Below are 223,795 nucleotides of genomic sequence, written 5' to 3' on the forward strand. Positions count from 1 at the left end.
CCCGGATCAAGATGGGCTCAACGGCCTCTATACTTTATCGAGTCTAGACCTGTCTGCCCTATGCACTGCCAAGGACGACATTAATCAATAATCGCGATACGTCACTGGCGTACTTACGTGATGGTGCTGCATATCTTCATGCCATGCGGCGACAAGATGACGCCCCATCCTTGGAGACAGGCGCAATATGGTCGTTCATTGGTTGCTCGGGTTCTCGCCTACTATTGCCTTCCGATTATGTTACATCTGCGGACGTACTTTGCCCCATTGCTGACCGGCTGGGACTTTGGAGATGGTTGAGTTATCTCGGCTGGGCTGACTTGGCATGGGGTTAGGGACGAAAGAGAATGCGGCTCTGGAGAAGCGAAGAGATAAAAATGCACGACATGGCCTTCGATCTGTGTTTACAATCAAAGACCGACAGGCTCTCGCCTAGAACCCGTTTGTGCAACCATCCTCTACCATACTTTTTCGGTTGCCCATCCCCCAAATCCCAATTGCGATACTAACGCCACCCTTTCTGTGACCATTCACCGTCATCATGACTGGCCTCCGACTGCTGAGTGAGGTCAAGCCTGCTCATCTAGGCCTGGCCCTGATGGTCGCATCAGCATTCACTGGACTCCTGTATATCATCGTGCTCAGGCCTGTATACAACCTCCTTTTCCACCCCCTGAGAAAGTACCCCGGCCCCAAACTCTGGGCCGCGACCCAGCTGCCCTACCTCCGAAACTGGATCGGAGGCTATGCCCCCCAGAAGATCCTGGAGCTTCACCACCAGTACGGCGACGTCATCCGCGTGGCCCCGAACGAGCTCTCGTACCTGCGCCCGGACGCCTGGCGCGAGATCATGGGCTACATCCCGCGGGGCGTGCTGGAGAACGAGAAGGACCCGCTCATCTTCCGCGGCCTCAACGTCGAGGACAGCCTGATCGGCGCCCCGCGCGAGCACCACCGCGCCCTGCGCAGCGTGCTGTCCCACGGCTTCTCGGCCTCGCGCCTGCTGGACCAGCAGCCCATCATCATGCGCTACGTCGACCTGCTGGTCGAGCGGCTGCGCGAGAAGACCATGACGGACAAGGAGATACCCGTCAACATGGTGCTCTGGTACAACTATGCCACCTTCGACATCATCGGCGACCTGGCCTTCGGCGAGTCCTTCGGCTGCCTCGAGAGCAGCGCCCTGCACCCCTGGGTCGCCGTCGTCTTCAAGTGGCTCAAGTTCAACGCGCACGTCGTGCAGTGCCGGCGCGTGATCCCCTGGGCCTTTGAGATCGTCGACGCCGTGCTCGGCCGCATGGCCACCAGCCAGGTGCAGGAGCACATCGGCTACATCAACGCCAAGCTCGACAAGCGGCTCGGCACGGTGACGGACCGCCCCGACTTCGTCGACTCCATGCTGCGCACCGACAAGGCCGGGCTGGCCCTCACGCGCAACCAGCTCATGGAGAACGCCAACTTGTTCATCGTCGCGGGGTCCGAGACCACGGCTACTACGCTTTGCTTCACGACGTGGCTCTTGCTCACACACGCCGAGGTGATGCGCAAGGTCACCGACGAGCTTCTCGCGGCGTTCACGCGGGAAGAGGAGATTACCTTCCACAGCGTGCTGTCGCTCAAGTACTTGATCGCCGTCTTCGACGAGGCCCTTCGCCTGTATCCACCTGTTCCGGTTACCGTGCCTCGTCAGGTACCGCCGGGAGGACGGCAGATTTGCGGTGACCACATCCCCGAAAATGTAAAGTGTTCCCCTTACTCGTTGATTTTCTATCCAGCCTCTCTCCCGCATCTCATTACCACTTGTTCTTCTCGTAACCACGTTAACTGCGAATAATTACTGACTCTGGCGCTTGAAGACCAAGGTCGGGATCTGGCACTACCCAATGTCCCACCACGCCGGCCACTTCGCTCTCCCCGATGAGTTCCACCCAGAGCGCTGGCTTGGCGAGGATCCGCGCTTCGCCCACGACCGCAAGGAGGCGTTCGAGCCCTTCTCGCACGGCAGCAGGAACTGCCTAGGAAAGAAGTAAGCCTCCCCCATCCCAGATGTTGTCAATAGCTTGGGGGCCATACCGTGACTAATAACATTCCTCGCAACACAGTTTGGCTTACGCAGAGATGCGCACCATCATGGCGCGCATGCTGTTCAACTTTGACATGCGACTGGCCAACGGCTACGAGAAATGGGCCGATCGCTGTCCGATCCACAACCTGTGGGAGAAGCCGCCGTTGCTGATTCATTTCAAGCCGCGTGACGACCAGGACCGTGAGATCCTCCGCTCTAGAATCTGAATACGACATGCATTAGTCTCTTGCTAGTTTAATCTGTTCTTAGTTTCGGGACACGGGGGAGACGGTAACTCTGGCAATGTTATTATGGGCATACTCTTGACGTACTAGATCATGTACAATGTAATTACAACCCAGCAACCCTGATCAATCTCTGTTTCGCCTTTTCCAAAGCCGCCATATCGACTCCTGAACCATGTTCCCCATCCAATCGATCATCCACTCGCCGCCGCTTCCGCGGTCTCTCGTCTGGCATATATACACTCTCACCCGCATTCTCACTTTCACTTTCACTTCCGGTCTCGCTCTCACTCCCGCTCAAGCACAAACACTCGTCCCCATCGCATTCGCACTCGTCCAGCCCCGCGAGCTCCTCCTGCGCCATGGCCGCGAGCAGAAGCCCCACCTGGCCGACAGCCTGCCGGATCATCTCAGACCGAGTCACCGCCTGCCTGTTCCCGGCGGCCATGTGCTTCTTGATCGGCTGGTCCAGACGCTCATTGATCATCTTCGGCCCCTCCTCCGCCTGGTCGCGGATCTGCTCTCGCAGGGCGTAGAACCGGTCGATCTTGGCCTGACGATGCTCCTGCTCGTAGAAGCGCCGGCGTCGCTCCTGGGCTACCTCCCGGGTTGCGAATATGGATTCATACTGCGGGACCTGTTCCTTTTGGGTCAGTTGCAGCTCCAATGAAGACATGCCATCCATCATATGGGAATGAGCAGCGGACTTACCATGAGAAGGTAGCCCCCGAATGCAATGAGCTTCTGATCCTCCACCCACGCTTTCATCCGGTTCCAGGCTTCCTCCTCCAAGTCCACTGTGGAGTCTTCAATAGCCTTCAACCTGACATCAAACCATGACTTGGGTGCAGCGGCGGATCTTCTGCCTGTGGTCGTGAACGGGTCGGACGCGGCCCGGGCCTGGACGGAAATGGCGCGACCGTCATTTGCCTTGACGCGCTTCATTCTGGGTTTTGCACGGTCATCAAATGGAACCACGAAGAGTAAGTGTTCGAGCAGGGCAGCTGGCTGTTAACAATGATATGATACGACAAATCAACCCCCTTTTTCGTGGTGTGTGGTCAACACGGCTCAAAAGTATCGAGTAAAACGCGTCCTCGAAACGGGCACGTGCGACTGCAGAGCGCTGACTAAGATGGGGAATTGTTTAGAGCTGGGGTCTAGCTCGGGCTAGCTTGAGCCAATTACGACGTCGGACTAAGTACGCTATGAATGTGGATTTAGGCATCGAAGTCCCTGTCGCCCCTGTGAGTATAAACCGGTCACGTTTGTTCAAAATGTGAAAGGTAGCAGGGTAACACAGTTTATTTGAATCCAACTCCATCGCTTTCGCACCCATACTCTCCACCAAGCTGCCCTGCCGCCAGAGCCCTGAGAAAAAGCACCATGTGATCAAGACACCGGCAGATCTCTCCTCGCTTGTCCACAGCCTCCTCCCCAATATCAACTACGGTCCTGAATGGACACCTTCCGAGCTTCTCTGATCAATCCTCCCTGTCCCGCGCCTGGTCGTGCAGGGCCTACACCCAAGCGGCCACGGTCCGGTGGCGAGTCTGCTCGTAGGTGCGCCGTCTCCGGTCTTGTGCTGTCACTCGGAAGGCCTGGGCTCTCGATACTGTTGTGATGGACCAGTTCCTCGTCAAAGAAAGTAGGTGCCGACCTGTCGAAGTCATTGAAGTTGGCGCCGAAGAATGGGTCGTCGGGTTCACTGAAATCGCTTGGATCATAGACCGTTGATGACGAGATGGATTCAGCCCGCGTGTTGGAGGTCCCGTTGGGAGAGAACAAATTGCCGTGTAGGTGAGATGAGGAAGACATCTGAGGCTCACCGGGCGTAGTAGTGATTTGGTCGAGCGTGGAAGGGCCGGGACTGCGCATGTCGTTTTCCACCTCCCCAAACACCCCCTCAAGCTCACGCCTGACCCCAGAATCTGCAAATCGGCGTTCATCGGAATGGCTATTAGGGTCAGTGTTCGATAAAGTCTGAAATGTATTACTTATCCTCTCTGCAATCGTTTCTTCGATTCTCTGTTGTTCAAGGGGTAATTGTTTAAATCTGCTTTCGCTAACTGACGATGCGGAGGATGATGACTCGTTTGCATCGTCAGGTAATGGAGCAACGAATAGAGCGAGTTGCTCTTGGTGCATGGCAATGTGTCTTTTCAGCTCAGCACGACTGACTGTCTCGACTTGGGGAGGCTGATCGTCCTCTCGCTTGTTCCTCCTTCGGCAACGCTCACGAGCCCAGTCGCAGAACGGGCAGTCGGTGGTTTTGAAGTGATTGGGAACAACCCGTCCGGAGTCTGCCAGCATCGAAAGCTGACCGGGGAGATTTAATCCATGAGAATGCTTGATGTGTGACATTGTGGCATCTTTATCTTGGCATGGCTTGTTGCACAACGTGCACACAAACTGAGACCGGTGCTGCGTGATCTCGTGATCAAACCAGCTTTTCCGATCTCCGAACATACTGGACGCACAATCCTTGCCCCCAATCGTACAGATATACGCCTTCAGATCCTGGTAGGCATGTGCTTTCCAAGCTTTCTCTCGATTAAATTGTCTGATGGTGAAGCATATGGGGCACTGAAATGCTTCACCCTCAGGCGATAGACTGCTCAGAAGCGGCAGCCTCAGCTTTTTGTCAGTGTCAAAAGTGGTGGATGCCGTCATGAGAGACTCCAAATCGTCGTCGACCTCCTGGACGGAAAGCGTGCTCAGGTTCATTGCTGGGGGTAGTGTAGTGGCCTTGCTAGAAACGCGCTCTGTAGCTCTATCATTCGTCACAGATGGTCTCGCATCCGAGCTGAGATTCGCAGTGTGGTCGCGAGAATACTGAATGAACTGACGCCGCCGAATGCTAGCTTGTGCAATTCGTCTAGCCAACTTCTTTCCGTCGTTGTCGGTTTCTAGATATGAATACTTGGCTATAGCGTGGTTGTAGTCGAAGTCATCAGGAAATGGATCCGTCCGTTGCAGAGCTCGATTCCAACGATTATCGGATCCAGGCGCCTTTACCAGAACCGCAAGACGGAACAAGAAGGCTAATGACTGAGACATTACCTCAATCAAGACCGCAAACTCATCGACAGGTGAGGCCCGACCAATCTGGTCATGATGGACCTCTTCTGATGGAATCGCTTCGCATAATGTTCTTACTAAAAGAAGCCGGCGTTAATAAAAACTTATCCGAAGTTCGAATGAGAAAGTATAAGAAAATAAACGGCTGAATTCTGTTTATGGCAGGTTTAAGTCCGTTTTATACTCGAATATGCTTACATTCAAAAGAGGCCTGCTCAATCTCTTGGAGATGGCGCAATATTTCGTCTCGGATCTCTGGGGACTGAGCCACGCGGGCGTCCAACGATAATTTTTGGCTTGGGTGATGAAAAGCTCCCAGATTGCCCGCCCACAGCTGGAACCGAGCAGTCAAATCAGCTACTCTCTCCCGTGCATCGCTGGTTTGCCCTCCGTAATCAATCAAGGACTGTTGTATCGCATGACAACGGTCCGAAATGGACAGCGGCATCATCGTATGTTCTCAGGGTGTAGGGAAGGAACATGGGCACACCAAACCCTTTGAAAATGAGGAGAAGGCTCAATCGCTGGGAAACGACTGCATTCGGGCTTATGTGATGCCGGCATGACTTCCACCAATGATGATTGGGTCGGAATCCCTGTCAGCTGAAAACAACCCCGCATCAGATACGTTTGGCACTCACTTCTGTTTTGCCTAGAATGCGGCTTAATTGAGTAGATTCCAAGTGTCTTCTTTCCCGTCTTTAGTGATATACATTGCCATGTCAGGTTTTGAAGTTGCTGGGTTGGTGCTTGGCGCCATTCCTCTTGCGCTTGAGCTTTTGAAGCACTACGAAGATGCTGCCCACCGGCTGAATTACTGGAGAAAAATCCAGGTGGAGTATCTGCACTGCAAGGGGGAACTCGAACTCCAGGTACTGCTGTTCAAGAAGAACCTGCGCCGGTTACTATTGCCACTGGACATGGGCGACACAGAGATCGATACGCTGCTGGCAAACCCCAATGATCCGGCATGGAAAGATCCTTCTGTCGAAAGTCGGCTTGAAGCTCGATTGCAGGATACATACCGGCATTACCTCGAGTACGTAAAGAGACTTGAGCAGACGATGAAACAGCTGAAGGATCTACTGGCCGTGGATTCGGTCGAGGTGCAAGGTCATCTGGCAAAACCCCGAGACTCCTGGACCTTTAAGGGGCTCAAGACCAAAGTCCTGGACTCGGAATGGTGGGGCTACGAGAAATACAGAATCCGCTTTGCCAACAGCGCCAAAGACCGGCATCGACTGCTTGAGGAGCTGGACAAGTACAATACCAAACTAGAAAAGATTCTGAGGACCAGCGACGAGGATACGCGCCTGGTCACTGACAGGGAACACGCCATCGTCGACGACAAGCTCTGTTCTTTCTGGATCCAGGCGACACGGATATACAGTGCATTATCAAATCATTGGGATTGTGGGTGCGAATCCCAAGCAGATCATTCCGTCCGCGTAGCTTTGGCTCACCGAATCCAAAGCACTCAAGGCTTCGAGCTGGCCTGGACACGGACGCGGCCACTACTATGCGACACTTGTTATCTCCAAATAGACAAAGCAGATAGTCTTATCTACGCCCTCGAGAAGATGTCTGTTCACCGGTCCGGCGCACCACAGAAGCCCCAGCCAAAGAAGTCCTCAATGAAAGGTAAAGGCGCGGCGTCTGGGAAAAGCCTCAGGTATGTTTGATCCTTCTAATATGAGTGACCAGGAATCATAGCGCTAATACCTTTCAGGGCCGCAATACCATCTGTCAAGATATCAACGCCACTTGTACCAGCAGCTGGTGATATGGAGATTGACAAGATATCAACCATATGCGCATCTCTTCATGTCTTTGGAAAAGGCTGTGTTGGTTATATACAGGACGAGAATAGCATATACTATGTGCACCAAGATCCCAAGCCAAGGAAGTTTGCCATCGCTTTGGACGACCTCGTCCGAAGCCAGTTGGGACAGCCCCCAAGCCGCCGACAGCGTTGCCAAATATCCTTGGCCGTAGCATCCTCCTTCATGCAGCTGTTGGATACGCCGTGGATGCCACCAAATACGCACCCCGAAATCGTCTTCACACCAGACGACAAGTACTACAACCCGGAGCTTGTACTCGAGTACGCCTCACTACCACGGCAAAACGCGCCGACGGTTGTGCCAAAGCCGAGCAACAGCCCTCCTCCCACGAGCGACTTCTTTGGGCCGATGGAATTCTTGGGGGTTCTGCTCCTGGAGTTCTGCTTTTGGTCCCTGTTGGAGGCGCATCCCCTACGGGCTTCCTTCCCTAAAGCCAAAACAGAGATGGAGAAGCTGGCCTTTGACCTTGCCGCGGCGCAGAGCTGGAGGACGAAGGTTTTAGAACATAGCGGGCTGGACTACAAGAAGGCGGTGGATTGGTGCTTTCAGGGCCACAAAGACATCTCGTCCGCGTCCTGGAGGAAGGACATGTTCCGGAACGTTATCCAGCCTCTGGAGCAATGTCATAAGTATTTGTCCGGCCACCCATTCTGAGCACGTGGGGAATAAATTGTACTTTGGCTATATATCACTTTAGAGCTTTGAATGCTAGAGGTAATTGCCAAATCACTGTTTGAAATAATACATTTGTTTATGAACTGCTGTCTCCTCTGCTGTTCTATGGGCTTTGGGGCTGACCAATGCCTGAGTTAACTCTTGTGCGTGCTCATAGTTTTCCTGGTACGCCTTCACATAACCATCACTTGACAATCACTATCGGGTACGCCGTGTATGCCCTGTCAACACTACTGGTGCCTATTGATGTGGAAGCCAACCTTCGTACTCCCACAGCGGCTCCCAAGCCTGCATATCCAAGTCGAAGTTTTGACTGGCCCTCGAAAGAGAACACATCCTTCACCGAACCGCTCAACATTCAACCATTTTCGCCAGTATCAATATTGGCCGCCACAATATCATTTATTCCGGTAAGAAGATCCATACAATCCAACAATGAAATCACTCGTACACTGTACCTGCCTAATCATTCTACATCCGTTCTTCCCCCCAACACCAATCTCAAGCATCTACCGACCAACAAGGCTTGCAATACTTATTTCTGCGTCACTAATATCAATCCCACAAACATAGGGTCCAACCCAAAGAGCAGACGCAAACTCATCACCGACTTCTCTCACTGTAAACAGTAAGTTCTTCCTTCTTTTTCTCTTTGCGTATTCTACGTTGTGGTGTTCCCTATCACAGACTCGCAGCTCGCTAACATACTTGTCCGGTCCACCAGTCATGGAGAACACCAACGAAGCCACCAAGATGCCCGAGTCCAAGGACGAGACCAAGACCAACGGACCCTGCATCGTCTGCGGCAAGAAGACAGAGCGAACCTGCTTCACCTGCGGCGAGGACTTTGTCTGTAGCTGGCCCTGCAACGAGGCCGACAACCTGCTGGCCGTCCACAACCCCGCCTGCGACAAGCACAAGGAAACCTCGGCCGACGACATCCTGTCCTGCATCGGCGGCGACCGCCTGCCCGTCCGTCCCCAGACCGTCAAGGACTTCGGCTTCGACCGCTGCCTGGTCATCGAGGACAAGTCCCAGCTGATGGGCACCTACCGCACCCTCGTCACCACCTTCGGCGTCCGGGCCCCGAAGCTCCACGAGTGGCGCGTGGCCCAGGAGCTGCACCCCAACATCGCCAAGATCTTCGGCACCGAACGGGCCAAGAATAATGTCCCCGTCGTGTATCTCGACTGGTTCAAGAAGCACGCCTACGTCTTCGACGGCGGTCTTCACGGCTCATTCACCGGTACTCAGGCGAAGGAGACCGGAGACTTCTGGCCCAACTTGCGGGGTCGTCTGGATCGCGCCTTCTCTTGATTTGGTTCGTGGCGATAGTCCGGGAAACGTGACGACCCGGAATGGGCGGGCATGATCATGGCAGAACACCAAGCAAATGGCATATTCTGAGGAAGTACGGGGCATTACACGTAGTCAGACACGCAGAGCCCGCAATCTCAATTTGATCAATGGGATGTGACATCGTCATATCTACTTCATGCTGATCTACGTGCAATGAAATTGTAATGTGCCTGTGTACAGCCTTCTTAAGTAGGACAACGCTTATATCATTCCATGAATACCGCCACTCCTTTCTTTTGAATAGTAGCGATATATGCAGTGTGTAGGTGAGAGATGATCATCAGGGCGGCATAATGTTGGCTTGGTGCTTCACGTCGTCAATTTCTTCCAAAGGGTCAATCCAGGTAGCAGACGCCTTTGGCAGTGTGGGGTAGGACCAACTGTCCGGGAGATCTTACTCCAACGTTCTAACGGCAGCTAGAGCCTACGCAAAGGCTTTTCACGTACGTTGGACATTTCGAAACAAATCACATAAAGCATGAAAAAACAGATATTGTACGGCAGTTTCAAAATCATCAATTAGTCAGTCCCCAAGAGCACTGCGCATCTTCGTTTTCACTTCCGCTATTTGAGCCGTAACTTGTTGGGTGATGTACTCTTGTATGGATTCTGACATGTTCTCCTTCAGCCAGTCCGCCATGATATCCTTTGCAAGGTTTCCCATATTGCACTTCATCCAGTCCTCCACCTCGTCACCAATATCTGGCACCTGCTTCCCGAGCCTCTCGCACTCCTCGTCGAGCTCGCCAGTGTGAACCAATATTGACTCGACGGCCTCCTCGGTTTCGACTTGTCGGTTTTCCAGCACGCCATGGCTTTCCTCCAGCTCGTTATGCCGTCCTTCTAATTCCTTGTTTCGCTTCTGGAGGGCTTTGATATCGTCCTGTAACCGTTCGATTTGCTGACGCTGTCGCTCAAGCTGGAATTGCAACCGACTCTCGAAGGAACAATCCAGACCTGAAGACCGACTTTGCAATATCATTTCGATTGGTTTCGCCGTTCTTGCAAATCTCCTCTTTGCCGCGGGGTGCAAATCAATCTCTTCGCTCCCGCAATTCAGCACGCGTTTACCAACCATTGGATGCCTGAACCGCGGTTCGTCGTTATCTTCGTACGCCGGCGGCGCGCAATCGCCAACAGGACTGGCGGCAGAACTGTTGGCAACAGCGGGCCGATCCGCAGAGACGGTTGTAGCATCCGGCTGGTCCTTTGACTTGTGCCCTTCACTCGGACATTCCTCATACCGTGGAGGAGAATCTCGGTAGCAGGAGGGAGTGTCGAAAGCGACGGTAGCGGCGTCTGACTCGGTTGCAGCATCCGATGCGGTTGTGGCTGGTGCTTCCGCATGATCTTGGTCCTCCCGAGAGAATACAACACCGCCTTTGCCATGGTAGAGGCTGCGCAAATCCACCATGCGCTCGTATGCGTGGCGTTGGGCCGCGGTCAGAGCTGGAAATTGCCGAACAGCCTCTGCCAGGTTCTGGAACTTCTTGATCGGCAAGATATTGTGAGGCATGTAGAGCGAAAACAATGAAGCGGCGGCGAGCGAGGAGACAGACTTGAACTTTTGTTGTGATGGGCTGTCGGGAGCGCCCTGAAGGTAGAAGTCGGTAGGCACAACGAGCTGAGCATGGCTATCCATGTGTAGCTGAAACTGGAGACGCGTGACAAAGCGAGCGCCGCCCAGTCGCTCACGGACGCGATCGAGGCAAGACGGTACTCGCTCGCTTGTGTCGGTCGCATCGCACGTCGTGTTCCGTAGCGAGAGAATGCGATCGGGGGTGATCTGCAGATAGACGGTGGTTTTGGTGGAGGTGCTGTCGGTGATGGGAATGCTGAGACGGAAGAGGACCGATGTGGACGGCTTGTACACGGCATCAAGTCTCATGGGGTGGTCAACGAATTCGGGGCTGTGGCGGCCATCATGATCTTCATGGACGACGAAAACTGAGTGCGCAAAACGCGTCTCCTCGGTGGGCATCATGTCGCGTTCGCTCTTGTCAAACCTACTAAATGGGCAGCAGACGGGCTACGATGGGCAAATACTCACCAGATCACGGTCATGGGTTTGCGCTGCTTCTAGTTCTTCGACAGCAGGTTCAACAGCCGACAAGATGAGTTCCGACAGGGGCCTGACCCTACTCGAGGGGCGTTGGGAACTCGTGCGCGAGCAGTAGAATGACTGGGGCGGCAGGTGACCGGTCCATGCATGAAGCCGCCGCGAAAGCAGGCAACAAGGTGGACGAGTTCCGACCGGATCCGGGTCCTACTCGCGCAGAGTCGGCCAAGCCAGCAGGAGCAGTAGAATGGCCGGGGCGCCGGGTGACCGATCTGTGAGATGTTTTACGCGCGCGCAAAGAACTAGAGCAGAGGGAGTCGATGGAAGTAGATGGTGGCGTTGGTTGCTGAAGTTGTGGTTGATGACTGGATTGATGGTATGGAGAAGGAATTGATGGAGGAAAGATGGAGTGATCGGGCGCAAGGCAGGAGATGAGTAATAATGAGGGTGGCTGGTAGGCTCCACCCGGTGCTGAGTGCCCCACCACGGCAATCAAGCAAAAAGGATTTAGTGGGACATTGTCAGATTGTTTCCAGGCACAGCAAGCAACAGCTGACATTTTAATTGAGTGGGGAACAGGGCAGCTCTTACAGCGGACAGCCAGCTACCTACTGACTTGCAGGCCCTGATTACAGGCAGTCCCAGTCGGCTATCTCCAAGCTGCTTGGACTCACCTTGCTGTTGCTGCAATTCCATGTGCCCGCCTAGCTGTTCAACGCATTCAGCAGGGACTTACTTACTACGGAATTTTATAACTACAACTGTTCCATTATCATAGGATGGTATTTAACCAGTGTAACGATGGTGACTATTACAGAGCGCGAGTTCGCGTCGGGTCGTTATGACCTACCTTTTTTTGTACAAGGCAATTGTTAGGCAATACTGGGCTGCGTGTCTCCCGCCAGGCCATTACTCCAAAATCGACCTGCTGTTTACATACGCACTTCCGCAGTACAGCTCACCCATGACGCGGTGAACTAGACTCTGGGGAGACACAATGCAGCGACAGAGAAGATGCGAGTTGTAATTCAAATGCGAATATCTTCCTTCAAACTTCGCCATTTGATAAACTACAGTGTCTATCATTTCAAGGACGTGTGAGTCGGCAAATGAAGGGAACAAGAAGCAGCAATCCATGGAAAGCTCTCTAGATTTCTCGCACGAAGACCTGAGTTGCCGAGAACTGCATGCCGCGCCCCAAATGAAAGCGATTTCCGGGCTACTCTTCTCAAGATCCCAGACATGTCAACAAAAGGGATGACCCAATGTCGCAGCGCAGAAAGCCTCCCCAGCTTTAGTCTCAACACTTGAGAACTTCCCGTCGGCCATCTCCCCCAACGCAAGAGTAATACTTCCCCTGCGGCTCCCGCTTGCGCAACTCCTGGAGGTAATGATCATCGTCTAAACAGTGATGGCCATCGGAAAAACAGCTGGGGCAGATGTCGTAATAAACAGCGATAAGGCAGCGGCCACAGTGGTAGTAGTGATCCGCCGTGGGCGCCTGGCAGCGACGGCAGCGTATGTTGATCGGCCAAGCCACCATGTCGTCCTCCGCCGGAGTCTCCTCGTCATCGACACTGAGTTCTCTTATCCTAGGCATATCGGCGACCTCCGCTGGTGCAGGGAACTCCTGGAGAAGTTCCCAGGCCGGGCGCCGTTCCTCCGGCTTATCACCTCTGCACAAGGCGATCACTTTGTTCATGAAGGGTGGGGCCTTACTAGGATCCAGCGAAGGCAGGTGGCTGTCGGAACCAATGTCCACTTCGTCCTCTGGTGCCTCGATATCAGCATGTTCGCATACCGTCGATCGGTAGACCGCCTCTTCATTGGCCGCTATGCACCACAGGATCAGCCCGAGCTGGTAAAGATCCGTCGCCGGATGCACAGGTATCGCCGAAACTGGATCGCCGGAATCATCCCTCATGTCTTGGCATTCAGGAGGGATCGACAGGTCTTGCAGGTCGTCCGCGTAGGTGAAGGAATCCCGGAAGCTGTTGAGGAAGACGACGTTGTCGTGCTCGTCAATGTAGAGACCGTTGCGGAGAAGGCGGCCAAGCGAGCCGTGCCGTAAGCCTTCGCCGTGAAGCTCCGAGATGCCTTGGATGATCTGTCTGCACCATCGTTCGCGGCGGACCCAGTCGACGAGTGTCCCGTGCTGTTTCGCCCGGGAGATGACATCCAGCAGTGGACCCAGCGACGGGTTCCGGCAGAGAAACCCACTTATTCTCCCGTCGTCGTCCTCGACCAGGCCTACCAGGGATCCGAAGCCGTTGCTCCTGCGTAAGCGATACAGGACCTTCAGGGCATACAACTCCTCATCCATGTGGTCATCCCTCGAATTGAAACGAACCTCGATCACCCAGCCCGACTTCAGCTTGGCTTGCAGTCGAACAGCCTCATACTTCCACGAAACGGGGCAGTGAATCAGCTCCCTCTCCTTGTACCTGGGATAGCTCATGTGGACGGCCTCGGCTGATACCTGTTGTAGGTACTGCTGCGTCTTGCGTTTCTGGCGTGGATTTTTGTCCACTTGGAAGTTGCCCTGTCGATGCCCCAAGAATAGGTCAATCTGTGCATCTTGCGGCAGAGCCTTGCGACCCTGTAGAAACTTATGAAGGGCGTCCGTCAGGGTGGCAGGGGGCTCATAAGCTTTCCTATACCCAATGCTCGCCGGCTTGGCCCTCAAGGCCGGCCAGTAGGTGGAGTCCCGGTTGATTTCCACGTGCAGAGTGACGCATGTGAATTGCCGTCTTCTCAGAAGGAGCAAGGTGTAGGTTACATCCCGGTGGTTCATGGACTGTGAGACCTCTTGGGAGTCGTAGAATATCAGCGGGTCCTTCGCCGTTGTATATGCCTCTGGTATGAAGTTTGGCGAGCGTTCCAGCGAGGTAGCTGTGACGAGTCGCTGAGTAGACTTGCTGTAGGTCTCCAACCTCGTGGATAGTTCCTCTGCATCCGGGTTGGTTTGGGTCCCATCTCCGTCGGGCTTCACTACTTCCGAGGACTGATTGGAAAGAGTAGCTTGCCCCAGTCCGACTGACTCAACCAAAGTTCTCATTTCCGTATTTGAATCGGATAGACTGTGAACATCAGATCTAGAAAGCCCAGTCGGAGGCGAGCCCTCCAGTCGGTCAAAACGGAGCTTGGACGACCTGAGATGAACGTATCTTAACGGATGCTATCTTGCATCTGACATAATCGCATCATGATGGTAACTTACGCTTGAAGTGCGAAGATTAGTTGTCCTTGTGCTTCGCTAAGGCTATCCTTCATCCGACTGACTTTATTGTGGTGCAAAAGCCAGGCTCTCTTGATTGCTCGACTTGATTCATCTTTTCCCCCGGCTAATATATCAGTATCCAAGACCTTGTGTAGCTCTTTTGCACTTTTCACGTTTCGATCTAAGGCCAATGATACCAAATGGTTAGCCTGTCCATGGGAGTCCCTATCGATGGCTGCCAGGAGTGATTGTATGGCTTGCAGGTAATCCTATATGAATGGTGATTAGATGACCTCACATGGTCAGATAACGGGTAGGAAAACCCAGCCTCCTTACCGTAAGGTGCTTGATCTCCTCAGGTGCGTCTTTCCATTGTCGATGCGGCGAGCACCTTCGACAGACTTATCGACGACTTTCACCAGAGCCACGACGCTGGCAGCGAGGCCTACAGGCTCCATCGTGGGCCAAGGTTTTGTGGCAATCACTTCATCATCTTTCGATCGATCACATACGGGCGGGGTAGGGGGTCAAAATCTCGGAAAGAAGGCACCCAAGAACCTGGATGCGGGCAGGCAGACAGGCAAGCTTATGGCCGATTTCAAGATGCCAGTGGCAAACCGGCACGCCAACAAGGTGTCCCTGTCTGTTGCCGGTCCATCGAAAACGCCCGGCTCGAGGATGATTATATCATAGCCACTCACACAGCCCCAATGCTTAGACGAGGATCATATCGGACGTCAACCGTTACACAACATTGGAGACACCACACATCTCGCCGCTCTCCCCTAAACTTAGAAGCGGTGAATGCGGAAATCGTTGGATGTAGGGTTGCACATGCCTGGACTTTTGCAACCAAGCGCTCATGCAGTTAGTAAGCTGTGGAATGAATAGGCTATCAGGTACACATCACAGAACCAGCAGCCATTATCACATGTGTGTTACTTTTCCACCCAACCAACCGTGTGGTATATCTTGTGTTTGAGCTGCAAGGGTCACTACCAACTCAGGAGTAACTACAGAAGGCAGCTCACATCCAGACTTGCTGGGCCCTCTGATGGTCTAGTGTAACGTCCCAATGTAATACCCGGAAAGATGCATGTACACAGCCGGAGGGTACTCCGGGCAGTATGAGTTGGTACAATCTCATTGAGTGTCAGAGAGTTCGGCTTACCCTTTTTGCTACCAGACAACCTGGCATTATGACACATCGCCCATCTATACAGGTGTCTATCCGAATTAGCGGCAGTGCACGTTGTTATCTTGCATTGCCATCGAAATGTACCTATCGAACAAGCATCCCAATAATAGAGCCATACTTTCAGACTCATTGACAGCAGGTGGTTGCATGTCCAAGAAAGTGCGTGGTGATTAGATACGCTGGGTCACTCTTCAAGCACATCAGGATCGGGCGCCGGTAGATTGTCATGGGTAGCGAGGCTGCTGCGGATCGTGGACAACGCATATGTCTCGGATAATAAAGCATTGCATTTGTGTTACGAAGACAGGCAGATTACTGATCTTCAATGATATGCCATGGACCCAGCATCCTTCCTTCAATTTCAAAGAGAATGATACCGGGTGTGCGGGGTGCGCGAAGTTGTCATTTGGCTATGATTCAAACCAGTTGTCGACTAGATAGGCAACCCGGGACTTTTGTTTTGTGACTTCGAGCTCCGTGGCTTTTGGGATCAAAAAGATCAGGAAACAACAAGATCTTATGATTGGCTAGTGCTATGTCGATCGGCTTGTGTTGCCAAAGACTGTTTGTTAGAGAACGGGGGCGGGGTACTGAAGGGGCATGTGATGCCTCCTCGTCCCCTCACCGAAACTGCCTTTAAGCGCCGAGAACGTGTCCACGGGAACAACCGGAGAGACTTCATTGACGGTCACCAGAGTCACTATTGCGATCTGTAGCAAACCGCATAATGGTGTGGCAGCACGGTGTGGTTCGGTCGCAGGATACGGTCACATCATCCGAGGTGTCGCTAGCTAGAAATCCGCCTTGTTGCCTGCCCGGATAGAGCTGTCAGCCTGACGGCTGCCTGCCTGCCTGGGAGGGGAGTGCAACCCCGCCCGGCAGTCTTGATAATGCAGAAAGGTCCTAGGGCATGGCATGGGTATAAACATTGTGTTTGTTATCGGGATGCTCTGATTGGCGGCCCAATGAATTTGACAGTAGCTAATCCCGGGCTTAGCTGCCATATCTACCATTTTCTTTTCTCTTCCTCTCTACCATGTGGGTTGCAAACATATCTTGACATACCCAAGCATGCATCTAGAAAGGTTGTCATATCCTTCGTATATTGCTTAGATAGATCAGGCATGGGCGCGACATTGAGTCATCCCTTGTAAGGGTCTCCACCCTCGTGCCCAACGGGTGTTACCTGGTAGTCCTAGATGTGTTGTAGTTGTGCTTTTTCCGGGATAAAGGCATCGCCATTTATGGCATGTGTCTCATCTCCGCTGGGTTAGGTGACTTGCAGTTCAAATTGGGTTTCTGCATGGGCTTTGGGATGCACCACCATTCGTCCCTGAATCCACATGTTCTATATCAATCTAAAAATTCCTCGTCTGGCCGTCCTCCATACTACCACTGGAACTTCGCGTTCCTATCACTGAGCTATTGCAGGACAGCTTCTTGAAATGCCCTCTACTCAACATACTAATTACCACTGCGAGTCTGTTGTACCCAGCCAAACCATTTTCAATAATATTTTTGGGCGCCCCAATGCATAAGGCCACTTAAGTCTTCTTCTTCTTCTTCTTTTTTTTTTTTTTTTTTTTTTTTTTTTTTTTTTTTTTTTTCGATTCATACCAAGGCTTCCCGGTAGAAACAAAGGGACTGACAAAGTTCTACGACTACTATACGCTGTGGCGCCTTTTCCAGGTCAATTGGTCGGAGACCCCGTGATATGAAGATCACCTGACAGATGTACTGAACATGCGTCTTCCTAGGGCAGTGACTCAGAGGTTGCAGCATACTCTTTTGTGGCTTCGGGTGCTCCAGGATATCCCGTCCTTGTGATTCCAATGCCGAGGAAAGGCTCAGCGCCCAGTATGACGAGAAAAGCCTGCAGCTGCATTAGCTGGCCTCGAAAGTTCAAACAATCGGGCTGGAATGTGCCCTGCAGCCAACGTCGCAGTCTGCAAACAATATTAATTGTTGCCAATGAACTTGAACACAATTGATATAAGTTGCCGTGCGCTGCAATGCGCGTCGGTACCTTTGTCTCTGTTGGGTGCTGTGTCTCTCGGCTGGTGAGATTGCATCATCGCGATGCATGTCAGCTCGGTTGGGTGAGTGGGTTCCTCCGGCCTGGGGATGAGACCAAATGGGAGAGCCGACCGCAAACCGCCCATCTGCACCCGAGCCCTTCGATCCTTACCGAATCGTCGTCTTGTCGGCATTTCGCTATGGACTTCAAGAGGGATTGCCGACATCATTAGGCTGCCCAACTGCAAGAACTCGTCATCCAACGCTTCGGGGTGCCATTGGGAGTCTCATTTGCTCGCAATTCGACCCATCGCGTGCCGACTCGACCGCCGTTCGCACCCCCCTGCAGCGCTAGCCCACGGGCGTTTTTTCAGCTGCGGACAATTCCCTTGTTCCCACTAACGTAGGGCTGACTGCTCTCGAGACCAATCACCCACGATGCCGAGCGCAGTCCGCTTTGCTTCTGCGCTGCTTACCGAACATAGTGCACTGTTGGCGACCCAATCGAAGACCAATTGGCCATCAATTGGCCCTCAATTGCACTGCGGACCCTCTCGTATTACGCCCCCAAGAGCGCCGCAACGAGAGACGATAGGCGCGGCCCCCTGTCCGGCCGGGCTTGGATGCAGCAGAAAAAAGCAAGCACTGCGCCTGCACGGCATCGCAGCAATTCGGCAAACGCCTTGAGCGCAACCTGTGGAGGCTGACGTTGGGCTTGGCCTCAGACCACCTTCGGCATGCACCGCGGGCGGGTTTTGTTGGAGTCCCCCTGGGACACAATGGCCCCTTTGTCTCTTATATCATATGCCGCCCCTGACCAGTCTCTCGTAGCGAGCTCTCCAAATCATTCTCCATAGATACACCCCAGAGTTGTAATAACTGGGTGGTCTGTTATATAATTCAAATTCTTATGTTTTTCCGGTGAATGCTATCATTGCCAGGAGGGAGCATTCCACCATGAGATCTACCACCACTTTGGCGGCGCTGGCGGCCTGCCTCTCAGCGGCAGACGCTCACCAATGGCCCTATCATAGGGTCCACTCTTCTAAACCTTTCTTCCAACCCAACAAATCAGACCCATCTGTAGCGGCCCACGACCACTTCATGCCATGGCTCCGCGGGATAGTCAACAAGGACCAAAGTGGACGTCTACCGAGTCTTTTCAAGAATGGTAGCATTCCGGATGAGAAGCTCACTTTCGACAGCCTGGTAGACTTTGTCCAGCTTCCGGGGTCCGCCCCCGAAGCCCGGACCGGGCCGTTGGGTGACACCAGGCCGCCGAACCTCACATCGAGCGAGGAGGCGGCCTATGTGTTCAGGCACCTCAACTACTCCATCGACTCCAGCTGCACCGACAACAAGTCCTGGTGGTGGTACCGGACCTACGACGGCTCCTGCAACTGGCTGAAGCAGGACCAGTGGAACGAGGGCGCCATCGGGACCAAGCGGGAACGCGACTACAACCAGTACACGTACGCCGACGGCATCTCGAAGCCCCGGGAGGGGCCCGATGCGAGGGCCATCAGCAACGCCTTCTTCAAGCGCAAGAAGGCCATCTACTACGAGCACACGCCGTTTTTGCTGGGCCTGATCGAGTTCATCATCCACGATGTCACGTACTCGCTGGACTCGACTTCGGAGTACGTCGAGGTCCCCATGCCGGAAGATGAAGACACCTACCCCCTAAACACCACGTTTAAGGTCTGGAGGACCGCCCCCATGCCGAACACCGGCACCTCCAAGGACAACCCCCGTGAAAATGTCAACATGGCCACCACCTGGCTCGACATGTCGGCGCTCTACGGCAGCACGCCGGACGTCGCCCACGCTCTCCGCTCCCACAAAGGCGGCAAACTGCTGACCCAAGAAGTCCAAGCCCGCGGCACCAGCGGCAAGGCCTCGTACCTCCCGTACAACAAGATGAACGTCTCCACCCGCACCCGCCCCGGCGTGGACCCCACCCAGCTCTTCGCGGGCGGCGACCCGCGCACCAACGAGGACTGGATGATGCTGGGCGTGCACACGCTCTTCCTGCGGGACCACAACCGCATCTGCGACTTGCTGGCCAAGCAGCACCCGGACTACGACGACGAGCAGCTCTACCAGACGGTGCGGATGGTCATGTCGGCCAAGTACATGATGATCGCCAACTCGTACCAGATGGCGTACTGGACCGACGAGATGCCCTGGCCCAACGACGACGGCTTCCCGCTGTACCGGCAGATGTACGACGAGGACCCCCTCGACATCAACCCGGCCACCACCTACCCCTGGCCGCTCGTCACGAAAGGCGGCAAGCCGATGACGGCCTCGGTCGAGATGGCCGTCGTGTACCGGTTCCACGAGTTCATCATCCCCAGCTTCCCCATCAAGGACGGCAACAACGAGACGCTGTGGGAGCAGGACCTGTTCGCGACGGGCTTCAACTCCACCGGCTTCGTCGACGCGGGGCTCGAGAACATCGTCCGCGGCATGCTGGCCACCCACATCCCAAACTTCAAGTCGGGCGTCGACGAGGCCTTCCGGAGCGCCGGGCAGTACCGCGGCAAGCCCTTCGACCTCGTGACCTGGAGCATCATCCACGAGCGCGAGCAAGGGCTGCCCACGTTCAACCAGTACTTCCGGGCCTACAACGGCCAGGACCCCGCCATCGAGGTGCCGATCCGCGACAGCTTCGAGAAGTTCTCGACGGACCCCGAGACCGTGGCGAACCTCAAAAAACTGTACAAGCACCCCGACGAGGTGGACCTGGTCGTCGGCTGCCAGCTCGACGAGGAGAACTTCCCAGGTACGACGGTCCCCAAGTCCTCGCTCATCATCAGCCTTTTTAGTCTGTTCGGCATGGGCAACTCGGACCGCTTCTCCGTCGGCTACGCCATGATGCGCTGTCTCCTCGTCGACAAGCCGTGGGACTGCCACCCGAGCAACGCCCTCGAGGACCTGCTCTGGGAGCGGCGCGACGTGCCCGGCTTCCCCGATTTTCGGTTCTACAGCACCTTCTGGCTCCGGGAGATGGACATCCAGGCCCACGGCGCCAACCTGCTCTGGCGCCTCATCACCGAGAACTCCGAGATCAGGTGCATCCAGCAGAAGCCCCTCTTCCCCATGGACCCCGAGACCAACCCTGTGCTGTGCCACCTGCCCGAGGAGCACTTCGATCTGCCCGGCGTCCTGGTCACGGCGCTGGCGAGCGCCAAGTTTCTATGGCGGCGGGATAAGCTTGAGATCCTCGTCTCCGTGCTGGCCGGCCTGCTGATGGGCCGGGTCTTGTACCGCTACCTCCGCCACCGGAAAGAGGCCGATCAGCCCCCGCAGCTGCACGGGATTCCCGTCGTCGGCATGGGTCTCGCCTGGCGACGGAACCCGCTTCACGTCCTCGAGAAGGGCTTCTCGAAATTCGGCAGCTCCGTCTCGCGCTGCTTTGGCGTGAAGCTGGGCGGCCGGACCCATTTCGTCATCACCAACCCGCGCGACCTGGAGATGATGCGGGACGACGCTGCATACGAGGTCAAGTTCAGCCTGGCCGAGTTCTTCAAGACGATCAACATGCCACTCATTACCAAACAGGAAAACTTCGACTCGGACCTGCACAACAAGCTGGTGCGGACCCATTTGAGCAAGCCAGAGACCGTGTCCGCGTTTGGGTCCGTCATGGAAGAGGCGAGCCAGGAGTTTCTGGGGCGCCGACCGTTGGCGTCCAAGAACAGCTGCCGCAAGCACGCGAGTCTCAACGACTGGACCCTGGACTACGTGGCGTTTGTGGTTTCGCGTTGCATTATCGGACCTGAGGGCTACGACGATGGTGATCTGCTCAAGACTTTCCTGGACTTCAACGACCACGCAACCCAAGCCATGGCCGTCGCCTCGTTCCTTCCGGGGCCGCTGAAGTCATTGGCCGCCATCAAGATCAACCGGGACTTCAAGAGATCCTCGAAAGTACTGTTGCCCATCATTGCTCAAAGGAGGCAACTCCGAAGAAACGCCAACGGCAATGGTGTAAACGGCAGTTTTTCATCTCCGGTGTTCCTGGACTTCATCATAGAAGCCGTCGAGGACGACAAGAGAGTTTCAGGTGGGTATCACTCCTTACGATAAGATCTGTAGCAACCGATACTAACAGAACCCCCCAGACCTCGCCACCCTCATCGTCTGGGTCGGCATCACCAACCTCCAAACCCCCTTCGCCGCCACCCTCCTCGACATCATCAACAACCCCCAAGACCCCCACCAGAACTCCCTCGTCGCGGGCCTCCGCGACGCAATCGCGGCCAACCTCGACCCCTTCCAGGAAGGCTTCCCGGCGTCCCCGGCCACGTCCCCCCTGTGGACCCACCTGCGGGCCGCCGTGCTCGAGTCCGTTCGCCTCAGCGGCCCCATTGACGGCCCCGCCCGCCTCGTCGTCGGAAAAGAAAAGCACTGGCACGACAAGGGCGGCGTGCGTCTTGCCAGTGACCCGTCTGTGCGTCTTCCGAGGGGTGCGGTTGCGGCCTTGAGCCCGTACGCGACGCACCGGAATCAGGCGCAGTGGGGTGAGAATGCGGCTGAGTACAAGCCCGAGCGCTGGTTCCAAACCGTTAGCACCAACGGCACCAACGGATTCAACGGATTCAGCAGTAACGGAAACGGAAACGGGCACACCAAACACAGCAGTGATGCTTCCTGTTGGTCCCACGCCATTGGCAGCCCGGCCTTTATCGCGTGGGGGCTCGCGGGCCCGCACCTGTGTCCCGGCCGCTGGTTCGCGCAGGCGGCGATCTGCATTATGACGAAGGCCGCGCTTAGGGCGTACCAGTTCGAGCTTCCAGAGGGGCCGCTGGCGGAGGCGGACAAGTATGTGTACACGGCAACGGGGGCGCGGCGGAGGCCGGTGCCGGTCGTGGTTCATGTTCGTTGAGATTTCGTTTTATTTCCTTTCCATGGTTTACGAGGTGTATTGGGTGAGCGGGAAGGGTGTCATGATATGGGTGTATTACTGGGGTACGGATTTGGTGTATTGCTTATGGGTTTTGTAGGCCTTTTGCTGGTTCATTTGGTTACGTTCATTTGTTTCGGAGTTTCTATGGGGGCGTGGCGTTTCTTAGGCCTGGCCCCTTTGCTCTTTCAGTCCTTACTAAATAGACGACCGTGTGTGACGCGATACTGAAATACTCATTCTTGAGACTTTTTTACGCATCCAGATTTATCTCATGAGATCTGTAGCCTGTGGAAACTATTGTGTGCGATCTGTCTGGACTTCTGGGCCAATAACTGACGAATTGCCCAGCCGTCCCAGGCCCCTAATGCAACCCAGATTGACCAACCAACCAACCAACCAACTTAAGGCGGAAACCAGCAGACTCCCCTCACTTCCCCCCTGTCGCGATCTGTTATCTGGAATATCTCAATAGTATGAAGGCGATGCAAGGGGGTCGGCTAGCTACTTCGCACTCTGAGCAGTGCCAACATCGGTAGATGGCAGATGTTTTGGCTCCCCCGGCTACAGGCACGCTCGTCTATGCTGCTAGTACCTAGCTGCCCCCCGCACATTACCCAGAACCCCAACTTGGCTTTCATCAATCGTCCTCTGCTCAGGCTTAATCAAGTCGTGGTATTGCCTCCTCGCAAGCGGCCGCCATGTCGTCCACAGACCATCCCTCTAGCTTCGACTGCATAGTTGTAGGCGCAGGTTCGTCGCCCGTTCCAATTTTGAGCCAGAGGACAAAAAGTGCTGACAGTTGTCTTGCTTCCCAAGGCCTTACAGGCATTATAGCAGCGCAGCGTCTGCTGCAGGCCCACCCAGAGACACGACTTGCCATACTGGAGCGCGACTACTGTGTCGGTGGAGTATGGAGTGAACGTACGCGATAATACCTAAAGGCTGTTTCCTTCTCCTTCTTACTATTCTTCTTTTCTTCCTTCTATGTTGCCCTAACCCCCAATTCAGGTCGCATCTACCCCAGCTTCTGGTCGCAATGGACGCACGGCATTGCCGAGTTCTCCGACATGCCCATGGAGCGGCCGCCGGCCGAGGACTGCATGCATGACCTGTTCCGGGCCAAGTACACAACCAAGTATCTGGAGGGCTATGTCGACAAGATGAGCCACTCTGGGAAGACCTTGCGAGACAGAATACAGTTCAACACACTGGTCCAGTCAATCAAGAAGGTCAATGGCCAATGGCAAGTTGATTGCATCGACGTGAACACCAAGTCCCACTGGTCCATGCGCTCCCTCAGGCTCATGATGGCGAATGGCCAGTCCTCGGTCCCCAATGTGCCCCATCTTGCCGGCCAAGACCATTTTGATGGCACAATCATTCACTCCATTGACTTTGGCAAGTCGGACATCATCCAAAACCAGTCCATTAAACATGTGTCCGTCTTTGGCGGGGGCAAGTCCGCCGCCGACATGGTATACGAGGCCGCCAAAGCGGGCAAGACCGTCTCCTGGATCATCCGCAAGGCCGGCAACGGCTCCCTCGGTACCGCCGCTCTCGCGCCCATTGACTTGCCCACGCCGTACCGAAACGGGGTCGAGGCGTCGCAGGCGCGGATCATGGCCTCGCTGCAGCCAAGCTACCTGATACCCAACCGGTCTTGGTGGACGTGGTTTCTTCATAGTACCCGTCTGGGCGCGACGCTGGTTGGCAAGATCTTCGCTGCTCTGGATGGGGCTGTCCGCAAATCCGCTGGGTATCGAGAAAGGAAGAGTGATAAGGGGTTTGCGAAGCTGGAATACGACAGCGAGTAAGTTTCAATTGCGGGCATTTAGGTCAACGGTCATAACCAGCGGCAAAAACACTGACATTCGTCCCCCATGAAGTATCATTTGGCAGAACGGAACTGCAGGTGGCTGTCACTTCGCCGACTTCTGGCCCCTGGTCGCGGAAAAAGTGTACGTCCATCGAGCCAGCGTCAAGCTCCTGAGTGGAAGAGAACTGTATCTCGACGACGAAGATGGCACGCATTTTCCATGTGATGCCGTCTTGCTTGGAACCGGATACAAACGCGTCGGACTTGACATGTTCGACGAGAGCACGCGCATGCAACTGGGTCTGCCATACCCCAAATCCTCGGAGCCGGCGCAGGAGACGGCCAAGTGGCAGAAGCTCGTCGGCGAGGCGGACGAGGAAGTGCTCCGACGTTTCATCATGCTACGACATCCGCCAGACCACTATCACATCCACGAGACACGGACCCCCTACCGACTGTACCACACCATGGCCCCCCTGCACGACGACTCCATCCTCTTCCTGAACCACCTCGTCGCCGGCGCCAAGCTGTTCGCGGCCGAGGCCCAGGCCATCTGGGCCGTGGCCTACCGGGACCGGGCGTTCCCGCTCCCCCCGCTCGCCGCGCGGGAGGCCGACGTGGCGCGCATGAACGCCTGGAACAGGCGGCGCTACCTCTCGAACGGGGAGCTGGGCAACTTTGCGGCGTTTGATAGTGTGCCGTACGTCGATGGGCTGTTTGACGAGATGGGCGCGATGGCGCATCGAGATAAGGGGTGGCTGGGGAATATGTTTGCGCCTATTATGCCGGCTGATCTCGGGAGGGTGTGGCAGGAGTATCTCGCGAAGCGGCGAACTGGGCAATGAGTACCAGGATGTTCATTCTCCAGGTTTCCGATTACTCCTTATTATGACAGGGAAGTAAACGAGATACGCTCAATGTTGGCTCTGCTTAGATTGTGTTGCTGCATGTGCAGCGATTGGCTGGTATACTATGCATGTGGGGAGCGACAGGGGGGCGAGATATTGCTGCCGGACCCCTTGCTTCCCTGAGTTGCGTTGGGGGTCAGGTCGTGCGGAGATTCTGGCCCTGACAAGTCATACGTAATAACTGCCATGGGTTAAGGAGTACATAATTCAGAATATGCGTCAGAATATGCGTTAAAAGCCTCTTTTTCTTCTTTCTTTCCTTCCCTCCGCTTAGACAAAGCCTGCCATGGCCGCGGATGCAGCTGTGGAGGAGGGCGATGCCAGCCCACTCGACGCCATCGAAGAGCACGAGTACCCAGACGGTCTCCGCCTCACAGCAATCGTCGTCGCTCTGGTTCTCAGCATTTTCCTAGCGTCCCTGGACACGGTGCGTTATGACCTCTGAGTACGACGAACCACCCAGCATGCTCGTTTTGCGATCACCTTTCCCACCTAATTAATCCAGCTGATGTCATTGCTTGCTAATCGCGATGCGTCCCAGACCATCATCACCACCGCCATCCCCTCCATCACCAACGACTTCCACAGCCTTGAAGATGTAGGTTGGTACGGCTCGGCCATGTTCTTCCCCATGGCTGCCACCCAGTCTGTCTGGGGGAAGGCGTACAAGTACTTTCCCGTGAAGGTCGTGTTTCTCCTTGGCATCCTGATCTTCGAGATCGGCAGTCTGATCTGCGGTAAGCATCATCTATCCCGATCAGTATTTCCGCCGCAACACGGAGCGCTAAGGATAGGAAAACATAGCACTTGCTCCAAACAGTGATGCCTTCATTGCTGGGCGTGCTGTCACGGGCACAGGTTGCGCCAGCGTCTTCGCAGGCTGCTTCATCATCATATCTCTGTCCTCTAGACCGAAGATCAGGCCAGCAATGACAAGTTCCCTCTCCGCCACGTTTGCCGTCGCCTCGGTGGTAGGGCCGTTGATTGGAGGCGCGTTTACGCAGAATGTGACCTGGCGATGGTGGTAAGAGTCTACCCTCATCGCGTCGCGACCTTTACTCTACATACACTCGGAGAGAGAGAGGCAATTAAGCTAACTTTCAAATAGCTTCTACATCAACCTGCCTTGTGGAGGTGTCGCGGCCATAGCCACGCTGCTTGCGTTTCGAGCTCCCAAGGCAGCATCGCCAGCCCTCGCGACGCGCACGGAAAAGCTACTACAGATGGATCTTCCTGGTGCTGTTCTCATTTGTGCCGCCATTGTCTGCTTCACCCTTGCTCTGCGATGGGGTGGTGTAGAGAAAGCATGGAATGACTCAAACGTTGTGGGCACTTTGGTTGCCAGCGTGGTATTTCTAATACTCTTTGGTCTCGACCAGAGATTACAAGGAGAAAGGGCTCTTATCATGCCAAGCTTCTTACGGAATCGGGTCTTGGTCGTCGGAGCCATTTTTGAGTTCTTGTGAGCCATTCTGACTGCTGCCTAGAGCACAACGCCATTGACTGATTCATCTCACACTTCTTTAGCATCGCTGGCTGTTTCAACCTCGCTCTATTCTATCTTCCCATATATTTCCAGGCCGTACGCGGCGTCTGGCTCATACCGGTAATCCTGAGCTTGACCATCACCCAGATTGTCGTCGGTGGTCTCATCACAGCCACGGGCATCCACAATCCATTTCTGATCGTGGGCCCGGCGTTGGCGGCTGTAGGGTCTGGCTTGTTCATGCTCCTGGCCCACCAATCTAGTGCAGGCCGATGGATTGGCTTCCAAATTGTCCTCGGGATTGGAGTGGGCTTTTGCCTTACCATCCCGCTCATGCTATCGCAGGTCGCAGTCAAAACAAGCGATGTTTCCACAGCCACCTCTATCGTCATTTGTATGCCCACCCTTTTGCCTTCCGGGCTTTTCTACAACCAACTAATGCTTTCTTCAGTCTCACAGTCTATGGGGAGCGCTTTCCTGCTCCCTACCGCCCAGTCAGTCTTCCAGAACCAGCTCCTCAAGGCTCTTCGCCTATCTGCCCCTGACATCGACCCATCCGTCGTTTTGTCGGCAGGTGCGAGTAGTGAAGCAATATCTAGTCTCCCTTCCGCCAGCTTGGGCGGTATCATTCAAAGCTATACGAACGCCTTGCGGTTCGCATTTGCAATTGGAATACCCTTTGCTGGTATAGCGTGTTTTGTTAGTTTCTTTATGCCGTGGTTCAGATACCAGGATGCATCAAAGGCATCGAAGACAGGTACCACGGCATCGATCGACCCAGAGAAAAAGAATGGTGTGAAGCCCGAGGATGGCAAAGAGTAATAACTGCAATGAATAACAATCCGTTCTACATGAATGATCAACTAGACCATGGTAGATACGCAGGTGCACAATTCGTCTTCTTACGTCAAGCCTAATGGGACTGTTGTATTTGCTACGTACTTACATATAACCCCATCAGTACGTACCAATATGAACCCAGTAACACGAGTACCTATATTTACCTGCGTTCTTCCCCGCTATTCGAAAACCCCGACCTTCCACCAACACTCACCTCGTCATTCTTCCGCACATCGACGTATTCGTTTCTCTCACTCAAAATGGCATCCGACTCCCATCAACAGCGCCTCGAATTCCTACGAGGCCACGCCGAAGGCCAGAGGGACCCAGAACTAGATGAGGTAGGGCCAATCCACTCCCGTCTCCTTTTCTGTTTCTCGTGTGGAAAACGCTGTCTCACATATCGTGCAGCTCCTTTCGAGTAACGGGCCATGGCCCGACCCTCCCTTCACCGACAAAGCACAGTGCCGCAGCCTTTCGGACTATGCCGACGGCCTTCTCATCAAAGCACTGGGTCCGTGTCCGGCTGGACTACATGAGGAGGTCTGCGAGATCCCGACGAGCGACTCGTACATTTCTACTGCCCTCTTGACGCGACCCGCGCCCAGTTCCCACCATAGCCCGGGGCCGCTCATCGTTCTATTCCATCCAGGGGGCTTCTTCCTCGGCAGCCCCGCGAAGCTGTCCATGTACGCCCGCCCCCTGGCGAAGTTCTTCGGCGCCTCCGTCCTCTGCCCCTCGTACCGGTTCGCGCGCCGCGCGGCGGAAAAAACCGGACTCCGGCCTCCGCTCACGGGCGTCTGGGCGCCGCTCTTCATGGGCCTGAACGAGGCGGCGGCGGTGCCGGAGGCGTACCGGTCGCTCTGGGCGAGCCACGGGCAGCACGGCCGGGACGCGCTCGTCATCGACGGGGCCAAGGCGGCCACCATGTGGGACTACTACCGGCCGGGCGTCGGGTCGCCCTTGTTCAACCCCCTCGCGTCGCCCTTGGAGGGGCTCGTCGGGATGCCCAGGGTGTTTCTGCAGGTGGCGGGCCACGACATGTTCCGCGACGACGGGCTGGTGCTTGCGTACGCGCTGCGGGACCGGGGCGGGGAGGTCAGGTTGGAGGTCTATCCTGGGGTGTGCCATTCGTTTTGGGTGTTTGCGCCGGGTTTGACGGTCTCGAAGAGGTTTTTCAGGGATATCGTGGTGGGGTTTGCTTGGCTCCTGGGTGTCGGTGTGGAAGACTTGGGCCCTGAGTGGGAGACGGCCATGGCGATGCCAGACATTAAAGTGGCGCATAATGATGGATGTGAAGCTTAGTCCTACCTAACCTACTTGTAACTGAGTAAAGACTTGAATCGTAAAATGAAAGAGGGCTTCCTAATAATACTAATACTGTCGTTTGCGTAGTGACCTTGATCCCCCTAATAGTACGTGCGTATGCTGACTACAGCATCCATACGTTGCAGACTCTCAGCCTTTTGCCTGTGAGGGACTACTCCACCCGAAGTCCTTTTCTATGTATACTCAAAGTGGCATCCTTTGAATATCGCCAGAACGGACGGGTCCGGTTCCGTCGAACGCACTTTCCTCTTCCGCCTCCAACAAAACCCGCCGTCCCCGATCAAAGTGGTCCCCGTTCGAATTGCCGAGCTTCGTCAAGCCCGGGGCCGTGATAATGGGCAACGACGCCGTGAAGGAGATCAGACGACCCTTGTCACCGAAAAAGTCCCAATGGACCCCGGCGCCCTGCTTGCTGATCTCCAAGTCGAGCTTGACGGCCTGCTCGAGGATGTGGTACGCGTGACGCCGGTACCGGTCCTGGTCCTGCAGTCCGTACCCGGCGAATAGGCGGCGCATGAAGGCGACGCCGCACAGGCGACAGATCTCGTGGTGGATCTGGCGCGCGGCGTCGTCGTTGCCCGTCATCTCGTTCTGGGAAGGGGCCGGGCCCAGGAGCAGGGAGGCGGTCGTGGCCTTCCAGATCTTCATTTTGCGAATGGCCTGTGCGTCGCAAGTCCTACGGTTCTCTGCGACTCGTACGGCAGGGTGTGAGTCGGGGTCGTTCCAAGATGAGTCAAGCAGGTTGCGGGCGGTTCAAGGTCTTACTTACCGTCAAATCGGCTCAACATATGTTGCAGGCCCTTAGCCTCCAGCCCGGCCCACAGGAAGCAGCCAAACACCCTCTCCACGATGAGGTGCCAGATGTAGGCCTGCATGGAAACCGGCGTGACCGGCATCTTTTCTCCGAGGAGGGGGTGGCCGCCGCGCAGATTGATCTGCTTCGTCTCGTGGGCCGACCAGCGCAAGATCTCGACCCGATTCCCGTCATAGACAGACTGGGCCGGGAACAGCTGCGCGAAGGCTTTGATGCTCTGGCGGAGGATGAGGACCTTCTGCGTCAGGCGCTCGTCGGTCAGGTCCTGGAAGATGCCCTGCGTTTGCGACTGGGCCGCGGCGAGCTGCCTTCCCGCCTCTCTGTACTTCTGCACCAGCCCCCCGAACTGCGCGTCGTGCTCAGCCTTGGTTTGTTGCAGTCGACGTTCGTACTCTCGCGTCAAATCATTGAACTTGTCGTGGATGAATGTGTGGGCCTTTAGCAAGTCCTGTTTCAGCTTCGCGACCTCATTCGCGTGTGTTGTGGACTGGGCGCTAAGGAGCTCGCGGAGCGTGTCTATCTGCGCGCTTTGCTCCTCTGGCAGGGGTACGCAGGGTCCATTGTCTTCTATTTGACCTGCCGTTAGTAAGTGCGATTAGGAGGTAGACGGGCAAGGGGGCGTACCATTAGAGTCGATGGATTCGCCGTCGAAGCTGGTTACGTCGTAGAGACTCCCGTTGCCGGACTCGCATAGGTCTGCCGAGTCTTCGAAGCGCAAGTCGCTACCACTCATCGTGGTGTCCATTCTCGTGTCTGCTTCCTGGTTCGACATGGTATCGTCTTTCGGAATCCGAGGGAGTCAATTGTTCTTTGGGGAGGATGGTGGGTGGAAACGAAAAATAACGAAAGACACTACACGCATACGCGAAATATTAGATTGGCAGATGATTGACTGGACCGAGCAGGATAAGAGCATGTACCGGTTCGAGTGAAACCCATAAGCAAATATTATGGGGGCTCAGGTGGTTTAACTTTCAAAACTTTTGGTTCTGCACGAAAGTCATTCACTCTTCGCACTGTCGGGGTGGAACACACATGGCAAGTCCCTGTGAGAATAAACCGGTCAAGTCTCCTCAGGAACAGGCGGTCCTACAGAATTCTATTATCACAGTAGTATTAGTTCCTTGAGATGTTTTTACCTGGGGTAAGTGGAGTAAGCAAGAAGGGGTAATCCTGCGACCGCTTGATGAATGTATTTTACGATCATGTGCTACATTACATCTGCTACCATGGAACAACGGTGCTTATATCTAAACCATCTCCACATCTCGTCATACTTGCTCTCATTACCACTCCGGCTGATCTCGCCTTCAAAGTTTGATGCTGTAATATGTTCTCTGGGCCGTGTATATAAAGTCTTACATCAGTTCCACATGTTCTAGAATCCTTCCAATAATACCAGTGACATTCCCCCCTTTCTAAAACTGAAATCCGATAAAAGTCGTCCAAGATGGGTCTATCAGACGTCCTCGGACGCTTCGCCTCAAAACTGAGGAGCGGTAACGCCGGCGCAGATGGAGACGACGATGAGCCACTGGTCATCGGCATCGACTTCGGCACCACCTCATCCGGGGTTGGCTGGGCCACCGCTGCCGACATTACTAGCGACCAGATCAACATCATCACCAGCTGGCCCGGAAGCGGCCGCGAGGAAGGCAAGGTGCCAACCGAACTCTTCTATGAGCGTCGCAAGACGACATGGGGCTTCGAGGTTGGGAATGACTGCGATCCCGTCCGCTGGTTCAAGCTCCTCCTCCTGAAGGAGGAAGATCTGGCCCCCGATCTGCGATCATCCGAGTTCTTGCTCCGGGCGCGGCAGCACATGCGCGACGAGGGCAAGACGGCTGTCCAGCTGGTGGCTGACTACCTGCGAGCCCTCTGGGCGCACATCCTGGAGTCCATCACCAAGTCCCGAGGAGAGGTCGTGGTGGATATCTCTCGCTTCCGCGTCGTCATCACGATCCCGGCTATCTGGAAGCCGTATGCGCGCCAGGCTATGCGGGATGCGGTAGAGAAGGCCGGGATCCTGAAAAAGAGGATGCTTGCCGGTCCCACGAGTCTCAGCTTCGTGTCCGAGCCGGAGGCGGCAGCGCTTTCTACTTTGTCCGAGACCGGCCGGTATCCTAAGAAAGACGACGTCTATCTCATTTGCGATGGCGGAGGCGGCACGGTGGTAAGTGCAAATAGATCGAGTGATAGCCGAATCCTGGAAAGCTGACATATGACCCAGGACCTGATCACCTACAAAATCTTGGAAACCGGCCCACTCGCCCTCGAGGAAGCCGTGGAAGGCTCTGGTATAGTTTGATCCCAGCCGTCTACTGACTATTTCCGCTGACTTCTGCCCAACTTTGACTCACCAGGAGGACTTTGTGGTGCCATCTTCATCGATCAAGCCTTCCAAAGGAAGGTCAAGAAAGCCCTGGGGCGCAAATGGGACCGACTCTCCAAAGTGGACATGAACGAACTGATGAACAACAGCTGGGAGTATGGGCCTAAGCACCAGTTCTCGCTTAGCCATGATATGAACTATGTCATCAGCATCCCGTCTGCCGCCTTTGTCAGGGAGTCGGACAGGAATGACGATCAATGCGATCCGCCTATCAAAGACGGTCGGATGGTTCTCAAGAAGTTGGTGTCGCCTTTTCGGATTACCCCTTCCCCTGCTTTTGCTGTTATGCCAATCTGACCGATTCCTTCTCTAATTTAGAAAACACGTGAAGGCCATTTTCGACGAGGTCATGACCGAAATAGATGTTTTGGTCGATAGCCAAATCGCAGCTGCTAAGCGCAAGGATTCACGGGTTACTGTATGCACGCCCAAAGCCCATCCTGTCTACCATAACAGTATTACTGACGGTGCCACCATAGAGCATTATTCTAGTGGGAGGCCTAGGGTCCAGCCCCTACCTGTACGAACACCTGAGAGACAGACACAAAAAATCCAAGATCAGTGTACTGCAGTCCGGTGGTGAGAGACCGTAAGAAATCGCCCAAGAACACCTGCCCGGTCCCTCCCCATTTTTGTTTTCTTTTTGGCTCGACTCAGCCATCCTCTTGTATCAGAGGCTAACACCATTCCTCTATGACCCTAGTCGAATTGCTATCTGTCGGGGTGCGGTACTCAGTGGCTTTTTGCAAGAGCAAGCCGACAAGCCCCCGTCGTATGTAGAGGCGGTACCCATTCCCGTGAAAGTGGTGTCGACCATCGCGAGAGCTAGCTACGGCTCCGTTTTCATGCGACCCTATGATCCCGCGCTTGACAGACAAGAGGACGTGGTGTGGAAAGACAGAGAAGAGGCTTGGTACCGCGAGAGCCTCATGCATTGGTATATCAATAGGGTGAGTCGGCGGCCCCAACTCTGCTTGAACCCGTTTTAGAACATCGGGATCGTATCCGGCTAACGAACCTTGCCATGTGCAACCTGCATAATAGGGCGACAATGTGACCAAGGTACAGCCTGTCAAAAGAGGCTTCTCTCGACTGGTTGACCCGGCCTATTTCTCCGGCTCCTTTAACGTCGACCTGCTCCAATGCGAGGCGCCGGCTCCACCTGGCGTGAGGGACAGTCGCGTCAAGACCCTCTGCACCATCAAATGTAAGATAGCCACGCCGGTCTCAAGTCTCCCGGATTTCGTCAACAGCAAGGGCCAAAAATTCAAGAAGGTGGAATACGTTATTCATATGGTGCCTTCGGGTGCCAGTGTCGAGTTTGCAGTGTGGGCTGGTGGAAAGAAGCTGGGCTCGTCAGAGGCGCAGATCCGGTTTGAATAGATTCGGTGGAGAGTCATCAACAATTTTCTTTTGTAGTATAGAAAGCAGTATTCCCACCGGCCTGTGTCGTCATTACCGTATATCAGGCGTCCCTCGGTGCTGTTGGCAGAATGTTGGCTCCGCGCTGCAATCATAATAAGTCGTGATTGGCGTTCTTGCAAAGGAAAGGGAGATCCACCTCACTCGGCATCCACTGCCAATTGAATCAACAATAAATCAACAAACAACACGGTATTCATTACTCCATCGTTCACGCCGTAACGTTTTGCTTTTTATACCCCGTGGTTCAGGTGCCTCAAGCCAGGTGGGACAGGCGTAGCCGTCGTCGTCCTATCGGAGCCCCCCAGTCCCCGCCGATGCTTCCTTATTTACAGGGATGGCCAATAACTGGGTACCGACGCACCGGTCAGCAACGCCTGATCGATGTTCTGGAATTGGAGCAACAGCCCACTTGCACCTGCATGTCTGCTTGCTTATGCGAATGCACTCGTCAGCGCCATCCCCAAACCAGGAGGCAGAGATGCGGGCTGAACCTGCCAAGATGTCAGCTTTGGCGCCACGCGTCAGCCGTTAGGAGCCGGAGTGATGTTACCTTGGTCGCGTCATCCCCCGCACACTTGTGCACGATGATATCCGAGAAACATTCCCTCCTTGGTGTCCTTATTCGAATATTCTCACCCGCACTATCTTGTCTCTTGGGGGGCTTGAGATGAACCAATACAAGTGACATTGGCTGAGCACTTTCAACAAGGATGGGCGAGAAGCGCGAAACACACCTTATTGCGACTTGCGCAAGCCTGGTCAGATGGGCCGAGTCCGGATCCAGGGAGGTTGACGGGTTGCTAGCGGAGGGAGGATACGCAGAATTCTCGCAGCTACGACCTCTTGCGAGTAGTCTGCATCAATTACGCGATGAGGCGCATCGCCTCAAATGTGGCCTAGAGGGGCCACCGGCCATGTCGTCGAGGCTTCGAGCCATCTTGTCCGCGCACCTGGTCGAATGCGACGAGGCAGGGACCTTCATGTCAAAACAGCTGATGCGGCTTGCGCCGAATGCGCCGACGGAGTCCATCAACATGGCCACCGTTCTCCAGTACGAGTCGTTTCTCAATGCGACCGCCAGGTTGCTCGCGCTTTTGTCGCGGAACCTACACCAGTAAGAGAACCGCGATGGGGATGACCCTTGCTTTGACAGACGAGGTCCATATTGACAGCTTGGGTGTTAGGGATTTCATCATCAAACAAGACGACGAGATTGATGATGAGGACGCGAAACTGCTGATGATACGGGTTGCGACGTCGTGCCGTGCGATTGGGAGGTCCGGGAGGTCGGGAAGCATTCTGCTAGAGAGCCCGCAAGGCCGAGCATCTTCGTCCTCCTTCTCCAAAGACACCTACGACACACTGCCCCCAGCATATGAGGCACCCCCGCCCTTTCAGCCAACACCCAGTTACAGTCACGCCCGCAGTGGCTTAATAACACCACCCAGGTCAAGCAGCAGCAGCGGCAGTAAGGATCGGACGTCCGCCGGCTTCAAAGGATTCTTCTCGAAACCCTTCCGAGCCGCGTCGGACGCCCTGCGACCAAGGCCGGAGCCCTTGGTAACACCCCTCTGCCAGGCCGCCTCCATCGGCAGCGTGGCCCAATTGAAGTTCCTGCTGGGGCAGGGCGCCAACATCAACGGCCAGGACGAAGAAGGGCACACGGCCCTCATCCGCGCCATCGCCGCGAACCAGCTGGGCGTCGTCGAGCACCTCCTCAAGGCCGGCGCCGACCACCGCGTCTGCGACAACAGCTTCGCGGGCGGCAAGAAGCCGCCCCTGTTCCACGCCGTCGACGCCGAGAACGGGGGCGCCATCGACCTGCTACTCGAGCACGGCGCCTCGCCCAACCAGCGCTACGATAGCTGGGGCGGCGAGCCCTACTTCGCCGCCCTGGTCCGGGGCGCGACGCCGCCCGAGTGGATCGAGCTGCTGCTCTCGCGGGGCGCCGACGCCAACATGCTCGACAACTGGCTGCAGCCGCTCGTGGTGGTGGCGCTCAAGAAGCGCGAGGACGAGGACGAGCGGGAGGAGGTGGTGCGGCTGCTGCTCCGCTACGGCGCCAAGGCCGACACGCGCGACTCGAGCGGGACGCCGCTGGTTCACCACTGCGTGGCGCAGAGGCGAGAGGGGTTGGTTCGGCACCTGCTCAAACTCGGCGCGGACGCCAATTCGACGGATATCAACGGCACGCCGTTACTAGTAGCTGCGGCCAAACTGCATGACCTGGTCCTGGTGCAGATTCTGCTCGAGCACGGCGCCGACGCGAACGCGGTCGACATCTACCTCGCGCACATCCTGCTGGTGGTCTTGGAGGATGGGAAGCTGGCGCATTCGAATAAGGCAGCGATAATGGGGCTGCTTCTGATGCACGGCGCGAAACCCGGGAAAGCGAATGACTCGTGGGACACCACGTTGCTGGAGAAGGCCCTGGATCCTTACTTCGCGGCGCTAAACAACAATGGCGAGAGTGGTGGGTCGGCGGCGGCCCTGTTAGATATCCCAGAGCTTCTGCTCAAGTATGGGGCGGATCCCAACCAGCGGCTGAGAGGCAGGAGAAGCAAGGACTCGACGCAGAAACAGCTGCCGACAATACTGACGTATGCCGTGGAGCAGGCGCGGGACCGGGACTTAGCGGGGCTGGTGCTGAGGTATGGCGCCGACGTGAACTTGGCGGACGATGACGAGGGAGCTCGCACGCCGTTGGCGCTGGCGGTGCGGAGCGGGGACAAGCGGTTAGTGGAGATGTTGATGGAGAAGGGGGCCAGGGATCGGTAGCCCCCAAGAGCCCAGGTTCGGCAATTCAAGAAGGAGATGATTGATGTATTGTACGGCGTACGGACAGATTCGCGAGGGAAGACGATGTTGATTTCATGACGATGTACAGCAGCGGATACTGCAGTGTCTTATTTATACAAATGTACGATAAAGCACATAGCTTTTGGTCAATCAGAAGCACGCCGGTCGTCTTTCGCAAAATTCCCTGGGATTCATGGTCTTTCTCGAGTATTAACTGATTTGGCTTCGGCGCGGCTCGTTGGGGCTAAGTTCAACATGTCCATGTCAAATTGACTTGGAAGAAATAGGACATTTGGGCGACTACAAACCAGTGCATACACGTGGGGTTTTAAGCAAGGTGAAAAGAAGGTCCGTAGACGTCAAAGGAAGGTTTGCGGCAGCAACCGCACTTACACATGGCTCAGATGCTGATGCAGAGTCTATCTGGCACCTGTCCCGATTGACTTCAGAGTTCTTCTGAAATATGCCTATTAGTGTATACAGGAAAAGGGGCGTTAGTAGATAGTTTTTATGATTATAAACGTTTATAGACTAAGCTTACTTTTATTAATCTTATAACCTAGTCTTTATATTTCTAACTTTAATAGTAATTAATATAAAATCGTGTTTATTAAACATTTAAAATTAATTATTTTATCCGTTTTTTATTTATTTTTTTCTATTAGTAATATTTATCGTTAATTTTTTAATTAAAATACATCGTTATATATTTAAAGACGTTTAAGAACATTTAAATATATATTTAAAGTCGACGCTCGATTACTTAATTAACATTATTACTTATATATTATTAATTATATCTTTATACTTCTTTTTTTCTCTTATATTATCTAGTTTTATTTATAAATATTATATTCCATTTAAAGGAATTATTTATATTATTAAAACGATTAGAATTATTTAAAGGTATTCTATTATTATTACCCCTTTATTTAGATTAGAATTTAAAAGTTAAGGTATGGGGTTTTAATTTAAAGTATATTACGCTTTTCTTAAACCTTTAAAGTTAAAATATATTATTAATATTATTTAAAAAGGAAGGAATAGCTTTAACTTTATTATTTTACAATATTTTTAATCTTTAATTTTTTATATTTAGAAATTATTTTTCCTTTATTAAAGAATATATTAAGAATTTTATTTAAGAAATTTAATATAAGTTTAAAAAGATTAATTATATTTAGAGATAAATAAATTTCTTTATTAAGTAATTTTTTATAATTATCCGGGGAAATCCTTACTCTTTAAGATTTAATTTTTATTAAGAAATTTAACTTTTCGGAGATTATAAGAAGCTTTTTTTAAATATTAAGAAATATTACCTTTAAAATATTAAAGATTATTCCTAATTTATTTATTTATAAATAATTTAATGGATTAAAAGTTATCTTTAAATGAATTAATTAATTATATTAATAATTTAAAGAAGTTAGATAAGAATTAAATAATTTATTAATATTTAAGGTTATTTAAGTTATTAATATATTATTTTAAAGAGATATAATTATTTATTTAGATTTAAATAATAAATTAAAAGAAATATTTAAAAGAGTTAATAGAAATAAAGCGTTTTAAAAAGATTTATAAATAATCGAGTAATATTTAAAAGTTAAATATTTATTAAAGTTAATAAATAATTCCCTTTTAAAAATTAATAATTTAATTAGGATTTATTAAAAAATAAATAAATCCCTTTCTTAATATTATAATTATATTTAATTCACTTTTAAATAAATTAAAGGCAGAAATAAGTTTTATAGGAGAAATAACGATTTAATTCCTATTAAGGCGATTTTTTTTAAGAACGTTATTAATTAATTTATAAATAACTTCGGAAATTTCTAATTAAAATAAAAAGTTTTAATAAATAAAATTAAATCTATAAACGCTTTATAACGTTATTATAAAATTATTTAAAATTATTAATAAATTATTAAAAATAAAGAATATATATTTTAAAAGGAAATTAATTATATTTATATTAAAATTATTTATAAAATATTAATAGAAAAGAAAGGTTTTATAATTAAATAGGTAATTAATTAATATTATCTTTAAATATTATTAATTAATATAAATAAATTCTATTATATTTTAGGATAATTTTTTAAATAATTCCCGTTTAAATAGGGAAAAAAAATTTTAATTTAAAATTATTAAACGAATATAAAGTATTATTTATTTCCTTTACTTTTCTTAAATTATTAAGAAAATAATATTTATATTTAATTTTAAACGTTTAAAGATATTAATAAATAAAGTTAAATTATTTATTATAATTATAAGTTTTTAAATTATATTACTTATAATTACTTTAACTTATTAAGAAATTCTAGGAATAGAAGAGGAAGAAATTCTCGCGGACGAGGAAATAGAAAAAGAGGTATTAAATTTAATTCTAAAAGACCGTTTAATATACCTTTTTAATTATTAAGAAAGGATACCTTTAAATATCCTATTATTAATAATATATAGAAATTAAATATAAATAAATATATATATTTTTAATATAATAATTTAAGGTATATTTAATTATAATATAATAAATTTAAGGATAAATAATTTGTTTAATAGGAATAGGTTTATTTTAAAGTTATTATTTATTTAATTAAAAAATATTATAATTTTTTAAATAATAATAAAATTTAAGTTCGATTGGTATAATTTTATTATAAATAATTTTTAAAAAATATATTTATAAATAAAGTCGTTATATTTCTTATTATTATAGGTTAAATAAAGGAAGTTTATTTTTTATTTATTTCGATTTTATTTTTATTTATAGGAATTAAAAATAATTTAGAATTATTAAAAGATTTAGAAATAAAGGTAACTTTTTTAATATTTTTATTAACGTTTATAATCGTAATATTTATTATTTTTATATTATTTAAAAAGAGGAAAATTAAGGATATTAATATTTTCGTTACGTTAATTTTAAATAATAATAATTAGGAAGATTTATTTATAAAAGGTAAGGATTCGAAATTTAAGAAGTTTAAAAAGAAGATTTATAAACTTAAGAATTAAAAGGAACTTTTAAAATCGTTAATAAATATTTAAGGAAGAAAGGGAAAGGATTTATATAATTATAAGAATTTTTTAAATTAAATTAAAGTGGAATTATCGTTTTTAAATGCTTTATAAATTAATTTAAATTTATATTAAAATATTCGTTATTAATTTATTAAAGCGGTAAATAAGGTTAATTAAAAAGTTTATTAATATATTAAAATAAAGATAATTATCGAATCTTCGTTTATTATTTTATAAGTTATAAAGGCGTATCGTATCTTTATTATTATAAAATTTTATAATAAATATAAAAAAACGGTTTTATACGTTTTATTAAAAGGTAGAGTTTAAGTAAATTAAAGAAGTAATATTAATTTAATTTATTGAAATCTTATTAATCGTTTATAATTAAAGAGATATTTATTATTAGATTTAAGTGTTTATTAATTAATTTTCCTTAATTTATTTAAAAAGATAGATTTTATTCTAAAATTTATAGTAATAAATATAAGTATTAAGGATATTTAGAAATTTATTTAAGTTTTTATTTAGCTATTTAATAAAAAAGAGTTAATATTAATAATCTTAGGATTTCCTTAATTATAAGATATTATAGATATATTTAATATTTAATAGAACTCTTTAGAAATTAACGATTTAAAAGTAGGTAAAAAGATTATAATTATTTAAAGATTATCTTTTTATTTAAGTTAATATTATAAACTCGCTTTAATACTTTATTTATAAGCGTTTAAAAATAATAATTTTAATAATTTTTCTTTATAAATAAATAAAGATTCCTTAAATAATAAATTAATAAATTAAATCGTCTATTTTAATTTAATATTATTATTAAACTTATTTAAATAATATCTATAGATATAGTTATTTATTTAAATATAGAATCTTTATTTATAAACGAATAAAATGTAACGCTTAAATCTATCTTTATTATATAATATTAAATATATATATACGTTTTTTACTTAATATTTATAAATTAAAATAAATTAATTTATCGTACTTTTTATAATTATTTTAAAATATTATTTTTAGAAATTCTTTTTCTTAAATAAATAATAATTTTTAAAGAAATCGATTTATAATTCCTAATATTTATAGGTATAAATTAAGAAATAATATAAACTTTAAAACCTTTTTTAATAAATAAATAAATTATTTATAAATATATTATTAATAAATAAAAAGTTTTAAATAAAGAAATTTCTTTTTAATTTAAAAAAAATAGCTTTAAATTAAGTCTTTTTATTTTTAATTATTTAAATATAAAATATATAAAAGTATAATATATATATAAGGATTATAGAATAATTTTAATCTCGAATATAACGGAATCGATAGATTTATATATTTATTATATATATTTAATATTAGGAATAAAACTTTAAAACCGTTTAAAAAAAAGAATTAAAATTTAAACGAGCTTTATTAATTAATTATAATTATTTAATAATATCTAAATTATAGATTATATAAATTTATAATAATTATAAATAAAAAATTATTAAATTAAATAATAATTTTAATATTAATTTTAAAAAATAAGGATATAAAGGTTTTAAATTTTATTAAGAAACTTTATTTAATAATTAATTATTATAAAATAATTAAATAATTTCTTAAAATAAACCTTTTATTTTTTATAAATATTTATAAACGTATTTTAAATTTAAAAATAAAATTTTATTATTAATTCGATTTTAAATATAATTATTAAACTATTTAAATATATCTTAAAAATAAATATATCTTAATGTTTATAATTCTTAAATTTATTTAATTATAATTTATTAAAATCCTTTAAAAAATATAAAGTATTAATTATTTAATATTTAAATTTATCTATATTATATTAAGATTAATTCTAACCTTTTATTTTAAACATTTCTTAATTACTTTAAAATATTTAAAAGTAATAATTAATTATATAAAATATATTAATAATATCTTTATATAATATAAAATAATTAAGGGATAGCTTTTTTAAATTAAATATTATTTCTTACCCTATATTTTTTAAATTAAAATAAAGTTATCCTTTTAAAAATATAATATTAAATTAAAAGAGATAACTACCTTTAAAACAATTTATTATATTAATAAATAAGTTTTTATAAAATTTAAATGTAAATAAAAATTAAAAATTTAATTAATCCTAATAAATTAAATTGATATTAAATTTTTTTTAAACGTTTTTAAACTTATTTAAAAATAAATTAAAAATTATTTAGAAATCGTTAAACCTTTAAATAAATTAATCGGGGATATTCCTTAATAATAATTAAATATAGAAATAACCTTTTTTTTTTTTTTTTAAATAAAAAGTAAAAGATAATATAAAAATATATAAATATATATTTAATATATTAATCGATTTATTTTTAAATATATTTAAATATAATTATGAATATTATATTATTTAAATATAAAATAAAGTAATTTATTTTATTTTATAAGATTTATTCTTATTTATAAAAATTTAAAGGAATTACGGGATATATAAATATAAACTTTTTAAAATAATTAAATTTTATCGGAAATATAAATATTATTTAAAGATATTTATTTTATTTATTATTTATATAAATTATTAACCTTTAACGTTTTTTTTAATATTTTAAAATATAGAAAGTATTTATATTTATTAAATAAAAGAGTTTTAAATTTTAAATATTTAAATCGTATATATATAAAGGAAAAGGAATTAAATTATTAATACCTTTTTTAAAATTTTATTTTTTAAATTTAATTATTAAGAAAACCTTTTTAATTTCGATTATATAATTAAAAACGGTTTATAAATATAAAAAGATAGTTAAAGAGGTTATAAAGAAATATTAATAAACTTTAAATAAAATAAAAAATAGAAATTTATTAATAATATTATTATTAATTATTTAAGAATTATTTAAAATTAATTAAATAATAAAGATATTAAATATATTTCTTAAATAAAGAAAATATTTTTATTAAATATATTATTTACGAACGAATAAGAAATATAGGAAAATTTAGGAAAGTTTTTTAAAATTAAAATTAAATTGAAATTAAATTTAATTTATCCTTAAAACTTTATTAAAATATATCGGGAATCTATTTAATATTTTAATATTTAAAAGATTTTAATATTCGAATAAATATTTAATTACGAAAAGTTTAATAAAAAAGTTTTTTAAAATAAATATAAACGTTTCTAGATTTATAAAGACGTTTTAAAATACTTACGTTTAAACGTTTAAAGAAAATATTTTTTAAAATATAAAGTTTTAAATATTTTTAGAAAAGTTTATAATAAAATAAAATATTTTAATTAAAGATATTTTAAAATATTATAATATATTATTTCGAATATTTATAATATATTAAGTTTAATTTAATAAAATTAAAAGCTTTTAATCTTTTTATAATAATTTATATATCTTTATAAATAATTATTAAAGATTTTATTAAATTATTTCCTATTTTAATATAAAATAATAAATATAATAATAAATAATAAATATTAAACTCCTTTTCTATTATAATCCTTAATTATAACTATTTATTATCCCTTATAATATAAAATTTAAAATAAATTTAAAATTTATAATAATATTATATTTAATTATTAAAAAAGGAATTATTTATTTATATTATATAAATTTAAAATCTATTAAAAATTATTTATATCGAATAATAAAGTTTTTAAAATTAATATATATAAATATTAATTTTATATAAATTTTTAAAAAAAGCTTTTAAAAATAGATATAAATTTTTATAATATATATTCTTTAAAATTTATAATTTATTTCTCTTTTTTATCGTATATATATATATATATATTATTATTTTTTATTTTAATCCTTTTTATATTATTATATATTTATAATATTATTTATATTTTAATATTTATTTATATATATTATAATAATTATTAATAATAATAATAACGTTATATTATACGTATTTATAAAAAGCGTTTTTAATAATTCTAATAAAATTAATATCGTTATATTAATAATTAAACTTTAACTTTTTAAAAAATTTAATTTCTATAATTATTATATCGTTTTAAATAAATTCGATTTTAAAATATTTAAAATCGTATTTAATAATATACCTTTTAAATTATTATAATATATAACTTTTTATATATACGATTTATATATTATATATAAAATATATAACGATAAAAATCGTTATTAAAATTATTAAACGATAAAAAATATATTTATATATATATAAAACGGAAATAAAATTTTAAAAACTATAGAATTTAATAAATTCGACAAAAGTCGATATAATAAAATCGTAGATTAATTTAATTAATTAAAAAGAAAAGGCCGTCGTCGATAAACGGGAAATAAATTAAAATTAATAAATAATCCTTTAATAAATATATTATTATCGATTTATTATTAATCGATTATTATATAATTAATTAATTTATATATTTATTTAATTTAATTTATTATATAAAAAGTAATAGGTTTTATATAAATTTTCTTTTTAATATAAATAATAAATTAACGTCTTCCGTAAGATAAAAAATATATTTATTAATTATAATATTTTTTAAAAATTATATATTAACTTTATAAAAACGTTTGATTAAAATATTAAAAAATTTATAATAATAAATAACGTCCTTTATTATTTAAAGATTATATAATATTATTTTAAAAAGGAAAAAAATTTAAATTAAGTAAAAACTAATACGGACCGTTTATTTTAAATAAATCGATTAATAAATCTTCTTTTACCTTAATAAATTTAAATAGATTTAAGGTATTTTAAAGTATATATTATTACGAAAATTCTTTATAGCTATTTATCCTAAAAGGACTACGCTTACGGATAAATAGAGATTTAATTTTACTATTCTAATAGATTATAAAACGACCTTAAATAATTAAATAATATCGGATACGAATTTAAAGAAAAATTAAGAAAAAATAAATTCATTTTAAAAAAAGGTAATTTTATTTCTTAAAAAATAAAATCGGTTTTAAAAGAAGGATATTATATATATTAATTAAGCTCGTTTTTTAAATTAATTTCTTAATAAATTAAATTTATTTCTAAAAGGTTTTTAAATAATTTTAATAGAATTATATATATTATTAAGTGGATATAAGTATTTTTAAATAGATATAAACGAAAGGAAAATAGTAAAGTTATAATAGATTTATATATAAAAAGCGAGGATATTTTTTTCTTTCCATTGGATATATTAGTATATATAAGAAAAGGGACGTTAATAGATAATTTTTATAACTATAGACATTTATAGATTAGGTTTACCCCTATTAATTTTATAACCCGGTCTTTGCACTTCTGGCCTTGATATGCCCTTCGTGCCGCTGTGACGCTCTGACGGTGGGGGATAGACACCTGGGCGGGTCGGTCTACAGGATCGCTCAGGGTACAACTGGGATTCGGGCCCAGGCTTTATGGCCTTGACTGGTAAGTATACAGCATCATTTCTTCAGAAGCGCAGGTCCTGAACGCATCGGCGCTACTCGAGTTCGTCCCAAAGACTTCCTTGAGGGTGGAGGATCTGCTATTAATAGTTTTTCGATGGGGGTCCCCAAATTGCTAGCGTTGCCGCTAACTCAGGTACGGGGTTTGAGGTAAACTGGCCCGCAGCTCTAGGCCCTGGGGCTAAAATCGAGGTGCAGTAAGCCTGGTTGGAAAACCCAAGGCCAGAACCAAGGCGACCGCCACCTAAGAAGTAGGATGCCAGAATGCATCCTTCGTCAGGAAAGAAATTACGAGGGCAGATATGCAATTTGACTCAATACTTTGGATCCATGATCGGTGAGAAGGCTCAGCTCCAAGTCCGCAAAGCTCAGTTACCGGTTCTTACTGATAGCTGGCACTTGGATTAGTTCTTGCGATTTCACACTAAATGCACGTCCATTACCAATTAAGCCTCTGAAAGTAGGACTTCCACCGCTTTACAATTTCGAAAAATTTCCATATGGCTCAAATCGATGTCTACTCGATGACATTATCTGCAAAGATCGTCTACCGGTGGAGGCTATGCTTGGTGGGAGGGGCAGAGGTGGACACGCTTCATTGGGACCTCAGTAAGCAGCCTGAGACATGGGTCCAAATCCGTAAAATGAGATGGGGAGATCGCATCTTATGTAGCAGCTAGATCAGCCGTTCGGTCAGTCGGCTGCATAACGAGCTGAGCTCACCCCTGCCCTGTAGGGAAGTGACGTGACGTAGCATCGGGTAGCGCATTACTATAATTACCCAACGCGGTGCCCGAAAAGTGCCTCTCTTTGCAAGCTAGCGACCAGAATGGGGAATTGATCTGCTTGACGAGGGATCGACCAATCGCCGGCCACGTCAGTTAGCCCCGATCGACGCCCGTATATATCAACTTACTAAGGGCAACGGTGTATTTGCGGCTGACTTGCCGTTGGCCTAGCTCATGGGGAGAGGGTCTCCTTTTCAGCCCAAAAGGCAGGGCTCCTGTGCGACAGACTGTTGCCTACATATACTACTTGATACGGAAGCCTGCTAGACAAGATGTTCCAATTCTCCCACCACACTCCTTCATCGCTCCTGCTTGTTCCTTGAGTTGCATCGCCATTCTTTATAGACTGTCGCTGAAAACCAAAATGCTGGGCTCCCTCCCCCTCGCCTTCCTGGCCGCCACGGCCAGCGCCGCCAGCATCTCGGCCCGCGCCGACCCGCTGCGGCCGCGGTGGCAGCCCGGCAGCACGCCGATCCGCGGCGTCAACCTGGGCTCGCAGTTCATCGTCGAGCCGTGGATGGCGGCGGACGCGTGGCGCGACATGGGCTGCGGCGACGCGCCCGACGAGTGGACTTGCGTTCAGTCCCTGGGCCAGGACAAGGCCGACGCCGCCTTCAAGAAGCACTGGGCGTCTTGGGTCACCAAGGACGATATCTCCAAGATTGCCAGCCTGAAGCTCAACACCATCCGCATCCCCGTCGGGTTTTGGATCAAGGAGGATCTTGTTGATCGCGGCAGCGAGCACTACCCCAAGGGTGGTCTTGCTTACCTCGACAAGATCGTCGGGTGGGCTAGCGATGCTGGGTTGCAGGTTATCATTGACTTGCACGGAGGGCCCGGCTCGCAGAGCAAGGATCAGTCTTTCACCGGACACGTGAGTTGAATCTTCCATCCATCGGGACCTATGCCTGCCCCCATGCACCCGCTGACATGAATGCCTTCGGGCACACAGAGCATATCGAATCCCGGCTTCTACACGCCGGCCAATTTCGAGCGCGCCAACAAGTTCCTCGAGTGGATGGCCGAGCGCATCCACAAGAACACGGCCTACCGCAACGTCTACGCCCTGCAGGTCATGAACGAGCCCGTCCACGCCGACAACGAGTTCGGCAGCCAAGCCGCCGCCATGGTCAAGGACTTCTACCCGGCCGCCTGGACGCGCATCCGCAACCGGGAGAAAAGCCTCGGGGTCGCGGCCAAGGACCAGCTCAACATCATGTTCATGGGCCAGTCGTGGGGCTCGGGCGACCCGGCCAGCCACCTACCGTCGGACCACTCCCTCATGTCGACCGACGACCACAAGTACTACAAGTGGGACCCCAAGTTCGGCAAGCAGTCGACGCGCCAGGACTACCTGTCCGCGGCGTGCAGCGACAACGACCACGGCAGCAGCGTGGTGGGCGAGTGGTCGCTGCAGGTGGCGACGGACGACGGCGACGACAAGAACTGGTCGCCCAAGAACAACGAGAACAACCAGGATCTCAAGAAGTTCTACAAGCAGTTCTGGGCGGCGCAGGCGCAGGCCTACGAGAAGGCCGGCGGTTGGGTGTTTTGGTCTTGGAAGTGCAACTGGATCGGCGGGTTCAGCGAGTACCGCTGGTGCTACGAGGCCGCCGTCGACGCGGGGGTTATCCCCAAGGATGCTACGAGCGCCAAGTCGGTGTCGCCCTGCAAGTAAGCATCTTCGCTGTGCCTAACTACTTTCAACAAATATACTTTTACTTCTTCACCTGCACTGTGCCTTGTCTCTTTCGTTGGAGTTGGGTATCGGTGACTTAACATCAGGTGTTCAATCGCGAATACTTTTGCCTATTCTGATATGATGTACAGTATATTACCTCACTCAGCATCCAGATGAATCTCATGGAGGAAGGTGACCCGTCGGTATTACCAAAGATACTCTAGCATAGACCTCGCTGGATGGTTCATCGGTTATCGGTCGCCGCAACCACCTCATCATAGTCTTGTAGCTAGGGGGAAATACCCAACATCAGCTTGCCTAGTTGTTCCTTGTTAAATCCCCCTCAATCGATCAATCTTCTGACCTTCAGGAGAAGTTGAATGTGTTGATCTTACTTACTTAATATCGTATGCCCTGCCCCTCGCCGTAAAATCTCCTGAGAAGTTGGCTGTGCTCATCCTGGGCAATCCTCATATATCTGATCGCCTCGCTGTGCGAGCCTCCTCCGCCCTCGCCACTACGCTGGTTGGCCGTATTGCCGCCGGAAGAATTGTAATTGATGTTAATCCACCCGGTCTGGGTAAATTCACTCTGGCCTGGCTGCGGACGGTTGACCGAGATGGTCTCCCCACCGCTGAGGGTGCCACTGCGCTGTTGGGTGCCACTGGTGACACTGTCTGGAAATCGGCGAGCAACCGCGAGGGGACTTAATAGATAGTTGGAGCTCGGACCCCGTGCTTGGTACCCTTGAGCGATATAGTTCGGGGTGGATTCGGCAAATGTACTGGTATTTCCGCTGGGCCCTGCAGAGCGGTACTGGCCACACCCGCACTGGTGAAAACCACCACAGCTGCTGGGATACGGGATTACTTGCCAGGATATTCCGTACGGGGTCCCACAGGTGAAGTTGGGCGTTTGGTTCCCGTAGCTGTTGGCGAAGCCGGGTGCCAGGGTGTGTGGGTGGCCGTCATTGGTTCTGTCCATCGAGAAGGCGTCGGAACTACCGCCGCCTGATATGGCAGAGAAGCCAGAGCCAGTGGTACTAGAGGCGATTGAGCTTCTACGAGAGCCCGTGTTTGAAGTTGCTCTTCCGGTCATATTGAATACTGGTAAACCTTGGCTACCTCTTTAAGTGAGTTTCTTTGCGTTTGCTGTTTGGTTTCAGATGCTTGGCTATGTCGTGATTGTTCGTTATCATGCTTTGTAGACATGGAGGAAGCATATTAATGGGAATAGCTCTCCATTAAGTAGTTAATTATGTTCATATCAATGAGCTAGTTGTCTACACCTTTTGGTTGATAGGTGGCTTCAAAAAAGGAATGGATTCTGCTAGTAGGAAACAGAGTCAACCCCCCTTTGTGCATGTCTCTGGTGTCTTTGCGTGAATAATCGTTCCCGAGACAGCGCTTCTCGAGGACGTTCGCCACATGTCCAGTGGGTGCTACGAGCGCCGAGTCGGCGTCGTCGTATATTGGAGTATGAGAAGGTATCGGGCCTCCTGGCACATAGGGAGCATGGTAGTACTGCCTGTCGATTATATCGCTCCCGTCCTTCCGTACTAAGGGCTTTTCTCCCTTTGGCCTTTCTTGGATATGCGCAGACTTTGATCTAATAAGCTTATGGCCAGCTATTCCTCTTGGATAAACAGTATACCCCAAGAGGGAAAAATGAAAGTTTCTCTAATAAGCGATTACTTAATCCCTTGCATTCAAGACAATAGGATAGCATGAGATAAATATTGAAACAGAAAGGAATAAACACCGAATGTCGCTTAGTATACTATGTCTAAATGTTGGCATAATCATCACGAAATTGGTACTTCTGGACTCCTAACTATAGCTTGCCCATCGCAAGTCACAACGAGTCGTCACATTCAACGCGAAATGCAATGCTACCTGAAGTTACCAAAGCCTCTCCTCCTTAATTAAATTTCATGGTCCCGTTCGGATGAATGTTGACCACGAACTGGCTGTAAAACGGCCATGATGCCTGGCCGGGTATCGGCGGTCACTCCGGATCCCGAAGGGGCCTGTGAGCCGTCACCGAGGCGGGGTCTGTTGTTGCTAAAATTGTTGAAGATATCGACGGCAAGGGCCCGTGGACTGTAGCCCGAGGCGCTGGACGGGCCGCTACCGACGCTGCTGCCGCCGTAGCTATTCCAGTCGATGGGTGCAAACAGCGTATCGGCCGCATCAAGGTCGAACGGATTGCGCGCGGGTTCGGTGAATGGTCCAAACCCAGCGTTGGTGCTGCTGCGTCTGCTGCTAGCGAAACTGTCGCTGGCGTTGGATACAGTGATAGTCCTAGCTCTTGCGCTAGATGTATCGTTGTTGACAGAGCCGCCATCCTGGGAGATGGTCGATGAAGATTCCATGGTGCTAGGGGCCTTGGAGTTGTTGGGAGATCCCAGCTCGGACCGTATATTTCTGTAAAGTTTTGAGTTGTTCATAGTCTGACCGGCTCTTCGGGTAGGTTACTGCTGCCTCCTTTTATTGTAGTGTTCCTGAGTATTCAGACGCTTTTAATTGAGGTAGGATGGATAGGCAAATAACCCACCCGAGAAGGATGGACCTGGGTTAAGTAGTAGCTTGTTTGCTCTTTGGGGAAGTTGCTGCCAAATGGTAATTACTAGCTTGTGGTCTAGACAGACCAATCGAAATCACTACAGGGCCACCAGAGACATCATTCTTTGAGTACATCCCTGGACCGTTGCTCAGCGATTCGGGCCATCTTTATTCCCAGAGACATCGTCTCATCGAAGGACTTGCTCGACCCGTCTAGCAGTAGTGTGGGAGACTGTCGATCCTTTTCTCTACAGTCAATATACACATGACCAGTCTGCAAGACCAGAGCGTACGACTAAGGAAACACCCATGATACGACAACGTTATCGAGCAGTCAAAATTTCATACCCAAGTCCTCTGAAACCGAGTCTATGGGGGACCTTTGACAGTATTGGCTCTCGATTGTCATTCTCAAAATTAAAGTTTATCTCGGTCCTGGTATTCATCTTGGTTAAGGTGGCCCGATGGGAAGCTAAATAAATATAATACCATTGGATGAATACTATTAACTTTGAAAAAACCTATCTCCGAATGCTGGCCCTTCCAAGGGACCCGACATATTAAAGCATTTAATCGACATTGTAGAATTTCATACATCCTGTCAAACACACCAACCCTTTAAACACTTCCAGTCCTGAGTACCAAGACACAAGCAAAGCCATCAACCATCATTATTGCACGCCGCGTATACCTCGAGTAGTGGTGTTCATCTGACAACTCTCACTTACCACCACCACCAACAAAAACATTCGCCCAATCCTTCCAATGGCTTCATCCAAGAACATCTCGGGCGTCGCTGCTACAGCGAGCCCATACGATAATGACTGCATGATGATATCGACTCATCCAGCAGAAAAAAGAGTACGGAAGACACAGAGCATCATCGACTCTTGGAAAACTGCGAGCTCGGCTGCGGGCTCCATGAAGGCCCAGAAGAAGGTCACCACACACCCCACACATGCCACCAACGCAGAAAGGCAGACCGACAATCCGGTATCCAGCTCATGCAGTCTCTGCGAGGAATCAGGCACGAAGTGCTTCCTCTGCGATGGTTTGCCCAACATATGCAGCGTCTGTGACACATCCTGCACAGCAGTCAACCTACGTGCCATCACAGAGCTGCCCGGGGACATTCAATCAAACCCCGATCAAATACCAGAATTCTGCGAGGCCTGTTTCAAGACGTTGAGCCCGGCAGACTTGGACTCGCGACTCCAGCCCGCCCTGGACGTCAATGATCGCCAGACTGGAGAGAGCACAGTTCGCCAGACCGCAAAGAGCACAGTTCACCAGACCAGAGAGGGCACAGTCGCGGTGGACTTCCCGGGTATGGGATACGTCCTCGACAACAGCTATCTGCAGATCATCCACCCCGGCGAGACGCTGACGGTAGCGGATCATTCAGAGGTGTTGAGCCGGGAGATCGTGGGCAAGGATGATGGTCCCCAGGAGAGGAGGAAAAAGGCGAAACTCGGTGTGAGGCAGAGGATCGCCTTGATGGGGGATCTCGCTGGTAAATTGGCATCGGCAAAGCGAGGCAAGAGGCAGGAGAGGCGGCAGAAGAAGTCCACACGCCGATTGAGGGCTTTGCAACAACCAATTCAGTAGGATATTTGCCAAGACCTCCTGTTTTAGAGGCATGGGTTGATATCATAGTCGTGGTCGGATATTTGGAGATCTACAATACCTGCGATACATTGATCCAATAATTGAGCAGCATTTTCAACCAAAACAATGGCCGTTGAGCTGGAGAATGTGACATTGACGGGAAAATCAGTTGACAGATTCTGATTGGGGCGATCAACCCCACTGGAGCAGCTACCCCGGATTTCGTTACAGGGCTGAGCACGCTGAAAACTGGGTGGGCAGGTAAGGCGGACCGCTGAGTTTTAGGGGACAATGCTAGCCTGCAGATCGGTGAAGCTCAGACCCGAGCAAGCAACCCGCTTTAGCCCGAATCCATCAAAAATTTACGCTTGGCAAAATCCATCAAGCTCAATTGGCATATGACGCGAGGCTGTCCCTCTGTACACCTGTCGCAGCCAGCACCGAGGTTTCCAAGAAAACATGTTCTCAGCACCATGGGTATGCCGGCGCTGCGCAACAGCTCTGGCAAAGCCTCTGCGGCGCCAATTCCTTCGTTATGCTAGCACAGGTACGTTTCCAGCTCCCATTCCCCTCCAATGACCCATCCAAACGAGATCCTGCAAGCTGAGCTGTAGACGTTGGGATCCTGAATGACCTCTGACCCTTCCCTGCGACATCAGACGCACCCTCCGCAAACCTGCCCCCAGTCCTGCTCCAGCGCGCCCGCAATCTTGCCGCCGAACATGCCACCCTAGCCACGACCCTCGAGCAGGGCTTCGACGCCAAAGCCGCCAAGCGCCTCGGCGAGCTCTCGCGGGTCGCCACCGCCCTGCAGTCCTACGACGCCGCGCGCTCCTCCCTGACGGAGCTGAACCAGATGTCCGAGTCGAGCGACGCCGAGCTGCGGCAATTGGCGCAAGACGAGCTCGCCAGCACGCATGAGCAGATCACGACGCTGGCCACGGCGCTCTCGGCCTCCCTCACGCCCCGCGACCCCTACGCCCAGCTGCCCTGCCTGGTCGAGATCCGGCCCGGGCCCGGCGGGCAGGAGGGCCGCTACTTCGCCGACGCCGTCTACAAGATGTACCGCGCCTACTGCCTGCGGGTAGGCCTGCGCGCCAACACGGTCAAGTACGAAGTCGTCGACGGCGCCGAGACGGCGGGCGGCGGCGCGGCCAACGAGTCGCCCCTCGCCGAGGCCGTGCTCGAGGTCCTGGACGAGGGCGCCTACGACCACTTCCGCTCCGAGGCCGGCATGCACCGGGTCCAGCGCGTGCCCGCGACGGAGAAGCAGGGGCGCACGCACACGAGCGCCGTGGCCGTCTGGGTGCTGCCCTCGTTCCCCGCGGGCGACTCGGCCGGGTCGGCGGCCATGGAGGCCGACTTCGACAACCCGGAGTCGGACTTCTACATCGACCCCAAGGACGTGCGCTCCGAGAAGATGCGCGCGGGCGGCGCGGGCGGGCAGCACGTGAATAAGACCGAGTCGGCGATCCGGTTGACGCATATCCCGACGGGGACGGTGGTCTCGATGCAGGACTCGCGGTCGCAGCACCGGAACCGCGAGGACGCGTGGCGACTGCTGCGGTCGCGCGTGGCGGCGCAGCGGCGCGAGGAGCAGGAGAAGGTGGCCAACTCGCTGCGCAACAGCGTGCTGGCCAAGAACCAGATCACGCGCGGCGACAAGATCCGGACCTACAACTACCAGCAGGACCGCTGCACCGACCACCGGTCCGGCATGGACGTGCACAACTTGCCCAACGTGCTGCTGGGCGGGGAGCACCTGGGGCAGCTCATGGAGTCGGCGCGGTCGTGGCTCGTGGGGCGGGACATCCAGGCCCTCATCGCGGAGGAGGAGATTAAGGCGGCGGAGGCGGAGAAGGGGAGTGGGAATGGGAAGAATAAGAAGAAATGATGCGCCCAAGATGTGTAATCTATAAAAGGTGGATTCACTCACCATTACCTTGGGTTTGGGGTGTCTCACTTCCAGGGAACTGTTAGAACATAGACGATTGGGGCTATGGTGTAGACACACCTGCTCGAAGCTGTGACATACGGAAAAGGCGAGGGTACGTCTTGACTCATACAAAAATCTATATATTTATGTATATATACCAAACCACTTCAAATACACCTGACCAACAATAGTTGTGCGGGCTCTTGCGGTTCAAGTTCTGGTTATATTTGTTGGCTAGGAAATACGAGTATCCATATGGTATCAGTCTGACGGTGTACTGTCCTTGAATACCTGTCATTATTTACTATGGTACCAATATACACAGTTCATGTCCCCAGTCGGGTTCATTCGGCTAAAACCACCTTTCAATCTGTATCTGTCACAGCACAATCAAGACGATCGCGCTCCAACCCCCGATCACGACCCACCAGCCCACGGTCAGCGCCGCATTCTTCGCGGCCTCCGCGTCAGAAGAAGACGAAAAAGAATGAGAAGAAGGAAGAGGCGGCGGGGGACTCTCGGCACCCTTGCCCTGCAACCCGCTTATGTCCCCCTCCATCCCGGGCCCTGTCCGGTGGCCGAGCGACTCGGCGCCGACCTGGGGGTAGTCGGGCTCTGTGGTGAAGGCCTGGACGGAGCTCAGCGACGAGCCCCGCCCGAGCAGGACCTCGAGGTGGCGGAACGTCGCGCTGGGCGCGTACTGCGGCACCATGTGGCCCGCCAGGTCGACGGTGACGAAGGTCAGCCCCCGCTCCGTGTGCGTCGTGCCCATGACCCCCGCCGCGGCCAGGGTGGCGAGGCGGGTCGGGTCCAGGTTGGGGTCCGGGAGCACGTCGGGGGCTTTGATGTCGGCGTCGGCGACGGATAGGGTGCGGTAGGGCACGTAGAAGGGATCCATGGGAGGGAACTGGAAGCCTAGTTGGCCGCCCCAGGTCATGTTTTGGATGGCTAGGAGGGTGCCGTTGGCGATCAGTATCATATCGAGCAGGCCGTGGCCGATGATGACGTTGTGCGTCGCGTCGATGACCTGTGGCACTTTGCGAAAACTGCTGGGCTCCGACCGGTCTGCGTCGTTGAAGCCGCTCGGCTCCATCTTGCCGCCGTCGTCGACGAAGACGGGGCGGTCGGTGCAGGCGGTCCAGTCCGTATCCAGGGGCGCGTGGATGGTCTTCTTGACGTCGGTGCGGTTGAAGTACGGCATCGTGCCCGTGGGCTGGTATTCGAAGGAGCCCGGGAAGCCGAGGGGGTCGTACAGCAGCGGGCAGGTGGTAGCGACCTGGTAGATGTCGAAGCAGGGGTTGACGGACAGCTGCGCCTCGAAGACCTAGTTGAACAGGTCGTCGCACTTGTCGCTGGCGTTGTATACGGGCTGGGGGCCCGGGGGCGGGTACCGCATGTACTTGGCGGTGTACTCGGCGAAGCCGCACGACTGGTGCTTCTCATGGATGTGGGCCGAGAAGGAGTCGTTGAAGGGCATCAGGCTGTTGTAGTGGTCCGCGAAGGGCACGATGACAATGCTCGTCTGCACCTGGTCGACGCCGATGCAGGGGTCGTAGATGAGCATGCCCGACAGGTTGTAGTAGGTCGCGTCCTGGGCGTCCAGCATGGCGCCGGCGTAGGACTCGCCCGTGATGTAGACCTTGTACCCCTGCGTGGCGAACAGGTTCATGAAGTTCATCCAGAAGCCGAGGAACTGCGCCGCCAGCTCCTCCTCGTTGGTGATGATGACGTGGCCCGTCGAGAAACCGGTGCCGACGGGCTGCTCGATGTAGACCACGTTGGTGAGGCGGTTCCAGCTCGAGGGGTTGGGCACCGGCTTGTGGGTGGCGTATTGCCATAGAAAGGGGCCATTCTCTTGCATGAGACCTTCGAGCGAAGGGTAGCCGGGCTATTGATGTTCTATGTCAGCCATGGCGCGCCATTACCTCCGAGGAGACACAACATACACCACCATTGAGAAAGATGACAGTTTCTTTCTCGGCCGCGTTGTTGGTAGAAGGGAGAAACCAGAAGAACAGCTTCTCCGCAGCATTAATGTCTTCCGTAATCGACAGCAGTCCGGCGTAAGACTCGCCGATATCGAAATCCACATCAGGGAGTCCAGTGCCATTGACGGCGTAAGCTAGAGGAGTGCAAGTCAGATGGATTAGACCTCTGAGGTAGCCAGCCGCCAGGACTCGCCAGTGGTGTTGGAATTGGCGAATCTGCTGGGCATAGAGCTGTTACTAGAGGCGACATGATGGTCCATAGAGATTTTGGGGTTTTGGGACAGGACTGGCGACTTCTTTCCTACATGCTGCCAGCTCCGCCGGGCCTCTGTCAAGCTTCCAGCTGAAAGCAGTGCTGACGAAGCTACGGTGCACCACTTCATATTGCGAGTATGTCAATAGTAATAGTTCGTTCCGGAAAGCCCTCGCTCTGGCGAATGATAAAGAAGTGGATTCGAGTTGGAACGGCTGTAGCTTTAGGAAGAGGGGATGGGAGGCTGTATACTCCGTACAAGCTGGTAGATGATGGCCGATAAGGGAGATCGAAGTGAGGACCTTGGGATGTCTCCGGCGATCCGCAATATTTTACCTAGTTGCTGGAGGCCATACATGATTCATATGCAAATAGTCTTGGTGGTGGAGGTTGCTGCTTCATGCGGCGACGTGACTGCTACCACTCGCTGAAAATGGCAGACCCGTGCATGCTGACATGGTTGCCCACGATGCCATTAACCAACGGGTTCTTAGTACTACATTCTGCTGCAGTGGCTGAGAGGCCGATTCGTCTGGTCTTTTGTCTGGACAAGGAAAGGCCATGACTAAATCTAGGAGCAGGAGAAATCGCTCATTCCTACGAGTTGTTATTTAGTACGAAAGATGAATGTTTGCGGATGAAATTCCCTGTTCGGAGAGAACCTTCGCTACTTCTTCAGGGGCCAGTGTGAGTGGAAGCTTGCCCTGACTGGTGGTACGGCGGGGCGTGGAGATGTTTGATTGGTGAGCCAGCTTCCCCAAAGCAGTTCATCCGGACTCATCAAGCCTGGCAGATCCGAGCGTTCCCTCCCCTCTCTGGTGCGAGAACATTTGTCGGCACGTCAACTGTAAGAAAATCATTTACCTACGAGATTCTCCGCGCTATTTGTCCAAAGGACCAGAAAACATTGCTATTTGATACTTGCAGCTCTATCTCCATGCCAGTGGTCCATGCCTAAAATATTATTTCTGGTTATCGAATGGTTCTTGGTATGTGAAAGGATCAACCGGGAACCGTGAATTGGATGTTTGGAAATGGCAAATGGCCGGCTGGGGCATCCTTGGGCCTGCAGAGAGAGGGTCGCTGCAACTGGCCCCGCCCGTCGGCTTTAGTGGTAGATGGTAGCGTGATCGCTAACTGCTGAACTGCTCAATGCCCAACGATACTGTACATTTTATTACTCATTTCCCGTCTTATATAATAGCAATGAATTGAACTTGACATCAAAATTATGAAAATAGGCACATAGATATTAGTGTCAAGATACCCAGCTTCGTCAAAGCCAAATTTTCGAAACTATTCGCTATGAGACGTTGCAGGCAGATCGGAGCTCGAGATTCTGCTGCTGTCCACATGAAGTGGGCGGAGCTGAGCGTACCCCACAAGGGGCCCAGGTTAATTGACCCACAGAACGACCTCCACCGAATTTAGTACGTAAACGACTGCGACACCAGCTGTTCGCCCGTCTTCCAGAGTCTCTCCGCATCAATCGGATCTCGGCCCCAGGGCAGCATTTCTTCCCATTTGACAGGATTGCAGTCCTGCAGATATGATCCATTCCATTCTGCGAGCGTGAATCCGTCAGTTCTTGGACCTCTGATTTTTTTTTTTTTTGGAAGTGGTCTTGTTTTCGAGCAGCTTACCAGGCGCATCCAGGCTCGGATGGAAGGCGGCGACGACATGCGTCGCAACTCCGCTCTCCATTGTTTTTGTCTTGAGCTGTTGTGCCAGAATGTTCCTATGCCCATGGACTCGATCGAGCTCGCCTACACCGGACTAGTCAGCTGAGAGCTCCAATGATGACATGGTGTTGACACCGAGGCAAATGTTCAACCGGTTGGACTTACTGATCTCGACAAACTCATCCTGCTTCACATCTCTTCCCAGGTTGGTCCAGATGACTCCCGGGTGCAGGCTGACAGAGACCAGGTTTTTCTTGCCCAGCTTCTGGGCCAGCGAGAGGGAGAAGAGCATGTTGGCTGTCTTGGACTGGCCGTAGGCAGTCCATCGATCATAGACTTTGCCGTCCTGATTTCCCACGTCATTGATCAGCTTCCAAGTTCCGATGAGTATATACGGGGCTTCGTTTTATCTTACATCAAAGTCCAGGTCTTCAAAACGAACGTGCGAGAAACGATGGCCGTCGCTACTGACGTTAACCACGCGCACCGGCGAGCCCCGGGCCAGCATCTTGGGGAGCAGCAGGTTGGTGAACAGGAAATGCCCGACGTAGTTGGTGCCGAACTGCCGCTCGATGCCGTCGACGGTCTTGGCGTAGGGGCAGGCCATGACGCCCGCGTTGTTGACGAGCACGTCGACGGTCTCCTCGAAAGCGTTGACCTCGGCGGCGGCCTTGCGGATCTGGGCCAGGGAGCCCAGGTCCAGCGCGACGCACCGGACCTTGACCGTGGCCTCGACGGCGCGGATCTGGCCGGCCGTCTGCTCGGCGGCGGCGAGGCTCCGCGTCGCTAGGATGATGCAGGCCGGTCGGTACTTGGCGATGGTCAGGGCAAAGGCGGCGCCCAGGCCGCCCGGGGTCGCGCCGGTTACGAGGACGGTCTTTCCGGCGATCTGGGCTTGGCAGTCGGCTGCGACCTCGTCGCCGGTGGTGTCAGCGGTATAGGGGCTCATTTTTGCTGTTGCAAAGTTGGACAGGAAAGGTGAAAGGGTATCAAGGGTCGAGAGAGACGTCTTGCGTTGTCTTTGCTACAATGGTTGTCGAGGAAGATGGAGAGGGAGATGGTACGGGCACTGATCCTTGGTGGGAAGGTGCGTATTTATAATCCATCCTATCACGGAGCATACAGAGGCAGCGTCTGCATCGAGCCTCAGTTGTGAGCATTGTAGGCTAACCTGTTATGGCCGAATTTCAACATTGCCTCTTTTGGGATAAAGGCAGCACTCTGGCAGTGAGTAGCGCAAGCGGGTGCCGGTTGGAGTGCTTCAGGGGCCTAGCTACTCCGTAGCGTACACAATCTGCGCCTTTCCTTTTTTGGACGAATTTCTGATGCCCATTGCAGCTTAGTAGCCCCGCCACCGATGCACGCCCTTGGAGAGCAACCGGAGTTAGCCTCACACTCCGGGTCTTAATGCCGATTAATAAGCGTTGAGAATAAGGCGCACTAGGTCTGAAGTGGCCGAATTGTTTCAACGTCAACCCCCGATCAAGACCAGGTCGACAACATCACTAAGCGACATTGTTACGTCGACATGCATCCCGGCCAGTCCGGTCCAGTCGAGGCTGTGTTCTCCATTGGCTCAGGGGTCTTTCCGGATGGAGCCTCAGGATCGAAGACCACTCTTTTCCACTACGCAGAAGGGCCCGTGAAAGTTCCGGGGCCATGGAAACGAGGACGTCCAAGAGGCGGTAGGTCTCCCATTCGCCGGAAGCCGGTATTGATCTATGTAGGCCATAGTGAGGCTGTGGGGTGTGCTGACGAGGTACAGGCGGGAAGAAAGCGACGCGGAAAGCCCCCGCGGGCTTCCAATTCGTTAACCTGGCCCCAGGCAAAACCTCGGCTGTAGTTCGCAAAGAACTGAACCAGCCGTCTCCGAAGACGGGAAAGAAGTCTCAGAACCCCCCGGGCCCTTCGGGCTTCCAAGCGCCCCAAGAGGGCACGCCGGATTTTCAACGGCTAGTGGGCCACCTCAACCTTTACCAAATTCAAGGGGTGGACCCCTTCGGCCAGGCTCCTATACCTTTAGAGCCATATATGCTTGACTTTCTGAGATACTGTGAGTGTCACCCAGTTAGTCACTCCTATCGATTATCCACTGGACTAACGTACGCCCCAATGAGATGTTGATACGGTATGGAGAAACTTCTATACCCTCGAAGATCTTGCCGGGTCCAACCCGGTCTCTGAGTTCTGGATTCCCAGGGCGTTGCAGGATTCGGCGCTTATCCATACTTTTGTCGGCTGCTCCGTTGCGTACGCGTACGGCTACCATGCCATAGCTTTCCAACACCGGGGTCTTCGACATCTGCAGGACGCCATCTCCGTCGTCAAAAGGCGGCTTAGCATTCCCGATGCTACGTTCTCGAGTACCACTCTCGCCGTCATTGCGGGGATCGCGATGCTTGAGGTATGCACTGGCTCTACTTGGCCATCCCTTCTCAATGTCTCTGGTACAGCTTGGACTGACCTACCGACAGAAAGGTGCTGGGAACCATGAAAATTGGGCAATTCATATGCAGGGCTTGAGAGACCTAGTAGACCATCGCGGCGGAAGGCAGGCTCTTGCTTCCGAACCACTTGTTCTTCACAAGATTTATCGGTATTTACCCCTGAATCGTTTCGCTCACACAGGCAGTACTAATGCCGCGTTCTATTCCCACAGTGCTGATCTATTTGGTTGTCTTGATACTGGTCAGAGGGCCTGGTTCAGCGGGCCTTCTCTCCTCTCTTTCCGTGTGCAGCCAACAGCGCCAGTCCGCAGTGAAGGCTTCACGGCCCTCTTCGAGACGATAGACATATGCCCGCCCTTACGCAACTGTGTACGAGAGTTGGAATCCTCCGTGGCCTTCTGGTTTGCACCTGGTACTTGTCAAGGGGACAATGGCCTGCCAGACAGCAGCAATGCTATATTAAAGCCAGTCACGAAGCCAACACCGGCTCAAGCCAAGCATGTGCGGGATCTGCTGACCGAGGTGCAATACGCCCTGGTCTCTGACGAAGTTTTGCAACACTGTAATCAGGACACAGACTACGGTCGCATCAACAACTTCTGCCGGATCGTGATTATCATTTACTCCCTGACCATCTTGCACGAACCTACCCCAACGTACACGCTGGGTCGTCAGATCGGGGTCGCCTTTAGTCGGGCTTATAGCAACGTCATTTACGAATGGACTGTTTCATGCCCGCCGTCTCCCTCACGTCATCAGCAGATTCCTGTAGACTTTCGCCTTTGGGCACTTTTCCTCGCGGCTACTGCCATGGAGGGCACCGAGTGCGATACGAGCCGTCACTTCCGGGCCATGTTCTCACAGCTCGCTATTGATGAGTATGGGAAGAGCTTATTTGAAGATGGACATGCCGCCCTGAAAGCCCGGCTTGAACAATATCTCTGGATTCCATATATTCACAATGCTGCTTTTGAGAGGACGTGGGAGAAGTCATTTCGTGCAGCCGACTTCGGCGCTATATAGATGATAGCTTACGTATACTAATAAAATAGGAAAGCCCTAGTAATCGAAAACACTTACAGCATGTTTTCCCCTTATTTCATATCACTCAGATGCGTCGCCCCTTTCAGAAGCCGACCGGGCCTTCCCTGGGCAAACCGTGATCCGTCAACCCGCTCCCTCCAGTGTGTAGCTTTACCCAGAGCTCTGGAATTTCCGTTCGTCGTTAGGAGAACCTTGAACACCTTGCCATCGCCACCCGCCTTCTTTAGCAGCTCTATCAACCTGACCAGATGAGGGACCTCCGTTGCCTTGTTGATCAGCTCCAGTCCGTCAAGAATGAATGTCACCGTCGGCGGTGTGTGTGGAAGCAGTTTCTCAATTATATTCAGCGCAGTCGATGCTGCCGATGACGATGTGCTTCCTTCCGTTGCACTGGTATTGAGTATCCCTAGACTGAGCATGGGGGCCGACTCAAAACTCGGGGGTAAGATATTGATAATCTGATCTAGAACCGTGTACAGTAGCGCCACGAGGGTCGCTTCCGACGTCGTGGTGGTCGCCGACATAAAGCGGTACTTGCGCCTGCAGAAGAAGGACACGCATGGAAGCTCAGCTTGCATGGTAAGATCGTAGATTCTCAGGGCCGTAAGTGACAAGCCTGACCCGGCGTCGGTCACATAGGGACCCTCGACCCAGAGAAGCTGCGAGGACTTATTTTGGATCCACGACTGGATAGGTATCGATACCTCTTGGGGTATCATGGGCGACACGGCTCCTCTAAGGATATTCTTGAAATCCTCTCGTCCGTCATCGGTGAACTTGGCTAGTACAAGGTCGGCTTGTCGACGAAGATCAGTACGTGACATCCAGTTGCTCTTACTCGACTCAGCCTCGCCCTCGTCTGCTTTGGTGGTCAGTCATATTATTCATCCATCCCATCACGTAATAAACCTACCTTTGAAAGGCTGATCTTCTAGCTGCTCGTTGTCTGACTCTACTCGTCTGGTGTTCAGTAGGGCTTCCTGCTCTTGATCTGTAATTATTCAGGATGCCGAACCTTGATGGGGTAGTGCCAGGTTTGATACTTACCATGAAGAAACTGTTCTCCTACTGCACAGAGAGTATCTGTTGAGTCCTTGCCAATCCTCTTAAACCCTTCCAGCAGCAGCTGATTTCTTGTCTCAATCACGGCTGGGGCTTGATATCGCATGTCGTCTGCTGCATTTCTGAGAATCTGATTACGGTCAATCCTGTCGACCATGTAGTCCACTTTCTGTTGAGTAATCAGTTCAGCACCATGGCGTATACTAACGATGGCCTTGCGGATATTGGTAGTCAGTGGCTGAAAACTCCTAGCGTGGTAATTCTCGTTGAGGTAAGCCTTGAACCGCCTGCTCTTTGATTGATACCAGCACATGGCCTCGTACAAGAACTCGAAGACGCGGATATACAATTTGACGACGCGAGGCAACATCTCAGTAGGGTTCCCAACATGGCATATCTTAGGCACATCAACAAGCTCCTCTTTGATCTCTTCCAGCTCTGTTGCGAATGCTTCGGTGATTGTTTTGCGATTCATGGAAACCTAAAACATGCATAAGCCCCCATCATCGCGTCAAGACTGTTGCAAAGGAAGTAGAGACCTTTGCAATAGAAGTCAGGATGCCAGTCACAAGACTGAGGTATTTGTCCTTATCAGGGACAATGGAGAACAGATATGAGTGATCATTCAAAGTTCCAACGAAGCTCTGGAACCCATTGATGAGCTTGCCACGAGCTCCGGTCTTCTTCTGACCAAAATCGGCGGCAGCCATATCCACAGCTTCAAATAATGCACCGATAGAAGGCAGGGAGTTTCCCCTTGAGGTACCGTGGAACCGATGGTCAAAGTGAGACCAGAGCTCAGCAACCTTCTTGCATTGGTCTTGCAAACCGTTGACGTCGTGGTCGCTTGCATCGAAAGGTTAGTTTTGATAATAATAGTATATGTAACGTAGAAGATTTCTGTATGGGGGTGGTACCTGCAAGGGTATTTGAACTGCAACCATTCTTCGAAATTACGTGCCTCGGAGAGTTTTCTCCCTTCCTTTGCTGCATCCTCGTTGGCGACTTGATTAAGAGCTTGGCCAACAATTGTGCCAGTCTTGCTATCATCGAGACCAAGACTGAAATTGCGGACTAGCGTTGTGACTTGTGGATGGAATGTGCCTTCATTCATTGTATTTTTTTGTGAAACGGGCTCTCGCGGAATGGTATTATTCGACTTATGGCTGCTATCAACGCACAATTGCTGAAACTCGATATTGTTGTTCAAGCAAAAGCGTGATATATGAATCGTCATGTCAAAGAAAGTCAGCAGCCCCTCCACATTCTTGCTGCCTAAACATGAACTACCCCTCCATCACCCTCCTTCACTACCCACCGGAAATGCAACCGCCGTGGTGTCACAAGCTGAGCTGGCGAATCGGCATCTAGCAGGAGTTAATGATGGTGGCTACGCTTATGTGTAGTTGCCTGACGTGATAAGGCAGCCAGGAGAAGGCTCTCAGGCACTCATGTTCACTCATAAGTACTTAGGAAAATAGGTAATGTAGCAATCTCTTTGAACTGCGGTAACAAATTACCCCTCATTTAATCTTTTCTGAAGTCAGCTTTGACTGATCAAGATAACGAGCAAATCTTGGCAAACTCAAACCTCACTGACGATCATGTCACAATGCGAGAGTACGAGCAATGAACCTGCGGTAGAGGATAACGCCAAAAGTCCACACAATAGTCTGGAGACGGCTTCTGTCCGTGCCGAACCGGAGGGGAGTGTCACTGCGACCATTCAATCATCTTGTGGCGTTGATGATGTCGGCAAGACAGAGGTCGAATCGGTCCCTCAGATTGATCCAAACTCCAAGTTGAAATACACCGCATCATTGTGGTGCCCAGTCAGCCAGAGATTGCATTCGAATTTGATGGACTTCAATCTGTCGAGTTGTCCTACTTGCGGCCAGCACTTCCATCACAGAGAGCTCGAGAGAACTGGATCCAGTTCTCCATCACTAAGCGAAAGCGGATCCGAATCCGACGAGGATAGTAACAAAGATGAACAAGACACTGAGTTGGTCACCACTAAGGCTTTGGTCATTAACAAAGTCGACTTCCGCGACACCGAAGATCTATGCGTCGAATTTGTCTCTTGGCCTGTTACTTTTGAGCTAGAAGAAGAACGGAAGAACTTGGTGTTGGACGATAACCTCGCATTCGAGGTTGTTACCATTCTCAACACTTCAATGCAACCAACAGTCGCCGGCTATCCCAGAAATCCGATCATGGATATGCCCTCACCCCCACCAACGCCAATGCCAATGGGAAGCCATCCAAGAGGACCTCCCAACGCTGCTCGATCACAGACTAGAAGATCTCGCATGGACATTATGAGATCAAGAATCCTGAACGATCCTAAATTGGATGTTTCGGTTCGCCGGACTGATATCATAATTCATTCAAAGGCACTGATCGAAATGATCAAATCAGTTGTTTTCTACTATCCAGGTGTCAACTTGGACGGGAAAACAGTTCAGCTCTCCGAGCCCTTCGCTCTCATCGCGCATTACTATCCACAACTAGAAAGCCTTCTTGTGGAGACTGAAGGTTTGATAAATCAGCAACTGGAATCACTACTCAGATTTGTGAAACAGCCGAAATATATCTCTCCAATCGAGGAGGAGATTTCACGTAACGCAAGGGGCTACTGTACCTTCCGGATGCTGTGGTATCTGTTACGACCTGGAAGCACGGTATATCTGTCACGTGACGGTAACCTCAGTGCCCAGGTAATTGCTAAGGTCGATGTGGATGAAAAGATTCTCCGCCCTGAGGCAAAATCGGTCGAACCATATGAGATCTCCATGTGGTACCTCGACTTTGATGGTCGCCATGTAGGGAGGTGTGAGGAGTCCGCAAGCATACCTGCATTCGAAGGAGAGAGAACGATCGCTTCATTAAGAGTATTTCCTGTTCAGTACCGGGATGATGCGGACGGGGGAAGAACGAAAACAGAGCTAGAGGAGCTGGGCAAGCGGTGGTTTGGATATTTGATGGGCACTCAAGCTCATTACAAAGGGGAGTTCATGGGCCCACTGGGTCGCCAGGTGCGCTGATGGCGATGTTCTCAAATAATGTGGTAATTTGCTAACAAGTACAGTTTGATGGCCGAGTCTTCATTGATAATGCGGCCTATATTCAAGAAGCTTCGGGTAGGCTACCACCTCAGCCGCCACCCTCAAGACCACCACCTATGAGACCTGGTCCTGGTAGACCTCCAGGAAGGCGAGGTTCACCGCCAGGTCCACCTCCGCCTCCAAAGCCTTACGTGGTCCGCAAGTCATACAGTGATTTGCCCACGGTTGGGGATATGGACGATATGGGAGAGGGCGGTTCCATCTGTTCGTGCGACGATTGTCGTGGGAAGCGTGTACATCCCCCACCAGGATTCCAATGGGTCGCTTATGACCTGATAGACCCGAAGACGACGAGAACTCTCGACTTGGCAGGCTCACCTCATGGTAGAGACCACCGGTATCTGCTCTGCTCGCACCGTGTATTCGGTTTTGTTTTCAAGTCAAGAAGATGGGGTGGGTGTTCGTTTCCTGAAGGATATCTTGCAGGTTGAGACATCAGTCTAATACTGATGACTGATACAGAGATCCTGGATGTCAAGTTTTGCTCACCCGCACGAGTGCAGCCGAAGGCAATCAATTCACTTGTCATGCCCGAAGATAGGAAGATCATGATTCAGGCTCTAGTGGAGCAATACAATACGGCAAACACACAAGGCGGTGATGTGAAGCGCAAACAATGGGGGGCGGACTTCATTGAGAGCAAAGGGGAAGGCCAAATCTTTCTTCTCCATGGAGGCCCCGGCGTTGGCAAATCCTTGTAAGCTCTCAACACGCGGCGCTAGCCTGAACGAATCGAGCTAAACTGACCACTCGAGCAGCACAGCAGGCAAGCTATATATTCCCGTCAAAAGTCAACTACTCATCATACCAAGGCTAACAACAGGCCGAAACAGAATGTATTGCTGAATTCACGGGTAGACCTCTGCTGTCACTCAATGTTGGTGACATAGGGACATTTGAGGAGAAGGTTGAACAAAGACTGTCCTACTGGTTCAACCTGGCAGAGAAATGGGGGGCTGTCATGCTAATCGACGAGGCCGATGTTTACCTTGAAAGACGGTCCGTCTCAGATTTGAGACGCAATGGTATTGTGTCCGGTAAGCCGCTGGACTCTCGCCCTACTGTTTCCATTGGTCTTGCCTGACAGCTTTTAGTTTTCCTTCGCTGCATGGAGTATTACAGAGGCATATTATTCCTTACGACCAACCGAGTGGGTCAGTTCGATGATGCCTTTGTGTCCCGAATACACCTCGTCATCCACTACGAGCCTCTCGGAGACCGTGAGCGGCGTAAGATCTGGACGCAGTTCTTCGAGAAGCTCGAGGCTGAGCGAAAGGACATCTCGATCACAAGCCGCGCCAGGAACTACGTCTTCGGCGACCCTGAGATTAATGATGTTGAATGGAACGGAAGGGAGATTCGGAACGGTAAGAATTCCCCAACCGGGCCTCGACGATGTCCAACTCAAGTATGTCGTCCGGTTGCAGCACTGACCATTGTATACAGCGTTCCCAACCGCTGTTGCACTTGCTGACTACCAGTTCTCTGCCAAAGAGAACAAGTCAGAATATGAGACAGCCGAGTTGGACCAGAAACACTTCCAGCAAATATGCGGCATGGCTTTGCAGTTCAAAGGATATTTGACGAACCTTCATGGCATGGATGAGCATGAACGAGCGTTTGTGGCGAAGGCAAGGGATGATGGGACTTAGGAGCAAAGGTAGCTGTAGCATCACATTCTTTACTCGAGTAAAGTGACGGCCGCATGGGGGGAGGGGATGGCTGTAAGTTTCTTATTGGTTAATATCGCACCTGTCCCTACCATGCTCTAATACCATACCATTTTTTTTCTCCCCTTTGTAGCTTTGCGAGCAAAATGACTGCTAAGAAGTCAATGCAACTTCATCGGATGTAACACAACCAGCCGCCTTATCGCTTAAGTTCCCACTGACACTAGTAATATCTCCGCGCACCCCGGTCGTCAAGTGGGAAGGGAACCGCTAGCATCTTGATATTGCAAAAGACGAACTTTTTGCTAAAGCACTTAGTGGTTGCCTAGGTAGCAAGTAGTTGATGTGGTACTGATTTGTGTCGCCGCAAGCATAGTCCTTGCGGGTGTAGCGCTCCCCGCTCGTTAACTACCGCACGCGTGGGCGACCCCTTGAATGCACCGTGCAGACGGACGCGCGGTTCCACGTTCCCCTGGTGGCAAGTAGTAGAAAGCAACGTTGTCGTTTGAAACAATCCTATTACAGGTGGTAGATAATGTACGTCTCATGACGTTGCGAGAGCTTCGCATTTGACTCATCAAATAGGGGTAGGGATCCATCCCAATGGCATAGTGCACGATTGGGGCATGTCGCAAACCGGCGCAGCGAGCTGGATATGTTTGGATGCAATGTCGCGTTAAGGCATTGATTGTTGTTGAGATGGCGCCAGCCGCGGCGCCCGGGTCTAGCGCCACCACGTGGGACGTGCTGACTCCCTGCGACTGGGGGTGGGGGTTCTGCCACTTTTGGCCGCCCCTACAGATCGGGAAGCCGTTTCATGCCTTGAAGGGCGAAGGACCAGCGATGAATGGATCTCGTTCCCGGCCACTCCATTAGGGCCGTTTTTTCCAGGCGTCTCTCATTTCGCATGTCGATTTCTGGCCAGAATCCGACCCCCTGAGAGGCGTATGATCAGGGGTCGGGATAACAGAATGGAGTCGCGGTGGCCAAATGCCAATCACGTACACCCAACGCCACCAGGATGCCACCCCACAAGCGGTCCTCAATTAGCAGACAACAATGCACTTTGCAACGAAATGCATCGAGCCATGAATCACCAAAAGGCCACCAGCGCCGCGCCAAAAGACAGGATGGACATCCTTCAGCCTTCAGATACACGGAGCCAAGCCAATGGATAGTAGAGGCAACCCCAGCACCAAGCATGCGCGGCTTGGGAGCAAAGCCAGCGAAACCAGCAGATCCAGCAATGCCACAATCACAACCCACGACTCGAGCGCTACCGTGACCCAGCGCGACCAGGACCATTACTTGCGCGAGCTCACCGCTGCCTGCGCGCGGGGAAATGAGGAGCGAGTGCGCCGCGTCTTGACGGAAAACCAACCATGGACCAGCGACAAAGCCAAGGCCGCATTGCGCAAAGCGCTGCAGAAGGCGTCGGCGCGACACCACATCAACATCATTCGCCTGCTGCTCCATTACGGCGCCGAGGTCAACGCCGGTGCCGACGATGAGTTCCCACCGCTTTACCGAGCCGCCCAGGCGGGCCAGCGCGCCGTCGTTGAGGAGCTGCTCAAGCACCGCCCGAACCTGGAGGCGCGCGAGACGCGCACTTTGCAGACGCCGCTGTTCGCCGCCAGCGTGAGAGGCTTTCACTCCATCGTCACGCTGCTCCTCAACGCAGGCGCCCACGTCGATGCCCAGGATAAAGACGAGCGCACCCCCTTGTTGGCCATGGCCACCAACTCCAACTTCAAGTCCATGGAGACGGCGTCGCTCCTCGCGGACCACCGCGCCAACCTCGAGGCCAAAGACCAGATCGGCCGAACACCCCTCCTCTGGGCTGCCACCAACTGGAACTACGACTTCGCCAAGACACTCCTGCAGAAGGGCGCTAGCGTGGCGGCCATCAACAACCGTGGCCGTACGGCTTTGCACCTGACTGTCGACAGCAGCAACAGTGGCAAAGGCGGTGACATGTCGCCCGAGGCCCAGAGGCCGCGCGAGGAGATGCTGAAGCTCCTGCTGCAGCACGGCGCCAACGCCAACGCAGCCAGTGATGGAGGCTGGAGGCCCCTGCACAACGCTGCTCAGAAGGGTCTGACGTCCATCGTGGAGATTCTGCTCCAGGCCGGTGCTGATGTCAACGCCACCGTGTCCAACGGCATGACCGCACTGCACTGGGCTGCCTTTAATGGTTTCGAGCAAGTGGCCCAGGTATTATGGGCCTGCCCCGAGACCGATCTGGGCAAGAAAGATACCTTCGGCCGTGCCGCATGGCTGTATGCCGCAGAGCGTGGCCACGACGAAATTGTCGAGCTCTTGTCTCCCGGCCACAATAGCCACCGCCTGCCAAAGGAAATGCTGGACGCCACACAGGCCTTCAACGCTACCGTCGTCGAGTTCAAAGACTACGGTGAGAAGCAGCGCATTTCCAAACCTTCTGTATTCGACCTGCTGTACAAGTGGGACGAGAAGAACGGTCGACCCTCGATTCCGCTTTGGACGGATGGACCCCCCGGACACGCCAAGAGCGAGTTCAAGTGGATCCATCTGCCTGCCAACAATGTAAGTTCAAGTCTCATGTCCACTCAGTTCTTTGAACAGCCCTCTGACTACTCATCTAGCTTGCCTGGGTTGAAACGCTCATGATAAACTGGTTCATCGAATCAGGATGTCGCGACCTCGAGGGCTTCAAGGCCCTCATCAAAACCTTGGAACAGGAGCACTGTGGCCCATTGCCACATGCCAATTATATGAGACCCTTCTGTCAGCGCATTTCCTCTCAACACCCTGGCGATGAAGATGCAGGGCCTCCTCCCGGAGAAGACACACTCAGCCCCTGGAAGGGCATCCGCCGCAGCACCAGCAACTTGTCGCAGATGACCCTCAGCCAGGGCATACCCGGCGGAGATGGCAAAATTGCCATGTTCATGCCGTACCTTCACTATGAGACGGATGAGAGCCGACAGAAGATGATGGACGCCATCAAGATCGTGTCTTCGGCCAGCAATGCGAGCTCCCAAGACAAGACGCCGGACACGATGCTTCTGGAGGCCTACCTGAACAAGAAGCCGTCTCTACACCCTAGGAGGACGCTCGACCAGTTCTTCTACCGCGGTATCGACACGTCGGCCCGCGATCGCGACCAGGTCGTGTACCGTTACTGTGAAGACCATGGCCACGAGCGCAAAGTGTTCATGGTGGACCAGCTCTGGGTTTTCGTTTTGAACAAGGACCTTATCATTACCTGCTTTCCCGAGCGCTGGGACATTGGGAAAAAGAAGGATCCTCTGGGAGTACTGGACGGTATTGTGGCCGAAATGAACGCCAAAACTCGACCGCCCGTTCGAAGTGTCTACCATATGGCCATCCTGGTTTCTGGCCGCTGCTCCGGCATGTTCTCGCGACACCGGGCGGATGACCAAGACTACCAGTTCCTCGACATGTTCGAGAGCTCCGTCGGTCGAGTGACCGAAGATCTGACGCACTTGTTCCACCGATTCGAGCAGGCGTCATCGCAGAGTCGGCAGTGGGCTCGACCGTCTCGACGATCCAAGCTACGCAGCAGCAAGAAGAAGACGAAGAAGGCGCCCACAGAGGAGTCCACCTCGTTCGACCGTCTGCTCGATATCGGAGCAGAGACTTCGCTGCTGACTGAGGTGCGGGATATCCGCGACGAGCTCAACATCCTGACCATGATCCTCAACTCCCAGCTGTGGACCCTGGGCGACCTGAAGAACTGCCTGGTCGAGGAGCTGAGTCTCAGCGCCGCGTCGAGCCGGCTGATGCGCAACAATGTCAACAACTGGCATGCCGCCGACATCCGCAAGCGCACCCTCGAGCAGGAGCGCCACCTCAAGGTCCACAAGCGCGATATCCAGTCCATGGACGAGCAGGCCGAGCGACTTTATCAGTCGCTGACCGACTTGCTCGACTTGAAGCAGAAGCACAGCAACGCGCTCGAGGCCCGCTTCGCCAGTGAGCAGGCCCTGGCCGCCGCGAGGTCGGGCCAGACCGTCATGGTCTTCACCATCGTTACCATTATCTTCTTGCCCATGTCCTTTATCTCCTCCTACTTCGGTGTCAACATCGACTCCTTCGACAGCCTCTCGGGCGAATACGTGGCGGCGTGGACGTTTGGCGTCGGCTCGGCTATCTCGGTCGTCTTCGTGATGATGGCCTACACCGTCGTCGACATCACCAAGGCCCTCACCCGGTTCGGCGCCCTGCTGAAGCGCATCACGGCGCGGCGCGGCGACGACGACGACAAGAACGCCGACGACGAGCACCACGACAGCGACTACGAGCCCGTGGCCGTCATCTCCAACCCGCCGACGCCGCTGCCGTTCCAGCAGCCGACCTTCGGCAACGCCTCGCGGCAGAACCAGCACCAATCCGGGCCGCTGTCCAAGATCGGGACCAACAACACGAACCGGTCGGACGCCATGGAGATGGGCTTGTTGAAATCGACGCAGCTCGACCTGGTCAAGACCAAGACGGCCATCAGCATCCTGTCCAAGACGGCGGTCCGCCAGCATCCGGAGCCGGCGGGGGTTCGGGGACGACGACTTGGAGTGGGGGCGGGCGGATCGGGAGATGAGCGCGGCGACTAACTAATTTCCAAAACTAAACTAAAACTTATTTGCTAATAATGATATTTGGGCATGATATGATAGAGATTTTTGTTAGAGCTACAGTTAGATACCACTCCAGTCTTTACTTTAGATAATATTTTGAAAACTTCAATGTTTCAACTCTCAGCGACCCATTTGATGATTCATTCTCGGGCTCAAAGCAATATTGATATGCAAATCACCGGATCAATTGCATGTGGGCAATGAGTTATGCAGGCCTGTCATTTTATATATGGTCTCGAAGACGAGTATGGAGGAATTGAGCCATGGTCTCACTGAGAGCATGGCTAGAAAGAGCCCGATTTCTCGACAGAGGTGCTGGCATCTTCACTCCCAGCACTTGTCTGTTCTGCCGTAAAGACCTGGTCTCTTCTCTCTGCCACGCGTTTTAGGTTTACCCACTCCATGGCGCATGAAAGCGGGACGACCATACACATAGCCGCCAGTCCCAGGATGATTGTACGACGAACAGCTTCGACATACGCCATGCGCAGGGCCTCAAGAACCACAGATGAGTTGGCTACAGTCTGCAGCCCGGTAGCGCCTGCTTGGACTACTTGGTCCGGAGAAACGGCACTCGTGTACATGGGCACTGATGTCTTGAGTCCATCTATCAGGAGCGCCTGGCCAATTGCGGTACCGACGGCGCTTTGCAAGGTCAGCCGAGGGGTATGAAGCAGTAACCGAGATGAGAGCAAATACAGAAAAGTATGACGACGATATGTTGAGAGTTTGATAAAAGACCAGGACACTTACCCTGCGAGGTGGAACGAAAACACATTAATCGCTGTTTTGGTGTGTAAGCCGATGAATTCATGTTATGACGGGACTATGTCGACGTACCATTGCCTGTTGCGACATCTGCCGGGCTAAAGGCAGTTAGCTGCGGCGTTCTGTAAGTGCGGAATCATGAAGCAACATACTCAAGCACAGCCTGGACAGCCGTGTACGGAAGTTGACCTGCCATACCGAGGCCAAGCCCAGTGATCACCAAATAGGCAGCCCACTGCACTGTTGGGGTGGAGAGATTGACCGTTGTCAATAGTCCAGCACCAACGCTGCAGATGATGCTCCCACCTATCATGTATGGAACCTGGTAGAGTTCCCGTTAGCAATGGTCTGGCAACTTTCAGCCGTGGTGTCGGGTTCACTGACATAGTATCCCCATTTTGAGACCATCCCTCCAACTATCACCAGCGCCACTATCTGGGGCCCGACCAGTGCAATGTATCGAAGTCCGCTCTCCGTTGTAGACACACCTTGTGCAGACTGGAACAATATTGGGAGGTAGTACCCGTACTGAACGATGTGTTAGCCACTGAACTCACATACCAAGAAAGTTGCATCCGAGACACATCAGCAGAACATCACTTACTACGACGGAAAGAACGCCGAAGCCAATGAGGGCCATTGCTCCCACATATACCGACCGCCTTTTCAGGACGCGGACCGGAATGAGGGCGAGCTCCCCGCGCCTGACCAGCCAGTAGCAGAAGGATGGCGTCAAGACCCCGAACACAACAAACAGGGCGATGATCCTTGCGTCACTCCACGGATATGTTTGGCCGCCCCACGTCAAGGCAAGAAGCACGGAGCAGATGGCGCCGAGAAACATGACAAGTCCCAGGATGTCCATGTGTTGGAACTTCTGGCGAAGTGACAAACCCTGATGAGCCGTGCTCGGCTTCCCCAGCGGCACGAAGAGGAAGACGGCGGCGATAACAACCACGCCGGCCGGGACGTTACTGCAGTTTGTGATTAGTCAAAGTTACCTTGTCATCTTTGGCCAGGACGTGCTTGGGGTCTCACATCCAAAAACACCAATCTGCCCAGCAAGGTTAGCGACAGACGCACCATGGTAACTGGCTTGGATCGAAGGATGCGTACGCCAGCTCACATATTCAGTAAGAGCACCGCCTATGACGGGTCCGCAGCAAACACTTACGGCCATGGAGCTGACCACGATGCCCTGAAACAGCGGCACCTTGTCGACGGTGACAGCCTCCCCGATAATGGCAAGAGCCCCTTGCAGGAGACCTGCGCCTCCAAGACCAAGCCAAGCACGCCCAAATATGAGGACTGCTGATGTGGGCGCAGCAGCACAAATCACAGAGCCCACTGCGTAATACGGCATGTCAGCCTTGAAGCAAGGAAAAGAAAGGACAAGAGGCTAGCGTGTTTGCAGGATTGTATGTGTGCGTACCTTCGAAAACACTGAGAGACGCCAGGTAGACCACCTTGGCATTGAAGAATTTGTAAAGGTTCCCGAAAAGAGGTTGAAACGCTGTCAGAGTCAGCATGTAGGCGGATCCGTACCAGGACACATCGGCCAGCGATTGAAACTGCGTCGTGATTTGCGGTATGGCGACTGCAATGATGCTCACGTCCAGACCGAACAGAAACACGCCGAGGCAAAGGCTCCCTATGACGGTCACAAGGCGCCAGGAGTGTAATTTGCCATCGCTTTCAGAGGTTCTAGGATCAAAGGTCATTGTCGCGCTGCGTGGCTGCTTGAAGCCTTGTGAACAGTTCTTGTGTGGAAAGTGGGGGCTCTGTATGAAAACGCTGTGTTTATGATGCAAGAAGGTGATTGTAGGATGACCACTAGCAGAGAGGACTGGAAACAGGAAATGGAAAATTGAGGTCGGCGATTCGTAATGAGGTATGAAGTGAAATGAACACCGAAGTGAAGATGGCGTAATTAGAGCAGAGGGAAACAGTGCGACGGGGATGGTAACCCAATTCATCCTGCCCTCTTGGCAAAGTTGTTGTGTTGCAATTGCATCTGAAGGTTGCAATGCAAAATCCATGACCTTTATCGAATGCTCAATGTAACATTTGAGGGGAGTTGGTGATACTTGCATGGTACATGTAGGTGCCACCCTGCTGGGCGACAAGGGAAAAGGGCGCTTAGATCATGCAGAGCTTTCCCTTTTCGGAGTAACGCATGCATTCAGGCAACAATAATACTTGGCAACATTGGGGGATATGCATACGGATAAAATGCATCAGAGTTTCATTTCTTATGCGGTTGGTGGGATACTGCGTTGTGACCCAGTACCACATCAACCCTAGATGTCTGAATCAACCATTCTTGGAGAATCATTACTCAATCTAGGGTACCTGGAACAGCCAACCAGACTTAAGACACATTTTTGGAGGCGTCGCAGGGTATCAGAGCAAAGCATGATCATAGTACTCAGTATACATGTGGAAACTTGTGCGGAATTCACTTGGTTGTCATGAGGTAATACAGACAGTACAGATGGCATATCGAAGATTCAAAATACGATTCCCTCCTATGACATAAGAAAGACTAAGTATAAATAATGTAAAAAGGTATCCTTGCTCAGCGCTCAGTAGACTCGGAGACTTGGCCCATACTACTTCCTCTCAGCGATGTGGATGATAACATCCATACCTGGGACCGGGCCGTTGATGCCGAAGGACGGTGTAATTGAATTCAGACGCGGAAAAGGCGGCCTTTTCCCGGACTTATCAGTCGCCAAACTCAAGTGAAAGCGTCGGAGGAGTACAGAAAGAAACCCAAAGACCTCGTGTCTGACCAGTGTCCGACCGGGGCATAAACTCGACCCCCCTCCAAAGGGCCTAAATGAAGGAGAGCGCGCCAAGCTCTTTCTCTCAAGAAACCTGGACGGTCGAAACTCTGACACATCGGCGCCCCAAGCGTCTTCAGCCAGGTGAAGCTGCCGGAACGGCATCACTACAGTCGAGCCTGGCCGCAACTCTTTGCCACCCAGGATAACCGTTTGCGACACCACTCTGGCAGCAGCAGCAGTATTGTTGAGTCGAAGGACTTCGTTGAAAATAGAGTCGAGATTAGGGCAATTGGCGCAGAGGGTTTTGATGTCAAGCTGCCCCGTCTTCCATGCAGACTCCGTCTCACTCTGTGCCAGCCTCATGAGCGAGTCATCGTACAACAAATTGGTCAGCAGCCAAAAGCAACTATTGTGCTCGTTGGAAACCGCACTTGTGGGTATTGGATTGTCAGTTCCGAGGTCAATTTGGCGAGCATTCGGAATTTATGAAGAGTACTTACGCCCAAAATATCATAAGAATCATAGAAGCCCTAGATTCCATGTCCATTCCGACGTTTTCCATCCCGTCAAGGACACTAGTCATAGCCCAAGATGCCTGGCTTCGTTGTTCTTTGTGAAGCCGAACAAACTTCCTCGTAGTATTCATAAGCTTGTCCCGGTGCTTTCCGACTGGCAAGGAAAGGATACTGGGGCACCGAAAAACAATCATCCAGACATGTTCATTGAAAGAAAGCATGTCATGAACAATACGGGGATTGATCTCATGGAGATGGGGACCAAACATGGCATGAGCAGTTGCCTGCACACTGAAAAAGGAAACAAGTGAGTAGAGGGATACCGCCCTTAGCTGGTCGTCCTGAGTCATTCCACAATCTTCAGACTTCAGGGTACAAAAGTCCAAACTTCGAATTCCGTATAATGACGATTGTACAGAATCCAAGAACCTTCGACTCCATATATCCATCTGGTCGCCAGGGAGAAGCTGAGTTCTATAAACATCCTCGACATGATGAATCAAGGACTTCTGCTTTGGGTTGACAGGGTTGTTCGGAATATAGCACCAGTCTCCTTGCTTTGGTCGGTGCCAGGCCAAATCAAGTGCCTCTCTTGAGATTCCGAAACTTGTCAGAAGATGTGTTAGGTAATTGTCGAAGTTAAATGCTTCAGTATTGTCGAACACGGTTGACACATCAGAAGGAGATGTGCAGATGTATATTTGCTTCCCCAGGAGCTGTATGGCGAAAGGTTCGCCAGTACGTCCAACACAGTTGCTAGAATAATCCCGTCAGCATCCATTTCCCGAGAAAATGTGTATTAATAAGACTGACTATCCGTTCTCGATTGTTGCCGAGTAGTCTCGAAAGAAACTGATAGTGTGACCTAGAAAGTCTTAGACTTTAGTGTATCCGGGTAACACGGTAGGACAAAAAACCATACCAAGAACTGGAGTCGAGTTAGCAACACTGACAACTCCAATCTATCTCCAATAGAGGATACTCACATGGTATCCAGTAAGGGACCTCCTTTGGCTCCCGAGGCCAGATCCAGGGTTTCAAGGTGAACGTCCATAGACGCCAACCTACGAACAGCCACAACAAGACAATAAGTCCAGTGATGCCAGTTGGCCATTGGTAGATGATCTCATGTAGCATATTGACTGAGCATAAGCACAGAATATAACATGAGGCACCTGGGAAGGAATACACGAATAGAGAGAAGTCTAAGTCTTTCTCTGAAGACTTGCAGGATTGCTTATAATAAAAGGAAACCCCGATGTCTACATTATTGTAAATGGCATGGGCTATTCCATCACATCTAATTCACATCATAGCATCGCCTAAACATCAAATTTAGATCCAGCTGCGGCAGAGGATGCTGGCAGTTGAATGCAGGAGAATTATGTGTAGGTACCATTACGGAATCCCGTATTAATGATTGGATATTAAGGTCTCCCGAGATATACGATGTACAACATAGGCCGCATCTGCACGTCAATTGTTCCAAATGCGGCATGCTGAGCTGTCCATTGGTATCACTTATTTTCGAGCACGGAAACACAGGTGGGGGCCAAATGCCGATCTTGAAATGCACCTTGGATAAGTTGTTGGTGATAAGTCAGTGAGACTCGGCGAAAAACCCGTATCGGGAAGGTCAGAAGGCTCTCGGGTCTATCCGCGCGTTAAACTTCCAACACAAGCGTCCGAGTGGCTGAACGAGAGAAACGAGGTGGTGTGTGTGGCAATCAAGTCATGGGAGAAGCAGTGAGAGTTTGGGGAAGTATCCACCGGCGGAAACTACTGCATGTCGGTTCCTCTGCTGCACTGCAGCTCCGCGGCACAGCATTACATGACTTAACAAGAATGGAGATACACGCCATCACAGTCTGGGACAGGGAACGTATGGGCCAATACTCTATGAAACTGTACTTCGCTGATTGAAGCTCTCTGTAAGCATCAGAAGACAACTTCTTCGCACTTAACTGTCTCTCTTCCTACTTTTGAGTTCACAGTTCGCCACACTACCATTTTCCCTAACGAATCGATTCTCATACTCATCACATCATACTCTACTGGATCACTCATTGTTATACGGAGCCGAAGTTTATCAACATGAACGTTGTTCCACGTCAGAGCCTTGAGGGTGTCACGCCCCCGGGGGTCCCTTATGCTGGGTTCATCGTAAGATTCCATACATCTTCCAGGCTTTGACTGTGCCTCCACATACTGACCTGTATAAAGGCGTGTGCATGGACTGGGACGGCTGTATCGGGGTTTGTGCTCGCATGTCGTCTTTTTGCCCGTTTCAAAGGGCCCCGTCGACTCTACTGGGACGACGCTTTCGCCGCCTTTGCATTCACTCTGGTTTTGATCACTGCAGCAGTATGGCAGTGGGGGGCCGGGAAGATGTATCATGTCCTCAATGTCCAAGCAGGAGTTGAGACATACGACCCAGAGAACTTCCTCCCTTGGATGAGACAGTGGTTACTCGCATCGTTGATTGCCGAGCTCTTCTTCTACACGTCTCTTGTCAGCATCAAGCTCGCTTTCCTATTTTTCTTCAGACGACTTGGTGCCAGCATACAATACTTTCGTTGGATCTGGTGGCCGGTGCTTGGCATCACTTTGGGCAGCTACTTCGGAGCCGTCGGTAATGTCCATTACAAATGCCTTGTTGGACCGATTGAAACAGTGCTACAAGAGTGCAATACTGCTCCGTCTGTGAGCTTCATTATCAAAACTCTCAAGGCGAACTGCGCACTGGACGTTCTGACCGACTTCATGAGCATGTACCCCCAAGATACGTTTCGCAAAAGCTTTTACGATTCCATGGTTGCTGACTTTCCGCGCCAGTTATGTCACTTCCGGCGATCTTGCTCTGGAAGGCTCAGATCCGATGGGCCAAGAAGTTCGCAATTCTAGGTCTCTTCTCCCTTTCTATCATCACAATGGTCATTGCCATCGTAAGAGTTGCCGATATTGGCTCAACAAGGAGGCCGGATGGAAATATCGACAACTCTTATCTTTGGCTTTGGAGTTTCATCGAGCCGTGTGTTGGTATGTATTGCGCATTATTTCAACTTCCGTTCCATATTTGGACTTGTGCTAAGACAATCCACACAGCTATTGTGGTATCTTGCCTATCCGCATTTCCACAACTTTTCAAACCGTCAGTAACCAAAAAGCCGGTCTTCACACCATCCGAGTCATTCCTAAGGAGGATGTCACGAATCCGTGCGAAGAGGAACCGGCCACAGGGAAGAGATATGGCCGATCTGGGTTCTATGTCTCAATCCACTGTCTTGGACAACTCTCGAATCGGCCCCGAGCATATCACCCGAAGGAGTCAAGACAGTCGACAGCCTGTCCTTGTGCCAAACGGTCATGACCCTGTGGTCTATGCTTGCAAAGGAACTCCCCGGATTGGATCACAAGACGAGGATCAAATCACACATCAGATCGAAGTTACCGTCACTAATCAGTCATGGCCCACCCGCGGCTAGTGACATCAACCCCCCTGCATGCCTTTTTTGACAAAGGTTTTCCGAGTATGGAAGCTTTGTCATATGGAACACCAAGAGCCGATGGACCCTTGGGATTCCCTACCCCTCATCTGCGCTGGGCTCACAAGGCTATCGCTTGAACCGCATCATTTATGGAAGGGGTTTTGAGATGGTAGTGACCCCCAATACCTGTAGGCATGCCTAGTCGCGTATCATATGTACTCTCCATAGGTCTCTTCAGTTCCTCTTTAATCGACTTATTACTTACATCATTTCTATCGTCTGAAAAATGTGATCCCGGGGAGCTGCTGAGTCATGTTCTTCTTTACATTTACTTTCTGAGCCAGGTAATCTGATATGATCTTGTGAGAAACCGAGCAGCGCAAATTTCAAAGTGCCTGATCACGTGATAGCGCATCCCTGATTAGTTCCCCGCTTAGCTACTGTGGGTCGGCTTGAGGTTACCGGCGAGCCGGCAAACAACCGCACACTGGAGGGTTAGCGTCTGCTCTGCAAAATATCCAAACATTCAACCACTAGGGGGAGAGAACAAACAAACAGTGTGGGGTTTCTGGTCCGAGACAGGATGTGGTAGGCGCCCGTAGCGACGCTGTTCTACAGTGGCGGTCCGATTGTCATGCCACTTTGCATTGAACCCGTCGTGTTGGGTGGGGGGATCCCAGTCTGCCGATTGGCAGCAAGCACCATTAGACCAATAGGGATCTTTGGCGGAAAGACGAAATGATAGTGAGGTTACAACCCGTCTTGCCGTGGAGGGGATCTTAGTGTCATCGACAAGGTAGGCGACGCACACGCCTGGACGAAAGAGTTGGTAGACCTTCTGGGTAGACATCTACTTGTGCATACATTTCTCGGCACTTTGCACAGCCCTGAAGAATACGAGGCTTCTGCACGGGGGGTTCTTTCCCGTCGTACCGTAATGGACCACATAAACACAAGTCATAAACCCAACTAAGCGCCGTGCATCCTGCAAGCCTGACTAGGAGCTGTTACAATGCAGCCTGCTACAATCCACCACCGCGACTGAGGCCAATATGTGAGTGGGCCCGGAGGAGATTCCATTCACGGTAAGGTTGACGCGGTTCATTTTTAACCTTCCAATGCCATCTCGTTGTTGTAAATGCCGACTACATCACCGCAACACAGCCTGGACATGAACGCCTTGGGTGTAGCATTCTATTTACATTACGACACAGACCTGCACTCATCACACCTCTGCCACTCCTGCACGGTCACGATCTGCCTGATGCAGAGGCAGAAGATCAATTTAGATTGATCTCAAGTAAGAACCAACAAAGGTTTGCCCAACTCTGACGGAAGCCCCCGATGCACCCGGAGCCGTTTAGGCGCTCAGAATTATCCGTCCCCATATCACCAACAAGAACGGCAGGCAGGTAAGGCCTTGTCAATGGGTGTCCAAAATGGGGGGAGTGAATGTATGAAGCACAAGGACAAAGAGCAAGGTCCGAAACCAACAACCACCCATCTCAAGGCCGTCTCGTCTGTTGGGTGGTAAATACAGCTGGAAGAATGCTCCGGCATTCTGTGCCACCAATATATGAAAGGGAAGTATGTCATCATGGGAAATATGTTCATGGCACTTCCTCACGATAAACATGGCGCACTTTCAGCAGATACCCGAAGAGATACGCAGACTTGGACTCAGGCTTGGGGACAAACCGCACCCTGACCAACACCGCCTTCCGCCTCGATTTTCACCGATCACTCTCATATTGGTCGCTCTACTAGCTCTTCCATGCTTGCAGGCCTTTGGAGAGTCGTGTGGCTTGCGTCCAGTGTCAGCTACCTGTAAGTATATGTTTTCTTATCTGACTTCCTGTTTCATAGCAAGCTACAATGGGCGTCCTTCTCGCCTTGACCCTGTCCAGAAACCTCTTCTAACTAATCCTATCCACTAGGTCTTTCCATTGCTACGGTAATTCCTTGCTTGGTTGTTTGTACTCCCTTCCTCTTCAGTGTGCTCGTGTCGCTTAGCAGGCTAACAGTCCTGAAGATGGCGTTACACCTTTCATATGAGACTGTTTATGTGGTTATCTGAGATATCCATCGGATACGCAAATCCTGGCTTCTACGTCACCCAGATTGCTATCGTCCCGGAATAAATATTAGCGAGGGTATTTCATAGCCAATAAAGACAATCTTAAACTCAGAGAAGACAGTTGGGGCATAACAGGATTAACGTGGTCTTTGAACCTGAAGCATAGGCGACCGAGAGATACTTGATGTAGATTAGTTTTGACTTGACGCTGCTCCTTCTGTTTGAGTTGAAAGTATGCAGTAAGCTTCTGATGACAGAGAGATTGGCGATAATGAGTCGGAAACGAAAAGTAAGGTGTTCGGTATTGCTTATGTTCATGGAGTTATTATATCTTGAACATCACATTTCATTCAAGGGCGATTAGTTCAAAAAGAATGTATAGGTATATTGGGCGATTCTTATGTCTGTCAGATGCAAAACGAAAGAGAGATATAGAAAAACAACATAGCCTCTCCGCTGCTGCAAGACATCAAACAACGAGTTAATAAATATAAAATAAGAGCGATGATGAAATAAGAGCGATGAATAATAATCAAGAAAACATCTAGCCGCACGGTTTGCCGCCTTCCCTTCCTCCTTTTACAAAGTCGCTTTCCTCCGAATTCGGAATGGGACCTTACAGTTTGGAGGCAGACCACCAAACGGTGCATAACTCATATTAGGCTGGACGCTTGAAACGCCAGAGCCCGTGAGTTCAAAGTCGAATTTTGCAACCAGCATTGCAAAGGTCAAAATCATCTGATGCTTTGCGTAATGCCGCCCTGGGCATATATGGTCTCCACCACCGTAAGGGGTCCAAAGCCCAAGTAGGCCCTCGACAGTAAACCTCCTGTTGGCGCATGCTGAAGCCGAGCCGCCTGTCAATTCTTCGATGGGTTGATTGCGCACTCGTGCCAGCGTAGGGCGCACCCAGTCAGCATCAACCAAGAAGCGCTCAGCATCAAATTCCTCCAGAGGCTTCCTGAGGGTTCTTCCTGCCTGTTCCCATGCCTTGTGATCAAGCGCAGAGCTTCGACTGTACATAACCACGTAGCTATCACGAGGGATGGTATAACCCGCAATGTTGATGCTCTCATACTCAGCGACTCGGCTGTGCATAACTGCGACATAAAGACGCAAGACCTCTGCATATGTAGACTGCAATAAAGGTTGCGTTGCCAGTTTCTTGAACTGACCATCGATGTTGCCATTGGTAATACACTCATCAACTTCGGCCTTTAGTTGCCGTAACAGGACAGGGTTTTTGAGGGCCTCAAAAACAAACCAAAACATGGAAATCGCAACATTTGTTGTGGCACTGATACAATCATTAGTACGTTTCCAATAGAAGATCCTGGGTCAAGATGTTGAAATCAGAAAGGAATGAAATGACTCACGCGAAGATTAGGCCAAGATCTTCTGTGGCTCGAGCATCAGGGGTCATTGACGCGTCCAGGGTGTAGTGTCCCCTGGCTCTCATAAGTATAAACCCAAAGAAAGGTTCCCATTTAGGATCCTCTGAATCTAGCCTAGAGCAGTCATAACTCCCATGGGCATGCTCATGCCATACCTTGATGGCTTCTAGAAGTCGTTTTCGGGCTCGGTACGCTCTCGGGATGAGCCAACGTGGCACAAGACGGAGGAAGCTAGGAACAGACTGTTGGAATGTCATGAGATCGTCAATGAAGCTGGGGCAGAGTTTCAAGAGCTCTGAACCAACCAAAGCTTCAATTGCTGGCCTCATGATCACAAGCTGAATGAAAGCATGAAGATCTGGGAAATCGATCCAATCATCGGCGACCTCAAAGGTATTAAGATGGCGAAGTAGCATCTTCATGTTGGTGTGGTCCAGAGCATCCAGGTAGTCAGACGATAGGTACTTCTTGACGTTGAAGTTGATCAGGTAGTTGATGCGATTTTCTGGAGCTGTGCGACTTTCGCTCCGTGGCTTGAGGCTCAACCCGGAGTCATCATCCTGGAAGAACTGTTTTGCCTCTTTCGGAAGACCGAAGAGGTTATGAAGGGCGAAGAGCGTGGTAGACTTGTTGGTTGTTCTTTTCGAGGCTCTGAACACGGCTTTGATATGTTCAACGCTTCTGAAAACGAAGAATCGGAAAGGACCGGCTCTCAGCTGAAGGGGAGAGTCCGAAGCGAACGATTTTCTGATCATTCATCAGTTAACTATAAAACGCAGGTATTAAGGCTGATGAAGACTCATGGGCTTCCTTACTGCAGTTTCAAAATATATCCAGCTGGGTTTAGAAACCCAAAAGCATGAAATACCAAGGGAATCCAATAAGGCACAACTGGTACCTCTCGTACTCTCTTGCATTTCGCATCAACCATGGCCTGCCTGAACTGGACTGTGGTAGCCACGTAGGTAAGAAACATCATCAGAAGCCCAATGGCTGTCAGGGACAGCCAGAAATAGACGTTCATCCAAGTAATGAATGCGTGTCCAAGCCCTAAGGGAACCGGGCAGCCAGGTGCTTGGATCTAGTCATTTGTTCAGTTCATGGAATTTGATGCTTATGATATCCTCGATATGAACCCATGGAGTTCGACTCACCGAAGGTTTCCGAGATTTGAAATGGCCAGAGACGATGGGTAAGCCACCGGCGCTCGTGGCGTTGCTGCTGTGGGTTGCAAAGCATAGAGCATCCATGGTTGACAGAAGAACCATATGTCCATGAATTCGACACTACTAACACATAGAGCATCGTTATATGTTCAGAGGCCATACTGTGATGCCTGTATATTTGGATTGGGCATGCAATGCTAGTGGTGAGTCTGGTATGTCGCATGCCACCCCCCCGTGGGTGTAGTGTATGGGCTGCAGGCTTCGCTAAGACAACCCTACGCAGACAAGGGTAGCTCATCATGCGGTTGGCGGTTGGCAATTTTGTCAGCTATTCGTCAGATAGCCCAAGCTCCAAGATACGCGCCCGATGGAGGCTGGGCTAATTTCGTTGGTGATTGGGGTCCAAATGAAACCCACTATGCTGCATTTGCCTTGTAGGGTTGCATCTAACTGCATTTGGGGGCAATTCACCGGCCCGATCCCCAATGCAACGGTAAGTTCGAAGCACCTAATAGAGACTAGATGGGTACTGCAACAGTACTCATGAGTACCTGAACTGCGCCGTAACCGAGCGCATGTTTTCACGAATCGGGCTCAAGTTGTTCTTCCTTACAACTTTAATTTGCCGAGAATCCTCCCGACTCCCGCCCATCTTTCCCCGCCTGTGCCACATTCTACTGCGTGATCTTTCCTTTCTTCAACCTTCCCCTTACTTCACCTGGACGCTGATTCACTCTTCGTGTTAAGACTTTTACCAACACACATACATCCATGAAATATTGAGTTTGATCGGCATATTACACCCATCACCCATCATTGACCAGCGACGCGCGCTACCCAATCCAATTGTCTGTCTCTTTGTTGATCACGTCGACGGTTCAACCCAGTCATCTCGATGGCCGGGCTAACAATGTTGTTAGCTGCTGTTGTGCTGTTGGCAGGTGCTGCAGCAATGAACAATGCCATTTGCCTTTTAAAGAACTATCGGCTGGCGAAAACCATTGGTGCTCCCATACGTATCATCCCCATCAGCCCTCTAAACCCATTCTGGGTCCTCCTAGATCGGAAGGTTCTCCCGTTCTTCCGCCGTTTGCCGTTTGGCGACAACAGCTTCACCAGGTACAACTGGCGGGGCTGGGAAGTTGAAGACAGATGGCGCTCCCATTATGAGATGGGTGATATCTGGGTCCTGGTGACGCCCCTCAAGAACTGGGTTTATCTCAATGACCCCGATGCTTTGATGTCGGTATTTCGGAGAGGCAATGAGTTCACCCGGCCCGTCTTTGTCACAGGTTGGTTGTATAGCTACCCCCAACCGCATGATGCAAAGATTGGCTAACAACACGGTGACATGACAGAGATACTGAATGTCTTTGGCCCAAACATATCCACCGTAAGTGCCAAACATCAAGTTCCGTGACCAACATCGGGGAGCTAATCCTTGCATTGCTCAGGCCGAAGGACAACGTTGGAAAACACAGCGGCGAATAGCGACCCATTGCTTCAATGAGGCGAATAATAGGATTGTATGGTCTGAAGCAATCACTTTAGCGAGTGATATGCTCCAATACTGGACCTCTAAGACTTCGATCAGGTCCTCTGACCAAGACTTGAGAACCTTGTCCCTTCATGTACTTTCGCGCGCTGCGTTCGGGAAGTCATTCAAGTTTGAAGGTGCCGATGAGAGAGACCCTTCCAGCAGCCCGTCCGGCAACTACAAGCAGTCCCTCAATACAATACTGGAAAACTGCGTCCTGATCCTCGGACTGGGGACCAAGGTACTATCGTTTCCATGGCTTCCCCGCAAGGTCCGCGACGTATACCAAGCTTGGCTCTCTTTCCATGAATACATGACCAACATGTACGAGGAGGGGAAGCGAGCAGCCGCAGAAGGGAAGGCTACCGAAGACAACAACCTCATGACGCTCATGGTCCGTGCCTCCCAAGAAGACCCCGAGTCACTGACCGAGAGTGAAATCTACGGCAATATGTTCGCCATCAATTTCGCGGGCCATGACACCACCGCCAACACCTTCACGTTTGCCCTGTACTTTCTGGCGGCGCACCCCGAAGTACAAGACTGGATCTCGGAAGAGATACAGAGCGTGTTGGGAGACCGTGAACCCCAAGAATGGGACTACCGCACCGACTTCCCGCGTTTGAAGCGCTGCTTGTCCGTCATGTACGAGACGATGCGCCTTTACACTCCGGTGCCGGGACTGAAGTGGAACGCCGACAAAGCTCAACCGGTCACCGTCCACGACAAGACATACGTTCTCCCTCCGCAAAGCATGTTGGCCCCCAGCTACGGCGCCATCCACACGGACCCTCGCTTCTGGGGCAAGGACTCGCTGATTTGGCGGCCCTCGCGCTGGATCAGGCCCGCCGTTATCCAGGGCGGCGACCCGGAAGAGTTCAATATGCCCCCTCGCGGTGCCTTCATTGGCTGGTCCGAGGGCACCCGCGACTGCGTGGGCCGCAAGTTCTCACAGGTCGAGTTTGTGGCTACCATGGCGGTGCTGTTCCGCCATTGGCGGGTCGATCCGGTCGTCTTCCCGGGGGAGACGCCGGAGGCGGCGCGGAAGCGGGTGGTGCGTCTCATCGAGACGGACTCGTACGCGGTGCTGCTTTTGCAGATGCTGCATCCCGAGAGGGCGCCGCTGGTCTGGAGGAAGACGTAGCAGCTCGTTTCGTGATCAGTATGACGATCGAATGTCACTGAGGGATTAGGGAAAAGACATGGTTTCGTTGGCCAAGATGTGTGGCTACATCTTAACGCTTGGTGTACCGACGAATAGGGGTCCAAATGTAATGATGATCTCCTTAATCGTTGCCCAGTGTAAAGCCAGCTGCGCACGTCTGCCTGACAAGCCTCATCTGCAATGCAATACTACGTGAAATGTTCGTTTGATTGGACATGTGTGCATGAGATTCAGGCTGTTAAGAAAAAGCCCCGCACTAGAGGTGTCTCCTTTTATCAGCAGCCCCAATCACCCGTACTGTCAGGCCTGTTTGCCCACAATTGATTCTTTTTTCCTTCTTTCTTTTCCAACTCATACCAATCCTCTCTGGTACGAACAAAAGGCCCACCAAGACCGATTAATTTCGAGCAGTAGGATACAACCGCGATGTGGCTCCTTAACTCTGCTTCCAGCCAATTGAAGTGTTTCATCTCTGACGAGGATAAACCCCAATATGCCATTTTGTCGCACACGTGGGGCGATGGGGAAGTGTCCTTCCAACATTGGCAAGCTGCCTACTCGTCCGACTCCCTCTTCGGCGCTTTCCCCGAGGATTGGAGACATCGGAATCGATATAATCTCCACAGGATGCGCGGCTACGAGAAGATTGCGAGATGCCAAAAGAAGGCCTTGAAGAACGGAATCGAATGGGTTTGGGTAGACACGTAAGCCGTACCAATCGTTATATAGGATCTCTGCGTCAGTATACGGCTTACTGACATTCAATTCTTGGGGGCAGATGTTGTATTGACAAACAGAGTAGCTCTGAGCTCTCTGAGGCCATAAACTCAATGTATCGGTGGTATAAACAGGCGTTAGTATGTTATGCGTACCTCCAGGATGTCCGATATTTCGAGTACATCAGGACGTCTAGGTGGTTTCAACGTGGATGGACGCTACAAGAGCTTATAGCACCCAAGAGAGTCATTTTCGTCAACCAGGACTGGCGGTTTCTTGGGAGAAAGGAGGACCTCGGCAACGAGCTGGAAACCATTACCGGTATAGATGCCGTCGTATTGCGAGAGGGCTCCTTTGAGGAAACTAGTGTCGCGAAGAGAATGTCCTGGGCTGCTCGAAGGACTACTTCGAGAACAGAGGATATGGCTTACTCCCTTCTGGGCATCTTTGGCATCAACATGCCACTGATATATGGAAAAGGTGACAACGCCTTCAAACGTCTTCAAGAGGAGATAGCTAGGCGGTATCCGAACGATCACACAATCTTTGCTTGGGGGGAGCACGTACACCTGGACCTGTCAGAAGGCAGAGACTTGGTGGAGCGGGTCCAGGCACTCACAAGATCAGCATGCGATTTCCCGAAGGCAACGGAGCTGCACGGGCTTCTAGCAAGGTCGCCAAAAGACTTCCTCCACTCAAAGGACATCATTAGTTCACAAGACTCGGATACATTTCGAAACCCCCTGGCTAAAGTCGATCCTAGTCTTCTAGCTCCAATCATTTCCGGTCAAGCTATCCGTATAGGCTTTACCGAGGTGAGAACTATGTCGTATCCATGCCGGCTCCGACACTCCCCATCATCCAACAACGGCCAGCAACACTGATGTGGATCTTTTGCGAGAATGAGGTTTTCCAATTGCCCCTGGGCGAAGATCTTCTAGGGAGACGACTGTATTGCCTGTTGACCTTTCCATACGGGCCTCCTCAGAGATATGCGCCTAGTCCAATGGCAAGGACGCCTCATCTACTTGAGGTGAAAGTCCCAGCGGCGGCACTATCAGAGCTATTTATGCCCTCGAGTCCAAACGAGCAGCCTAGTCAAAGCGTTCTTCAGACATTCGACATTGCGCCGGTCACTCAGTCTCTTTACCCAAATTCTGTGGTAATAACCACGTTTTCGTACCACGGCGTGTCGGATTACAAAACGGGCCTCAGATTTGATCCACACCGCGCCCATGAAATGGACTACCGGACATTCTCGGATGACTGCAAGCGTGACCTGACCATTCATATATTTGAGTCGGGACCGAGGGGGGAGATAACCCTTCATATGAGCCATGATATACTCGATTTGGAAGGCATCCCCTGGCAACGAGAGACAACGAAACCGAATGCAGCCGGGCAACAAATTAAGCGGCTTACTACCGAGTTCCAGTCCGAATGGGCTCTTGAGGACGGAACTCTTGCCAAGGCGAGGATCCTGACCAGAGGCTTTGAGTTTGGCGAGGGCTATATATGGGCTGTAGAGATTTTGCTACGGGGCCCATGAGATCCTTTGATGCCTGGTTTGATAATAATCATTATAGATGGTGGCACAATGCCCTTCACTAGCCTGGAAGCTTTCCACGGAACTGTCGAGTGTTAAGGTGATGATAACAGGCTAGGGCTATGTTGAAAATAATATCCATATGCCAGACGACGGCTTTGAGTGCGCCCTATTCTCCTAGCCAGCTATGGCCCAAGCTACCGAACCGCAGGACTGCATTTTCGGAACAAATTTCCCCTTCAAGATCCCGCGACAACACGTCTGGCATTGGGCCGCTTCAAATGGCGACCCGCAGGCCGAGCAGTTGGAATCGTCACATGCATCCGTCAACGTCAATGCGCATCGCGCGCCCTCAAACTTATACAAGAGACATCCGACCTGGAACGTCCCACCAACACCGCCATTGTTACCTAAACAGAGGCAAAAGAATGAGCAAGTACGCCGTGATCTGACTGGGTGACCCCAGCCGGAACCCAAGGCTCTGTTGCGCCACCGTGGTCTTGCAGCCGGGCACCCAGATGCAGGAGAAGTCGTATGACGCCGTAACTATCCGTTTTCCGCAGCGTGATGGGCGCCGCGCCGGGTCCCATCATGTCGCGGTCCCGCAGGCCGCTGAGTTCGGTGGCATACGAGTTCTGGGAGCCCGACTGGATGTCGGCGTGCCCAGGAACATCGACCTCGTCAAAGCAGCGGATGGGCCTCCGATCCAGCGGCTTCGTGGGCGTCTCCTCGGGCGGCGGGTTCGGATTGGAGGTTGTTGTCGTCTCGTGGCCGATGGTCCTGGGAGCGGCCGAGAACCCGTCCCGGACATGCCGTTCCAGATGAGTTTGACCTTAAGCTTGGGTGGAACAGATACTCGTGCGTTTATGTTGCGCAGCAAGGCGAGGATCATCGCTTTCACGGCCTTGGGCCCGTTCAAGTTTGCTTGGTTCACCAGAGTCAGGTAGATAAACGTCAGTAGGTATGACACAAGTAGGAGGGTATCTCTTGTGTTGACCCGTAAGGAAAGACTTATACTGGACTTGCCAGCTGGATGGCAGACCCTTGAGATACCTCGCCAGCGCCGCGACCTGTGGCGATCAGACCCCTGGATACTGCTGTCGTGAGGCTCATGGCCAGGAGCCGCAGGACATGACGGGAGAAAAAGCTTTGCCCTATCTGAAGGGGGTCGATAGGGGTGATCGTTGAGATGTTAAGGCGTAGGCATCACTCATATCTGCTCGAATATTATAATGGCCGACTGGAGCCATGGTGAATGCTGTTGTTGCAGTTTAGTCGGATGATCATAAGACAATTATCACCCATCTCCAACAGAAAAGTAGCCCCACCTTACGTATCGGAGGAGCTATTAGAAACGTACGAGCAATGACATAAGCAATGTTGTTGCCTGATTCCACCTCTCCCCTCACCCATTTACCGGACATTCAAATCCTAAATTTTGTTTTGACAGACCACAGGCTCATTCCCGCTCGATACAGTCAGTCTAGCAAAACAGAGCCTACGAAGGGAGGAATGCCATATATCATCGAAAAGAGGTTGGTCACGTTGCTTTACAATCCCACCCATGGCAGATACGGATTTCCAACCTTATTGGCAGCCCCTGGAGCACGGGCGTGGCCCGAACTCATGGATCTTTTATGTACTGGCCAAGATTGATGGTCGCCACCGGCCCTTAGCTGCCGTGTCCAGCACCGGCTCCCCGGCCGAAGAAGAGTCGCTACATGCGGATCATCTGGTTGCCTGTCTTGGGCGCGTCGTCACCGTCCTCTCCGACCCAGCAAATCGGACGGCCACCGGTAGCGAGATGGCCTTTGCGTCAAGCTACTTTGTCGCCGGTCATGATGAGGGAATGCTCAACCTTCGTCGTCCCGAGCCGGTGCAGCTGCCAGAGCTCAACCGGAACAAATCCTACCAGGACCCTTACCAGGCCCAGCGCTATCGGCCGTGGGACCGAGAGAACGTCCCGCCGTTCCCTTTCATCACTGCCGCGCTTCTCTTAGGTGTTAGCTCCGACCTGCCGCCCGGTTATGCCGGGTTCAACCGCCCGGAACCGCTGGCGACCGTCTACCGCGACCCCGACATCGAATGGGGCATGGTCGTCGTGGACGTCACAGACCTTCTTCTCAGCGGGGTCCTACGCTACGGCATCGTCGGCTTCAAGGTTGGCATGGCCAAATGGATTGGCTCGCGGCGCGCCTTGGCGGAGCTTCGCCGAGAATATGGAGGGTTCGACCTCCCCAGCGGTCCCTTGACAGTTCTAGAGGCTGTACGACCGCGGAGGGCTATGTCTGCTGTGGACTACATGGCAAAGTTCGACTGGGGGGGCGATGCTGTCGGTGAAGCCTACATTCCCGACATGGAGGCTCACAATCGCAATAAGGAGCTTTTGGCCTCACTCCCCTTGGTAGAGGATGCAGCCTTGGATATAGTATGGCCAAAGAATGATGTCGATAGCCATCCGCCGGTACCGGTCACGTCTGTCAGAGCTGAGGGCCAGAGAGACCTGAAGTACCAAGCCATACGACGGCTTATCCAGGCAACCCAGGATATGGATGATCTAGATGTCACCGTTTTGAACGAAGTACGTGGCCTTCCTGGTTTCACCGATTCGCTCCGACACACTCTGCTACAAACCTCGGATAGGCTTGGCAACACTATCGCAGCAGGCCGGCTTCTTCGATTCGCTTTCGCCAAGAACGGCCACCTCGGCTTGGAAGAATTGAAGCACGTCCCCGCCGAAGGGATCTCAGCAGCGTTGGAAGACGGGCCCAAGACAGGCGTGCCCCAAGTAGATGGGCCCGTCACGTCGCTCAGCCTATGCCTTGACTGTGTTCGAGGCACAGCTACCCAGTTTGCCAACTCCCTCTTCCAGGCCCCCGAAACTCTGCGAGAAGTGTGCCTGCTTCAGAGCCCTTCCCACGACACCGCCGCACTCGGCGCTCAAGTTCTCATAGAGCTGGCCGCACGGCCGCCAATTCTGTCGCGCATCAAGGTCACCTTTGCCGGTGCCTACTCGGCTGCTTTGCGCAAAAGGTTCTGGCTACCGACAAGCTCCAATCATACCCCCTTCGATGTCTTCCCCGTTCAACAAATCTTGGTCCGGCACTACCAGACCCCCATTTCGAAGTACGATACCCTCTACATGGGTGAGGGGCTTCTGAAGCCCGAAAAATTCGCCGCCGGCTTTCTCGCGTGGCTGCCCGGACTGGAATGGGGAAGAGAGGGCAACTATGAATCCGAGGGCAATCACGCGTCCTTCGACTTCTCTAGCGCCCCGGCGTCATTAATCGCCGATCCAGTGTCGTCGGCCCCGGTGAGCCCCATCTTGTGTGAAAACCTGTGTCTGCCCCGAAGCTTTCCGTCTGGGCATGCGGATTGGTGCTCCCCACGAGCTCGCGATCTGGATCCGATGGGGTGGACGGTCCTCGTATCTCAAGGGGGAAATCCACCAACCCCAGCCGGTCAGCGACACCCTCAGCATTACGCCTTCGTGCGTGCACGCGGGCAGCCCATTCCGGTGGAGGACCCGCCACCGGCTTCTCTCTTAGGGCCGGAAAGACTCGAGGTCGTCGGTCTGGAGGGCTTCCTGGCGGCTACGGTGCCCGATGTCGACCTGGGAGCTGTAGATGCTCGTGCTGATGGCATACGCTCTACGCCCGTCATGGGTCAGGTGGAGGCAGCTACTGCCCTTTTAGAATGCTTGGACGCAGCTAGGTACTTACTCTCCAATCTTCTTCTGTTGCCCTTTCTAAGTCACCGTGAAGACTAACTAGAGACTAGAGCGCTGAATTGCAAGTTTCGGGAGGCCATGAAGGAATCCCCAGAAGGTGAGTCAGCAACGTTCCCAGACCACACTGTGAATTGCGATTAGGACCATCACTGACACCAAGAATTTTATTTCTCTCAGACTGGAGCTGGTACCCGGAACTGGGTGTTGACTCTGCTCGATAAGTTGGGCGGTGCCAGCGTCGGTCATGAACGAACAGTCATCTGTTGTACAGAGATCACCACTGAGTAGTGCCACTGTGTCATACCACAACTTTGAGACTCACCAGTCGTGACGCATGTAATAGGGAAAGCTTTATTGTACCTAGTCACACCGCCGTACCCTTGCCCGGCTAGTGTCACAAGCCTGGGCATAATCTTGGATCAATTGGTGACGCTTGGCGGGCGCCACGGCAGTTTAGCCGGAACAGGGGCACGTGGATTTACCCGTACCATGGCGCCGGGATTATAGCCGATATCCCTAGCTCTCTAGACGTTCTCCTCGTGACCACATATCTTTATTCTTGGAAGGCTAGGCAAGTCCACAGCGAGAACGTGCCGGTGTTTGATTGGCCAATCACGCCAGGCACCTATAGCTCCCACCGGAGTCGTGCTGGCGTACAACCATGGCGAACCCGAGGTTCCGCGTTCCCCAGACCCGAATTGCGGGGAAGCACTCGGTGGGACGCTGGCGTATAAGTATGTCGAATGCATTGTTCTTGCTCCCCTGTCTCGCCAACGGGGATTGCTTGCGAAGTCTACGAAGCTATCGCGACAATGCACGGCCCTTTGACTGTTCTGACAGCGCTGCTGCCCTTCACCTCGGCGCAGCTCCACACCTACGCCAAGAAGGCCGGCCTCAAATACTTTGGTGCGGCAACCGACTCTCCCGGGCAACGCGAGAGAGCGGGCTTGGAGGCATCTTATGCGCAGTACGATGCCATCCTAAGAGACGGCAACGAGTTCGGGTCTACCACCCCGACGAATGGACAGAAGGTTGGTTAAACCAAGCGGCCCCGAAGTAACTCAATCTATCACCAAGTACTGACATCCCCCAGTGGCTCTTCACCGAGCCCGAGCAAGGCGTCTTCAACTTCACCGAGGGCGACATCGTCACCTCCATCGCCCAAGAGCAAGGCCTGATCCAGCGCTGCCACGCCCTCGTCTGGCACAGCCAGCTGGCCCCCTGGGTCGACAACGCGACCGCCGAATGGACCCCCGAGACCCTGAGCGCCGTTATCGTGGAGCACGTGACGCGCGTCATGGAGCACTACCGCGGCCGCTGCTACGCGTGGGATGTGGTCAACGAGGCGCTCGACGAGGACGGCACCTGGCGCGACTCGGTCTTCTCCCGCGTGCTGGGCGGCGAGGGCTTCGTCAAGCTGGCGTTCCGGACCGCGGCCGCGGTCGAGCCCGGCGTCAAGCTTTACTACAACGACTACAACACCGAGAAGCCGTCGCCCAAGAGCGACGCGGTCGTGCGCATTGTTCGCATGCTCCAGGAGGACGGCATCAAGATCGACGGCGTCGGGCTGCAGGGACATTTCGTCGCGTCGCGGCCGCCGACTCTGGATGAGCAGATTGCGACGATCAATGCGTATGGTGCGCTTGGCGTCGAGGTTGCTTACACGGAGCTCGATGTTAGGCAGACCACACCGGTCAACGCGACGAGCTTGGAGTGGCAAGCCAATGCCTACCGAGACGTGAGTTTCTCCCCAGGTATCATCATGCCACTGGATGTCCACAAAGGAGAAGTTGAACTAATTATGGGCCCTAACCCACATTACAGGCCGTCGGCGCTTGCGTCCAAGCAGAGGCCTGCATCGGCATCACCATCTGGGACTTTTACGACCCCTTCAGCTGGGTGCCTTACACCTTCCCCGGCGAGGGGGCCGCGCTGTTATGGTTCGAGGACTTTACCAAGCACCCCGCGTACTATGCCAGCATCGAGGCCATGAAGAACGGAACGGTGTCGCCCTGCAAGCGAAAGGCGCGTGGCCGGGCGCAGATAGCTGCCAGAGGAGCCGTGCTGTAATTATCTGGCTGAGGGATGGGTGTACGGCATCGAATGGCATATACCAGCTAAGGTGTGGTTCCGCTTACTGGTCTTACGACTGGTTCATGCATACAGATAGGCCCTTCAGGTTACACAATGTCACGTGCAGCATGGCATGGCTTTGAACGTTTGACTGCCGTGGTATCTGTTGGATACCCCGCACGTTGACCCTCCGTATCTACAAAGGGAAAGAAAATGTTACCATTCTCCAGCAAGCTTGTTGGCGTAACGCGATGACCATGGGCGGCCTAAACCTCCTCGAGCTCCCCGGCGAGCTTCAGGATAGCATACTCCTACAGCATTGCGACGGCGTTGACCGCCTCTTCCTTCGTCGTACATGCCGCCGCCTACGCGAGATCATTACTCCGCCACTAGCACTCGATATCGCCATCGTCGAACGAGGCGACCTGTTAATGCACGTGCCGAGGACAATGTATGTCTGTTTCTTATGTGCCAAGCTTCAGCATCGGTCGAGATTCGCCGACGACATGGTGGAAGGGGCAAGAGCCATATGCGGTCAGGATGCGGCAACACGGTTCTGCTTGGACTGCGGCCTCTTCCAGAAGTACACCCGTTTTGATACGTACAGGGGCCAGATGGAGACAGTGACCAGATATGGCCTGGGGCAGATCATCACCATTGGGGGGTCTCGTTACATTGTATGCCTCGCATGCGGAGATTCTGCCGGAGCCGACGTTACCAGCCCACGCCATCCGATGTACAAGTTCCTTTCGGCGATGAAGTCGCATAGAAAACCGGAGCACGAGCGGTTCTGTCTCCAGCCGGTGCGGGCCTTGGGTTTGTGACCAATGAGCTGGGTTATCCCTCAATTCTGCAACCGATAGATACATCTCACCACTACCGAACCCACCCCTCCCTCTTCATCATTTCTGCAGTCCACTCCTCCAGCCTCTCCGCCAGCTTCGCATCCTTCGCCGCCCCGCTCTGCCAGCACGGCTCCCCGAACCGCCCGTGGATCTCGAAATACCCGGCGCTCTGCCCCGCCTCCATCTCCCGGCCCGCGACGCAGAACAAGCTCGTCCACGCCCCCTTGTCGGCGGGGTACGTCATCCCGAGCAGGCGGAACAGGGGCAGCGTCGTCGCGAGGCCCGTCCCGGATTGCACCGCCGTCGCGAGGTTCGTCTCCACGATGCCCGGGTGCACGGACGCCGTCCAGATCTCGCCGCCCCCCTGCGCGCCGCCGGCGGACGACCCGGGGCCGTACTTTTTGTGCAGCGTCTTGGCGTGCAGGATGTTGGCGAGCTTGCTCTGGCCGTACCGCGCCCAGGGGCTGCCGTCCGGGAGCGAGGGGTCGTCGAAGCAGATGCCGCCCTTGGGCGCCATCAGGTGGCCCGACGACGTGATGTTGACGATGCGCACGCTTCCGGGAGTTGGGTGTGCCTTGGCGGTCAGGCGCAGCAGGGGCAAAAGGTGCTCCGTCAGGACCCAGTGGGCGAGATAGTTGGTCTGCCACTGGGCCTCGTGGCCGTCCCTTGTCGTCTCGAAGGGCGTCGCCATGATGCCCGCGTTGTTGACCAGGCCGTGCAGGGCCGTCTCGAGGGCGAGGAAGCGCTGGGCGGCTGCGACGACGCTGGCGAGGTCCGTGAGGTCCATTTGCAGGAGGTCGATGTGGGCGGCGGGGTGCGTCTGCTTGATGTTGGTGATGGCGGCTGTGGCTTTCTCGGGAGAGCGGGCGCCCATGTAGACGTGGGCGCCGTGCTGGGCGAGGTGGGCTACAGTGTGATAACCGCTGTGGGCGGGTGGTGTTAGGAAGCCGAACCTTGCTGTGAGAGAGGGAAAGAAGTGTTGACTTACATCCCGGAGTTGCCACCGGTGACTATGAAGACTTTACCGTCAAGATTCGGGAGAGTGTCGGGATGGAACGTCATGGTGTAATTGAGGCCAAGGGTGATTGAGAGTTTGAAGGAGAGGTAATAGCTATGAGTGGATAATATTGAAGATGTTGATCTGATGAGCAGGAGTGGAAATCCATCAAAGTTGAGCTGTTGCTACAGCTTTATACTATCCAAAGTGTCGAAGGTCCGATAAACTTGCGGCTTAGACGTTATCCCGAGCATCAGATATCGTGAGCATGTTGCATTGTCGCTAAACCAATCGCGTCGGGTCTAGGTTGGAGTTAGCCGGAGATAGCGAAGGTGCGGGCCAATAGGAGAACTCGGGCTTTGCTTGTGAGCCAGCTGCATTAGCGTCTGATCTAAGAGAGCTGAAGACTTTCGTCCCATGTGCATGGGATGTGAGCAGGCTGCATGACGCTAGACCTACTCAAGTTACTACGACGCTCTAATAACAGCCAGTAGCGTCCAGCTGCGCCCCCAAGCGCGGGTCCTTCTGCGCCTCATAGGCATTCCATTCCCCCGACTCCGAGTGTCAGCTTCGTCCATTTCAGTGAGCAGGTTGCATGAACCACCATCTTGAATCAAGGAAAGTTGCGTCGTCATAGTCCATCTCTCGGGTCACTTCATTTCGAATAGAAGCCGCCAGCATCATGATAGGCGTTCAACAATCTGCAGATGCAACAGATCTGCGCATCGAGCTGGCGCCCATGCCGCAATTGGCCGAAGTGCGTATCACACCATCCCCCATTATCGAACACGTTGGCGAGATAGGAACCAATTTACTCACCCGAAAATAGGCAAAAAGCAGGAATGATGACTGGACGGGGACCAAGGATGCCGCGTTGCGCAGACGGGCACAGACTCGGTTGAACACAAGGGCATACCGTAAGTAATGCGTATATCGTTCACTCTGAAGGCGGAAAAGCAGGACAACCATGGCCCTTTAAGAAACCCCAGACCATTATACTAACAGTATAGTAGGGAAACGCAAGGCTCTAGAAAAGCAGTCTCAAAGTACCACAACCAAAACCCCCATCAAATCAGAAGAGTTGGTGGAATGCTGGGACATAGAGCAACAGTGTGTCTCCTTGGTCCCGGTGTCCCGTACCAAACAGCTCTACAACGCGAAAGACCCGTTGCTGTTGCTAGACAACAAGAACGAGCCACGAAACTTGAAGGTCCTCTTCCCCCTCTGTCCGGACCAACTCATCACCCTGCTCCAGTTCAACGTCCTCCGCGCCCTGTCCGTCAACCGCACCCTCATCTCGGGCATCCTCGCCACCCCGCTCGACTGCAGCGAGGAGACCATCCACGTCCTCTCCTGCCCCGCCACCACGACTCTGCTGCCCCCGTCCCTCCTGCCCACCACCCTGCAGCAGACGGTGCTGCACGGCGAGTGGATCGACATCTTCCCCTGCCCCGCGGCGCGGGACCGCATGATCCTGGCCGCGGCCGCGGGCGCCTTCGACGAGGACGAGCTGTGGGCCGACACCGTCGGCGGGCTGTACGAGGGCTTCCCCGACGACGAGGTCGAGCGGCGGGGCGTCGTCGCCTGGTCGCCTCCCTGGGACATCGCCGGGTGGGAGATGTCGGAGGGGTTCCTGCGGAAGTGGGGGTGGTTGTGTGCCGGGGCCGTCTCGGACGCGCTGGAGGCGACGAATCGGTGGCGGACGGCGAGGGGGGAGGAGCCGTTGGGGCGGGAGATTATTGGGGCGGCGCCGGTTGCGGTGTGAGCTACTGTGCTTTCGAAAGAGTGGGGTTGATACATACTGGCTGAAAATCCTTATCTCACGTTCTTTTCATCTCACACGTCATATTCTGGACTTTCGCCAGTGTGAAATGCCCCTTTGCACCTCTACTTTAAACTAGTTGGCTCGAAGTTCCGCCCAGTAATCTGCATGGAAGCGTACAACACAGTAGCCTCCGTCCAAACATCGTCCACCGAGGTCCCGGAGACGGGACGATGCCGATTCAAGTCGCGCAGCGCCCGAAGGACAAAGGCGCGCTCGACATCGTCGCCTGCCTCGTACGACAGGATAATTTGGGCCAACGTCTGGGTGCTGCCCAGGGGCCAGTGCCGCATGGCGTGCTCGTGGCTCAGCCAGATGCGGCGGCTCATGAAGCGCGCCTCCTCCTCGTTAACCTGGCAATGGCTCGATGCCGGGTCCTGGCCGAGCAGGCGGTAGACGTCGTGTAGCATGCGGTTCATGGCGATGAGGCACCAGGCGTGGAGGCGGAAGAAGATGGAGAGATCCCAGTCGCGAAACTCGTAATGTTCTTGGAAGGGCAACGAATGTGCTTCGCCTGTTCCAGTAGGTGGGGATGGGACGAGACTAATGTTGCCGTCCCTCATCGCAGGCAAGATCATCTCTGCGTCCAAGAGGCGGAGCTCGGCCATGGCCGCTTCAAGGCGGTTTAGTATATCACTCGCAATCTCGGTGCTCTTCTGGGTGATGTGATCCCCGATCGTCTGTCGCAGGCGGCCTTTAAGGCTTACTACGCAAGGCCATTGGGCCGCCTGACACAGGAGGCGGATCAAGAAGCCTCCCATCGGGTCGTCGCCCATGAATTTGGCGCATTGCCTCAGTGCTTCCGTCCATCTGTGGATCTCGGCAAGGCCGTTCCCCTTTCCAGCGAGGCCCATCGCCTTCGGGCCGTGTCAGTCCAAGTCCCATTCCTAAGCGACTTCAGCAAGAGGAAGGAATACGCACCAGTGCCAGGAAGTTCTGCATTCCGAGCATGAGATCAACCGAATCATGGCTCTTTGGTGGGCCGCGCATTGTCATGATCGTAGCGAGTCCCGCGGCATGTTTGGCGGAGTTTGTGACCGAGTGGAGGTCATAATCGAACTAGATACCATCATGTTGTGTCAGGCCCTGACACTCCTGCTCCTCAAGATTGGCTGTAGAAAGAATTGGAGTGGAACCAACCTCAACCCTCGTAAGTATGCCTACAGCAGCGTAGGTCTCCAAGCTTATCTTGCCGTCGATTGATTCTTTGCTTATTGCCTCATTGATACTACTTATTGACTTCAAGTAGCTTGGAGCGTCTAAAACATGTTCGTGCCGTAGTCCTCGGCGTAGGTTTGTCCTACCGTCGTTTGGGGTCAGTGCTATGTTTCGGGAAAAGGTTATCCCAGCAAAGTGTTACCAGCTTGCCACCATGGCTCCGACTGCATCTTGTAGCACAACACTGTGGCTCATGCATTGAGTCATCATGTGCAGATAGTCCATGCCCCAGCCGAGACACACATCAAACCCCGTATTGGGACAAGCCCGGCTTATCGATATCAACTGCGCGGCGGCGCGGTCACCATTACCGAGCCGGACTAGCCTGGGAGGCGGAAGGGGGGCTGGTTTCAGACGCAAGCGACGGAACGACCGGCCATCGTCGGCTTTGGTCAATTTGGTTTCTACGAGGCTACCGAGCGACTGGATATCGGTCCTCGCATTGGCGGCTCCGTCGTTGCCCACTTGCTTCGTCTTATTCGCGGTTGCATCCCCCTCGCCGTTGTCGTAAGCTGTAACCGTGTGGTGCCCATTGTGGACAAACTTCAACTTGCTGCTAGGCGGGCCAGGGCAAACCTTCTTGGACCGTTTACAGGCGCCACATGTAGGCCATGTCTCGTCACACTTTGGGAGTTAAGTTAGTGCGTCATGACTACGAGAAATTCGGAGGTGGCTCTTACCTTGACTTTTCGCTTGGCGCAGGTCAAGCATCTGTCGCTTCTGGGAACACCAACCATGGAGGGAATCTGGAAGTCAGAATTAGGTCAAACTTTAAATGGACACGAGAAAGATGAACGGTTGGTACGGGTTTCATTTCCAGCCACGATTGACTCCTGAACGGAATGCCAAGGAGGTCAGTTTGGTTTCTCAACGCTTGCATTTATGTATCGAAGAAGTCAACCTTATTGAGTCAGCTCGCTGACTGTAAAGCACTAGCTTGTATCACCTCGGCGTTAATTGGTAGAAACCCGACATACTTATGTAGTAAGGGGTAACTTACAAGGCGTTCTTGATTACCTAAGGCATCTTTGCATCAAATGCCCGAGCTTATCCCGCTTACGTGGCTGAGCTCCGTTAATGTGGCGGTGAACTAGATTCAACACCATACGAATATGATTGGCACAAAAGTGTCATCATAACCCCGAAGTCCAGCGTGTTATCCAAAGTTCAACCATGAACCGTACAAGCCATTGAACAGGCCAATGCGAATCTTCCAACCGGGGAAATCCGACATGGAGATACTCAAACTCCCAGGCGAGCTCATCCACGAGATTCTGTGCTGGGCAGCACTTTGTCGCGATGTGAGGCACAGCGTCAAGAGGACACTGAGATTGCGACTGGTGTGCAAAGCCTTTGCCGAAGCCGTCTACCCTGCTTTGTTCCAGTCGCATCGATTGGACGACGCGATATTCGACTGTTGCTTCGGCGACGTCCAGTACTTGGAGAGCATGCATGGCACCCGGGACCTGTGGCACCGGTATCTTGTCTACCGCGTCACGGGCGAGACGGATCCGAACGTGGGCCGCTTCGTCGAGACCAGGGAGCTAGCCCATGCCCTCTGCGAGAAAGACTCATCCCTGGACTACCAACACGTCGTCGAAACCCTCTGCTGGCTCGCCCTGGACAACATACAGCGGGGGCCGTGCACTTTCCGGGAGTGGGGGGCTCCGACGTGCAACAAGCTCCGGCCCAACACGAATATCCTTCGGCGGCTCCAGGACGACACGGTCCACGACGAGGGCCTGAATCTGCTGGCTGCCGCCGTGCGCCTCGGCCTGCCATCGCTGGTCAAGCAGTTGGTGGCCGAGGGCCATAACCCCACCAAGCCCAACTTCCTGTTCCCGCCGGCCACGCAGGTGGCGGCCGAATGCGGGAGCGAGAGCATGATGCGGCTACTCCTCGAGCGGAAACCCAAGCCGCGACGCCCCGAGCCTTACTCCGTCTTCGGCGCCGCCGTGGGCGGCCATTTGGACATGATGCGGCTCGTCATGCCTCCTCCCCGCCCTCCTTCCACAGCGAGGGGCACACAATCTACTAGGTTCACGCCCCAGCTGGTCGGCCGCGCGCTGATCGCCACCGCGAGCCCCGCAGTATACGAGTACCTGACGGCAGCCTGGGGGATGGGCAAGACCGCCCCCGTGCCCCCGCCCCGCTACGAGCACCTCATGTCGCACGCGGAGCGCGGCAACCTGGCCATGGTGCGGTACCTGCTCGACCAGGGCGTCGAGATCAACGGGGCCGACGACTACTACCGGGGCTCCGCCCTCAGCCGCGCCTGCCGCCGCGGGCACGCGGAGGTGGTCGGCCTGCTGCTGGCGCGGGGCGCCAACCCCAACTTCGCCGAGGACGCGCAGAAGATCGGGCTGGCGACCCACGCGGCGGCCGCGGGCGGCTGCTTGTCCATCGTGCGGACGCTGCTGGCCCGCGGCGCCCGGGTCGACGGGCCGCACCGGGGGCACGAGAAGGCGCTCGTGGCGGCGTTCGAGACGGAGCACACGGGGCTGGTGCGCCTGCTGGTCGGGCGGGGGGCGCCGCTGGAGAGGGTGGCGCCGTGGTTGGTGTCGTCGATGCTGCATCTGGGCTACGAGTCGATGCTCGATCTTCTCCGGGGGTACGGGTTTGAACCGGAGAAGGATGCGAATGGGGAGGTGGTGAGGCATCGGTGGGGGACGACGCGTACCAACAAGGTTGCCTGAGAGGTAGATGCTTTGACGAGGTCAGGTTTTTGTGGCCTGGGTGAAGGAAAACCGATGCCTGGTTGCGTCACTGCTGATTTGGCGCAATGGCAGCCTCAGCGCCTAGATCAATCAATCCAATCTCAGGCCTCGCCCTCGTTGCCATACTGTCGATTCCAGGATTCAACTCAGGACAAATGATGTTGCCTTCGGATATCTCTCCCACCAAACCCAGACAATGAATATCTAAAACACGCAGGGTTTACACTTTTCAGCTACTCAATGGTCAACAGAGGGATTCACACCAATCCACCCAAACTGAAACTCTGAATTGAGCTCACGTCAATATGGCCCCTACAGAGTTCCATCGTTTCGGCAATCTACCGCCGGAGCTTCGTCGACAGATAGTGAGTGTCTTCATTTCTTCTGTCGATATAAATTCTTCTAGTTCTCAGTTCGCAGATCACGCCGTGATCAAGCTGCGAGCCACGATACTAACAGCGCTCTCCTCTAGTGGTTGGACGCACTTGGCGAACCAGCATGCCTCCATATATTCCATCTTGGAATGGGTCGTTACAGACTCCAACAGCACATGTACTGCCAACCGGCAATGAATCACATCTCATCGGTACGCCGTCTAATCCCGGAGATCAATTTGCGACTAGTCAACAAAGAAGCCTTGGAAGTCGTTGGCCGCCCCTCCAACGGGTTGGAGAAATTCAGGCGTGTTCGTCAACGCTTCGAGTCCGACGATTGCCCAGTTCTTCTGAATACCAAGGAAGACGTGGTATTCCTGCTGAATGAATCGATGCGCCCACATTACCTTAGTTTCCCAGCCCCGCTGACCCGAATTGGAGTCGGATTGCAGTGTGGGTATCTTGATGCTCTCCGCCATCTTGCATTGCGTGTGTTCGATTTTGCCAGATGGCCGGATCTGTCACTTTACCCTCCGGGCCGCTTTCCGTCTGATGCTTCGCTCTGGTTCAAGTCCGGGCTCACAGAACTACTGCGATGCACCCCTAAGCTCGAGACCCTCCGGATTGTTATCGACCGCATTTTCAGCAGCCCCTTTGCCTCAGAAAACCGCGCCATTACCCCACGGTCCCCGTCTTTGGCACACTCTCCATCCCAATTCAGAGATCTAGTGGCGTCCATGCCCCGAGACAAGTATGGGTTTAGCGACTACGACGCCTTTGCCGCCGCGACCAAACGGGGCATCATATTCCCTTCCTGGTGTCAGCCGCCCTCGTCCCCTGCAAGTGATTGTAAAGAAGTGCCGTTTGAGGAGTATGATCCGTTCTTCCAGAAGGTGCTAGAAGTCGTACGCAAATACGCGGCTGATTATAGGATGTCAAAGAACAGCACAGACTTTGACCTGCGTCTGGTGGTCGACTTGGACTCTAACCTGAACGGACACAGCACGGGACAGGTCCCCCGTAGAAAGCACAAGAAGGCCCCATGTGATGGACGGAATGCCAATGGGGAAAACCAACAGCAGGAAGAAGACATGATCGATGGCTACAACCGCTACTTTGCACGCCCCGCGACTCCAGATTGGTATACCGATGTTTCAGGATATGAACTGACAGAAGAGGAGTTCGATATCAAGGGCGGCAGCTCAGAGGAAGGTGACCCCAGCCATTAACCAGATCAGTCGATGGCTCAGATGTATCTATAGATGATGATATGGATCTTGGACTCGGATATGGTGATGACAAAGAAGGGAATTTGGCTGATGGGCTGCGGAGAATGGTTGATGAAGTTGAAGTCAGTGTGATTCCCAAGTCGATGATAGTGTTCTTTGCGAATGACGCATAGGGAGGTGGCTTTTTCAGCGAACCAGTCACGTACACTGGGTCATACAACTATATTGGGAGCAAAGCCCAGATGAAATGCACTGAAACATGAACAGGCAATAAGACAAAGATCGTCAACACAAATGACACCAGCCTTTCCCATCAGGCTCGCTTGGTAAAAAGTTAAGATATTGTGGCTATCAACTACCACTTACTAGACGGACCATGCATAGTTGAAGGTCGATAGTGACGACGGGTATGAATGTAGGCATGCGAGTAAATTACAGGACACTGTTAATCATCATTGAGATACAAAGCAACAAAAGCAGAGATGGAAGGTACATTTACTTCGGGCATCATGGGTTGCTGAGTCCGCAGATATAAATTGGCAGGGCTGCCCTGCGCTGCAGTGGGTGCTTGTTGACTTTGGCAGTTAGTGCCTTAGGGTTGTATCTAAAGTTACATTTATTTTTTCTTTTTGACTTCAACTCGGTATCAATGAGTCCTGGGTAACTTCTCATTCTTGTTTATCAGTATTGAGCTCAGGCATATACAGAAAACCTAAGGTATGTGCGACTTTGTTCGCTGCCAACTCGACCAAACAGATACATAGACCACACACAACTATCTGTCGTACACTTTTCTTCGGTCATTTACTGAGCTGGGAATACCATCGCCAACGAAACATTTTCGGAAGCTCATCACGCAATCATCAACATACAGCCCTGATCAATATGTCGCCAAGCGAGTTCCATTATTTTGCCAAACTACCACCCGAGATTCGCAACCTAATTGTAAGTCCCGTTCTAATGCTATGCTCAAGCCCACCACAAGCTCAAGTCGCCCTTTGTCCATTAGTTCCCACCGATACATGCAGAAAGAGATTTCAAGGTTATCATCCAGTGCGAGGGATACTGACTACCCCGTTCATTATAGTGGCTTGACGCACTTGGAGATTCAGCATGCCTACATGTGCTCTACGGGCCCCGAAGGTTCTACAACAACTGGAGGAGGCGCTCGCACCGGTTTAGAATTGACGTTATCGATGCCGTTTTCGATGAACACACCTACTGTCAGCCAGGACAGGGCAAATACATATCGACGAAGCACAGAATCTTCCCAGAGCATAACTTGCGCCTAGTGAACAAGGAAGCTTCATGCGTTGTGCGAGACTCCTTCAAAGGTCTGGAAGCCAGGCCGCGTGGCGGTGTGGCACTGGCGCTCAATCGGAATCAAATTGCGGTGGACTATCGCAAAGACATGGTGTTCCTGATAGGTGGCGATATCGAGGTGCGGAACCGTGATCTCTATACCATACCACAACTGGACCCAAGAAACAATATTGATATCCTTCACAATTTGCGCCACCTTGCCTTGCGTCTTTTCGACATTGCCCAGTGGCCGGACAGCGGTATATCGTCCTGGTATAGACGGGGTCTCGAGGGGTTGCTACAAAGTGCATCCCAGCTGGAAACATTTTACATCGTCGTGGATCGCGTGTTTAGCGGTGCTGACTTCGATCCTGACTATGACACCACTGCCACTGCCACCGCCGCCAACAACGCCCAGCGGTCCCAGCAGCTCGTCCGCTCCCCCTCTGAACTGCTTGACGTGCTGAAGGCTTTGCCCCGGAACCGATACGGCTTCAGCGACTACGACGCCTTTGCTGCCAAAACCAAGTTGGACATCCTAACCCCTAAGCTCTGCAGCCCTGCCCCGCACTACAGGTCTGTCGTCAGGGACTTTGAGGAGTACGACGCATTGATAAAAAGGGTACAGAACCAGGTGCGCCCATACGTGAACCCGCCAGCACGGCAAGGACGCAAGGTCGACTTTGGCGTCGTTGTCGACCTGGACTCCAATATGAACGGGGGCGGTATAGGACTGGTCCCGAGAATGGTGAAAATGACACTTGGCAATGATGCCGCCGGCGTCGAGAGGTTGGTCCAAGGCTACGACCGCTATTTCGCACGACCGGCGGCTTGGGACTGGTGGGCAGATGTCTCGGGGTACGAGCCCCCGAAGGAAAAGAAAGAGGAGGAGAGTGAGTCCGACTACTTGCCCGACAGCGGCTCTGACGATGAATCGGACGAAGACATCTAGGGTGGAATGGGATATGATCCGCGTTCGGACCAAGAAGATCTGAGCAGCTTACCTGCGTATTGCAGAATTGTTGCTAGGACGTCATCCTAGATAAGGCGCAAACAATACTTTCAGAGATTCATGAATAAAGAGTTGATGATCCATAACCTATTACTTGCACCGCTTATGGACGGTAGAGCATTGCCTGGGACCCCTTAACCTATGACTGCATCTCATGGCTTGGCGAACATTAATAGATGATGACGACAAGGTCAAGGTATTATAGGTGGCAAAAACATTTTCCAGTATTCGACATCGGCAACTCTCCGACAAGGCGTCAGTACAGTCGCGGTGACGTAGCTGCAGATGCTATTTTTAGCCGTGCTGTCGGCGATTTATGCAACCCCATCTCGTTTGCGGAGGTGGAGCATATACTTATGCCAACCAGGGGAAGCGAAAGTTTAAAAAGTTGACCACGCCTCAAATACGCAGGGTCCCATGGCGGAGAGCACTGTAAACGAAACAAAAACAAACGCCAAGACCCGCGCATTGGAAGTCTAACGTGTATATATTCCAGCCAAAACTATGGGCCAAGATCTTGATGGCCGAAATCGTCCTCGATTTGCGCAATGTTTCGTCGATGATAGGGTGTTCATCTGACTGCGGAGTTGCTCTACGGCTTACGATGGAATGATCTTCACGAAGCGGTCAGGAGACTACGGGGCGCCCCGAAGGTGCTGGCATTGGCATTCTACCATGTATTGTCAATGGAGTGAGGGTGCGCTTGAATGCTACCACTCCATTGTCTATAAATATTGAGCTCTCTTGCCTTCCTCGACATCCATATCCCATCACTAACATCCCAATCGATCTTACTCATTCACTGAAAACCTATTCTGTTTGCTTCCACTCAATCGTTACAACTGAAACCCGCTCTTTCATCAGACACACATACCAACAACCATCAACAGTGAGTGGCCTACCTCGGCAAGCGCCACCAGTCTGCCAACAACGAGCTAACCAAGACCAGTGTATACCACCACCGCCCTCCTCGCCACCCTCGCCCTCTTCGCCGGCAGCGCCGTTGCGACCCCCAGCCCCGCCACGCCCGCCAGCCTCCTGAAGCGGCAGGGCATGCAGTGGAACAAAGACGGTACCGACTGCGCGGTGACGACGTCGCGGGCCTGCATCACGCGGGGCGGGGACCCGACCCTCCAGGAAGGGGTCAAGGCCTTCAGCGACGGGCAGCAGTGCGAGGGCGAGACGGCCAAGTACACGGCCAAGATCGCCAAGGGCATCAACGACGCCGGCGAGACGGGCTACTGCACCATCACCATGAAGACGGACGAGCGCTGCTGCGTCAACAAGCTCTGCTCCGCCCAGGAGATCGGCAAGAGCCGCCAGGTCGTCAAGACCACCGACGCCTACACCGAGGAGACCATCGGGGACGTCTCCTTCTCCAAGGCCTGTCCCAAGGGGACGTACATCCAGAGCGAGCAGCGGCTCATTTAGGGCCTGGCGTCGGCGACGAGTGGGCTTGGAACGGATATTTCACGACGGGCATGAAGTAGACGATGGTTTGAATTGCGGCTGCGTGTTTCTTGATCTCTTTTCTTCTCTTCTCTTCAGACTTTCCAATTCCTTCTCGTTTCCTTGATTTTCGTGTTAGTTTTAGCCATCCTTTCTTCCTGTTTTCTTTTCATTATTTGGTGCTTGTTCCTGTTTCCCTTGATTGTATACTTAGCAACTAGCGTTTCTCGCATTTGTATATGACGTCGATGCCATTTGAGCAAACTCCCCTAATCTCACTTCAGCTTGGGCTTGAAGCGGACATACTTGTAAAGGCTTGGTTTCGTTACCAGCAACAAATGCGCCGCGAAAATCCATTTGGAAGTTCCTGCTCGCCATGCGTACAACTTTGGACGAAATAAACATGCGATGACGAAAGCCTAAAGGGTTGCTAATCTGAGCCGGTGGCCCGGTCTTGTGGGCACACTTACCAGCCGGGCGCTCGTGGTGCACCCCGCTAAGTTTGGCCTCTGAGTCTAAATGGTCCGCTGTACTTTATTTCGACGACGGCTGCACCGGCCAAACACGCCTACATGAGAATATCAGTGCGGTTTGATGGAAATGCCGACTCACCACTGGCATCGCTTGCCTTGAAGATGGGTTTACAGTGGCGCCCGAAGGTCGCCCGACCCCCTGAACTTTTCGTGTGTGCCGGGCTGATCTGGTGCAGCGAGGAAGATGGTGGTTCTGAATGAGCCAAGGTCCGTTCCAGAAGGTCCCCGCAGCTCATGTGATCAAAGTAGGTGATCCTTCAATAGTGTAAATGAAACATGCTGCTAGGTAAAGGTGAACATTCCCGTGGTCCGTATCTGGTCTGTATGTATACGCTGTCACCATACAGAAGACTCCGGAACCCGGCACGTTTTCGTTCAGTGATTGCTTTTGTGGTGCCCGTTGTTGACGTTATTGATGCTGCCTGGGGTGGGTGGTGGCCCGAGCGCCAAGACCCCCCAGCGCCTGCATGTGATCCGAAAATAAGCGTTGCCTCAAGATTGTATCACCTAAGACCGATTGATTCCCCCCTCCAACTGCCAAACTGGTTGCCCAAATCAATCAGTCTTCACCACAGAGGAATGCAAACAGGAGACAAACAAGATGAATGAGGCTTCAGCTGACGAAAATGCTGTCGAGGCCCACCAGGAACGTGATGGCGACGAGCCGGTGGTGAGTCAGGAGGAAGAAGCCGATAACCCACCAGCCGCGCCCACTCCCACGTGGGCGCGACGGAGGAGACGAGCCCAAAACCAGTGGCGCGGCAACTGCCTTTTCCGCCTCCTCATCGTCTTACTCTTCATCTTACTCCTCGTCATCATCCTCGCCGACATGATGCATTCGCAAGACCCCAACTCTGGCGACGGCCGCAGCGCTAAAATCGCCCACATCGCGTCGCTAGGGTCCTCGTTCGCGGCGGGTCCGGGAATTCCGCCCCAGCGCAACGAGGCCGCCGGGCGCTCCGGCAACAACTACGCCGCCCTTTTGCAGCGCCGGCTCAGCGCCATGGCCAGCAACAACAACAACAAAGTTGCGCTGACGGATCTCTCGGTCTCGGGCGCGACGCTGCTCAATCTCATCTCGGAACCACAGGATACCGGCCTCGAGGTCTTCGCGCCCCAGGTCAACGACGTCCCCGCCTCGGCCGACCTCGTCCTCGTCCTGGGCGGCGGCAACGACATCGACTACATCGGCGGCCTGATGCGGGACGCCATGGAGCTGCCCGCCGACCTCTTCGAGGGCATGTCCCTGATGGCGGACCAGCTCGACTCGGCCGACGCCCTGGCGCGCCGCTACGGGCGCGTCCTGGACGCGGTGCACGCCGCCGCCCCGCGCGCCGTCGTGCTCGTCGTCGAGTACCTGACGCTGCTGGGGACCGACTTCGTTCCCGGCACGCACGCGCCCTTCGGCGAGGCGCGCGCGCGCTACCACCGCCAGCGCGCCGAGATGCTGAACAACGGCACGCGGGCCGCCGCGCGCGAGGGCCGGGAGGCCTGGTGCCACGTCGTGCGGGTCTACGACCAGACGGCGGGGCACGGCATCGGGGCCGCGGAGCCGTGGGTCACGGACTACCTGGGCGTCTCGGACGGGACGCACGTGCCGTACCACCCCAACGCGGCGGGCATGAAGGGGGTCGAGGCCATCATCTACAAGAAGCTGGTGGAGTTGGAGTTGGTGGATGACGACGATGGTGAGCTGTGATGGTTACGTAGGCAGCTCTGTTTATTTGGACACGCAGCGAGGATTTAATCAATTTACGATTTCCTTTTGCACTCTAGCTCCGAGACTTCGGGATCCGGCGGGTTCCCTGCTGCTGGATGATTCCAGTTGCACGTGATTTGGCAGTGAAACCACCCACTCCTCCATGATCTGCCTACTTGGCTATCGAAACCAGAAGGACCTCGGTGATTTCTTCCCTGATGAGGTCGTCGTCCAGGATGAATGCGAGAAGGTCTTTGTGGGCAGCAAGCGACTTGTCGTCCGTCTTGGACACTCTGTTCAAGTTGTCTTCGACCGCAGCCACCAAGAAGACGGGGAAGTCAACCTAAAAGTGTCCAGATGATATCGTTAGTTTGAAGTCTTATGTGGATCGACGAAAGAGCAATTGGTGACTGACCTTCTTGGAGATGCATCCCTCAAAGTACTTCAACTCGTCGTCGGTAGCCGACAGCCCCCGATGCTGGAAGTACGCCTTGAGATGGTGGCCCCAGGGGACGTCGAGCTCCAAAGTATGATCCGGGTACTTGCTCAGGTCCGGCCCCGCGGCGATCCCCTTCTCCACGTCGAGCTGGTAGTGGTACGCCAGCAGCGCCAGGGTCAAAAAGTTCCCGATGTCCTGGCGGGCCGCCTTCCACTCGTCGCGGCCGACGGGGCTCCCCTCGGGCACCTCGTGGTAGTCGCGCAGCTTCTTGGGCATCTGCTTCTGGTACTGGCGCTGCAGGTTGACCTCGGCCAGGTAGCGGTCCATGATGGGCCGGACCTTGGCGTTGTCCGAGAGGTTCCGCTGGCGGCGCTCCTCGCGCATCTTGGCCTCGAGGGCCTCGCGCTGCTTGCGCGCGGCCGCCACCCGGCGCTGCCACTCCTCCTCGCTCATGACGTCGATCTTGCGCCCCGGGCGCTTGATCTCGGCGTTCTGCGCGTCGATCCGGGACTGGGCGATCTCGCTTGCCGTCTGGCCGCTGAAGGCGCCGTCCCAGGTTCCGTAGCGGTAGGCGCTCGACATGATGGTTATTGATGCGCCGTGTAGGTGTATGTGGAAGAATAACGGAGATGCAGATGGACGAATTGTCGACAAGTAGCAACAGATGCTGGCCATCACCCCACAGGTTCGGGGCATGATCCTGCTCATATACGTGAAGCAATCACACGCCTCGCCCGACACGGCCCTCTCTTGGCTTTCTGCACTCGTCATCATTTAAAACTCAAACAGGGTTTCTCTCTCATCATTGCTGCAAGTCTTACACGATAGTGATGTTTCAACCATTTCCTTCGAAGGCCGTTACGTGCCGGTCGTTATTCCAGCCATCTTCCGCGACCGGCATAGCCAAGCACGCATAAGGTTTTAAAGAACCCAGAAGCCCGGTTACCACGAAGACGTTCATCAGCCAAAATATGTTGAGCAAACCGTCGACAAGCGGTTCCTTGCGTTAGGGAGCCAGTCACGCTTCTGCACAAATGAACCCAAAGATCTGGGTATGGTTTAGGGAAAGGTTTTCGCGTCGTCGTCATTGATAGCGAAACCAAGATGCCGAGATATCGATTTGCTCGCTATTTGGTGATCTCACTTCGATTGACTTTCAACACCAGGTGTGGGCCGAGCCGTCCCGTGTCATTTTCACCCAAATAGGCGCGGCGCTTGCGTTGCAAAGTTCCTCCCGCAACTCAATGCACAACACAAGACTTCCCAAGGTTAGGGCTTCCACCATGTAATGCGCCATTACAGTTTGTCTCAGCGTTCTAGGCCCTGAACCAGCTACAGTTGCAAGCGAGGATAGTATCACCGTCACAGACGATGCAACATGATCGTATCATTGCTGCAGCATGAATGGGAGGTTGAGGAGGCAAATCACGACGCTTGCTACTTGAGCAGAGCGGGCTTAAAAGACCAGAGAAATCCACTAGGCAATAATGGTGGCTGAGACCGATTTCACTCATCACGCCCCCAAGCCCCTTTGACAAGTACTTTTCTCCAGTACCTTTCTACAATTTCATCTGATACATCAATTCCAACCACCGCTGCCATGGCTGCCGTCAACTACGATAGGTGGCTCAAGGACGCAGCCACCTGGGCCCAGGAAGACGACTGGGACCCAGAGGAGTACTTCAAGTGGGTGAAGCGGCTCGGCGAGGCCAAGGCCCAGCTCGACGACACGTATCTCTCCGTCGACAAGAGCCTCCTCGAAGCCGCCACCAGCATGGCCGCCGTCCAGAAGGCCAATCTCCAGAAGGCTGGGGGGAACCCCCAGATCACCGAGTCGACGGTCGCCAAGCTGATTGTGCGCTACATCATCGCGTACCACTTCTTCATGCGCGCCAACTTCGAGGAGATCCCGGAAAAGGCCTTGGTGGGCCGGGTCCAACAGCACTTCGCCATGCTCGAGATCGGCATCCTGGATGTGGATATAGCCCACATGCTGCAATGTGCGGCCGACAAGGTGCGTTTCCGACAGTTGTATATACCATCCATTCCCTCGCCATCCATCGCCGGAACCTGCGCGAGCTAAGCTAATAAGTGCGGGTGCGCCAGAAAACTCTGGAGACGGCCGTCAAGGAGAAACTTGCCCAATTCGCGAAAGAGTTCAAGGCCGCCGCCCCCACCGTCAACGCGTGCATCAAGTCCTACGTCACCCCGGACGCCCAGGCCCTGGTGATCAAGCGGCTCCGCGTCATGGCCAAGACACAGAAGCCGCCGAACAAGACGACCCTCCACCAGATGTGGAGCGAGTGCCGCGACGAGTTCGCGCGGCTGCACCCGGAGCGCTACAACCAGTTCCAGGACCCGACCAAGGACGACAACCTCGCACGCCTCGTCCTGGCCCTCGACACCCGGGACAAGCTCGACATGTTCCTCGCCCGCCGCGCCGAGCCCCAGCTCGAGGCCCAGGACCGCGACAACGACGAGTTCCGGGCCCTCGAGCTCATGGTGGCGGCCGGCGACCTCGACAAGCTCCTCGCCACCGCCGAGGTCTGGGAGAAGGAGCGCTGCTCCTGGGACGCCACCATCGGGCCCGCCGTCAAGGCCCTGCGCCGCCTCGGCCGCACCGCGAGCGGCAAGGACTACAACAAGCTGGCCGAGTATGCACAGGCTCACGCGAAGCCCATCTCTGTCTGAGATGGTCAGCGAGAGTAGATGCGGTCTGCTTGTGTAGGGCGTTGGGAGATCATCGCCAAATCTAGTGGGAATCCAAGCAGTGGACTGGCGCTTAACGTGATTGTTTACATGGTAATTGAACTCCGGTGCTGCCGTATAATAATTGACAGAACGGAGAAGGCTGTCCCGTCCGGTGAAGCGAAAAGCGGACGGTACATAGATAATGCGTAGGCTGGAAAACAAATCAACTGTTTCCTTGATCATTATACGAAATGCGAATGATGCTTGTGCTTAGCGCTTAAAGTACCTAATGGTTCCTTGTGTTCGGGGCTGGGGTGGATTCCTTCGGCCGCCACTTGGATTGGGTGGATACTTGCTCAAACCGCCTCAACCGCAACGGCTTGTGGGCTTCAGCTCCACTATCCCATGCGTCTTGGCTCAGCTGAGCCGTCGCACCGGTGAAGGCGCAAGAGTAGAGGAGGGGGGTGTGCAGGTTTCCGTGGCGCAACGGAAAACCGTTGCACTGAATCATTGGACTGGCATCAGAGAGAAAAAGAGCAGGTTCTTATTGGACAGCCTGGGCCACCTTGCATGCGACAGCACCCGGTGAACACACAAACAGACTACTGATGATGACCCTTTCACGAGTCAAAGCTGGAGCTATCACCACCACCAGTCTTCTCCCCCAGTAGCCAGTTCATCCCTCCCGTCCTCCCTTGATCCACGTGCCCTCACCCTCATTCCTGCAAGCAATGCCTCTCTGATTCCCCTGACAGACAAGTCCCGTCGTGCAGTTACCGCGCCAGTAGCCCTTGAGCCAGGACGGCTCGTACCACAACCCGTCGGCGACGGTCGCGTCGTCGTCGCCCTCCCCCGCGCCGGGGCATTTGTCGTCGATGCTGCTCCACGCCGTCTCCATCTCGTCGCCGCGGCAGGGGTTCCAGAGCCCCCAGTTGCAGACGGCGATGCGCACGTCGGCGTAGTCGATGAAGTAGTTGTCGAAGGGCCGGGCCTCGCCCTCGTCGCTGTCGCACCACTGCTTGAAGTACGCGAAGGCCTCGTCGAACGCTTCCTTGTTGATCTGCTGCTTCTGCCTGCCGCATGTGACTTCGTAGGCGGGGACGGGGTGGACGAGCTGGGTCTCGTTCTTGTCCCTGGGCAGAATGTTATGGGGATCACGATGAGCATCCGCTTCGGAGCTTTCATTGGCGCTCCCATCGGCGCCGTTGTCAATGTGACGGAAACCTGGTAGGTCGGAGTGGGGCCGGGGGAAACCGAAAACGAAGGGAATGAGGGTCCAAACCGCTGTCAGGAGGGTTGTAGTCTTCATCGTGACGTAATCTTTGACAATGTATTGAATGCAAGTTTATATCGAGAGTGCTGCCGCGGCTCCAGTAGTCAGACTATCAAGCAGCACGTGGCTATTGGTCTTCCTCGATGTTCCCAAGGAGATGTTTACAAGTTCCCTTGAAAATTCTAGCATTTTTATATTCAATGCCCCGGTACCGATCCGCGGTGCGTCATCTTGACAGTAGAATTTTCACCCTCTACTACCTTCATGCATTGTTTGAATTTGCAGCAAGCAAAAGATATATGTTGCATGGCACTGAGTCGTTGCCATGGTATATAGGCCATGATGGCTCATTGAGCGTAATACGCTGAAGAGTCGCATGACACTAGAAAGCAATTACATCTACTCAGTTGGCATCACGAATGCAATATATATGCGCCGAAGAATCAAAGCTTCTTCCGCGAGACGACCCGTGCAAGTGGGTCACTAAGGATGGGTTCATGGGCCTATCAGCGCTGACTGGTCCCACGAAGTAATAGTGGGCCATGCCAGATGCGGCAAAGTCCAGACGTGCGTTATTATGCTCATACTCACTCACACCACCTGTTTCATAGATGATCATGGCGTGGTATACGATAGCTGCTGGTACGATGCAACTAATGCACACTAATGCAGCCCCAGCTTCTGAGCAGATTCTCTATCCTGTTTCGAGATGTCGTCGTACCGTCCATGGCAACCTGATTCAGGTGGAGATGGTGGCCAGACCACGGTGCTGGCTATGATAAACAAGAGTGATTGGAACATGCCAGTTCGACTTCGTTTCCCATTTCATTCTGACTTGTTTTGCCCTTAATCGTCTTCAAGTCGGTCGCATCAACTGCACATGCTCGGCGCGATACTCTGTGTTGTTACTGTTGCTACTCAGATCAGCGGCTTACTATCAACTCCAATAACCATGGCTCGCATTACACCCATTCGAGCGTCACTGATGGGACTCGAGCTCCTGTTTTCCATTGTCACGTTTGTCCTGTTCTGCATCGCCTACCCCGACAATTACCGGACTCGGCTGTGGTCTATCGGCGGAGAAAGGGGCTGGAATTCGAACCCACACCTCCGCATTTACTATTACGCCAACCACGAAGATCCTCCCGAGATCCCGTTGATTTGGAGCCAGAGGTAGGCGGGCAACCCCACCCAGGTCTATCGTTCGAAATCTGCTTACACATGTGTGTCGCAGCCTGACCGACTCAGCCTTGGCCATCGCAACCTTGTCTCTGATATTGTGCGTATCTCGGATGGTCCTGAGTTTCTACAGCTTCATGATGCCAGCCTTTGGCATCCTATACGATGCAGTGTTGGCTATGTGCTGGTACTACAGCGCAAATGCGCAGTCCTCGGCCGATCTCAGTGACTCTGAGCACATCAGTACTCGACCATGGTACCTGGAAAGAGCCTGTAGCGCTGTTGCCGCATCGGATAATGACGCCTGCTTCATTGGAAAGATGTGCTTCTACGTTGCTCTTGTTTCACTGTGAGTTGTGCCTCTTCAACATTCGTCCTGCGTCATTGCGCTGGTCGAAATCGAACGGGACTCTGACACATCGGGCGTATAGTGTTTTGCATCTAGCCCGACTGTTTCTTTCTGTGCTCAACATCGCATATTGGTGCGGAGAGAACAAGGCACTGGATGGGTTTACGGAAAAGGTATCATTCGGAATGCTTCGCCGGCCTGACACTCAGTTGTATCAACCACTGGCAGTGGACGTGGATGTGTGGGATGACGTCGAGTCCACAGGGATGTATATGGGCATGGACTAGCTGGAATTTTATGTACTTTATCATTTGACCCATCACACCTGAGGAATAACATTGCGCGGTTAGGGTCGTTAATATGAATCTCGTCTCTTGATCAGGCATGGCCACGAATGAGGCACCACGGTAAAATAAGCCTTCCATTTCCATGTCTGGTCTTTTCGGGCTTGGCATATGTCGTAGTCTCTGACGATTGTGGCAGCGACTTTGGACATCTCGATTTTGGTAACATGTTGTCCAGGACAGGAATTGTACCCTGCTCCGAACTGGATTGAAGACGAGTTAGTCCAAGCAAAGGCGTAGTTCGCGATGAGGAGCATGACGTACCGGCATCCAGTATCGCTCCATCTCGGCGACGTTCCCCGTGATCCAGCGATCTGGATTGAACTGGGATGCGTCTGGGCCCCACAGTTCTCGCGAGTGGTGGATGACCCAGGGGTTTACCGAAAGAATGGTACCCGACGGGAATGTTTCGTGGCCAATCGTAACGCCTTCTTTGGGCGCAAGGCGCGGCAGGCCCATGGGTACTGGCGAGAAGACGCGTGTCGCTTCTTTGATGCATGCTTGGAGAAACGGAAGCTCTTTGGCGTCTTTGAAAGAAATGACCCGGTCCTGGCAGCGACCTGCTCGTGATGCGGCATCGATCTCCCCGCGCACTCGGTTCCAAGCTGTGGGATGACGGATCATGTGGTACACAAACGACTGAAGGGCGCTTGAGACCGTGCCACTTCCAGCACCTACAAGACTAGTGGCCTAACATATGGCAGTTAGATTCAATCTAGAAAACGCGAGAGGCTTGATGAGATGTATTTATACCTGTGTGTGGATGATATTCATGTCCATGTGGTCGGGGTATTGACGCATCTGCTGAAGCCAAGAGGCGAGAATGTCCCAGCGGGCATCTGCGCTCTGTTGTCGTTCGTCGACAGCCCTTCTGGTGGTGTTGAAAAGGTGGCCCATGGGCAGGATGGCTAGCCAGGTCACGAGGGGGTTGGCCAGCAGGGCGACATGCAGCCATCGGAGGTATGCGGCTACGGTGATGTATGCGTTCAGGGACATAGAGTTTTTGATGGAATTGCCAACATCTATGCCCTGTTCCAGGAATCCGAATTTGCGCGAAAATGTAACTTCACCAACCACCTGGTCGACAGGTTAGCATGCAACCCCATGTCGCTCCGAGGTAACATGGCTCAGCCGAATTCAAAAGGGTTGACGTACATCAAAGCTCAGCTAAGAGAAGAATCTTCCCAGGTCCATTGGACGTTTTGACGACGCATACACGTTTAACCAATCAAGGAACATCGATACTGTCTCATCAATGGCAGTTTCTGATTTGATCACGTTGGACAAAGCGTAGCCGGGGGCCAGACGTTTAGACCGCTCCATCTTTTGTTTGGGTTCCGTGATGGACATGGCGCTCTGGAACCGATAGTCCGGTATTGCCAAGGCTTTGTACCAGGGGGCCTAGGATACTGATATGCGATAAGACCCAAATGGGATATGGCCCGACGTTCGGCAAAGAGGGGTAAAACGGACCTTTTCCAAAGGTGCAAGCAGGGCCTTCTTGATGGCGTCGGGATGGCTGACACTGACTTCGTCGTACGAGATTCTGACGAAGTGGCCTGTTGATTCAAGTCAGAAGTGTTTGGGTTTCATGGTTGATGAATCAAGAATCGCTACCGTGTTTCTCGTGTAGTCGGATGAGCTCCGTGTTTTGGTCGCCCTTCAATATGCGGTGCATGTGCCAGAGCCGAGTGAACGATGCGGCAAGGTGACCAGGGATGTGGCTAATTGGGGACCAATAACGACGCCAAGTCCCAAGAACCAACAAAAGGGTTACCCCGCCGATCAGCAAGTGATACGCAGATATAACAAGTGAAAGCTCCATGTTCCAGCAATTTCAAGATGGAAATGACTTCGCAAGCTTGTTGATATGTTCCTTTCGCCGAGGCGTTTCCTTCTCAACAACCTTGAGAACAAGGGCAGATTCAGAGTGAACAGAGTGGTGCAGAGATGGGGGGTGATGGATTTTCTCGTTACCAACTGTACTAAAGGTGCTTACTGAGCCTATTGGTACCGATTGGTGGAAATTCAGGGCTGCAGTGCTGAGAGGTGCTGCCGGTTTGCTCCACCAAAGTCTGCATATGCAGTTTCAAACTTTCGTTGAACACATCTCAGGCCTTAAAAATGTAAAAACACGTCGATGATGGCCGAAATTCCAGCTGGAGAACAGTGTAACCTAATCGGCAGTATTATCAACCATTGGTCGTGGTCCCTTTTGATGTCGAGTCGTTAGAGAAGAAACAGAAAGGCTGTGTGTGATGGTTGGTACCCTAATGCGGGGGCAAACCTCTTGCGGTCAAAGTCTTGTCTTGTCAGATTACAGGCGCACTGATCTGATCTGGGAGTCGATGTGGGTACCCTCATTTATGCTTCCGATGCTGCGCATGATGAAACTGCAGATGCCATTGCAGTGCAAGGTTGTATTGCAGTCTATCCTTGCTCTTGGTACCTTGTATGACAATCCACATGTGGCACCAAACCAGGCAGAAGTAAAGGTGATGTCTTTGAAAGACTTCAGCGAGAATATAGCCAAGTGCAGCTACAAGCGATGGATACGAAAAGCAGAGCGCGGCCTACAGAAGTACGGGACCAATCAGGTCGATCAAACGATAAGTAGGGCTGAAATCAGAACCAATGGCCGTAGTTGTCTAGCTATCTCGTCCAACAATTTACACTCCGATCCCCATGAGCCTACACTACTCGATTGAACCAGTACCATCTAGCAGGAGCAACAACCGTAAGACTCAGCTGGGTGCGGTGTTGTTTTACGACAGTCGATATCGAGAGCCCAAACCTCCGCCGGCGCGTGACGGTCTCTTTGCTCCATGTCTGGGACCCGCTGGACGGAAACCGAAATATCGAAGCGAGACCCGTTGTACGCCATATCGAGACCCTGTTCAAAACTACCAGTGGCAAGGCGGCAATCGTAAGCATCGTCCGGGATCCCCGGCAGTGCCTGGCCCGCAGGCCTCATCCAGTTCTCGTCGAAGATGGGATGGTCCCACCTCTCAACCGAGCGGGGCGGAGTCTGCAGCAGGTCCACCGAGTGCGTCCGCATGTAGTGAATAGCAGAGTCGTAGCGTGACGTCGTGGGCCGGATTATGCCGCACACAGGCTCGAAGTTGGGTCCGAAGCCCGCCTTGATCCAGGCCACGCCCAGGGGACCATCCAGCTGGATGATGCCGACAGTGCCGTCCCTGTCGTCCGGCAACCTCATACGGTCATGCTCAACCGTCCAGGCTCTCTCAAGCCTGTCGACACGGTAAGCGCTTTGGTCGTAGCTGAGCTTGCGCAGCCAAAACCCGGGGTAGATTTGGACAAGCGGCGCCGTCACTACCAGAGGAACCTTGAAGTCAACGAACTCTCGCGATTCGTATTGGGTCGTGACAGAGCTTTCCCCATTGCGGCTGCTGACCCGGGCGTACTCGGTTTCTCCGTATCTGTGGAGAAATAGGGCGTATTTCCCAAGGACTCCAGGGCTGCCCACTCTGAGGGGAGCGCAGTACTTTCCCAGAGGCGGAGGCACCGGTATCGCGGGCAGCGATATGTTCAATCCGAATTGGTCGATGTGGAAGCCACGCGAGCCTCCGAGACTTACCATGTCGCCACACCCCGCGAAGGATGCTGGGGATGGGGCCAGCATGCCATGACACACGCTATCAAGTTCCCTGGTTTTGTCCTTAAGCAGGGTCAGGTCCCATGCAAATATCGACTCGTCGGGGGACTTGGCGATAATTTGCTGCTGCAGTCGTAGAAAAGCCTGTTCCCGTTCGCCGTATATCATGGGCATGTTGATGTCGAACAAACCCATTAAGCTATAAGCACGGTCCTCCAGACGGCCTGTCGTGCGCCCGGCCGCCCAAGACATCCGCTGCGCTACCGAACAGGCTCGCGGCTCCTTTTTGTTTCCCAAAACATCCCCAGGTATTCCGGTGCTGCGAACGAGCACGTCGCGGAGACTGGACTTGTCGCCTAAGAGATTCCACTTGGCGTCATAAAACTGAACCCTCCTGGGCGCGATCAACTCCTGCAGCGTCCAGCCCCTCGAAAACCATTCGCTCTGCTCGATATCGGTCGCAGAAGGGACGTCTTCCAGGAAGGCGATGCACAGATCAGACTCGGCGTACCACCTGTACATTGAATTGATGGCCTCGCCCAGCTCGACCGAGTCGATTTTATTGATGCAACATGTGTCGTCCCAGATGAGCTCATAACCTAGCGTCCTCGCCAATTCGCAAGCGCCGGCAAACTTGGAATAGCCGCCTTTGGCTTTCACATTGGCGTCCTGGGTGAGGATATCGTGGTACGTGATTTCGTCGGCTCCCCACGTCCAGCGATGCGACAGGATGGAGTACCCATTCTCCAGATTTTGCACCTCCGAGTCGGAGAGTTCGTGAAACTTGAAGGTGGTTGTGTTGATGAATCGCATATCGTGAGACCAGCCATGGTGGGGTAAGGATGAGGAAAGGCGGAAAGCAAGGTAATCGCTTCGGACAGATCTATTAACCCGAGGAGATAAGAGAGCTGGCACGAATTGGCTGGTCAGCGGGGCTTTGTCAGGGCACTGCTTACTACCACCCTGCCAATAATCGTCTAGGACTTTGGCTCGCCCGACGCCACTGTCGTCATAGTAAATACATTTCGATCATGGCTGCGCGAGAACGATATTGTGTAATACGAAACATATCTCTACCCGATTCATTGCTATGGTCAATCAATAAACCGCATTTGTACCAGCTGCGCGTGCAATGACAATCATCAAAGCTTCTCCCGAACATGGTTTACCTTTTGTCAATGAAGTGAAATTATTCAATGTGCCCCCAGCAAACGACCTTCACTTGGAGAAGCAAACGCTGTTTAGTCAGCCATCCACCGAACATCGATGAGAGATAGAGCTGATCCTTTTGGCTGGATGATCTCCTGAAGCACGAATCTTGAATCCGCAGCCTGAAACAGAGATTTCCAATCTTTGGCTGTTCTTTCCAAACCGTTAAATGTGGCGGTCATGTTCAGGTCCATCGCCCTGTTATAAAGACAGCAAATTAGCAAACTGGCTCAAGTAAAGCAGCTCTTCTTCATAGAGGGTCAGGAACCTACCGCGCGTCTTTTTCTTTCCAGAGTGCCACCTCGCCGGGCTTGGGCATGTAGAAGTCCTGGATCAGGATCCGGGATCCCTTTTTCAAGACCGGGATCAAAGACTCGATGATCACCTTGCAGTGCTTGTCGGACCAGTTGTGCAGGATCCACCTCATGTAGTAGACGTCGGCCACGACAGTCTGAGGCTGGAACATGTTGTGGGCCATGAAGCTCACCTTGCCCTGCAAGTCTGGCGGCAGCTTGCCGGCGGCATGGGCAACAACCTGTTCCATGTCTTGAACCACCATGGTGAGGTTGGGGAACCGTTTCGCCAACGCGACGGACACGTGGCCAGTGTTGTCAATCAATCAACCAACCAACCAAACCAGCTACCGCTGGTTGGTTGGTCATACCCCTGCAGCAAATTCGGCACTGGTTGGTTGGTTAAATGGTTGATATAATCGGCTCTGGTTGGTTGGTTGATGGTTGGTTGATATCTCGTGATGTTTTTTTGGTGTTGTGGTCCGTGCTGAGGCGTCATTTTCGAGGGTGACGCCGGCGAGGCTTTGTTTTAAGGGTGATGCCGGCGAAGCCGGCGAAGCCAAATTTGACCATACTAATCGATGGTGATGGATGGTGATGTGTGGTGATGGGTGATGTGGTGATGTAATGTGGTGGTGTTGAGCCGGAGTATGGCTCGAAGGATGGCTCGAGGGATGGAGCTATTAGGCTAGTCCTGAATAGGCTAGACCGGCCTACAGTATAAGGTTATCGATAAGGCTATCGATAAGGGTCATGGAACAACAATATTCCATCACTTGGCCCGGAGCCGGCCCTCAACACCATGGAAATATCGTGGGATCGGTGATAATTCGGCTTAAATCAACCAAAAACCAACCATATCAACCGGTTGGCAACCAATATGAGATTTCAGTTGGTTGGCAGTATTTCTCTGCAAGCCGATATTGGTTGGTCAACCAGAGGGTATTTATTGGTTGGTTGATATCTGGTTGAAAATGGTTGGTTGATTGACAACACTGCACGTGGCCCTCGGAGCCGCCGATGTCGACGACTCGGGCAGCTCCCAATGAAGCCCAGTCGTAGTGATCCAGGACGTAGGTCAAGTCGTACTCCTCCGACGCGCTCAAAGCGCCCACTGCCGTGTTTGATGTCAGCTGGCCACAAATAAACATGGAACGTATCATTGGACAGATGCTTACTAGATCCTGAGAAGCGCTTGGCGAGCTCTGGTGTCTCCCCCGATGAGTTCGTATATCGATTTGGTTGTGTTCTTTGCGAGAGCGAAGCCCTGTCGTGAATAAAATCACGTCCGTATTAGATCAGAATGGAAATGGTGAATGCACTGCATCTTTACAATTCCAAGGTAGGAAAAAGATTACTCGACAAAGCGGGGGTGGGGTACACATACCGTTTCGTTGGATTCTTCAGTATCCCCCCATTTCTCTATGGCGTCAACCATCTGTTAAGGGTTTAGCTGGATATAACTATATCGAAGGATAAATTCTCTGGCTCTATGAACGTACCTTTGTTGCTGCGGGCCACATATCCTCCGTCCCGCTGGCCAGCCAGTGGGCCATATCTGGCTTGACGAGGGCCTTGGATGCTTGGGTGTGAGCCACGAATCCTTCCCGTGGTTCGCGGAAAACACGCATGGTGATGGCTTGTCGAAGAAGGCGCTGCATCAGCCGTTCCGGCACGCCGATCTGCTTGGCGAGGTCCGCAAACGAGATTTGGCCCCCATCCGTCGGGGCCTTTTCGGCAATCTTGAAGCGACTGATGGCATGCAGGCTGACCATGTTGTTGTACTGTGAGTCTGTGTCAGCAAACTTCCTTCACGGTACACTGACAGGGATTTTAGAGAGATTAACCGAGCCTTGCTTGATAATCAGGGTAAGAGGGTCGAGTAGCAGGTCGTAGAGCTCTGCAGGCGCATCGAGCACCACATCGCGGGCATCGAATGCTTCCAGAGGCATTTTGTGCGGAGTATCCTCTTCGAACGAGGGGAAAGGGAGATTCTTTCATTGAAGACAGTTTCCATCTGGGCAACGCCGTCGATGATACTTTGTGCCAGCTCCACAATCCTCGGCCTGCTGCCCCCTTTGGGCGGCGCCGTGTTGCTCGCGTTCGAGGCCATCATGAGAAGTGAGATCAACTTGTGGGCATTGATAAACAAAACACTGTGATATCTGAGCTTCACAGTATTTACTTTGGACAGTAATGGGGAGGGGTTTTATTTTACTGTCACCCCCATGGGTTTGGCGGATGTGACATCATGGGACCAACTGACTTGAACCAACTGCAGGTATTGTGGGTCCCAATCGTATGTCCAACCGTAGGGATGAGCCAACTGCTGCTATTAAGGGTGGTAGCACTGCACTCATGTAAGGGGTACTAAGCCAAGCGGAAGACTGGCACAGGAGGATTGCCGGGATGGGTGCGTAACTGCACCGTGCCTCGACTGCAGTTCCAAGAGCCCAACTTCAACGTGGCATGCATATCGTGACAACCCACTATACAAGGGCTGCACCACTTCCACCACGACTGATATCCTGGGATTCAGCTTTCCGCCTGTGCGACTCCACTTTATTCCTTCCCTTTGAGTTTAATGTCAGTCAACCCCATCGGTAGATCGCGAAGGAGTCACGTAGACACCACCTAAGGAGGTGGGGTTTTCGGCATAGCTAATTCGTTGCTGCCGATTCAGCCGTTCCTCGCTCTCATTGCCAGACGAAGACGGGAGCGGGTTAATGCTTCTCGGCCCGTGGCTCCATTTCCGCTTTCCGTTTTCCAGCTCCACATCACCGAACCCTGGCCCAGCAGCGGCGGATTTATCGACCGACTTGCGTACCGAGTGGATGACCAGCGTCAGCCAGATGCGGAAGATGGGGAAAAGGATGGGGACGTTGGTCGTTATGACGGCAACAAAGGTCTCGCGAATGGCCCAGGACCCCGCCTGTTGTGCCCCGGTCACGGGGTTCTAACGACGCATACAAGTTAGTAAGTTGACCACACGCAGCTGAAAGACTTTCGCCATCTGGTGATAACCAGAAACTGACCACAACAATCAATACCGCACGTAGCGTCCCCGCGATTGTCACGAAAGTGCCACCAGAAAACACGACTATCAGGGCGGCCTTCTTGAGACGTTTTATGCTCGACTTCCACAATACTGGGATCGGGATGGTCAACAGGTAGATGTCGGTCGCGACGTTGAGCGCAAACACGACAAAGACGTTGGTCCTCGAGATCGCCGGCTGGCATGAAACTGAAAAATCATGACTCAGTAAATCTTTCAGCTGATAGAAAGGGGGGATCGAGGGACATACTGCCTGGATCCGGGTAGATCTGCCAGTTCTTCCTGAGGGGCCGGCAACCGAGGAGAATGGAGAGGTGGGCAGCGATCCAGGTTGACAGGATGAGGGCGAAGCCGGCAGTTATTCATTTTCTGTAGTTAAGTCCGTCCTTGTCATTGATTAGCGGAGAGACGGCAAGGTGGATCGTACTATCTTACCATCAGACGAATGTAGTACGTACACATGGCAGACTTCAAGGTCCACAGCAGAAATGTGTACGTATTCCATCCAGCTACCTGAGTCTTGGAGCCATTGATACTGCGTTTATACATTAGCCAACATACTCTGTTCAACTTTGGACTTGAGAATTACCGCAACCTGTATTCCTCGCTCGAGGGTTTGAGCAGCCGCCTTTCCTCGTCGGTCATTCCGTTGTTGGCGAGCCAGTGCCACTTCTCGCCCACCGAGTACGCTAGGTACGTCTCGCAGGAGTATACGCACTGCAGGTCTATCGTGAGCCAAAAGCGAGGAGGTGGTTCAGGGGTGATTTAGAAAACATACCGCTGCCACCATCATAAGGTAGTCGTCAACTTGAAAGCCCTTGATGCCCACAGCCCGAAGCCTCCAGCATGTCCGGGAGAAGATGACTGCCAAGGCAATACCCAAAAGCGTGAACTGTTCAGTTATATAAGAGTCCATGGCGCGGGGTTTGATTGGAGTGCATTGCCCAAGCATAAGCCTTTGCAATGCTGATCCAAGGCTGGGTGCCTGTGATGGTGATGAACGCGAAACTGAGATAAGAGTGGGGAACCATATCCGGTAAACTCTCGCGACAGTCGGTTGAGAGAGAGGCTGACACCGTAAACGGCAACTTCAAACGGAGCTAATATGTGATTACAAGTAGGAGGAGAGGGAAGAACCCCAATTCCGTCTGGCTAAGGTCCGAAAGAGGAGGAAATCCTCCTTGAGAGAAACAATGCTTAAAGTTTAAAATGACGTACAGATGAAGACAGAACACTCTCACAACAACGTAAGCACCGACGAAAACGTCGCCGAACGCCCTTCGACGGCTACGAGCATCGGTTTACTTACGTGCTCGCAGTTCAGAATCGCATCCATCATCGTAAAGATGTTTGTAAATCACCATGGCAATCGCTGGTTCTGTTGGTGTTTTCCATCACCCTGCCGACATTCATTCTCAAGAGCGATGAAAAACTATACTGCACAATGCTACCGTGAAAGCGCGAAGAGCACCAGCAGGCCTTTTTCATGGCTAGCCTGCTTGCTCTTCGCACTCCACCCAAGTGTGTGGTCACCATCAACCTGTTCCTGTTGCGACTTTGCCCTTCCCTCGTTTCTGCGAGTAGCGCCTCCTCCAGTAACACTCCCTATCCTCCGCCGGTAACGGTTCGAAATGAGGAAGAGGATGACGAGACCGACCAGCACCGTACCCAATCCAGCCCCTGCGCCGATCCCAGCAGAGGCGCCGGCAGTCAAATGGGTTTCGGGCGGCGTGCAGATATTGCTCGTCAAGCTCACAAACGTCGAAGGAGATGACGAAGGCGTCGGTGTTGGGATGGACTGGGTGTATCCAGACGTAGGAATCGAGAAGTAGGAAGCCAGTTTCTCGGGGGCGGGGGCTTGGAAGCTTTCACCGGGCGGGTTTCCACAGTCAGTGCCGGTCGACGTCGCGTTTGACGGCGCGCAGCACATCCAGAGACTTGTGTCGTAATGGTAGATAACGTCCCAATTACGGTTTTCTAGCAAGGTCAAAGAACCCGAAAGAATTATTAGCCCAAGCCCTCCGAGATCTACCCAGGATCCAAATAATAACAAAGAACTAAGTAGGGATAGTTGGGTCAGGGGAAATGCTTACGGCAAGAACTCCGGCAGGCATTCGGGAAATGCCAATCCGTGCATCCAGCTCTGTAGTAACCGCTTTTACCGGGGCCGCTGTAGGCGGAGAAGCAGAACCCGTTGCTGAGGCAGGTGTCTTGAGAAAGGCAGCATGGCACGGCGCGAGCGGTGTCGTTAACGGGCCCACATGGATAGAGGTCCGGCCGGACTGCTGTGGAGGTCTCTCCTAAGCAACCGAGCACAAAGTTGTAACAAGTCGTGTCCATCTTGGTGCGCGTTCTCGGAATTGTCGCAGTCATGCATCTATCGGCTACAATGTGATTAAATGCCTGGACCGGAGAAAAAAAAGAGGTGGGGAGATTGCGAGAACATAGGGTTGGCGTCGAGCCCAGATTGAGAGGGAACGGTCGCGCAAGGCTTTGACACAACATAGGGAAGCACGAATATGTCTTGAATCCTTGATCCTAAATGTAGCGTAGGACTTGTGACATCCTTTGAGCAATCGCATCGGAATCACGAATGACATTTGAACATTTCTCGATTGGGGCTCAGGGTGACGCAGAGGATGACAATGGTAATTCACCTGTTGCCATTTTCTGGCTTCGTTTTTTGGCTTGCGGCTTAGCTGGGCTGCCCTGTCTTTTCTTAGAAATGAGAAAAACTGTCTTTTTGACAGCTGAGACTTCACATCATCAGCTTGCGCTTGTCAATCCCTAGTACTTCTGGGATGTGTAGTTTTCTCATGTGCAGCGCAGCTGAAATGAGGCAGTAGGACGAGCTTAGTAGGCAAAGGGGGACTCGGAGTGGATGTTAGCCCAATGGCGTGTTCGCCACCTGAGACTCGGCTGAGGTCCCTGTGCCACGTGAACTGCTCCGTGGTGCAGGCTCACGGTAGGGTTGCCTGGACACTCATCGATATGGAACAATATTAGCTCTGATCATATCAGGACTTTCCTAGACAGTACAACCGCAAATGAGTGTCTTGGCACAGTTGTTGCCTGCTGATGACGGTGGACAATCCTGGCTAAAATTATCAGATACCAGTAATAATCTGCTTCATGCTACTCCTATCTACAGATGACCGGGGACCACTGTCACCCTTCGTACGAGGGGCTGACGATCCGTGCGTTCCACACATGTGATGCCCCTTTTGAACAGTGCCAGTAGCCCCTGGACTAGCTGTGCCAACAACGATAGCAAATATAAAGATCTTTCCTCTTTCCACCCTAAGTACCATTAAGATATATCTGTATAATCTGTATACATCGACGCCTCCAGAGGTCGATCGTGAAGATCTGAAGTGCCTTTTCTGTAATTCTATCACAATATTAGAAGATAACATCCCATAACCTAGCTTGACATGGAAAAATCACCTATGATAACCCGCTTTCTATTTGAATTTGAACATACGAACATGCTGATGTTCCATTCCCTCGGTGATAACAGCACTGCGAACCCGCATCAGCCTGACGCGATAGTAAGATCGCCCCTTTTCTTGACGACCAGCAAGAACCCCAGCTCGCCGATTGTCCCCAGCCGTAGAGCTTTGAGGTGACCGTTTCGGATTAGGTGAACTAGGCGCGCCTCCTCCGGGCCCGGCTCCCCCTGAGGCCAGAATTGGTCCTCCCCAGACCCTGGTCGTCCTGGGCGCGGAATGGCGTTGGCGGGTACGGCCGACGTTTGTAGGAGCAGGGACTTGGGGTACTGGTCCATTATTGGACGCCTGTCAGCGCCAGGCTGCGGGCTGAGGCGAAGGTTGGGTATAGAACGCGTGGTGCCGTCCTCAAAGGAGAGCTGAATGCTGGCGAGACCGATGTCGGGGTCCCGCGCGCGCACCTCGTACGTCTCCTCCACGTGTGGCCACGTGACAGCGCCTTCCCAGCCTGTCCAGGACCATGAGGGGAACCTCTTGCGGCGACGTGGTGGGGACAACGGCGGCGTTGGCTGCTTTGTGTTGGACCGAGACGATGTCGTCGCCACGTGCTGCCAGCATAATCCGGCGAGGGAAGAACCCTGCGTAATCAACTATGTCTCCGGGGGAACTGTCGTCATGTTGGTCAAAGAACGGCACCCCCCATAGATGTCGCAAATTCCCTCGCTCCAGCGACTCAAAACGCTTGATCATGCCCCCAAACGCGTTGAGAGAGTCGCTGTCGAAGCTCAACTTCCGTTGCGAGAACTTTGCGGCGCAGTATGTGTACGCATTGAAAGTAATGGCTTTCTCGGGTGCGGGTTCTGCAACTAGACGCGGGCCAACGGCCAGGCGACGCGATGGCGCGGACGGCGCAGGTTCGTTAGTGTCCAAAGGGGCTATCCCGAATATCCTGGGGAGCCGGATGGTATCATGGCCACTTGGCTGCTCTGCCTCTTGGTTTGGGGTAGAGGGCGGAGTGAACAAGCTCTCGCAGCACGCCATAGAGCGACATTCGAAGTAGACCTGGTGGTCAGTGAAGACCAGGCGGCGCCTCGATAGGATGCCCTCTTGGTATGTCCAACCTCGTTTTGACCAGGGTGAGTCGCGGATCTCGACATATGGGGATGGCGGCAGCCAGGCTACCGAGAAGTTTGCGTGCCGATATGGGTCTTCCTTTGTTTCACGATCACTCGATACGCCTGGAAGCCCCCGCCTCCCGTCCTGCCCTGTGGCGGCGATGATTGTTAGGGTCGCGTTCTCGTATATCGAGTCCATATTCATTATCTGCTCGTGCTTCATGTACGAGTCATCTTGCTCCACGCAGTACCTATTCACCCATATGTACCGAAACCCTAAGCTTTTGGTGACAGAGATGGCGTCTGTTACCACTTGAGGCATTACGCTTTGGCTCTTGGTACTCTTTCCCGTGGTGGCGCTGGTTGCTGCCCAAACGTAGCTCAGTGCAACATACTCTGGCGCGGTGTCTAAAGTGGAAATCTGGACCACACGTCCCTTGTGGCAGTCGATCAGTTTCGTGACCCACATTAGTTGTCCCCGAGGAATACAAGCTGTATGGTTCTTTTGGCATTCGCTCAACCAACTCTGCGCAATATATGATTTGAAACGCGCGTGGGCCTCGTCTGCTCCCACCGAAGAGGCCGACCTGCTTGTCTTGGCTTGTCACCAAAAGAGAGGGGTCTTCAAGTCCAACGACCCGACTGAAGTGACGAGATCTTGTCCCTTGATAAGCCTCTTAGGTATACAGGCCAGCACGTACCGGTCAGACAACGGATGATTAAGAGCGGCCCTGGGCGGACCTTCTATCGCCCGTTGGCTCAGTCGCATGAAGACGGGGAGTAAAGGGATAGCCACCAGCTGGGTGGTAGCAGCTACCCCCTTAAAGTATTTACAAAGCCGGCACCGCGGATCCATGAAGTCGGGCGATTGCTCGGCAATGCGAAAACCATTGAATTGGACATATTGTGGTTCCGAATCATTCCGTGTTACTGTCTCGTAGGCCTTCTGAGGATCTAGCTGTTGGCATTGTTGACAGAGCCCGTCGGCGCTTAACTGGTGCCGTGACCTAGCCGAGATAGAGCGACGAAGAGAGCTGCGAAGAGACGAGAAGGAGTGAAGCGAAGTAGAGTCCGAAACTTTTGCATCTGGCAGGTCTTTCTCACCATGTGAAGATGGCCTTAAACTGCCGACGAAGAGGCTGAGTCTCTCCATCCGGGATGACCATTGGTGAGGTGGAATATCTTGACAATGCAGTCTTTTGGACTAAGAGAATAGCGATAAAACAAGACAGAGTATCAAATTGTAGATAACTCTATGTCAGCTGCTTAACATGGAGGCCTCACCTGGGCATTGGATTACTCTGCTTATGTCGCACAAATCATATCTGCGCTTATCGATAGATAACTACATGTTACACAATCTACATTTTGAACTTGAGCACTACGGCCGTAATCAAAATGTTATGTCCTTGACAGATTGCTTCTATCAGGCCAATCATTGACGAACGATCTTCTCTACCTGGTCAAGCCCCGTCAACTTCTTCACCGTCCCGTCGAACAGGCCATGCGGCATAACAGAAGAAAGACGCGACAGCCAGGCCGACTCGCCCTTCCAGATGACGGCGGAGGGGTTGTTCTTGGACAGCTCCTGCACGGTTTCGCGCGCCCACTGCTCGGCCGGCATCCCCTGGCCCTCGAAGCCGTCCTGGCGCATCGCCTTCTCCACAATGTCCTTGGCGGGCTCGTAAATGGACCCCTTGGGAAGCGCGACGGGGCCGGCCTCGGACGATTTGATGTTGGCGATCAGGTTGGTGCGGACGACGCCCGTGCGCAGGTCCACAACCTTGATGCCGAAGGGCTGCAGCTCGAGGCGAAGAGAGTCGGAGAGCATGGCCATGGCGGCCTTGGAGGCGTTGTAGATTGCCTGGAAGGGCAGGGTCACCACGGCGCCGACCGAGGTCTGGTTGGCGATGACGGCGTTGGGGGACTTGAGCAAGAGGGGCAGGAATGCTTTGGTGACCGCAATGTGCGACCAGACGTTCAGATCAAAGCGCCTCTTGGCCTCTTCGATGTCCGTGTCCACCACGGGCATCAAGAACTGGTGGCCGGCGTTGTTGACAAGGATGTCGAGCTGGGGGATCTCTCCGGCGCAGGCTGCAATTGAGTCCGCTGATTGGATATCCAGTTGCATCAGTTGGATGCCGAGCGATGCCAGGTGTTGCATCTTGGACGGGTTCCTCGCCGTGGCATAGACGTGGAATCCGGCCTTGCGGAACTCGGCGGCGAGCGCCGCGCCCATACCGCCATCGGAGCAGCCTGTGATGAGCACATAGCGTTTGCCCTTGGCCATGGTGGGAGATGGGAGTTATGAAAGGGCTTAGATATGAGTGTCTTTCTAGGAATTGGTGATAGATCTGAGACACGGCTATCAACAATAGAAGTGAATTCTCGATGTGATAGACGATGATTATGGGATACTTATATATTATTTCTGCCGGGGAGCCTTGGTATGAATCGAGAGAAAAGAATAAGAAAGTATATACTTATTGTAGCTATCGAAGTATCATGAGCAAGCCGAGTCCTCCGCCTCCGACCCACGTAGGAAGGGATGAGCGGCGTCGACATAACAGTCAGGCCGACTTGTAGAATCACCCATCGACGCAGGATCATAATGGTGTTGTTGTTTTGCCTAGATGCCGTTGTCGTTGCATTTTCTCATTCTGACCCCCAATCGGCTCAATGTAACCCCGATGTAATATAGCTAGGCGGCGTCACTTAGTGTCCGGCGGCGATGAGCCTGGGTGGGGGGTTGTGACACCCCAAACCCTGAAGAACTGGCCCCACTTTGCTGATATCCCCTTTTCATTAGCCTGGTATCCCTAGCTACGAAAGGTCAAGTAGCGCAGTTGATGCGGTATCCGATGCCAATCATTCCATCGTGTTCACGATAGTAATGAATCCTACTGAGGGTAATGTATGTGCATCATAGGATTGCCAATGCACGAACATGAAACGATAAGTCACGGGCATCTCCAGTCAGGTCACTTGGGAATGCCTATTCTCATGTGGCCCCCATTTTCGGTTCCTGCAACGGCGAGGCACAGTGCTTGGGTGAGCTAAGGTTTCCCACCAATTTTAGGTCAGGTCGTCGGACGCAAACGAGATATTCGAACCACGATCCACCGTGCTGCTAAACCACGGCGATTTGTGGACGACGTATCCATCGAGAGGGCTTGCTTGATAAGATCCGTAAGATGGTGTGACTCAGTGTCAGAAGATTGAACGCAAGAAGTCCCATGAAGCGGGTGGATGACTACATAGGTAAACACAAGCCCCTTGTGATAGTGAACGGAGCACATATAGACTGCTACTCAGTATTTCCATCGCTTAGACGATTGCATTGCCAACGAGTGCTCTCAACCCCGTTGCCCAATGTGGGCCGTGTCGTATCTCACAAAGGTCCGCTGGGCGATCACCACGAAATCTCCGAGCCTTTGATGGCATGTATGAACTTTCCGGAAACTGTATCACGTGTAGCTCCATCAATCTAATCAGGATCAGCAAATGGGGGACGGATACGGGGAAATGGGCGGAAAGGAGGATACGAAGAGAGTCACGCAGGCATAGTCTTTACTCACCAACTTGACGATCTTGTCTGCGCTGTCAGACATTTTCACTGGAGCCCTTTCCAATCCTAAATGCTCTCTGGCAGTCTTATTGCCCATATCCGAGTCGACCAGACTTTGATTGCCCCGTCGATTAGTGAGCGGGTGGTAAAAGAGGGGATCCTGTCACCCCGACTGGGGAAACTCACCCAGGATTCACAGCAACCGAGATGAGCCGTTCGTTCCCAAAGTGCGCCGATCTGTTTGCAGTATCACTCTGGTCAGCCCTCATCCCGACAATTGCAGGTGATGACTTACACAGTAATCCAGTTCAGGGCAGACTTGGAGATGCAGTAGGCTGGTGCAATCCATGAACGGTCGCTCCCCATGTCTTGGATGGAGCCGGCCTTGCTACCGATAGCCACGAACTTGGGGCTCGCGGATCGCATAAGCAGTGGATGACAGGCCTGGTAGAGCGCCAAGGGCCCTAGAGCATTGATGCGGAAGGCGCTCTCGATCGCGGCGAGGCTCTCCGTCTCCAACGGGACGAGCGGGGGGCTCACTCCGGCGTTGGCGATCAGGATATCGATGTGGTCGATGCCCGTCACCTTCATCTCTTCCACCGCCTCCTTAGCATCTGTGTCGGACGCGCTTTCAATCTTGACGAGGAGGAGGTTGGAGTTGTGTTCTGCCGCGGCGGACTTCAGTGCCGCAACGCCTGGGGCAGTTTCATCGCGCAGGCTTCCCACAACGGTACAATCGGAACGAGTCAGATAGGATTGGGCCAGGGCATTTCCGAGACCTTGGAACTCATTAGCATTCTTGAAGATATCATTGAGTCGATGTCCAGGTGTTGGTGCCATGAATCTTCTTGCCTACCTCTACCAACCCCGCTAATCACAACGACAAGCTGCTCAGACATGTTCAATTAGGCTCGACGGCCGTGACAGTCCAATGCGACTCGAATAAGGCGAAATAGATATGGAAAACCTCATACATTTGAATACGAGAAGTTACCGTCATACTAGTGAAGCGACTTGTCAGTGTGGCTGGGAGATCACTTCACTACAATTGAGCTTGTGCAATTGCTCAGCAAATCAAATGAGGGGCAATGGCCCCCTTACCTCGGCGAGTCTTCATGCGGCACCAATAATCGTGGCACTTTACCTTCACTGGGTCCAAAATGTGCCGATGAAGTAACCAACGAATGCATCATTACAGGTTAGTCAATGATCGTATCGCCCAGGCCATGGGCTCAGTTCCAGTTTCAAGTGCGATTAACTGCATATGCAGGTTTCAGGCGGAAGGCAATGCATCGCCCAGACTCGCGATCAAGTGTAATTTCCTGAGAGGCTTTCGTGCGCCAGCCTCGGTAGAGCAATACTTAAAGTTCCAAACCACCAACCCCCCCAAATCCTATGATGTCAATTCCACTGAAGCTGTAGTCACCATTGTCGCCGTCTGTAACAACCCCCTCTTTAACCTACATTTTGGCCCATTGGGGCGTGTCTGACCAAACAACATAACCACAATTCTAGTGTTCTTCTCATATCTGTGACCAGAAGCGTCTCTTATTTCCCCGCAGTGTCCTGGGCCGGCAACCTCGACAAGACCTTCTCGCACAACACGAGCAGCGACAAGGTACTCACATCATCCAAGGTCGACATCTCCGCCCCGAACTTAACATGAATCTAGCTGCGCAGCTCCACGGCTGACGACGAGTCTAGCTCATAGGCCACGAGGGCCGGCCTACCTCGGGCGCCGTTATGAAGCGCAGGACCTTGGTGAACTGCGCCGAGACGACCCCGACGTAGATACTATTCAGGGCGCCGGTGTCCGCGCCACTCTGGTGCATCATGCATATCTGTTTGACGGCCTTGTCCGCCTGGTTGCCGCCCTCGTCGAGACCGCCAACGCCGAGTTGGCCCGCCATGTGCATTGGACAAGTCGCTGAAGCGCGGGTGGACTGCGAGCTCGTTACCGTTGGATGGAAGCGGGTACCCAATTCCCGTGATGATCTCGTAGGACAGGGAGTACGTTTCCCGCCTCATAGAGGGTGGAAACAACAACAAAGCACAATATTACTAGCCAAAGCATGACGCAGCTCCCAACTGCATCGTGGCTACGGTTAATTGTCACACGCATCGCCTGCGTCGTAACAGCATCAATGGGGTCTCCATCCATCGCGAGAATCCGCAGAGTCGAACCCATAATCGCCGAGAAGCTGGGAAAGGTGCTAGCGAGATTGAACTAGGAAGCAGGCAAAAACGGTTTGGTATTGCATATGCATACTGTCTTCAAGGCACATACCAGCGACATCATCACGACCTACGCCTTCGGTCGTGTATCCCACTTTCTTGACCAGGACGACTGGGGCAAATCGTATGTCTCCACGGACAAATAGTTCAACCTGTCACATATCTTTGGGCAATGACCGCTCATCATGAGAATGAATAACTTGCCCATCTGGGTCTTGGGGACCTTTATCCCTAATCTGGCCGAGTTGTCCAGCAAGCAAACGGTAACGCTCTCGGTGGCCACATCCATGAAGCCGTCTTCAAATACTTGCTGACCCGAGTTAGTGGTAGATTCGCAGGGTGCGTCAAATAATTTCTTTGCCTAATCCCAGTGATTTCAAGATCACCATCTTCGAGAGTGTGTTAAGACGTATACGAGGGCCAGGAAGGGCGCACGTTGAAGATCCACTATACGGTCCGCGAGAGGGACATCGTTGCCAACAGTGAGATGATCATACCGATGCCCGCAAAATGTAGTCATGGGCTGCGCATTCGGGTCCGCCACTAAGGGTAATCGGAATGCTAATCAAATGGGTGATACTTTGGTGTAGATTGACCAGGATTGCAACACGTGCGAACCTACAGTGACTACAATTTGCAGCATTCCACGCTCGATGAATGATGGCTTCATACACAAATTATAGTTCATGGTGGCCGTCAGGCTTTGTTTTCTGTGTCCCCAAGGTTTGAATAACAAATAATACAATGTGCTATTCTTAAAATGCCAGGTTGGTTTAGAATATACGTGGCGTCGCGCTTGGAAAGGACGCCGAAACCCTAACGACCCCCTTAAGACTCGTTACGCTACAGAGGGTTTGACTGTTATACCCTCCTCGTACTTCCCTTCTACTGGTCGCCACATAAGATAGAACGTAAAAGGTGGTATTTTTTTCGCCATCTTCATCCACATCTCGTCCGGGGAATCCGTCGTTGGCGCCGTTACCGTCTCGGCCAGCTCAATGAACCCGTTTGCTAGGTACAGCGGCCGGCCTGGCGGTGTGGCGTCTAGGAAGATCTCGAGACCTAGCTCGTCCGCCTTTCGCATGCCCCAGTCCATAATCTGCTGCCCGATGCCCCGCCGGCGGTAATCCGGGTGCGCAAAGACATTGAACAGGTCTGTACGAGAGTTTCAGCGCCAAGACTAGCCAAGGAACTAACTAGGGGGAGATGAGGGAGAGGAAAGGGAAAAGGTGAAGAAAAAGAACGAGAAAAGAGGAGGGAAAACATGGAAGGACAATACGAGAATCGTGATGGAGGAGGGCAATGGGAAGGGTCAACTATGCGAGTGCTTACACAAGTGCGGTTTGCGGGCCACCTGGGATCTCGGCCACGCCATACTCTCGAGCGCCTTCTCCGCAAATCGGCGCGAGCCGTCGTCGGGATACCAGACGGCTTCCACGACGTCTGGCTCGGCGAATGGGTCGGCGTCGTAGATGTGCCAGGTGGCCCCGCCGGCGACCCGGCCTGTCTCGACGTCGACAACCTTCTGCCAGTGGCTTGTCGGGTCAGAGGCATGCCATCGAGCCAGTCGGGAGGCGCCCTCGGCTAGGGAGAGCTCGGCAGCCACGGGGGTGAGCCCCCTCATCGGGACGATCACCTCGGTGAGGGGCTGCGGGGGGCTCTCGTACGCCGCGAGCAGGCAGCGGAGGAGGGCTGGGAAGTCCACCGCTGGGTCGATGTCTTGGAGCTGCAGTGCCATAGTCGTCAACGGTGCTGGGTAGAAAGCCAGGCAGATGTCCTCGTACGGCAGCGAGATGTCTTGATTGATGACTCGAAATGTGAGGCAGTGAGTATTCCCTTGCGAGCTGTGGTTTAGCAAGTTAAGCTACCGTCAACAAAAGCTGGAGGCGACTGGGGAGCACTTTCGTGCTGCCCCAACGTGCAACGGTAAGCTTACTACTGCTTGGGTTGCACGAGTTGGGGGCTAGACTCAGCATGAAGAGACAGGAGCCTGTGTGACGACCTCATGATAACAAGGTTGCCTTTGTGTAATACATGCCACTGCGAAAATAGATCATGGTAGGCTCTACAAAGTGAATCTTTAAGTGGGGTTGCATCAATGGCATGTCGGATGCAATCCTGTACGGTCACCATCCTTGCATATGTATTGTTTGTCTGTAGGTGTTCGGAGTTGTATCACACGAGGGAGGCAATTACGCTTGCCGAAGGCGAAAAAAGGGATGGTGGAGGGGAAGGGGGTGAATGTATACGTTTTCGTACATATTTGTCAGACTTGCTTCAGGTATTGATTGTGATAAAGACGAGTCTTTGGACGGGTAGTAGCCCGAGCCACCAATTAGGATGCCGATCCCCACGCTACATTTTCTAGCTGCATGCTACATATTGCATCCTTGCCAAGGTTGCAGCGAATCAAACATTGCGCAAAAACACTCCAATTTTTACGGCCACCTCGTCAGCACTCTCGCCGAACCCCAGCATCGGGCCCAAAAAGAACGTATCGTGTACCGCCCCCAACTCGAGGTTCACCTGCACGTCATTTCCCTCGACCCCACGCATCTCATCGACCCATTGGTCCATAAACTCACGGGTTACCTCTCTCTCACCAATGTTGACAAAGATGGGCAAGGGTAGGGCCAACGGATGACCCAGGGGTGTGATGTACGGGTTGGACACTCCGTCATCTCCCCCGTAACAATGCGCACCCCAGGCCCCAAATGAGGCAGGTATGAAGTCTGTGTGGAAGTTTGGCCTGTCCGCCAGCTTGTACTCGTAAGGGGCGACCCACGGCGAGAGAAGCACGGCGGCCCGGGGCCAGGGAATAGCACCCGTCTCGGGCCCGTGCTCCGAGAGGTAGCGCAGGAGAGCTTGGATGAGATTCCCACCAGAGCTGTCACCGACGAGGACGATGTGCGAAGCGGGGACACGCAGTGTGTTGAGAAGGAAGAGGTAGGCGGCCAGCAGGTCTTGTGCTGCGGCTGGGAACGGGTTCAAACCACCGTGCCCGGAAAGGCGGTACTGCACCGAGAACACAAAGTCCAGCCCGCTCTTCTTGAGCAGTCGGTTCGCGACCGCGCCGAACATGGCATCGCGCCCGTCGCCTGTGACGAAGGCTCCGCCATGGACGTAGAGTCCGACCATGTTAGAAGATGCTAGTTCGTTGAGATTCGGAACACGCGGAGACCACGTGCCTCCACCCGTCTTGGGCTCGACAGTCGGAGATGAGAATGGCCCTCTGTAGACGTCCCGGGAAGGAGGCGATACGGTTTGAAACCGATTGCCTTCATTTCCCGGGTTTAAAGTGATGTTCTCCGTGATGCCAACTCGGGACGAAACATCAAGCATGCAGTAGACGATGCGGGTCATGAATGTCTGCTTGGCGGTCCATGTTGGATGTGGTCTAAGGGAGGGGATCAGAGACACGACAAGGTAATAAGGCAGGTAGACTATGGTCAAGGAAAGATATGACAGCTGGAAAATTGCTCTAAATGGTTGGTGGGAGACCCATGGATGCCCGTGTCGTCCCGCCATATTGTGGAAGACAGAAGTGAGTTGGTGACGACAAGATTAGTAGAAAGAGATTGTGTCGGTGCTTGGCAAATCCTGAAAATCTGGAGGAAAGATTAATAAGTCCAGTAAGCAGGCAGGTACGTATTTGAATTAGATGACCTGGTGCTACAAAGAGCCAACGCTCGGGAGGGGCGGGAGGCAAGGAGGGGCAGGACTGGAGGTGCAGGCCTTGGCGCGAGCTCCATCTTTTCTATTTTCATCTTCTTTTCTATTCATATCAATGCACTCCCGCACAGCAAGGCGACACAAGAAACTTGATAACCTACTTATTATCCACCCCCGCCTAGATGCAATTGAATAGCAGGATCTCCTTTTCTCTTTTCTCGCGACTATTTTGAGTCCTATGATTTGAAAATGTCGGCAACTGACCCATCGACGATCCAGTCACCGCTAGACTTTTCCGACAAAGGGCCGGCCATCATCGCTTCCGGGGCCGCTCTTGGTTTCGTATCTACTATGATTGTCGCCTTGCGCTTCTGGTCCAGGAGATTAATCCACCAGAGGTTTGGATTGAGCGACTACCTTTGTCTCGCTGCTCTCCTTTTCCACCATGGCGTCTTGGCAAGCGGCAGCGTCATGGTGAAGCAGGGAGGCCTGGGACGGGACTTCAGAGTAACGTCAACCGAGGACCCGAACTCTGTCACGATTCTTTACCAGGTTGGAGCTCAACTTCAATTCTCTTCTTATGAGGTGTATAGTATTGACTGACGTGGTGGAAACAGGCTCTATTTGTCGGCGAGCTCACTTATACCTTTAGTTCCCCACTTATAAAGCTCTCGGTTCTGGCCTTTTTCTGGAAGATGTTCCCCACTCGCACTGTCAAGTTAGGATGCACGATTCTCGGCTTTGCATGCGCAGCTTGGTGGACTGCTATATTCATATTAAACTTCACCCAATGCCGACCCCTGAAAGCGTTTTGGCACATCGAGCTCCAGGCTTTACCAACGACCAAATGCATCGACCCGATCCTTGCCTTCTTCGCAAACTCGGTCGTAAATTGCATCATCGACTTCTTTACAGTGACTCTGCCTATACAGGAAGTAATGAAACTTCAAACGACTACACGACGTAAAGTGAATATCTCGATAGTGTTTCTACTTGGTGGCATGTAAGTAATATGACATTTTTAATTGTGTCTTTGATGTATCTCGTTTCATCTGTCAAGCTGATCGAATTCTGGCAGAGCTTTTGCGGCTAGTCTGGTTCGCACGATATTCGTCGGTTTTGAATGGAAACAGGGCGTCACGAATTTCACCAGTAAGAGATTTCAAGCAACATACTTCTTCAAGGCTCAAGCTAACAATAGCAGAGCAGTTCATCGTTCCTGCTATCGCGTTTGAGGTTGAAATCTACGCGGCAATTATGGGGGCATGTTTGCCCATGATGGTCCCTGTCTATCGCAAGCTTCGGTTTGGCGACGCGCTCAAGACGACCAGCGGCGGTTCAGGGTCCAATAAGACCCCTTTCAGCGGCACCAACACGATCGTCGCCGCTAACATACAGCGTCGGAATGTTGGGCCAGCTGGTGGGAGTGGTGGTGGCTCATTTGAACGACTTGGTGGAAGCGAGGATGGTCTCACTCCAGCCAATTATCACGGAGGCCATCGCAATCAAGTCAGTAGCGAACCAGCAGGGGACTCTGACCACGAGAACTACCCTCTAGAGGCTATCAAAGTGAGACGTGACCTCATCTGGCGTGAGCAGCATCATAACGGAGGCGACGACTCTCACGTCTAATCGCAGCGGAGTCACTACATATACGGGTTTACATTGGAATGAATTGGTTATCTGGCTCTGTACCTGTATCAAGTAATCTAGAGGTATTTTTTTCCCTTGTGAATCAGAGTCTTGGTTTCTTCTCTATTCGCAGCCGCAGCAGGCCTTAGCCCCCATCATCCCCGCAGACTCCCCCAACGGTTTCTCGGACCGCAGCCTATGGGTGGCGGATGCGCAAAGCGCTTACCGTGCTGACGGCAGATATTAATTGAGTGTGACAAGGGACTCCAGCAATGGACCGGAGTAGACCCCAGCACGCCTGGGTGAATCAGGGTGGGATGGATTGGCTATCAGGCTCTGATGCGTTGGTCAGCCCTAGTGCGAACTCGAAGGCAGGCTGTGCCTGATGGTTGGTTTCACTGCATACGAGTTTTTCGCTGCCAGCATAGCCTGCTGGACTTAGCTCTCGTTTTGCCGGCGGGGAAGGTAAATGCGGAGTTCCAATTCGCGACGTCGAAATGACATTGCGTTTAGTGTGTTGCTTCTGGTAATCCTGGTTCAGCCAATCAAGCCAGTTCACAAGTAGTCACCGAAGTCACTTGACAAATTTGATGCTAGATTAAGCAGGAGAAGGTAGCATCCAATAACAACGCATGAGATTAATGCAGAGTGCCATAAACTAAACTCATAATTGCCACGGAACGAACCGCTATGGGGGGACCGTAATAACTTAGTAACATGATCTCGGCTACATATGCATTGCCGTTCATACTTGCGACATTTTGCCCCAATCAGCAAAGATCACACCATCTCGAGGTCCCCCGTAGCGTAACGTCAAGCCGTATACGCGGGTCTCAACGAGGCTCAGATGTGCGATGTAAGACTACTCTTTTGGAGGTGTGCTTTACTTAGGACACCCGCCTGCCTAAATCTAGGTGTGCGGAGCACGGTTAGCCCGGTTTGAGCAACCATGGTTACATCTTATATGACTGCAGATTTAAGTCATCGTAAACGTCATCTATGTTACACAGACCTGTTACAAAAACAACAATGCATAGTAAGCACTTGACCGGTGAAGCTCGAAGTGTGACGGGACTTGGCAATGAAATACTGAGTCCTTTGCTCCGTATATGAGATACTCGGGGCTTTACTTGGTAACCGAATTATCCTAGTAACGATTCACGAAGCTGATAGAGCGACTACATAGTCAACCCAGAGAGGATCACTTGTCGAACAACACGACGTTCTGAAATTCATTTTGGGGCCCAGAGGGTATCAAGACTTTTCCATAATAGGATCCGTCTCCCTACCTACACACAAAAATCCGATTTTGATATCCCATCGTCGTTGTCATGGACACCGCCCTTCCAGAAACAGCTGCTCCGCCAATTGGTCCATTCATGTTACGAATCCTGGACACAAAGTCTCAGGAGCCACAGCCGCCTCAATCCCGGTCAACCTTCTACCGTAATCTCGACGAGGTCCTCGACTTGCGTCGCTCATTAAGCAATTTCTATTCCGTCTTGGAGAACACCTGGGCAGACCATGGCACCACGGATCTCTACACGGGCGACATACTAGGGCTGGGCAAGAGCCAAGCCCGGCGTGCAGAGTTTCTTGACGAGCTTGCTCGCTGCCCTGACTTCACCATTGGACCGACCGGTTCCCGTGCGATAGACGGCACATACTCATACCTCAAGAAGGCGGAGCTTGAAATTGCTTCCTTCCACGGTGCTGAGAATGGCCTATTGACAAGCTCTGCTTTTGAAGCCAACGTGGCCGTCTGGACGGCCGTGCCACGACCGGGCGACGTCATTTTATATGACGCTCTAGTGCACGCAAGCACGCACGAGGGGATCAAGCAGAGCTTAGCCATAGACAAATTTGAGTTCCCGCACAGTAGCGTCGACGGATTCCGCCGTGTTCTTGGCGACATATTTGAGTCCAACAGGCTAGTCCGTGAAGCCAAGAGAACTGTTCTCGTCGCCGTCGAGTCCATATATAGCATGGACGGCGACGTATGCCCGCTGCAGGAGCTCGTCGAAGTTTCTCACGAATTTTCACGGGGACAAGGCAACGTACAATTCGTTGTAGACGAGGCTCACAGTCTCGGGGTCATTGGGCCCAAGGGGGCAGGGCTCATCTGCGAGCTCGGCCTACAGAAAGAGATCGCAATTGTGGTGCACTCTTATGGCAAGGCAATGGGCGCAGTCGGCGGTCAGTGCATGTCCCTTCCCTCAGTCGCTTCGGAACCCGGATGTTAACCGTTCGCGCACGCCAGGATTCGTACTCGCCAGCACGACTGTCAGACACATGATAGCCAACTTTGCGCGGTCAATCATCTACACAACATCACCATCCTTTCCATTCGTGGCCGCCATCAAATCAGGGTACAAGTTACTTGCCGATGGACATACCGAAGAGGTACGCAGCACTTTGACATCTAGACCTATCCAAAGAACGGAACGGTACAACTACGGGAAACTTACATGTTCCAGGCACAAGAGCGTATCCAGCAGCTTGTGGGATTCTTCTTTGAAACCCTCACGTCTCACCCTGTCTGGCCAACAGCACAGCAGATGGGGCTCCTCCTGGTACCGCTCGCAAAGGATTGGGAAGAGCGTCCCTTTCTGACGCACATCATACCCATCTTTACCCGTCAGAAGTACAATTGGTGGCTGTTCTTCCATATCCTGGACTCCAACTTCTACACCTTTCCAATGGAACACCCCATAGTGCCTCTTGGGCAGCGACGCGTCCGCGCCGTCCTCCATGCCTATAATACTGAAGACGAGGTACGGAGATTCGTTAATGCAATATTCACTTGGGTGGAGGAGATGATGTTCATTGAGGATGGCCGCACTGGATTCGCTGTCCCACATGCAGCTAGGCGAGTGTACGCATGGATGGCGCAGGAGAAGCTGACTGGATTTGGGAAGCCATAAGGTTACACCGCAGACACGGTTGCCTGGCCGTTTACGGACTTTGCAGAAAACATGACTGCATGCATTAGCTACCATGTAGATTGTCCGTCTTCCCAATCTATTGATGCGCTTAGAAAGGAAACGATATACCATGTACGTTGATAAAGTGAAGCCCCTTTACGCCTGCCGCCTTTAATGGCTCTGATTATTGGCACCCCTCTCCCCCTTAACCTAATGTTCGAACTCAGGCTCCAGGCAGGCTGCAGTAGCATGTGACTCAAGCACCCTGATCTAGGATAGCGAAGGTTACACTAAAGCCGAGGTGATCCGTAAAAGATGCGACTGTCACTTGGCATCCAATGATATGTACGCATCTAGATACTGATCCATTTGGCCGCTCTTGATGCCGGGCGGCGCCTTTCCGGAATCCGAGTGCTAAAGCTGTCCTCATCATTGCGCGCAGCGGATTTTAGAGATTAAATGTGTCTCAAACACGCCTGACATCTAATCTAGTTGCTCCACTTGGTGAGCCTATTATCAGACATCGCTTCTCGCTCGGTATCAAGTCGAAAATTATCGAGTCATTGCACGCACTTCCAACCCTTGAGCATACACATTCAACACTGCTTAGTGTGTTCAGAGGCGGTTGAATAACAATGGAGCCAATCGCTATTGTTGGTATTTCCTTCCGACTGCCGCAAGGCGCGGAGAACGAGGATAGCTTATGGAGTATCCTAGAGGCGGGCAAGAATGTCATGACCGAGTGGCCGGAGTCCCGTGCCAATCTTGATGCTTTCTGCAATCCGAAGCCCTCTATCAACAATGCTGTACGTACATCTGCCTACTCCCTCAGAGGTTCAATACTGTCGTTGAGTTCTGACACGAGTGAAAGTTGTCTTCCAGAGGAGGCTATTTTCTCAAGGGGGACCCGGCTGCCTTCGATGCTCCATTCTTCTCCATCACACCGAAGGGTAAGTCATTGGGTCCATGTATGTCCATCTAGATGCCGACTAACAGGCACAAAGAGGCAGCATCGATGGACCCGCAGCAACGCTGGATGTTGGAGGCAACGTATCGAGCTCTGGAGAACGGTACGTCACACCTTCTGAATGATAAGTGGATATCTAACAGTGGACAGCTGGCATTCCCGCGGAAAAGGCGGCCGGAACAAACACTGCCGTGTTCGCGGCGTCCATGGCCGATGACTACGCCAAGCTTGCCTACAAAGACCCAGATGAAGTCCCAACCCATGTCAAAACCGGTCTGAACTCGTTCATGCTGGCCAATCGGCTCAGCTGGTTCTTCGATCTCAAGGGCCCGAGTATCCAGATCAATACAGCCTGCTCCTCAAGCCTAGTCGCGACAGACCTAGCTTGCCAGTCCTTGCGGAGCGGCCAGAGCCCGATGGTATGTGCTATGAGAGGGGTATGAGACAATCTGCTAACGAGGACGCAGGCCATCGTCGCTGGCTCGAACCTAGCTCTAACCCCTGAAGAACACCTGGAGCTGGAGAAACTGAACTTGCTTTCGCCGGATAGTCGATGCTACAGCTTTGACAGTCGTGCAAATGGATACGCCAGGGGCGAAGGGGTCGTGGTACTCGTTCTGAAGACTCTGACAACTGCCATTCGAGATCGTGACATGATCCGCGCCGTGATTCGAGCCTCTGGCTCCAATCAGGATGGCCACACACCGGGACTCACCCAGCCGAGTGGTGAGTCCCAAGAGGACTTGATCCGCAGCGTGTACAGAAGCTGCAGCCTGGACTTTGGTTTGACAAGATACATAGAGGCACATGGTACTATCTCCGCCCGTACAGAATCCTTCGTCGTGAGCTAGCTGACCCAAAGCAACTAGGTACGGGCACTCAGCTGGGAGACTCGGTCGAGGCCAAAACCATCGGTCGTGTTTTCCAAACTCACCGGTCACCCAGAGAACCGCTGTATATGTAAGTCACCTATGTCATACCGGAAAGGCACTTCTAAACATAGACACTAGCGGATCCGTGAAAGCCAACATCGGCCATCTGGAGGGTGCCAGCGGCATCGTGGGAATTTTGAAATCTGTTATGATCCTGGAAAGAGGCATCATCCCGCCAAATGCTCTGTTTGAGAAATGGAACGGAAAGATCAATGTCAAGTTCAATAATCTATGTGTACGTTTCCTCCCTTTTAGCATCGATGGAAGTACTGAAGTTTGCAAGGTACCAAAATCATGCACTCCCTGGCCAACTGCTGGTCTGCGTCGGATCTCGGTGAACAACTTCGGCTTGGGAGGTTCCAACAGTCACATCATACTGGACGATGCATTCCATACATTAGAAACCCTTGACTCAAAGGCGCTGGTTCATACGTCGGATTCACTACAGAGGTTCGCCCTGTGTCATCCCCACTCAGAATCTGTCGGCGTGGCGAACGGCCATAGCACATTGAAAGGTATCTGTGGGATCGATGATGAGGTAGAGTCTCAAAAAGACGAGAATGGATCCCCCAGTATTGAATTTGAGCTCTCTCCTTCCAATTCGAAGCAAGGTCTGAGTTCATCACAGGCCCATCAGCCTTTTGATGCCACACCAAAGGCTTGGCTGCTAGTTTGGTCTGCAAAAGACGAAACCGCGCTGAAGCGAGTTCTTGGCGAGTACGATGCGTTTTACGCGGTGTCAGGACAACGGCCTGGCTTTGACATCGTCGTCGGGTCTCTGGCTTACACGCTTTCTGCTCGGCGAAGCCTCATGCCATGGAGGTCCTTCGCCATCGTGGACAGTCGCATGCACCACGACACCGCCAAGATCTTGTCTTCTATTTGCGCACGTTCCTCTCGGAAACCCGGCCTTGCCTTCGTCTTCACAGGTCAAGGGGCTCAATATGCTCACATGGGGCTGGATCTGTTGGTTTACCCTACCTTTCACGCCACGTTGACCCAGGCCAGTGGGATACTACGAGAGTTGGGATCCGATTGGTCTTTGATGGGTAAGTCTCTGTGGATCCAAGCCACTTCACCTTACCTGGGATCATCCGTTTAACTCTTGCGCGGACAGATGAGCTCAAGCATACCGAGAGAATCAACTCACCGCAGATGAGTCAGCCGCTATGTACTGTTCTCCAGATCGCTCTCGTGGAGCTGCTCCGTTCCTTTGGTATCGTTCCCAATGCTGTAGTCGGCCACTCATCTGGTGAGATCGCCGCAGCTTACGCTATAGGCGCACTCTCCTTTCGGTCTGCCTGCAAGGTCGCATTCCACCGTGGGCGGCTAGCTCAAGGTTTAGCCGTGGGAGCTCATACACCTGGTGGCATGATGTCCATAAACATGGCAGAGGCGGATGTGGACGCATACTTGGCCAAAGTCGCCCTCAGTCCCGATATCACGGTTGCATGTATCAACAGCCCTTCAAACGTGACTCTTTCTGGTCCAGAAACGGCGATTGATGAACTGCACAAGTACTTGGAAGCAGACCAGATATTTGCGCGGAGAATCGAAACCGGTGTCGCGTACCACTCACCTGCCATGCTGCCTATTTCCGAGGATTATGCGTCGTGCCTTGGCACCTTGAAGCCAGGTGCATCCGATCATGACGGCATCATCATGGCCTCGTCTGTCACTGGGCATAGGATTACCGCCGCTGGTCTATTGAATCGCCAGTACTGGGTGGACAATCTGATCTCACCAGTGCGATTCGCCGATGCGCTCCGGTACCTCACCTTGGCAGCGCCTAATGTGGACGGGCTGCAGGCGCTGTCTAGCTTCGTCGAGATAGGGCCACACGCGGCGTTAAAACGGCCTGTCAACGACACACTCGCCCAAGCCAGCAAAGGCAAACCCCCTACGTATCATGCCGTTCTATTCAAGTTCGAGCCACCAGTCAAGACTGTTTTGGGCTTGGTCGGTCAGCTCTTTGTGCTCGGTCACTCGGCATCCGTCACGGCAGCCAACCAACAGCAGGCAACCGCTCAGGGGATACCATTCCTCGTGGATGCACCAAGCTACCCCTTCAATCACTCCAAACTGTACTGGCACGAGTCCAGATTAAGCCGTGACTGGCGCCTTCGCGAGGCCTCCCCACAGCCCCTGCTGGGAGTGCCTGTCATAGATTGGAACCCTCTGGAACCAAGGTGGCGAAATATACTACGAACCACCGAGATTCCTTGGCTCGAAGATCACGCCATTGGTGAGAACATCCTGTTCCCCGCTGCCGGATCGATCATGATCGGGATAGAGGCGGTCAAGACGATGCTCCGGACCCGTTACCCTGTTCGGGGATTTCGCATCAAGATGGCTACTTTCTTGAAGCCAATCGCGATCCGACCTGAGGCCGACAATGAGGTGATGACACACGTACGCCCACTCCGAGAGCCGTATGAGAAGTCCGACCTTCGATTCGAGGTTCAGATATTCGCAGTGGCCGGCAGCTCCTGGAGCATGTGCTTCAAGTCTACGATACACGTCGAAGAGCAAGAACCAGAGAATGGCGTCGATGACAGCCAAGAGACTCAAGTTGCTTCTCAGGTCCTGGTCGCAGAGTACGCTCGCGCCAAGGCAGTTTCGGTCAATCAAATCAGCAAGCAGTATTTTTACCAGCGGCATCGCGAACTGGGCCAAAAGTATGGTGATGCCTTCTCCCTAGCCGATGATATCCATTGGGACGGCGATAGGCTTGTCGTGGCAAATGTCAACGTAGGGCCCCCAATTGAACCGTACGATGGCATTGCACATCCCGCGATTCTCGACACGGCCTTCCAGTTATGTTACGTGGCGCCATGCAACGGCATGTCGGGCAACCTACCCACGACCGTTCCACACCGAATCCGGGATGCTTGGTTATCGGCAACGGGATGGCAGCACCCTAGTACCAGTGGACTCCGGATGCTGACGGAGTCCTGCCTCAAAGGGTCGGGTATAGGCATCGACAGCTCCATCCAAGTCTTGTCCGATGACGGGTCGCGCCTCTGTTCCATCGCGAAGCTTGAGTTGATGCCCATCGTAGGCAATCACGAGAGCGACAACGAAACAAGACAGGTTCTTCACAGGATCGACTGGAAACCCCATCTTTCTCTGCTAAGTGCTGATCAGCTACGTCATCTTTGCTACGCATCCAACCCATTTCCAGGCGAGGACTCGATAAGAAAAGACTTTTATGATCTCCAAGCCGCTCTACGATCGGTATTGCAGCAGAATATGGCTCAGATGCTGCAAACGGATTGGACCAAAGCTCCTCAACAGATGGAGGAATACATTTCACTCATGCAAGGCGAGCTACAAAAGACGCAAGATACAGCTTCCGAGTACATGACTGAGATGGACGCGTTCAGGCGAATTGAAGCGCTGGGTGTCAAAAGACCGGCGTGGAAGATTTTCGTCGAAGTCGTGCGAAATCTCCTCTCATTCATACGGGGATATTACAATGCCACCGAGCTTCTGACTTCATCAGATCTGGCAAGGAGTTTCTATGAAGACCTGCTAGGCCGCTTTCGCAACCAGGCACTGATGAACTATTTTCATCTGGTAGTCCACCAGGCGCCACCCCTGAGGGTCCTCGAGATCGGTGCAGGCTCGGGCGCCGTAACTCAGCTTACGCTTTCTATCTTTGATCAGGTTGAAAGAGAAACAGGCGTCGTGGCGTTCTCGGAGTACATCTTCACTGACCACTCGGACTCCTTCTTCGACACTGCGCGCCAGCGATTTGGTGACTACAAGGACCGCATGACGTTCAGAACTCTAGATATCGAGCGAGACATTGTGGACCAGGGGTTCTCCCCGGCGAGCTTCGATTTCGTTCTGGTCGGAGGTGCACTGTATGCCACGAGGCGTCTACCATCCATTGTCCAAGACGTCCGACAGCTGTTGAAGCCCGGCGGCCACCTAGTCATTTGCGATACCGCCATTCCCGAAGGTTTTGTCATGAGCTTCCTGCTCGGCTTGTTGCCCGAGTTCTGGATCAAGACCGTTGAAGGCCGCACCGGGCCAGGCATGACACAGGGGCAGTGGGACACTGCGCTGCGAGAAGGCGGATTCTCAGGCAACGATCTAGTCGTCCGGGATGAAGATGAGAATAGTGCCCATCATGCTACCATCATCATCTCCACCAACCCCCCGCTCCCGCTCGAAGGTCAAGAGGCGACCAAAGCTTGGCTGATCGTGCGCGAGGAGGACCACTACCAGAACGAGGTGGCCCAATCACTGGCCCAACATCTGACCGAGACGCTTCAACGCGAGCCTGTCACCATCCCACTGACTGGCTTGTCCGACTTGCAAGTTGCCAATACCGACTATATCGTGTTTCTCGCCGAACTCGGCAACCCTTTGTTGGCTGACGTGTCTGCGTCAACATTAGACAAGATCAATTGGATGGTGCAACAATCTAATAACTTGCTATGGGTTGCATCGGGAGATGCTGGTGATGGAGGCAGCGCGAATGCCTGCCCGCAAACAGACATCAAGGACGGGTTCCTGCGCACGCTACGTGCCGAATTTACCAACAAACGTATTGTCAGCCTCACGCTAGACGAGACGCCACGGGACATTACAAGCTGCACGCGTCAGATTTCTGCAATCATCGCCTCCTCCTTCAAGACTAGTAGCTCGCCAGAGCGTGAATATGTCATCCAAGATGGCCACATTCATACCGGGCGACTTGTCGAGGACAGCCGTCTTAGCCACGAACTATCCTCGTCCATCTCGCCCCAAACCAAGAGCACTTCTTGGTTACCCGGCCCTCCTCTCAAGCTGGCGATCCAAGCCAGGGGTCAGCTTGAAACCCTCCACTTCATAGAGGACGACGGCTTTTACCAAGATCTCGGTCCGACAGATGTGGAGATCGAGGCCAAAAGCTGGGCGGTCAATTTCCGGGACGTCTTCGGCGCCCTGGGCCGCTTGGAGGAGCCGTACTTTGGAACCGACTGTGCTGGCGTCGTAACCCGTATCGGTGACGAATGCACATCTTTGTCGCCCGGCGATCGCGTCTGCATGTGTGTCGTCGACTGCATGCGCATGTATCCGCGCGCCACGGAAGCGAACGTGATCCGGATCCCGGCGTCGATGTCGTTCGAGGAGGCGTGTGCCATCATCAACCCAGCCGTCACGGCGTGGTATTCGTTAGTGGACGTTGCGCGGCTACGCAGAGGGGAAAAGATCCTGATCCACTCGGCCGCGGGTGCCACGGGTCAGCTAGCAATCCAGGTCTCCCAGCTTGTGGGTGCTGAGGTGTTCGCCACAGTTGGTTCCGACGTGAAGAAGCAGCTACTGATCGACCTGTACGGGATTCCGGGAGACCACATCCTGTACAGCCGGAGCGGCAATAACACGTTCGCCAGCGCTATTATGAGGCTCACCGATGGCTATGGTGTAGATGTGGTTCTGAACTCACTCGTCGGCGAGGGCCTTCGGTCCTCCTGGGAGTGCATCGCCCCCTACGGTCGGTTTGTGGAGATCGGCAAGGTGGACATCAATGCCAATTCGTCATTGCCAATGGCCTCCTTCGCAAACAATGCCACTTTCACTGCCGTAGATGTTTTACATATTTTACTGCGGAGACAAGACATGGCGAGCGAGTTGCTGCACAAGACTATGGCCATGGCTTTCGATGGCAGGCTCCACCATCCCAGGCCCTTGAACGTATACGATGTTGGATCTGTGGAGGATGCGTTTAGATACATTCAGAGAGGAAAGCACTCTGGTCGCGTCGTTATTTCCATTGACCCTTTGACAAAAGTGCAGGTAAGTCCGGTTTTGCACATCCGGGACATGACTCCGAGCCTAGCTAGCCTCAGACAGCTAACGCGCTTCAGAAATCGTTGATCACCCGTCGAACTTGGAGATTTGATGGGGAGTCGTCTTATCTTGTCGTAGGGGGTCTCGGGGGGGTCGGACGCTCCATCCTCGCGTGGATGGTTGCACGGGGGGCGAAGAATCTTATTGTCCCTTCAAGGTCAGGCGCGGCCTCTCACGCGGCTGCAAAGGCAGTGAGGGAACTGCGGGCGAAAAACATTACGATTCTAACGCCTAAGTGCGACGTTGCTTCATCGGAATCATTCATCGAATCCCTGGACAACTGGAAAAAGTTGATGCCTCCTATTCGCGGATGTATCAACTTGGCGATGGTCCTCAACGTAAGTGCTGGACGTCATTATTTTGATCCCCTAGTCCGTATACTGACAGCCCCTTTCTCAGGACGCCTTTTTCGAGAACATGACGCACTCCCAGTGGATTCGAACTATGGACTCCAAAGTGGCCACATCCTGGAACCTCCATACTCTCTTGGGCGGGTTGGACTTTATGATCCTGTTCTCCTCTGTCTCCGGCATCGCCGGGAACCCCGGGCAGAGCAACTACGCCGCCGGCTGCACCTTCCAAGACAGCCTAGCCCATTGGCGCACCAGCCACGGCCGGCGAACGACCGCAATCGACCTCGGCGTCGTAAGCGAAGTCGGCGTGGTGGCCGAGACGGACCAGCTGAAACGCCACCTGGCGGGGGGCGCCCAAGGCTTCGGCCCAGTCGACGAGCGCGAGATCCTCGCCCTCCTCGACATATGCTGCGATCCCGCCGCCGGCCACTGCCCGCCCCAGATCATCCTGGGTCTCCGCACCCCCGCCGACTTCCTCGCCCGGTCCACGGAGCCGCCCGAGACGCTGCAACGGCCCCTCTTCGCGCACTTCCAGCACGCGCCGTCTTCCGCGCTGCTTGCCGGCGCCGCCGCCGCGGGAAGCAGCCCCGGGACGCTCTTCCGGCAGGCCGGCACGGCCGAGGCGCGGACGTCCGTGGTCGTGGAGACGCTCGCGAGGCGGCTGGCGCGCGCGCTGGCGGTCGAGCCGGGCGACGTCGATGCCGACCGCCCGCTGCACGCGTTCGGGGTCGACTCGCTGGTCGGCGTCGAGCTGCGGAACTGGATCGCGAGGGAGTTCGCGGCCAACTTGCCCGTGTTCGAGATCGTGGGCGGGAGCACGGTGACGAGGGTGGCGCAGCTTATTGAGGGCTGCTCGCAGGTGAAGAGACGAAGCGAGTAAAGGGGGTTACGGCGGGTGCACGGCGGCGGGGCCCTTATAGCATCGCGCTCGACCAGTCATCAAAGGAATCCGAGGCGTTCTCGACGGTATCGGCCGGGACCATTTGGCAACTTGAAACCTGGGACTTGATCACAGTTTATTTAATCGGATGGTTCCAGATACAAAGTTTCCTTTCGGAATGCACATTGTTCATTTTACTCCCGGGCTACCCTGCCTTTGTAGAAACGTATATGGTGAGGGGTACACAGAAAAACTGCCCTTCTATTTCCTTCGAAATAATCTAGATCCCCTTAACAACATCCGGCAACAACACATTGTTATACTCCCACAACACCGTCGAGAAAGCCGACGTAAACGCCGCGCCCGTATACCAAGTCGACCGCTTGCCCTGCAACCCGAGCTGCCGCTGAATGAACCCGCCCCGCAGCTCCTCGGCCGAGACGCGCGAATGCATCAGGCCGTGGTCCGCGAAAGCCGGGAACTCGACCTCGGCTTGCGGACCGGCGGAGGCATCGGCCACGCCCGTCGAAACCATGCCCTCGATGGTCTGGCCGATCAGCGCCCGCATGCTGGCGGGCGTGTCGGTGTCCTTGCCCACGGCGGTGAAGGAGAACATGTCGGACGTCATGTCCAGGTAGTCGAAGCGGCCGACCTGCGCGGGGAGCGGGTAGACGGTGTAGTTGGCCGGCGCGGCGGCAGGGAGGGTGTTGCCGTACGAGGTGCCGACCTTCAGGGAGGGGTGGCGGACGATGCCGGCGTAGACGGTGGTGTAGCCCAGCTTGTCGAACACGTCGCGCTCGGCGTCCTCGAGGTCGAAGGGGGCCATGTTGGCGGCGGTGGGCTCGATGGCGATGAGCAGGCGCTTGGCGTTGATGGTGCAGTTGGTGTTATCGACGTTGCTCTGGATGGTGACGGAGACGCCGTCGTCCTCGGTGCGGGTCGAAACCACGGCCTGGCTCGAGTACTGCACGTCGTCGCCGAGGAACTCCTCGATGCGCTCAAACAGCTCGTGTAAGTTGCCCGAGGGCGGCACGGCGGCGGCGCCCTTTCCGAGCAGGGCGCGGACCATGGGGGCGGGCGAGGCCTGCATGATGTACATGGTGGGCACGTCCATGAAGTTGCCGACGCCCTGGACGGTGGACTGCCAGAGCTGCGGCACGGCGGTGGCGATGCCGTACTTGTCTACGAACTGACCGAAGGGCATGAGCAGGTCCTCGGGGATCTGGGCCGGGTCCGGGAAGTTGAAGAAGCCGGGCAGCAGCATGTCCTCGTATTTCTCGCAGGCGTCGAGGTAGACCTGCAGCGCGGCGAACTTGGCGTCGTCGGTGGGGGCGGCGTAGCCGTCGACCAGCTGCCCCGTCTGGAAGTCGACGAACTTGCTGGTCAGGGAGGCGAAGTGCATCGAGCCGTTGGTCGAGACGCCCATGCGCGTCACGAAGTCGAAGGTGTCCTTGTACTCCATCCACGCCTGCACGCCCACATTGATGGGCGTGCCTGTGGCGGGATCGCGGTAAACTGACGTGTGGCCGCCCTGGAGGAAGTTATTGTCAGCGGGGTTCGGGGTAGAGTCGACGTCGGCATTCTTGGTACATGCACGGAGTTCCGGGTACAGTGCTTCGGAGTTGCTGGCGCGCCACTCGGAGCTGTTGGTACAGCGTTCGGAGTTCCCGGTACAGTACTCGGAACTCCGAGCACGGGTCCTCGAACCAATGATCGGTTTTCGCGGAGGGTGGAGGGGAAAGAGATAAATAGGAGCCTTACCAGAGTATCCTCCTTTTCCACCAAGGCGACCGTCTTGTCGTGGTCACGCAGCCAAACAGCCGCATGCGCACCGGCGGCACCACCACCAATCACGACAACATCGCGCTCAACATTATCTCCCTTGGAGCATAACCCAGCCGCGGCATCTGCGACGAAGGATGTAGCCAGGAGGCCGACGATCGACTTCATCTTGAGGTTCTGCATGAAGACTGATATGAAAGAGAAATCTGAGACAAAACGAGTGACAACCACACCAAGGCGAATCTTGATCTACAGTTGGGGTTCACACGTGATCGACGCGGAATGTGAGCGACCTGCAGCAAGAATTCATGCGGCTGGCGATGAGAGGGGGAGATCGTCGTACAGCCAATGGCGGTTGGGTTTTATTTAGCCAAATGTGCATGGAAAGGGGGGAAGGAGAACCCGGGACTGTTGCGTCCCGTCCCTTGGTTTGTTTCCGAGGGATCTTCTACCGAGGCAAACGGGGAGAATCTAGTTTCGGTGACTGAGGGAAGGGGCTGGCGATGCAGACGGAACCCATCGAGAGATCCATGTTTACACGCCGCAGGATGGCAACACGCCGATCGGAAATTTGCATGATGCAGGATAGAGGCAGGGTACGTTGATATGCTGCGGCACAGTCACAATCCCCACACCAATCAGCCCTGATCTGGACACCCGCTAGGTTCGAAGTTGCCGACCATTCTCCGGACTTTGGGCTTGCCTGAATCTATCTGTCTGCACCTGGATTTGGTTTGGGAAGTCGAGGCCGGAAAGAACCAAATAATTTGACTTGAACTGCCGGCTAACGGGCAATGTCGTCCAGAGTGTGGAGATTCTCGTTCCACACCTTCTTGTTCACCCGAGTTATTGTTCCGAGCCCCACGGGGGGCCATGGCCATGGCCATGGCCAAGGCGCGTAAGGCGCAAGCAATGGTGCGCCCTGTGAGCCAAGCGAAATACCCGTCCCTGCGTCCCTTGAGGAGACCCGCTATCAAGTCCGCTCCCCGATCGTAACGATCAACGGACCATTCTCTAGAGGGAAACGAGAATTTGCAAGCAGTGAACGAACAGACTGCCCTTTGTGGTCATCGGCCGCCGAGGAGAACGAGTTGGTGTGAGTCGCAATGCCAAGTATCCAGGGCGCCCGGCACGCCGGAACTGGCCCCTGCTCATGGTTCTGTTCATGGTCCTGCCAATCAGCGGCCCATAACATCTGGGGAAATTACCGAGAGGAGAATAGCCTTACGGGGCAGATACGACCTCGCAGGGCCGATGCAACGCTCCGATCAGGACAAAGCCCGAAATCCATTCCTTTTCCAAACTTTGACAGACAGAGAGAAGTTCGTTTTGCGGTCCTCGGGTCAAGGATCCTTCTTGTTTTTACCCGCGACCGACCCATTAGATCATGACGGGGAGCCGGGCACGACCAGAGGTGGATATTGCTTTGGTGAAGTGATTGGCAGGTTATGTCTTGATTGTCACATTTGCTGAAGGGAGAAATATCTGGATCGACTCACATGCAGTCGATACAAGCCCCCTCTCGAAGCCTCAATTCCTGCACGGAGTCAACTGAATCACTTGCGCCACGCAAGATATCGAGATAGCCGGGGGTGACCTGCAACCTATTATTGGATCGTTCATGCTACCAGAGATATTTAACCCTTGGCGCGGCACTGGCGGCAGTGTTCGTCTTTGTTACAAGATGAAGAGAGGCTTGAATCGTGGATTCTGGAACGTGAACCAGAACCGCACTTGTTGCAAATTCTTGCAAATTCTTGCCCTCCTTCCTGATTCGATCAAGGAAATGTCACCACACCACGCGCCACGCTGCAAACAGTGTTTCATCCAGCCTGAACCAAGATGCTGGAGCGTAGCACTGCATGACAGGATTGCCTGTTTGTTGCGTGAGGTGCAGGCCAAGGTTTGACGACGGGCCGCCGTCACCATATGCAGGCCAGAACACGTAATTTGACCCCCTGGAGCGAACCGGTTCTTGGGAGGATTATGGCATCTTTTCAGGCAGACTATTGGACTGGCCTAAGGCAGGTGTGTAGTACCACTGGGGGGGACCATGGCGTCGAGCCTTGAAAGGGAAGAAAAAGGGAGACGAAATGATTTCGGTAACGAGCGCGCAGCAACTAAAATGCAACCAGGTACGGATACTTCATGCATATTTGTGATCACTATCTCTTCGCTTACATATTTCCCTGCGTTAGTATGTGATCGGATATAAGTATATCGAGATTCGGATTAAACAGCTCACGTTCTGTTGGCCATTCTAGGTTTCCCATTTGGTGGCATCTGTCTTAAACATTTTAATGTTCCCACACTATCGTGGACTCAGGATTGCCATGTGCGACATCCCCTTTCCTTACATGAGAACTTACACGCACCCGCAAAACAGCCATCAAGGAGGATCATGACAGGTGACTCGCAGAGGATATAGTATGTTACTTGCCTGAGATCGAACAAAACCCTTCTTTTTACCAGTGCACCAACGCGGCCTCATGGACCCCTCTATGTCCCCTCCTCCTCCACAGATCGATCCCGAGTCCGATTACGCTAAGGCCAGCAATGCCGGTCGGATCGTCGGTGTCGTGGCCGTCTTCCACTTCATCGCCTTGACGTTCGTGGCGTTGCGTACCTATGTCCGAGCGTTCATGGTCAAGTCGTTTGGTCTTGACGATGGCTTCATTATCCTTTCAGTCGTGCGTTTTCAAGTTCCTTCTCAGTTTTAGCCACCAATAACCCCGCGTACTGACACAATATGTCACCAGCTCATCGCTCTTGGTTCGTGGATATGCCTGTGCCTCCAGGTCCCATACGGACTCGGGCGCCATGGACTTGTCATACCGCCCGAGCAGCGCGTGCATTTCGAGCATATCAGTTTCTGGAAAACTGTCATGACGGATGGCTTTGCCATGGGCTTCTTGAGGATCTCGATGGCTCTCAGTCTAATGCGACTCAACAGAGAGCTTAAGTGGTACAAGTATTCGTTATACGCTGTGATCGTGTTTGTGGTACTCTACACCATACAGGCCACAGTAGTCCTCTTTACCTACTGCAAGCCGTACTCGGGCTGGTGGGAGTTTCAGTGGATGAACCCCTTTGATCCGAGATGTTTCGACTTCAATCTGTTCCTGAACCTCACATACTGGAACATATGTACGTTTTCTATTCACCCATATCTTGCTGCCAATGTCAATGCTGACTGCACATACACGACAGCATGTAATATCTTCACCGATATATGCCTGGGTGTCCTTCCCATTCCCATTGTCTGGAACCTGAAGATGAAGCTCCGGTTACGGCTCTACGTGATAGCCATCCTCAACTTGGGATACTTGTAAGTCGAACCTACTTACTCGCTGACAAGAAGCCTATGCTAACCGCCTAGCTCGATTGCTGCAGGAGTCTGCAAGGCCATCTTCATGTTGACAACCGGAGGCAGCCCGGACAACACCTTGTAAGTCGACCCAATGATGTGGGGAAGTGTTGCCGTCACTAACGTCGACTTCTGCAGCGACTATTGGGTGCACTTCTGGCAAAAGTAAGTCTTCCTCAGCAACACCACCCGCCACCATCCACTCGGCCCCGTCCTTTCACTGACCAGCTATTTAGCCTCCAACTCAACATCGGCATCATCGCCGCCTGCGCCCAGTTCCTGCGCCCCCTGCTGGGCCGCGTCCTCAAGCTCAACTCGACGTCCGCCCAGTCGTACCCCCAGTACAACCAAGACGGCGGCCGCGGGCGGCAAGTATGGCCTCCAGACCATCGGCAGCAGCGCCACGAAGCGGCGGACGCGGCTGGGGAGCCTCAACGTCGACGAGTTCGAGCTGCAGACCAAGTACCTGGAGGCGGATCGCGACTCCGGGGTCGGCGTGGGGGAGAGCCGCACCAACAGCGAGACCAGTTCGCCGGCCACTAATAGGGCCGGACGCGACCGTAAGGGAGTACCTGTACCTGCGCGGCGGGAACAGCAGCAGCAGCATCGAAGAGTGTCGCACCACGGCTATACGCACTCGGCGGCTGCATTCTATTCCGAGAGCACGAAGTCAACGCCCGACTCCAACAGCGAGGAGTTCATCCTCCGCAAGTCGGACAAGGAGATGGAGGGCATCGTCTGCAGGAAGGACTACACTGTACAGTACAGCGAGAGATAGACCGCCGATTCCGATAACTTTAATTGGTCCCAGTGGCATGCAATACGATGAATACAATACTGACTAAAGACAAGGATAATTGGTGACTTCAGTTCAACAAGTTGTATGCCAAGATCGATTGTAGCATGTCAGTGGAGTGTGTAACGGTAATGTGATTATTAAGGGGTAATTAAATGTAGAATAGAAGTAATGCGAACATCGCATGCGCAAGCGCGAGGTATTGGCTGGATGGACCTGTCAATGATGCCCCCAAGCTAACAAATCCCGGGGGCAACATAGCAGGGTCCATCGGGGCCGCAGGGCCAGGACCTGTGGCAACGTTACCCGCCACTGGCGGTACTGTTGCGGTATCTTCCATGTTGGTGCTGTGGTTGTTCATGCCCTTCCTCTCCGGAGCTGGTGTTGTCATGGATGTCATCGTCGGTGTCGACGTCGGTGTCAACATGGGAGTCATCGTCGGTGCCAATGTGGGTGTCGACTTAGCCGTCGACGTGGGTGTCATCGTGGGTCTCATCGATGTTTTCATCGCCGGCCTCGATGGCGTCGTCGTAGTCGTAGTAGTAACCGTCGACGGTGTCGGCAGCGGCCAGCCCATAAGATTGAACACGCTCGTCTCGAACGCGGGATCGACGGTGGCGCGGCACGGGCCCGGCGTGAAGGTAGCCCGCGCCGTCACGGCGCAGACGCCCGTCGTGGCCTCGAGCACCCGGTGCCAGCGAGGGTCGGCGGGGTGCGTCTGCGTCGCCGCGGCGCGGCTCCAGGGCGCCGTGGATACGTAGCTCACCACCCCCATGAGGTTCGGACAGTTGGCGTCGCCGCTGCTGTCGGTCCCGTTGCCCTTTCCCTTTCCCTTTTCTCCTCCCAGTGCAGCGCCACCTCGGTTGCTGCTGACCTTATTCCCGGATATGAGAGAGAGGGGCGGAGGCATGGCGACCTCGTTATCGCCGACGATGGTGAAGGGAAGAGACCCCCGCCATGCCGCATGGCCATATTCGTACGTAGTCTTGTTGCCGCCGAAGTCGCAGTAGGGCACGAGGCCCAAGCCCCACGTAAAGGTGTAGTTGCCCGGTCTCAACGGCCCCGTGGTCTTGGCGGTGGTGACCCAGGGGGGAAGCGGCCTCGTCGCGTTGACGTCCGTCGCCTGGTCGAAGGGCGACAGCGGCGGGTACGCGCCGCCGCCGACCTGGACCGACACCTCCCCGCGGCGATCCGGCGCCTCCTTCAGCTGCCAACGCAGCTGGAATCCGAAGCGGGCGGCAGCGTCGGCGTTCTGGATGCCGATGACGATCGGGACGCCATGCGGCGAGTTGGCGTAGCGGCCCCCCGCGTGCGGGAAGATGAGGTCCGCCTCAATCGTGTTCCCGAGCGACGAGGACGGCGGAGGAGCCGCAGTGGCGCCGACGAGGGGCGAGACCAGCAGCAGATGCGAAAGAACCCAAGCCCAGAGGGCGAAAACCGGCGTCATGATTGAATACGCAGAGGAGATCTGCGAATGGTTACCATGTTGAACAAATCCTGCAGATGTTTTTGTTTGGTCTGGAGTGGGAGCATTGACGGAGGCTCATGACAATCTCAATTGGGGGCGTGGTCGACTCGCTTAGATGGCCACAAGGGGCAAGGGTTTCTGCGAGCGATCCGCAATCAGCCGATTTTCACATGGTTGTTTGAAACTTGGCTCCTTGCAAATCTTCTGCTGGTGGGTGTGGTGGGTAAGGGGAATCCACACCCGTGAGGCAGTCAGCACTTCGATGGGTTTTGGCGAGGGTTGCTGGACGATGGGCTACAGAGACCTCGTCAATCGCCCATCCAGACCATCAACGACTGGATTGGTCCCAGAGACACAAGGGCTGGAACGCCACAGGACATCACGCATCAATGCCCGCGCAATCAACAGGAAGCCGACTACAGCGGTGTTCTACCACGATTTCCCGGTGCGGCGAAACAATCACGGTCGTGGGTGGGGCAGGAGGCCGCCATTGCGCAGCGAAATGGACGGCTGCGACAAGCACCGACAATTCCGTGAAGATGCTGTCTTCACGCACATGCCAGCATCCACCCATCCACTAGGTCGTCTACATAGATGTTGGCTGTTGCACTGCAGAAGATGAAGCGGCTTCTCGGCCAACCTCGAGTCAGCCCCGGATCCTCGCGTTCGTCAACCGCCCCTCCAATGATTTGCTGATGGCAGGCACCGGGATCTTAAGTATGCAAATTCCCCCTCCTGCGCCTATCGTATTGAGATATGGAATTGGGGCATGGCCCGGGGTATCTTCGTGGCGTAAGCGATGCGCCCAACGGCCGTCTGTATTGAATCTGATCTATTATGGTCACCCCATGTGCCGCTTCATTTGGCTCATCGTAGTTGCGACACCATGCCGATCTACGGTTTAGACGTGCCATCGGCATCCGCGGCTCCATTGGGACTGGTCAGGAGCGGGATTGGACCCCCAGGAGAGCTAGCAGTTCGCGCCGTCAAAACCTCAACTCCGGTTTCAGTAACGAGCAGGGTATGTTCTGGATGCATGTCAGCTGATAAGGTCATAAGATAAGGAGTTCTTCGTGCACGTACCGAATTGCGCATTCAGCTTGCCGTCCACGGTCGCATTGGTCCACTTGTCCGGCCAGTAGACCTCGCGCGGTTTGCCGACCGTGAGGATTGGCTCAATGGTGAAGGCCATGCCCGGCTTGCAGATGCCTACAGCCTTGTTCTTGGCATAGTGCGGGATCCAGGGCGGCGGGTGGAACTCGGTGTGTATGCCATGACCGCCCCATGTAGCGATGACGCTGCAGCCCCGGGACTTTGCGTGCTCTTCAATGACACGGCCAAACTCTCGGATGGGCGTGCCAGGCTTGACGATCGCTATCGCCTTGTCCAGAGCTTCCCGTGTTGTCTCAATCACCCTGACCGCATCTGGGTTCGCCTTGGCCTTATCGCCGACGTAATATGTTTCGTTCAGATCGGCATGGTAGCCCTCGTGGTACAGGGAAATGTCGAGGTTGACGATGTCGCCGTCGCGGAGGACTCGCTGGTCTGGGATGCCGTGGCAAATGACTTCGTTGACCGATATGCAGAGCGATTTCGGGAAGTTGTTGTAGTTCAACGGAGAAGGGTAAGACTGTATCTGGAGTTAGAGGCAAACGGAGTTGAAGGGTCGGATCGCGCTCACATTCCGCTCGACGCATGCATTATGGCAGATTTCGTCGAGGTAGTCGGAAGACACCCCAGGCTTGATAGCTGCGGCTGTGATGTCCAGAACCTCGCGCGATAGCTTGCAGACTTTGCGCATCGCATCTTGGGCTTTCGCATCGAGGAGGTCGATCTTGGTTCTGCTCAAGCGGTTCTCGGCTCTCGGGATGCCAGTCTCGGACCAGTCGGGGTGGGGGATCGACTTGGGGACGATGCGCCTCGGCGACAGAGGGTATACCGGGCGGACGGTGCCGGGAGGGAAGGTGAAAGTCGGGAAAGGATTGAAGTGGCCTGTAATTGGGTCCGGGTCAGAGACAAGCCCCGGGGTTATGATTCTGTGGATGAAAGCGTCTTGAGGCTTGCCTTGGGCGGACTTGTGGAGTGCCTTATGTTGACTCTTGAGGCATGCGACCCGTCAGTTCCTGTACTTCGCATTGCGGCGTTTGGCAAATCATACCCAGCTCTTCTTGAAGCAGTCTTGGGAGCAGAAGAAGCTGTCTTTGACGCCGAGCTTCAGGCATGTCGGGCACTGCAGATCACCAGCATCCTTGTCGCAGTCGGCTCCGAGGCATTGCTTCTTCGCGCGCGGTGTTTCAGCTGCGTCGCCGGCCATTGCTGGTATTTATCTGCTGGCTGGTATGCAAATTTTGTCGGACAAGAACAAGTTTGTTATGCGATCAAAGTCATGGAATCGACCAACAGCGACCGTAGGGCAGGCGCGGGCACTAAACAAAAAAAAGTAGAAATCCAGGGCGCAGTTGGCGGGGTCCAGCCGGGCGGGAAGTTCTAGGTGGGCTGTTCTTGTTCTGGCTTGGCCCACACGCCCTCCAGACGACAAGAGACCCCACTCACGAGCGCAAGTCTACCAACTGGGCTGCATGTGGTAACCCGAGCAAGGCGTACACACCAGTTCTTTATCTTCAGAGTATGCCATATCTGAGTAGATCTACTATTGACTTCAGCAACTTAGAAACAACAGACTAGAGTCAAGTTGCTGTATATGTTGTACTAAGCATTAGTGAATTACAGCAACGCCACTGACTATCGTGTAAACCCCGAGTTGCCATGTAGGCAAGCTTCTCGGAGCTTGACTGAGGCCAACAAATTCGAAATGCCGAACATCGTCAAAGCACTTGACCAGATCACCGCTTGATATATGCCCTAGACCGTCTTGCAGTCTATTCCAGCATACGTCGGCCATGTGCTTCGAGATCAGTGCATCGTCCTCTTTGTCATTGCAATGCAGGGGGCGCCCGACAATACAGCATTTCGCGGCCGTGTCACCGTTGGTAATGCCAACCCTATCATAGCTCTTCTTGAAGAATCTCACAGAATCGACCAGCTCAATCGCGGCGAAGATGACATCATCCACTGCCGCACTTGCAGGCACCATATGAATGATGAAGATGGATTCCTCGCTCCGGATCCTCGCCAGACGGTACTCTCTCGTCTCGTGACGGGTTGCACGCCCAACACACATTAGATACCATTCAGCCATCGTCGCGTGATACTCTGCAGTATAGCGGGTGGACCATGGCCCGCGTGCTTCGTCTGCCATGTCGGATATTAGTGGATAGATCCATTCGGACCAGAAATGGTACGGGGCCATATCTGAATCATCAGTGTACCCCGTCTGCGCGATCAAAAGATCGGACTTAGGGGGCAAAACAGCACTTATTTGTTCAATTCGCCCACTGGACGTGGTCGATGCCTCAACCATGGGCAGTGTCAGTTTGCCTTTGCAGACCATGGTGTCCGAGGACGATAACGGGCTATCTTCTAAACCTGGCTTTTCCGACACCTCCGGCATCCACGGTGTCCTGAGTGACCAATCTAAGACCCAGCCAGGCAAAGCTCCCCGTAACGACGGGTTCGGTGTCAAAGGTGACGAAAATGTGAGGTGAGTGCGAAGGTATTGATGCAGGCCGACAGTATCTAGGACGTAGGTAGCGGCTGCCACATAAATATCTCGGACAGACAGGCGATAATCGACCTTGAGATACAAATGGACCTTATTCCGGTCGGTCGCCAAACCCATCAGGGAAAAGAAGTAATCTCGTGGATCCGTAGCATGGCTTCCCGCGCGCGTACGGATGAGGTCCAACATGGTCTGGCTGCCGTAGGATCTCATCCGTAATTTTTCATCCATGGCGAGTGGCAACTTGCTGACTGCCGCCACGTCACTCCCTCGATATCCCGAGCGCGCGTTCCCAAGAATATCTAAAAGCTCTGTCCAACGCGCTCGCAGCTGACCGCACTGCACGCAGGGATCATGGGAGAATAGCAGCTCCTGGAAGACCCACGAGCGCCCAAACCATGTGTAAGAGCAAAATGTCCCAATTGCGTCGATCAGGGCTAGGCGGCTTTTTTTGGCGCTTACCCCTTCGCCAGAGGATTGGTCGTGTGCGGTCTGATCCTTATCTTCCTCTTTCTCGGCCCCGTTACCTCCTTGCCCGTTTTCTTCCATTCCAAGGTGCTTCGAGTGTTCAGCATGGGCCGCGTCGAATAACACTTCGACACCCGTCTTTGGTGACCCTAGGTATATAATAGTAGATGCGGCCCAGGAGTAAATGGTGCCCATGAAGCGAACTTGGTTGGCGCGCTCAGTCAGGTCCACCTGATTTATACAGATGGCATCAACCCAAAGCATTAGAGTCTGCGATGGGTGACGGACATTGCGGAGCGCTTTCGCGAGATTCGTGGCAACCCCTAATGCTTCACAATTATTGCCAACCGCCAATGTATCAGTTGGCAGTGGGTCCCCCCACACGTACGAAATGGCCGTATATCGGTTGAACAGGTCGTCGCGACACTCGCGCAGCGTTGTATCGACGAGTGATCCCACGAGGGGCATGCTTTTATTCGAAGCGGGGTTAAGCTTCAGAAGCCTGATAGAATCTGGTTTCGAAAGTGCAGTGTAAACCGATGATGGTCGCGACATGGCATGAGCTGGATGTGACAGCGCTTGATCCCAGAATTCATGTTCTCGAAGGCCACGGCAATCTGCAGTTCTCTTCCAAATTATACGATTCAGTGAATCTGCAGCAGTCCGCCGTCTACCTAGCCAACCAGTATACAGAAGTCTCACCAGAGCTGACATAATCATCTGCAATATTTATTTGGCCTAATGTACGTGTATGCACTCCAGCGCCCGACTTTCTCAAAGCCGTTCTCAGCACCTCTGTTCTCCAAGCCTCGTCGTAAGAGTGCACTGCCCCATGCGGCATATCACCTATGTCATATTTCTTCGTCACATACCCAATTACCCTCACAGAAACAGAAGTTGGTTAAGGTCTCACTTCTCCATTCACTCTACTACCTCATTTGAACCAACCAGTGGCCCGACTTTGACTCTCCACCCCCTTGAAGCTCAGTCGTAGAACTTCTGGCTCACACCAGCAATTATCTCACCCTCTCTTGTCTTGACCTCGCCCACTCTGAACTTATGATCTTTCGCAATCCTCGCGCGCGCCCATTCTGCACATCAGCCATCGTTAGCATAGCACCACTCTACTGACAGGCCAAGATAATGAATCCTGCCAAATACACATCTTACCTTCAGCCGTAACATCATGCGTAAACGTCTCCGTCTGCGCCTGCAACCCAAGCCGCCGGAGCAACGGGCTCGATACCGGCCTGAGCACCACCTTGGCCTCGGGTCGCGCAAAGTAGATCAGACTGAGGCGCGGCCTGTCGGCCTGGTCCGGGGGCGGCCGCACGACGCGGTGGATGGTGCTCTTGAGGTAGCCCCCGCTGAAGAACTCGAGCGCGTCGGCAATGTTGACGACGACGGCGCCGGGCCGCGACCGGACGTACCGCCACTGGCCCTCGGGCGTCTGCACCTGCAGCGACGCGACGGGCTGGTGGAACAGGAAGGTGAGGGTGTTGTAGTCGGAGTGGCCGGGCGTCCAGATGTTGCCCGTTTCGGCGTCCGCCTCCGCGGAGCGCGGGTGGTATTTCATGTAGCGCAGGTACTCGAGCCCCTCGGCCTCGTACCGATGGCGCCGCACGAAGAAGTCCTCGTCGTCCAGCTCGAGAACGTAGGCGAAGAGGCGGAGAAGGGGCAATAGAAGGTTGTCGTGGATCCGGCGCGAGAAGTCCCTGATCTCGTCGAGGTGATCGAGGACGAGCTGGGGGTGGGGCCGCTCGTGCTCCGGGGTGAACTTGGGGATGTTGTACATCTCCACAATGTCCTTGTCGTTGGCACGCTCCTTGTAGCCCCTGAAGTCGCCCCTGGCCGTGTCGCAGGCGAACCGGCGCCGCTCTTCCAGGGGCAGGTCGAACACGTCCCGGCAGAGGGCGTACTGCCTGCGGATCTCTTCATCGGAGAACTCGTGACCGGTTACCAGAAAGAAGCCTTTGAGCAGAGAGTGTGGATTTAGTTAGGGCGAGAACATGATGGCTCTGTTTATTCACAAACCATTCGTGTTGATAAAGGACAGGACCTGCTTCGCTAGAGCTGCCTTCCCTTCTGGCTTCTCCATCTTGGAGATGTCAAGGGCCTCGAGATTCGCATATAGTACTTTTGTTTCTCGTTAGCCAGGCCAACAAGTCCAGGAACGACCACGCATACGTTGTTCCTGAGTCTCTCTGGGGTACTCGTAAGGGGCGAGAGCCTCTGCTGTTCTAGAAGGAGACATGATGGCAATTGTGCAGCATTCAGGTGCAGGACGTCAATGTGTTCAAAGCTATTTCTGAGTATCACCTCGGACTCTTTCAAATCTCGAGCTGTGCGGGGTGCCTATTATGACATATCCGCCAGCGCAATGCCGTCGGTTTGTATGGGGGCCTCGATGCGGGCCCAGTGTTGATGGCGTGCTTTGGGGTACTGAAGGCGCACGCCGTTATCATGCACGTGCGATTGGCCAATGGACAAGGGTTCTCGCCGCACCTCAACCTTCCCGGCCGATGGTGTCATTAATCCCGGTGTTTTGGTGGTAAGATTATGATATTCGTTCCTTGGCTCATGCCCGAGTATCGGTCGCGGCTATCCGACGGTATGTTGACCCCGAAGCGACGAAGAATTCCGATTTCCTTCCGAACTTCAAAGTATCTATTGTTCTTTTTGAGAACTAACCTACGTTTCTGCAATCATTCGACCATCTCAACTACTCAATATGGGAACGTCTTTCAAGGAATCATCGGTTTCCGCAACCAATCATGTACCTGTCGACGTGTCTCAGGATACCCAAGAGAAGAAATCCGTGCGCAGGCGGTTTCGAGAACTGGTTTGGGATTCTTTGGACAGAAGCCCCGAGGAACGCCGATTCATTTCGAAGATTGATTTCTACATCTTGACCTGGGCCGGACTGGCTTATTTCAGCAAGAATTTGAACCAAAACAACGTCGGTACGTTTCTCGCCTCTTCACCTCGGACCTCTGCATTGATACCATGCTAAATTCATCTGGTAGCCAATGCATATGTCTCCGGCATGAAGGAGGAGCTCAATGTCGTCGGTAATGAGTATCAAACCTTCACCACCATGTGGACCATGTGAGCACAGTATTGAGTGAGGCAAAAGCCACTGGGCTGTTACTAACCGTCATGACTGGAAACCAGAGGCTATGTCATCTCCCAGATCCCATCTCAGATAATCTGCACCAGGGGTATGTCAAGATCTCTCTTGACCTTGGCCAAGGCTGACAATTTCCTATTCATCAGTCCGTATCTCTGTCTGGTGCCCAACTTGGGAGCTACTATGGGTACTCGTGACGTTTGCCACCGCGACTGTGCAGACCTCGCACCATTTATATGCATGCCGCTTCTTCGTGAGTCAGAGAGACGTCGGCCATATGACACCGTCGCTGACATCATAGTTCACAGGTTGGGCTGGCTGAGGGGACTTTCTACCCTGCAGTGCACACAGTTCTCGGGGGTTGGTACACAAATTACGGTGCGTATCGCCATGTCCGATAACGCTGCATATGAACCCTACTAACTCGGCCAATTCTATAGAACTTGGGAAGAGAGCATGCATTTTCTTCGCATCGGCTTTCATCGGGTCTATGTTCAGTGGTTATTTGGTATGTCAGAGGCTCGTCACCCACGAAATGAAGCCCACTAACACTCGGTCAGCAAGCAGCGCTATATACAGGTATGAATGGGGTCGGAGGCCTATCTGGATGGAGGTGGTTGTTTATATTCGACGGCATCATCACACTCCCAATGGCTATCTGGGGTAGGTAACCGAATTTGGCCTCTGAAATAGCTAAGTTGACACTGTGGACAGCATACTACGCCCTACCTGATTTACCCAGCAATACCCGAGTTCGATGGCTTACGCCCGAAGAGAAGCAATTGGCACTGGATCGCATGAAGAGGGCTGGGAAGCAGCTGGATGAGCCCTTTACATTAGTTGGACTGAAACGCATCCTGGGGAAGTGGCACTTCTGGGTCTACACTGCCTACTACACGTATGTCTCGGCCGACTGACTAGATGTGGCATCGGATTTGGACCTTTCTGACCGTGCTTAGGTTCTTCATCTGCAGCGAGAACATCGGGACCTACATGAACCTTTGGCTGAAGAGCCTCAATCGGTGAGTATATCTTGCCGGACCCCCCACCTGGTTAGCAGCCCAAGTACTCACATGTAGAACAGCTACACGGTACCTCAGATCAACAACTTCCCGACAGTGACCAACGCCGTTACCATTGTGACAACGCTCGCCTACGGTTGGGTCAGCGACGGCCTTCAGATCCGAGCGCCTATTGTCTACTTCTCCCTCACGGTGTGCTTCTTCGCGGCTATGAACCTGGCGATATGGGACGGTGTCCCGTTCGGTCTAAAATGGGCTTCATTCTATATGACTGGGTAGCTAACTAAGCCCTTCTCCGTTCGCATTGGTTGAATCACTGACATGCCTTTCAGATTTGCTCAAGGGTCAGGGCCCATCTTCCTCGTAAGTCAGAAACGCACTCCATTGGCCATATCAAGGCGGCTTCTGACTAATCACACACCCAAACTCATCTAGACCATGGTGAACGAACACTGTGCCGGAGACAGCCTCGAGCGCAAGTTCATCCTCGGAACAACCAACTCCATCGCGTAAGAAGCAACCGCCGCCGCCGCACGTATCGCGGAGGAAACGACCTTCATCATTGCTGACCCTGGCTTGGTATTAGCTACGCTTTCAACGCCTGGATCGCCCTGGTCACGTACAACACCAACTACGCCCCGCGCTTCCTGGTGGGCAACTCCGTCACGGCCGGCTTGATCATCTGCGCCGCCATGACCCTGACGGCCGCCGTCTTGCTCCAGAGGCGCGATCGTAGTGCGTATATCGATCTACATCCTGACACGCTGTCTGATTCCTACTGCTGACGCGAACTTGCAGATCACCGAAAGGAAGAGTCCCCCGTTGCGGGTGACGTGATGAGCGATGATACCAGAGAACGAGACACGGCTTAAGCCCATTCCCCTGTGCGGGGAAGAAGAGATTAGAGCCAGTCAATTGTAGGCATCATCGCTTTCGCCGTCACCATAAAGGCCGCACCGAGGGACCCAGTGTCCCTTTTCTTCGCAGCCTAGTTGAACCGCAATGTTGCGGATAAATAGTGATTAATTATTATGATTTCCAAGCCATTCGTACTTTTCTTTCAACCACGCCCGCCCGCCTCGCAACCCTCATAACGACCTCCCGATCGGGCGTCGCCATCCCCACCACCGTATCCTTCCGCTCCCCCGGCAAGACGAACTCCTCGCCCGGCCGCGGGGCCAAATCCAGCGTGGAGAAGAGCCGTATAGCCACCGTGATGGCCATGTTAGTCGCCAGAAACCGCCCGGGGCAGACGGTGCCAAACAGGCCAAAAACGCGCAGTTTCCTCTGCGCCTCCGGGTCCAACTTGCCGTCCTTCAAGAACCGCCCGGGTCGGAACTGGTCGGCGTCGTCGCCCCATATCTCGGGGTCAAAGTGGTGCGGTCTGAGGGGCGCCAAGGCGTAGGACCCTTTCGGCAAAAAGTAGGTGTCGGCCAGGGTGGTGTCTTCGCGCACGTACCGGCCCGCGAGGAAGGTGCCGTGGAACCGCAGGACTTCGAGCCACGTCGCATGCAGGAGGGGACACGTTTGGGAAATCTCCGACAGGTCCATGGTCCCGTCCTTGTCGTCGCTCCCGGCCAGCGCGATATCGATTTCGCGGCGAACCGAGTCCAGCAGGTGCTGGTCGTGGAGGATGTGGTAGACGTACCACGTCGTCGCGCTCATGATGTTGGGTCCGAGGCCGGCAATGAGCAGGAGCTGGTAGTCGGTCCAGCCCTCGGCCGGCGCCCCGTGGCTCTGGCACAGCCGGCGGATACGGTTCAAGAAGCCGTCGTCGCTCTTCTCGTCCTGAGGTTCCTGAGGTGACAGCTGCGTCAGGCGCTCGCGGACGATCCTCCTGGATTCCAGCAGGCTCTTGTCGATGAACCACGTTGCCGGGTTATTGAGTGCACGAACGTTCAGTAAGAAGTGGCTGGTGTGTGTCAGTTACGACGTTATTAGCTTGTGAGGGGATTGGGAAATGCATATACATACCGTAGATGTGATAAGAAGCTTTCGTCATGAAATGGACCATCGTTGGCTCCCCAGATGACCTTACCCACTGCACCGACCAGGCATTTGAAGATCCAGTCTTCGATATTGATGTCTTGGGTCGAGATCTGTTTCCTGTAGAGTTTGGTCAGCATCGTGCCCTAAATGAAACGGGGCTTCGAGGAACTTACAGGTCAGCTTGGATGTAACCATCCACCGTTTCGGCGTAGTACCGAAGCCTGACGCCGGGTATGAACTCCTCGCGAAACATGCGTGAGGCATGCTTTCCAACCTGCCGGCTCGCCTCGTCCGCCTCCCGCAGCAGAGTCGAAGAGAGTTTGCCGAACCCCAGGCTCTTTTGGAACATGTCCAAAGCCAGGGGGTTCAAGCCGACATTCTTCAACTTGGGAAGGTACTTGGCGAGCTCCGGCTGTATCAGAGTGACTTTGGCCGTCCCAATCCAGATAGTGAAAATGGGCAACTTCGTTGACTGGCTGTTTCGTGTCTACTCATCAGTCATGCTTGTGGTATTTAATTAAAGAGTTTCGACTTACCAAAGCTGGGTGAAGTAGCTAGAACCCTCTTTCACGTAGTGTAGAAGGTGTCCAAGCACTGGGATCTGCTGCGAGACCGACACCGGCGTGATAAGATAATCATGCCCGATGGCAGACCCCTTCTGAGGGTTAGCAGCTTTAGCACGGATCAAACATAATACCGCGAGCAGTATTAACGTGAACGGCAAATAGCCAGGCAAGGCAAGCAGTATGACAGACATCGCTGAGAAGATTTGGAAGGTCCAGAAGAACCCCTAGCAGGACTGGTGGCTTGGGTATACTACTGCTATAAGCCAGTTCATCTTTGCAAAAAGAGGGCGGACTGCCGCCGAGTCTAGAACACCAATCCGGTAGACCAGCAGCTGGATCGGGGCCTGGATGGTGGCAGCTGAAGGCTGGACTCGGCTAGGCCAGCAACTATCTCACCCAGCTGAATGGACGGACAAAAACGTGGCGCTGGGCTTCGGAGCTGATGTGCCTGACTAGAGAGATGGGGTTGCTGCGAAGCTAATCTGGGGTTGGCAAAGTCTAGAGACCTGATTGGCTTGTCGGATCCAAAACGGGGTTGTCAGTGCCGGCCAGCCAATTCTACCCGCCAATAGCGTGTACAGAATTACGCTAAGACACGGCGCTATGGTAAATTGCAGACTAACTAGGGGTCTTGAGCAGTCGACATGCAGACATGCAGACTAGAGAATGACTTACAAGATGGATGGCGAATTCACGCAACGGGCAAATTTGCTATTAGTACTTCGAGGATTCCCGTGGGAATTTCGGATGAGACTTCGTCGAGTCTTTGCAACCAACAATCCGGACCATATCCCAAGCCAACAGAACCGTCGAAGCCATGCAATTCTCCTGGCGCCAGGCGATATCTGCCGCCATCCTCTTCGTGGGTGTGGCGACGGCGACGAAATACGAGCACTCGCCGTTCGAGAGTGGCTCGGCCATGACATCCGTGGTCATCGCAGACAGGTAGGTTCGTTCATGTTAGCTGACTCCCAGAGCAAGCAACAATGTTGTGATCCAGAAGCGATGCTAATCCTGTTGCACCAATATCAGATGCTCAGCCGGCATATCGGCCCCCACAAGAGCCCCCGGCCGCGCCGCCCGCCTCGCCGACTGCGCGGCCCTGAACCAGTGGACCGTCACGCCCCCGTCCAGCGTAGTCACCGAGACGATCCGGTCCCAATTCGTCGACTACACCGCCACCAGCACGGAAACCCTCATCATTACTGCTACCACCACCCCCACCGCGGCCCCGCGTGCGAAGCGGACCGACAACGGCCGCGTCACGGCGACGGGTCTGGACGGGACGGTGACGGTGCGCCCCACCGCTATGCCGGCCTACGCCGCGCGGCACTGCGGCTCGTACGAGGAGTACTTCCGCGCGTGCAGCGCGGGCGGCGTGGCGGCGGCGACCGTCACGGCGCCCGCGGCCACGACGACGGCGACGGAGACGGTGGTGGTTACGCGGCTCGGCAGCTACCTCTTCACCAAGTACCTCGGCGTTCCCTTCCCGTCCGTGCTGATCCCGTTCGAGATACCGATTGCCTCCACCATTGCGACAGCCAGTTGAGGGCTGCGTGTGCTCGCCGGAGAAGGGGCTGATCCGTGAGCTTGGTACGGACAATTACTACTACTAATAACTTACTTCGAATGTACATATTTCATACCTGACGAATTAATGAACTCACGATCTCCAAAAGCTGCATGGCACGATACATTAAGTCTTGGTACGTGTTGGGAACAAGGTGTATGGCATTATGACGTAACAGGTAACCTGCTGTTTGTGAGTCAAGACACTTGTTATGAATCAAAGCAAATGTTGATGAAAAATGACAGAAAGTCGGTAACAATCCTCCTCACTAGAAACCAGATGTATCTCACCATTCCAGGTCGCAACACCAACATGACCCTCATGAGGAATTGGCCTTGTCAGTCCCAAATGAGGCGGCAGGCAAGGCGGCGGGCAAGGTGACGAAAATTAGGTGGCTGCCCAAAGTGTCACAATCGGTGTTCTACCTGAGTTGAGGAAGGAATAATGCAACAACAGCTCCTGGTGCCAAGCGATTGTGCTCAGTTCCAAAGCTGTCATGTCTGCCACAAGAGTGCCCAGCAGTGGCTCGTCTGGGTCGGCAGCCTTCTCTTGCACTGGCGCGCAGATGTTCCAGTGGGAAGAAAGCCTGGAGTAGGGCCTCCAGTTTCTGTAGCTCCCCCCATCTCGCAAGGTACTCGGGGGGCAAGCTGAGAAGATGGATAAGCCAGCATAATAAGGATTTTGAGGTCCAACCCCTCACACTTATAGCACCTTAGCAGGAGGAGCTGTTGCACGGCCGAGGGGACCACGGGGAGTGGAATACAGTACAACCTCGTGGTTCACTGGCCAGCTGGTAAAGGGCACCTATGCCTCGAATGCAAAATAGGAAACGGGCAGGGCCCGTCCGTTTTTTTAGTTTTGGAGGTCCCGACTTCGATTTCGATTGTTCCCAGATAACAATCCAATTTTTCAAATCATTCCAATTGTATTTTCAGTTGATTGAGTAATTGTATTCTTGCCCTTACGGCGCATTACTCTCAATTAAATGGTCTACGATATAAACTCCATCCCATGCTAATCATACCAAACAGAACGTGAATGGCCCGTGAGTTTGCAGTGAGCAGGCAGTCCTCTCCCTCTAGATCTTCGCCACCCGCACAATCACTCTACGCCAAGTCGCCAGGGCCGGAGCGCCATTATCCACCACGCGAAGCATAAGGTGGATATCTCTCCCCTCGGCACCTTCGGGGACCACGAAACGTACACCCTGCGCCGTTGCGTCGCCCAAGGCGATGGCCTCGACCCACCCGGCGCCCACCACGCCCGTGTCTTGCGACCAAGCGTAGCTCAGCGCGTCCCCATCCGGGTCCGCGGTGCCCTCCCCACTAATCGTCACCTCAGCCCCCGGAGCCGCCTCCACTAGAGCGACCTGGTGGGAGCTGTCGCCGTTCACCACCACCGCTGGGTTCCGGTTCCCACTGCCGGTTGTAGCCCACTCGATGCGGGAAACAAAGTCGTTCATCTGGTCCTGCACGGTTCTCGAAATGGCTTCCTTGCACCGCGCGGCCGCGTCGTCGTCGCGGGCGTCCATGTAGGCCCGGGTCTTGTTGTCAAAGGACAGCGCGTTTACGAACCGGCCCCCGAAGCCCCACTGCGACGGGTCTTCCGGGTCGTTCACGCCCGGCCAGGCATACACCCAGCTCGACGTGTCGCCCTCGACGATGTACTTGTAGTCCGGGTAGATGGAGCCCAGGGCCCCCTTGCCCTGGACCTCGGTCTGGTACTGGGGCCACCTGTCCCGCACCTGCTGACCGAGGTAGCGCCAAGCCGTCTCGCTCCAGATATAAAACAACTTGGAGCCGAAGGTCTTCCGCATCCAGGTCTGCGCAGTCTTCGGGACATCGGTGTAATCGTCATTGGGGTAGAAGGGGCGGTCCTGGTCCGTGACGGTGTAGACGCGGATCCGAGCCAGGAATTTGTCGACCTCCGCGGCGGGGCGGGCCTTCCGGACGTCCCAGAGCGACTGGGCCAGCGTGTTGCCGCTGCCCCAGAACGAGACCCACACCGGCCTCGCGTACGGATCGTCCCGGTCGAAAACCGAGGTCACGAGCCGGCTGCCGTTCGTCGCCCGGCCGTCGCCCACGCCGCCCATGCCGCGCGTGGTCTGGCCCTCGGCCACGACGCCGCGCAGGTGGGCCGCGCTGGGCCAGTACCCCACGAACTGGTCCGTCTCGTCGTCCAGGAACGCGGTCTGGCCGCTGCGCTTCATGAGGTTGGGCAGGTCCTTCTCGTACGCGTCTATCACTTCGAAGACGCGGTACATCTCGGTGCTGCCGTCGAGGTTCCACCCCGTCACGGCGACGATGCCGTCGATCTGAAATATGTCGGCCACCGACAGCAGGTGGACCAGGGACTGCATGTCGTCGGGCTCGACGTCGGACCCGACCACGTCCGTCAGGGCGATCATCCGGGGCTTCGGCGTCGTCGTTGCATTGGCGCGAGCCCCGGAGCCGCTGTCGCGGGCTGCGAGAGCTGGCATTGAAACCGGGGTAGCTGTTGTCGTCAAAGCCATCAGGCTGAGGCAACAGAGGCCCCACGTTTTCCAAACCGACCGCGCCATCTTGACCAAGGTGTAATGAACGGTCTGTTCATTCGGGAAGTGACAGTGATGGTGGCACTCAGTAACTATCGTCTTAGGAGCTGATTCGCAACCCATTTTATAGCTCGGTTCGGTCGCGAAACCTCGGCCCCCTTCGCCAATCTACAACAGATCCACAATCCCCATCACGAGCCGGTGGGGGAAGGGGGTTCTCCACGCGGGGTACCGATCTATAGGCGCGTCTTTGCGGGGTGGGTGGGAATACTCCAGATCGTGGGGAAGGGCATCTCCACAACTCACTCTTCGTAAAGGATATGCGGCAAGTGGTAAGTAATTATTAATCCTTACAGCTACTCCTTATTGGGGTAATGTTGCGTCAGCAAGTAACAAGGATACCCCACAGCTGCCCTGGCAGAAGGGCCTTGGCGCTTGGGATTCATGACCGAGGTGACATGGATCTTGGCCGGCGGTGAAGAGCAACAGTGGACAGGGAATATTCAGGCTAAATAGGATTTTACTTACCTAGGTAGCAGTTACACATGGCTATTAGGTGAATACATTATATTTGATTCAGTTTGATTTTTAAATTACAAACTGCGGTATCGGAAGGCTTTTTGTACCTTACAGTGTCCATCTTCGGTGCATTTCCGTTTCATATATGGGATTTGAGCGGGCTTATCACCCTTCAGCCGGCCATTCAGTTGATCAGCCATTCACTGCTCCAGCCATGTACCAGCCATTGATTCCCTTCAAATTGGTGCTTTCAGGTGCCAGTTGTCAACCCGAACAGTAAGGGGTGACTTAGAAAGTCCATGAGCATCCCATAAAGCTAAACAGGACCATTATAGCTATGGTCATTCCGATGGATATCAGCATGTAAGCACATGCCACAAGTCGGACAAGCCATTTAGATGGGATGGCCCTGGGAGCAAGTTCTAGTTTAGGCTTGTGGTTGGTTGTATGAGCCGTTCCATTCATTCTTTGGCGGCTTCATGTCGTATTCTGTGGTTCCTATTGCAGAGTTGGGTTAGTAGGCAACAGAGGGGAGCAGATGCTTTCTAGGCCGGGCTGGGGTAGGCTACACCGCTGGAACCACTATTGTCTCTGTTGGGCAGAGAGTGTTGGTTCATCTGCAGCCCCATATCGAGGATCTTAACCGCTAAGCAATTGTTTTCAGCAGCGTGCATCCCTCGCTACGATCCAATTCCTTATGCTTCATGGCCTCGTCGTGGGCCTCCTGTTGCACCTTCTGTTGGTATATTAGCTGTAACTCGATGTAATATCGCATCTTCCATCACGAGATTAACTTTTTGCACTAGTTCTTAGTCACAGCCAAGGGAGTGCTCAGCCCAATACCACATCCTCTACCTGGGCTTCCAATACGTCCCAGTCCCGCTTGTACATGACGCCTAGGCCCTCTCTGTATGCAATCCCGTTCTCTCGCTTCACCGCCATGACGAAATAGATTTCCTCTGCTATTTCGGACTCTGGGGTTCCGCGAGACCGGAATTGATCAAAGTCCGCGATAAACCTGTCTAGGATGGAATTGAGCGGAGGTTTATCCTGGTATGCGGCGATAGATGAAAGCGCAATCAGCTCGCAAGGCTGCCCCGGCCAATGCGCGGATCCTTGTTCGGTCCAATAGATGATCCCATAGTGGCCGATATCCATCTTCACGGCGGACACGCGGCTCGTGTTTCCCCAGTCGTTGTAATCCGCAATTATAGAGGTGGTCCGGGTCACCGAGATCCGCAGACGAAGTAGGCACACACTTCTGTTAATGGGTTCCGTCAAGTCGCTAAACCCTGGTTGTTCCCATTGACACTGTGGGATTATCCGATCCAGTTGTGAGCCTGAGTCCCCGATCGATGAGATGCCCCAGGTGAAACGAACAGCCCCGCGCCAGCCCATCCATGACCAACTTGGCAGTGTTACACTTTTGGCTCTCCGCCTGGAGAGACACTCTCCGTTCATTGGCTGCCACAACAACGCCGTATCCAGGTGCTGCACTGGGAGCCCCCACCAAAGTCCTTTGGGGAAAGAAGGAAGAAACTGTTTGGCAACTCCAAGGAAGGCGGCATGGACATCTTCGGGATATGTAAAGTTTCGGTTGTTCTTTATATTTGGTTGTCAGCATGCTAGACTATTGTGTTTCGTCGCCAAAATCAAACCCGTATGCTTACGTATTCTAGTACAACTCCACTATATTTGGAAACTCTTTTGACCAAGGCTGTTTTGTTGTCTTCTGATGTCGGCTTTGACCGGGGTATTGATTTATTGCGATTCAGGTTCCACCAATATTCGTTCCCTCTCTGTTGGAAGCTACCGTGTATCCTTGGTGGCCAACATCCGCTGGTCCTGGTGGATTCATGCCAGACGCAACACTCGCATTGCCACATGACTATGTCCTGATAGAACACGAGTTTACGGCGAGAGAACATGCCTTCCTGGAAAGTCCATCCCCTGGAGTACTGAATAGTAATCGGAAATAGAATCAGTGAGTTGTTTGCAATTATAATGAACTAGGGCTTTATCACGTACCCATATAGTTCGATTGGGATCTGTAAGTTTTTTGTAATCCAAGGGTTCCATGTGAGCCATAAGATTACGACTGCCAGTGATACCCTTCAAGCCTGCGAGTCCATGATTCGCATCTCGGCCGGCCGCAGTCACGATAGTCAAGTAGGCACCGTCATAGATATCTGCCATTGTTTGTGATTGGGAGTGTTTACTCTCGGCATCATCTTGGTTGATACAAAAGCGATCAACCCATAGATAATCCTGCTTCAGGAGGCCGACGAGCCCCATAGCGTGGTGGACTGTCCTAGGAACTACCGCCGCGCCTGTCGTAGCTTGGGTGCCGAGTGCTCCAGGCTGTTGTAGTGCAGAAATCGACTGATGTGTTAACTCGCCCGATCTGGCTTCTCCCCACACATAGCTTAGAGCCAAGTATTCGCCCCGAATGTGCTGAGCGGGAACAATGCATTCCTGATGGATATCGATGAGCCAAAGCGGACGACCGGCTATCTCGCCAGTTGTTTGAGCAACTGAACGACAGATAGGGTGATTCCACTCGCAAGTAAAAAGCCAATGGAGCACTTCGTCAATGTCGATCCAGCGACAGTCGAGTTTAGCCCAGTAGTTATGAAGCCTGTGCTGCGCAGAATCAACCTGACGTCTGCTGTCGACAGCCCCGCCTTCGTCGCCGTCTTCGATCAGGAAATAAGACTGGGGATCAAGGTCGCGGTTGTTAAGGTCTTCCATCTCCAAGACAGGTGATACCGTAGTAATCTTAGACGGGGATACTGCAACCGGCCCTTAGCTGCGTCGATGTATAGCGAGTATTTAAAGACCGAGTCGTTATTGAGAACGTTGTAATATGGAAGAAAGGGGGATTCAATGGCCACGTCATCGGGCTGATATGCCACAAACACACTGCAACATGACGTCAGGCTTCGCGCCCATATGTAAGACAAATTGAAGCAGGCTCTTATGCCAGGTTTAGCAGGTCCTGGCGCGCCAAGGCGTCAGATCAGCCTCAGCAGCTAATATTAATGATGTCTCTATCAACATGATTATTATGTTTCGTTTCATTTCATATCAAGGCTCCATGGAAGAAACAAAAGATTCAGCACCGATCTCTTATACCAACGGAACATTTGGCGCCCATAGTACTTTGGTTGAAACTCTTAGATCTGCATGAGTAGTTCTACCCCGAGCCCCGTCGTCCCGCCCAACAGGCCGCACCCGTCTTCGCCCCTTCCTCCCCGCGCCGCCACCGCCTCCGCCACGCAGTCCGGCAGGGCCGAAGCCGCCATGTACCCGTTGCCGTGGAAGACCATCTCGGCAAAGTAGACATGGGGCGCCTGGTCGGCGACGCTATCGATCCAGGCGCGCCGGTCGCCCGGCAGCTTGTCCAGGTTGGGGTACCCCGGCAGGAGCGCGGGGCCGGCCCGCGGCGTCATGGAGTCGCGGGCGGTGACCCATATCTTCATCACGCGCCACAACTCCCAGGTTCCGTCGTGGGGCGTGGCCGGGGACCACAGATCGACGAGGCCGTGGTCGTGGCAGTGGCGGCGATGGTAGGGGTTACGATGAGAAGAAAATTGCGTTGGCTTTTGTATTGGCGGTTGCCAGAGATGGGGTGATTTTTCGCTGCCGCGGTTACTACTACCGTTGTCATCCCCGTCCCCATCGCTGCCGTTGTCGCTGCCGCAGCGACAGGTGCACAGCGCCGTGCGTTGCGCCTGGACTTCCTGGACGGCGCGGATGTGGGCCGGGTCTGAGAGGAGACGGATCCGAGCGCCGGTTTTCCACAGAGCATAGCTGTGCATGGGTCGATAGCTATACAACGGTCGTCTTGGTGCTTCGAGCCGCTCTTCTCCCTCCCCCGTCCTCTCCTGGTCCCCATCCCCCAAGGGCATGATGTTGAAGCAGGCGCGCACAACGCCCACAGTCCGCGCGTTGGGGAAGCTGGCGAGAATGAGTTCAACGTGGTTCTGCATCATCGTCTCCGCGTGGAACAGGTGGGCCATGCGCCGGTAGAAGCAGTCGCTCTGGACCAGCAGGTGGCGCGCGTCCAGGAGCAGGGCGCCCAGCCCGTCCCGGACATGGCGGATGTTCTCGGTGTCGCGCATGAGGGCCAGCAGGACGCGGTCGCGCGCGGGCGAGAACCAGGTCCAGGTCTTGGGCCCCTGGTGGAGGCGGCGGGGGTACCGCAACAACGGCACCGGCGCGTCGAAGAGGGCGTAGGGCCGGCCGTGGCGGAGGGCGAGGGCGCGGGACTCGCCGCAGACCCAGGCGATGGCGGGAGGGGGCAGGGCGTGAACGTAGTAGCCGTGCGCGCTGATGACGAGGACGCGGTCGGTGGGGAGCGACAACTCCCAGATCATATTTCGGATCTCGCCCGGGAGCTGCATCAGGTTGAAGTGTGTGTTTCCTCCATTCGTGCTCCCTGTCGCCCAGTGCGGTTGGGTTGTACTTTTGCTGTTCGATGCCGTCTTGCTGGGATGGGTCCTTGTGGTAGCGGTCCGGTCGTATGACCTACGGAATACTAGCTCACGCATCGTGGTTAGCAGATGAAGGGTGGGCAAAGGAGAAATGAATTTAGTTGGGTGTCGGAACTCGCAATAAGTTTCTCTCTGGATAAGCGCAATTTAATAAGACCTGCCCCAATTGTAAATACTGGATATCAAGGTTTCCTGAAGGCGTGGTTCCTGGCGAGAAGATACTTTGGAAATTGATCGGTTGGGACGATGAGATTCCACAAACGTGTAGCCGGCCAAGTGAGATGAGATGGTATGAGAATGGCATGCAAGAGGGCAATAGTGTGATGAATATGCAGAACATTACTGGCCTGTAAAAAGGCACCTTAGGATACTATGGAATTGGGCTGTTGGGGCAGATGAGGTTCTACAAACATGTAGCAGGTCAAGGAATTGGATGGCACGAGAAGGACAAGCAGATAGATATGGATGAATTGAATTATTGATAACAGTACCGGCGTGTGAAGTTGTGCCAGAAGCAGGCAGTTCAAATCAAATCAAAGGCATGGTTGGCAAAACAAAATGGCAATAAGAAGAGGCGGGCCCGAGTCAGACTCGAACCGTCACCTCCCGGAATTTGAGCGTAGATGACTACTTCCTGACGACTACTTTTACCACTCAGCAATTGGCCTCATCTGTGGGAACGTCTGATGGGAAATCAGGGTGCTGTTGTGCATTATGACTCTAGGACAGCAGCTGTGGTTAGCAGGTCAGGTGGGAATGGTGGCATTATTGACAGGGAGACAAGCCTAACTGGAATGGGGGACGTTGGCAGGGTGGGGGGCGGGGACAGTCACATATCCTTCACCTTGCGGTCACTGTTGATAGGTACATGTAGCCAGCTAGCATCTCCCAAGCTACCTGTACCTTGTGGCTGCACCACCCAAGTTGTTGCTCGCATTACGAAACCAATATCAAGCCAGTTGCCTTTCTTCAACACAGTGCCAAGATGGCAATTAGATGGAGATGGTTGCAGGCTCTCTACATCGCTCACCGGATCCTCAGCCTTTTCCCCGTACGGCAGTGCCAGGCTGAAGCTCACTGCAATGGCATTCCCAACTTGCGAGGGCATTGACAGTTGATTATGACAGGTTCTCAAGGCAGCACCTCGAGTCTTGATCGCTACCTGATTCTTCTCCTTTGATTATATAGTGTCGAGGCATTAGTCACAGTAAGCGAGTGTTGTGGTAGGAAGTAGCATTATATTAAAAGTGATTTGCTAGAGAGCATCACCTAGATGGCAGACAAATTACAGCTTAAAAAGAGAAAGCGCTGTTCTGGGGCCCCAATTTGGCAAGCGTGGGATTCCATTTTATGATGGCATGACAGCGAGGTAGTAAATGGTTGGTGGTTGCTCCCGCGTACTGAGTACATAGCCCCACTTCATGAGGCCTGGGCTGATTGGATAGGCGTAACCGCTCAACTTGTGCCCCACTTGCCCTACTGGCAAGTTCGAGTAATCCCCTTCCTGTTGCTTTCCCCCAATCGGATTATAAGAACGAGCCGGGAGTACGCATTCCAGGCTACCAAGCCCAAGCTGGTCACTCACCAGTAAACCATTGCGTCCAAAGATGGCGCCAACTCGTTCTCGACCCGTTCTACAAGGCCCCCACCAAGGTTTTGTGAATGAGTTCATCCACCGAGAACAGCAGAATCGAATTTCGAAAGGCCCGAAGTCCTTGACGGCGACGCAGCATGCAGCACTTCGGAAGCAACTGCAAGAAGTCCGTTTTCTGAAGCCGGCATGGGCTGATGAAACCAAGATTAATGTGGCAAGAATTTTGCGCAAATGGAAAATGTGAGACTTGTCCTTTTCCCCAACTGGCCACATACCCTTGACTAATGGACATAGCTTCTGTCGTGATGTCGTGAACGGGCCATGGAAAGCCGTCCTTGAACAAGCTGACCGAGCAGCCGCAATGGACTTTCTGTTACATATGTGTGAGACTTACCGGATTAAGTCATGGGGCACATCTTGGGAGTACTATCGTCAGTACAAGCAGCTCTATGCAAGCGTCAATGGCCGCCACATTGACACGAACGATAACAAGGAGATTCTCAAGGTACGTAAGTTACAAATAAGCACTTCCAGCCATTAACAGTTTCGCAGTGGCATGATGCTACCCTGGTACCTCTCTTCAAGCTCCGTCCTCCAAATGTTGATGGTAAACCAGTCGTGAATTCTGACGGTGTTTTCGCTCTTCTGGTTTTCAACATCGCCTATGACGACGGCATCTTCGCAAGTGAGCGTCAACGTATCAATCTCCTTGGTATATACCAAGCTCTGGCATACACAGGAGCACGACCTGGTGAGCTCGTGGATAACGAGACACCCAAGCCATCGGATGGATCTTGGGAAGATCTATTTGCCTCCAAATGCTCAACCAGCTCGAATGAGGACAACAACCATGCACCACACGAGTTTCAGCTGCTCGACAACATATTGGCCCGCGAGACTACTGATCGTGGTCGCCCGAAAGCATTGTGCTATGAAGACATTCGACTTATGGTGGTACGCCACCCAGAGACCGGCCAAGACATGTTTTCCATGGCTGTGAAATTCATACACCACAAGGGAATGGACAACAACCCGAAGCCGTGAGTGTCAGTTATACCGATGATGTCGGAATCATTGCTGACATTTTATTTAGCACCATCTTCTGGTTTACCATGACGCGCAGATTGATATTCAATTTTATCAATGTGATTGTCTGCTTAGCCCTCTGCGACGACGCCTTTGATGCCCCAAGCTTGACGACTGTTCGGCGGGTCTTCCAGATTAAGAACGTGGGCCCGGTCAAGTGCACAGCCCTTCGATGGAAGAAAGAGTGGCTGAAGCGGCCGGTTTTCCGTGTAGGAGATGAGGTTGTTCGGTATCACAAGCTTCGCGATGACCTAAAACGACAAAGTCTTGACATGGGGAATGAAGAACCTATCACGCCAAAGGCCTTCCGAAGAGGCAATGCCAACGTTATGAACAGTAAGTCCCAGTTCAGTGTTTATCTACTGTTTATACTGAAATTAGGCAGGAAAGGCCCCTGACGCTGTGCGGGATCAGGCGCTACGCCATGATCCCAAATGGGCTACGTTCAATAGTGCGTATATCAACGAGAACATCGAATTTGATACACAGAACGCCTTTCTGGACGAGCCAACAGAAGACGCTCTGATCAACTTGTTTACTCATGTTGGGATGACGCGTGACCCACGGGCTCGAAGAAAGATGGTCCCCAAGCAAGTTTGGGAGTCCTTGCCGCCGGATCCCGAGATTGAAGCACTGAAGCAACGACGAGAGATTCTCAAAGATGGCCGGTATCGATACAAAGGACAAGAAAATGAGGAGGAAATCCGAGTCCTGTCAGGGAGCATCAGAACGAAACAAGCGCAACGCGTAAGCAACGTCGAGGAGCAGTACCGGCAATACTTCTTCTACAACAGGCCCACATGGGACATCGAGAGGCAGGTCGCAGGTGAGGAAGAATTGGAGGAACTTGAGGAAGCCTGGCAGCCAGAGATCGATCTCCAAATCCCCGAACGCGCAGAGCTGGCTGAGGCGTTCCTTTTTCAACCGGAAGTACCCACCTTTGAGGATATGCTGGAGTCATGTATTCACGCTGTCGATGTTATGTTCCGACTCTGCCAGAAGCGGGAGACGCCTAGACGTACTCGTATACACAAGCGAGCACAGGTTCAGCCGAACACAACCGATACAACCCCTCTGGATCGTCATATTTTCCCATTACTTATGCTGAAGACACAATGTCCACGGTGTATTGGGGATGGTCGCCTTTCGTACCAAGAGCGAACCTTCACATACAGTCGGCCAGCGGTGATGAACGATCATTTCGAGCGTGCACATGTCACGGAGATCAGAGACCTTGAGCATGACAAACTCATCTTCTGCGAGCATCCCACATGCGTAGAAGAAGGCGTCAAGCTGGACGATCTTGACCACTTTCGAAATCATGTACAGACTGTCCACGGTGTGTGGCTCAGACCTAGGACTTCGATGGGATGATTTACGATACAGTCAGTACGACAGGCTAACAGAGGATTAGAAGAAGGCCAGCCGCACCGGAACGCCATTCGTATGGAGGATTAAATCAAGCTGGCTTGAAAACCCGCAATTAGTATAAGTCCGCGAATACAGTGATTTCACCCCTGAGCCCGAACGCATTTTCCCCAAAGCTAACGCTCCGGACTCTCATTCTCACCCCATGTTCGCTACTTGGCTTAGTAAATTCCTTGTTACCGGTCGTGCCAAGGCTCGCCTGGTTATAGCAATTCAGCTAGCTAGCAATCGATACATTTCTATCCCTTGCTTCTCAACAGACTATTTTTTTCGGAATCTTTCAATGAATCGCCTTGTGCCACGCTGACGTCTCTTATGCTTGTCCTGGTTGTCCGTAGGCGGCAGGATTGAATCTGTTCCTAGAAATTAGCATGCTAGGGTTTCGAAAGTACAGGAGGAATTGCTTGACTTGCCATCCGATCTCTCTAAATGCAATATAGTATCACGAAGGCGTTGAACGTTGAGATTTTGTGGGCCAAGAAGTAGTTCGAGTCCGCCGTAGGCTTTCATATAGAGTTCTCTAGCTGCGATTTGTTGGCCCTGATGGGCTCCGAGATTTGCTAGGTTTTGCATGGTATTGAGTGCCGGCCTATATCGAACGAATATGTCGGCACCTAAAGCCTTCTCGTATCCTTGCAGTGCCCGTTGGTACATCGTCTCGGCCTCGTCCATCTTGCCCTGGTCGGAGTAGAGGAGGCCTAAGTTGTTGACCGTGTCGAGTGTGGATGTGTGGTCTAGTCCCCATGCCTTCTCCTTTCCTTGCAGTGCCCGTTGGTACATCGTCTCGGCCTCGTCCATCTTGCCCTGGTCGGAGTAGAGGAGGCCTAAGTTGTTGACCGTGTCGAGTGTGGATGTGTGGTCTGATCCCCATGCCTTCTCGTGTCCTTGCAGTGCCCGTTGGTACATCGTCTCGGCCTCGTCCATCCTGTCCTGGTCGGAGTAGAGGAGGCCTAGGTTATGAAAGGCCCAAGGCATATCCTGATCGCTGTCTTGACTCATGGCGCAACACCTAACAGCATGTGATAGAAGCCGTCTCTGTAGCTGCCAAAACTGGGAGCTGTCTTGTGATGGGACCAGTGAGGCTACACAGCCTATCGTGAGTTTAGTCAAGTCAACATCCAGGTTTGGTTCAACATGTGGATGGTCCAATTGTGTACACAGGAGTGGATGCTGTATCCCCTCGACTCGGTTAGGCCCGGAGAGCCAGTGTGTTGGTCGACAAGCCCGTAATCGTGCAGCGTACTCATTGCGTCATTGAAACTCAATTCATCATTTAGTTCGTATACCCAGGCTGGACCATCTCCTCCGTCGGCCTGGAGGAGTTCGAACCAGAGATCTTCGTTGTCAAAATATGCCCACCATCGGAGTAGGTGGGCTGCGAGTCGGTTTTGTCTCAGCAATTGATCATACGAGAGCTGCCACGTGGAGCATAATGTGCGGTCTTGGTAGGAGCCTAGGCTTGGGGTGGTTGTGTGAAGTCGTGCCCACGATTCTTTATATAGGCGAAGGTAACCGTCGAAGCCGATTGAAATGCGCTTCAAGTAAGCTCCAGCCGTGGCAAGGGCAAGGGGTAGCCCATCAAGCTCCCTTACGAGACTTCTAGCGTCAACGTCTGCAACAGTCATTAGTAAGACTTCAATTGGCGATAAGCTTCTTACCGTATTGTAAATCATGCCTGCCTGAGGTTTTCGAGAGGATTTCTAGACTGTTCTCTATTGAGACGAGCTTTCTTATTCGAATCATGTAACCAAGATTCAATTGCGACGAGCGTGTCGTAATAATAATCGAGCCTTGATACGCCGTAGGAAGAAATTGATGGATGTCAATTCCTGCGCCTTCGGCACTATTGGTCAATCTCGGATTGTCGAGGTTGTCGTAGATAAGAAGCCACCTCGTGTTGTTTGGTAGGCTTAGCCAGGCCTTGACGGCTTCTATTGTCTCTTCATGACTCTGCTCTTTGCCTTCAGCACTCAAGAGGCTGGCGTCGGGATACTGCTGCATTATCTGCCTCGCTACTTTGATAAAGCTTTGCTGGATCGAGGCCTTGTCCTTGATGTTGAGCCAGAATACAGCGGAATACTCGTCTCTGTATCGTTTTGCGTAGGTAATGGCGATTTGTGTCTTGCCAATACCGCCGAGACCATGGAGAACCACGACACGACGGCTTCCATCCGAGTTTAGGTTAGTACGCATCTCCGCCAGTTCACCTTCTCTTGCGACGAAGTGCTGCGTCTCGGGAACATCCGACAGGCTGAAGGTGACAGAGAAATTGTTGGCTCGAGTCCCTTTTTTCAGTCAGCCTTCTCCCAGCATCACTATTTGGAAGGAACAAACCCACCCTTCACGGCTTTCTGGATCTTCTTTCGCAGCCGTTTCTGGGCATTTTCCCGCCCTTCGCCGTAGTTCGGTAGCATGTGAACGTCGAATATCCCCAGGAGCGCATACGCCAGGTCCTCCGGGTATTTGGTTTCGCGGTTACGGACCCAGGCTTCTCGTTCCGAGACGGGAAAGTCGGACAAAGGAGTACCGTAGAGTGCACTCGCCGGGATGCCTGTGATGTCGCGTATCGCAGATCCCAGAGATTGCTTGTCGCCAAGCCACACGCCTTCCTTGGAATAGAAGTCCACTGACGTCGGCGCGAGGAGCTCTTGGAGTGTCCAACCACGAGTGAACCATCTGCTTTTTCGGAAGGCCCCTTCCCAAGGCGCCACTTTGTCCCGCGCATCAGTGTCGGTAGCGCTGGAGACGTCGGCAAGATAGACGTAACTCGTTTCGCATCGCGGTACCACCGGAACATGCTGTTGATCGCAGTCTGCAGCTCGATGTTGTTGGACTTGTCGATGCAGCAGGTATCGACCCAGAAGTATCGCAACCCGTGTTGCTCCGCTTGGTCGGCACAAAACTTGATCTTGTCATAGCCAGCCTTGTGCTGCCAAGCAGCTGGTGTGTTCGCTAGATCCGCATAGACGACTTCGTCTGGGCCCCACGTGTGGGAAAGGATCGCGTAAGGAGGCGCATTGTCGGCAACGAAGTCGTCGGTCAAGCTGTACCGGCCAGCATCGTCGCATTGGAGTAGCCGCATCGTAGGGCGCAGGAGCTACGCGACTCGGCGCATCGTTGGAATGAACGAGAACTTGGATTGTGGCGATCTTGCTTCAAGAAGCTAAGCCAATGTCAACACCTCCATCATAGTGAGGACCGATCAGCTGGCCCTGCACCAGGCTGCAGGTGCGGGGTATGGCTCAGCCGCAAGCCAGGGATGGCAAGCAGACGAAGGATCAAGATTCGTGCATGCCCGCCGACGTTCCGTTTAGTATTGCGAAATACCACAGCCAGGCTTGCTTCCCAGCCAGCTTGCGGCTCGGCCCGTGGATCAAGCAGTACGGAGCGCGCATGCGATCCCACAATTGACGTTTTCGCGAAAATAAACCGAGTTGTTGCGGAGTTACGAACTATTGGGCTTGTGGGGCTGTGCTACTCGCTTCAGCCTTCGCAGTAAGAGGCAACGCCAACGAACCCATTCATTCGAGTCCGATCAGGGAAACTGCCCCGATCGTCACAATGGCTCAAAGTGAGCCAAAGCAGCAAGAAGCTTGCTGAAGCTCAAAACTTCAGTACGCGTACAGGGCTTGCACAAGGACTGCTACGCCTGTGCACCACACTTTGGCGCAATAACCGGAACGTGGAATTGACTGGCCCAGGTACCGCTGGCAAGGACGGACATCCACCCACCCCTGCACGACCTGACATCTCCTAGCTGCCGTGTTATGCCAGCCACAGTGCGCAATCGTCGCCGTAGTGGGCAGCGTCCTCGTAGACTACGAAATCCGAATCGCGAGCGAAGCGCTCGGCATCAGCGTCGTTCGTGGATTATACGGTGCTGAAGGGATCACAAGCAGGGAATAGGCCACCGACGCTAGGTGGGGCGCGGTGTTAGCGTACAGTACTTCGCCAACACGGTCGATTCGCGGCTTTCTGGTAGCAGAAATCTGCCGCGCGTAACTAGAAACCCCGATCCCAGACACGTCGTCGCGCTCTAGTATATACACTACGCGCATGTGCACGAACCCCAAACGCGTAAGCTAGCCGAAGCCTTGCATCTTCCAGATGGAGACCTCAACTCAGCTATTCCTAGCAAGGCTCATCAGTTCGACTGCGGCTTTCTGTGAGGTCCACAACCCGAGCCTTCCGCCCCTACTAATCAGCGAAAGACCAGATCGCCGCGTCTTTGCACGCTTTTATATGGCCCAAGATCTTTTGGGACTTTGTGACCCATTCCCTCGACAGCGCGGTTTCGCCATTCCCTTACTTGCAGATTGCGAATCTTATGGCTGCTAGCATGGTCTTAGCTTGGGAATGGCCTGCACCATGCTTTGCTCGTTGCCGTCTGTACCACTGCCCTGTCCTCCACGCAGCAGTCCTTGCATTAGCGCTCATTCCCGCAATACTGCTTTATCAGGGCACCAATGCCGCGATATATTACATTATATCAGCTACACTGTACTTGTTATTCTAAAGCACGTAATGGACCATCTCGCCTAAGAGAAGTATTACTATTAATGTCTACATCTACCTATTTACTCGTCCGCATCCGTGCCGGAGCTCATCGAGAGACATGTGCTCCTGTGTGACATAGCTTACCTCCTGTGTTCGTTAATCCCTAGTTCACACCAATCAGGCGTGAATCAGCGCTCGCTTCGTCTTCTTAGTTCTTCCTGGGCTTGCCAGTCACTCCTGTCTTCATGTGCCACATCGGCCATTCGTTCTTGTTCTCGGCTCTGTAGAATTTTGGGATAGTCGATACTATGGTGAAAATTGAATTGCAGCCATGTTACGTAGGGGTACTCGTCATTCCCAAGTTGCTCGCTTTCTGTGTACCAGTTGGACTTGCTGATCCATTGGCCCGTAGTAAAAACCTTGGCGGTGGGTTGCCGACATAAGGGGCAGGTTACGTTCCGTTCCTCACGCATGACGGTTCGAAAGTATATTGCCAAGCATTTCGTATGGAATATGTGAAGACTTTCACATGCAATGGTGCAATTTTGGAAAAGGTCCCCTAGTGACTCGGAGCAAATGGAGCAGCCTTCCTCGGCGTTGATTCGAAGTAATGGGCTTTGAGCCCATTGGCGTTTCAAGGTATGTTCTTCCGTCCATGGGAGCCCATGTTGGTTGAAAGTCTTCGCGGGTATCCGGACATGGTTGTACCTTCCGCTATAACGTGTGGTGAAAAAGGTGGATGCCCATGTCGTCTCTCCTCTGTGGTTATCGTTTTGGCAAACCATAAGGCTATCCTCCCTACGATTCGTTGCATGCCGCATGCATCCGTCGCAGTATCCACAACCGCACTGTATAACCATAGATGCCGAAGGCTGTTCATCTATGGACTCCCTCCTTAGGGAATTGGTGGTGACACAGTTTTGGCATCGGCCTGCGATATTTTGCCCATGGACCGTGGTGTATATGGCTAGAAACTATACCTGGTGTCAGTCAGCAATTTGTATACTCATACTCGGAGTTGATTTACATTTTCTAAATCGTTGTCCCTTTGGGTACTATGCCGCGATAGACTCGTTTCCGGTTGGGGCTGTGGGGCATAAGTAGCAGCTGGCCGGGAAGTTCGTGGTTGTCCATCGTCTCCTGCAGCTGGAGTTCTCGGCCCGGTGCCTCGTCTCTCAACACTGGTCACACCTGCGCGGTCTTGAGCGAACAAGGGCACTCCAGACCTCAGGTGAACTGATGTTTGGCCTTGAATCTCGTCGCCTGTGCGAGACTGTTGACCTCGAGGACTTTCGACCGACGGGAGAGGCTGGCTTCGCGCGGCCTGTGCGGAACGTGGCTCTCGCCGTGATGCTTGTAGCTGGCTAGGACGCCTGGGTGCCGCACCACTGCCGCTTTCCTCAGGCCTTAAGTCCGCAGGCGTCTGGCTCCTGAGCCGTGCACCATCAGCTTGAAGGCTAGCTCTGGCCGAGGAAGGAAGAGGCTCCAGTGGGGGGTCTTGGCCAGTTATTTGGTAGTGTGTATCAATACGGTCCTGCCCTTCGTCTCTGACGACGCTATTCCATACGCCACGACTGACAAAGGGTGGGTCAGGCCCGTCAAGCTTCATCCAAGTATAGGTGTTCCTCTGTGGATTATTGACATGATCGTCGTCGAGCAATGGATCGAGATTTGTATATGGACATATCCAGAAGATGCCAGGTATACCATTCGCTTGGATATATTGGGCTAGCCCTTGCGAAGTTAACATACGGAGGCTTTCGAACTTAGACAACCGGATTCCCAGCTGTTCTTTCTTGCACGCATAACCACGGCGAGGCTGGCCGCGACTAAAAGGTGGCAAGGTAAGAAGTACATAACCCTTCCAGGGCGGCGAGCCTTCGATTCGAGCAGTTTCGCATCCACCAGTTTGCGGGCAGCGGAAGTCCTCGTAAAATTGCCTGCCCCGTACTGTGCGAATATTCGTAGGCTGGGTCCCATGAGTACTCGGGCCATCATCCGTGGCGAATACATCAGCTTCGTCATCGGCGTCAAGAGAGGAAGTATCCGGAATAGGATTGGTATGTCTAGCTGTTTCGGCATGTCCAAGTGGCACAGGCTCAGACTCAAAGGGCGATTCCGCCGTGGCTTGCGCATCGGGTACGGATTCGGCTTCTGTAGTGGTATGTGACCTCATGGAAACATCCTCATCCGAGACCTCGATCGCAATTGGGATCTCGCCTTCGGGCGTCTCATCTCTAAGTTCTGGGTTGGTGCCTGCTCTGTTGTGGGTAGATCTGGTCGTCCCTACCGCACCTTCTGTTGTTTCAACTCCAGGATCTGGGTTGTTTCCTACTCTATTGCGGGTAGATCGGGTCCTCCCTAGCGCGCGTCTCCCTACTAACCCTTGCGACTCCTCTAGCGCTCGACGGTCTGCTCGATTCATGGTAATAACTTTGTTAATAATTAAGAATAGGAAGATTTGATTAGCGACGTGAACTAGCTGGGCAAGCTATATACACTGGAGGAACAGATTCTAGAAACATATTCGAAACCCGATTCCTAGAGTCTGTTGCTGCGGAACGAGTTCCTGTAAATAGCATCTCCTTCCTGGTTCTTGCAATCAGTCGAGTTCTTCAAAAGTCCCCGCCTCTGGCTGGGCAGGTACTTATTCAAAGCAGCACAGAAACCGAGCAATGGCTCGTCCCATGTCGTCTTGATGTAAACTTTACAAGCCTTCCTGACAGGGCTATCATTGTACCGCACGTCCACGGCCACCGCAAGCGCATACCTCGACGACCGGCGGAGTACAGAAGCCGTTGACCTCCTCGGACATACCATGGCGGTAACGATCCCGACCTACACGTATCGCGGGATCTACTGGAAAATGCCTATAATAGAGTAAATCACCTTAACAAGGCCAATTGGTTGAGGCATGCGGGATAACAGCACAGGACTGTGCTTTACAGATTATGATCCCGGCCGCTCACTTTATGTTGAGCTTCTCACGAGTATCGGGGATCATGCATGTGCTTAAAGGATGGCGTAATTGTGACGCTTTACAGTCAGCATACAAACGACAATCCATTCACAATTACTGTTTCAGCCTTCTGGGCATCTCGGACTTGCATGATCGTAACGGTACATGGATCGCCGGAATGACTTGTAGGACTCTGGCAGGCATGTGCCCATGCCACATTACTTGCAGCGACCCACTGCATCCCAATCTGGAAAGCGAAAGCGGACGCTGAACCGAATTGTACGAATCTATTTCAGTCAGGGTAATAAACTCATATACATTCAACTCTGGCCAAAAGGATAGGGTAAGCTATTATAAGTAGTATGAACGAATCTTTTTAATTTGGTGTACGCACTTCGTGGCTTACCAACGCCCAAACGCTAATGTAGCAGGAGTCTCCAAACACAGAATTTTACTCAGGGGCGAGCCACTACAGCGGAGAATAAGTACCCGAATAACAAAAAACCCACCTACCATTATTGATATCCCTTTCTTCTACACATACTGCATGCATTACAACGCGATATTGATCGTTGTCCTGAAGATACCACCATTCAACGGTTATTGGCTTAACGCAAATCTTGGTGTATTTATGTTTGATCGACGAGGTATTTGTCAGGTCATCTACCGTATGCACCCATGCCCTTATTGCTAGCGGTACCGTGTTGTTTGTTCAACGTGGAGTATGCTGTCAAGATAGGTTTTGGCGTCGAATCAGTAGTAAGCTCAAGCATTAGCGTTCTGTGGTCTAGCAGTGTGGTCCATATTAGGAACACTACAGGAATGAGCTGGCTACTGGACAGTATTTGTGCCACATCATTTACGCACGGTGCATGAGCCCAATAGTGCCCCAGCCGGAATAATCTGACACCTGAATGGGCAACGCTAAGACTGGACTACACTGATTGCTAGCTGCGCACTCGCCTAGCGCGCTGGAGAAACAGGAGCTTTGAAGACTGATGACAGGCCATGATCAAGACCCCGCCTGGACACCACAACGATCTGTCGCTGGAGCCGCAGACCACTACTTCCGTAAGGACGCATACGCACTTGTGCAAATATTTGATTATACCCTAATACATAAAACCTTGATATTGAAAAATGAACGCTGAGCCTTGGACTTCCATGTGTTTCTCTCCGTTTTCCAGTATCGCATCGTATTGTTCCGAGCTATAGCGTCTCGCCCACAGACCGTTGCTCGTCAATTTCGTCGTTTCGTCTCCTGAGTTCTTCCTGGGCTTGCTCTTCGCTCATTTGCTGATATGCGATTTCAACATCCCTTTCCTGCCGTCGGCTTTGCGTAATTCTCGGATAGTTAACAGGATGATATTTATTGAACTGTAACCATGTCGCATAGAACTCTCGGTCGTCCCCAAAACGCTCGCTTTCTGTATACCATTGAGACTGGCTAAACCACTGGCCAGTTGTAAAAACTCTCCGTACGGCTGCCCGACACAGCGGGCAGGACATGGGCAGGAAGCGACGCGCAGCATTGCGAAAGTGACGCGCCAGGCATGTGGTGTGAAATATGTGGACAGACGCACCGACACACGTAATGGAGCAGTTTTGAAAGAGGTCCCCTAAGGTGTCATAGCAAATCGGGCAGTCTTCCTCGGCATCAACTCGAAGTACTGGGCTTCGCGCCCTTCGCGTCCATTGAGTTTTCAGCGTACGATCCTCAGTCCATGGAAGTCCAAGTTGTTTAAAAGTGCGTACAGGTATCCGAACCTTGCTATATCGTTCATTAAAGCGTGTAGTGAAGAATGTCGACACGGATTGTTCCCTATGGCTGCCATTATTTCCGCAGATTATATAGTTAGTTCCATAGTTGGCTGCTAACCGCGTGCAGTAATCGCAATATACACAGCCGCATTGGATAACCATAGTAGCCATAGACTGTTGGTTTATCGATTCGCCCCTTGAAGAACTCGTTTCTACACAGACGCGACATCTTCCTGTGATATCCCGGCCATCGGGTTCATTATATATGGCCAGAAACTAAATATAGCGTCAGTCTGGGCGTCTTCCATAGAGTTTCCAATGGGGTCTTACGTCTTCCAGCGGATCAGCAGTGCCTGGAGGTCTATTTCGTGACTCCGTAGGATTATCTGATCTAGGTATGCTGGTTGCAGCTGGTGGTGACTGGGTCAATGGTGCTGGCCTGAAAGGACTTGCTGGTCTTGGGCTTTGAGGCCTTTCGATTGTTGGCTGAGGCTGACTTTGTGGGGCTTGCAAAGGCCACTGCTGTTCCTCTTGGGTCTCAGTCCGCGGAGTCACTAGCACTCTGTCCTGTCGTGGCGCCGGTTGGGTTGAGGGGGCAAGTACCACGCCGGAAGCTAGATGCGTCTGGTTCCTGAGCCGTGCACCATCGACCTGGAAGCTCGTTGTGGCCGAGGGTGGATACGGCTCGATGGGAAGGTGTTGGCCAGTAATCCCGTAATGCGCATCAATACGGCCTTGCCCTTGATTGCCAAGGACGCTATTCCACACTCCACAACTAATAAACGGAGGTTCGGGGCCATCAAGCTTCATCCAAGTATAAGTGTTCCTTTGTGGATAACCGGTACGGCCATTATTGAGTAATGGATCAAGATCGACATATGGGCATATCCAGTGGATCCCAGGTACGTCATGGTCACGGATATAGCCCCTTAGTTGTTGTGCAGTCAACATGCGTAGATCGGTGAATCGGGATGACCGGATTCCCAGCTGTTCTTTCTTGCACGTATAACCGCGGCGAGGCCGGCCTCGACTGAAGGGTGGAAGAGTAAGAAGTATAAAGCTCTTCCAGGGTGGTGAGCCTTCTATACGGGCCGTCTCGATTGTATCAGTTTGCGGACACCGGAAATTCTCGTAAAACTGCCGGCCGTGTACACTAAGGATGTTCGCAGGTTGGGTGCCATGGGTACCCGCGCCGTTATTTATAGCGAATATATCAACCTCGTTTTCGAGGTCCACATAGGAAGTAGCCGGAAAAGAATCGGTATGCCTAGCCTCCGTTTCGGCATGTCCAAGTGGTTCCGACTCAAAAGGGGTTTCTGCCGCAGTAGTATATGATCTTAGAGAGGAGTCCTCATCTGACATTTCGATCGCGATTAGAATCTTGCTACGAATGGCTCTGGTTTACCCCCCGAAAAGATTCCTCGTGCCCGACGGGCTGCTGGGTTAACAATGTCCAATCAAGTTTAGAAATAAGAAACTGGAAGCGCCTTTCTAGAACAATACGCATCAAGCAATTCGAAAAGGTATTATGTATTTGCTCTTTGGACTAGTACATTGGTGGAACAATATGAGGGAATCTAATATTAGCCCGGTGTCTTAGATACAGTAGAAGGAAGCATACTCCTTTGTATATACGTCATCGGATTAATATTGATCCTAGCCAGCGGGGAATCCGTCTTCCGATTCCATTACCTGAGTGGCTGATCGCTTAGGGCTGCTAACAGGGTGTTCGTGGGAATGATTAGATAGGAAAGATTATCCAGCAACGTATTGCTCTCGACCAAACCCCAACTAAACATACATCGTCTTTGGTCGTCTGCCAACGGCGAGAATTGATTTACCTTCCCGTCGTAAACACCTGCAGGATGAGTTCGCGGCACATTGGGTAGCTTGTATTGTTAATTTTCCCATGCATGGTCATGGCTCTCGCTAAACACGACCTATGAAGACGTGAATAGAAGAATTATGGTAGCATGTTAGAATGCAATTGTGAAACAGCCCTCGAACTTTTTCTAACAGATCGCGCAAAATTAATTCGTTGCAATGATCCTTAGCTAATCACCAGGTCCATCACAGCGGAGCGGTTTCTGATTAATCCAGCCATGGTAGGCCCCTTTGTTCTTTGTCAGTGGAACCATGTAGGCGCTTTGCAAGTGGAAGAGATGGCGTCTCTGCATTGTTTGCCACGAGGCAGCCCCTACAATCTTTGGCAGATCCATGTTCACGGAAACTATTGATATTCCCTCATTCTAATGCCACTAAGCCCTGGAGGCTCCGAGCTTACCTGGACGTAAGTACTATCATGTAAGATCATAACCAAACTTTCACCGACTATATCAGGGGTTTCGATTGACCAATCTGTTTATTATAGATTCTTAAAGGGACTACTGTTTCTATATCACTATTCTGAATCATCTACATTGTGGCAGAAATACCGCTCGAAACCTTGAAGGTGTTCCTCCACAAACGCCAAAACATCGGCGTCGTTGGACGTGGCGGTAACAGTGACCCATACGAAGTCCCCAGTATAGGCTGTGCACGACTCCATCTCCAGCTCTTCGATTGTTTCCTTGGCAGAAGCTTCATCAACAGGTGGGAAGTATCTTTTGTTCTCCCATGCCACGCTCTCCAGCTCCTCCCGGGACGGAGCAACACGCTCCGACGATGCCATGACTGGATCAGAAGCGCTCCCGGGCATGATGAATGGGTCAGAAGTGACGACCGTTGCCGTTACTCTCTCGTCCTCTAAAAGTAATCGACAGAACTCTTTCGTTCTGGGCTTGGAAGGCAGGAGGAATGTTAGGGACGAGTTCTGCTTGAACTCTCTCAGGCCAGAAACTTCTTGCCAACCTGCCCTTTCGGTAATGTGATAGTTCTTTTTGTATTGAATCGTCAAAATACCGGCTTGATTGAGCCGTAGTAGAAGTGGCGCAGAACCAAGGTCCCCCTGATCGTCGAATAATCGCCAGCGCCACGGTAACAACACGTCGTCCTTTACAAAGCCTTCCACGTATTCTCGCATAAGTCGGATGAGGGTCTCCCAGTCATCAGCAGATCTCCATTTCGCTGATACTGGAGTGTGGCATAGAAACCAGTCTTCTTTCACCATGGATCGTATTCCAATGCTTTGGAGAGGGGCTTCAGTAATTCTACAGTCTTTGAGTGCGAGACTATCTCTGTGCCTGTTGTCAACCAAACTGTAAAGCAGACATGTGGAATAGTAGCCTTCGTGTTGTTCGAAAAGATCCGATAGGGGTTGTGAAAGCGCAACGTTTGTTTCGTTTTCCCAGTCCCATAGGTTCAAAATGATCTTGCTGTCCGTAAGATGTGCCTCGCACAATTGCTCATTATAGGTATGTTCCTGAAGACATGACTTTAAGTCAGCGGTACCTTTCGCTATGTCGTGGAGTTCACCTGTGCCGTCACTCGAAATAAAGACCAGGTTGATCCAATCGCTTGTGTTTCCATCGTAGAACTTTTGCATATCTTGGGGATGACCAATGACAAAGGGGTTGAAGCCGATTGCGGAAGCTGCGTCAAGGAAATCGCCACTCCTGAACAGTCTCGCATAGGCAAGTGCATGTTTAATCTCTGTGGTTGAGTCCCCTCGCCGATGAGCTTCCGCTCTGTGGATAGGGTTGCTCAAATCCATGTTTGCGTGGTGCTTGAGAATGAAGCTTGACTGGGCATGTCCTTAGGTATATATGAGTTCATAGGCATCCCACTTTTCCAGAAACCAGAAACCTAAATTTAGAATCTTAGTCCACATTTCTGGGAAGAACGTCTCAAGATGTTTGCCGCGCGCTTAATTATCTTATGTTCTGTAGGTTGATATAAAGCGAGACACTCAGAAGTCGAAATCCAGAACAATATTCAGAAGGACCAAATCCAACTTCCTCGAAGCTGTACAATACCTACCTCAAGGTATTTTCTAACAGCATGAAGGCATCATACGCCCTATTGAAGTCGTGGAAAGGGAGAAAGAGAAATGGGATGAAGAAGATGCACGAGCTCTATGAACTTTTCGGAGCTAAAGTCTATGTTTATGTGGAGAAAGATGGCATACCATATTCATATCAGTCCCATGGCGACTTTCCTAGCTGTCCAGCTGGCCCGGTGTTGGCATCTAACAAAATGACCCCTGATGACTTCATCACTGTCGCTGAGAGACGACGACGCGATCAACCCCTTTCGCCCTCACCAATCAGCAGTCATAACTTCCAGAAAGAGCCGGTCAACATGAATGGCAACCAAAGACCGCAAACTCGAACATACTTCAATATTCCAAAGAATTGAACATTATACATTTTAATTCATGTTCTGTAAAGCCTCCTGCAGTGAAGATATCGTAGCAATGACAGATCGAATCCCAGATGTTTGTGATGTGCCCGTGGCTCCCTCGCGAGAACATTGTAAGTTGTCTAAGCGGCAGGGCGAGTTACTTATGTTTACCTGCCCCTCCTGTCTCATTGAATCGACCATTATCATGATCATAGACGAAGGAGACGATGTAGTAACTGTTAGCAAAGTTAGGAAGTCTTTCCCTTCTTTGACCTCTCTCCAACTTTGATCGGAGCATAGATCTGCCACTACCAATGGATTGTCTCCACGATAGTGGATTCGAGTTTTCTTCCTCCTGAGCGCCATGAGAAGGGAAGTCAAATACGGCCCAGGCTCGATGTGGCACCCTATTTGCAGCCCTATCTCGACGGGAGTTTCACTATAGAAATGGAAGGGCTCAACAATGTTGATGTAAAATAGAGACCCAATGAGGCTATCAACTTGCTCATCAAGGCGGGAGGAGATAGCTGGGGAGTACTGAAGTGAAACATCAATTGACGCTCCGGGCCAAAGGCGTGACACTAGAGAATTTACTTGGAAACCAGTATCCGAGGGACGCGGACGGAAGCTTTTGCGGAACCATTCTTCCGTTCTGGACGAAGTTGACTTTTCCACCATGGTGATGGGGCGTCCTCTGCAGTATAAACACAGTTTTGGACCTTGAGTACGGATATCCTTGAATGGAAAGTTTAATCCTGGGCCAAATTGAATTCCGTTCCTGTGTATTTTGACCCATTTCAGTCCTCGGAGATGGTGTATACAGTCCTCAACGCTAGCTCCTTGACAGAAGAGCATAACGGCGAAAAATATTCCGATGTTGCTTCCGATGACAAGATCGAAATAGTTCCCCATTGGCGCTGTCAGTATGCTGCGGATGCTTTTCAAGTATATTGACATCGACTGGGCGTTCTGAATGTCGCCTTCCAGGACCAGAACCCTGACTCCCGCATTATGTGGTCGAAGGCGACAGGTCACGTCGTTTGGCTCCCCACAAAATAAGCATGTGGCTAGAAGAACAGTCCGAGCATTGGTAATAACCGAAGCGTATTTTGCCATGCATGAATCGCAAAGTTCGTGCCCACACGATAAAGTATTTGAGGTCATGCAAGCAAGACATGCATAGCAGATTTTGGAGTCTCCAATTCTTTGCAATGATGGAGGGATGGACCTGATGAGCTCCATGTGTTTCCTAGTATAGCCTTGACTGGCAACGATTTGGCTGGCCAGCCTAACAAAGTGATCTTGCAGCATGGCGGTGAGTCCAGTAGCCCTCGACTGATCCTCGATGCTCGCAATCAACGAGCGATAGGTTTCTGTGAATATAGGTTCAGGTGGCAACCCTATCTGAAACTTAGTTATACCAGGTCTACTTAGTTAACAGCGAATACCTACAAATGTTGCTCCGAATTGCGTCGGACACAAGCACGGATGCGATGAAGCGGTATGCCGATCCAGCTGAGGCAGGATCTCGGGAGCTTCTCTTAACTAATTCGGCGATGTGTGTTGAAAGAAGTTCGGGCACAGGCTGTGTAGCTCGTGATGCGCGAACCAAACTCAAAGTATCCGTGGAGGCTTCTGCAAAATGAACACAAGTTACCCGTAGCAGAGTCCCGACTTGCGACCGCGTAAAAGCCCTATGGAAACCGGCATTTACATGAACTCCTGTTGAGAAGTCAACCGCTGTCTGCCCTTTGGTTGGTTTTTCCTGTACCATTAGCCCAGAAAAGCAATCGCGCCATGCATTTTCTGCTGTTTTGAAACTGTGTTCTCGCAGTACGTTGCACCTTGCTAGAACCTCAGTCGTAAATGTCCACTCCAAGTCTTTGGGAGACATTCTCATGCTTCTCTCCCTCTCCGTCAATATGAGAATGACCGGTTTTTGGCGCAATACTGGAGGAGCGGGATAGACCCAACTTGCTAATTCAGCCAAAATCTCAGCAATGCCGCCGTGCTCTGCTTCCACGAAGATGCAAGCATTAGACAGTGATAAAAGAGCTCGCGAGTAGAATCGGCGTGCAATTTCGGGACCAGTCAAAGACTGTGCACGTTGAACGGGATGTCGAATGATGTTGGGAGGGATCCAGCCAGCTTTGATCACTGGCATGGAGGCCTGCAGGTGCAGGCTACAGTCTAGGATGACGGAGGAGTCAGAGTGAAACATGTGTACGTAGCCTGGTAGTTCGCACGTCTGAGGCCCTCTGATGATAGTTATCACGTCGACCTCTTTGTCAGGTCCTTGATCCAACCGTTGAAATGGGCCAGACATCTCTTCCAGGAAGGGGCCATCAAGTCCAGGAGCCCCGCGGCGGAGATTCAACCACAATGAAGAAGGCATAAAGGGCATACATGAACAGTGTTGCTCTTTTGCCGCCAATCTGAATTTTGTTTGTTTATATAGTACGGCCCCTTTTGAGAATTCGGAAACTAGAACAAGATATCGTGCCCAGATCAAAACCCCACCACAACATGCTTATCACCGCTGCCCTATTCTTAGAACCTCTATCCAAAGCTTACATGATACTGAAAGAAGCATAGTTAAAAACGTGAATACACTCGTCAAAGCCAAAGCTGCCTTCGCTGTGGTGGACCAGGTGCCCCCCTGGGCCGTGTAAACGTTGATGAGAACTGTGATCAACCCGTTCGCAGAATTGAACATGGAGGGCCTACTCCTTAGGTCAGTCATGGAATCGAGTTCGGGATTACTCGTACATGAAAATGTGGCTCAACAGCCATATATAGTCGTGTTTCCACTTATACCAGAGCCATATAAGTCCAATAACGCCTGTCGTCGTGCACACAGCAACGAAAGGAAGAAGTGAGTGGCTCAGTAGGACATGATATTGCGAGTAGACATTAATCTGCTGGAGAGCTGTGAATGTAGCAGGAAAGATGGAGAACCCAGAGAGTAAAAGCCAGGCACAAGTTGCAGCAGCTATATCAAAAATTAAAGGCACCGCATTGGATTCAAGAACCATTTCCTCATAAGGGATTTCCATGATGATGACGGCGCAGACCACGAGACTTTGGAAAATCAAAGAGACGCACCGGGCTTATATTTGTACATGTCTATGGAGCTATTTCTTACTTCCGGTTTCCGAGCTTCATCTTTCGGATCCTTGAAGCCAGCTCATCCTCTGCGTGAAACACCTCTCGCTCTATGATCGGATTTCTCATCACATGTTTCTCTACATTCCTGGTCTCGTATCGTGTAGCTCGACTCGTGATGGCGTAGCGTTCACGCTCGACTGTTCGTCTGAAGTCGTGACGAGTATAAGCCGTGTAGTTAGGGTCACCGGTATGCCTGAACTCATGGCAGGCATACGACCGTGTAACAACACAGTGGTTGCCTCGATGATGCCGTTCTCGTATTGTGGTATAATTCAGTTGGCGGGGTGGTTGATGTGCAACTTGCAGCGGTTCAGGCAATTGCGGATAAGGAGTTGGTGGACGATAACCGTCCCGAATACCACAATTGACAACAATCGGCCGTGGTCTCCGACTTTTAGCATAGGTGGGGAGCTTAAAATGTACAGAGGCCATTATGGCACACGTCTATCGATGTAGAGCATCCAGTACGGTGCATATCGTTCTGATGAAGAAACGGAAACCAGAGGCTTCCTCCATTTGGCTTAAATACGACGACTCGGGCAGGTGGTGGGAAAACTCGTAACTAGATTTGGTCGCGCGAAAACTGCTAGACAGCCAATGCAGCTTGTGTGCGGGCTACTGTGGCCCCTGGTCGTAGATGCGCTAGTAGATAGCGACATGGGCTACTGGTAAAGGACTGTCAGTGCCAAGTAGCAGTCAGTACCATACTCGTCAGCTGGTATTTACCAACAAACTACCTGTTCTTTTCATCGCTGCCTGTACCAGCCTCTACATCTTAGGCCGAATGCCCTGAACTCGCGCTCCTTCTCCAGCGTCTCGGAGGCTTCGGCCAGTTCACCATTTACGCCACACCGTCGATATACATCACTCTAGCTTGATTCTCAAGTCTGCATAAATTCCCTCGCCAGCGATCTACATTCCTGGATGTTATCTACGGGCTTCCAATCTCCGCGAGAAGCCTCAGACGTCTTCGTTGAATCATAAGCTCAACGCGACGCCCTCGTAGTCTCACAAATTGACCTTTTTTCTGGCAGCGGCAGTGCGAGCTTCCGTGTGTCTTCAACACATTGAAGCGCATCAGGGAGTGTGGCTACGTTCGTCAACCCAGAGACGTCAAAGCAGTGCGTTTCCATCAAGTACTGTTTATGATTGTCTTACAATCTCGTCCGGCCATGAACACTATGGGCGCACCAATTGAGAGCATGTAGCGAGTATTCTCGGGCCCGAATCGTGGCGACGGTAAGACCTGTTTGCAGTAGTGGTGTGAGAACCATCAGGACGGTACCCAATCAAGACATTGAAGCCAGGAAATCATACAGCAGGAGGCGCACGCATTAGTAGCGTCGAGCGTTACCCCCAGTGATGGGCACAGTACCTAAGTGCATCACTGAAAGCCGACCCCACCCAGAAGCGCCAACTCTGGTCCGCTAAAAGTTACCCATTTGATGGTGAACTGGTACATGTAATAGGGCCCTACCACCCCTACGTGAAGCTTAACCCCTTCAATTGAACTAGTAGCTCGACGCGACAACGTCCGCCCAAGTGTCATCGGGGATGTCATCGGGGATGATTGCACAGGTCCGAAGTGAAAAGCAAGTAAATACGTGCATTGATGAATGGTAATGTTGCGTCGAGACGGTATCAAAAGTAGATACGTCAATTTTACCATGAAGGCGAGGTTCTATTGCATCTGCAGCGAACCGAGAGTGAACCAAGATGCAAGGGTGCATCGCTAGATCCAGCATGAGCAAGATCTTACCAAGATGCTCGATCTCCACTCAGAGCGTCCGAATCGGCTCTTGTAGAGAAACATCGCTTTTTGTTTCTACCTACACTCCTGCAACGCAGTACTGCCACGGCCTCACATTGGCCAGGCAGATGGTCTTCATTGTTGGTTAGCAAACCTCTGCTTGAATCGGTTTAACGCATCGTCAAGTGATTAATGTTAGGAATGCCGCAGGTGGATTGCAGTGACGGCCCAGGTACCCAATCAAATTACCATGGGCAGTGGGAGGCATGGCGACATCCGGCCTCAAAATACGCCGAGATTGCACAACTGTCAATCGGTTCTCCAGTCTGCGGAACGCCTCGTTATATAGAGGTTTTGTAGAAAAAGCATCTTTAAGCCGACTTATCAGGCTATTAGCTGCAGCACCAACTCAGCAGGGGCTTATCATATCGTAAAGCCTTGAGATGGTGGAAGCCCAAGACTGCCTCACGGCACATATGCAGATGGGAGAGATGTTCAATCCCTCGTCAGAACGTGCGTGTGTACACTTGTACAGCTCTTCGACCCCCTCCCTTCTCAGTCTGTTTGCCTCTCAACCTCGTAAACCAACAGCAATCAAGGGATCATGGCTGCGATACAGTAAGTGGCTTGGCCAGATTCTTGTGACGACCCAGCAGGACGGTACCCAATCAGTCGCAATGGGCAGTGGAAGGCATGGCAGCTTCCAATCTAGAAATACGTGGGAATTCCACAACAGCCAACTTGCATATGGTTCCGTCAATCTTTTCGTGGCCTGACAAAATGGAGAGCCGCATCAGAACAGATCAGCGCTCTCAAGCAACTCGTCTGTCTCTAGAGCAGGAGCTGGTTGCAATGAAAGCATCTTTGATCCGATTCATCGAACTTTTAGCAGCGGCCACACCAACTCAGCAGGAGATTGCGATGCTGCAAAGTCTTCAGATGATGATGGACGTCCAACATTGCCTCTTGTCACACACACAGACGGGGAACAACAACATAGAGCCAATTGGGAACTTGTTTTCGACTGTAATAACGCAACTGCAAGGGCAACAATTCGCCGAATCATCCGAGGACGAAGAGATGGAAGACGACAGTCCACCTGACTCTCCAGAAAGCAGCACTGGCGGGTGGATGCCAAAGGCGACGCTGCGTCCCGCAGGACTCACGCGAGCGGATGAAGGAAATTTCGAGGTAGATAGCGAAGGCGAAACAGGCAACGAGTCTGATGGACACAGCGAACCTGATGCAGGCTACGATCCTGGCGAGCACAGCGAGCCCGATGCAGATGGCGAGCCCGATGAATCCAACGAACCTGATGCAGGCGAGATGAACACTGAGAACTTTAACGCAGAAAACGACAACTTGTTTGTTAGTGGAGATTCGGAGCCTGACCATGGACCTGGTCTTGGTAGCCTGAGCCTTCAGCTTGACACGAACGGAAGCGCTAATTCTGATCTCAACGAGACGATGCGGCAGCTAGCCGACTCACTTCAACGGGAGCGCTTGGATGACCTGGCACGGGCTCTGCAGTCTGCGCAACATACGGGCGCAGCTTCTGAACCTGCACTCCAGCCCGCATTCCGGCCTCAAAGTATCCCTGAGCTGCTCCTGGCGATCAAGTCATTGGAGGTGGAATCATTGAAACAGGGCGTACTGCGCAGATATTTCCTCAAACAGCTTGTTTCCCTGAGAAACAACATCAAAACTCAGATACTACACGAGCATCCGGGTCGCGAAATAAAATCGAACGTGTTGAGTTCGCTATCACTCAAACGCATGATGGCTTTGGCTTACCCAGACATCCATGGCGAGGAAACAGTGAGCAAGTCGACAAAAGAATACCAATCTAAATACGCGACGTTCAAGCAGCAACTTGTCGCGGGCCGGGTATGGTGCAAGCTTGACAGTGTATTTGGGAATTGGACATTTGCTCTCATACCTACGCGTTGTCAGAGCAAGATCGAGAGGCTTAAGGGCGAGAAGTTCGTAGCGTTCCTGGAACTTTTATACCAGAGGTTCGGGAGATACAGGAGTTGAGCCTAGAAGCAGCACGATTGCTGGAGGGCAATCTGGTAACGGGATGAGGGGCGGCATATGCGCCAAGTCGCCAATGCAGGCATATCGTGTATTTTGAATTCCATACAACACGCTCCCTTAGTTCCACTCGTATCATGCACGTCTTTGCTTGAGTAACATGGGCCCCGTCTGAATCAGCAACTAAGTGGACTTGACGATCGTAATGACGAAAACATAGAGGCACTTAGCATATTGATACATGTAATACTCCTTACCGATGTGAGTCAAAGATGAAACTATGTTATGTAAAACCCTGAAGATCTACTGTGCTGACCCATCGTCTTGATAAAATAACCTTATTTGCACGTCGCGCTGGCCCACCGCTGACCTTTGCGCAATTTCAGCATTTTGGTGCGCAACGAGCAGGTTCAATGCGGTCGCCTTTTGAGACAAATCGCATTTAGGCTGCACCATTCGCAGCACCTCGTGGCACAGAAAATATTTATTGGAGCCATGATCGCTCCGCATACGGGGTTTTTTCACCATGGCATACCTATGGCCACGAGTCTGTTGCAGAACGCGTCGTTGGGGACTGACGACCACCTGGGTGTAAGTAGCGGACTTCCGGTAATCTGATAGTAGCTTCCGGTAACCAGGAACATGTCACCCCACCTAGCAGTAGCATTGTTTTCTCCCACCATTTCTGCCAATGGCACCGTAGCATGGCCACTCCTGATGCCTCTACCCTGCACGTTAATTTAAGGCTCGTGAGCTGAGTACGTGGGATGGGCACCCAACCGAGCCTGTCTTCTCGCGCTTCAAGCTTGGTAACGACGTCGAAATGTATTTAATGGGCTATGAACGGTATAAGTTGCATCATGATGTTCGGCCGCCTATTGTCCAACACATTGCCATCGTCCAGAATGGGGTCTACTCCACCATCATGGCAAGTTCAAGGCCGTTACATCCTCGTCCCAGTTGTAGTTACACGCGACATTGTTGTGGTTGTTCGCCCAAGTGATTGTACGCATCGGGATATACAAGTGCCTGCGCAATGTGGGGCCACGGTCAGAGCCATCAGAAAAAAGTCTGAGCACCTGCTCGACCTAGTGGTATGCCATATGCTGCAATGGTTGGCGCTCACTAATACACCATAGCCAAGCTCTCGACTACTGATCATTTACAAAGGGAAACTGCTCTCAGAGTCATCGCCGCTGACATCTCAGGGCTGGGTAAATGGCGACGTTCTGAACGCATTCGTAATCCCGAAATAAATCGGGATCAAAGCTTTGTCCAGTCCGTGATGCAAGCCTCCGTCCTGAAATCTGGGGATAGTAACTGAGGTGGGGATGCGGGGAATTCGTTTGGCATTTCACAGGCCGTGCTTTGCGGAGGCTGGGAATATGGAAGGGATTCTAGCTCCGGGATGGAGGTGCCAGGCTCTACCATGAAAGCTTTAGTGGGGATACAGTGTCTTCGGGATTAGCAAGTCACCTACCTTGCACTCTTGTATGGGCCCCACCAGGCGCAAGGTCCGGCTTCTGTACCCGATGAACCTGGAGATACTTCCTAATTAGAACCCACATGAGGATGCCCAGTACTTTGCCGATGACCAAAGCTCCGACCGCGAGGCCGACGGCTGTAAGCACAGGCAAACCCGTAGTCTTAACTGGGTCCGGACTCATGGATCTGTCAGGATCCGACGTGGGGGAAACACGATGGCTCGAAGAGGTCGTCGTCGAAGAAAGAATGTCCGAGGCTGAGGAAATTTTCAATGTCGTCGTCAATGCAGTCGTTGGACAAGTTTCCTGATCACAGGGGTCGATAGGAGACAACCGGAGAATTTGTTGTTGGAACACACATACCACCGCGTGCCAGCGGGACAACTTGAGTACCGAAGGTTCCAATTGTGCATGATTAAGTGTGGAACATAGGAGAGTAGTAAAACCACGATAGTAGATGCAGCTTAGAAGGAAGAGTGGCGTGCATAGCGACAGGAGCTACAAGGTTTATAGCCAGACGGGCTGGGGTATGTTTCAGGGCCTTGACGACAGCGCAACTGGTGGAAAGCAATGGTCAAAGAATGTGTGGAAGAGTACGACAGAAGATGAATAACGCCGTTATCGATGTTTCGTGGGCAAAGAAGAGAAGCACGCAGAAGGGATGGGGGAGGACTCAGGGATGTTCGTGCTGCCAAAATATCGGAGGCAATCGAGAAAGAGACTTCAAAGTCGAGGGGTGGGAAAGAAATAATCCATGTCTCCACTTTGCGCAAGGGGTGTACCTAATGAAGCACGCAAGCGCTCGCTTGCCGATCACCGCGCTGGTTTCTTGAATCGGTGATCATATGAGGATTGAGCCCAGCAAGGGTCGCTCAAGATGTCCGTCAATAGAAATGGTCTGCGAAAGAAAACGGCTAGCAGAAGTGAACCGAAGGAACGGTAAGGGCGGGGCATGGACACTGGTTGCAAGCAAAATTGGTTGCAGGCAGAACGGTAAATAGCTAGGAAAGTGATGCGGCCGCTGCGACCTGAGGTGAGTGAATCTAGCACTTAGTACAGTACATAGTTTCGCCCCCCGGTGAGCAAACAAAAAAGTTGTCCCAACCAAACCAATCACGACGAGTGAATCAACGCGCACATACGAACCACATGATGTGTCCTTAGAGCGAATCAAAAGCACTGGCACCCTTCAGCCCATCTTGGCCTGGTTTACTCATTCGTCGGACAACCAAACATGCCCAAAGAAAAAGAAGCAAAGAGCACGATTCGTTGAGACATCGATAACGGCGTTATTCATTCTACCTAGGAGCATAGAAATAGCTCTCACTGGGGTAGCTACAAGATTGGCCCAAGAACAAAGCCGCAAGACAAACCATCGTGTCGCTATAGTAGTTTCTCAGGACACATAAAGCCATATATTGAGACAAGCAGATTTGACATAATGGGGGACACTTCCGTTTCAGGAGGAAGTGGGTGACAGAGAAGTCGTAGCCTTGCCGATGGGGTTTAACGGCGTCCGCAAACGGCGTCTGGAAACAGCGACTCTGCCAGAAACCGACTGCTTTAGCTGGCGGGATTGCGGCCAAGCATTGCAGTTCTGGGATTGCCAGTCACAGCAGCGGAGACTGCCTCGCTTCACCCATTCCCTCTCGTGCCCCTCATCTCGTCTTGTACTCATATGTGGTAAGTAGGATATCAAGATCAATGCCATCTGATGTAACCCACCTCTTCGGACTAAGAAGGGCTGTGCATTGAAGAAAGACGCCTAATGCGGGCTCTATAGGATAATCTATGCCATCCTCGACGCACCGAAGCTGGCACAGATAGGTTCTAACCTCTAGGCACGGTTGGTCTGTGGTAACAAGGCAGCACGAATAAGGCTCTGGGATACTGCATTGCGTGCACAGAAAGGAACTGCTGACAGAAAAGAACGGCTAGCAGAACAGGGCGGGCAGAAAAAAGACTGATAGCAGAAAAGAACTGCTGGCAGAAAGGAACTGCTGGCAGAAAAGGAACTGCTGGCAGAAAGGAACTGCTGGCAGAAAGGAACTGCTGGCAGAAGGGAACGGCTGGCAGAAAGGAACGGCTGGCAGAACGGAACGGCTGGCAGAACAGAGCGGCTAGCAGAACAGAGCGGCTGGCAGAACGGAGCGGCTGGCAGAAAGGAACGGCTGGCAGAAAAGGAACTACTGACAGAAAGGAACTACTAGCAGAAAGGAACGGCTGGCAGAACAGGGCGGCTGCAGAACAGAGCGGCTGGCAGAACAGAGCGGCTAGCAGAAGGGAATGGCTGGCAGAAAGGAACGGCTGGCAGAAAGGAACGGCTGGCAGAACGGAACGGCTGGCAGAACGGAGCGGCTGACAGAAAGGAACTGCTAACAGAAAAGGATTGCTAGCAGAAAGGAACTGCTGGCAGAAAGGAACGGCTAGCAGAATAGGGCGGCTGGCAGAAAGGAATTGCTGGCAGAAAGGAACTGCTGAACAGAAAGGAACTGCTAGCAGAATAGGGCGGCTGGAGAGAGGAGCTGCTAGCAAGGACGGAAAGCAGGAAAGAATGTTGGTATGAACGCTACAAACAGGAAATGAGAAAGAGCTCAATCGCATTCATGGATGGGTGGGTACAAAATGGGACGTTCAATTGGGGCTAGCCCGTATCGTCATCAGTGAGCAAACACCCTAAAAATAATCATTACCACCCACTTCGTCAGTAATCAATCATGGCGACCGAATGAAGAAGCCACATGATGCAGGCGCTCATGCAATCTATTTATTTAGATATAGGCCAACGAAGCATTGCCCGAGGTGAAAGCCGCAAAGGGCACAATGGGGTGGGAAAGATCGAAAACGCCGTTTTCGATCTTTCGTAAGACAAAGAACCAACTGCTTATTTCTCCAAAAAAAAAAAAAAAAACCAAAAAAAAAAAAAAAAAAAAACCCTAATTGCACACCGTACCAGGTTATAGCTATAAAAGAAGCTCTCTGGTATCTCTCGTGATAGACTTACTTGGTGGGACTGGTAAAGGTTAATCACGACATCGTACATGTCCGTCTGCCACATAGCTTTGGAGGTCGGTATATCAGGCAAATTGTGAAAAATACCGAGCAATCACGCACAAGACGCAGCGAGCGACGACCACGCCTGATGTTGAGGAAGACTGACAAAGCACTACCAGCCCTACCAATGGGGGTAGGGAAAGATTGGTTTAGTTAGCGTCTCTCTGGCGGACGAGCGCCCCACCAAAGCTAATCTACCCCGCTTTACTCAGTGACTTAGTTCGCTACCAATTCCATCGCAGCTCCCTGATGCAAGATAGTTTGCCCACACATGCTTCACATTCTAACCTCTCATTGTTACAGGTCGTAGAATTGACCCTATTGGCATGCAACAAAATTCTTTCCCTCCATATTCGCGATATTTTACTACTGTAACATATGTATTAATATGGTCATTAGTATGGCGTACGGCACCTATTGGTACCTCCAACACTGCCTCGAATGCAAGCCAGGTCTTACGGCTATCCAACACTGCACGAATCCAGCTCACCAGCTCATTTCCGTTACGTCGTACCTATAACCTCACGGAAATGGATGATGTTGTAGGTCGATATATGGGAACGCGTGATCTGCCTCATCGTATCACAGAACTTAGGATCACCGCAGGCTGTATTTCATCAGTAGCAAACTATAAGAAGGTCTGCGATCACATACCAATCACGATGCTCTTCCCTGGGGTAGACTGGAGACTGTCGCTTGATAGCGAATGATGTCTCCTCCAGGTATAACTGTTCTTCGAGTCTGGACCAGCCGGTTCTTGATGGAATGTTGATATTGCGGTGGGTATTATAAGCTATCCATACCTGCAAGCGAGAAGATTCGCTTTGGGCCCCGCTTAGACGATCGAGCAAGCCCACCGCCGAATCGTATTGATGCTCAGAGTCTAATCGCCAGTATAAATCCAGCTTCCGGAGTTTATCGTTGTTTAACATGGTAAGGGATCCAGTACGCTTGTTTCTCGTATCACTGTGCTTCCTCTCTAGCAGGGACAGTATCAAGGGCAACACGCCAGCAATGCCGATCCTTGCGCCGTGAGAAGCACAGTTTCATAGCGGCTTAAGTTATGGGTGTCCCGGTACGGTCCTCGGATGAATGCCCGTATCGGCTCTCGTCTTGTCCTCTGGGCCTGGAAAGTGAGTTTCTCCGAGTGAAACATCCATTTCGGCAGAAGTAGTCCGAATTCGTTCGTTTCCAGCCGATTCTTCTCCCACCATGAGATATATATTGGATCAGACCTATAACACTGTCGTAATGGCAGATCTCGAGACTCCAGGAAAATATAGCTAGGTCCGGCCTCTTCTTTTTTTCCCTATGGCCACGGTCATGTAAACCATATGTTCCCGCACCTCCACACTGGTAATGGAAGCTGAACGACGAAAGGGGCGTAATCTTTATGGCTTGCGACAAGAACAAGGAGAAACCACAAAGAAAGACTGCGATCCAGGCCGTTGAGGAAAAAAGATCTCGAAACCTCCCATGTGTGCCATAGCATAAACCCCATGGCAGCCACGGCCAGAAAATCCATGTGACTTTTTGGAAATATATCGCATACTGGGCCATAAATTCATCCCAGTGACTAAGCTTGCAAAGAAGCAGAATACTGCGAGGCTGCCCGATATGATTTGCTCTCTTTTGCCACCGACGCAAACGAAATGCCGTGGAAAAGTGCCTGTGCGACCGCACTGATTCCTAGCCAGGTATGAATCATGTGAAGAGTGTCAGGAAGTACACAGTGGAAGAAAGGAGTACCTGCTCCCAAGAATACCGGGAGCAAATGGACCAAGGAAAGCTTGATCGATACAACTGCCTGATCGTCAGTCAATCGGGGTAGGAATAAAGTTAGAATGGCGTTTTCAGCATCAAGGTGGTAATAGCAAGCACCTCAGTTACCGTAAGAGATATCCATGGCAGTTTCAAGTAGTATCCGTATCTCAAAGCCAATGCATAGAGATGCTTGTGGTACTTCGTGTAAGTAATCAGGGAAATTGCTAGGACGCAAAGAAGATTGCATATAGGATGTACGAATCCATAATCATAGTCCCTTTATGATAAAAGAATACAATATCCACTATCGTATCCTTACATGAAGGGAAGAAAGCTGTATATATCAACTACTGGGGTCTCACTTTCTCGTTTTCTGTTTCTATATAGCAGAAACAGAGCTGTTGGTCGCGTGCTTTACATGCGGATAAATACTAGATAATTACAGCACTACTATCATGATCTCTATCAGCCCGGTAGGCAATGGTACTTAGAACTTCCCAGCTCGCTTCTATTGGCGAGTTCAGCCAAGAAGTACTGTACAAGAAACGACAGGAAGACCTGGTCAAGAGCATCGACTCGCTAACACCAGCCTGATTTCCACGTTTGACATGAAGAGTATCTCAGTACCCACTCTTCCACAAGTACTTAAAGGGCCCTCATGTCTTGTCAACATTGCCTCGTTCCAGTTGCTATACACTGCTGCACTCACTGGAAATCCCAATAGACACAATGTCACAGCACGCTGCTCCACGTGACGAGACTTTCCCCCTTTGCACCAGCGGGCTTTCTCCACTAGATCTTCTTTTGGAGTTCCGCCATGGCATAGAAACAGCACCCTGCCACCGTTTCCTCCCCTTCTCATTCAGTCGAGACTGCTCTAGGAGCTGACTCGGACAAGTATTGTGTGGCAGCCAGTTATTGGTTCCAGATGTACAAGCATTCGCAGGCTCAGTTAGCTGAACTATCAAAGATGCAAGCCAAAGGCTCCAGACACTTGGTAAGTGTATTTAAACGTTGTTTTCAAAGATACCTGCTCATATTAGTGCAGGCTACATATCCACCAAGCCCAAAGACCCCGACATCGATGATCTCTCCCCAAGAGGAATCAAAATAGTCCTTAGACTTAGTCCATTAGCACAATTACCTCTACTTCATGTGTCTCCTGCGTCGTTCATGTGGTCGTGAAGTACGTTTCGGATGCTTCTTCGAACTACTTATATTAGCAGCAGCCCAATTTTGTTTCGTTACTGTTTCTCACACGTAGTTCACCACCATCACAACGCTCATGAGGATAAGACCGATCTTTAGAGGGCCTTTCATTTTTAACCGTTCTTGTTAGTTGTTTTGAACGTGTCAACCGTAATACTGACCATCTGGCTATTTATAACAGATTCAATGTCATGTTTCGCGATCTAGCTACCCGTCGCTCGATTTCTGGATTCCGGATCCCGAATCCTTGCGTAAGAGGAGCTCTCATAAGTAGCTCTTGTCGAGCTACGAATAGAGGCGTGTCACCCATGCCAAAATGAATGAATTTCTGATAGGCATAGGCCAGATCCAGATCGCAAATCTCTCGGTCGATCTATGCCGTGATAAGGACGAAATGCGATTAACAAACTACAGTTGGTTTTTCAACGCCACTGTGAACCAGAGATAGATATCAATCATATCGATGTCAAGTTGTGGCCGAGTGAACTAGACGAAGTCCTGGCTTTTTCTGCTATTCCGTTGGAAGACCTAGCGCGGACTCGCCCGCCTTTCCGACAGATCCGATCGTCTGAAAGATTGAATGCATTCATGGAAGGCAGCGTCTCGAGGCGGCTATGAGAACGTCTGGACCAGAGACTTGGTGGACGGCGAGGTTATATTGTATTCCCGAGGGCACCGATCCCCTTCTCCTTCTCCGGCCGCATGCTGAACGATACCACTTCGAGACATGTCGTCCGGATGGATATACATATTGGAAGATACGCCAATACCAGATTCAAGGCGATACGGGATCGGAGAATGAGTGGACCGGCAGGCTGTCGCTACACAAGCAGAAGGCTTTGAAACGCCTGCTAGACATCCCGGAGCTTGTTGTACAAACTATATCGTTTGACCAAGCGCTTCCCGGCCTCAGAGGTGGGTTGGAGCTTGGAAATACAGAAGCATTGAGCTTTGCGGGGTAGGGAGGCGATGGAACGATACCTGAAACGGACCTTCAAAGTTTGGGAGAAGATAACGCTGGAAGAAGAAGACATCGGGTTGGCCACGGACACACAAACAGTTGAAAACGTCCAACTGCTCGCTCCTTCTGCAAGCCGAAAAAGACCGGGAACTTATCACGAAATTAATGCGCTTCACGCGTTCTATATCCTCTGATTCATGATATAGACTGTGTAGGAGGATCGAGTCCGCTATCTTGACCTTGATGTAATAGTTCCTAGCATCAAAACATTTCACGAAAACATGAAATACTTCAGCATTGGCTCAGAAATACTTAAATCGACGATACTAACAAGGCTCAAAAAGGGACAGTCGCTTTACGAGGCGATGCACCAAATATGGATCGTCTAACAAGGCTATATCGAGTACAAGGAGGAAGACTTTCGCGAGATTCAGTTAAATCCAGATTTTAGCTGGGCTTACCAGGAGATCTTTATCTCCGCGATGCGATACTCCCCTGGCTCTCTGACCATCCGTCTCGCCGGGAGAAAAGGAAGCAGTACCAGTCTTGAGGGTCGAAAGACTATTATCTCCTGAAGCTGCTACGAAGATCTCGTATGCTGGGCTTTGCGTCGAAAAAGATTGATTCTCAGATCTTTAGGCTTTCCTCCCTGCAGAGTCAGACAGAAGACCAAGAGATCGAGAGCTCGGATCAGAATGAGGAACATATGAGCAGGCGATGTGGTCGTCCCTTCATGAAATCTTCAAAATATATTGGTTAATCACTTATTCATTCTGCAGCTCCTAGATTCCAGCAACACGGACCATCTTACTACTCTTTTCGTACAGCGAGATATCCTTGCGCGTTTTCAGGCGAATTCCCCAACTACACCGGTTCAGCCAGAGTCACCGACCGGCTTGACGGCTAGGCGACCAGTACTCCGTGCTGGTCAGATCACCAGTACTGGCAGCGTTCGCTGCGATTTAGGGCCACCAATGGAGTCCATTTCTCTTTCAGGAAGCGATGGGTCGATAGGCACTGAAAAGAGAACACACGTTCGTACTTCCGCCCGCAACCAGGAGGGGGGGGACAAACGTACGAACGAGAGGCACTGGTTACCATGGGCCGCAGGACTCCGAAATTGAGGAAGATACGCGTTCATACTTCAGTCCCCAGCTGAGGGAAGGGCCGCTTGTACGAACGAGCAGCCCTAGGTCCTATTTGGGTCCTCTCCTCCAGAGATGGCCTCTAGGCGATGAGACGAGGTCCAACTCGCAGGTGAACATCGAGGGAAACTTGCTGATTATGGCCGCTGGAATGTCTGCAAAACAAAATCGCAATCAAGACTCGTCGATCAGTGACGCATCTATAAGCCAGGCTTCGAGAACTAGTTTCAATACGCATATATCTTCTTTGCTGTCTCTGCATTACCTTCGCCGTCGAGACCTTCGCTGACTTACCCAGATCATGTACCCAACTATACGACACGATCAATCTTTCCGTTAAGCAGAGAAACCCGGAGCACTCGAAGGACGTTCATTGAACCAAGTTACAATAATTAGGGTGGGATTAAATTAGACCATATTATATTACAAATTGTGTACATCTAGTATTTCAAGCTTGTCCCTCCTTCTCCGCCACGATCTTGATTCTCTGTGATCGCCGTGGTGCTTCTGTAGCGACGGCCTTATGTCGGCGTTGGGCTCGATGACTGCCTTGAGTGCAGACTTCCTCGTAGAGACTGTAGGGTGACGGTCCTTCTTCCAAGGCTCAGAGTTCATCATCTTGCTTAGTGGCGTGTGCGTCCAATGCATCCTCGCCATGTCGTGGAGAGAGTGAGAGCAGTCCATCAACAAAAGCCTCGGGAGCTTCAATAGGCTTCCTCTCTGAATAATGCCGTAACTATCGTCTGAGAGCAGGAGGATGATGCGGTAATGCTCCTGGACGAGACGTAGAACTCGACAGGTATTTCTCGGAATGCAGTTTCGGCCCCCATGTACGGGTGCGTGGCGAAGATCATATGCCATCGTGTGTCGTTGATGGGTTCCACGACACCAGTACCATTCACCGGCGTGCTTCCCGCTGGGTGCCACTGAAAGACGTTCCCCTTTACGTCTGTCGATGCCTCGAAAGGACGGACCGCAGCGTCGGCGCAATGAAGTACCACAGTCATGCCATGGACGGGTACGTCTTCATCGCGGATGACCTGGCAAATAATGGACATGATAACAATATCACCGTGACCTTGTGCTTGAAAAAGGGTGTACAATAGCTTGGATGCGCAGACTTGTCAATCATTTGGTCCTACCATGACACTTATAGGGAAGGGTTGGTATGGAGAAGCGCGTGCTTATGTGTTCTCTTCAATTCCTCACTATAAACTCGTTACCCATGCTCACACGGGCGATTTGTGGTCAAAGCTACTTCTGTAATATACACGAATCTGCTCTTCTGGCTCAGCCGAAATGACATTTATACCGTTCGAATTCGCGTATGATAGCGTTTGCGATGTCACCCACCAGCGCATCGCGTTTTTCCAGGCCGGCTTTGTACTGCCCGGCCTTCTCACTTACGTCCTTCTGGTCTCTGTTTCATCGGCGAGCCTATACTGCAGGGATCTCAGCTGACGAATAAGCTCCTGGTTCCGGAGCTAAGCTGCTCATCTTTCCTCTTCGAGTAAAGAAATGTATGTATCGGGACTGCAAGTTTTATCCGAGTCCGTCGCATTGGCTGCTTGCTCAGCTGCCTGCTGCTGGGGTAGGGAAGAGCCCTTTCGTGTCTGGACGTCATGTTGAGAATGCTTCACCTCTACGAGTAAAGGACTCCGTTATATGCCTGACCCAAGCGGGTTACATACCGGGTTCCGTAGACCGAGGATCTCGTTGTTGGAAATTAGTTTCTGAGGACCTCGAAGTACTATGCACACACCCTTGGCAAACCCTGCGGAGTGATTAGCTAGCGGTCTATGCACATGTTTACCCTGGAGGGCTGCTTTGTGGCGTTGCCGCGAAGACGATGTAACCCACACCACACCACGTGATGAACAATTACTGCAAGTATGCATTGCGCTAGACGAACCATCCACTAGGGAACGATCCATTGTTTGCCATCTACATTTACGAGGTACGCTAGGGGCGCCAATCCTGTTAACGTGCTTGGTGGGTGCCATCTTTCAGCCGTGAATGTACGTTCACGGAAAAACTCCGACATCATTCGCTAGAGCAACTGTTGAGTCCTCGACTTTATTCATATCCCGCTCGATCTGTTCCAATCTATTGTTCCGAGATAGCTCCTGATCGATACGGTCGAACCGCTGCTCAAGGTGGTTGCTTTTCCCCTAACTCGGCCTCTAGATGCTCGAGTTTCTGCATGATGTGTCGGAAGAGGCTAGAGGCGTTGAGTAAGGAGGCATACCCATTGGAACAGTAGACTTACATCTTGCAATTGCTGCACTTAGGAGAGCCGGGACCACCAGTTCTGACGAAGTGGGTCCCGTCAACATCTCCTGCGTGTTGAGAATGTCCTCCTCCAGAATGTCATGTTGTACTCTGTGTCTGAAAACATGATCTGCTCTGTGAATTTGAATTTGATGGCTGGGCTTCCAGGGTGTTTTCCGTGTCTTTCTTTTGCATGCTTCTTATGGCTCTTCGAAAGTGTATTTCCAGCTTACTAAAAACTAGTTGTGCTCATTCTGGGAAAACGTCCGCTTGTTTTCCCAAAATAGATTCCTGGATTTGAGGGCTACTAGATATATACAGCTTGAAACGCTGGTGTCTGGCCATTGAGGTCTTCCTTGAGACACGTGCGCTTATCAACATGAAGACCTTCTTGCCGCTTTCCGCCATGAGCTTCACTATATTAGCACGCCAAGGGCATGCTTGAACAACCGCCTATGCAACTGGTGGCGAGTTCACCGGTGTAAGTCTCGTAGGTGTCATGTAGAACGGCATGGTCTGGAGCTAATCAGATTGCAGAATCAGGAACGTTCTCGGCAAGCCGTGTGAGGCCAAACTCGTCTTTACCGATGACAACTTTCTCCTGTCGTTTTCTTGTTCGGCTGGCTTCCCTGCATGGGCACACAGGTGGCGGCATTCGACGTGCCTACCGAAGCACCGAATGGGGATGCGTACCGATTTTGGTGACATTTCCAAACCCACACTTTGTGGGTAGGGTAGCACTAATCGAGATACAGGAAGTGCGCTGGGCAATCCGCTCCCACCTGCACGAAGGCAGTCATCACCAACGGCACCAACAGCCCTGAGTTGATCACATCTGACCAGAAAAGGAAAGATCGGCTGCATCCAAGAGGCGTCATCGCTCCTTACATCGCTAGTCACATCCATCTTCGGATCCAGTACCTTTGTAAGAAACTGTAGTTTGACCCACCAATCACTCACTACAACCTTCTTAGACACACAGATCCATGCCACCAACACCGTAGACGCCCACTCCACTCTTGGAACCAGCCCGGCGCGTCTATGACAACGTTCAGTACCGTGACCACCGAATCGTCAAATCGAGTACCACCAGAAACAACGACCAAATCTCCCGAGGGTCTGAAAGCGACTTCCACGGGGTCAAGGCTTCCGACTGCTTCAGCGTTAAGTACCCTGTACACAACCATCACTGCAGTGCAAATGGTTACTTCTTTGATCACCCAATCATGTACAACCTCAGCTGCCCGGAAGAGCATAGCTTAGATATATAGCTTCATTGAAATCTTGTAAATTATTCGAACCTAACTTGGCAAGTCCAGACACCATGGAGTCGAACAGTGATGCCGTCCTCTCAATGATGCTCAGCAATGAGATTGAGTTTCATAATACCACCAAATATCTCTTGAGCCAGTCCAATGTCTGCTGTGTGGCATGGAAGGTGGCTTCCTAGATCACCTCCTCCGATTCCCTCCACACTCAAGTAAGACTAGCAGAATCGGAGGAAAAATTGCGATTGGCGAAAGCTGAGCTCCAGCAACTCAAGGCCAAGATCGGTCATCTGGTAAGTCAGGCTATGTTACTCTCTGCAGAATACGCGGCTTACGCTCCAAGCCGGCATTGAATTTGTTCGCCAGCAGTTGCCCGCTCGAATTTAGAGTAACATGAAAATGAGAGACGGTCACGGGGATTGTATGGAACCAGCAGACATGGCTGGATCAAAGCAGGGTAGATTGTTTAGAACTAGGAACAACATACCGTTTTCTAGATTCAGAAAGGTCTTATTTCCAGAAACCTCAACCCAGAACGTGATAGCAGCAATCCTGCATAGCGACAATGTCCGTCTGAACTGCTGCCGCACATAGCCACATATATAGCTCTCTCCAAGTCTCTGAAAAGCAGTCCATCAGCACCTTTCCACTTGCATACCACTCGGTTGTCAAGAAGGCATTGCTGCAATTATCAACATCTTTATTCATAGTAACATGAGCCCGAAGACTCAAACATCTAGTCGAGTTGCTAAGGCGACGAGGACGCGCGCGCAAAGAGAACACAAACAGGAGAAGGCAAAGCTCCGTAGGCGGCGACTGACGATAATCAGAAAACTGGACGAATTCCATGAACTCTGTGGAGCTGAAATGTACATGGCCATGTATATGAATTTCGGTGGGTTGAGTATTCCTCTTCCGAGTAATCGAAGCTGGCCACCACAGCGCAGTCAAATTGTAGGTCATGATGCATTTGAAGGTGGCACCAGCTAATTGGCCGTGCCGTAGGGCAAGCAGTATCCGACCCCGCTGATTTACGGGCCAGAAAATATGCCGAGCAGAAATGGGCCACAGCCGACACCAGGTTATTCAGGACGGGTGAATCTAGAAGAGAGCGATACGTATAGTTGAAGATGTAACACGAACTCATAATCTTATTATTCTTCCTGTCATACTTTATGAGTTGCCAACGTTACAGTAATGAAAGTATACTGCGCAAGGTTTGCATGCGCCATTGTCACCCCTCGCAACGCTCAGTGACCCCACTTCAACTATACTGTACCTCAAAACATCAGCACAAGTGGAAGTTAATGCTCCATTGTTCATCACGACATCAATTTGTGCATCATGACTGGACACGAAGATGTAAACGAGCTGGAAAGGCAGCTCCAAGTTGCCCTGAAACGTGTCGAAGAGACTTGAAGAGAACGATAGGAGGAATGACAACGTGCCGAGAGTGTAGCAACGCGGCGAAGGCGCAAGAGAAAGGGCGAGAGGAGGAGCGACGACGCGCCGAGAAAGAACGATAACGAGCCGATATTTCGAGGAAGAGACACGACCAACAACACTAGACGAACACATCGATGCTTGCCATGCCTCCGTATTTTCTAGATTCGCCATCGAACCAGACCGGCAGCTGGCATCGAAGGGTCCATAACCAATCCTCGTGACAAATGGTGTCCGAAGAACCTGAAGCCATGGTCCGACTTCTCGAGCAGCAAGAACTGCCTTAGGCACCTCCCTGGTTAGCTTCCTTACCGGCAGTCGTGTTTTTGAGAACCGAAGCTTTCTAGTTGGCCTAGGCAATAGAATTCGCCGCGGCTGATCGCGGACGAAAAGACCCTCGAATATTTTCTCGATATAATACCGTGGAGGATCCGGTCAGGGCCATTCTAGAACAGCTGAAAAAGAGTGGAAGCTGTCGCCAGCGCCTATCAGCTTGGAGATGGTATCATCTTCGAGAACCCTCCTCACGCTATCAGTGATCTCGTGAGGAGGTTGTGGCCAGGGAAACTCGCGTCGCCGCCTCGGACGCCAAACCACCGACAATATCTACACCAGCTACGGCCAAACCAGATCTGTGTTTACCGCGGCTACAGTTCCCTGTCGGCACCACATGCTATACTCTATGTTTACGAGTAAAAGCTGCCCCATAAGCTGAATGCTGCACATTTGCGTGTAGGGCTTCGGGCGATGAACATATACAAGGAAGTGGTAAACTGGAGCTTATACCGACCTCTGCAGACCCCGATGCGCGCTTTCAGTACCATGCAAAGAGGCTGGTAGCATCCGCCATCACGCAAACATATCACTACATGATGGAAAGTGGTCTCGAGTACGGCCAGCTTACCACGGGCGAGACGATTGTGTTCCTCAAGTCGATTGGGTCGACCCAACCCGTACCTACCATTTGGCGGATCCTGGCCAGAGGTATTGGCTCACCTACTCAACGCAAACGTCTGCTCGGCTGCCGGCCAATGCTTATTTACACTAATGGCGCTCGGGGCGCATGGGCGACGTCAGCAGCATGGGCAGGACGAGCGACAGAGAGCCATGGATGGCCTCGAGACGTGGGCTGAGGATCTCGAAACCACATTATGGTCTGTTCCAGAAAATGAACGATCGGCACCGTCAGAAAACACGTCTTGCTATGTTCCGACGACCTAGGAAAAGGTCGATCGCTCACCGCGTCGCTCACCGGACGTTCTACGCCAACAGAGACGCCGCCGATGGATTGACGGGGTGTGTAGGGACAGCTAAAGAAGGACTTACCGGAGTCATCCGACGATGATGAAACAGCACCAAAACCACCCGATAGTCCCACCCCTGTGAACAAGAAGGGGCAACACCTGACGCATCGGACTCATCCAGATAGAAGCGGCGTGCAGGAGCAGTCATACTGTTCACAAGATGCCTTTCGGGGGTTGATCTCCCAGGGAAGCTCCTGCATTCGACATGCCCGAACGTGTCGCTTCACTGGAAAAGGTGACGCAGGAACCGTGGGCATCATCCTGTCAGTCATGACGAGTGGATTCGCCTCCGGGAACAGCTCGAGCAGTCTCTGACGATGGGATCATACCCCTAGACGATGGTGGTGCGCGCAGTGTACTCTTCAAAGTGACTCTCTCGCCTACGGTGCTACACCTTTGTCAGCAAGTGATCGTGCAGGCCTTTGTTGAGTACTCTCGGCATGAGGCTGCCGTCTATCGGCGACTTAGGCCGCTCTAGTGCGTACGTGCCCGTGTTTCTGGGCGCAATTGACCTCCGTTCAATGAAAAAAGGTTTATTACTATGACCATCGAGTCTTTGTTGTACATGTGACCTTTCCATCTTGGGCTGGACTCAGTATTCCGCGGATGGATGAAGGCGAAAGACAGAAGTTCCTTCCGCCTGCCATTCGAGCCCTGCAGATACTACACCAGGAGGGTGCGATTCATTGGGATGTGCGATCGGCAAACTTGTTGTTCAATTCTGGCAAGACGACTGGGATCATGCTGATCAAGTTTGAGCGGGCTTTGTTGCTTCAACCACCTCTACGTCCGCTGACGCAGCTGATGCCGAACAAGCGGAATGCAGATGAATCTTAGACAGGCTACTCACAATCCAGGAAAGAAGAGAGACATGGGCAGTACATTTGCGGAGGACATTTCGAGAATGACATTTATGTTCTTAGATCATGGATAATGCAAATCAGAGGTAGAGTTCCTCCCGTGTGCTGCAAAACAGCCAGCCACGGTGAACAGTCAAATTCTCATGCTGACCGGTGATACATTACATTATCTAAATACAGCTTCCTCTCACTGCTTGACCAGCACGAGACCTTTGGCAACAAGTTGGTAGCCATCTAAGCCTCTAAGCGCTCGTGGTTGTGCCCTTAGCCCTCCCATCTGGACTGGCCGAGCTCTTCGATAACTTACTCATATACAAAGCAGGAAAAGACACAGCTGAACCGTGGGAGCTTGCCCCGTCCGACTTCTTCCTCGGAAGTTGTGACATCAGTTGAGGTTATCGTATACGAGTCAAGTTGGCTCCCGTGCTGAGGAAAAGCCCAAAAGCAGTCCCGATCGGTAAGGTATAGCTTCGCTGCCAGTTCGATCGTGCGATGCACGGCATCTTCGAAAAGAGCTGCTGGTATCCAATCAGACACTTCACCGCATTGGACTGCTTCGACTCCGTTCCCAGCAAGTGGGGCCAGTGCGTGGCACATGTAACCCGATAACGTCTTAGAGCGACTAGCGATGAAATCTTTGAACGAGGGTCTCCGATACCCAGGACCTGTAAGCAAGGGTGTCAAGCTGGCGAATATCAAGCCTATCTATGTTGGCCAATCAGCATGAGCAGCCCCTTCTGGGTGGCACAACTACACCGCCAGTAACTGCTTCTTGAAGCAGTCATGCATTGCGACTCTGCGGGTTGCCATCTCTTCGAAGGGATGCTGCCATACAAGAGCTCAAAGTGCTGGTGGCCATAAGGGACCTGCGGACATCAACCATCTTCATTCCGAACTTCTTACAACATGCGAAGAAGGATTTGTAATCCAAATCCTGCCCGAAAACCTTGCCGCCCACTGTGAAAGCACCAAACTTGCACTTCGATCTTTTGACGGATCCAGTATGCGTTCATTCCCTCAAGCGATGCGCATGCGTCAGCAACAGAATCCTTGATCAGTTCGAGCTTAGCCTAGGGTCGACGTCAATGGGACCAAGACGGCCGACTTCGCTGCAAATGTAGCAATGCTCTTAGCTGGCTGGGCAGCGTGTAGTTGCTTCCTCAGTACTGGATTCCCACGCTGAAGGCTAAGCAGCAAGGCCGGTTTCTCTGGCAAAGCCTTCTATTGTCTTAACGAATGGCGAAGCCTATCCTTTCTTGGCACGCGTCATTCAGGCGGCCGACCAGCGTGAGAAAACCTCGTTCTGCATCAGCTTGATCTGGCGCTTTCCAGTAAGAGAACTTCTTCCATGACATCATGATGTATCGAAACCGTCTCCTAAGCCTTGAAGACATGAAAGCTCCTGTCTACGTCGCAGGCAGCGGATCAACCCGTAGGGATGTGGAATCCCCTCAAAGGAATTTGTGCTAATGAAATCAAGATTATTATATCAACGATTAATGGATGGGAAAGGTGAATGGTTGGTTGAAGTAAAGTCCAGCCTCGAGGGTGGTGGTCAGGATTTATTGCTTCTCCCTATTTGTCCTCGCCTGAAAAGCAGAGCCTCCAAAATATGGCTGAGCGTCAAGCCGATTCATTATTCCTTGTCTTTCGCTGATGTTCAACAAGAACCTCAACTTACGATACCAGGTCGAAGCCCTTACGTCGCCGACGTTGACGATGAGGAAACTTACTCTCAGAAGAAGAGGTCTGAAGGGATTCTTTAATAATAAGAGCATGCACAATGCGAAGCCGTCTCCCCTTCGTGCTGTTTGGGGACCCAGGTCGAACTGCTTCATCCGTTCCATGAAGTTCGCAACAGCCTGATCCGATGCATCACTGTTTTGGAAAGCGGTACATACCCACAATGTCGTGGGTTGTACAGCCAGTGGATAAACCGCAGCTGTTGGCTTCTCAATGCAGGTCGTGGTAGGCCGCGATATTGTTCACCAGAGCCGGAGATCCCTATACCCGACCGGAGATCCGGTGTGACGCCCAGGACGTGGAATATCACTCTCGGGCACAACTGTCTCAACCTTGGAGCAGCTGCGAATGTCGGATCGGTGTTCTGGGTAGGTTCTCCTACAAGTCGGCTTGCTACTGTCCTGCATATTAGCATGCTGACATGCCTTGTAGCCAAAACGTCGCATCCGTAACACGAGGCTTCCTAATTCTGCTATCTGGTGAAGCAACCTTGAACGCTCCAGACGATATAGCTAGATCTGCATTTTATCTCTCTCGGATAGCCAGTAGATTGATTTGAAAATTTTCGCATACTGGGTACTCCGAAATTGAATTGATCGTAAGAAAGCCCATGCTGATGGATATGCGACGATCCTCCGAAATGCGACGGGCGTCGTAATCCTGCGAGCTTTTGATAGACAAGATGACAAGGCTAAGTCCTCCATTTCATTGTTATTTGCGAATGTCAGGCATCTGTTAGTAACGCTTTATCCGGCAGTTTGTGAACATTTTGGGTGGTCTGATTAACATAAAGCAAGAAGATGCGTAGGTTCGTGTGTTGCGTGGCACAACCACAGAAGTGGAGAGTCTCAGCGATCCGTGGCATGGTAGTACTAGGAGCCCCGTAAATCAGCCCTGCGTAATTCTTTGGCGTACCAGCGCAATAGTAAATACCAGAAGGGCGGGCTACAGGTACTTCTGGAATGTGGGGTACGTTCCTAATCGTTTTTTAGCGGTGTAACCGCCAGGGTTCGTCGGAGGTTGGCTCAGTCTCCCTTCTATATGGCCAGAGCGACAGAGCTGCGGGTTATTGGCGGTGCCAACTACTACCTTTTCGACGTCCGAGATCGTGTGACCATGGGCCAGTTGATCCGGCTTAAGGCAAGTGTTGAGAGAAGAAACAAGAGGCGAACACTTTCGTATCCTACCCAGCGAGAGGAGCCCCAGATGTGTCCTGAACAACATTGTGCTCAAAATTGGCCACCCCCGCAGCCAGGTCGTTTCGCTGGTATGGCAATGGCAGCCACAAATGAACACTGGCAGAACGCAATAGCAAGGGCCACGCGCGTCGGGAACGACAACGTGGGTAGCGTTGTAGAGAATGCCAAATTCTCGTACAGGAATGGGAGTACGCACAACGTTTTCTGGTGGAAAACGGCTGGTTTTATGCTCTACGTAGCTGTACCCATTTCTCTGTCCGGCGCTACGTGTAAGTCATGGATGTAGGTGCGCAGAGTGCTACTTCAAGCTCCTGCCTCTAAGATTTACAGCCACTGTCTCCATCCATGATTACTACAGTCGAAGTAAAATGTGTTTTGTCCTCTGTTACTGTAGTTCCGACATGGACTTCCTGGTTAACACGGTTTTCTCATTCACTGAGTTTGTAATCTTCATCGACTGGGGCTCGGTATACTTTAGATGGTCTAGGTACGCACCTATACATCGAACTCCGGAGAAAAAAGGTTTTGGCGGCACAAGCTACAGCGTAGTG

At 52.0% G+C, this 223,795-nt stretch overlaps 81 protein-coding genes across 81 annotated transcripts; 41 read left to right on the forward strand and 40 right to left on the reverse strand.

Annotated features, from left to right (window-relative positions):
* Window positions 1-541: 541 nt before the first annotated feature.
* On the forward strand, window positions 542-2,292 carry PG985_011393 (Trichothecene C-15 hydroxylase; the record flags this gene model as incomplete). The annotated part of the gene is made up of 3 exons (XM_066831160.1): window positions 542-1,738; window positions 1,857-2,026; window positions 2,103-2,292. The coding sequence occupies 3 exons, from the start codon at window positions 542-544 to the stop codon at window positions 2,290-2,292; spliced, it is 1,557 nt and encodes a 518-aa protein (XP_066681842.1).
* Window positions 2,293-2,416: 124 nt separating this feature from the next.
* PG985_011394 (uncharacterized protein) lies at window positions 2,417-3,255 on the reverse strand (the record flags this gene model as incomplete). The annotated part of the gene is made up of 2 exons (XM_066831161.1): window positions 2,417-2,947; window positions 3,022-3,255. The coding sequence occupies 2 exons, from the start codon at window positions 3,253-3,255 to the stop codon at window positions 2,417-2,419; spliced, it is 765 nt and encodes a 254-aa protein (XP_066681843.1).
* A 498-nt stretch (window positions 3,256-3,753) lies between these two features.
* PG985_011395 (uncharacterized protein) lies at window positions 3,754-5,839 on the reverse strand (the record flags this gene model as incomplete). Its single annotated transcript, XM_066831162.1, has 3 exons — window positions 3,754-4,267; window positions 4,385-5,450; window positions 5,590-5,839. 3 exons carry the CDS (start codon window positions 5,837-5,839, stop codon window positions 3,754-3,756), a joined length of 1,830 nt encoding a protein of 609 aa, XP_066681844.1.
* Window positions 5,840-6,110: 271 nt separating this feature from the next.
* PG985_011396 (uncharacterized protein) lies at window positions 6,111-9,227 on the forward strand (the record flags this gene model as incomplete). The annotated part of the gene is made up of 4 exons (XM_066831163.1): window positions 6,111-7,063; window positions 7,121-7,864; window positions 8,068-8,320; window positions 8,598-9,227. The coding sequence occupies 4 exons, from the start codon at window positions 6,111-6,113 to the stop codon at window positions 9,225-9,227; spliced, it is 2,580 nt and encodes an 859-aa protein (XP_066681845.1).
* Window positions 9,228-9,792: 565 nt separating this feature from the next.
* On the reverse strand, window positions 9,793-11,253 carry PG985_011397 (uncharacterized protein; the record flags this gene model as incomplete). The annotated part of the gene is made up of 1 exon (XM_066831164.1): window positions 9,793-11,253. The coding sequence occupies one exon, from the start codon at window positions 11,251-11,253 to the stop codon at window positions 9,793-9,795; it is 1,461 nt and encodes a 486-aa protein (XP_066681846.1).
* Window positions 11,254-12,628: 1,375 nt separating this feature from the next.
* PG985_011398 (protein kinase domain-containing protein) lies at window positions 12,629-14,386 on the reverse strand (the record flags this gene model as incomplete). The annotated part of the gene is made up of 1 exon (XM_066831165.1): window positions 12,629-14,386. The coding sequence occupies one exon, from the start codon at window positions 14,384-14,386 to the stop codon at window positions 12,629-12,631; it is 1,758 nt and encodes a 585-aa protein (XP_066681847.1).
* Window positions 14,387-18,719: 4,333 nt separating this feature from the next.
* Window positions 18,720-22,656, forward strand: PG985_011399 (heme peroxidase; the record flags this gene model as incomplete). Its single annotated transcript, XM_066831166.1, has 2 exons — window positions 18,720-21,834; window positions 21,893-22,656. The coding sequence occupies 2 exons, from the start codon at window positions 18,720-18,722 to the stop codon at window positions 22,654-22,656; spliced, it is 3,879 nt and encodes a 1,292-aa protein (XP_066681848.1).
* A 719-nt stretch (window positions 22,657-23,375) lies between these two features.
* Window positions 23,376-25,338, forward strand: PG985_011400 (flavin-binding monooxygenase-like protein-like protein; the record flags this gene model as incomplete). The annotated part of the gene is made up of 3 exons (XM_066831167.1): window positions 23,376-23,598; window positions 23,686-24,487; window positions 24,564-25,338. The coding sequence occupies 3 exons, from the start codon at window positions 23,376-23,378 to the stop codon at window positions 25,336-25,338; spliced, it is 1,800 nt and encodes a 599-aa protein (XP_066681849.1).
* A 349-nt stretch (window positions 25,339-25,687) lies between these two features.
* PG985_011401 (uncharacterized protein) lies at window positions 25,688-27,709 on the forward strand (the record flags this gene model as incomplete). The annotated part of the gene is made up of 6 exons (XM_066831168.1): window positions 25,688-25,828; window positions 26,087-26,138; window positions 26,206-26,408; window positions 26,781-26,863; window positions 26,929-27,274; window positions 27,347-27,709. 6 exons carry the CDS (start codon window positions 25,688-25,690, stop codon window positions 27,707-27,709), a joined length of 1,188 nt encoding a protein of 395 aa, XP_066681850.1.
* A 278-nt stretch (window positions 27,710-27,987) lies between these two features.
* Window positions 27,988-29,032, forward strand: PG985_011402 (alpha/beta hydrolase fold-3 domain-containing protein; the record flags this gene model as incomplete). Its single annotated transcript, XM_066831169.1, has 2 exons — window positions 27,988-28,068; window positions 28,139-29,032. The coding sequence occupies 2 exons, from the start codon at window positions 27,988-27,990 to the stop codon at window positions 29,030-29,032; spliced, it is 975 nt and encodes a 324-aa protein (XP_066681851.1).
* A 207-nt stretch (window positions 29,033-29,239) lies between these two features.
* On the reverse strand, window positions 29,240-30,642 carry PG985_011403 (uncharacterized protein; the record flags this gene model as incomplete). The annotated part of the gene is made up of 3 exons (XM_066831170.1): window positions 29,240-29,742; window positions 29,826-30,437; window positions 30,495-30,642. The coding sequence occupies 3 exons, from the start codon at window positions 30,640-30,642 to the stop codon at window positions 29,240-29,242; spliced, it is 1,263 nt and encodes a 420-aa protein (XP_066681852.1).
* A 678-nt stretch (window positions 30,643-31,320) lies between these two features.
* PG985_011404 (uncharacterized protein) lies at window positions 31,321-33,645 on the forward strand (the record flags this gene model as incomplete). The annotated part of the gene is made up of 7 exons (XM_066831171.1): window positions 31,321-32,043; window positions 32,101-32,167; window positions 32,234-32,501; window positions 32,581-32,680; window positions 32,742-32,841; window positions 32,869-33,212; window positions 33,307-33,645. 7 exons carry the CDS (start codon window positions 31,321-31,323, stop codon window positions 33,643-33,645), a joined length of 1,941 nt encoding a protein of 646 aa, XP_066681853.1.
* A 752-nt stretch (window positions 33,646-34,397) lies between these two features.
* On the forward strand, window positions 34,398-34,805 carry PG985_011405 (uncharacterized protein; the record flags this gene model as incomplete). The annotated part of the gene is made up of 1 exon (XM_066831172.1): window positions 34,398-34,805. One exon carries the CDS (start codon window positions 34,398-34,400, stop codon window positions 34,803-34,805), a length of 408 nt encoding a protein of 135 aa, XP_066681854.1.
* Window positions 34,806-34,815: 10 nt separating this feature from the next.
* PG985_011406 (uncharacterized protein) lies at window positions 34,816-36,465 on the forward strand (the record flags this gene model as incomplete). The annotated part of the gene is made up of 1 exon (XM_066831173.1): window positions 34,816-36,465. The coding sequence occupies one exon, from the start codon at window positions 34,816-34,818 to the stop codon at window positions 36,463-36,465; it is 1,650 nt and encodes a 549-aa protein (XP_066681855.1).
* Window positions 36,466-46,139: 9,674 nt separating this feature from the next.
* On the forward strand, window positions 46,140-47,453 carry PG985_011407 (uncharacterized protein; the record flags this gene model as incomplete). Its single annotated transcript, XM_066831174.1, has 2 exons — window positions 46,140-46,649; window positions 46,728-47,453. 2 exons carry the CDS (start codon window positions 46,140-46,142, stop codon window positions 47,451-47,453), a joined length of 1,236 nt encoding a protein of 411 aa, XP_066681856.1.
* Window positions 47,454-47,855: 402 nt separating this feature from the next.
* Window positions 47,856-48,554, reverse strand: PG985_011408 (uncharacterized protein; the record flags this gene model as incomplete). Its single annotated transcript, XM_066831175.1, has 1 exon — window positions 47,856-48,554. The coding sequence occupies one exon, from the start codon at window positions 48,552-48,554 to the stop codon at window positions 47,856-47,858; it is 699 nt and encodes a 232-aa protein (XP_066681857.1).
* Window positions 48,555-49,438: 884 nt separating this feature from the next.
* PG985_011409 (uncharacterized protein) lies at window positions 49,439-49,821 on the forward strand (the record flags this gene model as incomplete). The annotated part of the gene is made up of 2 exons (XM_066831176.1): window positions 49,439-49,487; window positions 49,535-49,821. 2 exons carry the CDS (start codon window positions 49,439-49,441, stop codon window positions 49,819-49,821), a joined length of 336 nt encoding a protein of 111 aa, XP_066681858.1.
* Window positions 49,822-50,785: 964 nt separating this feature from the next.
* Window positions 50,786-51,628, forward strand: PG985_011410 (uncharacterized protein; the record flags this gene model as incomplete). The annotated part of the gene is made up of 1 exon (XM_066831177.1): window positions 50,786-51,628. The coding sequence occupies one exon, from the start codon at window positions 50,786-50,788 to the stop codon at window positions 51,626-51,628; it is 843 nt and encodes a 280-aa protein (XP_066681859.1).
* Window positions 51,629-52,087: 459 nt separating this feature from the next.
* On the forward strand, window positions 52,088-53,522 carry PG985_011411 (uncharacterized protein; the record flags this gene model as incomplete). The annotated part of the gene is made up of 2 exons (XM_066831178.1): window positions 52,088-52,175; window positions 52,288-53,522. 2 exons carry the CDS (start codon window positions 52,088-52,090, stop codon window positions 53,520-53,522), a joined length of 1,323 nt encoding a protein of 440 aa, XP_066681860.1.
* A 421-nt stretch (window positions 53,523-53,943) lies between these two features.
* Window positions 53,944-55,935, reverse strand: PG985_011412 (serine-type carboxypeptidase; the record flags this gene model as incomplete). Its single annotated transcript, XM_066831179.1, is given in 4 exon segments — window positions 53,944-54,888; window positions 54,931-55,452; window positions 55,511-55,783; window positions 55,801-55,935. 4 exon segments carry the CDS (start codon window positions 55,933-55,935, stop codon window positions 53,944-53,946), a joined length of 1,875 nt encoding a protein of 624 aa, XP_066681861.1.
* A 1,297-nt stretch (window positions 55,936-57,232) lies between these two features.
* PG985_011413 (NAD(P)-binding protein) lies at window positions 57,233-58,436 on the reverse strand (the record flags this gene model as incomplete). The annotated part of the gene is made up of 4 exons (XM_066831180.1): window positions 57,233-57,369; window positions 57,449-57,571; window positions 57,653-57,833; window positions 57,903-58,436. 4 exons carry the CDS (start codon window positions 58,434-58,436, stop codon window positions 57,233-57,235), a joined length of 975 nt encoding a protein of 324 aa, XP_066681862.1.
* Window positions 58,437-59,015: 579 nt separating this feature from the next.
* PG985_011414 (uncharacterized protein) lies at window positions 59,016-60,957 on the forward strand (the record flags this gene model as incomplete). The annotated part of the gene is made up of 4 exons (XM_066831181.1): window positions 59,016-59,172; window positions 59,253-59,540; window positions 59,764-59,891; window positions 59,962-60,957. The coding sequence occupies 4 exons, from the start codon at window positions 59,016-59,018 to the stop codon at window positions 60,955-60,957; spliced, it is 1,569 nt and encodes a 522-aa protein (XP_066681863.1).
* Window positions 60,958-61,028: 71 nt separating this feature from the next.
* On the reverse strand, window positions 61,029-62,515 carry PG985_011415 (uncharacterized protein; the record flags this gene model as incomplete). The annotated part of the gene is made up of 2 exons (XM_066831182.1): window positions 61,029-61,837; window positions 62,026-62,515. 2 exons carry the CDS (start codon window positions 62,513-62,515, stop codon window positions 61,029-61,031), a joined length of 1,299 nt encoding a protein of 432 aa, XP_066681864.1.
* A 1,129-nt stretch (window positions 62,516-63,644) lies between these two features.
* PG985_011416 (uncharacterized protein) lies at window positions 63,645-66,820 on the forward strand (the record flags this gene model as incomplete). Its single annotated transcript, XM_066831183.1, has 6 exons — window positions 63,645-65,078; window positions 65,132-65,561; window positions 65,631-65,865; window positions 66,027-66,205; window positions 66,263-66,535; window positions 66,615-66,820. The coding sequence occupies 6 exons, from the start codon at window positions 63,645-63,647 to the stop codon at window positions 66,818-66,820; spliced, it is 2,757 nt and encodes a 918-aa protein (XP_066681865.1).
* Window positions 66,821-68,008: 1,188 nt separating this feature from the next.
* PG985_011417 (ankyrin repeat protein) lies at window positions 68,009-71,451 on the forward strand (the record flags this gene model as incomplete). The annotated part of the gene is made up of 2 exons (XM_066831184.1): window positions 68,009-69,403; window positions 69,463-71,451. 2 exons carry the CDS (start codon window positions 68,009-68,011, stop codon window positions 71,449-71,451), a joined length of 3,384 nt encoding a protein of 1,127 aa, XP_066681866.1.
* A 308-nt stretch (window positions 71,452-71,759) lies between these two features.
* PG985_011418 (uncharacterized protein) lies at window positions 71,760-73,964 on the reverse strand (the record flags this gene model as incomplete). Its single annotated transcript, XM_066831185.1, has 9 exons — window positions 71,760-72,120; window positions 72,229-72,259; window positions 72,316-72,341; window positions 72,396-72,565; window positions 72,628-72,771; window positions 72,848-73,217; window positions 73,327-73,364; window positions 73,418-73,590; window positions 73,676-73,964. The coding sequence occupies 9 exons, from the start codon at window positions 73,962-73,964 to the stop codon at window positions 71,760-71,762; spliced, it is 1,602 nt and encodes a 533-aa protein (XP_066681867.1).
* An 891-nt stretch (window positions 73,965-74,855) lies between these two features.
* On the reverse strand, window positions 74,856-76,684 carry PG985_011419 (uncharacterized protein; the record flags this gene model as incomplete). The annotated part of the gene is made up of 5 exons (XM_066831186.1): window positions 74,856-75,438; window positions 75,533-76,303; window positions 76,361-76,412; window positions 76,470-76,475; window positions 76,534-76,684. 5 exons carry the CDS (start codon window positions 76,682-76,684, stop codon window positions 74,856-74,858), a joined length of 1,563 nt encoding a protein of 520 aa, XP_066681868.1.
* Window positions 76,685-77,641: 957 nt separating this feature from the next.
* On the forward strand, window positions 77,642-79,032 carry PG985_011420 (uncharacterized protein; the record flags this gene model as incomplete). The annotated part of the gene is made up of 4 exons (XM_066831187.1): window positions 77,642-77,710; window positions 77,771-78,361; window positions 78,421-78,586; window positions 78,653-79,032. The coding sequence occupies 4 exons, from the start codon at window positions 77,642-77,644 to the stop codon at window positions 79,030-79,032; spliced, it is 1,206 nt and encodes a 401-aa protein (XP_066681869.1).
* A 2,659-nt stretch (window positions 79,033-81,691) lies between these two features.
* On the reverse strand, window positions 81,692-83,756 carry PG985_011421 (uncharacterized protein; the record flags this gene model as incomplete). Its single annotated transcript, XM_066831188.1, has 4 exons — window positions 81,692-82,409; window positions 82,489-83,253; window positions 83,322-83,587; window positions 83,661-83,756. 4 exons carry the CDS (start codon window positions 83,754-83,756, stop codon window positions 81,692-81,694), a joined length of 1,845 nt encoding a protein of 614 aa, XP_066681870.1.
* Window positions 83,757-84,567: 811 nt separating this feature from the next.
* Window positions 84,568-86,353, forward strand: PG985_011422 (uncharacterized protein; the record flags this gene model as incomplete). Its single annotated transcript, XM_066831189.1, has 3 exons — window positions 84,568-84,964; window positions 85,031-85,065; window positions 85,127-86,353. 3 exons carry the CDS (start codon window positions 84,568-84,570, stop codon window positions 86,351-86,353), a joined length of 1,659 nt encoding a protein of 552 aa, XP_066681871.1.
* A 447-nt stretch (window positions 86,354-86,800) lies between these two features.
* On the forward strand, window positions 86,801-87,082 carry PG985_011423 (uncharacterized protein; the record flags this gene model as incomplete). The annotated part of the gene is made up of 1 exon (XM_066831190.1): window positions 86,801-87,082. One exon carries the CDS (start codon window positions 86,801-86,803, stop codon window positions 87,080-87,082), a length of 282 nt encoding a protein of 93 aa, XP_066681872.1.
* An 844-nt stretch (window positions 87,083-87,926) lies between these two features.
* On the forward strand, window positions 87,927-88,640 carry PG985_011424 (uncharacterized protein; the record flags this gene model as incomplete). Its single annotated transcript, XM_066831191.1, has 1 exon — window positions 87,927-88,640. The coding sequence occupies one exon, from the start codon at window positions 87,927-87,929 to the stop codon at window positions 88,638-88,640; it is 714 nt and encodes a 237-aa protein (XP_066681873.1).
* A 588-nt stretch (window positions 88,641-89,228) lies between these two features.
* Window positions 89,229-89,462, forward strand: PG985_011425 (uncharacterized protein; the record flags this gene model as incomplete). Its single annotated transcript, XM_066831192.1, has 1 exon — window positions 89,229-89,462. The coding sequence occupies one exon, from the start codon at window positions 89,229-89,231 to the stop codon at window positions 89,460-89,462; it is 234 nt and encodes a 77-aa protein (XP_066681874.1).
* Window positions 89,463-90,201: 739 nt separating this feature from the next.
* Window positions 90,202-92,588, forward strand: PG985_011426 (uncharacterized protein; the record flags this gene model as incomplete). Its single annotated transcript, XM_066831193.1, has 3 exons — window positions 90,202-92,351; window positions 92,418-92,464; window positions 92,545-92,588. 3 exons carry the CDS (start codon window positions 90,202-90,204, stop codon window positions 92,586-92,588), a joined length of 2,241 nt encoding a protein of 746 aa, XP_066681875.1.
* Window positions 92,589-93,179: 591 nt separating this feature from the next.
* On the forward strand, window positions 93,180-94,437 carry PG985_011427 (uncharacterized protein; the record flags this gene model as incomplete). Its single annotated transcript, XM_066831194.1, has 3 exons — window positions 93,180-93,398; window positions 93,461-94,105; window positions 94,192-94,437. The coding sequence occupies 3 exons, from the start codon at window positions 93,180-93,182 to the stop codon at window positions 94,435-94,437; spliced, it is 1,110 nt and encodes a 369-aa protein (XP_066681876.1).
* Window positions 94,438-94,691: 254 nt separating this feature from the next.
* On the forward strand, window positions 94,692-95,264 carry PG985_011428 (uncharacterized protein; the record flags this gene model as incomplete). The annotated part of the gene is made up of 1 exon (XM_066831195.1): window positions 94,692-95,264. One exon carries the CDS (start codon window positions 94,692-94,694, stop codon window positions 95,262-95,264), a length of 573 nt encoding a protein of 190 aa, XP_066681877.1.
* Window positions 95,265-95,316: 52 nt separating this feature from the next.
* PG985_011429 (uncharacterized protein) lies at window positions 95,317-96,347 on the reverse strand (the record flags this gene model as incomplete). Its single annotated transcript, XM_066831196.1, has 2 exons — window positions 95,317-96,208; window positions 96,274-96,347. 2 exons carry the CDS (start codon window positions 96,345-96,347, stop codon window positions 95,317-95,319), a joined length of 966 nt encoding a protein of 321 aa, XP_066681878.1.
* Window positions 96,348-96,964: 617 nt separating this feature from the next.
* Window positions 96,965-98,047, forward strand: PG985_011430 (uncharacterized protein; the record flags this gene model as incomplete). The annotated part of the gene is made up of 3 exons (XM_066831197.1): window positions 96,965-97,039; window positions 97,112-97,199; window positions 97,296-98,047. The coding sequence occupies 3 exons, from the start codon at window positions 96,965-96,967 to the stop codon at window positions 98,045-98,047; spliced, it is 915 nt and encodes a 304-aa protein (XP_066681879.1).
* Window positions 98,048-98,169: 122 nt separating this feature from the next.
* On the reverse strand, window positions 98,170-100,059 carry PG985_011431 (uncharacterized protein; the record flags this gene model as incomplete). Its single annotated transcript, XM_066831198.1, has 4 exons — window positions 98,170-98,961; window positions 99,026-99,163; window positions 99,476-99,946; window positions 100,003-100,059. The coding sequence occupies 4 exons, from the start codon at window positions 100,057-100,059 to the stop codon at window positions 98,170-98,172; spliced, it is 1,458 nt and encodes a 485-aa protein (XP_066681880.1).
* Window positions 100,060-100,554: 495 nt separating this feature from the next.
* PG985_011432 (ankyrin repeat-containing domain protein) lies at window positions 100,555-102,018 on the forward strand (the record flags this gene model as incomplete). Its single annotated transcript, XM_066831199.1, has 1 exon — window positions 100,555-102,018. The coding sequence occupies one exon, from the start codon at window positions 100,555-100,557 to the stop codon at window positions 102,016-102,018; it is 1,464 nt and encodes a 487-aa protein (XP_066681881.1).
* A 1,132-nt stretch (window positions 102,019-103,150) lies between these two features.
* Window positions 103,151-103,642, forward strand: PG985_011433 (uncharacterized protein; the record flags this gene model as incomplete). Its single annotated transcript, XM_066831200.1, has 1 exon — window positions 103,151-103,642. One exon carries the CDS (start codon window positions 103,151-103,153, stop codon window positions 103,640-103,642), a length of 492 nt encoding a protein of 163 aa, XP_066681882.1.
* Window positions 103,643-105,053: 1,411 nt separating this feature from the next.
* Window positions 105,054-105,896, forward strand: PG985_011434 (uncharacterized protein; the record flags this gene model as incomplete). Its single annotated transcript, XM_066831201.1, has 1 exon — window positions 105,054-105,896. The coding sequence occupies one exon, from the start codon at window positions 105,054-105,056 to the stop codon at window positions 105,894-105,896; it is 843 nt and encodes a 280-aa protein (XP_066681883.1).
* Window positions 105,897-106,631: 735 nt separating this feature from the next.
* PG985_011435 (uncharacterized protein) lies at window positions 106,632-107,387 on the forward strand (the record flags this gene model as incomplete). The annotated part of the gene is made up of 2 exons (XM_066831202.1): window positions 106,632-106,653; window positions 106,906-107,387. 2 exons carry the CDS (start codon window positions 106,632-106,634, stop codon window positions 107,385-107,387), a joined length of 504 nt encoding a protein of 167 aa, XP_066681884.1.
* A 1,152-nt stretch (window positions 107,388-108,539) lies between these two features.
* On the forward strand, window positions 108,540-109,637 carry PG985_011436 (uncharacterized protein; the record flags this gene model as incomplete). Its single annotated transcript, XM_066831203.1, has 1 exon — window positions 108,540-109,637. The coding sequence occupies one exon, from the start codon at window positions 108,540-108,542 to the stop codon at window positions 109,635-109,637; it is 1,098 nt and encodes a 365-aa protein (XP_066681885.1).
* Window positions 109,638-109,800: 163 nt separating this feature from the next.
* On the forward strand, window positions 109,801-110,670 carry PG985_011437 (uncharacterized protein; the record flags this gene model as incomplete). The annotated part of the gene is made up of 2 exons (XM_066831204.1): window positions 109,801-109,938; window positions 110,008-110,670. The coding sequence occupies 2 exons, from the start codon at window positions 109,801-109,803 to the stop codon at window positions 110,668-110,670; spliced, it is 801 nt and encodes a 266-aa protein (XP_066681886.1).
* Window positions 110,671-111,655: 985 nt separating this feature from the next.
* On the reverse strand, window positions 111,656-113,010 carry PG985_011438 (uncharacterized protein; the record flags this gene model as incomplete). The annotated part of the gene is made up of 2 exons (XM_066831205.1): window positions 111,656-112,160; window positions 112,214-113,010. The coding sequence occupies 2 exons, from the start codon at window positions 113,008-113,010 to the stop codon at window positions 111,656-111,658; spliced, it is 1,302 nt and encodes a 433-aa protein (XP_066681887.1).
* A 433-nt stretch (window positions 113,011-113,443) lies between these two features.
* PG985_011439 (uncharacterized protein) lies at window positions 113,444-114,076 on the reverse strand (the record flags this gene model as incomplete). The annotated part of the gene is made up of 1 exon (XM_066831206.1): window positions 113,444-114,076. One exon carries the CDS (start codon window positions 114,074-114,076, stop codon window positions 113,444-113,446), a length of 633 nt encoding a protein of 210 aa, XP_066681888.1.
* A 916-nt stretch (window positions 114,077-114,992) lies between these two features.
* Window positions 114,993-115,572, forward strand: PG985_011440 (uncharacterized protein; the record flags this gene model as incomplete). Its single annotated transcript, XM_066831207.1, has 2 exons — window positions 114,993-115,213; window positions 115,275-115,572. 2 exons carry the CDS (start codon window positions 114,993-114,995, stop codon window positions 115,570-115,572), a joined length of 519 nt encoding a protein of 172 aa, XP_066681889.1.
* Window positions 115,573-115,923: 351 nt separating this feature from the next.
* PG985_011441 (cytochrome P450) lies at window positions 115,924-117,737 on the reverse strand (the record flags this gene model as incomplete). Its single annotated transcript, XM_066831208.1, has 6 exons — window positions 115,924-116,115; window positions 116,177-116,602; window positions 116,666-116,989; window positions 117,131-117,313; window positions 117,386-117,471; window positions 117,530-117,737. The coding sequence occupies 6 exons, from the start codon at window positions 117,735-117,737 to the stop codon at window positions 115,924-115,926; spliced, it is 1,419 nt and encodes a 472-aa protein (XP_066681890.1).
* Window positions 117,738-118,631: 894 nt separating this feature from the next.
* Window positions 118,632-119,513, reverse strand: PG985_011442 (uncharacterized protein; the record flags this gene model as incomplete). The annotated part of the gene is made up of 1 exon (XM_066831209.1): window positions 118,632-119,513. The coding sequence occupies one exon, from the start codon at window positions 119,511-119,513 to the stop codon at window positions 118,632-118,634; it is 882 nt and encodes a 293-aa protein (XP_066681891.1).
* Window positions 119,514-120,769: 1,256 nt separating this feature from the next.
* Window positions 120,770-122,982, reverse strand: PG985_011443 (uncharacterized protein; the record flags this gene model as incomplete). Its single annotated transcript, XM_066831210.1, has 7 exons — window positions 120,770-120,935; window positions 121,010-121,272; window positions 122,032-122,144; window positions 122,209-122,242; window positions 122,418-122,468; window positions 122,533-122,814; window positions 122,878-122,982. The coding sequence occupies 7 exons, from the start codon at window positions 122,980-122,982 to the stop codon at window positions 120,770-120,772; spliced, it is 1,014 nt and encodes a 337-aa protein (XP_066681892.1).
* Window positions 122,983-123,617: 635 nt separating this feature from the next.
* Window positions 123,618-125,001, reverse strand: PG985_011444 (uncharacterized protein; the record flags this gene model as incomplete). The annotated part of the gene is made up of 6 exons (XM_066831211.1): window positions 123,618-123,986; window positions 124,066-124,263; window positions 124,332-124,454; window positions 124,521-124,620; window positions 124,675-124,802; window positions 124,864-125,001. 6 exons carry the CDS (start codon window positions 124,999-125,001, stop codon window positions 123,618-123,620), a joined length of 1,056 nt encoding a protein of 351 aa, XP_066681893.1.
* Window positions 125,002-125,532: 531 nt separating this feature from the next.
* Window positions 125,533-126,015, reverse strand: PG985_011445 (uncharacterized protein; the record flags this gene model as incomplete). The annotated part of the gene is made up of 1 exon (XM_066831212.1): window positions 125,533-126,015. One exon carries the CDS (start codon window positions 126,013-126,015, stop codon window positions 125,533-125,535), a length of 483 nt encoding a protein of 160 aa, XP_066681894.1.
* A 1,605-nt stretch (window positions 126,016-127,620) lies between these two features.
* On the reverse strand, window positions 127,621-129,802 carry PG985_011446 (uncharacterized protein; the record flags this gene model as incomplete). The annotated part of the gene is made up of 3 exons (XM_066831213.1): window positions 127,621-128,172; window positions 128,231-128,900; window positions 129,351-129,802. 3 exons carry the CDS (start codon window positions 129,800-129,802, stop codon window positions 127,621-127,623), a joined length of 1,674 nt encoding a protein of 557 aa, XP_066681895.1.
* Window positions 129,803-130,084: 282 nt separating this feature from the next.
* On the reverse strand, window positions 130,085-130,939 carry PG985_011447 (uncharacterized protein; the record flags this gene model as incomplete). Its single annotated transcript, XM_066831214.1, has 1 exon — window positions 130,085-130,939. One exon carries the CDS (start codon window positions 130,937-130,939, stop codon window positions 130,085-130,087), a length of 855 nt encoding a protein of 284 aa, XP_066681896.1.
* A 1,122-nt stretch (window positions 130,940-132,061) lies between these two features.
* Window positions 132,062-133,116, reverse strand: PG985_011448 (Short-chain dehydrogenase/reductase SDR; the record flags this gene model as incomplete). Its single annotated transcript, XM_066831215.1, has 4 exons — window positions 132,062-132,136; window positions 132,228-132,330; window positions 132,513-132,996; window positions 133,074-133,116. The coding sequence occupies 4 exons, from the start codon at window positions 133,114-133,116 to the stop codon at window positions 132,062-132,064; spliced, it is 705 nt and encodes a 234-aa protein (XP_066681897.1).
* Window positions 133,117-133,917: 801 nt separating this feature from the next.
* Window positions 133,918-134,127, reverse strand: PG985_011449 (uncharacterized protein; the record flags this gene model as incomplete). Its single annotated transcript, XM_066831216.1, has 1 exon — window positions 133,918-134,127. The coding sequence occupies one exon, from the start codon at window positions 134,125-134,127 to the stop codon at window positions 133,918-133,920; it is 210 nt and encodes a 69-aa protein (XP_066681898.1).
* A 1,163-nt stretch (window positions 134,128-135,290) lies between these two features.
* Window positions 135,291-136,190, reverse strand: PG985_011450 (uncharacterized protein; the record flags this gene model as incomplete). The annotated part of the gene is made up of 2 exons (XM_066831217.1): window positions 135,291-135,607; window positions 135,785-136,190. 2 exons carry the CDS (start codon window positions 136,188-136,190, stop codon window positions 135,291-135,293), a joined length of 723 nt encoding a protein of 240 aa, XP_066681899.1.
* Window positions 136,191-136,861: 671 nt separating this feature from the next.
* Window positions 136,862-137,980, reverse strand: PG985_011451 (Alpha/Beta hydrolase protein; the record flags this gene model as incomplete). The annotated part of the gene is made up of 1 exon (XM_066831218.1): window positions 136,862-137,980. The coding sequence occupies one exon, from the start codon at window positions 137,978-137,980 to the stop codon at window positions 136,862-136,864; it is 1,119 nt and encodes a 372-aa protein (XP_066681900.1).
* Window positions 137,981-138,373: 393 nt separating this feature from the next.
* On the forward strand, window positions 138,374-139,756 carry PG985_011452 (SGNH hydrolase-type esterase domain-containing protein; the record flags this gene model as incomplete). Its single annotated transcript, XM_066831219.1, has 4 exons — window positions 138,374-138,676; window positions 138,742-139,127; window positions 139,203-139,276; window positions 139,329-139,756. 4 exons carry the CDS (start codon window positions 138,374-138,376, stop codon window positions 139,754-139,756), a joined length of 1,191 nt encoding a protein of 396 aa, XP_066681901.1.
* A 1,379-nt stretch (window positions 139,757-141,135) lies between these two features.
* PG985_011453 (pyridoxal phosphate-dependent transferase) lies at window positions 141,136-142,680 on the forward strand (the record flags this gene model as incomplete). The annotated part of the gene is made up of 3 exons (XM_066831220.1): window positions 141,136-141,952; window positions 142,017-142,159; window positions 142,234-142,680. 3 exons carry the CDS (start codon window positions 141,136-141,138, stop codon window positions 142,678-142,680), a joined length of 1,407 nt encoding a protein of 468 aa, XP_066681902.1.
* Window positions 142,681-143,315: 635 nt separating this feature from the next.
* Window positions 143,316-151,656, forward strand: PG985_011454 (uncharacterized protein; the record flags this gene model as incomplete). Its single annotated transcript, XM_066831221.1, has 10 exons — window positions 143,316-143,630; window positions 143,663-143,750; window positions 143,798-144,066; window positions 144,115-144,489; window positions 144,510-144,607; window positions 144,658-144,814; window positions 144,863-145,628; window positions 145,697-150,369; window positions 150,441-150,761; window positions 150,823-151,656. The coding sequence occupies 10 exons, from the start codon at window positions 143,316-143,318 to the stop codon at window positions 151,654-151,656; spliced, it is 7,896 nt and encodes a 2,631-aa protein (XP_066681903.1).
* Window positions 151,657-151,936: 280 nt separating this feature from the next.
* PG985_011455 (uncharacterized protein) lies at window positions 151,937-153,621 on the reverse strand (the record flags this gene model as incomplete). The annotated part of the gene is made up of 2 exons (XM_066831222.1): window positions 151,937-153,187; window positions 153,418-153,621. The coding sequence occupies 2 exons, from the start codon at window positions 153,619-153,621 to the stop codon at window positions 151,937-151,939; spliced, it is 1,455 nt and encodes a 484-aa protein (XP_066681904.1).
* Window positions 153,622-155,927: 2,306 nt separating this feature from the next.
* PG985_011456 (uncharacterized protein) lies at window positions 155,928-157,583 on the forward strand (the record flags this gene model as incomplete). The annotated part of the gene is made up of 6 exons (XM_066831223.1): window positions 155,928-156,128; window positions 156,198-156,585; window positions 156,649-156,766; window positions 156,818-156,886; window positions 156,944-156,970; window positions 157,148-157,583. The coding sequence occupies 6 exons, from the start codon at window positions 155,928-155,930 to the stop codon at window positions 157,581-157,583; spliced, it is 1,239 nt and encodes a 412-aa protein (XP_066681905.1).
* Window positions 157,584-157,752: 169 nt separating this feature from the next.
* On the reverse strand, window positions 157,753-159,048 carry PG985_011457 (uncharacterized protein; the record flags this gene model as incomplete). The annotated part of the gene is made up of 1 exon (XM_066831224.1): window positions 157,753-159,048. The coding sequence occupies one exon, from the start codon at window positions 159,046-159,048 to the stop codon at window positions 157,753-157,755; it is 1,296 nt and encodes a 431-aa protein (XP_066681906.1).
* Window positions 159,049-159,963: 915 nt separating this feature from the next.
* PG985_011458 (peptidase M24- structural domain-containing protein) lies at window positions 159,964-161,383 on the reverse strand (the record flags this gene model as incomplete). Its single annotated transcript, XM_066831225.1, has 4 exons — window positions 159,964-160,097; window positions 160,153-160,699; window positions 160,751-161,167; window positions 161,228-161,383. The coding sequence occupies 4 exons, from the start codon at window positions 161,381-161,383 to the stop codon at window positions 159,964-159,966; spliced, it is 1,254 nt and encodes a 417-aa protein (XP_066681907.1).
* Window positions 161,384-162,488: 1,105 nt separating this feature from the next.
* PG985_011459 (uncharacterized protein) lies at window positions 162,489-162,907 on the forward strand (the record flags this gene model as incomplete). Its single annotated transcript, XM_066831226.1, has 2 exons — window positions 162,489-162,670; window positions 162,748-162,907. The coding sequence occupies 2 exons, from the start codon at window positions 162,489-162,491 to the stop codon at window positions 162,905-162,907; spliced, it is 342 nt and encodes a 113-aa protein (XP_066681908.1).
* A 1,233-nt stretch (window positions 162,908-164,140) lies between these two features.
* PG985_011460 (uncharacterized protein) lies at window positions 164,141-165,410 on the reverse strand (the record flags this gene model as incomplete). The annotated part of the gene is made up of 4 exons (XM_066831227.1): window positions 164,141-164,247; window positions 164,327-165,127; window positions 165,191-165,292; window positions 165,344-165,410. The coding sequence occupies 4 exons, from the start codon at window positions 165,408-165,410 to the stop codon at window positions 164,141-164,143; spliced, it is 1,077 nt and encodes a 358-aa protein (XP_066681909.1).
* A 477-nt stretch (window positions 165,411-165,887) lies between these two features.
* On the forward strand, window positions 165,888-168,180 carry PG985_011461 (pantothenate protein; the record flags this gene model as incomplete). The annotated part of the gene is made up of 11 exons (XM_066831228.1): window positions 165,888-166,119; window positions 166,183-166,264; window positions 166,331-166,664; window positions 166,847-166,949; window positions 167,001-167,184; window positions 167,246-167,308; window positions 167,371-167,583; window positions 167,641-167,671; window positions 167,744-167,817; window positions 167,895-168,043; window positions 168,107-168,180. The coding sequence occupies 11 exons, from the start codon at window positions 165,888-165,890 to the stop codon at window positions 168,178-168,180; spliced, it is 1,539 nt and encodes a 512-aa protein (XP_066681910.1).
* A 157-nt stretch (window positions 168,181-168,337) lies between these two features.
* On the reverse strand, window positions 168,338-170,054 carry PG985_011462 (uncharacterized protein; the record flags this gene model as incomplete). Its single annotated transcript, XM_066831229.1, has 4 exons — window positions 168,338-169,220; window positions 169,283-169,414; window positions 169,471-169,773; window positions 169,834-170,054. 4 exons carry the CDS (start codon window positions 170,052-170,054, stop codon window positions 168,338-168,340), a joined length of 1,539 nt encoding a protein of 512 aa, XP_066681911.1.
* A 626-nt stretch (window positions 170,055-170,680) lies between these two features.
* Window positions 170,681-171,412, forward strand: PG985_011463 (uncharacterized protein; the record flags this gene model as incomplete). Its single annotated transcript, XM_066831230.1, has 2 exons — window positions 170,681-170,808; window positions 170,896-171,412. 2 exons carry the CDS (start codon window positions 170,681-170,683, stop codon window positions 171,410-171,412), a joined length of 645 nt encoding a protein of 214 aa, XP_066681912.1.
* Window positions 171,413-172,511: 1,099 nt separating this feature from the next.
* Window positions 172,512-173,993, reverse strand: PG985_011464 (uncharacterized protein; the record flags this gene model as incomplete). The annotated part of the gene is made up of 1 exon (XM_066831231.1): window positions 172,512-173,993. One exon carries the CDS (start codon window positions 173,991-173,993, stop codon window positions 172,512-172,514), a length of 1,482 nt encoding a protein of 493 aa, XP_066681913.1.
* Window positions 173,994-175,316: 1,323 nt separating this feature from the next.
* Window positions 175,317-177,236, reverse strand: PG985_011465 (uncharacterized protein; the record flags this gene model as incomplete). Its single annotated transcript, XM_066831232.1, has 2 exons — window positions 175,317-176,087; window positions 176,514-177,236. The coding sequence occupies 2 exons, from the start codon at window positions 177,234-177,236 to the stop codon at window positions 175,317-175,319; spliced, it is 1,494 nt and encodes a 497-aa protein (XP_066681914.1).
* Window positions 177,237-177,661: 425 nt separating this feature from the next.
* On the reverse strand, window positions 177,662-178,891 carry PG985_011466 (uncharacterized protein; the record flags this gene model as incomplete). The annotated part of the gene is made up of 1 exon (XM_066831233.1): window positions 177,662-178,891. One exon carries the CDS (start codon window positions 178,889-178,891, stop codon window positions 177,662-177,664), a length of 1,230 nt encoding a protein of 409 aa, XP_066681915.1.
* Window positions 178,892-180,588: 1,697 nt separating this feature from the next.
* PG985_011467 (FluG domain-containing protein) lies at window positions 180,589-183,035 on the forward strand (the record flags this gene model as incomplete). The annotated part of the gene is made up of 5 exons (XM_066831234.1): window positions 180,589-180,815; window positions 180,870-181,080; window positions 181,128-181,615; window positions 181,669-181,997; window positions 182,047-183,035. The coding sequence occupies 5 exons, from the start codon at window positions 180,589-180,591 to the stop codon at window positions 183,033-183,035; spliced, it is 2,244 nt and encodes a 747-aa protein (XP_066681916.1).
* A 420-nt stretch (window positions 183,036-183,455) lies between these two features.
* On the reverse strand, window positions 183,456-185,372 carry PG985_011468 (kinesin light chain 1; the record flags this gene model as incomplete). Its single annotated transcript, XM_066831235.1, has 3 exons — window positions 183,456-184,180; window positions 184,333-184,701; window positions 184,748-185,372. Coding segments are annotated over 3 exons (1,719 nt in total), but the record flags the coding sequence as incomplete, so codon positions are not given.
* A 3,220-nt stretch (window positions 185,373-188,592) lies between these two features.
* Window positions 188,593-190,011, reverse strand: PG985_011469 (uncharacterized protein; the record flags this gene model as incomplete). The annotated part of the gene is made up of 1 exon (XM_066831236.1): window positions 188,593-190,011. One exon carries the CDS (start codon window positions 190,009-190,011, stop codon window positions 188,593-188,595), a length of 1,419 nt encoding a protein of 472 aa, XP_066681918.1.
* Window positions 190,012-192,594: 2,583 nt separating this feature from the next.
* Window positions 192,595-193,668, reverse strand: PG985_011470 (uncharacterized protein; the record flags this gene model as incomplete). Its single annotated transcript, XM_066831237.1, has 1 exon — window positions 192,595-193,668. The coding sequence occupies one exon, from the start codon at window positions 193,666-193,668 to the stop codon at window positions 192,595-192,597; it is 1,074 nt and encodes a 357-aa protein (XP_066681919.1).
* Window positions 193,669-194,707: 1,039 nt separating this feature from the next.
* Window positions 194,708-195,004, reverse strand: PG985_011471 (uncharacterized protein; the record flags this gene model as incomplete). Its single annotated transcript, XM_066831238.1, has 1 exon — window positions 194,708-195,004. The coding sequence occupies one exon, from the start codon at window positions 195,002-195,004 to the stop codon at window positions 194,708-194,710; it is 297 nt and encodes a 98-aa protein (XP_066681920.1).
* Window positions 195,005-199,162: 4,158 nt separating this feature from the next.
* Window positions 199,163-199,944, reverse strand: PG985_011472 (uncharacterized protein; the record flags this gene model as incomplete). Its single annotated transcript, XM_066831239.1, has 3 exons — window positions 199,163-199,310; window positions 199,357-199,668; window positions 199,733-199,944. Coding segments are annotated over 3 exons (672 nt in total), but the record flags the coding sequence as incomplete, so codon positions are not given.
* A 2,341-nt stretch (window positions 199,945-202,285) lies between these two features.
* PG985_011473 (uncharacterized protein) lies at window positions 202,286-203,542 on the forward strand (the record flags this gene model as incomplete). Its single annotated transcript, XM_066831240.1, has 1 exon — window positions 202,286-203,542. The coding sequence occupies one exon, from the start codon at window positions 202,286-202,288 to the stop codon at window positions 203,540-203,542; it is 1,257 nt and encodes a 418-aa protein (XP_066681922.1).
* Between the last annotated feature and the right edge of the window lie 20,253 nt (window positions 203,543-223,795).

The sequence above is a fragment of the Apiospora marii genome (assembly GCF_038362585.1).
Source record: "Apiospora marii strain CBS 49790 chromosome Unknown utg000007l_segment0_segment0, whole genome shotgun sequence".
NCBI classification, from domain to species: domain Eukaryota; kingdom Fungi; phylum Ascomycota; class Sordariomycetes; order Amphisphaeriales; family Apiosporaceae; genus Apiospora; species Apiospora marii.